Here is a 288358-nt window from a genome sequence, read left to right on the forward strand (position 1 = left end):
AGAAAGGCGGGTTCCCATACCCCACCCCAGACCTCCCGAATCCAAATATGCTTTTGAAAGAACCCCCAGGACCTCTGTGTGCATCTTGAAGCTTGGGAAGCACAGTGGAGCTTTGCAGACGGTGATGTCTGGTTTCCTCCCGCGGAGACTCTGATGTAATTGGTCTGAAGGGCTGGCTGGGCTTGAGGCTTTTAAAAGCTCCCAGATGATTCTGTTGTGCAGTCAGGATTAAGAACCATTGATTAGGGGTGGGGGTGGGGGTTATGGACACTCATTTTATGAAGAGTGATTTAGCTGAGATTTACTCTGAGTCAGCTCTGAGGCCATTCTTTGCTGTTCTACATGAATACATTATATATACACACACACATATATGTATCTCCACACACATATATGTATATACACACATATATGTATATATACACACATATATGTATCTCCACACACGCATATGCATATACTTTTCTCTCTAGAAGTCTATTTCTTTGTTACTCACCCCCATCTTACCCTATGGCTTGCTCTCATCTTTCATCCTGTATTAATTCCCCAAATCCCAAAGATCATGAACCCAGCAGCAGTGTTTCAGCCTAAGTAAGGCTTTTCATTTTATCACCATGATATCATTTACAAGAGAGCAGGGTCAGGTCTTGTAATCGATGGCGAGACACTCATAAAGAGGTTAAACCCACTGCTTAAGGCTATATAGTACGTGGGGAAGCCTGGCTTCTGAGTCCCAGTCCAAAGATTCTGGGCTATCAGAGCTGGCAGTCCAGATGCCAGCTGGGAGAGAGCTGGGCTTCTCAAGCCATAACGCGCACATGAACCATTGTTAAGGGCACGTTCTGATTCAGTGAGTCTGAGGTGGGGCTAAGATTCTACGTTTCTAACAAACTCCCGAGTGAGGCCGATGCTGTTGAAGCTGTGGTGTATTTGCCCAGGGCGGCACACTATGATCCCTAGTGCTGATGCCTGGCTTTCCTTTCCCAGTAGCTGAGTGGGCTGTTCGTTCAGCCTCCCTCACCTGCCAGGCAATCCATACCAAAGTTTCAAAGTGGGTCACCCGGCTATGGACATCGCTGATCGCCATGCTGTACCTCAACCCACCGCTGGGTGACGCTCTGGGAACACCTCCCTGCAGGATTTCACGTTGAGCAACTCTGGTGTTGGTTCAACAAATATTTATTTAACCTAATTATATCAAGATACCATTTAAACAAGACAGTCAAGGTCCTCATGAGCAGTTTACATTCCAAGACAATAAACAAGTGTATAAAATAGATCATTATGAACTGTGCTAAGCAAGGAGATAAGAGACAAAGTGACTAGGAGAGGTGGTGGGGAAAGACAGCATCGAGGTGGTGATGTCTGAGCTGAGATTTAGAGGATGAGAATAAGGCAGGCAGGTGGAGAGCGGGCCGGGGAAAGCAGTCCAGGCGGAGGGAACAACGAGTGGGAATGGGCTTGCCTGTTCATGGAACATGAAAGTTCATGATGCTGGAGCAGATGAAGTCAGGAGAAGCAAGAGGAGACTCAGGGGCCACGTTCAGCAGGGCTGCGGATGGGGAAGAAGGGGAGGCTAGGTTATTTTAAGAGCAAATGAAAGCCTTTGAAAGGTTTTAATCAGGGAAATAACAAGATCTGATTTCTACTTCTAACTGATCGAGCTGACTGCTGTGTAGAGGCTGCCGTGGAGGGGCCGACGGAGGGGGTAGGAAAGTAAAATAGGATTGTTACAGTAGTTCAGGCTGCAGGCACTCTTGCCTTGACATGGAATGGTGATGATGCTGGTGGGGTGGGGCTGGTGAGAAGTAAACACACACAGCACATAGTTTTGGAAGCAGATGGGACAGGACTTGCTAGTAGTTTGAATAGGTTTATCAGTTTGGATGCTTTTGATTTCCGGAAACAGAAAACACAATGTTAGTCAACTGTCTTCAGAATATAAGGGCAATTTAGAGACTCACACAAATAGAAAGTGTGATAAAGAGAGGCTTCAAGCAATTAGATTAAGGCTCTAACCTTATTTTTCTATCATTTTCAGTCTCTCCACAGCTCTTCATGTGTTGGTTTATTCTTAGGCTGACTTCATACGTAGTTGCAAGAGGCCTTCAAGAGCAAGATACATGCATGCTTGCAAGATGGCTCCATTTGCTTGGAGGAGGAACAAGCATAATTTGTGACAACTGTGAAACAAGAATCTTGATCTTGGGATTGACTGACCTGTATTTAAACCAATCCTTATTGCCAAAAGCATGGATCAGATAGGTGGCTTAAAACTCCTGCTAAACCTCCATTGCCAGCAGACTGATTCACTTTGACAAAGTTACTGGAAAGAATCACCATGTGAAATGGAATTAAATTACTTTAGTTGGCTTGGATTGATGACGGTAAAGGTGTGGTCTGTCCTCCCCAAATGACGCAGGTGCTACATAATTGGGGAGAGCAGCATGGATATTGAGGAGAAGATTGCAATTTCCATTGCGGGAACTATATGAGGTTTGAAGGCATGGGAGAACGTAAGGATGACTCCCAGGTATTTTGGAGGTGTGATATCTAAGGTGGGGGAAGATACACAGGCTTGGAGGGGAATAAATACAGACGCCTCTTAGAGGCTCAGGTATCTGAGTCCAGTGAGCATTTGGAAGCATGAGTAGGAGCTTAAGGGAGTTGTCCTGGGTGGAGGAACCCACATCACATGCCATCCTCTAGGTGTGGGACGGAGTGACCAACTCCCAGTCTTGGCACAGTCTCTCTTGACAGCCCAGGAATCAGCATGAGGACAGGAATGCCCTAGGCTTCTGATGAGGGATTTAGGGCCAGGGATTCTCCAGCGAAAGCCATCAGTATTAGTATTCTGCTACTAGGGGGATAAGTGGAGGGTCTTAGTGAATATGTGGATTGGGAAAATCGAGAATTAAAAACCTCTTTCGGGACTGCCCTGGTGGTTCAGTGGTTAGGCTCTGTACTTCCACTACAGGGGATGAGGATTCAATCCCTGGTCAGGGAACTAAGATTCCACATACTGCATGATGTGGCCAGAAAAATCACAAACATACAAAAAAAAAAAAAAAAAAACCCAAACCCAAATCTCTTTTTCAAGTCTTTTCTTTCTGTGATTCTTAGAACAAACAAAAGAGGAAAGCAGGAAGTGAAAAACTGAGATTCACACAGGTTAACTGATGACACCAGAGCCTGCACGAACCCCATCCTCTTGATTCTAAATTAAGCCTCCAAACCCCACAGATCCAAGTACCAGATAAACTATTCTTGGAGAATATGTCCATGACTCAAGACAGCACGTGCTCAGATGTTTTTTTTCAGTGGTGACTTACAGGGTGGTAACAGGTAAGGTGGAAAGAACCCTGGGCTCCCAGTCAAAACAACACCAACCTTGGAATTCCAGCTTTGTTTCTCCCTTCCTGTCTGACCTTTGGTGGGTCACTGAATTTTCCTGGTCTATATTTTCATCTAATAAGGGATATGGATTTTATAACTTGTTTTCAAAGTTAAAAAAAAATGAAAGTATTTGTTTGTTTGTTTTTGGAGACAAGCCATACCAGGATGTAAATAAATCAGAGAGATCCCAGCTAACTTGTCCCTGTCCTCTTCTCTGAGAACCATCATCCCGGAAGGTCTGATGACCCTCTTTTTGCATTCTAGGAGTCTGTGTGCTTCCCTTTCTAGGGAAGTCCTGGGGCTGCCCACCCGCCCCAGCTTTAAAGCCTCCTGCGCCCAGGAATGTGCCTCCCAGCCCCTGTCTTCACGCCTGGCAGCCCCACGAGGCAGCAGGTGCTCTCTGTCCTTAGCTCTGTCAGGGCACAAGCTCCACAGATGGAGCACCTTGGTTGTTCTGCCTGCCTGGGTTTCAAAGAAAGCCTTTGTAGAAGCTCAGACATCAGAGAGCTAAAGACAGTATAATTCATCAGTTGCTGTTGGCAGGTACATTTGCCCAATCCTTGCTTAAGTTAAACAGGAAATGATTAAAGAGCTCCCTGGAGTTAGAAAAGGCAAGAAGAATAAACACTTGTAATTATGAGCAGCATTGCCTGACACCGTGCCATGCGTCATCTCATGTAATCCTCTGAACCATACTACGATCATAATATTATGATCCCAGGTATAACTATCCACATCGCATATATGAGAAAACTGAGGCTCTGAATGATCATAAAAACTGCCTTAGGACACTGTTAATAAGTGACACAGTTGGGAGAGAAACTGCCAGAACAATCTAGATACAAATAGTTTTTCTAAGATTCTCTGGAATTAAGGAATAAAGCCAGAGAATCACAAGAAAAGACACAAACGTATCCTCAGTGATTACCTTCTTGGGACTTCCCTGGTGATCCAGTGGTGAAGACTTCCAATGCAGAGAGTGCTGGTCCATCCCTGATGGGGAAGCTAACATCCTGCATGTCACGTGGAACAGCCAAAAAAAAAAAAAAAGGTCATCTTCTTTGGAATTCAGTCACTCGTTCCCTTAATAACAGCTTGCTATTTACCAAGCTCCTGGCTTCATTCTGGAGGTGGAGATAAGGAGATGAATAAGACATAATCCTTTCCTTCTAGGAGTTCATAATCTAGCAGGAAAATAAAGTCACACATTATTTGTTATAAGTGCTTTAGGTGAAGTTGATTAAAAATGCTATGGGGTGTCAGCAGGAAGGATGGAACAATATATTTCACCATGTAGCTCAGTTTTAAAGTACGTACATTAAAAGAGCTAGAGGATCTCAGAGGAAAGTTAAAAGGTACAGGGAGATCCAGGAAGGCTTCCCTGAGGAGGTGAAATAAGTTCTCCTCCTATTCCCTCTCAAGTCTCTGAAATATAGTTGGCTTGCAATCATGTTCAAAGCAACGCCTCACTAGAGCACTGAGGTCCTGATTCATGCTGACGGTCCTTCCTACTGCCTTCCCTTCCTCTGTAAAGGCTTTCCATCCCACTGAGAAAATTTTCCAAACTCTAGTTGGTCATCCTTTCTTTAGTGGAAATTTCTTCTACATCCGAATATATTTTTTTGTAACCTTTTAAAAATCATTGTTTAATAGACTTTTTTTTTTTTTTTTTTTTGGCCACAGCACGTGGCATGAAGAATCTTCCCTACCAGTGATGAAACCTGGGCCCCCGACTGTGGAAGTGCAGTGTTAACCACTGGGCTGCCAGGGAGGTCCTTTAATAGATGTCTTGCATGAGAATTTTCACATCTTCCCCATGTTTAAGGCTGGGCCAGGGTGGGGGAGAGTCAGTCCATGGGGATGTAAAGGAAGAGATGTGCTAGGGGCTGAGTGTCAGGGCACACGGGGCATTATCCTGTGACTTGTAGCATGGTTTTGCAACACACTATACTTACACCAGAGTCACATGCTGTAAAAGCAATGCTGATAAGGAAACCATGGCCCAATGCCAGGATCCATTGGGTTGTGTTATTGATCAGAATGGGTTCAGAACAACAAATAGTGGTGGAAGCATCCAAGGGGTACCATGGAAGGAGCATAGATTTGGAGATGGGCTGGGAGGAGCAAAGTCCTAACTCTAGGTCCTGGAGGAAGGAGCATTCATCTTTAGAACAGGAATTGCCCTCTCACCACGCCCCTCCCCGCCCTTCACCACTCTCTGGATCTTAATATCATTGAGATTTGAGAAAGTCATACTATTTTAACTGGGGTGTTTTTGAGATGTGAAAGGAGCTCTAAGGCCATTAGGGTTGAAATAACAAATGGAAAGAAAGAAATCCTGTAAGCTGAGGCAGGACGCACTGATCAGACCACACAGGTCTGTTTACAGATTTTGGATTTCACACTAATTGGAAAGCATAGAGGGGGGTTAAGCATAAGTCAATATGATACCATTTATAGTTTGACATTCTGCCACAAGGAAGAGTTTGTGTTGGGAAGAGTGGATGCAGGGGACCAGTTAAAGGCTATTTATGGACATCCAGGGGGAAAATGGTGGAAACTTGGATTGTAATGAGAGCAGGGCAAGTGGAGGAAAGAACTGGAGGGTGGATGGGTTTCCAGGGGAAGATTACATGTTTGACCTGAGATTGTTGTGGTGAGATGTCTGTGTGAGGCCAAGCGGAGATGAAGAGAGGGTGATTAAATATAAGGATTTGGAACTCAGAGATGTCAGGATACGGATGCAGATGTGTAAAACTTTGCCTACAGAGCTGACAACTTGAGCTGTAGTCCAAATGAGATTTCCCAGGAAACGATTACGCATGGAGAAGAGGAAAGAGCCTCAGCTGAGCCTTCAGGAACTCCAAGATATTTAATGGCCTGATGGAGGAGGAAGAGTCTTGAAAGGAGACAGAATGAATATCCAGAGTAACAGGGAAAAAACAACCTGGAGTGGGAGCGTCCAGAAGTAGAGGGAAGTGAGTGTGTCAAAAAGAAATGTGTGAAGTCAAGTAAGGATGGAAAAATGTATGTTGGATTTCGTGACATGGTAGCAATCGTTGATCTGGTTAAAAACTGTCCCAATGAAGGGAAAATGGAAGCCAGACTGGAAATATAGGAGATTATTTCAAGAATTTTGACTGTGAGGTAAAGAAAGAGAAATAAGGTAATGTGGAGGAGAGAGGGAGCTCTGTGAACTCTTGTTTAAGAAGATTGAGATTTGGGAATTCTCTGGTGGTCCAGTGGTTAAGAATCTGCCATTCAATGTAGGAGACACAGGTTGGATCCCTGGTAGGGGAATTAAGATCCCACTTGTAGAGCAACTAAGCCTGCACTCTGCAAGCACCGAGCCTGTGTGCCCCTCAGAAGATCCTGCATGATGCAGTGAAGATCTGAAACAGCCAAATAAATAAAATAAATATTTTTTAAAAATAAGGATGAGACTTGAACAAGCTTAAATGTGGAGGGAGACCTGGATGTGTTTGTGGGTGTACTGACTGGCAATATTTATAAGGAAGCTCCCATTGGATGACTTCAATTTTCTTAGTGAAAGAGGAAATCTGCTATTAGCAAGGGAGGAAGTAAGAACGTCAAAAGATTGGGAAAAATGATAAGAATGAAGAAGATTTAAAATAAATGTTGAATTTTACCAAAGAGGATTACAAATAAGCACATGAAAAGATGTTTATCGTCATCAGGCATTAGGGAAATGCAAATTAAAGCCAGGAGAAGTGACAAAAACACCCCAAAACCCATGAGAGAATTCTTGTTTCCAGGAAATTGGAATAGACATACGATTTCTTGTTCTTCTTGCCAAGTATAACTAAAAACCCCAGACATCATGTATAAAACAAACAAAAGAAATCAGCAAAAAGATGGAGAGAAGGAAGACTGCTCGGAGACCTCAAGACCAAGAAATGACACAGCTGTAAGTTCCCTGGGTTTTCTTTTTTTCCATTTTTAAATCTGGCGGAAACAAGGGTGCCTGACTGGGTCTTGTGTGTGTGTGTGTGTGACTGCTCTGGGTCTTTGTTGCTGCGCGGCTTTCCTCTAGTTGCTGTGAGCAGGGGCCAGTCTCTAGTCTCAGCACACAGGCTTCTCATTTTGGTGGCTTCTCTGTTGCAGAGCACGGACTGTAGGGCACACAGGTGTCAGGATTTGCAGTTCCCAGGCTTTAGGGCACAGGCTCAATAGTTGGTGCATGGGCCTAGCTGCTCTGCGGCATGTGGGGTCTTCCTGAACCAGGGATCGAATCGGCGTCTCCTGCATTGATTGGCAGGTGGATTCTTTACCACTGAACCACCAGGGAAGCCCTCCCTGGGTTTTCTTTTTGCCCCCTGTATCACAGATTTGAAGCTGAAGAAGCTAGCAGCCTAGTCATGACAACTAGTGAAGAAAAAAATAGAGCCCCAGTGAAACCCTGCTCTCTCTAGCCAAGTCAACAGGAAAGGTAAAACCTGGCAAGACAGAAAACATTTAGAAAATAAAGACCCCACTTTAATTAAATACCATGGAAAATTATATTTAAACACATTATGTGTTCACATTATGTGAAATGATAAAAATTTCACAACTTAAATTTTACCAATTCCTTAAAAAGTGCAAACTACCACAACGTATTCGGTATGAAACAGATCATTTAAATAGCCCTGTAACTGTGAAGGAAATTGAATTTATAGCTTAAAAATTCCTATTAAAAAAATCTCCAGACCCAGAGAATGCTACCAAATGTTTAAAGAATTAACACCAATTGTATGCAATCCCTGTTATAATGAAAGGGAAGGCATCTCAATTCATTTTATGAAGCTGTCATTATTACCCTGATATCATATTACCCAGGCAAAGATAGGACAAGGAAACTACAGACTAATCAGTTCGGTTCAATTCAGTTGCTAAGTCGTGTCTGATTCTTTGCAACCCCATGGACTGCAGCACGCCAGGTCTCCCTGTCCGTCACCAACTCCTTCCTAGAGCTTACTCAAACTCATGTCCGTTGAGTCAGTGATGCCATTCAACCATCTCATCCTCTGTTGTCCCCTTCTCCTCCTGCCTTCAATCTTTCCCAGCATCAGGGTCTTTTCAAAAGAGTCAGTTCTTCCCATCAGGTGGCCAAAGTGTTCGACTTCCTTTAGGATGGACTGGTTGGATCTCCTTGCTGTCCAAGGGACTCTCAAGAGTCTTCTCCAACAGTTCAAAAGCATCAGTTCTTTGGTGCTTAGTTTTCTTTACAGTCCAACTCTCACATCCATACATGACTACTGGAAAAACCATAGCTTTGACTAGACGGACCTTTGTTGGCAAAGTAATGTCTCTGCTTTTGAATATGCTGTCTAGGTTGGTCATAACTTTTCTTTCAAGGAGTAAATGTCTTTTTAATTTTGTGGCTGCAGTCAGCATCTGCAGTGATTTTGGCGTCCCCCAAAATAAAGTCTCTCACTGTTTCCACCATTTCCCTATCTATTTGCCATGAAGTGGTGGGACCAGATGCCACAATCTTAGTTTTCTGAATGTTGAGCTTTAAGCCAACTTTTTCACTCTCCACTTTTACTTTCATCAAGAGGTTCTTTAGTTCTTCTTTGTTTTCTGCCATAAGGGTGGTGTCATCCGTATATCTGAGGTTATTGATATGTCTCCCGGCGATCTTGATTCCAGCTTGTGATTCTTCCAGTCCAGCGTTTCTCATGATGTACTCTGCATATACGTTAAATAAGCAGGGTGACAATATACAGCCTTGAAGTACTCCTTTCCCAATTTGGAACCAGTCTGTTGTTCCATGTCCAGTTCTAACTGTTGCTTCCTGACCTGCATACAGATTTCTCAAGAGGCAGGTCAGGTGGTCTGATATTCCCATGTCTTGAAGAATTTTCCCACAATTGGTTGTGATCCACACAGTCAAAGGCTTTGGCATAGTCAATAAAGCAGAAGCAGATGTTTTCCTGGAACCCTCTTGCTTTTTCAGTGATCCAGATTTTGTTGGCAATTTGATCTCTGGTTCCTCTGCCTTTTCTAAATCCAGCTTGAACATCTGGAAGTTCATGGTTCATGTACTGTTGAAGCCTGGCTTGGAGAATTTTGAGCATTACTTTATTAGCGTGTGAGATGAGTGCAGTTGTGCAGTAGTTTGAACATTCTTCGGCATTGCCTTTCTTTGTGATTGGAATGAAAACTGACCTTTTCCAGTCCTGTGACCGCTGTTGTATTTTCCAAATTTGCTGGCATATTGACTGCAGCACTTGTACAGCAACATCTTTTAGGATTTGAAATAGCTCAACTGGAATTCCATCACCTCCACTAGCTTTGTTCGTAGTGATGCTTTCTAAGGCCCACTTGACTTCACATTCCAGGATGTCTGGCTCTAGGTGAGTGATCATACCATCAATATTATCTACGTCTTGAAGATCTTTTTTGTATAGTTCTTCTGTGTAGTCTTGCCACCTCTGCTTAATATCTTCTGCTTCTGTTAGGTTCCATCATTTCTGTTCTTTATTGTGCCCATCTTTGCATGAAATGTTCCCTTGGTATCTCTAATTTTCTTGAATAGATCTCTAGTCTTTCCTATCCTATTATTTTCCTCTATTTCTTTGCACTGATCATGGAGGAAGCCTTTCTTATCTCTCCTTGCTACTCTTTGGACCTCTGCATTCAAATGGGTATATCTTTCCTTTTCTCCTTTGCTTTTCTCTTCTCTTCTTTTCACAGCTATTTGTAAGGCCTCCTCAGATAGCCATTTTGCTTTTTTGCATTTCTTTTACTTGGGGATGGTCTTGATCCCTGTCTCCTGTACAATGTCATGAACCTCCATCCATAGTTCTTCAGGCACTCTATCAGATCTAATCCCTTTAATCTATTTCTCACTTCCACTGTATAATTGTAAGGGATTTGATTTAGGTCATACCTGAATTGTCTAGTGGTTTTCCCCACTTTCTTCAATTTAAGTTTGAATTTGGCAATAAAGAGTTCATGATCTGGGCCACAGTCAGCTCCCAGTCTTGTTTTTGCTGACTGTATAGAGCTTCTCCATCTTTGGCTGCAAAGAATATACTCAATATGATTGGAGATCAGTGGAGAAATAACTCTAGGAAGATTGAAGAGACAGAGCCAAAGCAAAAACAACACCCAGTTGTGGATGTGACTGGTGATAGAAGCAAAGTCTGATGCTGTAAAGGGCAATATTGCATAGGAACCTGGAATGTTAGGTCCATGAATCAAGGCAAATTGGAAGTGGTCAAACAGGAGATGGTGAGAGTGAATGCCAACATTTTAGGAATCAGTGAACTAAAATGGGTGAATGGGTGAATTTAACTCAGATGACCATTATATCTACTACTGCGGGCAGGAATCCCTCAGAAGAAATGGGGTAGCCATCGTAGTCAACAGGAGTCCATAATGCAGTACTTGGATGCAATCTCAAAAATGACAGAAAGATCTCTGTTCGTTTCCAAGGAAAACCATTCAATAACACAGTAATCCAAGTCTATGCCCTGACCAGTAATCCTGAAGAAGCTGAAGTTGAACGGTTCTGTGAAGACCTACATGACCTTCTAGAACACGCAAAAAAGATGTCTTTTTGGTTATAGGGAACTGGAATGCAAAAGTAGGAAGTCCAGAGATACCTGGAGTAACAGGCCAATTTGGCCTTGGAGTACAGAGTGAAGCAGGGCAAAGGCTAATAGAGTTTTGCCAAGACAATGCACTGGTCATAGCAAACACCCTCCTCCAACAACACAAGACTCTACGCATGGACATCACCAGATGGTCCATACAGATCAATACACTTCATGAATATAAGACAAAAGCACTTAACAGAATATCAGCAAATAGAAATCAACAACATTTAAAAACAATTATACCTAAAAACATGATCAAGAAGAGTTTATTCCCAGGGACATAAGTCTGGTTCAATATGGGAAAATCTATCAATGTTATTGTGGACCAAGAATGTCATCTGCCATTTCAGTAAACAAAGAATGCTGACTGCTATTCCATAAACAGCAAATGCTGCCTACCATCAAGCCATCAGCCGCTGCAGCTGCGACCTCCCTGCAGTGCACCCTGAGGGGAATTCAGGATGGAAAAAAACAGGATACTGGCCCTCAACAGCTAAGATGCATATTTAAGGAATAATTTCAATGTGGCTCAAGCTCTTGTATCTTCCCATACGTAGAAAAAGCATTAAAATCATCAACTTGAGATGTCTGGGGTTTTTTGTGATTAGCAGTGATTTTATGACCTTCAACTACATACTGTTTGTTTTTCATGACAAACGTCTGTCTATTCTGGCTTCTCTCTTACCTCTTAGGAGCAGTTCCTCAGAGCTGTCTGAAAGGCCTTCTCTCAGGCGTTGGTCCTCAGTAGGGTCCCTGAATGAAACATAACTCAGAAGCTTTAGGTTGAGCATTTTTCTTCAGTTGAAATAATCCAGCAAATTAACAGACGAAAGATAAAAAATCACATGATCATACCAATAGATGCAGAAAAAGCATTTGATAAAGTTCAACACCCATTCATAATAAAAATTCTCAGAAAAATAGAATAAAGTTCTTTAGGCCAGACAAATACAGTTTCTTAATTTGGTAAGAACATCTACAAAAACTTACAACTAACATTCTACTGAAAGTGAAAACCTGAATACTTTCTCCCTAAGATCAGGTGCAAAGCAAGGATGTCCACTTTCACATATTGTATTCAATATGATGCTAAAGCTTCTAGCCCTTAAAGTCAACGCAAGGAAAGGAAATAGATGGCGTAAAGATTGAAAAAGAAGAAATAAAACTACCTCTATTTGCAGAGGAAAAGATTGTCAATGCAGAAAATACCAACAAATATATAAACAAACGCCTGGAACTAATAAGTGAGTTCAACAAGGTCACAAAATAAAAGAAAAATATATAAAATCAATTATAGTTTATATACTAGCAACTGACATGTGGAACTGAAATTAAAATACAATACCATTTATGATTATTCAACGACAATGGAATACTTAGCGGTGAATCTAACAAGACATATATAGGACTTGTTGATTTTTTATTTGGGGCGAAGTGAGGACTGCAGCAGAAACAGCAGTTCAAATAGCTCTGTGAAACTGCTCTGAGGAGGCATAAAGGGGAGAGCTAGAGTATACAGGAGCTTAGCAACAAAGGGCAGGTGGTCAGGAACATCAAAAGATTACTGTTAAAGAAAACCAGATATCCTAAGTTAAGGGATTTAGTGTCTTTCTATGTATTTGTTGTTTAGTTGCTGTGTTCAACTCTTTTGTGACCCTGTGGACTATAGCCCACCAGGCTCCTAGGCAAGAATACTGGAGTGGGTTGCCATGCCCTCTTCCAAGGGATCTTCCCAACCCAGGGATTGAACCTATATCTCTACAGTTTTACAGTCAAAGGAGACGTGGGGAGGGGGAGAAGACCTTCCTTGTCTTTCTCGAGTAGACTTCATGCCTCCATCATCATCAGTGCCTCTTGCAGGTTGGCCAGGGCAGTTTTTTATCCCTACATGGTCAAGCTAGGTCCACAAATTATTGGTTTTTTTTAATGTGTTCAGAGAGCATGTCCTAGGGATCGCTAACTTGCTGAGCTCCCTGGGCAGGATGTGGGTCTTATGCCACAACTGTTTTGTTGTTTGGGGGTGTGCCTCACACTTCTGTTGCATGGTTTTGTTGCTAAGCAAGCCAGCTTGGTTTTGTGGTTAAGCAAACCTGACTTCTTGAGTGATCATTAATTTACAGGAGTATGCCATATTTTTTTCTACTACAGCCCCCTAGTGGGATTTGCTTGGAGAAGGCAATGACACCCCACTCCAGTACTCTTGCCTGGAAAATCCCATGGACAGAGGAGCCTGGTAGGCTGCAGTCCATGAGGTCGATAAGCGTATGACACGACTTCACTTTCGCTTTTCACTTTCCTGCATTGGAGAAGGAAATGGCAACCCACTCCAGTGTTCTTGCCTGGAGAACCCCAGGGACAGGGGAGCCTGGTGGGCTGCCGTCTATAGCGTCGCACAGAGTCGGACATGACTGAAGTGACTTAATAGCAGCAGCAGCAGCAGTGGGATTAGCTATATAATTACCTCCTTTGTCCCTTCACTGTATCCCTATCAAAACAACCAATTATGCCTCTCTCTATGATATTACATCCAGCCCCTCCCCTCACTTCCATCTCTGGGGTAATTAGAATGTATTCATCCTGTGCCTTGTGGAAGTCCAGATACCACTGTCTAAGTGAAGTCGCTCAGTCGTGTCCGACTCTTTGTGACCCCGTGGACTGTAGCCTACCAGGCTCTTCCCTCCATGGGATTCTCCAGGCAAGAATACTGGAGTGGGTTGCCGTTTCCTTCTCCAGGGGATCTTCCCAACCCAGGGATCAAACCTGGGTCTCCCACATTGCAGGCAGATGCTTTAACCTCTGAGCCACCAGGGAAGCCCCTACCACTGTCTAAAGTAGTTCTTTAATCTGCCTTTCTAGTGATCCCATCACAAATGGCTCAATTGAGCCTAGCACGCCCTGTGCTTGGTGTGATTTTCTACACAGTGCACTCATTATGGGTGGATAAGACAAATGATCTGATTAATAAAGAAAGCTACAATCAAAGCATTTTGTCCGAGATCCTGTAACCCCCATTAGAAGGAAAATACATGTTCTATTTGAGAAACCTTGGATTTAAGTCTTCCATTTGGAGGTTGGAGAGTATAAAGAATGGACACTGTAGCAACAAATTCATCCAAATCTTTGTACAAGGTAAAGATTTACTACCAGCCTATTGTTTGGAGCTCTTCATATTAAACTTTTGAGTGGAAAGCAGTCTGGAATGTCAAGGTGACAGCATCTTCCAGCCTCAGAACTCCTGTGTGCCCTTTATATTATCAAGGAATCAAATGTTAATAATCATACACCGTTTGTGGTAGAAACCACTTTCACCCCTCTTGGCTTCATTACACACTGCTCTGAAAATGTTTCAAATTCTTCCAAGGACAACTGCCTGGGGAGTAGTCACAGAACATTCTCCTTCAACCTGCTTATTAACCCAGCAAGCAACAGCTTCGGAATTATGCACCTATGATCAGGCCAAATGTGGTAGGAACATTATTTACCCCTGTCTCCTCAGAGACCAAAAAAAAAAAAACAACAACAAATAAACAAACAAACTCTGCATTGCACATCAGCCTCATTTTTTTTTCTTGCTGTCTGCCCAGAGACCCAGCCCCACCCCTTAAAAGGCTGTTTATTCAATCAGAGACACACACATAGTTGGCTTGTGCAAACCAGGCATAAAAGACACAAGAGCAATTTGTTCTGGTTAATAAGCTGGGAACAGACATTTAGAGGTCAACTGTGTGGTGGGCGCAGAAAGGTGTCTTGTTGGCGGGTGTCTAATGTCATGGCAGACACTGTTAATTGTTTACCTACCCAATAGCCACCCCCTACCCGCCTTCTCTATTGACTAGAAAAGAACTATTTGCTCCAGGTATCAGGCAGGTGGCCCTGGGGTTTAGGAAAGAATGATTTGCTACCAGCCCTGACAGGTGAACAAATGAGGATTTCTCTCTACAAATGCTGGGAGGCAGCGTCGCGGTCCGCATGTGACTGTCACCTCCTGGTCTCGCGCTTGTGTGATTGTCTCCTGCACTGAACAGGGCTGATGTGTCAACCACAGGCTGTTGTGGAAATGGCAGGGAACGCTGGCTAGCAGAGCTAGGACCCCCAGGAATAAAACGTCTCTTGAAACAAAACCTGAATCAGCCGAGGCCCTCTGGCCTGATGAGAGTTGCCTTTGGACCCGCAGAACCTTTTTAGCCAGGAGGAAGAAAAGAGTAGATACTCTTACAATGTATATACTCTGTGTTATCACTGGACTAGGCGCTTTATAAAAATTATTTTAGTTGATTCTTCCTGCACCGTGTGTGGGCAGATATGTCGGCATTATTCTGATGAAGGACCCGAGGCACAGAGAATTTAAGTAACTTGCTGGAGGTCACCAATGAACTAATTGGCAGTGGGGAAGGAAATTCATTCCCGGTCTCTCTCAGTCCAGAGCTCCAGCTCCTTACACTCTGGATGTTGCTATTTCCAAAAAAGTCAAAAACCACAGTGGACCCTTGACTAATCTAAGAAGAAATAAAGATCATTTGGATTAGATCATAAATATTGTGGATTCTTTACTATTATAGTGCTCTGCTTGAAGTCAGGAGATACTGTTCTTTCCATACCCACATCTTCAGCCTTCAAGGAAGCACCTCTAGGTGCCAAAAAAAAAAAAAAGAGCCTGAAAATGGCTTTTTTTGGGGAAAAAATGAGACCATTCCTGAAAACTTGGACTGGCAATGCCCTGGAAAGTGACTTAAGCCAGAGAGCACCAATGCTTGACTGCAACCTAAGGATTTCAGGTGTGTGGTTATGTGCCAGTGGACAGAAGGGGCTTCACACACCAGGACTTGAAGCCCATCTTGAAACCATTCCTGAGGTGTGGTCATTTCAGCAAACAGCACACTTTGGTATAAACCTTTATAGTATGATAATAGCCTGGTGGTTAAGTGCCAATTCAGGGTGTTTGCATACTCATTGTTTCCACTAGCTGCATAATCTGGGGTGCATTTATTTAACCCGTAAGCCTTAGCTTTTCCATCTGTAAAATGGGGATAATAGGGTTGCTTATATGCAATTATGTATGTCACATGCTTGAGTTATGGAAAGTATTCACTCATCTTTACGTATCTTTATAATCATCATTACTGTGCAGTGATGCAGGTCACTGAAGGAAGAGGCAGAGTTTCAACAATAAAAGGGAGATGGTCCTTACTGTGTCTCCATATTCCTTGAAAGAGAGCTGGAAAGACAGGATGGACTTGGCCTCCCTGCTGCCCTAGGCCCTCCCTGTTGGATTGTCATTCCTTTGCAGATGCAGCCACACCCATCTCCTGAACATTCCCAACCAGGACAGGAGGATGCCATGGCCTTAACCCAGCAGCTGTATCACAGTTGAACCTCTTGCCAGATTTCCAGTGAATCCCAGGCCACCGCTTCTCCTATCCTTGTCCATCTGACCTGGCTTCTGACTGGTTTTCTTTGCTGAACACTTGTCTGGGACTGTGTCCCCAACATGGATCTCATGGTCCCCCTGCCCACAGGTTGGGGGAAGAGGCTCCTGCACGCTAAGATGACAGCTGAGCTCAGTCCCTTGTGAGTGCCGACTGTCAGAAGAATGACGGCTCTCTGTTTAATGGAGCAGCTGCCACTCTGACTCCCTCACCCGATGAGCACATGTCATGCCCCTGTGGATCACCAGCTGCTTCGCAGAAAGGTTCTCCAGTCCTGTGATGACCTAATCTGGCTTCCTTATCGTCCCCAAAATATGATACCGCTGAGGTCCCTGTGGGTCTTGCAGATATACTGACAAAGGACATTTTATACACAAGACAAGCTGCTTATAATTAAACAGACTTGCTTTTCAGTTCCTGGGCCCTACTTCATGACAGATGGCAGCCAGCCATCTGGCTTAGCCACATAGACGAAAGGGATTCAGAGGCTTCCCCACTCATTAGAGCTCCCGCCTTCGATTCTAGACAACATCCCTTAGTGGATCTACTAAAACCCAGTCTCTCTGCTTCACCTGCTTGGTGTACCCCAGGCAAGCCCACAGGCTGATCTTGATTTCAGTTTCTGTTACTGATTGTTATTGATGGGAAATAGTAACCACATGAGAAACTGAGAATGCTCAAACTACCGCACAGTTGCACTCACCTCCCACGCTAGTAAAGTAATACTCGAAATTCTCCAAGCCAGGCTTCAGCAGTATGTGAACTATGAACTTCCAGATGTTCAAGCTGGATTTAGAAAAGGCAGAGAGGAACCAGAGATCAAATTGCCAACATCATCTGGATCACTGAAAAAGCAAGAGAGTTCCAGAGAAACATCTACTTATGCTTTGTTGACTATGCCGAAGCCTTTGACTGTGTGGATGACAACAAACTGGAAAATTCTTCAAGACATGGGAATACAAGACCACCTGACCTGCCTTCTGGGAAATCTGTATTCAGGTCAGGAAGTAACAGTTAGAACTGGCCATGGAATAACAGACTGGTTCCAAATTGGGAAAGGAGAACATCAAGGCTGTATATTGTCACCCTGCTTATTTAACGTATGTGCAGAGTACATCATGAGAAATGTTGTCCTGGATGAAGCAGAAGCTGAAATCAAAATTGCTGGGAGATATATCAATAACCTCAGATATGCAGATGACATCACACTTATGGCAGAAAACAAAGAAGAACTAAAGAGTCTCTTGATGAAAGTGAAAGAGGAGAGTGAAAAAGTTGACTTAAGATTCAGCATTCAGAAAACTAAGATCATGGCATCCGGTCCCATCACTTCATGCCAAATAGAGGGGGAAACAGTGGAAACAGTGAGAGACTTTATATTTGGGGGCTCCAAAATCACTGCAGATGGTGACTGCAGCCATGAAATGAAAAGATGCTTCCTCCTTGGAAGAAAAGTTATGACCAACCTAGACAGCATATTCAAAAGCAGAGACATTACTTTGCCAACAAAGGTCCATCTAGTCAAGGCTATGGTTTTTCCAGTGGTCATGTATGGATGTGAGAGTTGGACTATAAAGAAAGCTGAGCACTGAAGAATTGATGCTTTTGAACTGTGGTGTTGGAGAAGACTCTTGAGAGTCCCTTGGACTGCAAGGAGATCCAACCAGTCCATTCTAAAGGGGATCAGTCCTGGGTGTTCATTGGAAGGACTGATGCTAAAGCTGAAACTCCAATACTTTGGCCACCTAATGCAAAGAGTTGGCTCATTGCAAAAGACCCTGATGCTGGGAAAGATTGAAGGCGGGAGGAGAAGGGGATGACAGAGGATGAGATGGTTGGATGGCATCACTGACTCAATGGACATGAGTTTGAGTGAACTCCGGGAGTTGGTGATGGACAGGGAGGCCTGGGGTGCTGCAGTTCCTGAGGTAGCAAAGACCCAGACACGACTGAGCAACTGAAGTGAACTGAACTGAACTAAGAAACTGAGCTTGACTCTGGAATATTATAGAATCCACATTTATAATAAATGGTCTTGGGCTTGGGTCTGTATCATTAAAGGAAATGATTCATGGATGCTTGTTAAAAAACAGCAAGACAGAGTTTATTTAAGACTATTGCAACAGAGGAGAGACTGAACTCAACTGTGAATATAAATGGAGATAGGAGGGGATTTATAACCAGGGCAGGATGAAGGAGACACTAGGAGGAACTTGATGAGGTAGCAAGAGTCAGGAAGAAGAGGAATTTGATTGGCTCTTGATAAAAGTGGAGCGAAAGGAGTTTGATTGGAAATCAAAGGGTGATTGGGGACAATTCTTCATAAACTGGCTTAGAAGGATTGTTTGGTGAAACTAGACTTAGCAGGCCAAGGATGCACTCTAGTCAAGAAGATCAAGGAGGGAGTCTTTGTCAGTATCAGTCAGAATCCCTAGAGAAACAGAACCAACAGGATATATGTATATGGAGAGGGGATGTGGGATGAGAAGGAGGGAGAACAAGAAGGAAAAAAAAAAGAAAGAGATTTATTTTAAGGCATTGACTCATGTAATTATGGAGACTGGCCAGTTGAAATCCATAAAGCAGGCCAGCCAGCTGGAAAACCCAGGCTAAATTTCTGTGTTACAGTCTTGAGGCAGAATGTCTTCTCTGGGAAACCTCACTTATTTACTCTTAAGGCCTTTCATGGATAGGTTGAAAACCACCCACATTATGGAGGGTAATCTGTTTGTTTATTTCTGATTTTTTTTTTTTTTTTTACAGTACCACTCAGCATGTGGGATTTTAGTTCCCAGGACAGGGATCAAATGTGCACACCCTACTTTGGAAGTGCAGAGTCTTAACCAGTGGACGTCTAGGGAAGTCTCCGCTTCATCCCTGCTTTATTTTTGTAATCTGCCTTTTTTCCCCAAGTCAATTGATTGTACCTGTCAATCATTATCTATAAGTCACATTTGTAGCAACATCTAGACTAATATTTGCCTGGAAGACTGGCACCCTCTTTGAACCACCTTGACATAAAATCACAGGGTTCAAGGAAAGTACAGTATGTGGAAAGCCAGTGGGCATGTCCAGTCCCCTTTGACATCTGAGGGGTGCTCACCAGCCTCCTGATCCCAGTTTTAGAGAAGATGATACAGAGGACCCCTCTACAATGGTCCCCTTTATAGCCCAGAGATTAAAACGAGGTAGAAAATACTTGTGCCTTTACACAAGTGGACATCTTTTGTTCAGGCACCCACTGTTCTGGGAACATCTGTCTCCCTCGGCAAAGATGTTTTGAGCTGTTTCCTACAGATGCACTGCCAAGGAAAGGGCAAAAATAGTCACTTGAACCTAAAAGCAAGGCCTCAGTCCCGGAGACATTGAGGTTTGGCAAAAATGCTAAGAACGCTGATACAGGCACCACAGTGTTATTTAGAGGTAAGAACAAGGAAGGATTAGGCCATAGACCTAATGCTCAGGGATGATGGAAATGAAAAATCTCACTTCTCATAAATGCTATTGTCTCCTGACTCAAAAATGAGCTTCTAGACTGGGCAGGGTGGGAAAAAGCACACAGTTAAAAATGGCTGCCGTCCTCCCCAAATAGGAAATTGGCATGGAGCGTCTTACTGGTCTGCTGGGTCTCCATAACAATAAACCGCAGAGTGAAAGCTCAGCTGCTCAGGACCAAGTTCCCGTGGCCGGCGGCTGCTGCTGCTTCACTAGGCACCCCAGTTCCACCAGGACGGGCTTGACCTTATTTCGCGGGGAGATCCTCTAGTCGAAGACTGAGTTGGTCTTCAAATAAGCAAGGGAGTGAATATAGCTTTCCTCAGTTCTGTGATGGATTTTCTTGGTGTTATTATAAAGCAGGATGTTTGTCTTTAGAAACACAGCTCCCTTGGCTTTATTTATTACATCCTGTTCTCCCAGAACTTAGACTTTAAAGGCTGCTCTGAAGGACAAAGCTGCGAGACGCCAGGTCTGGCTCCTTCATGATAACCAAGGCTGATTGGATGAGGCTCAGCCTGTGGGGATTCCTTGCCTCTCATTCACTCACAAACGCACTTTAGAAATGTATTTTGAATGCTTATTACGCACCAGGCACTGCTCTGGGTTCTAGGGAATCAGCAGAGACCACGCAGCCTCCACTTTTCTGAACTGTCCTGTCTTGTAGAGAAGACCTCTGGTCTCATGACCCCCGTGGTCAGATGTGTCCAAATTGGCCTGCTTTCAGTCCAGACTCAAGATGGGCTCTCTCACCGTAGCTATGTTTGAGCCACACTGCGAAGCATGAGAAAACTTCCCCACCAGGAATGCAATCTGTGCCCCCAGCAGTGGAAGCTTGGGATCTTAATCACTGAAGCATCAGGGAATTCCCTGCATATTTTAAAGAATATTTTGAAAGATTTGTCAAATAGCACTTCATGGTAGATAGAGATTTTTAAAATAGGAAAATACAGAATAGTATAAAAAAGAAAAGTAATCCTTTCCATTGATACATCCATACCCAGAGATAGCAACTATTAACATTAGCATATCAGTATATTTCCTTCCAATTTTTCCCCAATATGTCTAAAATTGAAAACATACTACCCATCTTTGTAATGGGAAGAATTGGCTATTATCTCCATTTCCTCCAGAAGGACTTGGAGGATCAAAGGCCCTTGGCTGAGGATGAAGCGAAGGCATTGTTAGAAGCATCATTTCACAGATCCTTTCAGAGTAACCAAGGGAGCTTCCTCTGGGGCATAATGTGGCTCCTTTAGTTTTCAGGCCAGGCCCAAGGAGAGGCAGGAAATAAACCAAGCACGACACAGCCTGACAATGTGGCGTACAGACTCCCAGGAAATAGGGAGGTGCACTTCTAATTATGGAGCTGCTCAGGGAAGAACTCCCTGCTCACTGTGGGTTTGGACACTGTCTCTGACTACTGGCATTGCTGTTTGTCCTTGGGACATATGGGTGTTGATGCTGGGTTTAACAGCTGCATCATTTGAGGAAGCTGGATGTAACAGGTGCATCCCTGGTAGGAATGTGGCAAAGGAAAGCTGACTGGATGACGACATCCACCTCAACCCTTGACATCTGAGGGCCAAAGCCCTCCCCACCCCTGCCCAGGATGTGCAGGGGACTAGATTATGGGGTAGGAGCTCCCCATCATCCTTGCAAAGGCCAGCGGATGACAGACTCGGGCCTGGGGGAAAGCCCTGGAACCTTATAAAGGCATGGGTGTGGGGAGTGAGAGGACTTCTTCAGTGGCTCGGCAGTAAAGAATCTGCCTGCAGTGCTGGAGATGCGGGAGACTCGGGTTCGATCCTTGGGTAGGGAAGACCCCCTGAAGAAGGGAATGGCAATCCACTCCACTGTTCTTGCCTGGAGAATCCTATGGACAGAGGAGCCTGGCGGTCTACAGTCCATAGGATTGCAAAGAGTTAAACCTGACTGAGCACACACGAGCATGTGGGGAATGATACACTGTTCCTCAGATGGGGGCTGTGTTGCTCAAAAGTTGAGTGGAGGTTTAAAGAAGGAGGCGTCACCAAATGGAGCTGGTGCAAGAAGGGGACCTAGAGCTAAATTAGGACCTGGGTCATGCTCTGAGGGGGCCCTCTGTGAGCGGCTCACTCTTTGGTACTGTTTCTTTGGATTCTGGGGAGAAATGCTAATTACCACCTTCCATGAGACAAATCCTCTTCTTTTACGCCCTAATCAAAGGCCCTGAATGACATCAGGGGTCAGGAGGCCCAGGTCAGAGTAGAGAGATGCCACTGCAAGGGGAAGGCTCTGCCTCCTGGGAAAAAAAGGAGATAACTGCATACCTATACCACAGAAGCCTTGCTTTTGTGGTTGCTGTTTAAAAGAAGAAAAGAAAGAATGTGAAGGCTTCAAGAAAGAAAGACACAAAGAAAGGAAATCTACTGATAACATACTCCCACTCTAAGGAGAACATTGTCAACGTGGACACAATCAGGTAGCCTCTGTTTATTGATTTAACCAAAATAGTAATGGAACTATATTGGGAGAATGGAAGGAGGGAAAGATGACGCAAGAAAACTAAATCATGATCCAAAGGAAGTAAAGAAAGGATGTCTAAAATTAATAAATTATGATTAAAAGTGCTCTTCCAGGGAGAGCTGGGCTGTGGTCAGTGGTGGTGCAAGATACTGCTTTATCATCCTTCCCTTCCTTCTCCTGCTCCTCTTAATTCTCTTAGCCATGTTTGTGCATAACTGTTACCAAACAGTTACAGTCTAGGAAATTATCTGGGAAATGGAAATGTGATTGTTTATGTGGCTGGTACCTGGAGAGAAAGTCTTGGGGGCTATAGGAGGGTGGTAGAAGAGGGGGCTTCCTGCATGACTCCCCGCCTGCCAGCCCCCATGTGTGTGCTGTCTTGGAGGATGAGCGACAAGCAGCCACCTAGTCGACAGAATCCAGAAACAGCTCGAATGCTGAGGACGTCCAGCAAGGACCCCTCCTGAGATACACAGGTCAGACCTTCTCCTGACTTGTGTAAGTGAGAGGAAGCTGGTCTTGGATGGGGAAGTTGAGGCTGACCCTGATGTTTCACATAGCTCTATGACTTGCTTTTTTCACTTATCGTATAGGCATTTTTTCATTATATATATATATATATATATATATATATATATATATCCACTTATATTTTCAAATTTCCCTTTGGACATTTGATTGAAGTGATATCTGGTCTCGTGTTGTGACTATGCCATGTTCGCGGCAGAACCCAAAGCAGCGCCGCTGGGTAAGACAACAGGTGTACCAGTCCCATCTTCTGGGCTGGAGTCCTGGCTCTAGCACTTTCTAGACGTGTGACTTTGGGAACGTACAGCTTCAGTTCCCGCCTCTGTAAAATGACCTACTTCACAGGGCAGTTGTGAGATTTAAATAAACGGATACATGCAAACTGCTTAAAATAGCATCTGTTCCATAGTAAGCACTCAATAAATTGTAGCTATCACTTAAAAAATATTTAACTATCCTCACGGAGGAGACTGGTAGGCTGCAGTCCATGGGTCGCTAAGCGTCGGACATGACTGAGCGACTTCACTCTCACTTTTTACTTTCACTCATTGGAGAAGGAAATGGCAACCCACTCCAGTGTTCTTGCCTGGAGAATCCCAGGGACAGAGGAGCCTGGTGGGCTGCCGTCTTTGGGGTCACACAGAGTCGGACATGACTGAAGCGACTTAGCAGCAGCAGCAGCATGTTTAAATTTAGTTTTTTTCCCTTAAAGCTTACTTTGATAAACATCCTTGTACAATTTTTTTTTTGTGAAACAACACCATTATATTTATTATGGAATTTATATTTACTTAATTTAATTTATTTACATTTATTTATTATATTATAGAAAAAAATCAACAATGCAGATGAACAAAAAATAGGAAAAGGAAAAGAAGAAAAGCTGCTTGTAATATTATACCTCAAAGACAACTGAAATATATTTGGTGTATATATTTCAAACTTTTTTCCTAGATATGTGTATACACACACACACACACACACACACACACACACACACAAACTCTTTACAAAATGAATCTTGTGATACTGTTTTATGATTTTCTTTCTACCAGTTAAGAATAATCATGACCACTTGTCAGGAAAAAAGGCAACGACCTAGTTTTTATTAGCTGCCTAGTATTCCCTTGTATATCATTCTTTTTTAGCACCCACTGCCAATTACAAACAACATTTTATTATTCAAATTGTGTATATATGGTGGGATAAAAAGATAAGCACATTCTCCTCAGATGCAGAAGAATACAGCTTTAAATTTTCTCTATAATTTGCACAAAGTAGTCTCTATCATGAAGAAGGCAATGGCACCCCACTCCAGTACTCTTGCCTGGAAAATCCCATGGACGGAGGAGCCTGGTAGGCTGCAGTCCATGGGGTCGCTAAGAGTTGGACACGACTAAGCTACTTCACTTTCGCTTTTCACTTTCATGCATTGGAGAAGGAAATGGCAACCCACTCCAGTGTTCTTGCCTGGAGAATCCCAGGAACGGGGGAGCCTGGTGGGCTGCCGTCTATGGGGTCGCACAGAGTCGGACACGACTGACGCGACTTAGCAGCAGCAGCGGTCTCTATCAAATGGAGTAATGACAAGAATTTAGACCTGCCATTTAAAAAGTTTTGCTCTCTCTTCTGGTCTGTATCTCTTATTGGAGATACTAATAAATTGCCTGTCGATATTTAGTCTTCTTCTGAAATGGGGATCTGAGTTGATGGGAGCATGGTGTGTATAGGGAGGAGGAGGCTAGTTCTGAGGCTAGTTCTGAGTGAGCCTGCTCACTCGTGTCCTAGTCTTTGTGACCCCATGGACTGTAGCCCACCAGGCTTCTCTGTCCAGTGGAATTTTCCAGACAAGAATACTGGAATGGGTTGCCATTTCCTCCCCCACGGGATCTTCCTGACCCAGGGATCACACCCAGGTCTCCTGAATTGTAGGTAGATTCTTAATCATCTGAGCCACCAGGGGAACCCAGAGAACAGTATGGAGGTTCCTTAAAAAACTAAAAATAGAGCTACCATGCATGCGTGCATGCTCAGGTGCTTCAGTCTTGTCCAACTCTTTGCAACCCTATGGACTGTAGCCTGCCGGGCTCCTCTGTCCATGGATTCTCCAGCTAAGAATACTGGAGTAGGCTACCATTTCCTCCTCCAGGGGATCTTCCTGATCTGGGGATCAAACCCACATCTCCTGCACTGGCAGGAGGATTCTCCACGACTATGCCACTGTGGAAGCCCACCCCATGTGTTACTGGGAACTTCAGAGGATTTCCAGATTCCTTGCATTCTACAAGAGAAGCAGGAGTTGGGGCTGGGGACATGTTTCCTCTAGCTCCCCGTGGATGAGCGTTCCATGCTGCCTCTTCTCCCCTAAAATGAGGGTGGGAGCTCCCTCTGAGAAGCATCCTTACAAAGTAGTTGGAAAGAGAAACACAAGCTCCCTGTGCTTTAGGCTATTGGTCAGAAGAGGCAGTTTATCTCTATGATCTTCCCCCATTTTAACATTAAGATGAAATGAATGTAGGGAGGGTAACACAAGGACCCTGGCATTGTTCGTATCTCTCTCGGTCCTCTCCTTTCGAAAGAACCAAAAAGGCTTTTTAAAAAATTTCCCCCTTTGTCTGAAAATCGCTTTCCCATTCTTAATGCCTCCTTCTTCCTATGGTGGACATTTGGCTGCCTTCCCTGGGGCCATAATGGCAGAGTGGCTTCTGGGAAACATGAATTAGAGAATATTAAAATATATACAGTTTAATGTTTTCAAAAGGTTGTCTCTGATACATGCAGTAATTGTGTTATCTTTTTTCTCTATTGTATTTGCCAGACATTTGTCTATTTGTTTATGCTTCTTTATTTGGTTTGATTTATTAATTCTATCTTTTTTCCTATTTTAAAATTCAATAATATTGTTACTTTTTTTTTTTGGTTGCTCTGTGCAGTTTGTGGGATCTTAGTTCTCTGACCAAGGATTGAAACTGTGCCCCCTGTAGTTGAGTCTCGGTGTCCTAACCAATGGACCACAGGAAATTCCCAATATTTTTACCTTTATGACATCCTTCCATTTTATATTTTTACTTATTTTTTTCTACCATCTTGAATAGAAAGCTTAGTTTATCAGTTTTCATCATCTTGAGCTTTAAAAATTTATTTCACAGTCACATATGGTACAATAGGCAATTTTACATAGATGGGATCATATCACATATGGACACCTTCTCTGCTATCCTCAGTTACATCATACCTTCGCATCAGCACTGCATCCCTTTGCCTTTTTCTTCTTATAGAGCATTTGAGGCTAGAAGTTTATCCCTTTAAATAGTTTTGGTTGTATCCTATTAGTTCAACATATAGCATTCTTACTGCATTAATTTCTATAGGCATTAAACTCTGGCTGTAGGTTGCCACATAAATAATGTGAATTTGAACATGATGCAAGTTTCGTTTATTGAGATGGTGCTTTGCCCCTCGCTTCCTCTGAGCCCTCTTCTTCCTTCTCCAAGAGGGGGCAGCTAGAATTCTTATCTTCCACAGAGGAAGGAGAATGTTAGAAGATGTGAGACTGGACAATGAAATGAATTTAGCCGACAGCTTCCTGGGATTCTCCTGGCCCACTCACTGGACCCAGGTCAGTTGGAAGACAATCACTAAGAGAACCTGGGACTGTTGCTTTTGTCCTGGATGGAAGCAGCCACAGAAGTCAGATGCACCCCTGCGAATATCTAGGTTGGGACAGTCATCTGCTAGCAGTTAGGACCAAATGCAGCCAGGGCCTGGATGATTTGGGCAAGTCCCAGCTACAAAGACTTGACCCTCATCTTTTCATTTCATTAAACTTCCAGTAACATAAACCTGTACACTTTACAAAACTGAATATTTTGGACCCTTCTAAGTGGATTATGGTGGGGTTTTACTGTGGAATGTGTCAACAAAGAATAATGAGCATCGATCAGCACCCACTTACATTGATACAAGGGTTAAGTTGAAACTCACTGCGGTTGCCCACCAACAGTATACCTGAGAGAAGTTCAGGATGAAAAACAGCTTGAGGTACTCTGTGCTTTGGATAAATGAGCTCCTGTATTCCTAGGGAGTTAGGTGCCTATCTCAGGAAAAATTTCAATGACTCTCACATCTCCGCATATATATAACAAAACACTAGAAGCATTCACTTGAGATGTCTGTTATTTGTGATTAGCAGTAACCTTTTACCTTGATGTATGCTTGACTGTATGTATTTCCTAACCAAAAACAAAAAAACTGGCTACCCTCCTACCTCAGTGCTAACTAAGTGGCCGTCCCCATGGCTACAGTCCTCACTAAGACCCTGAATAAAACTTACACTCGTCACTCTTACATTGTGTGTTTTTGTTTAAGTTGACAGATGAAATATACTTGAGTCTGTTCCTACCCGCAACGCCAAGAATGCGCAGCGCCAGAGAATGGCTCCTGCCCCTGATGTCCACTTACCCACCGCCCTCCCTCGGCTCATCTCAACTGTTGTCCTGGTGCCAGGCTTTTCTGCGTTTTGCAGCCTTCGGTCCTATTCCTGTCTGCCATTTCCTCCCTCAAGCCTTCGGCTCCAACCAGTGATTCCGGTACTTTTCTTTTTGACTGTGTTTTTAAATTATTATTATTACTATTACTAGCAGTAGCAGTAATAATATTTATTTCCTATATTGCAGAGGTATTTTCTGCATACAGTACAGCATTGAAAACCTGCACAGGAGTATACAGTGAAAATAAAGACTCCTTTCATTCCGCATCTCTTAGTAATAGAACTCTTTGTGAAAGCAACCACTGTTAGAAGTTCCTTGAGCATCTTCTGAGAGATGTCCTTTAAAAAATACAAATATTTGTGTACATATGATAGCATCACTGACTCAATGGGCATGAATTTGAGTGAACTCCTGGAGATAGTCAAGGACAGAGGAACCTGGTGTGCTGCAGTCCAAGGGATCGCAGAGTCAAACAGGACTTAGCTACTGAGCAACAACAAAAACCTATTTGTTTTTCTCTAAACAAATTGTGGCACATTATAAGTACACTTTGCACCTGGCTTTTTCCTCTTGACATTGTGACTTAAAGGAAGCCCCATTCCAACGCATGGAGACTTGCTCATTGCTATTAACACCATTACATTTCTTTTGCCTTAACTTTTGGAAAAACATCTTGGGTCATTCTTGGGAACCCCCAAAGCTGCCTTCTGCTCCCCACACTGTCACTTCCAGTAAGAGATACCCTGTGCAGTCCCCCGGCCCTCAGGGACTGGCTCTCCCTGGCTTTCCTGCCACTGGTGAAGAGGAACGAGCCAGTTCTAGCCACAGCGCTCTATTTCTCCCACAGAACAGATCAGCTGAAAAGGGAAATGGCTTTTTCTGGAAGGGAGTTTGTGGACCTTCAACAATGACATGCTGACGCCTGGCAAGGAGCCCAGAGTCACAAATTCTCCCCAGTCATAGCAGGCAAATAGTGTTTATATGGGGAGGGCAAGCCTCAGTAACATCAAATCAGCAATCCTTTCTGCTTTATCTGCGTGTTTATCCTGTAAGAAAAACAAAGGGTCACTTTCCACAAGGACCTGTCAGCATCCTTCTCAGAGCCCGGACCTGCAGAATATCTCAATTTCCTGACTCCTTGATCATACAGGTTATTGTGTTCTCATTTCCTAAAAATCAGCCTTTCTCTTCCTAATTCAACAAATATTTTTGAATACATACTATTGTATTCTAGGCACCAAGAATATACCCATACAGGAAGGTCTTTGCTTTCAGTCTAGTTTGCCTATTTTTAAATTCTCCAGTCTTCTCTCTTAAATACTCTAAAACCTGTTGGCCACTTCTTGTACAATATGCTCATGAAGTGAAATGAAGCGTCAGTCGCTCAGTCGTGTCCCACTCTTTGTAACCCCATGCTATGCCCATGGAATTCTCCAGGCAAGAATACTGTAGTGGGTTGCCATTCCCTTCTCCAGGGGATCATTCAAACCTAGGGATCAGACCCAGGGATCAAACACAGGTCTTCTGCATTGTAGGCAGATTCTTTACCATCTGAGCTATCATAATATGTTCATTGGAGAGTAATTTCATGGGAAGGATTAAAAAACTTTGTTCAACTTCCTGCTTGCTTTTAGTTCCTATGCCTTCTTCCAGACATGTCCTTGGATCCAGTTTTTCAAGCAAAATCTCCTGGCTTTCTTGGTTTAGAGCCTTGGTGCTCTGGATCATGCAGAGAAGGAAGCTGAAGGGAGACGCAATCAGACGCTTCACTGAAGTTGTTTGTGGGAGAGATTGCCTCTAATACACATTCTCCTTTTCTCCGTAGGCATAGATGTTTTAGCTGAGCACAGAGCTATAGAGAGGAATGAATGCATTTGCCAGCCTCCCTACAACTAGGTGTGGCCAGGATCTAAAGTTTGGCTGAGGACATATAAGAGGAAGTGTCCTGTCCACTTTCGGGAATCTTCTTTAAGAGACTGCTGGAGCATGAATTTGCCCTGTCTTCATTTCTTTCTCCATCCTACTGTTTAGAACACAGTTGTTGACTTAGATCTTGAAGATGGGAGCCACACCCGAGGGATGGTAGAGCAACTTCCAGAGAAACGGGTGGTGCCAAGCCCCCATACCAGCTATACTGGGCTACATACACCTTGACTTTTCCTTGAAGGAGAAAGAAATTTTGGTGTAGTTGTAACCTCTCTTAGGTTGAATTTTGTTAATGTTTTTTCCTGTCCCTACTGTATTCTATATCATAGACTGCCATCCACTCAAAATTCTCAAGAAATGTATTTTCAGGTTTATTTTTAAATCTCTGCTATTACTAATGGCAAGGGTTAATTTGTAAATGTTGATTTAAAAGCTATCACCTTCCTTGGGACTTCCCTGGTGGTTCAGTGGCTAAGACTCCACACTCCCAGTGCAGGGGGCCCTGGTCAGGGAATTAGATCTTACATTCTACAACTAAAGATCCTGCGTGCCAAAACTAAGACCCAACACAGCCAAATAAATAATCAAACTAAAAAAATAATAAAAGCTACCAGCAATTCTCAGCCCACTGCCTTTCCAACCTATTCAGTAAATTCTTCAGCTTGAAATGTCAGGCCTAGCCTCAGTCTTACCCACTGTGGGTGAGCCTGAGAGGGGGTATGGAGTGTGCCTGTGGAGCAGGGCAGGGGGGTACAGAGGAGTTTGGAATTGTCTCTTTCAGGAGCTTGGATCCCAATCAGCCCAGGTTACTCAGGTTACTGGATGCCGTGTGCTCAGCCCAGCGCCTGCCTGACCCTTGGGGTTTTGCTTTTCCATCATGAGCAAGTCACTTACTCCTCAAGGGCGCACTTCCTCTTTCATGTCAGTTGTTAAGAACTAGCCATCGGTCAGCGCCCTCGGATGGGAATCCTTTCCATGACTGGTCCTGAGTACCAGGGACATTGGAAACAGAACTGACACAGGAGCCAGTTGGGAAGAAAGGAAGAAGGCAGCCCATGGGTCACTAAGCAGATGGTTTCGTATCATTGGCACGCTGTTGGCTGGAGGTTCATGGGCCCATTTACCCAGCTGAAAAGTCCAGGCTAATTTGTATAGTTTCTGACAGAAGCCTCTATGGGTTGTTGGTGCCTGATGCTTGCACTCTGCCCAGCTCTAAACCAGCTGGGTCACTTGGAAGTGCTCAGATGCTGCCAACTGGCTTATAGTGTCCATATTGTTTAGAGAAGCTGCTTTTGGGCTTCATCACTATATCAGACTGGGATGGATGCTAGCTCATAATGTAACTCATATTTGCTATGTGCTGTGTATGCTGATTTGGAATCACTGCTCCCTGTATTGGAACTCCTCTCTACAATGTCCTCAGTGACCTGAGCCTTGGGATTACTCTTCATCCCTTTTCTTCCTGGTCCGTTGTTGATCCAATTGCCCAGGATTACAGACAGATTTCAGAAGCTCTGTGGTATTTGCAGGAGCTGAGGTGACGCCAAGTCATCCAGAAAGAGCTACTGAGTCCGAACAAGCCAAGAGAACCATATCTCCTGCTACCTAATCTGGAGTTTCCACCTGGAAGGTTAAACAAGGGACACACCTTCAGTGACTAGAGAAGGCAGGAGACAGCATCTTTGAAGACCCCAATTCTTCCCCATGACCATACGGTCTTAAAAGCTATAGCCCCTGCCTCTGTCATCCCCCATAAATTCAGGTACTTTCTTATAGAGAGAAGCAGGGAATGGATGCTGCCATTGAGATATTGGGCCTTTTAACCAAGAAGTAATCAAGGTATTATTTAAAAGATCAGCTATGTCCAAGTTTTAAGCAGATTGAAAAAAATTCCCCCCCCGCCCCAAACCAGCAGATAAGGAGTCAGGGGAAAAGTCAGATTAGTTATAATCAAATAAAGAAGTTTAAATTTCTCTGCTATTATGGGTTAAATTGTGTTCCCCTAAAATTCATATGCTAAAGTCCTCACCACAGTACTAAATGTGTTTGGAATGGTAATTAAGTATTACTCTGTATTTAAGGTGGTAGTATATTTAAAGTATGGAGAAGGCAATGGCACCCCACTCCAGTACTCTTGCCTGGAAAATCCCATGGGTGGAGGAGCCTGGTAGGCTGCAGTCCATGGGGTCGTGAAGAGTCAGACGAGACCGAGCGACTTCCCTTTCACTTTTCACTTTCATGCATTGGAGAAGGAAATGGCAACCCACTCCAGTGTTCTTGCCTGGAGAATCCCAGGGACAGAGGAGCCTGGTGGGCTGCCGTCTATGGGGTCGCACAGAGTCGGACACGACTGAAGTGACTTAGCAGCATATTTAAAGTAAAATGATTTCAGTTAAGGTAAAATGAAATCATTACTGTGGGCCCTAATTCAACATGCTGGTGTGCTTTTAAGAAGAAGCGAATAGGACGTAGACACAGAAGGACAGAGGAAGAAGATGATCTACAAGCCAAGCAGCAGGGCCTTAGAAGAAACCAACAATGCAGACACCTTGATCTTGGACGTCCAGTCTCCAAAGATGAGAAAAAAATTTTTATTGTTTAAGCCACACAGTCTTTAGTACTTTGTTATGCAGCCCTAGAAAACTAATATATCTGCATATCTGAATAACAGTGTAAATAAATTTATATTCCCATAACAATCTTAATTTTTATATAAATTGAAGTATGCTATAATAATATCTAATTATTTAACACTTTCTCTGTGTCGGGCTTTGTTCAAAGGGCTTACATGTATTCATTTTATTCTTTTTAAAAAATTTCTTTGTAATTGGAGGATAATTGCTTTATAGTATTGTGTTGGTTTCTGCCATATAACAATGTGAATCAGCCATAAGTATACACGTTTCCTCCCTCTTGAACCTCCCTCCCACCCTCGACCTCATCTCATCCCTCTAGGTTGTCATAGAGCAAAAGGTTCATTTTATTCTTATAAGAATAACCTCATTTGATCTCTGTTTACAGACAGGGACGCTGAAGGACCAAAAATGTAGCTTCTAAAGCCCCATAAAGCATCTGTGGCATGTGACACAGCCAGGATTCCAAGCTAGACAGTTAGGCTCCAGAGCTACATGCTCCATCAGCATGGGGAAACTTGGTTTTTCACTGAAACATAACACTTCCTGGTAGTTTCCCATGTCAGTGCATGCATACCTATCCTGTTTATTTAAAGACTCACATGAAATTATAGTTTTATTCTAGGGTAGGGAAATTAAACCTGCATTAGTGTTTTTGCTGCTTTAACAAGTAGCCTTTTGTCCAGTCTCAGGAATAGTGATTCATCCAGAAAGAATTAAGGTATTTCCTCTCACCCTGAATGAGCAGGCTGGCTATTGTGCTGCTAAAAATTGGTGGACCCTGGCTTCCCCGCTGCCTCAGCAGTAAAGAATCCACCTGCTGTTCAGGAGTCCCGGATGATCTCTGGGTCAGGAAGGTCGATTGGAGGAGGGCATTGTAACTCACCCCAGTATTCTTTCCTGAAGCATGCCATGGACAGAGGAGCCTGGTGGGCTACAGCCCATGGGATGGCAAAGACTTGGACACGACTGAAGCGACAGAGCACGCACGCACCTTCACTTTGCAGGGCTCCTTTTTAAGAAGCTTTGCTTGAAAAGAATTTATGACAAAAAAGAAGCAAAATAAAGATGTGTAGGAGAAGTCCTAGATGGATTTGTCTGGCACCTTGAGAAATGCCTGGGAGCAGGGGATAGGAAGAAGTCCTTTGAAAGGTCTTGGGGCCCATACTTGTATGGTCCTAACTGTGGCATATAGTGTGGAGAGAGTCAGGTCTATCGTGAATGGGGTCAGAGGACTGTAAGAGGCTCTACTGGAGTGGCCAGGGTGGATGTCAGATTAGAGGTGTGCTATTCTGCAACAGAGGCAAAAAGCCAGGGTGGGCCACACAGTGGGAAGAGGGTGTTTGTCCTGTCTGGGTGCTAAGATGCTACCTGCCCAGCCTCCTGGGAGAGCCTGTGAAACCCACATTCCCCAGTGAATCATCTGCCAGTGAGGACTTCCTCTTCATACTCTAGGAATCTGGCATGGCTTCAGGAGATTTCATGGAATTATTTAATCTCTTGTCTTCAATCTTTTTCTTCTTTCATCAGTTTCTGAGCAATATCCTCAATTTTATTTTCTATCCCTTTTATTGTGTTTTTTTTTTTTCCTTGCTGTTATATCTTTTTCATTTCCAATGGCTCTTGAACATTTTTTTCCAGAACATTTCTTTCTTTATGACATGTATTCTTGTTTCATGGATGCAAGGATATTTCTTATTTCTTTCCTAACTCCTTAAATTATTATTTATACTTTTTAAAAATGGGGCAAATGAATGGGGGATAGTTTTCTTCTTCTGCAGAGTTTCTGGTTCCTTTCAGGTCTATTTGTTTGAGTCTCTGTTTTCTGTGTTAGAGGTTATCTTCCAGTGTCCTGAAATTTTGGTTTCCTGTTCATTGTCAAGCAGGAAGGGGGAACTAAGGAATCCTATAAAATGATACTGAATTCTGTACCTATAGAAAATATAACTTTTTTTGAAGTGCACAATGGAAAATTCATGAAAATTATCCAAATATCACGCTCACCAAGAAAATCTCAAGCAATTCCAAAGAATAGAACTATACAAATAACATTTTCTGATCACAGTGCTGTAAAACTTTGAGAAATTAATGACAATTTCTGAAAAATAAAAAATTTCCTTTAATCCATTAATTAACTATTGGATTGAAGAGAAAATAATAAACAAAACTGCAAAATTTCTTGAAAATAATAATAAAAACATGACATAGAATCTCTGTGATACCACTCAGGCAGTTATTACAGGAAAACTTAGAGCTTTAAAACACCCTGATTGCAACAGAAATAAAAACATCAATATAATGAATTTCACATCCAAAATGGGAAACTAGGAAAGTAAGCTAAAAGAAAGGAGAAAGAAATTAATAAAGATAAAATTACAAAATAATGATTTGGAAAACAGAAAAGAGTAGAACTAACAGATCCAAGGGCTTCCCTGGAGGCTCAGACGGTAAAGAACCTGCCTGCAATGCAGGAGACCGGGGTTCGATCCCTAGGTTGGGAAGAACCCCTGTAGGAGGGAATGGCAACACACTCTAGTAATCTTGCCTGGAGAACTCCATGGACAGAGGAGCCTGGCGGGCTGCAGTCCATGGTGTTGCAAAGAGTTGAACACGACTGAGTGACTAAGCACAGCCAGAGCAATAAATCCAAAAGCAGGTTATTTGAAAAACACAACAAAATACATAAACCATCAGCCAACTTAAGCTTTAAAAAAGGAGAAATGGCTCAAGTGGTAAAAAATCTGCCAGCCAATGCAGGAGCATGCAGGAAACACAGTTTCAATCCCTGGGTTGGGAAGATACCCTGGGGGGAGGAAATGGCAACCCATCCTGGGATAATCCCGTGGACCGAGGAGCCTGGCAGATTACAGTCTAGAGTCGCAAAGAGTCGGATACAGCTGAAGAGACTGAGCATGCAGGCACACACAAATACAAGAGAGAAACTGCATTAAAAGGGATAAACCATTAGCTAAGTTACGATTTAAAAAGAGAAATAACAAAAATAAGAGGAAAATCACATAGAAACTGAGAAAACAATTTTTAATAAAAAAGGACTTTGTGCAACTCTGTGCAGGTAAACATGAAAACTTAGAAGAAACGGGTATGTTTTCAGGCAAAGAGAAGCTTCCAAAATTGATCCTAATAGAGACAGAAAGTCTAAACAAGTGAATTATTAGAAAAGAAATGAAAAGGCTAAAGAGTTATTGCATAAAAGCTAACACACAAAGAATCAGTAAGTCAAATGTTTTCATAAAGAGATTCCACATAATCTTTAAAGGCCAAATAATTTCACTGTTATTTAAATTACTTCAGAGCATTTCTTTTTAAGAAGCACATATAATCTTAATCTCCAAGCCTGATGAAGACTGCCAGATTTTTATTTAAGTACATTTCAATTTATTTGGAATAAATTCCAAATATTTTTAGTCCAGTAAAAGGAAACCACAGACCATTTACACTTAAGAATTTACTTATCTATTCATCCATGTCTTGGTTATTGTGAATTATATTGTGACTAACACTGAGGTCGGAGAAGGCGATGGCACCCCACTCCAGTACTCTTGCCTGGAAAATCCCATGGACGGAGGAGCCTGGTAGGCTGCAGTCCATGGAGTCGCTAAGAGTCGGACACGACTGAGCGACTTCACTTTCACTTTTCACTTTCATGTATTGGAGATGGAAATGGCAATCCACTCCAGTGTTCTTGCCTGGAGAATCCCAGGGACAGAGGAGCCTAGTGGGCTGCTGTCTATGGGGTCGCGCAGAGTTGGACACGACTGAAGTGACTCAGCAGCAGCAGCAGCAGCAGCAACTGTCTGAGGTACAGACAGAGCTTCAAGATAGTGCTTCAGTGTCCTTCAAATATGTACCCAGAAGTGGGATTTCTGGCTCACATGGTAGTTCTATTTTTAATTTTTTGAGGAAACTGTAGTTTTTTCCATACTGGCTGTACCAAGTTACACTCCGACCAATACTACACAAGTATTTTCTATTCTCTAAATCCTTGCCAGCAATTTTTAAATCTATTTTTTCTTTTCTTTGATAATAGCCATTTTAAGAGGTATGAGGTGATATCTTATTGTGGTTTTGAAGCGCATTTCACTGATGATTAGTGATGTTGAGTATGTTTTCAAAGATAATAGATGTGTATTATAGTCCTTGAGCAATTAATTAATGCAGAAAGTCCTTAGGAATACTAACTCCAAACTAGCAAAACATATTAAGATATCTGTAAAATTAAGAAAATACACTGAAATATTATGATTGTATTAAGTGTGTTCATTATTGTGTAATATTATTGTATGAAGTGTGTTTGAGAATTGTGAGAAAAGTCTTTGCTTTATCTATCATGATTCTACTATAGATACTTTTTAATCTAATAAACATGCATGGTAAAAATATATAAATATGTCTGCTGGCTCTTCTTTAGATTCATTCCCATGCAAACATCCATAGGTGAGACACCTCACCTCCCAGACATTCTGTGATGTCATTCCATTTTTCTTAATAAGCAAGTCCAGACTGCAACTGGAAAGATCATCCAATTCCCTGTTTCTGTGCCCTGATAGCACTGGGTCCATCCCACAAAACAAGGAAGGTTTGTTACAACACCAACAGCCCCACCTCAGCATTTTATGCACCTGCCCCTGACTCTTCATCTTCTGTTCTGTTCCTCCTGCTCCTGGGTCTGGGCTCATACCCTGGACTTCTCATCTGTTCTCTGCTGCCTCGCCTGTGTTGAAGGCTGTCACAGCTATGATATTTATCCACATGAAAACACATGACACTTAAGCCTTTGTCTCTCATCAGTGATTCATGGGTTCCTGGGAGATGGTCATCTCCTACCTGACTAGGATGACAGTTGCATAGATTGTTGTTAGTAACAATGGTTCTAAAGGTGTGGACATTATTCCTTCCAGGAACTTATTAGAAATACAAATTCTTGGTACCACCCAAGCCTTCTGAATCAGAAACTCTGGGGGTGGTGACCAGCCATCTATGGTTTACTAAGCTCCCCAAGTGATTCTGGTGCATGCTAAAATTTGTGAACCACTGCTCATTCGATCTGCCCTCTCACGTTTAACCTCTGTCATAAACTGGCTTTAGAATCTCAGAGGTCAGACTTCCATGGATATATATAATAAGTATATACAATAAATTTGTATTTAATATTAGAAGCTTTTCTATATATAGCTTATGTACCTGAAAGAATTAATGATAACAACCAAGTAAATGAAATTGGGATTAAGAGTAAACAGCACTTTTCCCATTAAGGAAAATTAGATGAAACTGGGGACTATTCATACATAGCAAGCACTCAATAACCTTTGTAGAGGAGGAAGGGAAAGGGGACAGAACTTAAGAGCTGCCAAAGAAAAGAGAAAACAAGATGACCTCAAGTCTTTAGAGAATCACAATCTAATTAGTGTGATTGTGATAGAGCAACCTAGCAGTTTTGAGAAACATAGCTCTTTCTGGTGTTTAAAATTGAGAGATGTTCCTTTCCCCAGCCCTCCTGTGCATCCTATCGAGTATGTAGCATCTCCCCCAGTTCCTATGTATACAAGCCATGAGCAGCCATTTTTGTGCCACCTCTAAGTTTAGCTGATGGCATAACTCCCGAAGCACATGTTAGTTAAGTGCATCTCTTGAGGATGTTCTTGAGGGCTGTGTTCAAGGGTTCAGTCTGGTGTTTTTCTAATTACTTGACTTAATCCAAAGATAAATTATTGAGTGTTTAGATCTAGTCTTTCTCAACATTTTAAACATACATCCTATCATTCAAGAAATTCAATCTTTAACTTTAGGGGTTGATATTAAAAATTACACTTTATTTTCCAAATATAAAAGTATTAGACCATATTAAGAGAAATGTGGTTCTACAAGTCAGGCATGCTCCCTGGCATCAGTCTGGCAATTTTCATTCCCTTTCCCTTGGAGTATCACTGATCTGGAGGATGGAAGAAATAAGTATTTTTCAACAAATTCTTCTTAAATATTATTTACTGCAGTGGAGACGTCGATAAGGCTGGCCCCCGACAATTTCAGGTAGAAGCTAGCTTATTGCTACATAAGGGCAGCTCCAGGGCTTTTACATCCAGCCATATCCAGGGCAGAGGCCTCCGGGCGCAACAACACTAAGAGGCCCAGCCATCAAGAAAGAAAGAAGAGAAGGCGCGATTTAAGTCCCAAAGGGAAGGAGGGCCTGGTCCCAGGCAAAGGAAACCCAGATTGATAGTGTCCTGAATTTGTTTCCATTCTCAGCACTCCGGTGTGCCTCTGCCTTCCCCTCAATCTCAGCAAGATCTGCCAGAGTGTGTGGTTCTGACACTACCAGAGCAAGCACGGGAGGGCAGAGAACACAGATGGACTTATAAATACAAACTGTTAGAGGAGTCTTCTCTATCGAAAGGTGGGAGAGGAGCCCATGTCAGACCCAAAGCTCAGACTACTCCTAACTTCTCAGGGTCAGGAGGTTGAATTGCCGGGTTTGACCACGATCAGGCGACAAATGTTGGTTCAGGAGGCCGGCCATAGGTGGGTCAGCCTGTTAGAGGCATCACAGGTTTGCATCCAGCAAAGGCCTGAGTCAGGGGGCAGAGAGGCAAGGTCAGTGGAAGGGGGCGGGTCCCGAGTGGGGGCGTAGCCTGGGAAAGGCTGGCGTGAGGGCGGGGGCGGTGCCAGAGGTGGGCCGAGGCTGGAGTCAGACGGCGGGGGCGGGCCCAGAGGCGGGGCCTAGCCGCCGAAGGTTCGCGCCTGCGCGTGGGGGGGCCGGGGGGCGGGGCTGCGCGCGCGCGGTGTGCGGGCTCCGGAGGGCGGAGTCCAGGCAGGCGCCGGCCGAGGGAGGGGGCGCGGTGGCTTTGGAGTCCTGCGCTCCCTCAGGCCGTGGACGCAATGGTGGCTGCTGCGGGGCAGGTGGCGGGACCGGCGTGGATGTGATGGGCGGCCCCTCGCTTCACCTGCCGTCCTTGGGCCTCTAGGTCGCTGGGCGACCCATAGCCGGGCCGCGGCTGAGGAGGCAGCGCGACCTCCGCACGGTGAGAGCCGGGGTCGGGGCGAGAGCCGGGGAGCGAAGTCGGGGGCGGGAGACGAGGGGCGGCGAGCCTCCACGGCAGCGCTGAGCAGGGGGCGCGGTCCTGGGCCCAGACCTGGGCTCTTGGGATAGGGCTGTGGCGGCTTCCGGCCTCCTGCCTTCCGGAGGACCCTCTGGAGCCCCCGCGAGCCGCCCGAGGCCGGGCAGCTGTGGAGCGCGGAGGCCAGACGCCCCTCGCCCCTGGGGCTGTGACAGGCGCATCGGGGGCCTTGGGCCACTGGGGCTGCGGCCCTTCTCTTAGGAGAAATCAGGGGGAAGCTGAGATACCCAGTGATTTCAGTCAGGATGCTTGTGAGGGTTGATAGGGGAAAGTACCGGGGTGCCCCGAATGACTGTGGGTTTTTTTTTCCCTTTTTAAAATTACTGGGCCCAAACAAAGACACACCCTAAAAACACATCTTGAGGAGAAACTTTGGTGGCCCACACCGTTGCATAGGTTCAGATTCTTCTTTTCTTTTTATGCATCTGCTGTTTCTGTACATATATATTTTTAATGCACCGTACTCTTTTTTGTCAGGCAAAGGGAGAATGAATCCTTTGGGGGAGGGTTTGATGGCCAAGCTTGAGTTTGAATTTCAATAATTGCAAATTCATCTTTGTAGGCTACCCAGCCAATTAGGCTTGCTGTTCCTAGACTAGGCCTGAGCAGTGTGGAAATTACTGATGCAGGGACTCTTTGCAGTCCCAGATTGAAGTGTGTAAGTTTCACTCCCACCGGTAAAATAACTGGAAGGTAGCTTTTTCAAAATAATATTTTGAAAGACATTCTTTTTCACCCCCCACCCCAGCATTGAAGTATTAATCGAACCTATTAATTTTGCCATTTTAAAAAATTTCTTTTTTTTTTTAAATTTCTTAAGTGTAATCTTTTAGACTAGCTTAAAGAGAGTTTGGTTGTGGCACTTCTTTAACCTAAAGGAATTTAAGATACTTGCTTTCTGCAGAAGATAGTCACAGAAAATATGGTTTATCTGTAATTGATTTATATATTACAAGAATTTAAGCATTCCTCCCTGTTTTGCGTGAAGTCAGACGTTAGATTCGTTTACGTCTTCATCTACTACTTCATATCTTTAGTAGTTTCTTGCTCGTTTTCTTTGGTGATTCATCATCACTGACGTCAGATAATCTTTAGGTAACACACACAACACACACTTCCTTGAACCTTTTAGCTGTAATTCATACTCTGTTACTTCAGCGTTGTATTGATATGCCATAGTAACCAACTGCTGGCAGCCATCCTGAACAGCAGGAGCTCTCCATTTAACAAAAACATTCGACAATTTATTCTACCTTTCCTCACTCGGACCTGCATTTTCTGTTTGACTCAACTTTGAATGGGGGAAGAAGGGGAGACTTTTAAATTTCAGGTTTAAAAATCCATCAGTGACTTCATAATTTGTATTTGATAAAAGTCAGAGTCCTTCACAGTTTCTGGTACTTGTCTATATTTCTGATTTCATCTTCTGCCATTTTGCCTGTCCTCTCTGTACAAAGACTACTTAGAGTTTTCTGAAGATGTCCTCTTCCTTTGTGGTTTTGCCTCTATTGAGAATTTACCTGTTGCCTCTATTGATAAGTCTTCTCTCGTAAACAACTTGCCCTTCAAGACCTGACCAAATTATCACCTCTGAATCTTGTCCAGACGTCTTATCCCACTTGTCTCCACTGATCCATTAGTACATTGTACATTCTGCAGTTAGTACTTGTCAATTGGTAGTTAATGATTTCTTAACATGTCTGTGTCCACTAGACTTTTGGGCTTAAGGGAAGAGACATTTGCAACTCCTAACACATGCTGTTGTATGGCACAGGTGCTCCCAAACTATTCATTGAGTGAATTTTTGAGGAATGCTCCTAATCTTGAATATAGTTTCTAGGCAAAGCATGTTAACTACCTCTTTCCATGCTAGAAAACTTAGAAGAGATGACTGCACAAGGTACTTTAAAGTTTCTAAGAATAAAATCAAACTTACCGTTGCTAGTTAGGAATGAAACCCTATTCAGAAACCCTATTATGAAACCCTTTATTAAAAAAAAGCCAATATGTTTTATGACACAAGAATGACAAAGAGTATGACCAGTAAGGATTGCTGCTTTTTAAATTTAGGCCTTTATTTTAAGACAAATTTGGCCAAGGTCATGCAGGTAGGAAGGGACAGAACTGGGATACAGTCCAGGTCTTTTGACCATCTGTGTCCCCGGTTTCTTATTTCTAACTCTTGTTACAATCAGAGTAGGAGATTTTGAGAGGTTTGGGCTTATTTAGTTAAGGGAATTAGTGGAATATTGAACTTGAAAGAATTAATAGATTATTTGGTTCAACTTTAAAGTTTTCACTCATTAAACAACTAAAGCCCCAAAGGGCAAGAACTCACTTGAGGTTACTTAGAGTTACTTGTATCCCACATCTCCTGACGTCATGCTTGTGTATTTTTCATCATTCCCTGGTGCTCTAGGGGGAAATGAGGAAGTTACCAACCTACAGAGGGAGAGCAGGTCAGCTTCGGCCTCCTGGACTGCTTAGCTGCCTGCCACTCCTAGGGTCTTAGCACCCATGAGGCTAAGAAACATGATGATTCATTTGGGAGTATAGGAGAAACCTAATCTCACTATTCCTTGTCTAGAGAGTTTTGGATCTCATTGCTCGACAGAATGTCCTATAATAAGTGGCTTCTGCTCACCATATGGAGACCCCCACATAAAGTTACATTTTGATGGTAAAATAAGATTTAATAAAATAAGGTTGCAGCTGGCTAATAGCATGGTTAAAGTTACATGTATGGCTAGCTGTTTGTGAGAGGAGCTATCTGATTACACCTACATGATAGGTTTTTTGGGAAAGTAAAATTGGTTTTATGCCTTTGAAAACTTAGTTTTGAAATGTGTACTTAGTATAATAGGCCTGATCAATATCAGCAGGCTACTTAATGGTCAAAGAAATAAAAAAAAAATTAAAATAAACTTAAAGTTTTTTCTCATTTATTTGTCATATATACACAATTTTGTACTGTAATCAAAGCATAGATATAGTGTTCAATATTTGCCTTCATATTTAATGTTTTCTTATTATGGTTTTTATGCATTTAAATTATTATACAGTGTTACAGTGAATTTATTTATTTATAATTATTGGATATCTAAGCTGCTTCCCATTTTTCACAGGATGCAGTTAGTTAACTTGTAGAGGTCCTTTGTTTTGCTTCTTCCCTTTAGGCTAAAGTTCCAGGAAGAGGCTTATAAGGTTAAAAGGTGTAAAGGTTTTTGTCATCTTTGAAAAATATTGTCAGATTTATTTCTGATGGTAGTATTTATTTACACTGCTTCCAGCAGCTTGGTTGACCAGTTTTATTTTTTACTTTTACAGGCTTTTATTTTTAACTTTTTTTCCCCAAATGAGTATAAGAGTATCTGGTGTCTAAGATCACTGTTCACAGTAGAAAAGGAAGTGCAGTATTTTTCTCATTATATTTTCTTCTTTGTAGGATTGTTTGTCTTTTACCTATAAATTTACTGGAATCTTCTTACTAATTTTCTTTAGCACTTAGCCTCATAAATATATTATTCTCTTGAAAGATGTTTGTGATCCGTTTTATCTTTGTTATTTTTATTGCTGTAGACTTTCAACTTTAAAATTATTAAAATCATTGACTTAAATTTTTTTGTGTGAGATTTCATCTTTTGATTGTGAGGTCTCTGAGAAAAATGTCCTTCCACCATGTGATGCATATTTTTATTTTCTTAAACTTGTAGAGTTTGTTTTGTTATATATATATCTTTAACAATAATATATGCAGTTGTAGTTACATTTAAATTATGTGGATTTTATACTAAAGAGAATCACATTCTTATGAATATCTGAATTTCCGTTGCTAAACCACTGTCTTTTTTCTTCTTTAACTTGAATAGGAAACAGAATGAAGCTAATATAGTTATTTTTTTAATAAATGGATTTTTTTGAAAAAATAAAGTAAATTTAGACCAAAAATTTCATGAAAGCAATATTTTAGTTAATTGAAATAGTTGTTGGTTCAGGATTAACTAGATCATTTCTGATTTAACTTTTATTGTTAATCATTCTAAAATATATGAAAATAAAATTTGGTTATTTTCTTCCTTTGGGAGTAAGACAGTCTAGATAGATGAGACAATCTTGGCACCGGTACTTTGCTGGCACTTGAATAGAACTTCTTACTTAATCTTCATAATGATCCTAAGATGTGGGTCCTTTTCATATTTTCATTTTGGAAATGAGAAAGAGAGGTAAGGTGACCTGCCAAAGGTAACACAGCTGGTAAGTTGGGACGAGAACTCAAACAGTCTGCCTGCTTTTGAAGTTCTCTATTTGAAAAATATGTTATTTTCCCTGCTAAGGAGTTGAATTTTATCTTCAGGTCCTGGAAGCATATTAGATGTTTCAAAGCAAGCGGATGATATAGGATGTTACATCTTTTAGGGAGATGGCTGCTGTGTCATTGGATACATATTGACATATGTATATTGACATATTGTGGATATATATTGAATTGTGTTTCTGATAGGAAGTAGTTGAAATAGGTCTGATGAGAAATGAAGCCTAAACTGCAAGTTGGAAGTAGAGATGAGGGGAGATGAGGGGATATTATGGAAATATATGGAGCTTAGTAACTGATAAGAGAGTGGGAAGCTGGAGTATTGATTTGGACGTTATCGAGTGGGGTAATGACAAATGACTGTGCTCACAGCTCTTTGTTCTGTTTTGCTCATAGCACTGACTGTGATTTATTGTACCTAACTTGGTGACACAGCTACCTCCCCTATTGGGTTATGTACTTGCCAAGGCCAGGAGCTGAGTAGAAGGCATGAGCTAATACAGGAAGATGGCAAGAAACTGAACTGGGGGTATGAAACATGAAATCACCAAAATATAAAAGTGGCTGGAGGACGAGAAGCTCTAGAGAGTGGCAGCTGTCAGGGAGAAGGGGGAGAGCCATCAGTGCAGGACTAGGTGTGTTAAGGAGAGGGGAGTGTGAGCACTGAAGTGAATACAGAATGCCACCGCCGGCTGCAAAAGGTTTTGGTTCGTGTGCCCTCGTGTGATTTGCTGGTGGCCAGTGGCTCTGTGGAATTAAACAGTCTTTCCTTTGTTTCTGACCTTTTCCCCTCCTCAGTACCTTTTGCAGACTATGCTGTGTCCTCTTCATAGCTTCTGTCATCTGCTTGCTGCAGGTGCTGTTGCTGGGGGCCTGACTCAGCCTATAGAGAGCAACCAACCAGAATGGTCCTGTCCTTTTAAGTGAATTGACCAAGCAAGAGCATGATAGGTGTAGGTGCTTGAGTTTTCAGTCCTTTTCTCCTGAGTTGGTTGCCTTGAATGCTTCCAGAACTACCTCTCTGACTTGGCTACTACCTCTGGTTGGTTGAGATTTGGAGTCATTTGGAAGCCAGAGGATTCTTAAAGCCTGCATCCATGAAAAAATTTCACATTTTCCACGTCAATCAGAAAGTTAATTTGAAAATATTTAGATCATTTTTGAGGATTGTTGACCATCATTCTAAATAATTAAGAGTCTGTGTTCTCTTTGTATAGTTCTATCATTATCTAAGGTGTGGGAACTTGTTTTAAATTTCTGTGATCCGTTCCTAACTTGCTTCATTTGTCTGTTTTTTGAAGAGTCGCTTAGAAAAGGAATTTGTGCATGCTATCGTCTGCTGCCATTAGCTTCAGAGCATCCTTTCCTTCACTGTCTGCATTGTCCTTTCTCTTATCCTTTCGCCCAGTTTCTGTACTCGGTTAAGTAGACTAGGAAGTGGAAAAGAGGAAAAATATGGGTGATTATTCCTCTCTCCCGCCTTTCCAGTTGTTACTCTTTTCCCTCCCCATTACTGCGCCCAGCTGTCCATTTTGGCATGATCTGCCCCATCTCTTCAATTCTGTGTGTGGTAATGGGAGATGCAAGGCAGCTCTTTAATTGAGGAATGCTGGATTTCTTAGGGTTTTGGTTCTTCTGTGATCTCAGTTTTGATGTCATATTGAAGAGCCTAGGTGACATCTTATATCTTAACAGATGTTTCGATTCCCTGGCAATCTACTTCTCTTTAAAATGGAAAAAAATAAATGCAAGTCCTGTTTCTTTGAATCCCTCCCCCCCTCCCTCCCGCCTCCCTCCCCCCAACACATACCCCTGTCCTCCTGTATCAAGATACCGCAATCTTTTGATGATGGAGTCCCTAGTGGATACACTAGAGACAGTGAAGATAGGCAGTCACCAGAAGCTACTTTGAATTGTTGTTGTCATTATATTAATGAGACTTGGTTGCAGCCTGAGTGCTTTGGGGAAATTTGAGACCTTTCTCTGACCATTATGTCTTGGCAGCCAGTGTTAGGGTTGGGAGTTACAATTTTCTCAGAAGACCATAGCTCAGAAAAGCTGGGACTATTCATAAGAGCTGTTGAAGTGTATGGAATGGATCTGGTGATATTTTCATCTGAATTGGTAGGCCAGCCTACAGGAAACATATCTAGGTGATATTTCTTTGCAGGGAGGCAGGGATGGCCATTTCTTCTTCTTTTATTTAAAGAATTTATCTCAAGCTTATTTTAAGATAGTCTGGACTTGGCAGCCCTTATTTATAATTGGCATCAGTTAGAGATGTAGATTTGGACATTTTTGTGGCTAGTTCTGCAGTTGACTTTTTTTTTTTTTTAAATGACTTGAGGATTACTTCATGGTAAGGTTCCTCAGCCCAGGCTTTCAGCCTAGACTTTGAGACCAGTTCCTGAATTTGGATTTTCTTCATTCATGCCATCTAGCCATTCATCAAATGCCAGCTGGGCGCTGGCTAGTAATGATGCAGTGAAGAAACATGTTTTCTGATCTTGTGGGAACTTATATTCTAGTAACAAGGAACAGGAAGTCAACAAGTATATATGTAACATGTCAGTTACTTTTGTTGTTGTTGCTCAGTTGCTAAGTCATGTTTGACTCTTTTTTGTGACCCCATGAACCGTAGCCTGCCATGCTCCTCTGTGCATGGGATTTTCTAGACAAGAATACTGGAGTGGATTGCCTTTTCCTTCTCCAGGGGATCTTCCTGACCTAGGGGTTGAACCCGGGTCTCCTGCACTGGCAGGTGGATTCTTTACCGCTGAGCCACCAGGGAAGCCCATCAGCCATGATATTGCTGTGGAAAAAAGCAAAGCAAAACAAGATGGGAAGAGTATGCAGGGGGGTACTTCTGTTTTATATAAGGTGGCTACAGGAGGCTGCAGTGATGAGTGGTGAACGGAGGTGTGGAAGAAGTGAGGCTGTGATTAATTTGTGCTGATATTAGGGGAGGGAATTTGAGGAAGATGAAATGAGTGCAGTCTTTTGTCTGAAGCATGCTTGTCCTATTTGAGGAGTTGTAAGTAGATCCTTTTTTTTAAAAATTTTTTTGTACTGTGGTGAGGGACAGGGATGCCTGGTGTGCTGCAGTTCATGAGGTCGCAAAGAGTCAGACATGACTTAGCGACTGAACCACCACCACAAGTAGCTCGTTGGAGGCATTGAGGGAAATGACACGAAGGTGGAAGATGAGGTGGGAGAGGGGCTGAAGGGATGGCAGTGGGTGTGTGAAATAGATCATATATGACGTTGTAGGCCAACAGAACTTTTCAGTTTTTACCCTGGAAGTGGGAAGCTATTGGTTGAATTTGACTTGTTTTAAATAGACCTCTTCAACTGCTGTGTAGAGAATGTCAAAGGTGAGGCATAATCAGATAATTCAGTAGGCTCCTGCAATAACCCCGGATGGGAGATGATGGTAATTTTAGGCAGGGTTGGGAGAAGTGCGCATGTTCTGTACACAGTACATTTTGAAGGTAGAGCCAGCAGGATTTGGTGGTGGATTGGATGTGGGTTGTAGGTTTTGACCTGAAAACCTGAAAGAATGGCATTGCCGTTTACTGGCATGGGGAAAACCTCAGGAGAAGCACGTTGTAAGGGTAAGTAATAATGAGTTAAGTTTTGGATTTGTTAGCAGTCCAAGTGGAGATACTGTCTAGACAGCTAGGTATACATGAGTCTGCATTTCAGGTCAGAGAAGTAGCTGGGGATATAAGTTTCCTGTCATTGGCATAGAGGTAATATTTAATACTATTAAGACTGATTGAGATAATCTAGGGAGTGAGAGACTTCTCCACTGGAGAATTCAAGAGACTTTGCCTTGGGATCCTGTAATGCTGTTGGAGAGAGAGGGACCTGGAGAGCGAGAGTTAGTGCTAGAGTTAAAAAAGGAGAGTGGATCACAAAGAGTCAGACACGACTGAAGACTGAGGAGGCGTGCACGCACACACACACACACATCCATTTTATCCTAATCTGTGACCCTAAGGTCTGTCATTATCATATATGTGTCTTTATGTATTGACCTATTTTTTCCCAAATGAAGACAGTGGCTCCTGGAGAGAGATATAAAAGAGCATCTCTTCCCTCCAGTTTGGTGAGTTTTCTTCAGTTCAAAACTGTAATTTTTATATGTGGGTTAGCAAAATTTTTAATAAGTTATTAGGAATCTGTTAAGGTTTTTTTTTGGTTGTTGTTATTTTGACCAGTTTTTCTTTGGTAATTTTTACTAATTACAATTCTCAGTAGTTTGGCACAGTGCTAGCCATGTGGTTTGTGTGTTAGTCGCTCAGTCATGTCTGACTCTTTGCAACTCCATGGACTGTAACTCAGCAGGCTTCTCTGTGTGTGGAATTTTCCAGGCAAGAATACTGGAGTGGGTTGCCATTCCCTTCTCCAGGGGGATTTTCCCAATCCAGGAATCGAACCAAAGTCTCCTGCATTGCAGGTAGATTCTTTCTCGTCTGAGCCACCAAGGAAGCCCTTAGCCGTGTGGTAGGTTTTGAATTTCGATTTGGTTTTCTCTGTCTGCTCTTGTAGTTTTATTATGAAGTACCTTAAATTTTTTTAAGTGATAAAAACCTTTTAAAGTATAAGCAAAATACTTTTAAGGGAAAAACTCAGCGGCCACTCTTTCTCCTTTTTTTCTAACGTCTCTGGTTGCACTTGTACTGTAATTGTTTCTGATTATTGAGTTATCTGAGATGAGCTCTGAAGCTCCTGTTGAAAGCCCGTATTACAGTTACAGCACTCTGTGTGCCTCTTTCTGTGGTTCACTTATGGTTGAGTAAGTAGTTGTCGATATTTAGTGCTGGAGCATTATTGCAGCCGTTTCTTCGACTTCTTTAGTTTTCTTCCAGCTTTTCTTTCCTTAGCCACTGATCCATGCTGCTGCCTTGGATTTCTGAAACAAGCTTTGTAATCGCTTAAAAACCTCTGTGTCCCTGCCCTGAGTTTTTCTTCTTTCCTTCTTCCTACCTGCACTTGCGCTCTGCTTTAGGGATGTAGAGTGCTCCTTAGGGAATTCTAGGGCACATTTGAGGTTTCTTAGCACTGGACGACAGGGGAAGGGTCAAATTCCTTATCAGTGTATGGAAAGTCCTTCATGAGCTGTGGCCCTCACCTCTGTCATGGTTCCATGAAGATGAGAAACTCTTTTGACATCTCCATGCTTTTGCACATACTATTTCTTATTTTTCCAGAATACTATTCAACTTCTTAGCTCTATTGTTAAGTGACTTCATCTTTTGGAAAGCTCAGCATAGACATCTCCTTTTCCAGGATGGCTTCTAGGTCTGTTTTATCATGTCTCCTCTCCCCGGCGTCCGTTATCTTCTCCGTTCTGTTACCCGTGTTCCTTTACATTTTGCAATTATTTTGTTGTAGTATTTGCTGTATGTTACTTTGTTTGCTTTTTGTCTGGTCTCCTTTGTTCCATTGTAAACTGATAGTCCCTCAATAAATTTTTGTTGAATGAATGATTGAATAAAGCAAGTAATTATTCAGTATTGACTCAGTTTAGATTGACCTGTTTGGTTGGGCTTTTCAGTTCAGTTCAGTTGCTCAGTCGTGTCTGACTGCTTGTGACCCCGTGAACCGCAGCACGCCACCAGGCCTGCCTGTCCATCACCAACTTCCGGAGTTCACCCAGACTCATGTCCATTGAGTCGGTGATGCCATCCAACCATCTTATCCTCTGTCATCCCCTTCTCCTCCCACCTTCAATCTTTCCCAGCATCAGGGTCTTTTCAAATGAGTCAGCTCTTCACATCAGGTGGCCAAAGTATTGGAGTTTCAGCTTCAACATCAGTCCTTCCGATGAACACCCAGGACTGATCTCCTTTAGGATGGACTGGTTGGATCTCCTTGCAGTCCAAGGGACTCTCAAAAGTCCTCTCCAACACCACAGTTCAAAAACATCAATTCTTTGGTGCTCAGCTTTCTTTATACTCCAACTCTCATATCCATACATGACTACTGGAAAACTATAGCCTTGACTAGACAGACCTTTGTTGACAAAGTAATGTCTCTGCTTTTTAATATGCCATCTAGGTTGATCATAACTTTCCTTCCAAGGAGTAACCGTCTTTTAATTTCATGGCTGCAATCACCATATCTGCAGTGACTTTGGTGCCCTAAAAAATAAAGTCAGCCACTGTTTCCACTCTTTCCCCATCTATTTGCCATGAAGTGATGGGACCGGATGCCATGATCTTAGTTTTCTGAATCTTGAGCTTTAAGCCAACTTTTTCACTCTCCTCTTTCACTTTCATCAAGAGGCTCTTTAGTTCTTCACTTTCTGCCATAAGGGTGGTATCATCTGTATATCTGAGGTTATTGATATTTCTCCCGGCAGTCTTGATTCCAGCTTGTGCTTGTTTCAGCCCAGCGTTTCTTATGATGTACCCTGCATATAAGTTAATATATAAATATACAGCCTTGACGTGCTCCTTTTCCTATTTGGAACCAGTCTGTTGTTCCATGTCCAGTTCTAACTTGCTTTCTGACCTGCATACAGGTTACTCAAGAGGCAGGTCAGGTGGTCTGGTATTCTCATGTCTTGAAGAATTTTTCACAGTGTATTGTGATACACACAGTCAAAGGCTTTGGCATAGTCAATAAGGCAGAAGTAGATATTTTTCTGGACCTCTCTTCCTTTTTCGATGATCCAGCGGATGTTGGCAATTTGATCTCTGGTTCCTCTGCCTTTTCTAAAACCAGCTTGAACAACTGGAAGTTCATGGTTCACATATTGCTGAAGCCTGGCTTGGAGAATTTTGAGCATTGCTTTATTAGCGTGTGAGGTGAGTGCAGTTGTGCGGTGGTTGGAGCATTCTTTGGAATTGCCTTTCTTTGGGATTGGACATCAGTTTCATTTTTACAGGCTGTGCAAATAAACAATTCAGACAGCATCCTTAAAGCCAAAGACTCACCCTCATAGTGTCTTAGGAAATTGACATTTTGTTAAATATTTGTTCCTATGAGCAAATAATAATATTTGTTGATTCCATTATGTAGCTCAAATTTCTCTTTTTGTCTGAATATCTGAATGTAGCTGACTTGAACGATACAGATTTGAACTGCATGTCCACTTATGTGTGGAATATTTTCAAAAGTAGATTCTGTAGTACTGTACCATCTTGGTTGGTGACATCTGCAGATACAGAGGGACCAGCTATAGGGAAGGCTGACTGTAAGTTGTACTTGATTTTCAGCTGCATGGGGGGTTGGCATGCTTAGCTCCTGTGGTTTCATTTTTTTCTCTTTGATGTTTCTGTTTGGATATTGTCCTTAGACATCTCTCATCCTAACCGTATCTTAAACTCATTCCCTAAACTTTATCTTGACTTCTCCATTAATGTTTTCTATATTACCATCTTGTAGTCACTCGGGTTTCTCTGTGGTAACTTTGAGTCTTCCTTCTATATCTTGTCATTACTGAGTTCTTTTGTAATTCAACAAAAATTTTTTGGCCACTTCCTGTGTTCCTGTTTTGTTCTAATTGTGAGAGGCCTAATAAGAGAGGGTTCCAATTCACAAATGATTATGATGCAATGTGATGGGTATAATAATTTAGTAATAGTGGAATATCTAGGGCACCCTGGGATTAGAGAATATCTCTCTTTTGTGTATCTCTTTAAGTCTTATTTTGTCTACTGCCAGCATCTTTCAGGCCCTTATTAACGTTTAGATAATTTTAAGACTGCTTAATAGCTTGTAACTCTCTTGTCATTCCAGTTCATCATGAAATTTGTCACCAGGCTAGTTGTTTCAAAAAGGAAAAAAGAAAGCTACATGTCTTTCTTTTTTCTCACAGAATAAAATCTAAAATAGAATGAAATCTGGAATGCAAAGTCTTTGGCCCAGACTTCCTTTCTTGTCTTCTGCTACATGAACCTTTCATTCCAGCAAACTCTCCCACATTCTGTTCCAAATACACTTTGCACTCTTCCTTTTTTGTTTCCTCCTCCCAACAATGTGTGTGTGTTTTTTTTTTCTCTCTTGCTCCTACTTATTGAGATTATATCAATCCTTGGACATAATTACTAATTGTTAAATCCTGTGTGAACTGTTTAGATGATCATGCCCATATTCTTGACACCTTTTTCTTGGCTTCCGTGATACCACTCTCTCCTGTTTCTCTTTCTTACCTCTTCTTTCTCAGCTGTCATTACTAACTGTTGTCCCTTAATATTAATATTTTCTAAGGTTTCAGCCTGACCTCTTTTTTCTTCATTGCTATGCTTTCTTGAACACACATTATTTTTTGTTATCTTATGTGTTCATTTATTCACCCTAGTTTCTCTCTTGAGCACACCAGTCCTTAAATTTGCTGTTTAGAATGTCCACCTGATTGTTTAACAGAAAATCTGAAACTTAAAACATCAAAAATTTGTACGTGGTCTTCTCCGGACTCATGTATTTACTTCATTTCCTGACTTGGCTAGTGATGTTGCCAGTCACTCAGTTACCCCAGTTATAAACCTGAGAATCATCTTGACTTCTGTTCCTTTTCCTTTGGCTGTCAAGTTCTGCTGATGGAGCTTTTCCTTCTCCATTCTCCTTACTGTTTCCTTGGGCCAGGCTCTACTATTCTGAGTAGACCATTGTAAAAAGCCCTTTTGTAAGTGATTTTTCTCCCTGTGTCCTGGATATTCTACAGGAAATGCATGTTGGTTGTATCCAGCAGGAATGTCAAAAGGCAAAATAATTTTGAATCTGCCATCCTAGAATAACACTTGAACCAAGGACTAAACGTTGTGTATCCATTAAAGGTCTATTTACTAAATGTCTCTGTTAGGTTGTTATATGCATTGTTATATGCTTTTTATAAGAAATTTGCTTAAGGGTTAATAACGTAATCTGTAAGGATTAATGGGAAAAAACAAGAAAAGATACATGGATAAGTGCCAGATATAACCTTACAGGACATTTTCTTAATGAGGTAGGAAAAGAGATTAAAAGTTTGAAAGTAATACTTGCTGCTCTATGTCCAAATGCCAGTTAAAGAACAACTGAGTTTAGGAAGATCTTGAGGCTGTCAATAAATGAAAATAGGAGCTTTAGTGTGTAGAATTGTAAGCTAATATATTTGAGTAGTACTTTGAAGAAATGCTGTTTAACTGTCAGATAATACCCAGAAGAGACTCCTGATATCATTGTTGCACATTCCTGGAAGACGCTGGCCTAATATGCTGATGCTGCAGATAGGATAACATCATCACTATACCTCTACATCCTTTAATATGATTCACCAGCACAAGTTGGTTAGTATTGAATCATCATTTTCTGAACCCAGATATAGCCATAGATGAGCTCTTTAGTTTCCTGAACTTTTTCTTGATTTGCTAACAGATTTTGTAAAATTTTGTGGAATTTGTCTTGCTTGCAACATTTAAAGAATTCTACATTTGTGGAAGAAAGTATTTTAAAATTTGAATCCTTTATATTCTGGATGCTTTAGCACATATTTCAACATAATTGAATTTTACATGTTGGTGAATATTTTGCAGAAATATTAAGTGTATTTTTATTAGCCTTTGCTGTTGCTACATTGTTGATCTTTATTTACGTTTTGGATAAATTTAGGGTTTGTGAGGCTGGCAGTAGATTCTCACTTGGAGATTATGTTGGAAAATCTTTGAGCATCTGTAATGTAGCATTTTGACATTTAGAGTGGGGTGTGTGTATCATTTTGGCTTATATTTTTCTGCCTAGGGAGCACCCTTGAGGAGGTAAGAAAGGAAGGTAAACAGTCTTCAGAGCGAGTCCCTAAGGTGGACCAAGGTGAGTGAGTGGGCATTTTGAGCCAAGGTGGGTAGTACGGCTCCAAGACTGATAAGAAGTCCTGAAAGATCATGGTATGGTCACAGATCCTTGGGTGGTTTGGTATAAGTGGAAGACAGGGTTTATTGTGCAGTGATGAGAGAGACCTGGTGCAAGGGAATGAAAGCCAGATTTTTGAAGGTTTTTTTGTCTTAACTGCATTTTCTTTTAATTTTTATTTTTAGTTGGAGGATAATTGCTCTACAGTGTTGTGTTGGATTCTGCTGTATAAGAGCGTGAATCAGCCAGAGATATCCACGTATCCCCCTCCTTCCTGAGCCTCCCTCCCAGCCCCTCCTTTCACCTCGCCCCCTAGGTCGTCTCAGGGCACCAAGCTGAGCTCCCTGTGTTTTGTTTAGTTGCATTTTCTTAGTGTCTGTGTGTCTTTGGATAGGTCGTGTGATTTCTCCAGTTTCATTTTGTTTAATTTACAAAATGAGAATAATGGCAATATTCTGCATTGTAGGATAGTTGTGAGGTTTAAATGAGGTGTTGTAGGCTTGGGATTCAAGTCCTCAGTAGATGTCACCTGCTGTTGTTAGTACTGTTTTAAAGCATTTGTTCTTTGGAGGGCCACCGAAAGAGTTTGAGTTGAAGAGGGAAATGATCAGATTTGTGATTTTAAATGTCAACTCTGGGAAAGCTATAGGGATGAAATGAAGGGGAAGAAACTAAAGGTAGGGAATTAAGAAAAATTATGCTAGAATACTAGCTAGAGATGGTAAGATTCTAGATTAGGAAATGAGGTAGTGTTGGAGAAGACAGGGTGGAGTCGAGAATTATTACAAATTGACATGCACACTGTATGCCATGAGTTGGAGAGATCTGAAGGAAACTAGGTGAACAGACAGCCATCATAGAGTACCCAGCTAGGTAGGAAGCATTGTATTCTCCTACTCATAAGAGAGTGCAGAGAGGGTGGTTAGAAGCCAGTACTTGTCATTGCCAAGGAGCTAATGTCTGAGCTGGGTTGCCTACTTTTCTCAGTGGGGCAGAAGCATTTGGGCAAGTCTGGATGAGTCCAGAGCAGTGACTCTGGGCAGCTCACTGGGGTAATGTGCCTACTGTCAGGAAACTCTCAGGAGTGGAGAAGAAGAATGACATAGACCACAAGTAGACCTAAGTGTAGTGGGGTTTCCCAGGTGGCGCTAGTGGTAAGAACCTGCCTGCCAGTGCAGGGGACATAAGAGACATGAGTTTGATTCCTGGGTCGGGAAGATCTCTTGGAGGCAGAAATGACAACCCACTCCAGTAGTCTTGCCTGGAGAAACCCGTGGACAGAGAAGCCTGGCAGGCTATAGTCCATAGGATCGGAGAATCAGACACAACTGAAGCAACTTAGTGTACATAGACCTAAGCATTGCTGCTGCTGCTGCTAAGTCGCTTCAGTCGTGTCTGACTCTGTGCGACCCCAGAGACGGCAGCCCACCAGGCTCCCCCGTCTCTGGGATTCTCCAGGCAAGAACACTGGAGTGGGTTGCCATTTCCTTCTCCAATGCATGAAAGTCAAAAGTGAAAGTGAAGTCGCTTAGTCGTGTCCGACTCTTAGCAAGCCCATGATCTGCAGCCTTCCAGGCTCCTCCGTCCATGGGATTTTCCAGGCAAGAGTACTGGAGTGGGGTGCCATTGCCTTCTCCAACCTAAGCAGTACCAGGTGTGAAACAGAAAAAGAGCTAATCCCTGAGGAGTTGGAAGGACTGACTGACAGTGTCGTGCTGTGTTGTTATTTGGATTTTCTAAGTGCTAAGAGAGGATCAAGCCCTACTAGAGACTCACCTGAGCTGGTTTTGTTAATTTTACAAGCCCTTCAGATATTTGCTGAAATGTATCCTTCAGACATTTGCTATTTTAACATTTGATAGGGAGACCTTTTGAGGTACTACTTTACAGTCATTTTGGGTAAAGATGTATTTCTGTTTTTTAGTTGGGTTTTTTTTTTGAAATACTTTATACCCTTTATGTTTGTGTATTTTCGTTTAATTGTGTTGTGTCTGGCAAGTTTAATTGTAGCATTTGAAAAACTACCTTTCACAGTAAAATGGTTAGTTTTTAATTTGTTTTCTAAGTTGACTATTCTTACCTGACATAATTTTACTTAAACATTCTTTCATAACAGAGAACAAAGTTCTATCTGGAATCGTATGACATGTATTTTCTTGTTACTGAAGTGTTCTATGCGTTGTATTGACCAGTTGCCAGTGTAGGTTAAATATAAACGTACTTTGATTTTAAGGTGTGGTTTTAAGACTTCAGACTTCTGTGGTTTTAATACTCAGACTTCAGCCTTTAACTTTTTTCAGTCGTAGTTTATGAAATTATCTATTGTTTGTGTCTTTAAGGTAAACATGATTTTGGGATTGTTCATAGTGATATTAGTATTTTCATTTCTTTATCAGCAACCCCTCGTTGTTATGTTTCTTTTGCTATGGAATTAGAATAAGACTCGTTCCTACATATTGCTATGTCCAAGGTGAAACAAACCCCAAACACCCTTTTACTAGAATTGCACTCAAAACATTTATTTTCTTCAGTAACTTTCATTTCTTCACTCAGTAACTTTTACTGTTTTTTCTACATCTTTAAGAATGAAAGTTATTCAAATATGTTGTGGTCCCTGTTTTCAAGGAGCTTGCAGTCTAGTAGAGAAAGTAGAGCACATGTAGACGTGATTCTAGAGGTAAAACAGTGTGATGCTTGCTGTACTTAGAGAGGTGTAGGAGTGTTCAGGAGGAACGCTTAATCTGAGTAGAGGTCACATGAACATGCTAATTCTCCAGTGAGGTTTATTGTTTATGTTACATGAAAAGAGAAAATACAGAAGCACAGAGCTGTCATCTAGTAGCCTGATATACATCAGAACATAAGGCAGAGAACGTTCCCGAGAGCAGAGGTATAGATATTGTACTTCCTGCGAGGTTGCAAATTGCAAAAAACCTGTTCCAGTCCTTCACCTCTTCTCATGCCATCTCTCTGTAGTGCTGTTGGGTATACTTCTTGTCTCCCTGGTGGGGACACTGCTCTGGGTTGTAGAAGAGACAAGTTGGCTTGTTGAGGGAATATATATATGAGATGGGTTGATTATTTAGCATGAGTAAGAGAAATTTAGGACTAACTGCTTAAAACATTTTTTTTCTTTTAAATTTGGAAATTATTTCATACTCAGGAAAGTTACAAGAATGAGAGTACTACAGAGACTGAGCAGTGTTTATCCAGGTTCACCTTTCGTTACTATTTTATGCCGTTTGCTTATCATTTGCTCTCTCACGTATGTACATAAATACATATATGTATACATACGTCTGTCTATGTGTATGTGCTCTTGGTCGTGCCCACATGTGCCAAGCATTTGGGAGTAAGTTGCATATGTCATGATGTGTACGTGCTAAGTTGCTTCACTCATGTCAGACTCTGTGCGACACCATGGACTGTAACCCAGCAGGTCCTCTGTCCATGGGCTTCTCCAGGCAATAATACTGGAGTGGGCAAGAATACAAACTACTTCACTAAATTTTACGTTGATACAATAATTTAATCTACCGTTTGTATCCCAATTTTTAAAAAATTAACTGAGTCTCTTTTATAACTTTAACCCCTTTCCACAGACTGCCTTTTAAAGAGCAGAGAATGAATCTTGAGAGATTTTTGGTGGCAGTTTTCTATTAAAAGTCTAAAGGAAATCATGGAGACTCAAGTTGGATTCCCCTTTTATTCTGCATCTTGTCTGTCCCCCAGTCTTTCCATCTCAGAAAACGGCAGCACCGTTAGAACAACCATAAGTTGTTCCATTTAATCTATCACCGAATGCTATGGCTCCTATCTCCCCAGTCACCATGAACTCTTTTCTGTCCATCTGCTTCGCCCTGCCTCTCCATATTTCTCATCTGACTCCTTCCTGCCTAGTTTCTAAACTGATTTCCCTGCTTCCATCTTTTCTCTTTTATAATTCATTCTCCACATAACAGCCAGAATAATCTTTTAGAAATGAAAATTGGATCGTGTCACTCTCTTGCTTATAACCTTGATTGGCTTTTCATTGCATCAGACTCCTGGCTCCTTTTAGGTAACAACTTAAATATCATCCCTCTAAGATGCTTTCCTTGATGTCCAGGATGCTCTTTTCTCCTAGCATTTCACTGTTTTCCTGCATAGGATTTGTGATTCATAATTGTTTACTTGTTTTTTTTTTTTTTTCCTTTTTTTCTGTTTCCTACACCAGACTAATTGCAAAAACCGTAACAGTCATGTCTGTTCTGTCAGCTTTTGTATACCTGGCACTTAGTATATTGCTAGGCTCTTAGCAAGTCATTAATAACTATTTGAATACTTCAGTACAGGGAGACCTGGGGGGCTTTCTAGTTCTTCTGCCACTCAGGGTAAGAGTCTGCACTTTTTCTGGCAAGTGATTATCTGTCTTGTTTCTGAATCCATTAACTTGTTGAGTAAATTCTGACAGTTTGAAAATTTTTCATTATTTTGGACTGAAAACTACCTTTCCGTTATTTCCATCCACTGTCCCTAGTTCTGCCTCTTTTGGGCTTAAACTACTTGACAACAGTAATAATACATTCTCCTGGTTTTGCTAGGCTAGAACATTTGTAAATGCTTTGGTTTTCGTCTTGACATGATTCTTCACCCTTACACCAGGGTAGCTCTAAATAAAAGTGGTTTATTGAAAGATAAATATACTCATAATTGGTACAGTAATTTGTGGTAAAATAATTTATAGTATATAAATTCAGTATAGTACATTGTAGCCATTAAAATAATAACTATAACTGTATAGATATGGGGAATATTTATAAAAAATGATATTTAAAGAGTAGAAAGTTAAATTGTTTCTAGATATTTATCATAGCTGACTTTGGCATATAGATGCAATTGAAAAGGGAAATAAAGTAACGAGAAAAGTTTGGTTAGGGTAGTAGAATTACAGAAAGACATTTTTAAGAAAGAGTTAATAGTTTAATAAAAAAGGATAGAATGTACTGCTCATAATGTCATTCCAACAAGGGTTAATGCAGTTCAGTTGTGTCAACTCTTTGCAGCCCCAGTGACTACAGCACGCCAGGCTTCCTGTCACCAGCTCCTGGAGTTTACTCAAACTCATGTCCATCGAGTCGGTGATGCCATGCAACCACCTCATCCTCTGCCATCCCGTTCTCCTCCTGCCTTCAATCTTTCCCAGCATCAGGGTCTTTTCTAGTGAGTCAGTTCTTTGCATCAGGTGGCCAAAGTATTGAATAAGTTTCAGCTTCAGCATCAGTCCTTCCAATGAATATTCAGGACTGATTTTTTTAGGATTGACTGGTTGAATCTCCTTGCAGTCCAAGGGACTCAACAGTCTTCCCTAACACCACAGTTCAAAAGCATCAGTTCTTACCCGGCGCTCAGCTTTCTTTATATCCATACATGACAACTGGAAAAACCATAGCTTTGACTAGACTGGCCTTTGTCAACAAAGTACTGTATCTGCTTTTTATTATGCTGTCTAGGTTGGTCATAGCTTTTCTTCCAAGGAGTAAGTGTCTTTTAATTTCATGACTGCAGTCACCATCTACAGTGATTTTTGGAGCCCCCCCAAAATATAGTCTCTCACTATTTCCATTGTTTCCCCATCTATGTGCCATGAAGTAATGGGACTGGATGCCATGATCTTAGTTTTCTGATGTTGAGTTTTAAGCCAACTTTTTCACTCTCCTCTTTAAGAGGCTTTTTAGTTCTTTGCTTTCTGCCATAAGGGTGGTGTCATCTGCGTATCTGAGGTTATTGATATGTTTCCCGGCAATCTTGATTCCAGCTTGTGCTTCATCCAGCCTGGCATTTTGCATGATGTATTCTGCATATAAGTTAAATAAGCAGGGTGATAGTATGCAGCCTTGACATAGTCCTTTCCCAATGTGGAACCAGTCTGTTGTTCCATGTCCAGTTCTAACTGTTGCTTCTTGACCAGCATACAGATTTCTCAGGAGGCAGGTCAGATGGTCTGATATTTCCATCTCTTGAAGAATTTTCAATAGTTGGTTATGATTTACACAGTCAAAGGGTTTGGCGTAGTTAATAAAGCAGAAGTAGGTGTTTTTCTTGCTTTTTCCATGATCTAGCAGATGTTGGCAATTTGATCTCTGGTTTCTCTGCCTGTTCTAAATCCAGCTTGAACATCTGGAAGTTCACGGTTCACGTACTGTTGAAGCCTGGCTTGGACAATTTTGAGCATTACTTTACTAGCGTGTGAGATGAGTGCAATCATGTGGTAGTTTGAGCATTCTTTGGCATTGCCTTTCTTTGGGATTGGAATGAAAACTCACCTTTTCCAGTCCTGTGGCCACTGTTGAGTTTTCCAACTTTGCTGGCGTATTGAGTGCATTTTTACAGCATCATCTTTTAGGATTTGAAATAGTTCAACTGGCATTCCATCACCTCCACTAGCTTTGTTCATAGTGGTGCTTCCTAAGGCCCACTTGACTTCACATTCCAGGATGTCTGGCTCTAGGTGAGTGATCACACCATCATGGTTATCTGGGTCCTGAAGATCTTTTTTGCATAGTTCTTCTGTGTATTCTTGCCACCTCTTCTTAATATCTTCTGCTTCTGTTAGGTCCATACCATTTCTATCCTTTATTGTGCCCATCTTTGCATGAAATGTTCCCTTGGTATGTCTGATTTTCTTGAAGAGATCTCTAGTCTTTCCCATTCTATTGTTTTCCTCTAGTTCTTTGCAGTGATCACTGAGGAAGCGTTTCTTATCTTTCTGTGCTATTCTTTGGAACTCTGCATTCAAATGGATGGATTCAATCTTTACTTTTCTCCTTTTTCTTTAGCTTCTCTTCTTTTCTCAGCTATTTGTAAGACCTCCTCAGACAACCATTTTGCCGTTTTGTATTTCTTTTTCTTGGGGATCATCTTGATCCCTGCCTCCTCTACAATGGCACGAACCTCCGTCCATAGTTCTTCATGCACTCCATCAAATCTACTCCCTTGAATCTATTTCTCACTTCCACTGTATAATTGTAAGGGATTTTATTTAGGTCAAACCTGAATGGTCTAGTGGTTTTCCCTACTTTCTTCAATTTAAGTCTGAATTTGTGAGGAGTTCATGGTCTGAGCCGCAGTCAGTTCCTGGGCTTGTATTTGCTGACTATATAGAGCTTCTCCATCTTTGGCTGCAGGGAATATACCAGTCTGATTTTGGTATTGACCATTTGTGTTGTCCATGTGTAGAGTCTTCTTTTGTGTTGTTGGAAGAGGGTGTTTGCTATGACCAGTGCATTCTCTTGGCAAAACTCTGTTAGCCTTTGCCGTGCTTCATTTTGTACTCCAAGGCCAAATGTGCCTGTTATTCCAGGTGTTTCTTGACTACATACTTTTGCATTCCAGTCCCCTATCATGAAAAGGACATCTTTTTCAGGTGTTAATTCTAGCAGGTCTTGTAGGTCTTCATAGAACTGTTCAACTTCAGCTTCTTCAGCATTATTGGTCAGGGCATAGACGTGGATTACTGTGATATTGAATGGTTTGCCTTGGGAATGAACAGAGATCATTCTGTGATTATTGAGATTGCATCCAAGTACTGCATTTAGGAGTCTTGTTGACTATGATGGCTCCTCCATTTCTTCTAAGGGATTCCTGCCCACAGTAGTAGATATAATGGTCATCTGAGTTAAATTCACCCATTCCAGTCCATTTGAGTTCACTGATTCCTAAAATGTTGATGTTCACTCTCACCATCTCCTGTTTGACCACTTCCAATTTGCTAAAGTTAAACTAAGGCCCAACATTTATTTCCTTGAGATTTAAACACGTTTTAATTTTTCTGCAGTAATGTATTAAATTGGCTAAGAGACCTGAGATAGTTTAAATGAGAGATTGGTGGGTATTCTTTCCTGTCTAAATTATTTCTTGAAGGTACCAAGGCAGACTGCTAGTACATTATTTGACTTTTTTCTATCAATACTGTGATCCCTACTTTCCTGAAATAGGATACTATTTTGATATTACTTTCAGTTAAAACTAATAATTAAATGGTAATTATAACTAAAGTTTAGAAAGGTTTTTTTCTGAGAAAAATCTTACTTATGTAACTAACTTATTTAAAAGTAGACTTAAAAATGAATCCATACTTTGTTTTTATAGAGACATGTCTTTAGAATTATAGTAATGTCCAAACTTCAAGATGTTTATTTGAATACTTGGACAGCTGTTTTCTTATAAAACATTATTTTATGTTTGTACAATCCAAAATAATAGTAACACCATTGGATATTAGTAGTTAATTTAGAAAATAAAATTGATTAATATTATTCTTTTGAATTTATATGTGAAAAGAATCACGTTTTATTAGATGAGCATTAAGGACATTTAAAAAGAATGAGGGAACTGACAAAGGATTAATTTCCAGAATATACAAGAAGGTTATACAACTTAATACCAGAAAAACAAACAACTCAGTCAAAAAGTGGGCAAAAGACCTAAACAGACATTTCTCCAAAGAAGACATCCAGATGGCTAATAAACACATGAAAAGATGCTCAACACTGCTCATTATTAGAGAAATGCAAATAAAAAACTACAATGAGATATCGCCTCACACCAGTCAGAATGGCTGTTATCAAAATATCCACAAACAACACATGCTGGAGAGGGTGTGGAGAAAAGGGAACCCTCTTGCACTGCTGGTAGGAATGTAAATTGATACAGCCACTGTGGAAGACAGTTTGGAGAGTCCTTAAGGAGCTAGGAATAAAACTACCATCTGACCCAGCAATACCACTTCTAGGCGTACGCTTTGAGGAAACTCAAACTGAGAAAGACACATGTACCTCAGTGTTCATTGCAGCACTATTTACAATAGCTAGGACATGGAAGTAACCTAGATGTCCATCCACAGATGAATGGGTAAAGAACTTTTTGACCAACTCAGCATAGTTCTTTACACTGGCCATCATGTGACAGTGTCTGCTCAGGTCTGGGGAAAGGGGAAGAGTGAGGGGAGCAAGTCTCTGGATGACTGACAGCCAGTATGCAGAGTTTTATGTATATGCAAAAGTTTGTTGGTAGGGTCTCTACATTTTAAAAGTTTCTAAGATGTTTCAATAGAATGTTTTATCCTTGTGTATTTGAACATATAATGTTCAGAACATTTTTCATGCTCCATACACACACAGACACGCATGACTGAAACTATAGTGTCATGAAATACTTCCACTATGCATGATGCCTTCTGCTATCTTCTGTTCCATCTTATTGTTGTATTGTTGTAGCAAGGGCATTGATTAAGTAGAAAAAGACTGCTTTAGGACTACAATAAATCTATAATTTCTAAAATTTAATACAAAGATGACTGAAATGTTGCAAAATTAATTTTAAATAATCCAACTGAGCTTTATAAAAACTGCTGAAGCTGTAACTATCTTAGGTTCTACATTGATTTTCCTTATATGAGACACTTACAAAATAAAAATGTTTACATAAAATAATTACATTTTATAGTACTATTTCAGGTGTTAAAAACATTGCAGGCGTGTTTCTTGCTCTAAGACCACTGAATGTGACATGCCTCATTTCTTTGACCTGACAAGTAAGACCGTTACTACCCACTAATGTAGCACTCCATAGGAGGAGTCTGTCACCATTTTATAGTCTTTTTCTACCTTAGTCTTTCATCAGCAGCTTGATTATAGAATTCAGATGCATCCTTTTGAGGTTGTCTGCAACCTCCGTCTTCCTTTGCTGGCATTTTCGCTCACCGTGGTCCATTCCTGGATTATTTTGCTGCTGTTGTTCAGTCGCTAAGTCGTGTCAGACTCTTTGCGACCCCATGGATTTTGTAATTCATCCTAAATAACAATTGTTTTTCACCTTCAGATGGTTTTGCTTTTTATTTCTCAATTGTATCAGTGTGAATTTCTACTTGTGGTTTTTCTCCTTTAATAATCATTGCCTACTTGTATTTGTAGTCTCTTCCAGCATCTCTTTGCCTTTTAGTTATTCTATGATAAGTTCTGGCTTTCCCTGAAGTTCGCCTGCTACTTCTTGACAGAAACATGTCTTCTTTCATCTGTCTTGTCTCACTTAAAATTTCCCAGTTGTCATTTTATAGCTTCGTTTTTCTTTATTTGTTCCTTAATTTCCTTTTAATGATGAAGCTGACTGGCTTCCAGTTCATTATCTCTCCTTTTACTTAAGATTTCTTCCCCAAACTGCTTTTAGAATTTCTCTCTGCCTCATTTGAATCAGACAGTTCGACTTCAGTGCTCTTATGGCATGTTCCTGTGTAGAGAATTGGTTTTCATTTTCATCTCTTGATTTCTTAGCCACCTCTGATACCTTCAGGTGGCGAGAAGTATCTTCTTAGACTTAAGTACAAGTGTTGAGTTCAGCCTCTCAGTCATGTCCGACTCTTTGTGACCCCATGAACTGCAGCATGCCAGGCTTCCCTGTCGATCATCAACTCCCAGAGCTTGCTCAAACTCATGTCTTTCGAGTCGGTAATGCCATCCAACCATCTCGTCCTTTGTCGTTCCCTTCTCCTCCTGCCTTCAATCTTTGCCAGCATCAGGGTCTTTTCTAGTGAGTCAGTTCTTCGCATCAGGTGGCCAAATTATTGGAGCTTCATCTTCAGTCCTTCCAGTGAATATTCAGGACTGATTTCTTTTAGGGTGGACTGGTTTGATCTCCTCGCAGTCCAAGGGACTCTCAAGAGTCTTCTCTAACGGCACAATTCAAAAGCATCAATTCTTTGGTGCTCAGCTTTCTCTATAGTTCAGCTCTCACATCCATACATGACTGCTGGAAAAACCATAACTTTGACTAGATGGACATTTGTCCAAAACTAGAGAAAACCAAAACTGTTACCTTTATATCCTCTCAAGTTATTGCCTTTTTCTTTTTAGTCTTTGAAAGAATGGGTCACATTTCCTGACTCCATTTCTTTATCTTTTATTTACTCTTGAGATCTCTATAGTTAGTTTTCTGTGCCTCATCTTACCCCTGAAACTCCTCTGGCAAAGGTGACCAAATTTGCAAACTGCCAAGGGGTGATCATTCTTTTCAGTATTCAGTTTTTCTTTGCTTATCTGTGGGATTTGACACTACTGCCTGTTACCCTTTTTCAAATTCTCTTCCAGTTCTTTTCTTTCCTTTGGATTATGCGTTCTCAGCTGCCATTTTGTTGTTGTTGTTGTTTTCTTCTTCATTTCTTAAATGTTGGTGATACCCTGGATAGTGCCCTCAGTCTTTTTTTCCTTTTCTACATTTTCCCCAGGTGACCTCACCTGTTTCTGGTGGAACGTTTGTCAGTTATCTCTATAGTCACAAGTCCCAAATCATCATCTCTCATTCGGACCTTGCCCTTGCATTTCAGACTCCTTTCCATGGCTAGTAAACACCCCCACTAGCACCCTCTGTAGGTCCCTCAAGGTCAGCTTGGCATGCTAAGTTCATGGTCTGTTTCCTCATGTATAATATTTGCCTTCAGTTAAAGGTACCACCCTCTGTTCAGCCAGACAAACCCAGAATCCTGAATCCTTTCCTCTCTACATCTAATCAGTCAGTTATCCATCCATTTCCATCTCCTGTACCTAATCAGTCAGTCAGTTATTCATTAAGTATTGTGCTCTCATTTTGTGTCTACAATTGTGATAAAGTTCTCAAAATTCAAGATTGCTAATATCCTTTTTATTTGTACCTTTCCCCCTAACCTTTTTGCTACAATCCTTGCCATCTTTCTCATGTTAACACCTCTTATTCTGTCTCCCTTCCTTTGATCCAAACTTCATACTGAAATCAGAGTCAGTTTTCAAAATTCAGATCAGATCATTGTTGTTTTCTGGCTTAAAACCCCTTGACTTCCTAACTGCCCATAGTAGAGTTCAAATTCTTAATATGGCATTTAAAGCTTTTGACAGACTGTATTTTCCCCATTCACCTTCTCTTTTTTCCTGTTGTGTCTTTGAACCCTGTTCACTACCCTTGTTTAGTAAGTTTCCTGAATGTGCCTTGCTTTTGTTTATGCTCTTAGGCTGTGTTGGTTCTCATATTAAGTGTCTTTGTTATTACTTTCTATGTATCATTTGAGATTCAACTCAGAAGACACCATTTGTGAAAACCCCTTCTGCCAATTAAGTGCTTTTCTTTTTGTGCCGCGCCCCCCCCCCCCCCCCCCGCCCCGCCCCCTGGGTATGCGCTCCTGTAGCAATTATAGTACTTTGTTGCCTTTTTCTTGCCTGTATGTCTTTTCTCTGTATTGGAGTGTTTGCTGTATCTACAGCCTCTAGCACAGCCTGATTTGTGGTCAGTGTTTCAGTGAAAGTGAAGTTGCTCAGTTGTGTCCTACTGTTTGCAACCCCATGGACTGTAGCCCACCAGGCTCCTCTGTCCATGGAATTTTCCAGGCAAGAATACTGGAGTGGTTTGCCACTGGGGATCTTCCCGACTCAGGGATTGAACGCGGGTCTCCTGCATTTCACGCGGGTCTCCTGCATTTCAGGCAGATGCTTTACCATCTGAGCCACTAGGGAAGTCTTTAAAAAGGCTTTCAATACATGTTTGATGACTGAATTAATGTGTTCTAAGTTGTTGCCATGATGAAAACTTTCCTTCCTTTGCCAGAGCTTAAGCTCCCCCTGGCAGGCGTATATCTTAACCTATATGCCTTATCTTGTCTCATTGATGCTTAATAAAAATGTGTTGTAGTAATCTGAGGTGGAGGTATGCAGTGATATAAGTGAGGCTTCCCTGCAGAGGAAGAAGCTGAATTGTGTTAGTCCTAAGCACAATAAGATTGTGCTTATATTATGCAAATACTATACCTAACCTTAATCATTCTGATTTTTGCCAAATCAAGAAAATTGGGAGTGCCAATACCTCAGGGGATTGATTAAATGCTGTTAACTAGCTTGAGGATTTTTACTTTTTGAAAATGTTACAGGAGTTCCCTGCTAGTCCAGTGATCAGGACTCTGCACTTCCACGGCAGGGAATGTGGGCTCGATCCCTGGTTGGAGAACTAAGATCCAACAAGCTGTGTGGCCAAAGGAAAAAAAAAAGTTAAAATATGACTATCTTACTTCTATTAAAAGTTGTAGAGTAATTATCTCAAATACTTTGTAATTAAGTCACACACAGAGTCAGCATTTAAAGAGCACAATCAGACTAAGACTGATTGTGTCATCCCATTTCTTTTGTAATTTATTTTTTTAAAAGAGGTTTTAGGCCAAAAGTTTTAGGTTCCTTGGAAAAAAGCGAAGAGTTAGGTGTGCATGGGTGTGGATAGGAAATGAGATTCCAAACTGGAATAAATTCTTAAAAAGAAAGCTATCAAGGAAGAGATTGGCTGCTTTACTGGGTTTAATAACGAAGTGTGGTTTGAGGAGGGGTGGAGCAAAAAGCTAGTGTCACGAATTTGGGTACCTGTTCTACCTAGGAAAGTAGGAGTTTATTAGTAGAAGCTTATATTTGTGGCACGTTGTGTTATGTTTTATACACATAGATGTTTATATTGTTGATTTGAGGTAAGACTAACACAGTTCTCAGAAAGTCACTGTTAAGGAATATGCTTTTCTTGCTTTCAGCCTGCATTTGTAAAATGCCACTTATGTGCCAGCTACTTAATTTCCTTACTGAGACCACAGTGAGGAAACAAATGAGTGAAAGGCATAGTTTGTATTCTCAAAGAACTTGGTCTCCAGTGAAGGGAACATAAACCTGGAGTGGTCTGAGGAATGCTTCTTGGCTTGTTGGTAAGAAGTAGGAGTCCACCTTCATTTGGGTACCCTGTGCAGTTATTGAGTTTTATCTGAACTGAATAGTAAAATTTGGAGAGAGAACTTCTGTGGTTTGGCCAAAGGAGCTTGCAGTTAGTTCTTCTTTACCTACTAGTATTCTCTTTGTTCCTTAAATTTAAGTTTCAGGAAGTAATATACTTAGAATCTACATTTAATAACATCATTTAATGTTTCTAAACCACAAATTCATTTTGAGACTTTGAATCCCAAGTTGCTTTGATCCCCATCTGCCTGAGAAAAAGTTGTAGCTTGAGGACAAAAAGTTCAGCTTGACTTAAAAAAACTGTGGAGTTTTGTGTTGAGCTTGGTATGCACTCTTTAAAGCCATGAAGAAGCTGGAATGAAGTTGTATTGTTTTAAACCTTTATTTTTGAGGATGCCATTTTTGCTTATTTAATTGCTGTAATCAAGTCTTTGAATCAACTTGACATAGATAGCAGCCAGAAAAAAAACAAGGGAGAAGGGGGTTTGGTTGAGTGACACAAGGTAAAAAAAAAAAAAATTTCTTTTTAAAACTTAAGATGTAGTTATCTGAATGTGAAAGCAAGTTTCCAGAATTGACTGGTAGGGGCATGTAGTCATCAGCATTGTTGTTCAGTTAATTGCTGTTGGACTCTGGAATTAGTTTATGCCTGTGTAAAAGCCCTGAAATGCATTCAAATTCATACCTTCTAAAAAGCTACTGGAAAAACTAAAAAAAGAATTTGAGTAGGTGGTTCCTCTGATGATAGGGTAATGGATATGAAAGGAATTTGAAAAACTGAAAGCTCTTACTTGTTTCTCTGCAAAAACTTCTTTAATCATTACCTACATTCTTTGCTGTCTTCATACTTCTCCTCTCACCTCCGCTGTCCAGTTCCTTCACTCTGTCCCAAGCTGTCAGTAAACTCAGAATATTCATGCCTTTGTCCGGAAGGCAGTCTGCATGGATCCTGAAGTCAAGTGGATGTGAACCTGGATTCTCTTCAGTAATTTCTGAACTTGTGACTTTGGATAAATGTTTTAGCTTTTCTGAATCTTGGTTTATCTGTTTAAAATAGGATGAACTCTACCACCTTATAATATTAGGGTGATCAAGCAGTTAACAGGGACAAAGTGATCAGGATGGTACCTGTCATATAAGTGCTCAGTGATATTGGCTCCTGCTTTTCCTCTCCCATCCAGTTGTGGATTGGTTCCTTATGAAAGCAAAAAATTTTGATTTACAGTTTTTTAAATAGGGAATTTATAAGTAGTTTTGGAAATTCTTTTAAATGTGAATTTGTTGTTCAGTTGCCCAGTTGTGTGACTGTTAGTGACACCATGGACTACAACATGCCAGGCCTCTCTGTTTCTCACCATCTCCCGAAGTTTGTCCAAGTTCATGTCCATTTCATTGGTGATGCCATCCAGCCATCTCATTCTCTTTCTGCCCTCAATCTTTCCCAGCATCAGGAAACTTTTCCATTGAGTTCGCTGTTTGCATCAGATGAGCAAAATACTCCAGTTTCAACTTCAGCATCAGTCCTTCCAATGAGTATTCAGGGTTGATTTCTCTTAAGACTGACTAGTTTCATCTCCTTGCTGTCCAGGGGACTCTCAGGAGTCTTCTCCAGCACCACAGTTTGAAGGCATCAATTCTTTGGTGCTCTGCCTTCTTTACAGTCCAGTTCTCGCAACCATATGTGACCACTGGGAAGACCATAGCCTTGACTGTACGGACATTTGTCAGCAGAGTAATGTCTCTGCTTTTCAACACACAGTCCAGGTTTATCATAGCTTTCCTGCCAAGAAGCAAACCTCTCTGACTTCACGGCTGCAGTCACCATCCACAGTGATTTTAGAGCCCAAGAAGCGGAAATCTGTTACTACTTCCACCTTGTCTCCCTCTGTTTGCCTTGAAGTAATGGGTTCAGCAATACTTGAATTGTGAACTTCCAGTTGCTCAAGCTGGTTTTAGAAAAGGCAGAGGAACCAGGTCAAATTGCCAACATCTGCTGGGTCATCGAAAAAGCAAGAGAGTTCCAGAAAAACATCGATTTCTGCTTTATTGACAATGCCAAACCCTTTAACTGTGTAGATCACAATAAACTGTGGAAAATTCTGAATGAGATGGGAATACCAGACCACCTGACCTGCCTCTTGAGAAACCTGTATGCAGGTCAGGAGGCAACAGTTAGAACTGGACATGGAACAACAGACTGGTTCCAAATAGGAAAAAGAGTATGTCAAGGCTGTATATTGTCACCCTACTTATTTAACTTCTATGCAGAGTACATCATGAGAAACGCTGGGCTGGAAGAAGCACAAGATGGAATCAAGATTGCCAAGAGAAATATCAATAACCTCAGATATGCAATATACACCACCCTTACAGCAGAAAGTGAAGAGGAACTTAAAAAGCCTCTTGATGAAAGTGAAAGAGGAGAGTGAAAAAGTTGGCTTAAAGCTCAACATTCAGAAATCAAAGATGATGGCATCTGGTCCCATCACTTCATGGGAAATAGATGGGAAAAGAGTGGAAACAGTGTCAGACTTTATTTTTGGGGGCTCCAAAATCACTTCAGATGGTGACTGCAGCCATGAAATTAAAAGACGCTTACTCCTTGGAAGGAAAGTTATGACCAACCTAGATAGCATATTAAGAAGCAGAGACATTATTTTGCCAACAAAGGTCCATCTAGTCAAGGCTATGGTTTTTCCAGTGGTCATGTATGGATATGAGAGTTGGACTGTGAAGAAAGCAGAGTGCTGAAGAATTGATGCTTTTGAACTGTGGTGTTGGAGAAGACTCTTGAGAGTCCCTTGGACTGCAAGGAGATCCAACCAGTCCATTCTAAAGGGGATCAATCCTGGGTGTTCATTGGAAGGACTGATGCTAAAGCTGAAACTCCAATACTTTGGCCACCTTATGTGAAGAGTTTTCTCATTGGAAAAGTCTCTGATGCTGGGAGGGATTCGGGGCAGGAGGAGAAGGGGACGACAGAGGATGAGATGGCTGGATGGCATCACCGACTTCGATGGACATGAGTTTGAATAAACTTCAGGAGTTGGTGATGGACAGGGAGGCCTGGCATGCTGCGATTCATGGGGTTGCAAAGAGTCAGACACAACTGAACTGAATGGGTCCGGATGTCATGATCTTAGTTTTTTTAATGTTTGGTAAAAGCTGGCTTTTTCACTCCCCTCCTTCATCCTCATTAAGAGACTCTTTAGTTCCTCTTTGCTTTCTGCCTTTAGAGTGGTATCCATCCATGTATCTGAGGTTGTTGATATTTCTCCTTCTTATCTTTTTTTTTCTTTAATGCATTTTACTTTTCATTTATTTATTTTATAATTAAAGGATAATTGCTTGATAGAATTTTGCTGTTTTCTGCCAGATATCAACATGAATCCCACTTATCTTGAATCCAGCTTGTAACTCATCCAGCCCGGCATTTCTCATGATGTGCTCAACATATTGATTGAACAAACAGGGTGACAGCAGAAAGCCCTGTCGTAGTGCTGTCTCAGTCTTGAACCAGTCAGTTGTGCCATACAGGATTCTAACTGTTGCTTCTTGACCCACATGCAGGTTTCTACCACACAGAATTACCATACTTTAAATGTACTGTATTTAAAAAAAGATTACTCTTATAGAAAGTAACTCAAAATCTCTGGCATTTCTAAATCCTGTACCATTAATTATTCTTAGTTCAACATTAAAGCTCAAAGACAATTGTAAAGTCTTTCAGAGAAGATTATATATATCATTAGATTGTGTAGTCAACGTGTGCTTTTTCAAAGTGTTATGACTGCCTTGTTTAATTGCTTATTGGGGACTGTGTATCACAGCTCCTAAAATGAAGCCGACTAACAATGTCTGCTTCAAAGTTATAAACAAATATAGGAGAAAGTTTCATGAGTATTTGAAGACCAGAAGTTAGCTTATCAACAAGTGAAGTGATGGCATTCATAATGCAAGCAAATAAGGAAACTTTATAGCTGAGCTGTCAGATTAGCTTTGTCTCAAGAAAGATCACAGTCCAAGATGATTGATATCATTTATGTTGCCATTATTTGTGCATTTAGAAATCAATAAATATTCTTGATAGGAAATAGTACATTCAGGTTCTAATCCTTTTTGGTTTTTTTTTTTCCCCCAAGTGATAGCACCCTAAGCATTTTGTTAGTAACAGTGCCTTTCTTGTGGACTTGTGCCTCTCAGTTATGAATACTTAAGATGTTCTTGGGAGATAACATATATTACCCTATTTCGGACTGTCAAGTAGAAGTATAGAGAAGTGAAAGAATGTTCCGTTCCTTGTCTACTCGTGACTGGCAGGGAAATATTAAGGCCTTTCTGACTCACAGATGACTCACCAGAGGACAGAAGCATTAATGTGGTTCCCTAGTGATTTGTAGGATGGTCCTGGTATCTGCTATCATTACCGGTGTTCTTATGGTCATCCTGAAAGGATTTGTACTTGTGGAGTGTGTTTCGTGGTAAAGATTATTATCAGAAAACAGGGATGGCGGTCATCTGGCATAGGTATGCTGTCTCTTTTCCTGCTCATGGCAGATATTGCTGTTTGATCACAATTCTTTACTGCAGAGTCTAGATTTCACCTCAGAACCTTCTGAATGGATTGCTCAGGGCCATTACCACAAAATGAAATTATTACTTTTCAGTCTTGACTTACTATTTATTAAATTAATTTACACTAAGATTATGAGTTTACTTAAAAGTTGAGGGCCTGTCATATTTGTGCTCCTATAGTAGGCACCAAATATGCCCTCATGCCTTCTTTTGGGCCAGACAGACACGCATGCAGTTATAAGGTAGACTTGGCTCTATTGGTGCTGTGAAGGGAGTAGAGAAGGATGAAGGATTAGTTTTAACTGGAAAGGTTTGTGAGTGTAGTGCTGTTTTACTTGGAGGGTGGGGTCTTCCAAGTGGTTTTACAGCTTTAGCAAGGGCATAGAAGGTAAGTAGAGGATAGATTTTGAGGAATGATAGGATGTATCTCGGCTTGAATGGACAGTCCTGCAGCGATAGGGTGGAGCCTAACAGAGAAGCTTGATCTCTGTACAGTGGGTTTGGGTTTTATTTTATTGTTCCTGGGCCACGTGTGGTTTCTAATCTGTAGAATGATATGATCAGATCTGTGCTTTGAGAGAATAACTGTTGACAGTCTGTATAGAAGTGAAGTGGAAATCTGGATAGCGGAGGAAGCCTTTGTAGTCATGCAGAAAGAGGTGAGGGTGAGAACTAGAGTTGTGGAATGGAAATGCTGAATTCAGTATAAAGTTTTAAAGATAGAATCGATGTGACAGATTAAATTGAGGTTGAAGTTTGGAGAGATTGAAATGGTATCTGTTGACTAAAAGAACCTTTTCTGCTTTTTAATTCAGACTTCTATTTTATGTCTTTTAAAGTATATTCATGTACTATTATAATTTTTAAGAACTTGTTTGATACTGAATACATTTTTTAAAAAATTTAATGCAGTTTTTTGGTTAAAACATTTTAAGTGGCAAATATATGGGCATATTTAAAGTACAATAAGCAATAATGATTAAAAGTAAAAGAAGCCTTCTTTTCAACAAATTCTCACTTCCCTAGTGGTAATCACTATTAACAATTTTTTGTGTTTAAATATACAGGTGTACACATATCTCTATGTGATATCTTTATCTGTTTATCATATTACTTTTATAAAAATGGGATTCACTGTATAGATTCTGTAAGTAACAGAAATGAACATGTTCATTTACATGTCCCAAAGATTGAGTCTTTCTGTAGCATATGATAACAACAAGCAAAATATGCAAACTTGAAATTATTCTTAGTAATCAAAGTTTTAGTATTCTTACTTAGAAATAATGTAGCAAGCCAGTGATTATCCATTAATTAATTTAGTTTGTCTAAGCTTTTCTTTCCTTAAGTTTCTTGGAAATTATCTGTAAGCTGATGTTTAAGTATATATTTTCTATAAACATAATTATTGTTGAAATAAAATGTTTGTTAGAACAGTCATTCAATTTAAAGTTTTACATTTTCATAATCTCAAACATTGTGTATGGGTAATATTGGCTTATTTGATCAGTAAGCCTGTATACATTTTAGAAAGTTGTTCTAATATAATAGTCACTCTGCCTGCTTCAGCTTAGGTTTCAAAGCTGTGCTGAAGATGTTTTCCTAGACTTTTCTAGGGCATGCCTAAGGAGGTCTTTCCATACAAACTAGGTGATATTGATTAGTTTCCAAGTTTTACTAACTCACCAGTTTCTTCTCACTACTCCTTCTAGGCAGTGTAATCAGGCTAGGAGCGACCATACTGTACGGAATCTTTTTCTGGCCACTACTTTTTAAAATTTAGAGATTTTTTGTTTAAGCATTTTCTTGTTTGATTGTAGCTGGTGGGTTTTTGGCTGAAAAATTACACACACACAAACACATTTTGTATATTCTGTCCCTTTTATTTATTATTGAGGTTAGGAAGTTCTGTAATTCTGTTTCACCCCACTATCTTTTATTTATTTATTATTTTTCACTTAAATGTTTGTATGATTTTCTGACTATGTACATTTGACATGACTAATAACTAACATGTACATACTTTAGAAACTCTCTAATTCTTAAGTTCAGAAATTAGAATAGATTTTTTTAATTGAAAAAAGAAAACCAACAAATTAAAGACAGTGTCTTAAGATACATAGTTAAAAACAATCAGTGACCCTAAGACATGCATTTTGCTTTTATTTGAATTTTGCTCTTGTCTGTGGTCTTATAACATTTCTGTATAACCACAGAGATCATATAGTGGCCATATTATATTTTTGTTACTGTTGGGACATCTTAATATTTTTAATATTTAATATTAATCTCAATTGTAATGTCATCACATGACATACTATAATATAGTAAATAGTTACTCAGATAGAGGACTCTGTTTCTCATTTTATGCTCTTGTGTGTACTTTGGACCTTTTTATTGTTTTTTTAATTACCTTTAAAATAAATCTTGAGAGGTTGAGATTAATGGATTAATCAATGTTACTAAATCATTTTGCTTCTCACTCTGGCACTAACTGTAGTGTATATTTATATTCCTGGATAGATATACTTTTGAGATATTTGTTTAAAATGACAGCTGACATTTTATTCCTTAATGCCAGAATAATTTTTTTGCTGCTGTTGGATTCTTTATCTGCATCCTTCCCATAAACTTTAATAATGAAAGTTTAAAGTTTTAAGTTTTTGTAAGAGCATGTGTGCTTAAAACAACAACAACAAAATCACACATTTTTATTTTTAAAGGAGATGTTGTTGTAGTTTAGTCACTCTTTACGACCCCATGGACGGCAGGCTTCCCTGTCCTTCACCATCTCCCAGAGTTTGCTTGAACTCATGTCCATTGAGTTGATGGTGTCATCCCATCATCTCATCCTCTGTTGCCTCCTCCTCCTGCCCTGTCTTTACCAGCATCAGGGTCTTTTTCAGTGAGTTGGCTCTTCGCATCAGGTGGCCAAAATATTGGAGTTTCAGCTTCAGCATCAGTCCTTCCGATGAGTATTTAGGGTTGATTTCCTTCAGGGTTGACTGGTTTGATCTTGCTGTCCAAGGGACTCTCAAGAGTCTTCTCCAGAACCACAGTTTGAAAGCATCAGTTCTTCATTGCTCAGCCTTCTTTATGATCCAACTCTCAAGTCTGTACATGACTACTGGAAAAACCATAGCTTTGATGCTATGGACCTCTGTTGGCAAAGTGATGTTTCTCCTTTAATGTGTTGTCTAGATTTATCATAGCTTTTCTTCCATGAAACAAGCATCTTTTCATTTCATGGCTGCAGTCACTGTCCACAGTGATTTGGAGCCCAAGAAAATAAAGTCTTCCTAAACAGAAAAATAATTTGGGTTAGAAATTGGAAGTTGTGCTATAGAAGTGTTATTTTCTGTACAGATTTATAGTCTAATTTTTATTATTTCTGGATTTTGCTATCATCATCCATAGCCCAAGTTTATACAAGTGCCTATAAAGATGTTCTTTATTTTCTTTATATTTTCCGGAAAAAGAAAAAAATTTCATTTTAATCTCCATTTTTAAAAAGTAAAGCAAAATTTAAAGACATTAGAATTTACAAATAACCCTAATGATTGCTTTAAAATGTAAAAAGTATTTAACAGACTTGATTATTCTTTATTTTTTTTAAATATTAAGTTCTTAATTAGTGCATTTAGTATGTATTAAGAGTTCTGTAGGGATCATGAGTAGCTTTTGGGCTTTCCTGCATATAATTATTTAAGAATATGCATTCATATTATGTGATAATCCATGTTATTATCTTTACTTAGGAATGTTTAATCTATTCTTTTGTCTCCTCAGATTCTGTCAAATTTTAAGAACAAATGCACCGTATAGCTCATGGAAGAGAAAACACAAATCAAGACTTTTTTGGGTTCCAAGTTGCCAAAGTATGGAACAAAATCTGTAAGAAGTACACTGCAGCCAATGCCAAATGGGAAACCTGTTAATTTGTTGGGAACTTCCAAGAGTAGCAGCGTCAAAAGTTACATCAAAAATAATGGCTCTGATTGTTCATCGTCCCATTCATTTAACTGGAGAACAGCAAATAAATATGAGTTTAGTGCACAAAGTCCTGAAGAGCCTAATAATACTCAGAGTTCACATGCTAAAGTAATTAATCCGGAAAAAATTGCACCTACTCAAGGAGTGTTTGATAAAAATGGGATGAAGGGAGGTTTGAAAAATATTTCTCTACTCACGTCAAAGTTAGCAAAGCCATCCACTATGTTTGTGTCATCGACAGAGGAGTTAAACCAAAAGTCTTTGTCCGGACCATCTAATTTGGGTAAATTCACCAAAGGCACATTGTTAGGAAGGACTTCATATGCTTCAGTCAGTGCTCCAAAATCTCAGTTGAATGGATTTTATGGAAACCGATCAGCTGGTAGCATACAAAGGCCTAGAGCAAACTCCTGTGCCACCAGAGGCAGTTCTGGAGAAAGCTTAGCACAATCTCTAGATAATATCAAATCGCTTGCTTGTGAAAAAATGGTAAGGTCACAGAGTTTTTCACATTCCATTCAGAATTCATTCCTTCCACCTTCATCTATAACCAGATCACATTCCTTCAATAGAGCTGCAGATCTTACAAAGCCTTATCAGAACCAACAGCTACCCATTAGAGTGCCTCTGAGGTCAAGTATGCTAACAAGAAATTCCCGGCAGTCAGAAGTCCTCAATGGGAATGAACATTTAGGATTTGGATTTAATAGGCCTTATGCTGCTGGTGGAAAGAAGTTGGCTTTACCAAATGGCCAGGGTGTAACTTCCACTTTTGGTTATAGGATGGTTCATCCCTCTCTTCTGAAATCTAGCCGACCTCCGTTTTCTGGGACTCTCACAGTTGATGGTAATAAAAATTCACCTGCTGACACCTGTATAGAGGAAGACGCTGCACTTGTGGCTAAAGACAGAGCTGTGGATCAGGACCGAGAACTGATTGAAAATGATAGTTATAGAACAGAAAATGACCAGACCATGAAGCGCGATGCTAAAATTAGATACCTGAGTGATGATGTGGATGATATTTCCTTGTCTTCTTTGTCATCTTCTGATAAGAATGATTTAAGTGAAGACTTTAGTGATGATTTTATAGATATAGAAGACTCCAACAGAACTAGAATAACTCCAGAGGAAATTTCTCTCAAAGAAGAAAAGTGTGAAAATGTACCACCAAAAGATATATTTGATTCCCCCAAGGAAAATGAAAAATCCTTCAGTAAAACTGATGAATGGATAGATATAAGTGTCTCTGGTAAATATTAATGTCCTTAATTTTTTTGCTTTCGTCTAGATAATATAGCTGAGTTTATACTTAGGATTATCTTCTGATTAATTTCAAAATGCTAACAGTTTCATGGAGGGGTGGATCTGGACACAGTTGGAATGGGGCAACATTTAATGTTCTTGTGACTTTTGTTCCTTGTCCTATTTTTCGTGCTAAAACAACTTCCATAAAACATCCATTCCCCTGTAGTATCTTACCTTTGTTCTTTGTCATGCACAGGCTTATTCCTGCTTGTTTCAAAATTATTTTTTTTTCCCTGCTTCCTCCAATCAGTGGCATCCTATTTTAAACCATCTCTTCCCTTAGGAACTAGATCACTGCTGTGTGTTGAGTAAAGCTATACCAAAGGTAAATGGACTAATAGATGTTATGTCCAATCTAGTGGATTTTTTTTATCCTAGACAATTTTCATTTTTTTAAAGGAAGACTTAGATTTTCTTGCTTTGCAAATCTAATGGTTATACTTTTGCAGGAGCTTTTTTTTTTTTTAAATGAGAGAAGAGAGGTAGCACCTGTTTGACATTTCTTCTTATACTTGGTAATCCTGGTGCTGAACACTGGAGGAAATATATCTCTTTGCCCATCTGGACTGAAAAAGAACAAACTGAGGGTTTGGGTAGAGGCCTGTAGTCCGATCAAGGGAGTAGGCTATCACTGAAGATATGTATAATCTCTTGACTGTCTTGAGGGTCTTCTAGTTAGGAATCACTGCTGGAGCAATTTATTTCCCTATTAAGAAGCAACTGCAAGATTAAAAGATAAACACAGAGTAAGGAGTTTCCTGGGCAGTGCTTAAAAATAAATACCCTAGGAAATATTCAGAGAATATGAGGCTTTATTTACATTTCCAGAAATACTGCAGAAGTTAAAGATGGCTCAATGAAGTACATTGGGAAATATTTCAGTAGGTTATTTTTAAGCTTTTACATCGTGATTTTTTTATTGTTTAGATTTAGAATATACTAATTATGAAAACTTTTTTGCCAACTTTTGCTATATCAATTTATTAGAGCTTATATTTTTGAAACAATTGTATTTTGTGAACTAATAACTTTTTTTTCCCCTCTCTTTTAAAAATTCAATTGAAGACAGGAGTGAATGTTCAAAACATGCTTCTGGAAATAACTTGATTTCACCAGACACAGATTACAGAGCTGGTTCTTCATTTGAACTCTCTCCATCTGATAGCTCTGATGGAACGTACATGTGGGATGAAGAGGGCTTGGAGCCCATTGGAAATGTCCACCCAGTTGGGAGCTATGAGTCCTCCGAAATGAACAGCATAGTATGTATGGATTTATGTACCATTTGGGAACATTTTGTTTACTTTGCTATTAGAGAGACGGGATGTTTGGATTTTTGTAAGTTTATGAATTAACTCTCCTAGTCTGAGAAATGGGAATTCATATTTCTTAAGGGTCTACAAAATACCTGGTCTTAAATACATAATAAAGCATATATTTGTGTCATATAAAGATTGAGTTAATTGTGGTCTCATATACATTCATAATGTAGTTGACCTTTGAACAACATGGGTTTGAATTTTGAGGGTCTACTTATCTGTGAGTCTCTTTCACTAGTAGAAACACCACAGTACTGCACAGTCTGTGGTTGGTTGGGTTTGTGGGTGCGGAACTGGGGATGTGGAGAACAGCATATATGGGGTGCCAGCTGTAAGCTAACCATGGATTTTCAACTGTGCAGAGCGTCATCACCTTTACCCTTGTGTTGTTCACAGGTCAGCTCTACATAAATAAATATACATGCATATGTTCACATAGGCATATTGTATTTTTCAGTTTCTCAAGGTAGGGGAAGGCAGTGTCTAGAGATGTTTTTGTCACATTGAGGAGTGCTGCTGGTAACTAATGGGTAGACACTGGGACACTGTTTAACATCCTGTAACTGACAGGATAACACCCATAACAAGGAATTATCCAGCCCAGGACGTCAGTAGTGCTGCTGTTGAGAAGCACTGGGCTAGGCTGTGTTGTGGTAGCATTCTCAGTGCCAATTTGCAGTGAGCTAACAGAATGAAAGTTTATTTTTTACTCTTACAAAGTCTGTTGGAAGTCTGGACAACTCTGTAGGGCAGCTGTCTTCGGTGTTCTAAGCCGCTTTGATCTTGGGGCTTCATCGTGGCCTTCTGAGACCCTTTGTTCCTTTGGTAATGAGGATGTCACACAAGCAGTTTACTGACAGAGGATTTACACATGCAGTTACTGCTTTGGCCTGCAGATGGCATATGGTCCTTTTACTCACAGTTTACTAAACTAAGTTAATCTTATGTATTGAGTGGGCAGGAAGTGTAATTTTCCTGTGTGCCTGGTAGGCAAGGGAACCAGACATGTATGTATGTATTTATACACGCATATTTTAAGAAAAATTGCTAGTAATGTGGATTATATGCAATGTGAGTGAAGCATAATTGGTGTGATTAAAACTATTCTCTATGATTACTTAATGTATAAAATACAGTTTTCCAGTAGTTGTAAGGAAAACTGGTAGTCCTTGTGGGTATATTAAATTCCAGGAAGCTTTTAGGTGATGCAGTTTTCTGTCTCCATGTAAACCTGTGATTTGAAAAAAAAATACAGGTCATTACCAGCAGCTTATTAAATTGCACAGACATGGAGAGGACACATACTTAATTTAGAGGCATCATCTCTTATTTCTTTAGATAAAGGAAGTTCAGAAAAGATTACAGTTTAAGAGCGTACGTGCTGTCTTACTAGATAGAACTTTTTAAGTATGATTGGAGTTGAAATGAGCATTGAGTCCAGCAGATGGCAGCAGTCAGCCACCTGGTACTGGACATTTTTCAGACAGTTCATTACTCTTATTACTTAAATGATGAGATAGCCTCTGGAAGAGTTCAGTACATATCTGAATGGACCATTAGTCTCTACAATTCACGAATTTCCTTCTTGGTTATTTGTCCTGTGTATATGAGATGGTAAACAACAAAAATATTCATTCTCTGCTTTGCAATGGAATGGTGTCTATGTGTCATTCTCTTTGGATCTAAGAGGAAGACAGTTTGAGAAAGGATGGAGAATTAAGTTGAAAAGAGTGTGATAGTGGGTTTACCATTTTTCTCTAGAATTCTACCAACTTTTTGTTTTTTCTACTTTAAATGAACTTTATTAGGTGTATACTTGTTTAGAGTTGTTTCCTTGGTAAATTGGACTTTCAGTCATTGTGTAGTGATCTTCTCTAACCCTCATTATGCCTTTTGTCTTAAGGCCCCTTTTTTTCAAAATTAGTATATTTTACCAGTTTTATTTATACATTTTTGTTGCCTTTATCATGTATGGTTTTAAATTTTCATGTAAATAAGTTTAGTATTGTTTTTCTTTACAGTTTTTACTGTGTGTGTGTGTGTGTGTATAAGATATCGTTTTCTAGTCCTGGGGCCATACAAAGTACTTAGTATGTTGATAGCTGCTGCTGCTGCTGCTAAGTCGCTTCAGTCATGTCCGACTCTGCTACACCATAGACGGCAGCCCACCAGGCTCCCCCTTCCCTGGGATTCTCCAGGCAAGAACACTGGAGTGGGTTGCCATTTCCTTCTCCAAATGCATGAAAGTGAAAAGTGAAAGTGAAGTCGCTCAGTCGTGTCTGACTCTTCAAGACCCCATGGACCGCAGCCTACCAGGCCCTCCATCCATGGGATATTCCAGGCAAGAGTACTGGAGTGGGGTGCCATTGCCTTCTCCGAGTATGTTGAGAGGCAGTATAGCAAATAATTAAGAACTCATTACTGTCATGTACTAATTGTATACTTTTGGATTCTCTGATCCTTTTTTTTTTTTTGTAATAGAATGGGAATAATAACAGCACATATCTCTAGGGCTCATATTGGGAAGTACATGCCTGAATGTTTTAGCAGCCATGTGATAGTGGTTGTTGAGTATTTTGAGTATCATCTCAGACTACCCTGTAGGATTGCTGTGAACCTTAAATAAGGTCATACATAAAAAAATAATTACTGCCAGGGAAATAGTAAGAGCTCAGTAAATGTTAGCTATTTATTATTTTTTTTTTACATTTAAGACTGCCATCTGAAGTTGGTATGAGGCATAATAATTTACCTTCATCAATATTCTTTCATAATATACTTGGGGTGCTGTGCAGAAAAAAAAAGAATTAACATAGCAGCTGAGATTGCCTATCCTTAGAAAGGCTGACCCTTTGCTGGTAAACCATTCCCTTCAGTTCAGTTCAGTCGCTCAGTCATGTCTGACTCTTTGCGACCCCACGAATCACAGCACGCCAGGCCTTCCTGTCCATCACCAATTCCCGGACTTCACTCAGACTCATGTCCATTGAGTCAGTGATACCATCCAGCCATCTCATCCTTTGTCATCCCCTTCTCCTCCTGCCCCCAATTCCTCCCCAGCATCAGAGTCTTTTCCAATGAGTCAACTCTTCACATCAGGTGGCCAAAGTACTGGAGTTTCAGCTTTAGCATCATTCCTTCCAAAGAAATCCCAGGGCTGATCTCCTTCAGAATGGACTGGTTGGAACTCCTTGCAGTCCAAGGGACTCTCAAGAGTCTTCTCCAACACCACAGTTCAAAAGCATCAATTCTTCAGTGCTCAGCCTTCACAGTCCAACTCTCACATCCATACATGACCACAGGAAAAACCATAGCCTTGACTAGACGAACCTTAGTCGGCAAAGTAATGTCTCTGCTTCTTAATGTGCTATCTAGGTCGGTCATAACTTCCCTTCCAAGGAATTAGAGTCTTTTAATTTCGTGGCTGCAATCACCATCTGCAGTGATTTTGGAGCCCCCCAAAATAAAGTCTGACACTGTTTCCGCTGTTTCCCCGTCTATTTCCCATGAAGTGATGGGACCGGATGCCATGATCTTCATTTTCTGAATGTTGATCTTTAAGCCAACTTTTTCACTCTCCACTTTTACGTTCATCAACAGTTCCCTTACGATGACACAAAACTTCCCCTCAGTGGTAAGAGTGGTTCACTGGGCCTTAGCTGCACTCTGTGGTTTATGCTGTGTACCTGCTTTCCTTCTGGAGTTCTAAAGTTTTCATATATCCCAGGCAGAGGGTGCCCATGTCACCAGCCCTCAAAAACAACTGAATTTCTTAGGGACATGTGTAATAGACAACACTTTCCATGTGTTGTTGCAGCTTGTTGGAGGAATTGAGCATGTACACTGATTCTGCTGGGAGAGGACTCAAAGAAGCTAGTGCTTCGTTTCTTCAGTTCTGCCCCGTCTGACTTTTCTTTTTCTCGTTTTGTTTCATGTCCTTGTGCTGGAACGCATCTTGGCTGTGAGTATATATGACTGCTGAGCCCTGTGAGCCCTTCTTGTGAACCGTCTAATGTTGGGGATGGTCTTGGGCGCTGACGTAGGCACTGATTCAAAGTCACCTTTGTTCACTGCAGTGTCCTTTTTATTTATCATCTTTCCATCTTTCTATGAGAATCCTTTGAAGTAGGACCTATGGACCAGTTAGTAACTCTTTCTTCAGATTTGGTTGAATTTAGGTGGGTTGAGTAAATTGATATTGATAGGTTGGGAACTAGCTTACTCTCAGTCTGGTATTTTTGATTTTCAGCCTTATATCTACTCAGGATAACCGAGCATTTTAAAACTCAGTAAACTTTTAGTTGATATTTAACTTTTTTGAAAAAGAAATACAGCATTTTTTTTTTTTTTTGCTTGTAAATATTGTCAGAATCATACTGTATGTGCACAGCTTTAAGCGGAAGCATTTTCCGCCGTTGTGAGCACAGCGAACCGCACTCAGAATCATCTTTGCTGTGGTGCCGTGACCAATAAAAGAGCTCCCGTTGCAGGGGAATTGAGTTCGAATGTCACAATGACTGATTTCCTGACCCTTAAATATTTAGGGATTGATAATTTTAAATCATCACATGGTCTGCTTTTATTTTTGGAAGGATTTTTATGGAAGACTGAAGACGTGGTTGAACCAGATGTTCCTGGCTTTCTTTTTTTGTTCTATCAGCCTTGACTTATCTTCATATAGTAGGCAGCTTTAACGTCCTTATCATTTAAATAGAACCTTCTTCATTTTAAAATGTAGATTCAAACTCTTAGCTTGGAAGCTTTTGACAACCAGTAAGTAGTTATGACTCATGATGCCAGCACCTTTTATTGCACGTTTCTTTACCTGTGCATTTGTAAGGGAACAGCTGGCTAGGTTTGGGTTGCTACCTTGGTGACTGATGTTGCTAGACTTTATTGAAACTTAAATGTATGCTAAACGTCGTAATATTCCTTGCAGTAATTTATGTGGGAATAGGACTCCCCTAGGTTTTTTGCATTGAATTTTGAAATTACCTGTGGTCTAGAAATGTAGCAGAGGAATACCAGAATATCATTTTGGTTTGTATTTGTCATATTTAGTTTTACTGTGCTTGGTTTAATTTCTGTCTACTGTTTCTTTGGGGTGTATTAACAGGAGTCAGCAGGCTACAGCCTTGAGGCTGTCCACTCATTTTTGTAAATCAGTTCAGTTCAGTTCTCAGTTGTGTCTGACTCTTTGTGACCCCATGGACTGCAGCATGCCAGGCTTCCTTGTCCATCACCAGCTTCCATCAAGTCGGTGATGTCATCCAACCATCTCGTCCTCTGTTGTCCCCTTCTTCTCCTGCCTTCAATCTTTCCCAGCATCAAGGTCTTTTCTGATGAGTCAGTTCTTTGCATCAGGTGGCCAGAATATTGGAGTTTTCAGCTTCAGCATCAGTCCTTCCAATGAATATTTTTGTAAATAAGTTTATGTATATTTATATATGTAGATAAATTTTTGTAATAAATTTACATGTAGTCTGGCTGCTTTTGTGCTACTCTGGCAGTGCTGAGTAGTTACAACAGACTGTATTGCACACAAACCTAAAATATTTACTCTCTGAGCTCTAAGAGATAGTTTGCTGACCCTTATATTAGAACACTGCAAATAAATTTTAAAGATTCAGGGATTAACTTTTTAAACCAAATAAAATTCTATGGAAACTTCTTAGGCATTCAGTTTTCCCTGTGTTGTCCTTGCTAAGCCATCATCCTCTGGCTCCCAGTGGGAGGCAACCATTGATATATTTAACATATTTGAGTGACCGTCATGGGCAGAGCACTGAGGATACAGTGATCAAGACAGCTGCAGGTTCTGTTTTGGTGCTTACATTCTGTTGAGGCACCAACAGAGGCATGTAGTTGAAGTATTTAGCTAACTCATTAATTTTCTTCAATTGATACAATGAGGAAAGTGCTGCAAAGGAAAATTACCAAGTGAAAGTATATTGCTGGAACACCTAGTCTGGTGTGGGTGTTAAATAAGGCTTTTTTAGAAAATGATGGTTAGGCTTAGTTGGCCCAGGGAATATAGTAAGTTGGTTAAAAGGATATATGTGATTGGAAGAACGTTGGTTTTAAGCTGGAAAGGGGCATAACTTGATTTACATTTTCAAAATACTTTGTATAAAGATTGAACTAGAAGAGAGGCAAACAGCATGCTGGAAGCTGCCATTCATGTGAGGAGTGGTAGTAGCTTGGACTAAAGTGGTGGCAGAGGGCAGCTTAGAGGAATCTGCAGTTTTGAAAGTGGGTTTAGAGGGTACGAGCGATTAACTTCCATTACTCATTGACTGTAAGGGAGAAAAGTGTGACCTCCTCACTTTTAAAAGTTATGATTAGTACTGCTGTTCTCATTCATTCTGCCAAAATCACCCTAAATTGCCAGTTTGACTCATTTTCCTGATGGTTTTCCCATTCCTTATAATGTCAAACCTAAACTACTTGACTGGCTCTCCATCGCCTGTTCTACTTTACACAGGTCTATCTAGTTGCTTTTAATCTCCAGATCCTACTGCATGCCTTGAATATAGTGATGGCATCTCTCTCTCATCACTCTTCTAGATTTCTGGCACTCAATAAGGACTCAATATGCTTGTGGAAACAGTGTCATGATGATGTGCCATTTAATTCAAAATAAATAGAAACACTTAAAACTAAATATAATGTTTAATATTATTCAGTGGTTTTCCATGTGCATTGTGACATAACCTATTTACAGAGTGTGCTTCTAAGGTACCACGTGTCATAATAGCAAGTTGCAAATAGCTAAAAATGTGACATTAGCATAAACTGATGGTGGAGGGACAGCTTACAGAAAGTTGAGGCCGACCTAATATAGGTAAATGAACATGTCAAACTGACAGTGATCCTTTCAGTATGCTCTGATACATACTTTCAGTGTGCTCTGATACAGAATGCAGAACTTGGACTCATGGAAGGGATCTATTACAAATAAGGGGAACAGAATGAATTGAGGAAACTAAATTTTTCTTAATTTCCTTTTTTATTGGCTAGACTAGTGAGTTTGCCATGCCCATTTAATGACTAACATAGGTTCTTGGCCTGTTAATGTAGCTTTTAGGTTTAAAAACAAAGTTTAAGTTTATTTTATATAGTTGTTGTAACCCTTTAAACATAATATTTTTCTTCATTCTGTATTATTATTATTTCTTATAGATTAAATCTGTTTAATATGAAGTTCAATTCAGTAATTATTTATTGAGCTTCTGGTATGTCTCAGGCATACTGTTCAGTGCTAAAGTTACTGAATATATGTAAGGCTTGTCTTTATTTATGGATTTAAAATCTAGTATGATAAATGATTATAAATATGTAGTCGTAGTATAGTTTTTAAGTGATAATCATGCATCCTGTGTTAGCATCTGTATGATATGCTATGAGGAAGTGACAGCTGAGTTGAGTTTTGAAGAATGGATACAAAGATGACCAGTTGGTCAAAGAAAAGGGAAGGTGAGTGTTTTGGGCATAAAGAATAGCATGTACCTGGAGGGACCACAAAATCATGATGTATGAGAGGAATACCTGCATTGCTAAGACTATGATGTGTGAAGGAGAGAGTGGTTAGAGATGAGGCTATGAAATTAAGAAAATGAAAAGGAAGAAAAATCTTGTATCTCAAATCAGAAAGACAGATGTTTACAAATCAGGTTTTAAAATAAGGCAGATATAATTTAAATTTTACATCAACATCTGTATTCAGATCTTTATACATACCAGTCTATATATTAACCTTTAGTAGAGTGTTTTTTCTGCACATTTTTTAATTTTTCACAAACATGGAATTATTGGACTATCTAAAACTTCTGGGTCAAAGCCCCCATTTCAGAGAAAAAGTGAATTTAAAAGTAGTTTGTTAAAAAGAATAAGTAGTTCACTACAAAGTCCTTTTTACCTAGCAGAGAACCTGGCATATAGTAGATGCATAATTAGTAATATTTATGAATAAAATACTGAATTCCATGAGTTGGATCAGATAGACGTTATGAACTACTTATAGTTAATGAGGATGCTGAGGCTGAGTAGTTAAATGCGTTTACTAATTAAATGAAATTTGGGCTTCCCTGGTGGCTCAGATGGTAAAGAGTCTGCTTGCAATGCAGGAGACCCGGGTTCAGTCCCTGGGTCCAGAAGATCCCCTGGAGAAGGGATTGGCTACCCACTCCAGTATTCTTGCCTGGAAAACCCCATGGACAGAGGAGCTTGTTGGGTTACAGTCCATGGGGTCAGAAAGAGTTGGATATAACTGAGCAGCTAACACAGGAGTTATTGAAGTTGCTTTTCTAACCTAAGTAGTAGTCACTTGAGAGTTGTTCATTTGTACTCCCACAGGACATACCTTTATCAGTTAGAGGATGGTGCTCACGTGGAATCCCTTTGCCTTTAGCCTTTTGGGCTCCGTTCATTTCCACAGTTACTTAGGATAATGTTTTATGCCCCTCACCTCCTGCAGTGAGATGGTTTCATAAAATTAAAAAAAAATTGTATGCATTAAGATTTACTCTGTGTGCTATAAAGATCACTGAATTTTGACAAATGCTTAATGTCTTATTTCATAAAGAATAGCTTCACCATCCTAAAATGTCCCTGTATTTCTTGTGTTTATCCCTCCCTGCAACGAACCCCTTGCAAACACTAATGTATATAGAATATCTCTATAATTTTGCCTTTTAAAGAATGCCATATAATTAAAATCATACAGCATATAGCTTTTTCATATTCATTTAGCGATATGCGTTTAAGACTGATGCATATCTTTTTATGGCTTGCTACTCCATTTCTTTTTATTGATGAATAATATTACATTGTATGGATTACCACAGCTATCAAAGGACATTTTGGTTGCTTCATTTTTGGCCATTATGAATAAAGCTGCTGTAATTGACCTGCAGATATTTATGTGGACAGGTGTTTTCATTTCATTTGGGAAAATACCAGAGTGCAATTGCTCAATCATGTGGTAAGACTGTACCAATCTATTTTGCAAAGTGGCTGTACCAAATTGCATTCCCACTGACAGTGTGTGAGAGATTTAGTTCTCCGTTCTCACCAGCAATTGCTATCGTCAGTGTTTTGGTTTTAGGCATTCTAATAGGTATACAGTAGTATTCTCTTATTGCTTTAAATTTGGAAATTCCCTAACAGCAGAACGTTCACATGTGTTTGTCATCTGTATATCTCTTAAGTGTCAGTTTAGTACCTTTTGTCCATTTTAAAGTTGATTTCTTGTTACTGAATTTTAAGAGTTCTTTGTATGCTCCAGATGTGTCTGTTATTAGATATGGGATTTGCATGCGTCTCTCCCAGCCTGTGCCTTGTCTTTTCATCCTCTTTAAAGTGTCTTTCACAGAGCAAAGCTTTAATAAATTCCAACTTAATTTTTTTTCTTTCACAGATCATGCTGTAGGTTGTATTATTAAAAATCATCACCAAACTCAAGGTCATATACTTTTTCTACTTTGTTTACTTCAGTAAGTTTTATAGTCTAATATTTTGCATTTTCGTCTGTGATCCATATTGAGTTAGTTTTTGTGTAACACCCATATTTGGGTTAATTTTTTTGCGAGAAGTTTTGTCTAAGAGTTTGAGCACTATTTGTTGAGAAGACTATACTTTCTGCATTGAATTACCATTGCTCTTGTGTCAGAATCAGTTGAGTGTATGTGTGTGGGCCTCCTTTTGAGCTCACTGTTGTGTTTTGTTGATCTGTGTGTCTATTCTTTCGCCAGTAACATACTGTCTTAATTATTGCCTTGTTAATGTCTTATACTAAGTCTTGTGTTGTATAATAAAGAATTCAGCTGACTTTTGTTCTCAGTTTTTGTGTGGGAGCTTCTACATCTTTGGAATTTCCCAAGTGATAGGGGTGTTTTTGTTCATGGTGGGTCCTGATAGTTTATGCTAACGAGGTGACTGAGGCTGGGGGTAGGGCATGCAAGAAAAACCAAACATGCAGTTTGAAAGTTGGGGTCTTGAGCCCTCTGATAGTTTGACCTCTAGGGAGCAAGGGAACTGGGCTGGAGATTGCATTTAGTCATGCGGCCCATGATTCAACCTCGGATGCCTTTGTAACGAAACTCCAGTGAAAAGTCTGGAACCATACTTTCTGCCTATTGTTATTCATCAGTTTGCCAAGGAGGTGACCTATTCTGACTCCATGGAGAGGGAACATGGAAGCGTCACGTTTGGGACCACCCTAGACTTTGCCCCGTGTGTCTCTTCTTTTGGCTGGTCGTGATTTATACCACGTGGACTATAATACAAGTGTAATCATAAAGTATAGTCCTTTGCTGAGTGTTGTAAGTTGTTCTTGTGTACAGCCTGATGGAGTAGTTTGTTGTTTAGTTGCTAAGTCATGCCCGACTCTTTTGCGACCCCATGGACTGTAGCTCACCAGTCTCCTCTGTCCGTGGGATTTCCCAGGTAAGAACGCTGGAATGGATTGCCATTTCCTCCTCGGGATCTTCCTGACCCAGGGATCAAGCCAGCGTCTCCCGCGTTTTTATGGGCAGATTCTTTACTGCTGAGCCACCAGGGAGGGATTGAGGGAGGATTGGGAACCTCCAGTGTTGTAGTCAGGTAGGAAGTACAGGGCCTGGGAAGTCCTGAGCTTTTTGGCCAATGGTGTCTGAATTAAATGTTAGTCTTGTGTAAGACTGTGCCATTAACCTGTGAAGTTTGTGCTAACTCTGGATAGCTAATGTCGAAAGTCATTGTAGTTGGTGTCAGAAAAAAATGAAATATGCTACATCTAAACTGACTGAAACATGTGGGAAGCAAAAGGATTAAAGGACTGGGAATGAAGAAATTTTGATTCTTGGATGGCTGTGTAGTCAGTGATCATATGAAACTGCAGCTGTGCTGTGATCTATCACTAAAGGCAAAAGTTCTGAGATAGAATTTAGAAATGGTGGTAGCCACAACCCCCAATGAGGTGACTCACTGGATACAGAAGAAAATGCAGAATAATAAGAAACAAACTGAATATATTATACGTTGGCTATTGTTACTTGTAATAGCTAGAATGAAAGTAATACAGAGTCCTGGGGCTGATCGTGATGCTGGACCAAGCTTAGATTTCAGCCTGATCTACTACCAGTAGCTTTAGAGCCAACCCTAATGGAACGATTATTCTAGGACAAAAGGCAGTACTCTTATGAACACTGGTTACCAGGAGGGTAGTAAAGTTAGAGAGAGGATGAAACCGTAAAACTACTGAAACCAGGGGTTATAGTGCCGGGGAGTAGTCTTATATTGTGGTCTGTGTCATCAGCTTCCTGAAGAACTTTTATTAAATGGATTGTGAGAGTGACTAATTTAGGAGTAGTATATTTGGTTTTAAGTGCTTCAGAGTGGAAGAGAGTATTGGGTTGATATAGGTAGGACCCACAACTCACTATAGAACCATCACAGATGGCTGTTCATAGTAGGTTACCTGGGGGAGTGGGTAGCCTGGTGGACTGGATAAAACCTACTGTAATCTGTGTACCTGAGAAGAGAGACTATGTTTTTTCCATAAATGCCAAGTGGAACATCACAGATGACGGGCTGTGCCCCCTATAGCAAGCCATGCTGGATTGACTTTATGATGACTGTATTATTTTTCTACTGAATATGCCCCATAGTCAGGTCATATCGACTCTTGTGATTAAGAGGACTCCTTTTACATGGGCACCTCATGAAATCGTACTGTCGTAAAACCAAGCAGCTGTCTAAAAAACCTTATTAGTTTTGCTGTCTCAGTTTCCCTTATTGATATTGAAGGTAAAAAAAAAAAGAGTCATTAACAAGAAAAAGGAGGAAAACAGAAGGGGAGAGCCAAGGGATTTGTCCCAGTAGGGGCTGATATTTATGAGAAGTGAGGTGAATATATGGGACACTGGTGAGGTTAAGACAAAGATGTTAAAGCAGCACTGTTGAACATTGAGTGTCCCAAGAGGAGCCGATGCTGGTTCTACAACGCCAAAGGGACCTCAGCAACACCATTCTGTTTATCTCAGTTTGAAGGAATTTTAAAAGCTGACAAAGATGAAAACGAGGACTCTGACCTGGAATCAGCTGGGACAGTAATCTGGTAGATTAGACAAAATGAAGATAGATGAACAAAAGGGACAAAGTCCCTTGGCTCTTACCCTCTGGGGACGAAGAGACCTTTCTGTACTCCTTGACACAGATATCCATGTACTTTGGTATCGAAACATGTTGATGAACAAGTCCTATACTGGGGCCCCTTTTAGACTGAGAGAAAATAGTAATGCTTGGGTTGATGGATTAAGGTGAAAGTTCCAAGTGAAAGTTAAGCAGGTTTTATGTAAAGTAATTGGTCCTGTTAACTGAATGTTTTATGGAAAAGGATATTATGCCCTGGGTAGTATTGTGAAGCCAAAAGTTTGATAAAATCTTAATAGAGGCTACTGTTAGGAATGCATAATTGATGGTCCTATGAAGGTCTGAGAGTAATAATTCCACCACTAAAAATACAGTTCTTAAAAACACCTTGAGGATTTTTATCTTTATCTATTTGAAATAGTTTCTCTCATTCCATGAACTTGATACACAAGTTAGACTTGTGTATATTATTTTACTTTTGATTTTTAGGGATTTGTTTAAGCATTATTTGCAATAGTAGAATATTGAAAACAACATAAACCCCCAAATAACATTCATATTACATAGGAATAGCATATTATAGAGGGTAAATAGGGGAAACAGTATGAAAATAAAGATGTTTGTTTAAAAGTTTCAAAATTTTATTTTTTAATTAAATTAAAAACTAAAGATTTACTTATAAAATAATTTAATTGTAATTTGTTTATTAAATTTATTTTAAAAATAAGTTAAAAATTAAATATTTAATTTAAATCAGTAATTAATTAATTAATTAATTTTATATTGGTAATTTTAGTTAATACTCTATTTTAAATCAATAAATCTTAACAATTATGAATAATTTAATTATTTTAAGGTCAACAATTTATTTCAAATTAATAATTTATTTATTTTTAATTTTTAGAAAAAGTAAGCAAATATGAATATATTTACCACCCTTCAACTTCTAAGCATATATATTATGCTTTTGCTGTTACAACTAGTTCTTGAATAAATAGCCTTGTCTTTTTGCATTTTGGGGATAGATATATAGAATTGTGATACTGTATTAAAGGTTAAATGTACAAGCAATTTTCTTAGATATTTGAGTAATATTTTTAAATTTTCAAAAGCTCTTTTTTATTCTTGAATGAAATTTCTTTCAACATAAATGGTTAATTTTATGTTGAATGAAATTGCATTAGAAATGGATTTAGAAAAGGAACCAGAGATCAAATTGCCAACATCCATTGGATCACTGGAAAAAGCAGGAGAGTTCCAGAAAACATCTGTTTCTGCTTTGTTGACTACACCAAAGCCTTGGACTCTGTGGATCACAACAAACTGTGGAAAATTCTTCAAGAGATGGGAATACCAGACCATCTGACCTGCCTCCTGAGAAATCTGTATGCTGGTCAAGAAGCAACAGTTAGAACTGGACATGGAACAACAGACTGGTTCCAAATCAGGAAAGGAGTACGTCTAGACTGCATATTGTCACCCTGCTTATTTAACTTCTATGCAGAGTACATCATAAGAAATGCTGGGCTGGCTGAAGCATAAGTTGGAATCAAGATTGCTGGGAGAAATATCAATAACCTCAGATATGCAGATAACACCATCCCTATGGCAGAAAGTGAAGAAGAACTAAAGAGCCTCTTGATGAAAGTGAAAGAAGAGAGTGAAAAAGTTGGCTTAAAACTCAGCATTCAGAACACTAAGATCATGGCATCCAGCCCCATCACTTCATGGCAAATAGATTGGGCAACAATGGAAAACAGTGAGAGACTAGTTTTTTGGGCTCCAAAATCACTGCAGATGGTGACTGCAGCCATGAAATCAAAAGATGCTTGCTCCTTGGAAGAAAAGCTATGACCAACCTAGATAGCATATTAAAAAGCAAAGACATTGCTTTGCCAACAAAGGTCCATCTAGTCAAAGCTATGGTTTTTCCAATAGTCATGTATGGATGTGAGAGTTGGACTATAAAGAAAGCTGAGCGCTGAAGAATTGATGCTTTTGAACTGTGGTGTTGGAGAAGACTCTTGAGAGTCCCTTGGACTGCAAGGAGATCCAGCCAGTCAATCTTAAAGAAAATCAGTCCTGAATATTCATTGGAAGGACTGATGCTGAAGCTGAAACTTCAATACTTTGGCCACCTGATGCGGAGAACTGACTCACTGGAAAAGACCCTGATGCTGGGAAAGATTAGAAGGCAGGAGGAGAAGGGGACGACAGAGGATGAGAGAGTTGGATGGCATCACTGACTCAATGGACTTGAGTTTGAGAAAGCTCCAGCAGTCGGTGATGGACAGGGAGGCCTGGCGTGCTGCAGTCCATGGGGTCACAAAAGGTTGACACAACTGAGCACGTGAACTAAACTGAAAGTGAACATTTCAGTGGCAGTTAGTGTGTTTGCAGTATTGTGTAACCACTACCTCTCTTTAGTTCCAAAACACTTCATCAGCCCTCAGTAAACTTTATACTCATTTATGAAGTAGTTACTCTCCTTTCACCCCTTCCCAGCCTCTGAAAACCATCAATCTGCTTTTTGTATTAATTTATCTATTTTGGATATTTCATATATGGAATCATACAACATGTGACCTTTTGTGCCCAGATCTTTTACTTACCAGAACGTTTTTGAGGTTCTTCTATATTTTTGTAGCGTGTATTAAGAGTCCATTCCTTTTTAAAGTTGAATAATATTCCATCATATGTACATGCCATTCATCTATTGATGGACATAGTACATATGGGCTGTTTCTGCTATTTCGTTGTGAATAATACTGCTGTGAACATGTATGTACATGTATCTGCTTCGAATTTTTAAGGTGTATATATATGTATATATCTTTGATTGAGATTGTTAGACTGTGTAGTAATTCTGTGTTTAACTTTCTGAGCAGCTGCTGAACTGTGTGTTTTGTTTTTTTTAACTATGGCTGAATCATTACATTCCCACCAGCAAAGTGTAAGTCTTCTTGTTTTTCTACATACTTGATGGCACTTGCTTACTGTTTTTTGTTCTTGTTTTTTTTTTTTTTTTAATTATAGTCAACCTACTGGATATTAAGTGGCATTCCATTGTGGTTTTGATTTATTTACATTTCCTAAATAAATAATAATGTTGAACATCTTTTTGTGTGCTTATTGGATACTTGTATATCCTTTTCAGTTAAAGTCTATTTAAGCCTTTTGCTCATTTAAAAAACTGAGTTATTTGTGGTTTTATATATCCTGGATACTAGACTCTTGTTTGATATGATTTGCAAGTATTTTCTTTTATCTTACAGGTTGTCTTTTCACTTTATTGATAATGTCCTTTGATGCACAGAAGTTTTTTTTTCCTTTCACAAAAGTTTGTAATTTTGATGAATCCAATTTATTTTTTCTTTTATTGCTTCCACTTTGATATTGTACTTAAGAATTTATTGCCCAATGCAGAGTCATGAAGATTCAGGTTCTTTCATGCTACCACACACATTTTATAATTATTTGTTCTAGTTCTGTGAAAAATGGTGTTAGTATTTTGATAGTGATTACATTCAATCTGTAGATTGCCTTGGGTAGTATGGTTATGTTAACAATGTTAATTCTTCCACTCCATGAATACATATCTCTTCATCTGTCTGTGTCATCTTCAGTTTCTTCACTGTCTTATAGTTTTTCAGAGTAAAAGTCATATTCCTATATATTTTATTCTTTTTGATGCAATTGTAAATGGGATTGTTTTCTTGATTTCTCTTTTTGATAGTTTGCTGTTAGTGTACAGAAATGCAACAGATTTCTGTATATTAATTTTATATCCTGACACTTCAGTGAATTAATCTATTCTCAGTTTTTTGGTGGTGTCCTTAGAATTTTCTGTATATAGTATCATGTCATCTATAAACAGTGACAGTTTTACTTTTTACTTTCCAATTTGGTTTCCATTTATTATTTCTTTTCCTTGTCTGATTGCTGTGTCTTGGACTTTTAATACTATGTTAAATAAAAGTGGCAAATGTGGGCATCTTTGTCTTGTTCCTGATCTTAGAGAAAATGCTTTCAAGTTTTCACTACTGAGTATGATATAAGCTTTAGGCTTATCATATATAGTTTTTATTATGTTGAGGTATGTTCTCTCTATACCCACTTTCTGGAGAGTTTTTAATTGTAAATGGATGTTGAATTTGGTTAAAAGCTTTTTCTGCGTCTATTGAGATGACCATATGGTTTTATTAATCAGTTTGTTTACGTATTATATCACATTGATTGATTTGCATATATTAAGCCATCTTTGCATCTTTGGGATAAATCCCACTTGATCAACGTGTGTGATTCTTTTACTGTGTTGTTGAATTTGATTTGCTAGTGTTCTGTTGAGGATTCTTTCTTGTGTTGCTATAAACTTCCTCTAGAGTGCTTTTGCTGCATCTCATAGATGTGGGATCATTGTGTTTCCATTTTTATTTGTCTCCAGGTTTTTTTTCCCTTTGATTTCTTCTGTGACCCAGTGTTTGTTCAGTAGCATGTTCTTTCACTTCCATATGTTGTGTTGTTTTTTTTTCTTTCTTATAGTTGATTTCTAGTGTCATCATGTTATGATGGGAAAAAATACTTTATGTGATTTCAGTTTTCTTAAATTCATCAGTACTAGTGTGTGGCCTGTGGTATGATCTGACCTGGAGGATGTTTCATGTGCACTGGAAAGGGGTGTGTATCTTGCTCTTTTGAATGGCATGTCCTGTAGATAATTATTACGTTCAGAGACTAATGCATTCTTTAAAGCCAGTGTTTCCTTACTAATTTTCCATCTGGATGATATGTTGATGCACATGGGGTTGTAAGGTCCTCTACTGTTACTGTATTACTGTCAGTTTCTCCTTTTGTGTTTGTATAATTATTTCCAGTATTTAGGAGTTTTTCACTTAAAATTGTTATACTTTCACCTCCAGAATTCCTATTTTTCATTACCTTATGCTCTACATTTTCACTGATATCCCGTACTGAGATTTGAGCATATTTAAGATGGTTGATTTAAAGCCTTTGTCTATTAAGTTCAGTGCTTGCGCTTCCTCAGGGATCATTTTTGTTAGTTTTTTCTTTTTCCTTTCTGTGATAGATACTGCTTTCTTTGCATGTCTCTAAAAAGGTTTTTGTTGAAAGCTAATGATTTTAAATATTTTAATTTAGCAACCCTGGAAATCATATCCTTCGTCTTCCTTAGGGTTTGTTTTTGTTACATTTTTGTAGGCTATAGTATAGTGTTTATTTTAGTGACTTTTCTAAAATAGAGAAGAGAGTGAATTTCTTCTCTTCTCGTCGTGTGTGGTCTATGAAGTATGTGTTACTTTAGTTCATGTTTATTGAGTGTTTTATGCAGAGATTTCCTTGAATACCAAATGGCAAATAATAAGAAAGAAAAAAAGAGGGGAGAGGGAGAGTAAGAGAAAGGGATTAAGGGAAAAAAGAAGATAAGGAGGCAGAGAAAGAAAAAAAGAATTAAAAGGAGAGTGAATTAAAAGACCTTACAGTCAAATTGAAAAAAAAAAAAAGAAAAACCCTCCCAGTGACTGTCTGCACATTGGCCCAGTGTTGGGACAGCCCTTCAGTACTCAGCCCGGCCATTTACCCATTTACAATTCTAATTTGCTCGTTTTTTCCTGGGCTAGAGATCAGCCAGAGGTGAAAGCTTTGGGTTTTCTTACTTAGGTCTTTACTGAGAATACATTCTGCCCTAGGCAATTTTTGTGGCTTCTGAAATTCACAACATTTACCTAATTTCCCGAAGAGATTCTCTCCCCAGCCTTTTTTTCTCGGTCTTTTAGTATTCTATGTCTCAACTATAAGCTTTTGTCCCAGGGTGATATGGATTATTTATTTGACTTAAAATGTTTTTGACTAATGCTCACAGCTTTTCTGCCTGAGTGAATTCCAAGTTGGGCAAAGCAATAATAAGCACTTTGTATTAGTCATTCAGGTAACCTCAGACAGGCTAGAGCAGACAGATAACACCATTTCATGAATAAAGTTGCCACCGTGCTCTTTGGAACCAGTAGCAGAATCCCACACTAGAAAGATCTGCTTTAAGTCTGCAGTCAAGCTGGGGAGGAGCATATGGGAAAAGCCAATCTCAGTAGTGATTGGAATGCATATCATTACAGCAGTTTTGGGAAATGGTTTAGCAGTTACTTATGAAGTTAAACATAGATTCACTGTGTCACCCAACAATCCTACTCACCTGGGTATTTACGCTAGAGAAATGAAAGCTTATGTTCACACAGAAACCTGTACGTGAATGTTCCTAGTAGCTTTATTTATAATAACTGAAAACTTGAAAAACCAAAACATCCTTCAGTGAGTAAATGGATATACAAACTGGTATGTTCATGCAGTGGAACACTTCGTTTTGTTTAGTTGCTGAGTTATGTCCAACTCTTTGCGACCTCATGGACTGTAGCCCGCCAGGCTCCTCTGTCCATGGAATTTCCCAGGCAAGAATCCTGGAGTGGGTTGCCATTTCCTCCTCCAAGGGATCTTCCTGACCCAAGGATTGAACCCATGTCTCCTGCGTCTCCAACATTGGCAAGCAGATTCTTTACCACTGAACCACCAGGGAAGCCCCTACTCATCAGTAAAAAAAGTAACGTTATTGATGTATTCAGTTAATTTAGGTTAATCATAAAGGCATTCTGCTGAGTGAAATAAGCCAGCTCCAAAAGGTTACATACTGTATGATTGCATTTATATGATATCCTTAAAAGACAAAAGTAGTGATGGAGAACAACAGATCACTGTCTGCTAGGGGTGATGGGTGGAAGAGGGTGTAATTATAGCTGGATAGTACAAGGAAGTATCTTTGGGTGAAGAGATTATATGTCTTGATTACAGTGGTGTTTACACAAACTTATATGTGGTTTAAAATTCATAAACTTTATAACAAAAGAAAAAGTTAACTTCACTGCATGGTGATTAATAGAAACTGGTGATGGTGTCCTTCGTTTGTCAGAATCATTTAGGCTTTCTCCAATTTATTAGTGGAGGAGAAATTCATAGAAGGAAACCCTGGCCCACCATCTCTTAGTTCACTCTTCTTGAATGAAAAAGCATTCTCAGAGACCAAGGAAGTTTTGTACGCTTCTGCTAATATGTGTTCAGTCAGGGTTTTAATTCCAGTGGGACTTGTGGGAAGCCTCTGGAAGCCAGAGAGTATACAAATTTAGCTTTTCATTATCGTACTCTCAGCTGACGGCTGTGCTAGATGGTCTCCCAACTAAACCAGGTGTATGTGGATGTTGGCTCCCAACAAATGCAAGCTCGCCAGCGAGGGGAAGAGCCTGCCATCGCAAACATGGGACAGAAACTCTTTCCCATGTTAAGCAGTCTCCATGCTTATATGGCTTCCTTTCTTCCTGTAGTAATGCGTTTCCTGGGATGTGCAGATGAGATTCCCAAACCAGTGAAGAAAAATTACAGTAGATTTTTTTCCCCTTATCTCTTTGCTTGAATCCTTTCTGAAAGGTCTAACAATATCTCTGATACAGCTCTTCTCAAAATCTGATATTGGAGAAGCAGAGACCTTCTATAAAAATGAATATGGGAAAGCCTGTCTAAGACAGATCTTAGAATCCTGTCTTCTCAGTCAGCATTGTCTCTCTTGTCAGACTCATTATTTGATAGCTTTCAGTTGTCATTTATGTGAGTGACTCCCACACCTCAAATTTTTTTGCTCAACTCCACTCCCCTGTATATTTAGCTGTCTGGTGGACATCTCTTTTTGAAGATATAGCAGGATGTCAAAATTGTCAGGTTCTGATAGTGTGTATTAATTTTTTATCTCTTGTCAGATCTGGTTATCCTTTTCTAATACTTTATTTCAGTGAATGGAAATCACCCATCTGTTTGTGAATCTAGGAACCAAGGAGTCATTCATGGCTCTTTTTTTTACTTCTTAGTGAACTTTGGTCCTTTAGATCCTGACTCTTCTGTATGTCTTGTAATTGTTTATTCTTTCATTGTCATTGACATTGATTATCATCAGGCTGTGTCATATGTTACATGGATTCTGCAGTAACTGCTAAACTGTTTTCCCCCCATTTAAATCCATTGTCTATACTGCAAACAGAATAGTGTTTCTTTAATGCAGATCTCAATTTGTCACTTCTTAAAATAAAGCTCAGCAGTCATACCCTGTCATTGAAATACAGTTCAAATTCCTTAAGATGGCTTAAATAGTGGTTTATGATGTAGATGTACTTTTGGCTCTTCCCCTTACACTTTGTGTTTGAATGTTGTCTTAATTCCAGTTACTATAACAGAATACCATAAACTGAGTGGCTCAATCGACGGTTATTTTGTTCAGTTTTGGAACCTGGAAATTCTAGATGAAGGTATTGGCAGATTCAGTTCCTAGTGAAGGTCTCTTCACCTTTTAACAGCATCCTCACATGGTGGGGAGAGAGAGTTTGTGCTCCTGTCTCTTTCACTTCCTATAAGTGCTGCACTCAATATGTCAGCAAATCTGCAAAACTCAGCAGTGGCCATAGGGCTGGAAAAGGTCAGTTTTCATTCCAGTCCCAAAGAAAGGCAATGCCAAAGAATGTTCACACTACCACGCAATTGCACTCATCTCACATGCTAGCAAAGTAATGCTCAAAATTCTCCAAGCCAGCCTTCAACAGTACGTGAAGTGTGAACTTTCTATATGTTCAGGCTGGATTTAGAAAAGGCAAAATTGTCACCATCCGTTGGATCATTGAAAAAGCAAGAGAGTTCCAGAAAATATCTACTTTTACCTTATTGACTACACCAAAGCCTTTGACTGTGTGGATCACAACAAACTGGAAAATTCTTTCAGAGATGGGAATACCAGACCACCTGACCTGCCTCCTGAGAAATCTGTATGCAGGTCAAGAAGCAACAGTTCGAACTGGACATGGAACAACAGACTGGTTCCAAATTGGGAAAGCAGTATGTCAAGACTGCATATTGTCACCCTGCTTCTTTAATTTATATGCAGAGTATTTCATGCAAAATGCGGGGCTGGATGAAGCCTAAGCTGAAATCAAAATTCGTGGGAGAAATATCAATAACCTCAGATATACAGATGACACCACCCTTATGGCAGAAAGTGAAGAAGAGCAAAAGAGCCTCTTGATGAAAGTGAAAGAGGAGAGTGAAAAGATTGGCTTAACAGTCAACATTCAGAAAACTAAGATCGTGACATCTGGTCCCATCACTTCATGGCAAATAGATGGGGAAACAATGGAAACAGTGGCTGACTTTATTTTTTGGGGCCCCCAAATCACTGCAGATGGTGACTGCAGCCATGAAATTAAAAGATGCTTCCTCCTTAGAAGAAAAGCTATGACCAACCTAGATAGCATATTAAAAAGCATATTGTGTTGCCAACAAAGGTCCATCTAGTCAAGGCTAAGGTTTTTCCAGCAGTCATGTGTGGATGTGAGAGTTGGACTATAAAGAAAGCTGAGTGCCAAAGTATTGATGCTTTTGATCTGTGGTGTGGTGTTGGAGAAGACTCTTGAGAGTCCCTTGGACTGCAAAGAAATCCAACCAGTCAATCCTGAAGGAAATCCGTCCTGAATATTCATTGGAAGGACTGATGCTGAAGCTGAAACTCCAATACTTTGACCGCCTGATGTGAAGAATCACCTTCTGAAAAGACCCTGATGCTGGGAAAGATTGAAGGCAGGAGGAGAAGGGGACGACAGAGGATGAGATGGTTGGAGGGTATCACTGATGCCGTGGACATTAGTTTGAGAAAGCTCCGGGAGTTGGTGATGGACAGGGAATCCTGGAGTGCTGCACTCCATGGGATTGCAAAGCTTTGGACACGACTGAGTGATTGAACTGAAGGACACTAAGCCGTTAGCGGGTCCCAACCATCCTGACTTTGTCTAAACCTATTAATAATTATCTCCCAAAGGCCCTATTTCCAAATATCCTCATATTGGGGTTTAGAACTTCAGCATATGAATTTTGGGGAATGTTCACACAAACATCCTGTCTGTTACTAGTTTTAATGGTCTACTTGAAGTTATTAGAATAAAACAGGTCAGCAGACCACCCTGTATGCCAGATTTGACCAATCACCTGATTTGTCACAGCCTGAAAACTAATAATGTTTTTTACACCTTCAAAGGTTACAGTTTAAATGGTTGTATAAATACCTACGTAATATACTTGATTCTGTCTGTAAGCTTGTAAAATCTGTAGTACTTACTTTTCATCTTTTAAAAACTTTTTTGCCAACATTTAGAGTGATGATGTGTTCTGCTTCCTTGCCCTTACTGTACTGTTACTGCAGAAGGCAGTCTCCTCTTCCATGTTCTAGAGGCCAGATTTGTTGCTCCTTAGGTTGTCTCGACTTGAATCTGTTTTACGTTGACTCTGATTTGCTGAAACTTATATCTATCTGATGAACCCTTGTGACACTTGGACATTACCATACTATGAAGAACTGTCTGTTTGAGGGAAGACAGGTAACCTTGGAGGGTTGTGTGACTTTGTTGAATCAACATTAACAAAGAGCCCCAAGGTGTTGGCTGGTGAACCCCAATTCAAGAAAAGATCACATGGGAACTTGAAGTAGAGAAGTTTATTGCTCACAGGTCCTGGAGGAAGGACATGGCATGCATTGAGGAGCCGTGCAAGGGCAGACAGAGTGGCAGGAGCCTGGGGCACGCGCTTTTATCATCAGGGTTCGTGGCTGGAGTGCTTTGAAGGTTCCAGGGCTGTGGCTGGCTAGGTCAGTTCAAACCAGAAAGCGCAGGGTTTTCATAATCTCTGTGGTGGTCTCATCTAAGGTTGCGTAAGGGGCAGTACCTGGAAGACAGGGGAGACCGTTGCTCAGAAGGGCTGCTGGAGAAGCCCTGTTAGGAACTTACAGTTTCTTGTGACTCTGGCTATTATCTGGGGATGAGCTTGGGGAAGGGGCCACTTTCAGTCCAAGACCGCTGCAGGCTGCTTGGCCACACAAAAATGGATGCCACGGCAGCAATATCATGGAGTAGTTTAGCTAAACTCAACTAAGATAGGGATTATCTTTTACCCAGGGTTGTGCCTTGTGTATATTGGTTTTTATATGTGTTGAATTTTTGAAGGTGTGTCTTGTGGTTGCCTCATGGAGGCGGGATCAACTCCCCTCCACCCAAGTTTGTTTTGGTGTGAGGAAAGATGGTGCTATACATGTAGCAAGAGAATGTGGAAAGACTTACTCACACAATGAAACTTTCTGGGAACACTAGGGCAGGTACCCAAACTAGTCCAGATTGGCTTGAGTGAAGAGGGAAGAGGTGGGTGGTTGTGGTGGATGGGCTGAAATGAGGATTCCCACGTGGAGGCTAGATATGCGTGCTTTGAACTTCCCTGCTCTTACTGTAAGAGGTTGATTTTTTTCAGTGTGAAGTTTTGCTTATTATAAAAGCAGTATGTCCTTATTATGGAATTTAAAAAAAGTATAAAAAGTCACAATCAAAAAGAATACAAAGAGCATAAGCACATGTTGTCCCATGTAGTAGAAATTAATACCAATTCTTTGGTATATCACCATTTGGACATTCAAATGTGTTTTTCAGCATTAAAGATGAAGTCATATTGTACAGATGTAATTGCTTCCCTCCACCATTTTACAGAACGTCTTTCCATGTGTGTAGATAAGTTTCTGAAACATCATATATAATGATTTATTATTGATGAGCGTTAATGTGATTTTCTGTGCATTAGTTTCCTCATCTATAATACGGAGATTGTATTAGTCACAAAATCAAAGTGAAGACTAAAGTTAATTAATACCTGTAAAGTGCTTAGAACAATATCCTACAGGTAATAAACACTGTGTAAATTTTTAAAATGCAAATAAAAACCAACTGGTGGGAAGAAGACTAGGGAAAGGATGTTAAAATAGCTTAACCAAGCAAACCAGTTGAATTTATTTATTTATGTTTTTTCATTTAAAGATTGTATCTTTAAAATCTTTTCTTAACCACACAAATATTGAGTGAAATCAAATTCTCATGTATCAATGTTCAGAAATAATGATTAGACTGAGCTAGGTTATAGCATTATTTTTTTTGCTTTTATTTTCAGGATATTCTGAATAATCTTGAATCATGTGACCTAGAGGATGACGACCTTATGCTTGATGTGGATCTGCCTGAGGACACGCCTCTTGAAAATGGTGAGTATGGATAATATTGAACCTCCAGAGCTATCGTGATAATACACAGTTTGGTATTTATTGTCCACAGACTTCCTAATCTTCATGGAAGTAGCCTTTTCAGACTGAGAATCAGTCTTAAGTGACACTAAATAGGTTCATTTGCACATTTGTTTAAATGTTTAAGACATGACTTTGTAGGTCTTAGGTATATCCTCTATGTGATCCAATAAAACTGTGTACCTGTATCATAAAGTAACTGGTAGATGGTATTTGTCCTTTTATTCCCTTTGTGCCAACTCACTTTTTCTTCCCTTTGTCTCATTTGTATTTTAAGGAGAAATACATTTAGAGAAAAAGAGATATCTTTTGTCTTATGAAACAGTAGTAAAGACCATTTAGTTAATAAATATTTTTAAAAAATCAAGATGGTGACCTGAATGAATCATTCTATTCTTTTTACTCCCAAATTCAGTCTGTCTTTGTCTCTGGATCCCAGTAACTTCTGAAGTGGGGCTTTAGATGATCCGTGTAAAAGACGGGCCTGGGTGCTCTTGCCTCCACTGATGTAGCATTGGTAGGATTTTCTGTCTTGAAGACTGGTTAAGAACCAGAGAGTAGCCTAGGCAGCCCCTGGGGCAAAGATTGAAATGGGTCCTCCTGGTAAGAAGAGTCTCAGAGAGCCGTGGCTTCCTTGCCAGGCAGCACTTGCCAGGTTTCTTTGACTTTCTCGGGGCAGGGGTGACCTAAAAAGGGTAGTAAAGGCCTTTTTATACCCAAGGCTAGAAGAATACAAGGGTATTTTTCAGAGAGGCTGGTTGGTTGTTCTAGTGCTTCACTGAGGTTCTAGGACCTGCTTGCTCCTCGCTTTTGTCAGGTTAGTCAGGCTTATTTTTTCTCCCTTACTTCCAGGATGCTGCATAATAATCACTCTCAGAATCTCAGTGGCTTTCAAAATAAACACTAGTTGTTTGTTTTCTTGAATCTGTGGATTAGCTGGGACAATTCAGGCTGTGGGACTGAGTTTAGGTCTACTCATTGCTTCTTCATTTTGAAACCAGGATTCTTTGGAGCAGGACATGCTCGTGGTAAATAGCAAGCAGAAGGGCAACAGGGAGAGCAGAAAATATGCGTATAATATCTCGTAAAACTAATCACTTAGAACCAGTACACTGTTACTTCTACCCACTCTCAGTTGGCTAAACAGGTTACATGGCCAAGCCTAACACCTGTGGGACTGGGCAGTGTACTCTGCTCACCGCGTGAATCTCTGTGGCGGAGGACATTGGATATGTCAGTCTATTGAAGGACAGTGTGGAGCTGAGAACAGTATCTGTTCTTCCTCAGGGACAGACTGTTGCATCTTCTTACGGTTCTGCTGTCACTTGGGATACTCCAGCAGTCAGTGCTGAGTTCTGGTCAACTGAGGAAGAAAGGTCACAGCCAATACCCAGGAAGAGGAACAGGGAAAACAGCAGAATGGGATTAGAGTGGCCCAAAGAGATAATAACAAGGGCATTTAGATTCCACTGCAGCGCAGTGCTTTCTAGAGCTTATAAAAGATTCCCCAATAGAACGATAGATGACAGCATAGCCACTTTTGAAATCTAAATTAGTGTCCTGGAAGATCAAGTAGAAAAAATATTATAGAATACAGAGGAAAAGCATAAACCATTAACAATTATAGGAGAAAAGATAATGAGACTTTGTGATCTAGAAGATTTAATGTGAAGATTTTAGGGCTGGTATTGAGGGTGGCTCAGCTGGTAAAGAATCCTATTGCAATGTGGGTGACCCCAGTTTGATTCCTGGGTTGGAAGATCCCCTGGAGAAGGGATAAGTTAACCACTCCAGTATTCTTCAGCTTTCCAGGTGGTTTAGATGGTAAAGAATATGCCTGTACTACGGGAGACCTAAGTTTGATCCCTGGGTTGTGAAGATCTCCTGGAGGAGGGCATGGCAACCCACTCCAGTATTCTTGTCTGGAGAATCCCCATGGACAGAGGAGCTTGGTGGGCTTCAGTCCATGGGGTCGCAAAGATTCCGACATGACTCAGCAACTAGGCACACGCACGCACGCACGCACGCACGCACGCATGCACTCACACACACACACACACACAGTGAGCAATGAAGGATTTACCTCCATGAAATAAATTACATCCTTGATAATGGATTTTACTTTGACAGAGCTATGACAACTTCTCTCTGGAAGCCTGAGCTAAATCAGGAAGCAGAGAGATGGTGTTGGTCTTAGAGCCTGCTTCATCTTTCAGTTTAGTTCAGTTCAGTTCAGTTGCTCAGTCATGTCCAACTCTTTGCGACCCCAGGGTCTGCAGCACGCCAGGCCTCCCTGTCCATCACCGACTCCTGGAGACTACTTAGGCTCATGTCCATTGAGTTGGTGATGCCATCCAACCACCTCATCCTCTGTCGTCCCTTTTCCTCCCACCTTCAATCTTTCCCAGCATCAGGGTCTTCTCAAATGAGTCAGTTCTTCGCATCAGGTGGCCAAAGTATGGGAGCTTCAGGTTCAACATCAGTCCTTCCAATGAGTACTCAGGACTGATCTCCTTTAGGATGGACTGGTTGGATCTCCTTGCAGTCCAAGAGACTTTCATGAGTCTTCTCCAGCACCACAGATCAAAAGCATCAATTCTTTGGTGCTCAGCTTTCTCTATAGTCCAGCTCTCACATCCATACATGACTACTGGAAAAACCATAGCCTTGACTAGATGGGCCTTTGTTGGCAAAGTAACGTCTCTGCTTTTTAATATGCTGTCTAGGTAGGAGAAGGCAATGGCACCCCACTCCAGTACTCTTGCCTGGAAAATCCCATGGACAGAGGAGCCTGGTAGTCTGCAGTCCATGGGGTCTCTAAGAGTCGGACACGACTGAGCGACTTCACTTTCACTTTTCACTTTCCTGCATTGGAGAAGGAAATGGCAACCCACTCCAGTATTCTTGCCTGGAGAATCCCAGGGAAGGGGGAGCCTGGTGGGCTGCCGTCTATGGGGTCGCACAGAGTCAGACACGACTGAAGCGACTTAGCAGCAGCAGCAGCAGCAGGTTGGTCATAACTTTCCTTCCAAGGAGCAAGTGTCTTTTAATTTCATGGTTGCACTCACCATCTGCAGTGATTTTGGAGACCCCCCCCCCGCCCCCGCCAATAAAGTCTGCCACTGTTTCCCCATCTATTTCCCATGAAGTGATGGGACCGGATGATCATAGTTTTCTGAATGTTGAGTTATAAGCCAGTCTTTTCACTCTCCTCTTTCACTTTCATCAAGAGGCTGTTTAGTTCCTCTTCACTTTCTGCTGTAAGGATGGTGTCATCTGCACGTCTGAGGTTATTGATATTTCTCCCAGCAATCTTGATTCCAGCTTGTGCTTCTTCCAGCCCAGCGTTTCTCATGATGTACTCTGCATATAAGTTAAATAAGCAGGGTGACAATATACGGCCTTGACGTACTCCTTTTCCTATTTGGAACCAGTCTGTTGTTCCATGTCAAGTTCTAACTGTTGCTTCCTGACCTGCATACAGATTTCTCAAGAGGCAGTTCAGGTGGTCTGGTATTCCCATCTCTTTCAGAATTTTCCACAGTTTATTGTGATCCACACAGTCAAAGGCTTTGGCATAGTCAATAAAGCAGAAATAGATGTTTTTCTGGAACTCTCTTGCTTTTCCATGATCCAGCGGATGTTGGCAATTTGATTTCTGGTTCCTCTGCCTTTTCTAAAACCAGCTTGAATATCTGGAAGTTCACGGTTTATGTATTGTTGAAGCCTGGCTTGGAGAATTTTGAGCGTTACTCTGCTAGCATGTGAGATGAGTGCAATTGTGCAGTAGTTTGAGAATTCTTTGGCCTAGCCTTTCTTGGGATTGAAAACTGACCTTTTCCAGTCCTGTGGCCACTGCTGAGTTTTCCAAATTTGCTGGCATATTGAGTGCAGCACTTTCACAGCATCATCTTTTAGGATTTGAAATAGCTCCACTGGAATTCCATCACCTCCACTAGCTTTGTTCATAGTGTTGCTTCCTAAGGTCCACTTGACTTCACATTCCAGGATGTCTGGCTCTAGGTGAGTGATCATACCATCGTGATTATCTGGGTCATGAAGATCTTTTTTGTACAGTTCTTCTGTGTATTCTTGCCACCTCTTCTTAATATCTTTTGCTTCTGTTAGGTCCATACCATTTCTGTCCTTTATTGAGACCATCTTTACATGAAATGTTCCCTTGGTATGTCTGATTTTCTTGAAGAGATCTCTAGTCTTTCCCATTCTATTGTTTTCCTCTATTTCTTTGCACTGATCACTGAGGAAGACTTTATCTCTCCTTGCTATTCTTTGGAACTCTACATTCAAATGGGTTTATCTTTCCTTTTCTCCTTTCTTTTCACTTCTCTTCTATTCACAGCTATTTATAAGGCCTCCTCAGGTAGCCATTTTGCCTTTTTGCATTTCTTTTTCTTGGCGGTGTTCTTGATCCCTGTCTCCCATACAATGTCATGAACCTCCGTCCATAGTTCATCAGACACTCTGTCTATCAGATCTAGTCCCTTAAATCTATTTCTCACTTCTACTGTATAATCGTAAAGGATTTGATTTAGGTCATACCTGAATGATCTAATGGTTTTCCTTACTTTCTTCAATTTAAGTCTGAATTTGTCAATAAGGAGTTCATGATCTGAGCCACAGTCTTGTTGTTCCCGGTCTTGTTTTTGCTCACTGTATAGAACTTATCTACCTTTGGCTACAAAGAATATAATCAGTCTGATTTCAGTGTTGACCGTCTGGTGATGTCCATGTGTAGAGTCTTCTTTTGTGCTGTTCGCTATGACCAGTGTGTTCTCTTAGGAAAACTGTTAGCCTTTGCCCTGCTTCATTTTTGTACTCCAAGGCCAAATTTGCCTGTTACTCCAGCTGTTTCTTGACTTCCTACTTTTGCATTCCATTGCCTCATCTTTAGAGCACAGCAAGAAGGTATCCCTATAAAGTAGAATCAGAAGGAAGTTAAAAGTTTTTGAGGTTTTGTTTGTGAAGTTGCTCAGTTGTGTCCGACTATTTGTGATCCCATGCACGGTAGGCTCCTCCGTCCATGGGATTTTCCAGCCAAGAGTACTGGAGTGGGTTGCCATTTCCTTCTCCAAGGGATCTTCCCAACTCAGGGATCGAACCCAGGTCTCCCACATTGCAGGCAAGCTCTTTGACCGCCTGAGCCACCAGGGAAGTCTTTCATAGGTTTTGTTTGGGGACCTATGAAAAATTGGAGGGAAATCCTGAGGTATAACATCTCTCATATTACAGATTTTCCGAGGAGAAGGCAAACAAGTATTGACTGTTTTGAGCTAATTGAACACTAAAGGAAACAGAACCTGGATGTCAATAGGTAGCCTTAAGAGGCATCAGAGATAAAACAGCGTTTAGATTTGGTGTTACTGGAAAGGAGGGGACGGCTTTTCTCTTTATAGCTCTGAAGTCCTGAATGACTGTACCCACTGCCTCTCAGGTTTTCTGTTGGGAGGATAGGAATGTTATAAGGATTAGTACAAAATTTAAGGAGTCTTCTAATATATTTTGACTGTGGGTTTTAGTTCCCTTGAGCTTCTGGTTTTTGAAGCTTTTGTGCAGATATGAGTACAGTTTGGGATGGATCACTCTGGATTTGATGGGTTCAGCCCTGCTAATTCTGCCAATATCAGTGGTATTTTTGTTAATAAGAAGACTGGCACCTTGTTGAGATCTTCAGTTTGGGTTTGATTTGGACAAGTGTTTGCTGTGACTTCATTATGAAAAGGGGAGTCTTCTGGGATTTCAAGGAAGAGGCCATGAGGAAATGTTTCTCTGGCAGTTGCATTTCTATACATATTAGGGTAGCATATGTGGTAGCACAGACGAGAAAGGAAGATTTGTGGTCAGATCTTCCTTGGACAGTTTTGGGCTAGGATTTGGGAACTGTCCGAGTTATTGGAGATCGCTACACTGGGTGGTTTAGTAACGCTGAAGGGGAGGTTATATAACAGTCACAGGGTTAAAGGTTGGTATTAGAGTATACCAAAATCCTATATAAATATAGCAGTAATATATTTGCAAGGTTGTCCTTTACGATTTAGAAAAATTTATCTTTGAATTTAAGGGTAAAGCCAGAAATTGGGGGCTTGATTTCCCCCTCAGAATACTCTGGCTAGTCACTCACTTACTTTTTCTCTTTTATTTCCTAGGCAATGCAAGACACTTCATTTTTTTCTTTCTAGTGCCCTGCTATTTATATTTATATTAATAGCATCTATAAGTATATTAAGAGACTTCTTTCTCCAGTGTTTAATTTATTGGACTGGAGGCATCTAGTTGTTATATGTGAAAGACATAATTTATTCTGAGCCTTATTCTGCTTTTTTCTAAGGCTCTTTCTAAGCATCGGAAGTCTGGCAAGGAGGCTGTTTACCCGATAGCTGCCTTAAAATCTTTTACAGAAAGTGAGGAGGGAGACAAGATCATATCACTTTCAGAATCTACTCCTGAATGCTCTCTAAGGGTGGTCAGTCTAAATCTGTAGTGGATTTTGAAATCTGTAGTGGATTTTATTCTTTCTTTGCTTATAGAACTGAATTAGAGCCCTTTCTGTGTTCACAGAAAATTCTTTGTTGGCAGCTTCTGAAAGTCCTATTCTAACTTCTTCTGATTTCAACTGCAGTTGTTGTGGTTTATGATACACGGCCCCCAAATATGGCACCTTGGCATACTGGATATTTTAAGCTGAAGGTGTTTGAGAAAGTGGCAGAAACAGGAACGTGATTCTGTTTTTCTCCTCCTATTGTCCATCTTCCCTGAAACAGGTCATAAAATCCTCATGTGAGAGGTACCCTCCCCATACCTATAGGAAAAGACCATCCTTATCTCTGAAGACAGTTAGATTAAGATCCTAACAAACAAACCTTTGCTAAGCTTCCCCAGTCTACCATGCTTATTCATACTTCCTGCCATATTCCTTCTCTACTCTTCTTCGAGCCTAGCATAAAAATACACAGGTCTAACTGTTTCTTTGGGTCTTGTCTTCATTTCCTCAAGAAGGCTTACATGTCACATATTAGATAAGTCTGTATGCTTTTTTTCCCGTTGATATATCTTGTCTGTTTTATTTTCAGACCCAAAGAGAGTTGAGAAAAACTTCCCTCCTCTACACAATCATGGGTTCGTAAGTCCACTTTAGGATTTTCACACTGTGCCTTTTCCATTCTATTTTTTTTTTCTGCTCCTAAAGTTCCCTCTTATGTAGGAATTAATTGCTATAGACATTGGGGCCCTGGATTATCAGTTCCTAAAACTGTTTTAAATTCCTCTGCATATATCTCCTAAACTTGTTTAGACCTTAGAAAGTGTATAACAATGGCTCTCAGCTCAGAATGAGACCAGATCTAAAAATTCACCTTAAGGAGTTTTCCCCTCTTCTGCAGGAAGATAAACTTAAAGAGGTGTAGAGCTTCTGAGGCTTCTGGCCAGCTTGAGGGGGTAGGAAAAGGTGGGGGGCAGAGGGAGAGAGGGGGCAGAAGGAAATTGAGCACAGAATGAGGGAGGAAGGAGTAAATGGCAAAAGGACTTTAGGTTTTATCTGTGATTTGGGAGGATCTAGAGAGAGAGCGTTCTCTTCTACATTTTTCTTTTACCTTGATCAAGGAATCTCTTACGGAAATAGTTCTGGAATCTGAATTTCTTGTAGCAGCCAGTGGGTACTTGAGGTTTGCTCCCTGTTTGCTCTGAAGGGTCCCTCGTGGGAGCAGTTGTGTGTATGTCTATCACGTTATTCTCTCGCTCAGGCTCTTCTAACGGTCACTCAGTGCCCACAGATCAGTGCCTAACATTTGGCACGTGCGTAGTGTCATCTTAAGGGTTATGCAATTTTCATAGTGTATGTTTTCTTAGGTGTGCTCTTTACGCGTTATGTTTTAAACTTTTCTCTGTTGAAAAAGATGTCTTTCATTACTTCCTGAATCCTATCCCACTAAGTTATGGTGCCTGTTAAATTATACATATTTCATGTTGTTTCCTAAGGCCACATTTTTGTTAAACATTTTACTGGGGTAATAATCATAGGAGGTCAGTAGTACTGTTTTTGATAACTTTTTAATTAATTTATTTTCTTTTGGAAATTTTTTCAGTACTAATGGTGTTTAGTTATAACAAATACATGATTTTTTTTTTTAATGAGCTTTTCTTCTTTCAAGCCAAATTTCATCTAAAAGCTTTCCTGTTCAGATTGTAAAACCTCCTGCACAATACATTTTTCCCAGACTTTGTGATGTATATAATTTCTTCCTGCTATCTTCATAGCTAGTTGTTAGTCATAAATAGAAATACTATGTGTTATCCGTCATTATTTTCTTAGAAGTTTAAGTTATCAGAGAAAGAATCTAGGTTTCTTTTGGCATCTCATTTTATCCCTTATCAAATTAGAAGAGATGGTATGATGAATGTCAGATGTAGACATCTCCACATCCTGTACCTTTCAGTTAGCTGTATTAGATTCTCTTTGCCTCTTCAGAGGGTACATGTCCTTGTATTATTTGTCTCTTACTCACAGTAAAAGAACTACTAAAATCTGCTGCCTTTTACTTTTGTAGCTAGAAAGCCCCTTCAGAAGGCCTTTATTTATTCTCTGTCCCTAAACTCACAGGGTAGAATCTGGTGTGTAGATAGTTTTGATCAGCATATTGGTTAAACATTTTTTGAACTGGAATACCTTTAGGGCTGCCCCATCCTTCTCTATGATATTACACATTCAGAAGGATTTACTTCCTTTCTTAGTCTTGTTTGTCCTGTTCCTTCATTGACTCTGGAAACTTGGTTTAAATTAACTCCATTTTGTAATTTTATTGGCTCTGCATTTTATTTCTATGTTATTTCTTTCCCTCTATCACAGAACCCTTAGCTTTTTGTAAGAAGCCTCAACTAATGTTATTAAGTATTTTTGTCTCTGTAACATTTTAAAGTATATCAAAACATGATTGATGGATGCTGTAGGTAAGTAGTATAAGCAGGACTCTTTCTTCATTCAGAGTCTCAGAGCAGTCATTTTTCTGAGAGTTTAAGCTTCCTCTATCCCAGGTTTAACAATAGTCCTCTGTGGTCCTGGAAAATATTTGTTTCCAGTTCTTATTTGCCATTATGCTGATGGTTGAATTCACGTTTCAGTAAAAGTACTCTATCTGGAGCCTGTGTGTAGTACTAGCAATCCTTGGCAAATACAGCATATCAATTTAATAAGAGCAGCACACTGATTTCTATATTATAATTTCCCACAGTATTTAATCCCATCTCCTGGCCTCATTATTTTGCTTTTTAATATGTTATGGTGCCATATTTCAGATTCTTATTACAAAATTTCTTCTTTGGAAAGTCTATTTGTACCTAAGTGAATAGGAACTTTCCTAGTGGTCCAGTGGTTAAGACTCCACACTTCTACTGCAGGGGGTGCAGGTTTGATCCCTAGTTGGGGAGGTAAGATGCTGCATGGAGCAGCCAAAAAAACCTGAAGGCGTTACCTGCATGAATTAAGAATGTAAAGTAGATATAGATTATCCCTCAGCTACATAGAGTTGCTTAAACTAAAGTTACATGTCAATGCCATGAGAAATACTTAAAAAACTTAACTCTGTCTATGAGTATAATGCAAACGTGAACTGAAAACATTTTTAAGCTTTTGTATGGGTTATTTTTCAGTTTATTTTTGTTTTGCAGTCAGATTTTCTATTCCTGATTTTTTTTTTTAGCATAATGGTCACCATACCTTTATTTACCTAACAGTCAGGTTTTCATTATTGAACTTTAAAAAATATATATATATCTTAATTTATCCCAATAAGATGATAAGAAATCATTTCAAATGTAAGACTTCTTTAAAAATTTTTTAAAACTATAAAACTAAAATTTTTTTCCCAAAATTGGTTCTGCTAATGGAAATTTTCTAATAAACAAAATTTCAGTATCTTTTGAAACTTTATTTAAATTGTTACTCATCTACAAGTAATATGTTCACAGTGAGTTCAGTGTATATAAGAATTGAACATATGCACTTTAACTGCATCAGCCTTTCTGTTTTGGAGTGAGGAAGTTTATTTTCATTTGGTATACTATGCTTCCGTATATCAAATTCAGGTTTGAATTATGTGAAAACAAGTTATTTAAATAATGAGGTCCCCCCCCCCACACACACATTGGGAAGGATTACATTGATTTCTGAAGCTTTTTTATCACAAGGAATTCTGAACATGCAGGATTTGAACTTTCTCGTGTAATAATTGTTCTGCTAGAAAACCCTTTCCTGTTCCTGGCTTGGGTTAGTGCTTAGCTGTATTTTTAGTAACAGTCCTAACTCAGAGGCTATGTAAGCACTGAGCGAAGATGGAGTCACAGGGTAAACTGGGCTTGCTTCCCACAGGGAGGGCTGGGAGTTGAGCAGGAAGGAAGGCCTGTTTGTCAGTGCAACTATGTCTGAGTAGGCAGCAGGCGACACAATGTCTCCCTTGTACAAAGTAACTCTCTTAGTGAGTGCTCAGATATGTGAGGAAAGTGTTTGGGTAAGTGAAGGAGAAGCTTGGGGGTATTTCAAAGAGATTCTTTTCATGTTTTTGTGGCATTTGGATTTCAGGGAGTGTACTATTTGTTGCAGCAAAGTACTGGCTTTGTTTTCCGTGGCATTTTAGAATTTTTGAACAAGCTCTACTATCGGCAGTTTGGAACGTTTTACTTTCTAAAACTGTGAGCTTAATTTAAAAAATACGATTTCTTTGTGATGAAAAGTTAATTTGTACTTCTTGAAATCAGTAAAAAATTAACTGTGGCATTCATTTTTAGGAATGAGTTCTTTCCCAGACTTAAAATCTTCTACTTTTTATTGTCATTTTCATTCTGAAGTCTGAGCCAACTACTGATCATGATGAAAACCTCTTAAAGCTGATTACTGGTGTTTAAAATGTATAATGTTGATTTCAAGGATAATTTGCTTGTTTTAAAACAGTGGGGCTGTTGTTACTTCAGTGACTGTGATGAAAAAGTTTTTAAAATTTACTTCAGTTTGAATAATATAAAGTTCAGTTTTCAACAAAAGAACTAGTCATTTTTCTTATGGAAATCCTGATTTTTTTTTTTTTTTTTTGTGGTCAGCTAACGTAAATGGCTGTTATTTTAGAATACCGCTTTTGTATTTTCAGTGGCCTTTAATTATCAAGCTATAAGTAGTTAACTTTTATAGAGTGTATGTACATGTTTCTAGTGTTTTGCTTTTGGATTTGTCTAGTGGAGTGTGACAATATGAACCGCTTTGACCGATCAGACAGAAATGTTCGACAGTCTCAAGAAGGATTTTGGAAAAGGCCACCCCAGAGGTGGAGTGGACAGGAACATTACCACCTTAGCCATCCTGACCACTATCATCACCATGGAAAAAGTGACTTGAGCAGGTGAGTCTAATTTAAAATATGTTTTCTCTCTTAACTAGTTTTAAATCGTAGTTCCCCCCTAACCTCTCAAAACTGTTTTTTGCCTTTATATTTAGAGGCACCGAAAAACATTTCAAGTTATGTGTGGTATTAATTGGAATAATATGTCTAATTCTTCTGTTTTGGCCTAAATCTTTTTTTTTCTATGTCTGCTGTTTGAACTTTAAAGTTCGATATTATTGTCTAGTTCTCATTTGGAAATGATCAGGTGTTTACTTTGTTAAAGTTTATTATGTTTCAGATATTAATGTGTGAGACTAGTGCCGAGTGATTTGTCTTCTTTTGTTCATATAATAAATTGAAATTTAAAAATTCCTCAAGTATGATGCTAGAATTCCTTTTCTTTTGAAGTGTAATGTAGTCTTTAATTTGGTCAGACCTTATGTATAATGTGGCAATGTAGTCATTCAAAGCTGGGATCACACTCTGGCCTGGAACAGTGTAGCTTTGTTAGCTTAGATAATTTTTTAACCTCTTTCTACTTCAGTTTACCATCTGTAAAGCATACTTAATAATACCTTTCTCTCAGGCTCAAGGATCAGGGATAAATGTGCCTGGAGCAGTGTTTGACTTACTGTAGGCACTCAATGGCGGTTATTAATTTTTTTTCTTTTTATTCTCTCATCTCATTCCCCTAGGGATTTAAAGTCCTTTTGGAGCACATTATTAGTACAAATAGTAAAATTGGGATAAAGAGATAGTGGAAAGGGGGAAATATGAGGTGCTGTAGAGTTCTTGAAGAAAGAAAGAAATTTGTCTCTAAGATTTCTTGTAGCAAAAGAAAAGAACAAAAAGCAAAGAACAAAACTTGATCCATTACAAGATTTATAATGTACATGGATAAAGGATATGTTTCTCAGTTGATTTGCTTTTATGAGATAGAAACCTATAAGGGATTGCTTTGCATGAGTTTTTATAAGGAGAACACCTTGTGATGTAGTGGAGAGGTCTCAGACAGAATCCCAACGTAGAATTAATGATGAATTCCTTAAATCTTTGATTCCTTAAGTTAATGATAAATTCCATAAATAAAAAATGCTTTTTTATTTGTGTTCTTCAGTTCATGCTACAAAGAACTCTGGTCTGAGAAAAAGTAGTTCTACAAGTGAATCATTGGAGTTCTACAATGAACTCCAAATAAAGTTCCTTCTGTTGGTAAAGTCTGATGCCAGGATGAAATTTATAGAGTGTCTGGAAGAATATATGTAGTACATATCGTCCCAGACATTATTTTGGCTGTTCTCTTCCTTACGTCTGGGCTTTTGATAAGTAATGGACATCAGAGAGTTGGTCCTATCAGACAAGAATCTGATGTAAAGATAGTCTTCATTGCTAATAATGACGATGATGCGTCCTTCATCTTTGGTGGTTGGTTTGTAAGAAGGTAAATTTAAGGCTAACTTATGAAAATTTAGAAGCCTACCTAAAATGTGAACCTTGCGTATAAGATAAGATTTATTCAACCATTTAACAGGTATTTATTGAGAACATGTATGTTGAGTTCTCAACTCTTAAGCTGGAATGAATTTGGAGATGGTGTGAGAGGTGAAAGCTGTAGATTGGTAATGGCTTCTTGGAGCATTGTTTTGAGAAGGATAAAACAAATTACGTAGTGTGTAAGCTTAGTTGGATTCATTGCCGTTATCAGCTTGGTAGAAGATTTTTGTGCCTTTTCCATCCCATAAAAAGATGAGTAGTAAATACTTCCTGCTGCCAGGATGTTTCGAGTATGGGAGAGAGAGGTATGTAAATAGTTATAATGCGGTAGTACAGTGTAATGATGATAAGTGCCTTGAAGTGATGTATACAGGACTCGAGGAGCATGCAATTTTTTGCTTAGGATAGTGGTGTATCAAGAAAGTTACTGTTGAACTGATAACTTGACTGTAGCAATTGCAGAGGATTCCAGGTGGTGCTCAGAGAAGGCAATAACACCCCACTCCAGTATTCTTGCCTGGAAAATCCCATGGATGGAGGAGCCTCGTAGGCTGCAGTCCATGGGGTTGCTAAGAGTTGGACACACTGAGCGACTTCACTTTGACGCATTGGAGAAGGAAATGGCAACCCACTCCAGTGCTCTTGTCTGGAGAATCCCAGGGACGGGGGAGCCTGGTGGGCTGCTGTCTATGGGGTCGCACTGAATTGGACACGACTGAAGTGACTTAGCAGCAGCAGCAGGTGCTGCTAGTGGTAAACCTGCCTGCCAATGCAGGAGACATGAGACCATGGCTTTGATCCCTGGGTTGGGAAGATCCCCTGGAGGAGGGCATGGCAAACCCACTCCAGTATTCTTGCCTGGAGAATCCCTTGGACATAGGAGCCTGGCAGGCTGCAGTCCATAGGATTGCAAAGAGTCAGACACAACTGAAGCAATTTACATGCACGCATGCAGTTTCTATATAAGGATGAGTATTCAGATGGAAAAAATAGTGTGTACAAAGCCATGTATGGAACACTGTGGCATTTTCAGAGAGCTACTCTTAGGTTCATAGCTGAATTGCTAGGTCATTTGGAGGAGTGAATAAATGCGATCTCTAACTATAGATAGAAAAAACTATCCATGCATTTTAAGATAAAGGGTGACAAGTTTCAACTTTGTGAGACTGTTAATAAGAATGTCCAAAATGGAATGAATTACCTGGAGATAGCAATCTCTGTCCTTGGGAATGATCAAGCTGTGACTGATTATTTATCTGTCAGAAAAGTTAAACATTTTTCAAAAACTGTATTCCTGGAGGTCAATAGGTGTAGAAAAGAGAACCTTTGATCAGATGACTATAGGAAGGCCAAGTTAAATGATTTTTTTAATAGTAGACTCCAGTGCCTTTAATATATACTGATAATTCTGTGATGTTGCAAAAACTGGTAAAGAAAAATATGTAGCCATTTCCCAAAACACATGACAACAGATCCCTTGTAAGCAGTGTACTCTGAGGTCCTAGTGATTTGTGGGTCATCCGCACTCGTGAGTCTGAATGAGGAGAGAGAAATGCATAATACTGTTGATGGTTGCTGATTTGACTCAGGGCAGAACTTCCCAACAAATGAATTGACACACACTGGTTTCTTGCAACTAGTTATAAGTTAAGCAGCTGATTGATCCCCTCAGGCTTTTGGGTAGCTGTGAGAGGTTTAGGACTCTTAGATTTCTTAGAGCCAGTTATGGGGTGGATGGTAGAAAAACCTCATCCAAATTAAGCCTTACTCCAGCAAACCTTAGAACTATTACTTTCTTTCTATACCTTGACTTTAAAAGATTTGGATGTGCTAGCCCCAGGGCCTTTTAACATGTAACATGTGTAAAAGTTCCTCTTCCCATTCTTTGACTTCTTAAATGTTGCTGGTTCTCTTTCTTGTCTGTCCTTTAATTCTCATCGTTGTCATAATTAATTATAGGATTATGTCATATCTGTAACTCAGGAGACTGGTGGTTCAGAACCGCTCATCTACTTTCTCTGTATTTTTGTCGGTACTGCTCTCTCTTTTCACCTGACCTAACCTGTTATTCCGTTTTTTCTCTCCAGACCTCCCCTTTTCCCTACAGCTTCACTAGCCAAGTGAAATTCTCTTACATCTTAATAAACCCACATCCTTGACCTCTCCCCCTACATTTTCCTGATTGTAACTTTTTCCCAAGTGTACTGATTCCTCAGTAGCCTTCTTAGATGAAGGATTCTTATTTTCTAGTCACTCTAGAACTGTTCTGTTTAGGGGTGAGGCTTTGTCTCCATTCCTCATCTTCACTTCTGAATGAAGGGTTCCTAAACCTCTTTCCTTTGACACTTAGGGCATTTGTCTTTATCAGCTTCTCCTTAGTGGTCCCATTCCCTAGTTTACAAAAGTCTTGGCCCCAGGCTCACTTCCCTCTGCACTGTAAGTTTTGCTACAACTCTAAATGTAGCCTCCAGTGTTCCTGTACGTGATTCATTTGAACTTCTGGCTCCCTAGTTCCTCTTACATTAATATGTAAAATCTGTCATCTGAGAATACGGATAGTTTTACCTTTTTCTTTCCAGTCTGGATACTCCCTCCCCCGGCCCCACATGATTGCTGTGGCCGGAACCTCTAGTACAAGTTGAGTGATAAGAGCAGTCATCTGTGTCTTGTTTCTGATCGTAGGATCAAAGTGTTTAATCTTTTACTGTTAAATATGATGTTCACTGTGGGTTTTCATAGATGGTCCTTATCAGATTGAGGAAGTTCCCATCTGTTCATATTTTGTTGAGTGTTTTTTTAATCATGAAAGGGTATTCGATTTTGTCAAATGCTACTGCTGTGTCTATTGATATAATTATTTTTCCTTTCATGCTGTTAATGTGATGTATGCCTTTGATTGATTTTTCAGATGTTGTACTAACTTAACATTTCTCAAATAAATCCCACTTGGTCATGATATCCTTTTAGATGTTGCTAGATTCAGCTTGCTAAGTATTTTGTTGAGGATTTTCTATACCATTCATAACAAGTATTTGTAGTTTTCTTGAGATTTTGTGTATGTGTGTGTGTGTGTTTGATATTATCACACAGATTGAATTGGGAAGTGTTTCTCTCATTTCTATTTTTGGAAGAGTTTGTGAAGCAGTTTTGTTAACTCTTGATGTACTATTTTGTAGCATTAGCTGTCGACGTTATTTGGGCCTGGGACTTTTTTTGCAGTGAGTGTTCTGATTGCTGATTTACTCTTTTAGATGATCTGTGGGTGTCTGTTAGGCTTTCTTAGTTTGTAGTGTTGTTCACATCTTCTCTTTCTTTGGTGACCTTCTTAGTTGTTTTATCTGTTAATGAGGAGGAAACATTAAAGTCTCCACCTTAAGTATATCTTGTAGGGAAGATTTGATGGCAACAAATTAGGTTGTTATCTGGGGATATTTTAGTTTGTCTTTAATTTAATTTTATTTTTTTGTCTTTAATTTTAAAGGATAGTTTTGCTGCATATAGGATTCTTGGTTAACAGGAAAGCCTTTCTTTTATAACTCCTATGCTTTCTGTTGAAAAATCAGCTGTTAATCTTGCTGAGCATGTCTTCTAACACAATAAAAGAACAGTTTTTCTTGCTGTATTCAGGATTCTTACTTTTTATTTGGCTTTTGTTGGTTTGAATATGATGTGTCTCTCTTTTAGTTTATCATATTTGGGAACTAATGATTAGAAAGCAGTTTCCTTAAATGCCTTGCACCAATAAGTTTCCAGCCTTTTCCAAGGGGCTGTGTGTGTGTGTGTGTGTGTGTGTGTGTGTGTGTATTCAGGGATACCTTCAACAACATGATAAGCAGTTTGCAGTACTGCCTTAGCCTTCATTTCCTGTTTGCTCAGAGGCTCAACATCAGCCAAAGGTGAGGGATTAAGACTTTCTTAGGTATTTCCTTGACTTCCACACGTGTATGGCCTTCTCTGTGCCTAGGAATATGTTAGGGCTTTCCAAAGCTTCCTGTGGACATGTGATTCCTCAGGTTTTCCTTTAAAATTTTTCACTTTCTTCTTTGTCCCAACTGGTATTGCCATCTCAGGCAGCTGAGATTTTTAAACCATTGTCACTAATTTTCTTCTCTTTTCTCTTTTAAAACATATTAGAGTTAAGGCTGTTCCCATTGAGGGAGCTCTGAATCAGGTCAAATAAAACAACTGCTGAGAGTGGACCTTTTCTAGGGAGGTGCCATTTAGGTCAAATAGTAACACTTCTGGAAACGGTGCTGCTTGGAGAGTTCCAATCCCAGTTTACCTCCCATCTCACCCTTAAGAGATTGCTGAATGTCACAGCTACTGCACTTGTAAAGCTATTGTTTTTCAAGCTACCACAGAGCTAGGAAGATAAATAAGGAAATAGAATAAATTAAATGTCACAGAGTTTGGTCTCATGAAAGTCGGTTGGTTTTCTTCAGTAAGTGGTTTTTAGTTGTTAATTCCAGAGTTGATTTGGTTGTTTCTGCTGCTGCTACTGCTGCTAAGTCACTTCAGTTGTGTCTGACTCTGTGCGACCCCATAGACGGCAGCCCACCAGGCTCCCCCGTCCCTGGGATTCTCCAGGCAAGAGCACTGGAGTGGGTTGCCATTTCCTTCTCCAATGCATGAAAGTGAAAAGTGAAAGTGAAGTTGCTCAGTCATGTCCAACTTAGCGACCCCATGGACTGCAGCCCACCAGGCTCCTCCATCCATGGGATTTTCCAGGCAAGAGTACTGGAGTGGGTGCCATTGCCTTCTCCGTTGGTTGTTTCTAGAGTTCTGAAAAGTTGATTTTGCCAAATTTGCCAGTGTTCTGGATAGCTCAAACGGTAAAGAATCTGCCCACAATGTGGGAGACCTGTGTTCGATCCCTGGGTTGGGAAGATCCCCTGGAGAAGGGCATGTCGACTCCCTCCAGTATTCTTGCCTGGAGAATTCCATGGACAGAATGAATTCATTCCTGGAGGGCTACGGTCCGTGGACTCGCGAAGAGTTGTACACGACTGAGAGACTCACACACACACACTCTTAGAGCTTTTGTGTGGGAGTGGGTTTTTGGAGATCTTTGATTCTGCTGTTCTCTAAGTCCTTCCTTCTTTTCCTTTTGTCATCACTGTTCAAAAAAATTAATGGCCTTTATTTTTTAGAGCAATTGTAGATTTACAGAAATTTTAGGCAGAAGGTACAGAATTCGCATGTATTTCCTTAACTCTTATACACAGTTTCTCTGTTATTAACATCTTATATTAATGGGGAATATTTGTTTCAATTAATGAGTTAATACTGACACATTATTATTAACTAAAATGTATAGTTTACATTAGGACTCACAACGCTTTGAACCAGTGGGTTGTGTGTACATTCTGTGGACTGACGCATGCACAGTAGCGTGTATCTACTGCTACTGTATCACACGGGATAGTTTCACTGTCCTTGAAACCCCACATCCTCCATGTATTCATCCTTTTCTTCACCTCTGAACCCCTGCCCCCTGGAAACGTTCTTGACAAACAGTGAAACAGTGATCTTTTTACTGTCTCCATAGCTTTACCTTTTAAACAGAATGCCATACAGTTGGAAACAGAATGTAGCCTTTTCAGATCAGCTTCTTTTAGCAATATGTATTGGAGGTTGCTCCATGTCTTTCTGTGGCTTTATCTCACTTAAGAACAGTCGTTTCTCTTTATCACTAAGAAAGAGTCCATTGTATGGATGAACTGAAGAACCCACCTACCAGTGAAGGTAGACAAGAGATGTGGGTTTGATCCCTGGGTCGTGAAAATCCCCTGGAGCGGGGCAAGACAACCCACTCCAGTATTCTTGCCTGGGGAATCCCATGGATAGAGGAGCCTGGCAGGCTGCGGTCTGTAGGGTTGCAAAGAGCTGGACACAACTGAAGTGACTTAGCACACTCGCTCATGCACGTCTGGATGAACTGCAATTTGTTTATCCGTTTACCTACTGAAGGATGACTTGATTGCTTCTGAATTTGGTAATTATGAATAAAGCTGCTCTAAACATTTATGTGGGTAATTATTCAACTCATTTTGGTAAATATTAAGAAGCATGATTGTGGCATTATATTGTAAGAATATATTTGATTTGGGCTTCCCAGATGGTGCTTGTGGTAAAGAACCCGCCTGCCAATGCAGGAGATAGAAGAGACCAGGGTTCAATCCCTGGGTCCAGAAGATCCCCTGGAGGGGAGGGCATGGCAGCCCACTCCAGTATTCTGGCCTGGAGAGTCCCACGGACAGAGGAGCCTGGCAGGCTGCAGTCCATGGGGTCCCACAGAGTCGGACTCAAGTGCAGCGACTTAGCATGAACGCACACACGCATGCGTGTTTAGTGTGGTAAGAGATTGCCATGGCTGTGCATGCACTTCTCTTCCAGCAATGAGTAGGAGCTCCTGCTGCTGCATACGCTTGTCAGCATTTGGTGTTGTGGATTTTGATCGTTCTGATAGGTGTTCAGTGGCATTTCATTGTTGTTTTAGTTTGCAGTTCTCTAATGGTATGATTTTGGGCATTTTTTCATAGACTTATTGTCTATATCTGTGTTTTGTCTTAGTGAGATGTCTGTTTAGAGCTTTTGCTCATTCTTAAAATTGGCTGTTTTCTTGTTGAACTTTCGGAGTTCTTTATATATTTTAGATGCCAATCCTTTGTCAGATACATTTATTACAAATATTTTCTCCAGTCTGTGTTTTGCATTTTCATTTTCATAATGATATTTTTCACAGGGCATATATTTTTAATTTTATGCAGGACAACTTGCCAGTCTTTTCTTTCATGGGTTGTACTTTTTGTGTCATATCCAAAAACATATTGCCAAAGTCACCTAAATTTTCATTGTTACTTTGTAGTTTTGCATTTTATATTTAGATCTTTGACCAGTCAGTGTTCAGTTAATTTTTGTGAAAGGTGTGCAAGGTGGGTTTTTTTTTTTTGGTGTATAAATGTCTAATTATTTCACTACTATTTGTTGACAAGACTGTCTTCTTTCCTTTGAATTGCCATTGCTCCTTTACTAGGGATCAGTCAGTTCAGTTCAGTTGCTCAGTCATGTCCGACTCTTTGTGACCCTGTGGACTGCAGCACACCAGGCTTCCTTGTCCAACTCCTGGAGCCTGCTCAAACTCATGTCCATCATGTCAGTGATACCATCCAACCATCTCATCCACTGTTGTCCCCTTCTTCTCCTGCCTTCAGCCTTTCCCAGCATCAGGGTCTTTTCCAGTGAGTCAGTTCTTTGCATCAGGTGGCCAAAATATTGGAGTTTCAGCTTCAGCATCAGTCCTTCCAATGATTATTCAGGACTGATTTCCTTTAGGATTAACTGGTTTGATCTCCTTGCAGCCCAAGGGACTCTCAAGCGTATTCTCCAACACCACAGTTCAAAAGTATTAATTCTTCAGTGCTCAGCTTTCTTTATAGTCCAACTCACATCCATACATGACTACTGGAAAAACTGTAACTTTGACTAGATGAACCTTTGTCAGCAACATAATATCTCTGCTTTTTCAACGTAATGTCTCTGCTTTTTAATATACTGTTTAGGTTGGTCATAGCTTTTCTTCCAAGGAGCAAACATCTTTTGATTTTATGGCTGCAGTCACCATCTGCAGTGATTTTGGAGCCCCCCCCCCCAGAATAAAGTCTCTCACTGTTTCCATTGTTTTCCCATCTATTTGCCATGAAGTGATGGGACCCGATGCCATGATCTTAGTTTTTTGAATGTTAAGCTTTAAGCCAACTTTTTCACTGTCCTCTTTCACTTTCATCAAGAGGCTCTTTAGTTCTTTGCTTTCTGCCACAAGGGTGGTGTCATCTACGTATCTGAGGTTATTGATATTTCTCCCGGCAATTTGATTCCAGCTTATGCTTCGTCCAGCCCAGCATTTCTCATGATGTACTCTGCATTAAGTTAAATAAGCAGGATGACAATATACAGCCTTGACGTACTCCTTTCCTGATTTGGAACCAGTCTGTTGTTCCACGTCCAGTTCTAACTGTTGCTTCTTGACCAACATAACAGATATCTCAGGAGGCAGGTCAGGTGGTCTGGCATTCCCATCTCTTGAAGAACTTTCCACAGTTTATTGTGATCCACACAGTCAAAGGCTTTGGTATAGTCAATAAAACAGAAGTAGATTTTTTCTGGAACTCTGTTGCTTACCAAGGATCAGTTGACTGTATGGGTGAATTTTTGGACCTTCTATTCTGTTCCATTAACCTTTTTGTCTCTATCACAGTCTTGATTACTGTCAGTTGATACAGAAAGTCTGTAAGATAGTATCAGTATTCTGACTTTCTTCAATATTATGTTGGTTATTCTGGGTCTTTTGCCTGTTCATATAAACTTGAGAATCACTGTTAATATCCACAGACTATCTTGTTTGGATTTTAATTGAGATTATGTTGAATCTAGCATTAAAGAATAGATAACCATGATGTTAAAAATACATGTGTTTAACTTTTAATATACCATTTCTATTAATAGTGAGAAAAAAGCTAAAGGTTTTGTGAAGTCAAACTGTGATTGAGATTAGGAGATAAATGAGAAAGAAAAATCCCCAAATCCCTCTCTTTCTCTCTCTCTCACACACACAGAGTATCTCCACTCACCATTCTAACCTATGAGTTACAAATCTTCAGTTTCACGCAAAAATCACATGTCTTAGTCATAAAGAAGCTCTGATAGAAGTGGAGAAGAATGTAAATGTATGGATAGAGCCATATAATTTGGGGAGATTACTTCGAAATTGCGATGTGATTATGCAGCCAAGTGATTATTTGATGTGTGGATTGAATATCAGGTGCTGCTCCTGTATATGGTTTAAATTTAAATTGGTTTTGAAAAAGCTTATTTCTTACAGATTCCTTTTTGTAGTTATTCTGATTCTTTTGTTGTTGTTGTTGTTGATTTTATTGGCTGTACTTACAGAACAATGTTAAATGATACTGATGATAGTGAGCATTTCATTCTTATGCTTCTTAACCACTGAGGTGATTTTTACCTTCATCCATACCTGTATTGGTTCAGTTCTTCATATCCACCAGCCTGTTTGGCCTGTGATTGACCACATAGGTTCTGCCTTTGCAAACACACTGCTCACCTTCCAGTGTTTTCTCCAAAGCAGCTTGAAGTCTTCTGCTGCTTTCATGACCTAATTTCTCTTTAGAAGTCAGTGATTGTTAAAATCTGTACAGAAGTACAAATTTATGACTGTCCAGCTAACATAAGGTGTTTTGTCCAGTCCTCTTTGTCTCATGTTTTCACCTCTCAGTCTTTTTCAAAGATGCAGATTTTCCTTTGTGAACTGCATCATCTTCTCAGAAGGTGAAATCTCAAAATCTTCATTATCTTGTTTTTCCCTTCTGTTTTAAAGTCTCTTTTTATTTTCTGAAAACAGCCTCTCATATATTTGCTTTCTGTCTCAGTTTTGTCTTCTTCTGTCTTTGTACCTTCTCAATTATACTCATTTTATTCCCCAGCAACCTTCACATGGCCCTCGTTGAGATGTTATGTTATTTCCACCTTACTGTCATATGGTTTAGTAACAGTTTGCACCCATATTAATAGAGCATTATGTCAACATTTATCAGTTGGGTAATTTAGGAGAAGGGTATATGGCATTATAGTGTTCTTTTGACATTTGTGTTAGAAAAAATTTTCAATATAAAGAAGTTAGAAATTATTGATAGTAATAGTAATATATCAGTAATTGGTTTTTACCTAACAATTATTACATATCAAGCACCATTCCAAACACTTTAGCATATATTATTCCCTCATTTAATCCTTTTACCAACCTAGTAAGATACTCTTATTCTCATTTTATAAGTCAGGAAAATGAAGCATAGCTAAAGCAGCTTGCCCTTTGTGTTATATAGCTAGTGAGTGACAGAGCTGAGATTTGAACTCAGATAATCTGCATTAATTGGATAATGTAAAAATGAGTAAATCCTTGTTTTTAAAGGGCTTATAATCAGAGGTGACATGTATGCAGGTTTCTTTCATTTATGCTATAAAATAAGTTATGGATCATAAAACAGTTTTATCTAGTTGAAGGTCATTAAGACTCGGACGAGATATAAGTTTAGTTTTGGGTCTCATGGTGGAGGTATTAGAAATGCAACTTAAGGCATATGAACTTTATTTGGTAGGCTCTGGACAGCACTGAGAGAATCTATGGCCCAAAGAATATTGAGTATTTTCAATAGCTAGTTACTATCAGCCAACATAAAAGTTTAAGTTCTAGGCTGGAGCTGTGTCTTTTACACTATTTTGGCTTCTCTAGGTGCCAGTTCTTTGTCCCCATAATCAATTAGTGATCAAAACCTTTTGACCCTTCCTTCGAAATGTTTTTAATTCATCACTTCCTTACATACAGTTCATATTTATGCCTAAATCTAATATAGGCCGTTATTCCATTCCTGATTCATGCTTTGGCAGTCTCTGGTAAATTGGCTATGGATTAAAAAGTCGGTCTGAGGGAGGCAAGTATATGGAGGGATGAAGTAGAAGAATGAATTGGATTCAGGCTGTTTGTGGTCCCCTAAGCCATATGTGAGAGTCTCCTTGTCCCTGAAAAACACGCACTTTTGTGCCATTTCTTTTCTATTTTCTTTTTCTTTCATTCCTGCCCAACTCAAACCTCGTACTTTATAATTCATCCCAAGTTCTTTCCTAGTCAAAAAAATTTCCCAAATTATGTCAGCTTTTTCTTCAAGAACATAACTCTTGTCTCTACTATTCATTTGCCAGGTGATTCTTTTTGTCTTACTAGAAAAATTTTTCATTACTCTGTATATATCTTGTCTATTCAGTTACAGATGGTAAAGTCATAGTAATAATTATCATTATTTAAAATTTAACAATTCAACTATATTTTGAATCAACAAAGATAAAATAGTTAAATGTGAACAAATTAGGGTCTTATCTGTGGATCAGCATTTAAATGTTCTTAAAAATCTCTTTCTTGGGTTGAAAGAAAAATCAGGCCTGAAATCAAATATGAGAAGTAGCTTCAGAGAAGAATAATTACCTTATGAAAACCAAGCTCATATTGAATATTTGAGAATTTAGAAATTTGGGAATATTTGTTAAAACCTAGAAAATTTATTAGAAAATGTATTTCTACTTTTGAAATTTAATGCATCCATGAATTTAAGTTTAATCCTGATATGTTAATGTAGATATTATATTGGAGAGAATACTTTTTTAGTGTATTATTTTAAATATTGAAATTTTACATATATCACAAGTTCTTATATTAAAAACTAACTGGGATTATGTGTAATGTGAATACAGTAATTTTTAGATTGCTATAGCTATGACTACTGGTTAAAACATTCTGTTTTTCATGTCCATGAAACACATTACCCTTAGTTTTTATTCCCTCTTATTCAACATGTATGTTATTGTATGGAACAAAGGAAACTTTAAAATTTAAAAAACAAAATTAAAAAAAAGATTTTTTAAAGGTAGTTTAAGATTAGGAAATACGTGGTGTGTTTAAGACTTTGGTAAAACCTTGTTTAATCTTTACTGGAAAAGATGGTTTATCAGCAATGTAAAAACAAAAGAAGAATAACACTATATTTGTCTTAACTATCTGCTGGAACTTCCCAGAAATAGGAGTCCAGGGGTATATCTAAACTGGGAATTAATGAGGGTAACAGCTAAAAAAAGATGTGAAGTTTAAGAGAGTAACTAAAATTAAAAGCTAAAGATCAATCAGTGCAGAAAAATAAAATAAGTATAATTTTTTCCAGGCAAGACCTTTCCCCAGAAGTTTTTATTTCTACTCTAGTTCCTAAAGAATAAGCTTTACATAACCAGTGTGTAAAATACACAGAAGGAGGGAGTGCAGAGGATAACTGTGTTAATGACAACTAGAATTGATTGAAATTTTCAGTGAAAGCAAATTCACTATCTGAGATGAGTAAAAGTCAAAAGGCTTTGTGATAATAAATGATTTGTAATAATCACTGTAATAATATCATAATCTTTCTTTCTTTCTGAAATTATATTGTATATCTTTTCCCTCCAACTTCTTCCCCTGCCCTTCCAGAGGCTCTCCCTATAGAGAATCTCCTTTGGGTCATTTTGAAAGCTATGGAGGGACCCCCTTTTTCCAGGCTCAGAAGATGTTTGTAGATGTACCAGAAAATACGGTGATCCTGGATGAGATGACCCTTCGGCATATGGTTCAGGATTGCACTGCTGTAAAAACTCAGTTACTCAAGCTGAAACGGCTGCTGCATCAGGTTAGTATATAGGGAACATTTTCAACTCTGATATTTTGAATTGCAAATGGATTGACTTTACTATTTTTTTAAAGTAAAGTTGAGTTTCTAATGACTATTTATATTTGTGGAGAAATAATGGTCATAAATAGTACCGAACAGAAACTCTTCTGAGGGGAGAAAAAGACTTGGGGTTTTGCATGATGGTCTCTGTAAAGTCACCAACATTTATGAGCTATATAATATTTGGTGAGCTCTCTGCTTCTGTTTCCTCATTTTCATAGTACCTATGTTGTAAGGTTGTTAAGAGAGCTAGAGTTCATGGTTACAAATTGAGTGATTTAATATCTGAAACATAGGTGTTCAGTCATCAGTGCCACTATACTTCAGCACTATACTGCTACTATAATTTCAGCTCAGTGAGAAATAAGAAACAGCATTTTATATAATCATAGTCACATAATCCCACTTTGGTTTGAAACCTTCGAGTTTAAACTTCCCCAGTCTTCTCATTTTTTTTGGAGAAAACAGGGACTCGGAGCAGTGATGCGCTTCGTCCACGTGGTGAGCTGATAATAGAAGCTGGCTTCTGATTCAGTAGTATTCTCTTGGTTTGAACAGTTAACACAGACAGTTAACAGTTAACACAGACACAGAGTTTACACCTTAGTTTAACTGTAACTGCTGCTAAGTTGCTTCAGTCGTGTCTGACTCTGTGAGACCCCATAGATAGACGGCAGCCCACCAGGCTCCCTCGTCCCTGGGATTCTCCAGGCAAGTAGTGGGTTGCCATTTCCTTCTCCAATGTATGAAGGTGAAAAGTGAAAGTTAAGACGCTCAGTCGTGTCTGACTCCTACCAGGCTCCTCTGTCCGTGGGATTTGCCAGGCAGGAGTACTGGAGTGGGGTGCCATCGCCTTCTCCGAACTGTAAGGAAGAGATACACCCAGAGACAAAACAGGGTAAAGCTAGTACTAACTCCAAATACATATTTAACACATTTCAGCTACTTCTCACCTCTTCTGCCTTTTCTTTCCAATGTCTCTGAAGCTCCTGACAAAGAAATCTTCTAAAGATTTCAAATTGACTTTATCCTTTGTTTATGTAGTGAAAACAAAATTATGAGAAGAAAATTGCAGAGTCTGTTTAGGATATCTTTAACATTTCCCCAAATGCTGATAGAAGTTAAAAGCTGAATTAGTCCAGTATTTTGTATAACAGCCTCTTAATTTGTCCCTTTTAGTAATTATAAAAACTTCAGTGTGATACATGTATATGGTTTTAAAAAAATCACATAGTATCCAGAAGCTTAATGAAAAAAGCCATATTTCTGTCCTCCCCACATGAGCCAGCCTTTTCTAATCTGAACAGGTTACTAAGTGTCTTTAGAATTATCATACACGGATTTCTTTCATCATCTTCTAGGATTGAGACTGTTATTTCTTGGATAATTCATCTTCTTTTTTCTTAGTTTGCTCTTGTATTTAGCAGGAATATATCCTTAATTTACTGACTAAGAGAGGGCAAATGGATGGTACTTTTTTTCTAGCTGATATGTCATTGAAATCTCTTTATCTACTCTCATATTTAGTTTATAGTAATAGTTTGGCAGGGATGGAATACTTTGGCTGGTATAGAAGTGAGTGTTTCCTTAGAAATTTGAAGTCATTTCTTTTCTAGAATCCAGTTTAGCCACTGAGAAAAGTCTGCTACATTCTAATCCATCTTACCTTGTGTTTTGTCTGTTTTTAATCTCTCTGGGAGATTTTTAGTCTGTTATTTCTGGAAATTTGCAGTTTCAGTGATATCCTGGGATTTAAATTTTGTTGTACTTGTTTGTATTCACTTAATGTATGGGTAATCACTGAGTTTTATGAAGATTCATGTAGTGTGAAATTTCCTTAAGTCATTTCCATGATTATTTTATTTATCCTGTTTTCTCTGGGTGTCTGAGTGTATCTTTCTGGAATCCTTGGTAATCCAAACTAGAATTTATGAGTTTTCAGTCTCTTTTTCTTTCATATTTCCCTTTTCTTTGAGTTTGATTATGTTTTCTGGTGTATTTCCTCACCTTCATATTCCAGCTCCCTGTTTCTGTTGAATTATTTATCTTGGCAGTTGTATCTTCAGTTTCTAAGAGCTCTTTATTGTATGCCTTTCCTTTTTCAAATCATTCAGTTCTTATTTTGTCTTATTTTCTTAGTAAATATATTAAGTAGCTTGTTTCTGTTGTGTTTTGTTAAGATTTCTCAAGTTCCCTACATTGTTATCTCTTCATAAATGGTCATTTTGTTTTTTGTGTTTTAGTTTCTCTTTCTTTTAGAATATTTCTTCAGATATATAATGCGTCTTTGTTGTTTATTAATATTTAAGATTGAAGGGTTAGAAAGTTGATTCAGGACTCTTTGTGCATGGGTTGTCTTGTCAGCTGGCTGGCTTCACTTTACAGTGACACGTGACTATTAGTGGACCCTCAGTGCTTAACTAAGTAGAGTGTTTTTCCTTCTCAGGTTGTTACTGTTTCTCCAGAGAAGAAACTTCTGCTTTTTTTTATTCTTGGAATAGAGGTAGAAGACTGGGACAAGACTGGGAATCTATTCTTGCCTTATGCAGACTTCCAGTTAATTCTCATATTTCTAACCCACATGAGCATGAGTGGTTTTGCCCATCCATTTTCTTCACTCTTAGTTCATTATTTTCCCTGTTTGCTTTTTATCATATTTTCACATTCAGCATCTGTTTTGACCTTGGAGTGAGAAATGAAAAATGTGGAGTAGTGAAAAGTACATGATGGTATCTCTTTGATATTTTTCTTTGGGATTACAAAATATTTGATCCTGATGATTCATACCCTGTCTCCCTGGCATGAGCCTGAGTGTTTTACGAACTATCAGGTATGCCGTACAAATGTTTTGTTTTATAGTTTCCTCTCAGCTCCAGGGTTGAGAATAAAGCCAGTAGTGTGTCTCTCACACAGCTCTCTTGCCTGCCGGTCTCTGGCTCTCTCTGTCCCTCTCTCTCTCTGTCTCTGGGTGTGGGGGGAATGGACACATGGGTGCAGTGCCAGGTGGATGGACTGTTCCCAGCAGTAGCACCTGCGTGAGTGCACTGCGAGTTGAGGAGCTGCTGAATGATTGCCGCGTGGTGGCAGAGGACCACACAAAAGTCAGGGAACTCAAGCTTCTCTATCCCCAGACTTTTTCATCATGACAGGAAAACCAAGTTCATGAAATATACATAAAAAGAGCGTATGCAGCGTAAGGGTACCTTTTAATGGATAACAGGACACAGTTTTATACTCACCACCCAGGTTAAGGGATGAGACATTAAGAAGTATTCATTCTTCACTGCAGTATCTTCCCTTTCCAGAATCTAGTACTTCCCTCGTTTCTTTTTCTGTTAATTTTTGGCCGTCTCTGTTGGCTCAGATTGTAAAGCATCTGCCTGCAATGCAGGAGACCCAGGTTTGTTTTCTGGGTCGGGAAGATCCCATAGAAAAGGGAATGGCAACTCACTCCAGTATTCTTGGCCTGGAGAATATTATGGATAGAGGAACCTGGCGGGCTACAGTTCATGGGGTCACAGAGTCTGACATGACTGAGTGACTAACTCACTGTCTGTGTCCCTATAAATATACTAGTTTTGTCTCTTAGAGCTTTATATAAGTGAAATTATACTTAAGTATTTCTCTGTGAATTGCTTCTTCCATTCAGCATTTTATTTAAGCTTCTTTGATATTTATGTTCTGCTTCATTAATTTTCGTTTTTTTAGTCTCCAATTCTGAACAGTTTCTTTCTCCATTTTACTATTGATGTCCATTTTGGTGTTTTTCCAGGGTGGTTTTTTTTTTTTTTTTTTTTTTTTGTTGCTACGACAAATGATATGAAGTATTCCTGGTATACATGTGTGAAAATTCGTCTGGAATAACTAACTAGGAGTGAAATTTCTGTGTCATGGAGCATAGAAATATTCCAGAAATAGGAAGCTATTTCCCCAAGTTGTTCAGTCTGTTTCACTCTTTTCAAATAGTAAATGCTTTTTTGCATTGTTCTACATCTGAGCAGCACTTGGTATTAGCAGACTTCGTAATTTTTGTCATGTGATGGGACTCTAGTGGTGTTTAATTGTGGCTTTATTCTGCATTTCAAAATCAGGAAATTTGAAACATTGACACATTACTACCATTTAATCCTCAGAGCCTGTTCAGATTTTGCCCTTTGTCTTGGGGTTCAATTCAGTTCGGTCGCTCAGTTGTGTCCGATTCTTTGCGACCCCATGAACTGCAGCACACCAGGCCTCCCTGTCCATCACCAACTCCTGGAGTCCACCCAAACCCCTGTCCATTGGTCGATGATGCCATACAACCATCTCATCCTCTGTTGTCCCCTTCTTCTCCAACCTTCAGTCTTTCCCAGCATCAGGGTCTTTTCAGATGAGTCAGCTCTTTGCATCAGGTGGCCAAAGTATTAAGAGTTTTAGCTTCAACATTAGTCCTACCAGTGAACACCCAGGACTGATCTCCTTAAGGATGGACTGGTTGGATCTCCTTGCAGTCCAAGGGACTCTCAAGAGTCTTCTCCAACACCACCACAGTTCAAAAGCATCAATTCTTCGGTGCTCAGCTTTCTTTATAGTCCAACTCTCACATCCATACATGACCACTGGAAAACCATAGCCTTTGTTGACAAAGTAATGTCTCTGCTTTTTAATATGTTGTCTAGGTTGGTCATAACTTTCCTTCCAAGGAGTAAGCGTCTTTTAATTTCATGGTTGCAGTCACCACCTGCAGTATTTGGGAGCCCAGAAAAATAAAGTCAGCCACTGTTTCCCCATCTCTTTGTCTTGATGTAGTATTCTTTATAACAGAAAGATCTGGTTTACCATCACATGTTGCTTTTAAAAGTTGTCATGTTTTTGTAGATTTCTTCAAACTGTGGTACTTCCTTAGTTTTCTTTTCACTTTGATGACCATAATATATTTACTCTTTTAACCAATTCTGCTGACAATGGCACCTCACTCCAGTACTCTTGCCTGGAAAATCCCATGGACGGAGGAGCCTGGTGGGCTGCAGTCCATGGGGTCGCAAAGAGTTGGACACGACTGAGCGACTTAACTTTCACTTTTTACTTTCATGCATTGGAGAAGAAAATGTCAACCCACTCCAGCGTTCTTGCCTGGAGAATCCCAGGGACGGGTAGCCTGGTGGGTTGCCGTCTCTGAGGTCGCACAGAGTCGGACACAACTGAAGTGACTTAGCAGCAGCAGCAGCTGACTATAATCAGCTTCTCACCGCCTCTCTTGTACACTTGACCTCCTCACCTCTCTAAGATTCTGAATCTCCATGCCTGGCTACTCTCCCGTGTACACCTTCCTCACCCTACTTGGGCTCTGACTCCTTGTCAGCCTCATGGATTCTGACACACCACACCAGTCTTCTCTTCCTGTGGATGCCACTTCACTCTGCTTGGGCTTGACACTACAGATGTCAGTTGATGCCTGCACATGGGTGCCTTCTTAACCCTACTTGGGTCTGACACCTGACACTGGGCCTTTTCCTGCAGAGATGCCCTCTTCATGCTGCTTGAGCTCTTGTAGCTCTCTAAAGGCCCTCCTGTGGGAGTGTGCCCGCTCTACACCACCCTGCTTAGACTTACAGCCCATACCAGGCTGTACATATATCCTCCTCTTTCTATTCACATTTGACTCTGGTATCAAATTGTTCTCCCATCCTCTCTGTGTATGCCCTTTTCAGTCTTGTAAGCTCTGACATGCCTTGGTAAGCTGGCCACTGGCAGGGACCTGTTTTTCAACCTCCTTAGATTCTGAAACCTGTGCTGGGCTGTCCTTTTTGGTTGGAGACTTATTTATTTATTTTTGCCTCATTCAGGAAGATAAAGGAAAGTGAGGAGGAAAAAGAAGCAAATTTTCAAAAAATGATTGACTTTATCAAGGTAGAATTTGCATTCAAATGAATTGTGCCTATTTTAAGTATAAAATTTGAGTTTTGATGAATATATACAGCTGTGTGACCACTACCACAACAATCAAGATATAGGACATTTCTGTTGCTGCTAAAATTCTCTCATGTCCCTTTGTAGTCAGTCTTCTCTCAAACCTGGCCCAGGCAGCTATTGCTCTGCTTTCTGTTACTAAGGTTTTGTCCTTTCTAGAATTTCATCTGAAAGTTTTGTCTTCCTCTAAACTATACCATGTGTGCTTTTTTCTTGCTGGATTTTTTTCACTCACCATAATGATTTTGATACTTATCTGTGTTTTGTGAGTTTCAGTATATTAGTTTTTATTGTTGGGTAACATTCCATTGTGTGTGTGTGTGTGTGTGTGTATACCACAGTTTTATTTTCATCCATTTACTTGTTGATAGACATTTGAGTTGTTTTTAGTTGTGGGTTAATTGAGATAATGTTAAATTTCTAGAATAATAATGAAAGTTAATAATAATAGATGTATTAAAAAATTAGAATTTGAATTCAGGGCATTTTTTCCACTTGTCTGTTGTGTGATCTTGGATAAGTTAAATTACTTAAACTTCCTATGCCTAGATTTCCTTATAACAGAAGTAGAAATTATAATAGCTCCTGTTTCAGGACTGTTGTAAAGAAAACATGAGGAAATTTAGGCAAGTGCTAAGCATAGTATCTGATGCATAGGAAGCAGTTAATGTTAGCTGTTATACTGACAGTAGCAACATCAATAATGATAAAAATGTGAAGGTCAAGGATTTTTAATTCCTTGCATTGCTTATAATTTTATGTAGCTGCCTAAAAGCTAATTCTGTTTTCTTTAGAATCCATTGATTGTTATTTCATCGTTCAGTATACTTTATTGAGCACTTGTTGAGTTTCAAGGATTGTGCTGGTAATGAAGATAAAAAGAAGGAAGATGTAATTCTTGTCCTGTGTCTAGTGCATCGTTCTTAAAACTGTGTGTTATAGCTGGTTAGGAGATTCTGAAGTAAACTTCGTCCATCGTAACTATTTTCCCTAATAAAGTAGAATAGTATAGAAACTGTGCTGTGCTTAGTCGCTCCGTTGTGTCCAAATCTTTGCAACCCCATGAACTGAAGCCCACCAGGCTACTCTGTCTATGGGGATTCTCCAGGCAAGAATACTGGAGTGGGTTGCCATGCCCACCTCCAGGGGATCTTCCTAACCCAGGGATTGAACCCAGGTCTCCCACACTGTAGGCATATTCTTTATAGTCTGAGCTACCAGGGAAGCCCAAGAATGCTGGAGTGGGTAACCTATCCCTTCTCCAGGGGATCATCCTGACCTATGAATTGAGCCGGGGTCTCTTGCTTTACAGGCAGATTCTTTACCAGGTGAGCTACCAGGGAAGCCAGCAAACTCAGATGGTTTGAAGAGTTAAATATTTTCTTTAATGTAGAAAATTTAGAAGAAATCTACAACTACTGTTTTTAAATGGCAAAATAAATCTATAGAAAAAGATATCTATATGTACAAGTTAAACACTTAGGTTTAATAAAAAAAGTTTAAACTGATGAAATTTATAAATAAGGTTTGCTTAGAATATTATAGATTTTAGCCATGTATAACAATGTTCTAGTCAATTTGAATGTCAGTAAAATTTTTTTTTTTGAAAATGTCTTTGCCCCAAGCGTCTGTGAGGATCAACTCATTTCTTAAACTCTTAATTGAAAATCAGGCTTTATGATTATATTTTTATAATCTTTCCAAATATAGTTTGACTCATTAGATTTTAAATCCCATAGGTGAATTACAGTATTACTCAAAAATTTATCTTAGCGCACATTCTAGGTTGTGTGATGTGATACAATGTTCGTCCATTTACTCTGCTATTTAAAAAAGTGACTTATGAAAAGAAGATGAAAAAATCTCTCCTGTTCCTCCACTCCCTTTCCTAGGGTGCCTCTTGTGATTGTGTTGTAGCATATCAGAAACATAAGGGCGCTTTGTTGACGTCACTGATGCTGCTTGTCAGCAGAGACTGGTCAGTGTTGCCAGGCTTTTGGTTAGTTCATTTCAAGTGTCCATGTCCGTTGCAGCTGCTTTGGAACTGATAGGAAGATCCCAATTTTTGGAAACTAATGGAAGACCCACCTGGGTAAGATGGAATTTGTTATAGGGTTTCCTACATGTTAATATGTGAAGAGTTTAAATATTAGAACAAAAGTTTACCTTTATGCTTTGTTGAAAAAGAAAAATGGAAGATGGTAGCCAAGTGTTCCTCTTAGAACAGGGGAAGGTTTACTGGTCTTTTTGAATCTTTAGTAAAATACTAATGACTTAAGAGTTAGTCGACTTAAGGTTAATTGCATTCAGAGCTCAAAAATCCTGACTAGGGCTTCCTTGGTGGTCTAGTGGTTAAGACTTTGCCTTCCAATGCAGGGGTCGTGGGTTCCATTCTTGGTTAGGGAACTAAGATCTCACATGCCTCATGGCCAAAAACCCAAAATATAAAGTGCAAGCAATATTGTAACAAAGTCAATAAAGACTTAAAAAAAAAAATCCTAACTAGAACCCACAGAAACTGCTGAAACACTTCACTTAGTAAAGCAGCCAGAATACTTGGATAATCAGTTAACTATGAATTGTTTACTTTTGTGCAGTGGTGTGTTACAGTTTTTATGTTTTTGCATCTATGCATTTATTAAATATGTGTATTCAAAATGCTTAGAACAGTGCCCAACACTGGTCAATAAACTTACCTCCTTAGGTGGTGCTACTGGTAAAGAACCTGCCTGCCGATTCAGGAGACATAAGAGACACAGATTTGATCCCTGGGTCAGGAAGATCCCCTGGAGGAGAAAATGGCAACCCATGCCAGTATTCTTGCCTGAAATCCTGTTGACAGGGGAGCCTGGTGGGTTATAGTCCATGGGGTCACAAAGAGTCAGACATGACTGAAATGACTGAGCACGGCACTCGTATGTGTAGGATGAAGCATGGACATTGCATGCATGGTTGTTATTCAGTGATTTTTAAAAAGAGAATGTTTTCTGTACATTTTATGATTCCCCCCCACCACCCCCAAAGCTTAAAAAGACTTGTCTCAAAATGTTTCCGAATTTTGGCCTGAGTACTTTTCATCTAAGTCAAGTAGTGTCAGAGTTATTTGGAGGGTATGTGGTTTTATTATAGATAGAATTGGAGATTATATTCATGATCTTTAAACTCTTGTGCTTTGATGGAAATAATAGCCTTTTCCTTCTTTGATCTCTTGAATCTATATTATTAGCCTGTTAAAAATTGGAAGGCTCTGAGACATACCTTTGAGACATGTGGTTGTTCAGTCGCTCAGTTGTGTCCAACTCTTAGCGATATACCGATAACTTAAACATTAATGAATCCCACTTGTCTTGGGCCGTGCTATAATTTATTTTATTTAGAAGAATTTTTTTAATTTTCAAAAATGCAGGTTTGGTATACAAGACTTCTTTTCTAATTAATTTCTAATTTGGTGGCTCAGCAGTAAAAAAAACAAAACAAACAAAAAAAAACGCCTGCAATGCAGGAGCTAATGGGATCAATCCCTGGGCTGGGAATATCCCTTGGAGAAGGAAATGGCAACCCACTCTAGTATTCTTGCCTGGGAAATCACATGGACAGAGGAGCTTGGCAGGCTACAGTCTATGGGGTTGCAAAGAGTCAGACATGACTTAGCAATTAAACAACAACAAATCTTAAAACATTAATAGTAAAGAATAATGTCTATAGGATATAAATTCTTTGGAATATATTGATATTTCCTTTGTGTCCTAAAGCAAAACTTTGGAAACTTTTGAAAACTTTTCCTTTGGCCATATAGTAAATATATTTTAGCCCTTTTAGATAAGAGGCAAAATTGATGTTACATTTGTTGTTCAGTCACTCGGTCGTGTCCGACTCTCCGACCCTGTGGATTGCAGCTCACCAAGCTTCCCTATCCTCCATTATCTCCAGTGTCTGTCGCCCCCTACTCTTCATGCCCTTAATCTTTCCCAGCATCAGAGTCTTGTTCACTGACTCAGCTGTTTGTTTGTATCAAGTGGCCAAAGAATTGGAGCTTCAGCTTCAACACCATTCAGTGAATATTCAGGGTTGATTTTCTTTAAGATTGACTGGTTTGATCTCCTGCAGTCCAAGGTACCCTCAAGAGTCTTCTCTTCCAAACACCGCAGTTGGAAAGCATTAATTCTTTGGCAGTCAGCCTTCTTTATGGTCCAACTCTCACATCCTTACATGACTACTGGAGAAATCATAGCTTTGACTATATGGGCCTTTGTTGATAAAGTGATGCCTCTGCTTCTTAATACACTGTCTCGACTTGTCATAGCTTTTCTTCCAAGGAGCAAGCAACTTCTAATTTCATGGCTGCAGTCACTGTCTGCAGTGATGTTAGAGCTCGAGAAAATAAAGTCTGCCACTGTTTCCATTTTCTTCCCCATCTATTTGCCATGAAGTGATGGGACTGGATGCTATGATCTTAGCTTTTAGAATGTTGAGTTTTAAGCCAGCTTTTTCACTCCTCTTTCAACCTTCATCAAGAGGCTCTTCAGTTCCTCTACACTTTATGCCATAAGGGTGGTATCATCTGCATATCTGAGGTGATTGATATTTCTCCCGGCAGTTTTGAGTCCAGCTTGTGATTCATCCAGCCCAATGTTTCGCATGATATACTCTATATATAAGTTAAATAAGCAAGGCATCAATATATAGCCTGATGTACTCCTTTCCCATTTTGAACCAGTCTGTTGTTCCATGTCTGGTTCTAACTGTGGCTTCTTGACCTGCATACAGATTTCTTAGCAATCAAGTAAGGTGGTCTGCTAGTCCCATCTCTTTAAGAACTTTCCACGGTTTATTGTGATCCACACAGTCAAAGGCTTGAGTGTAGTCAATGAAGCAGAAGTAGATTATTTTCCTGGAATTCTCTTGCTTTTTCTACTATCTAGCAGATGTTGGCAATTTGATCTCTGGTTCCGCTGCCTTTTCTAAATCCAGCTTGTACATCTGGAAGTTCTAGGTTTATGTACTGTTGAAGCCTAGCAGTGTGTGTGTGTGAAGTGAGCCTGTGAGTTATATGATAGTTTGAAGAATCTTTGGCATTGCCCTTCTTAGTAGTAGTATACTGTATACATATGTCATAGTCTGTTTATCTGTTTAGCAGTTGAAGGATATTTGTGTCTTTTTCCAGTTTTTGGCAATTATGAATAAACCCACTATAAATATTCGTGCACAGATTTTCATGTGAGGATGTTTTAATTTCTCACCTGGGAACGGGAATGCTGGTTGATAAGTATATATCTAACTTCTAAAAAGCCTCTTGATGAAAGTGAAAGAGGAGAGCGAAAAAGTTGCTTAAAGCTCAACATTCAGAAAACAAAGATCATGGCATCCGGTCCCATCACTCCATGGGAAATAGACGGGGAAACAGCAGAAACAGTGTCAGACTTTATTTTGGGGGGCTCCAAAATCACTGCAGATGGTGATTGCAGCCATGAAATTAAAAGACGCTTACTCCTTGGAAGAAAAGTTATGACCAACGTAGATAGTATATTCAAAAGCAGAGGCATTACTTTGCTGACTAAGGTCCGTCTAGTCAAGGCTATGGTTTTTCCTGTGGTCATGTATAGATGTGAGAGTTGGAGTGTGAAGACGGCTCAGTGCCAAAGAATTGATGCTTTTGAACTGTGGTGTTGGAGAAGACTCTTGAGAGTCCCTTGGGCTGCAAGGAGTTCCAACCAGTCCATTCTGAAGGAGATCAACCCTGGGATTTCTTTGGAAGGAATGATGCTAAAGCTGAAACTCCAGTACTTTGGCCACCTCATGCGAAGAGTTGACTCACTGGAAAAGACTGATGCTGGGAGGGATTGGGGGCAGGAGAAGGGAACGACAGAGGATGAGATGGCTGGATGGCATCACAGACTCAACGGCCGCTAGTCTGGGTGAACTCTGGGAGTTGGTGATGAACAGGGAGGCCTGGCATGCTGCGATTCATGGGGTCGCAAAGAGTTGGACATGACTGAGCGACTGAACTGAACTGAACTGAAATGAACTGAACTTCTTGAGAAATCAGCAAGCTGTTTTCCAAAGTGGTTATTTGATTTTGTATTCCTACCACAATTAATGAGAGTTCCAAGTGTTCTGCATCCTGGTCCATACTTGATATTGTCAATATTTTTCAAAAGCCCTTCCCAAGTCATGCGTTGGTATCACATTCTGGTTTTAATTTGCATTTGCCACATCTGCTGGATCATGGAAAAAGCAAGAGAGTTCCAGAAAAACATTGATTTCTGCTTTATTAACTATGCCAAAGGCTTTGACTGTGTGGATCACAAAAAACTGTGGAAAATTCTGAAAGAGAATACCAGACCACCTGACCTGCCTCTTGAGAAACCTGTATGCAGGTCAGGACGCAACAGTTAGAACTGGACATGGAACAACAGACTGGTTCCAAATCGGGAAAGGAGCACGTCAAGGCTGTATATTGCCACCCTGCTTATTTAACTTATATGCAGAATTCATGAGAAACACTGGGCTGGATGAAGCACAAGCTGGAATTGCTGGGAGAAATATCAATCACCTCAGATATGCAGATGACACCACCCTTACGGCAGAAAGTGAAGAGGAACTAAAAAGCCTCTTGATGAGAGTGAAAGAGGAGAGTGAAAAAGTTGGCTTAAAGCTCAACATTCAGAAAATGAAGATCATGGCATCTGATCCCATCACTTCATGGGGAATAGATGGGGAAACAGCGGAAACAGTGTCAGACTTTATTTTTTGGGGCTCCAAAATCACTGCAGATGGTTGACTGCAGCCATGCAATTAAGATGCTTACTCCTTGGAAGGAAAGTTATGACCAACCTAGATAGCATATTCAAAAGCAGAGACATTACTTTGCCAACAAAGGTCCATCTAGTCAAGGCTATGGTTTTTCCAGTGGTCGTGTATGGATGTGAAAGTTGGACTGTGAAGAAAGCTGAGCACTGAAGAATTGATGCTTTTGAACTGTGGTGTTGGAGAAGACTCTTGAGAGTCCCTTGGACTGCAAGGAGATCCAACCAGTCTATTCTAAAGGAGATCAGTCCTGGTTGTTCTTTGGAAGGACTGATGCTAAAGCTGAAACTCCAGTATTTTGGCCACCTCATGCGAAGAGTTGACTCATTAGGAAAGACTCTGATGCTGGGAGGGATTGGGGGCAGGAAGAAACAGGGACGACAGAGGATGAGATGGCGGGATGGCATCACTGACTCAATGGACCTGAGTTTGAGAAAGCTCCAGGAGTCAGTGATGGACAGGGAGGCCTGGTGTGCTGCAATTCATGGGGTCGCAAAGAGTTGGACACGACTGAGCAACTGAACTGAATGACTAATGACATTTAGCATCTTTTCTTATGCTTATTTTTCAATTGTATATCTTCTTTTGTGAAGTGTCTTTTTTTTGCTAACAGATTTTTTATTTTTGATTATTAGTAGTTCTTTATATATGTTTTTTATCAGTTATGTAAATGGTGAGATAAATGGATATTGAAAAAATTGTACTTTTTGGGCAAGCATTTAAAATTTGAGTTAATGAAGTCAGTTAAAAACCCTAGATTTTCACATTATCATTATTTTTGTTGCTGTTGTTAAAAGCAGTCACTTTATAAATGCCTTTTGCATGTTTTGGTGATGGTTTGCAGTTATCAAAAAACCTGCTTTGGCACCATTGATTTCTTTTTTTTCCCCGGCATGTTTTAAATTGGCTTCACTGATTTCTGTTTCTTGATTTTCAGTTTCATTAATTTCCATACTCTGTTATTTTCATCTTTTTGTTTGTGCTGGCTTTATTTTGTTCCAGTTATGGATTTGACAACTTTGCTTTAATATAAGTATCGGGTACAATAATTTTTCCCTCTAAGCACTGCTTTAATTGCATTCCACAGATTTTGATATGTGGTTTCATTTTCCTTTCAACTGAAAATATTTTCTTATTTACCTTGGTACTTCTTTTGACCCATGGATCAAAGAAGTTTGTTGTTACTTTCTAAGTGTTTGAAGATTATTTTTCTGGTTTTGATTTTCTAGTTAATATTCCATTTTGTTCACAGAGCACATTCTATTTTCTGTTCTTTTAAGTTGAATTATTCAAATATGTAGGTTCATGTCTTTCACCAGATATGAAGTGTATTTATCCATTATCTCTTCAAAAATCTTTGCCGTGAGCTCTACCTTCTATGACCTCAGTGATATAAATATTAGATCTCTTGTTATTGTCCTATAACTCCTGTACCATTCTGTTTTCTGCCCCTCCCCCATCTTTTTTTGTCTTTATTGTTCAGATTGGATTTCTGTTAATCTGTCTTTATGTTCAATCTGTAACTCAAATGCTGATACTGTATTTAGTCCATCTAAGTACCATAGTATTTAGTGCATCTAGTATTTAATGCATCTAGTCCACTAAAAATTTTTGGTTATTGAACCTTTGCAGTTCTGACATTGTCATTTTCCACTTTGTGTGTTAAGTCTTTGCTGAGACTTTCTCTTTCTGTTCCCTTTAAGAGTTCACCCTTACTTTTGTAGAATTTTTATAATAACTCTATTAAAATCTCTTACAGTTAATTTTTTTGTTACTTAATTTTAACTTTTTAATTTTGTCAGTGATGTTAGTTGTCTTTTCCTGTGTGTTTCGAGGCTTTCTTTCTTTGTACACTGAGTAGTTTTGGATCATATCTTAGATGCTTGACTGTTGTGTTCAGTTCAGTTCAGTTCAGTCACTCAGTCGTGTCCGACTTTGCGACCCCATGGATCGCAGCACGCCAGGCCTCCCTGTCCATCACCAACTCCCGGAGTTCACTCAGACTCACGTCCATCGAGTCCGTGATGCCATCCAGCCATCTCATCCTCTGTTGTCCCCTTCTCCTCCTGCCCCCAATCCCTCCCAGCATCAGAGTCTTTTCCAGTGAGTCAGCTCTTTGCATGAGGTGGCCAAAGTACTGGAGTTTCAGCTTTAGCATCAGTCCTGTAGTATGAGACTCTTAATATTGTTTAAACTTTATGGAGAATGTTGATTTTTCCTTTTCAGCAGATAGAGTATCTGGTTGGGACCACACGGCAAGTTCTGATTAGCCACCTTTGGGTTGTGGTTGTGCTGTCAGTTGTTCCCAAAGCCTTTGCCGTGCCTGCCAGGTCCGTTTCGAGTGTACACCTTCCAGTGGCCAGCTTGGGACCTGGGCAATGTGGTCTTGGTTTATTTCTCAAAGTTTTTGAAATGCTGCTTAGGATCAGATCCAAGCAAGTGTGATGCTCAGGAGTGGTGAACCTAGAAATTTATATACAATTTTCTAGAGTTACTTTCTTCATGACATCCTGGTATTTTCTATTTCTATGAGCTTGCCTTTTTATTCCTCTACAGTGAAAGTTCTGTTTTACTGCACACTTCCCACAACTAAATCCATGTCCAAGGCAAAGCAGTATGAGCTTGTGTTGTCTCCTGTTCTTTGGGGTTCCTACTTTGCAGTGGCCAGGAAGGTATTGTAGATGTTGGAAAAGAAGTCGTTTTATAGTTCCTCTTTTCTCAAATATATACTTATATATAGGACTGGGCTTTTTTTTTTAACTTTAAAAAAATTTTGTATTGGGGTATAGCTGATTAATATTGTTGTGGTAGTTTCAGATGAACAGTGGAGGGACTCAGCAGTCCATATACATGTATCCATTCTCCCCCAGACTCCTCTCCCATCCAGGCTGCCACATAACCAGAGTTCCATGTGCTATGCAGTAGGTTATCCATTGTATATAGTTGGTTATCCATTTTATATGTAGCAGTGTGTACAGGCAACCATAAGTTCATTCTCTTAAGTCTGTGAATCTCTTTCTGTTTTGTAGATAAGTTCATTTGTATAGTTTTTTTTTTCTTTTTCTTTAGATCCCACATTCAAGTGATTGTTGTATGACATTTTTCCTTCTCTGTCTGACTTACATCACTCATTATGACAGTCTTTAGGTCCATCCATATTGCTGCAGATAGCGTCATTTCATTCTTTTTAATGGCTAATATTCCACTGTATATGCGTACCACATCTTTTTTATCCATTTCTCTGTCAGTGGACATTTAGGTTGATTACATGTCTTCACTATTGTAAACAGTGCTGCAGTGAACATTGAGGTGCATGTATCTTTTCAGATCATGTTTTTCTCAGATATATGCCCAGGAGTTGAAGGCTGTTGATTCAGTGTGTAAAGGCAGCCAGGTACCATCTGAACAAATAAGGTATTGAGCTGCAGTTGTACTGCACTGGTCAGGATCTAGGTCCCTCACCATCATCCCAGGCATATTCTTAGTTCATCTTTTTTAAGGTTGTCTGTGAATCATTGGACATGCCATGTTTTATCTGATTATTCCTAAACTATTTCAGCAAGACGTAGGACTTAATGATACCCTGTTATTTTTTTTTAAATTGGGTTTAAGGACAAAAACTTTAATTTTTTCAATTTTTAAAATTGAGGTATAGTGTATAGCCAGTAAAGTGCTTAAAGGTGTACCAGTCTTAAGTGTAAAGCTTGTACTTTTCACTTGTTATGTACCCATGTAACTGCCATACAGAGAGGACACAAAACATTTCCAGCATCTTTATGGGTTATAATGCACTTTACTGTCAATAACTCCTTTCTTCTAAGCCAGCCACTACTCTGATTTTTAGCACCATAAATTAATTTTACCTCTTCTCAAACTTGATAGAGTCATGTAGTATGTATACTCATGTGTCTGTTTCTATTCAAATGTTTTCTGTGGTCAAATCTTTTTGAGTCATTTAATATTATTGTTTCTGACTCCTTTGTACTCAAAGCACCAGATCTGATTCAAATCAGATTTAATTTGACTTTTATTTTACATTTTTCATAGGTGGAGTAATCTTAAGATTTTTAAGGAATTGTCCTGTGTTTCTTTTCCCATTCTAAAACTTTCACTGGCTTTCTCACTGTCAACTTACATAGTGAATGTTCCACAAAATACTCTTTCTTGAACCCTGTTGTTTCCTCTTCTGTGTTTGTTTCTGCCAGTGCATGGAGGTAAAAAGGAGATTTCTGAAATCTTAATTGATTACTACTCTAGCATTTGGTCTGGGGTGAGTTCAGGTTGAGCAGAATGCTTGCAGTTAATTGTATTACTCTTGCGTTTTCCTTTTCTTCTTTCTGACAGCATGATGGAAGTGGTTCATTGCATGATGTTCAGCTCTCATTGCCATCTAGTCCGGAACCAGAAGATGGTGATCAAATATGCAAGGTATGGTGACTAGGTAGTCATGCTGAATTTAAAAAAAAGTTTTTTTATTACTAAAATTATAAAGCAATAATAACACTTTTAATAATAAATATATTTAAACCTGCAACTTTGTTGTCTTGGGTTTTGGTCAGATTTGCCTTTCACTTTTACTAACTTTTTAAGTTAAGTTGATATCCCTGTGGTACTTTAATTTGAGTTGTTTTATCAGTTGGATAGTCATCTGTCCCAGTATTAATATTGGTACAGGATTCTTTTTAAAAAATTAAGTCTTTTTTTTTCAGAATTATGAATAGCAATTTAAAATATGACTACCAGTAAAAAGTAAAACTGTAAATAGGTACTTCTCATATATATGTGTGTATATATATATATAATCACAATATTGAAGAACAATATTCTTCACTAGCTGAAAATATTCAGTAGCTGAAAATGACATTTTTTAATGTTTAAAGATATATAGAATGCAGATGCATTTTGTACTTGTATATTTTTTTATAGTTCTCATCTTTAGGTCTAGTTTTAGTTGAAGAAAATTCTTTTTGTATCTTCATGAATCACATACTTATTTCTTAAGGACATACAAGTATTCTTGTCTTTCCTAGTTCCAGGTAAAATTATTGTTTCCTTTCACATTCTGTTTTCAAAGTATTCTAGTCAGTGTATTCTACTTGTCTGTAGTAACAGCCTCAAAATACTGGTGGCTTACAATAACAAAAGTTTATTTCTTTTTTTCCTTTGTTTTTAACAAAAGTTTATTTCTTATTATTTCTCATTATGTTGTATTTTGGTTGTAGATTAGTGAGACTTCATGTTTTTTCTTCTTTCTGGGATTCTGGATGAAGATCTTGCTTTTTGTACCTGAGGGAAAGTAGCATTGGCAGAATACATTAGTTGAATGTAACATATGTTGCTTCCAAAACAGGTCAACTGACCAGTCTTGATATTAAGCATCAGGGAAGCACAGTTTTCTCATAGGATATGGAGTGACTTTTGGGGAACAAATTTATGTATAAAACACAAAATCAAAAAATATTGGATAATAGTCACATCTGGTTGTCTGGTCTTGGCTTTTCAGTGTGTTACCTACCTGTTCTTTAATATAAATTTCTTCCCATCTTCAGGTTTCCATCCTGTTGTGAGTATAATAATAGGTTTGCAGGAGGACATCTCTTTTTGAAAAACTTACATACATACTCCCTTGAGAGCCATTGATTTAGATGATTTCTGGTTGTCTCAGTTGTTTTTTGTTTGTTTGTTTGTTTGTTTTGTGATTGCTACTTTAAAAGTAAAAATTGACTTTTTTCTAAATTTTTTTGTGAGAAGTTTTTTACATATAAATAAATTCTTTTTAAAGAAAAAATTTAATTCCAGCCTTTGTTGCAGAACTCGTGTCTTTGCTTTTTCCATCCTCCTTTAAAGTTCGTTGTATGTTTAGTTTTGTAAGATAGACGCAGCGTGCGTTTCTCTCTTCTCCTCAGTGCCTTTCCTTTCAGGCAGATCATCCCTAGTCTTTCTTCCTTCTTTTTGAGGTTAGATGCAGTTTCTCATTGGGCTTCCCGGGTGGTGCCAATAGTCCAGAATCTGCCTTCCAATGTAGGAGATCCAAGAGATGGGGGTTCGATCCCTGGATCAGGAAGATCTGTGAGTAGGAGATGGCAATCCATTACAGTATCCATGCTTGGAAAGTTCCAAAGACAGAGGAGCCTGGCCCCCGGGGCACAAACAGTCAGACACAACTGAGCACGCATGCCTGCAGTAGCTCACACTTGCTTTTTCTAGTACACTAGACAGCCCTTCACGGTCATCAGCACATCCCCAAATCTGCTCATTGAGGATGGTTTTGCAGTTCAATTTCAAATGATACGAGTATTGTGACTTATACCATTACAACTTTAGGGCCTAAACTCTCCGCTGGACCTGCCCTGTCACCAGTCTCTCCTTATCCGAGCACAGGTCCCTCTACCATGTCCCTGATGAGCTGTTTCAGATGTTGGCCACTTGTCTCATCCCCTTTCTCAGCTGCCGCATTTGCCTTGTGTTCATCAAGGAAGATCATCTTTGCCTTTCTGCCTCCCAGCTTATCTGTGTCTGTGTCACTCTGATTTACTTTATTCCAGTTACAGGGAATAGTGACCACTGTGCTGTGGAAGACTGCCCTTTCTTGTTCTCGACTCTGTCTTCTGCTGCAGTTAAAGACCAAACTCTGTCTGCCTCCTCTCTCATGTCTCATTAGTGTGCTTCCTTTACTTCCTCTTCATCCTCACTTTATAAATTTCTGTATCTTACCTATCCTAAATTCAGTAAATCAGATAAACCTTTCCTTGACTCTCTTTCTAGTTGTTGTGGAAACCTGGAAAAATACACATTTGGCACGGCCTTTGTCTTAAAAGCTTTATCCCTTGGTTTTTGTGTCATTCTTTCTGAATTCCCTTACCCCTTAACATCCCCTCTCCTCCTCCGCACCACCTGCCTGCCCGCCTTTCTTGGATTCTTTTCCTTTTTAGAATGTAGGTTTGTATCTTTAGTCCAGTGTTCATTGAACTTTCTACTCTCATGATTTCACATGTAACATGTTGTGTTGTTAGTCGCTCAGTCGTGTCCAACTCTTTACAACCCCACGGACTGTAGCCTGCCAGGCTCCTCTGTCCATGGGATTTCCCAGGCAAGAATATTGCAGTGGGTAGCCATTCCCTTCTCCAGGGGAGCTTCCCAACCCAGGGACTGAACCCAGGTCTTCATTGCAGGCAGTCTTTTCCGTCTGATCCACCAGGGAAGCCCCAACACGGGTTTCCCATTGTGTGTGGGACACATTGGAAATGTCCTGTGGACGAGATTACCAAGTATGAGAGACAGTGATTTTTATATGTATTAGTATAATCGCTGTCTCTCATACTTGGTAATCTGCTTATCCACTGGACATTTCCAGTGTCCCACTGTTCAAACACATCTCTCACAGATGTGTGTACTTCTAACAATATTTTTAAAACTGAAAAATACTCTTCTTTGGACACACTTCTCCTGCTTCATTCTGTTCTTTCTGTTCACTGTGTCATCCAAGCTAGAAATGGAGATGTCACTCTTGACTGCTCTTCTGTGCTCTTCTCTCACATGCAGTGAACTGCCAAAATCTCTTTTCCTCTTTCTTCTCCTCCCTAGTATCACTCTCTTGAGTCAGGCTCCTGCTCTTACCTGGAGTACTGCAACATCTTGATAACCACTTTCCTAGCCTAGTTTTGTTGTTATCCTTGTCAAACATATACTCCAAACAGCTGTCAAAGCCATCTCCAGTGCAGATCTATCTGTTACTCCGTGGCTGTAGCATGCCTGATGTTCAGGCCCTCTGTGATCTGTCCCTTGCCTAGTGTACTAGCCACATTGCTCCCCACTGTTCACCATAGCCTTCGTGTGCAGCATTAGTGGTTATAATTCTCCAAATATGCTCTCCTTGTCCCCATCTCTGTATTGTCTTACAGAATCCCTAAACCTAAAGTCAGAAGTCTGCCACACTTTGTGTCGTTAGAGCTTCTTACTTACCTTTAAAACTCCATTGGGGTTAACCGTTTCCTGATATGTTTTCCTTTTCCTGTCTTTATGTGTAAAATCCTTAGAGCAGTGCCTGTCATATAAATAATGCTATAAGCATGTTGGCGCTAAATGTTTTACATACTCATATTTTGATTTCACTGTTGGGTTCATTTTCTCTAACATCAGCAGAACCTAGCAATGCCTGAATGATGGCTGTATAGTATTCCATCCCATTGCTACATTGTATTTCAGTTGTCCTCTTATAAGGCAGTTCTAAGTTTATGAACTTGAAGATATCTTATTACAGCTTTTCTTGTACTTAGGATCATTTCTTTGGCATGTGAGTTGCATAACTGAAACTGGAGTGCAAGTAATTTTTATGACTCTTGTATATACAGTCATATGTTTGTACAAAAAGATCAGTTTTTATGTCTGATAACGTACCATTTTTTCTGCAGTCTTATTGATCACATTGAGTACTTCTCCTACTAATTTAACTCATGATTTGTAATCCATCTGTTTTTGGTCTTGATGTATGAATTTTTTAAGTCCCTGAACATTTTAAAAATTCAATTGAAAGTCATTTTTTTTCATACGTAATAAATAGTTCTTCGCCATTGCTGTGTGCATAACAACTGCAAAATTAAATATTTTCTTCTCTATTGTTTCTTCCCCATTCTGATGCTTATTTGATACATCAGAGCCTTTATAAAATGTTTGTTTTTGATCTCTTGTTAATGAGACTACAGTATTTTTTGTTCCAAACCTATCTGAAGAAGATGGTATACTTTGCTCAATACCAACACATTATATTTGCTTACTTATTATTCTCTCTGGAAAGATGTATCATTTATGTATATATTCTACAGATGAGCCTTGAACAAGTTTTGAATTGCATGGGTCCACTTATACTTGGATTTAAAAAAAAATACTATAGTACTACATCGATCTGCAGTTGGTTGAATACAAGTATGTGAACCTTCTGGTTATGGTGGAACTGTGGATGTGGAGCACTCACTAGAAGTTATACCCAGGTCTTTTTACTTTGTATAGGGTGGGCACCCCTAACCCCTGTGTTGTTCAAGGGTTAACTTTAATTTCCCTTGGCAGCACTATATCATCAGTATATATTTGTGGATAATTAAATAGCAGTAAACAAAATGGTCTTAACTATAAGATAATGATACCTTACATGTGACAATATAACTGAATTCCTGCTTACGTTGATAATAGGTTTGTGTTCAGTTCAGTTCAGTTGCTCAGTCGTGTCCGACTCTTTGCGACCCCATGAATCGCAGCACCCCAGGCTTCCCTGTCCATCACCAACTCCCGGAGTTCACCCAAACTCATGTCCATCGAGTTGGTGATGCCATCCAGCCATCTCATCCTCTGTCGCCCCCTTCTCCTCCTGCCCTCAATCTTTCCTGGGCATCAGGGTCTTTTCAGATGAGTCAGCTCTTTGCATCAGGTGGCCAAAGTATTGGAGTTTTAGCTTCAACATCAGTCCTTCCAACGAACACCCAGGACTGATCTCTTTTAGGATGGACTGGTTGGATCTCCTTGCAGTCCAAGGGACTCTCAAGAGTCTTCTCTAACACCACAGTTCAAAAGCATCAATTCTTTGGCATTTAGCTTTCTTTATAGGACAACTCTCACATCCATACATGACTACTGGAAAAACCATAGCCTTGACTAGACGAGGTTTGTTAATAGGGTGGGCACCCCTAACCCCTGTGTTGTTCAAGGAATACTTTCAGGAATTTCTTTTTCTTTTTTTTTTTTTTTTTAATTTTGGGAAAGAGATTGGCCTTGATAGAAATTTCTTATAAACTAAGTCAACAGGGAATTTATTCTTTGATTCAGGCAGTTCTCATGAAAGTAGCTCAAAGAAAAAGAGTCTTCCTTGATTCCCTTTCAGGCACATTTACCTTGCTACTGATTTCTGCACCAGCCATGAAAATGACTCTGTGCCTTTAATGATGCAGTTTCCTCTACTTGTGGCCCTCGTTTCCTCTGACAGGCATCTCATATATTTCTTGAAATCTAGCTGAAGTTATTATTTTGTGTTTAATTTATTTTACTTATGTGGCTTAGTTCCTCTTATCTCTGAAATGGGGATAATAGTAACTACCTCAGAGTTGCAGTTGGAATCAGTTACTTAGACACCCAAAAGTACTTAGGTCTTGGCACCCAATTAGTACTAAGTGAATGTTAGCTGTTGCTGCTCTTACTGTTCATTGTTTATGTGTCAGATTCCTTTAAACTATGAGTTCCTAGAAGACCAAACTGGATTTTTTAAAATGGATAAATAGCTGGGATATTTAAGAAGAATCTTCATGTTAAATAAACACACAGTTCATTGCTCAGCCTGCATGCTTAATTTAATATTTTTCATTAGTGTTTTAAAATACAATTAAATACTTCACGTTAAATCTTTTAAAATATTTCAGAATGAAGATTTACTAAATGAGATAAAACAACTTAAAGAGGAACTAAAGAAAAAAGATGAAAAAATCCAACTATTAGAACATCAGCTTGTAAGTATTATAGTGTGATATATAAAGTGAAGCCTTTTCAAACTGGGCAATATATATATATATATTTATAAAACTAGCCAGAATTGAAATTGGACTTTATTTTTTGGCTTTTAAAATTGCACTGTTGTTTTGTTTTTAGGTTATATGCACTCTATAAAAGTATGTGGTTTAATTTTCAGTCTACATAGTTTTTCAGAGTGAAAAACTCAATCCATTTTCAGTTGCATCTGTTTGGAGATTTGAAATTCACCAACTTACCTTCATGTTACTGAGGAATGAAACTGGGTATTTAGTCTTTAGAAATCTGAATGGCTGTCTTGTTAGAAGGTTATTCTAAAAAAAATGTTTCCCCTTGGGCGATGTTCCGTGATTTCTCAGAGCCATATGATTGTTTATAATTTTATAATTGTTAAAATGTCGAATATTAGTTCCATATGAAAACTGTATGTGCTGTGTCTTGAATTTAATTATAATTTAATTTGTAGTAATAAAAGGCCAGGATAACAAGAACGTAATGGCATAACAATAGGCCAAAGCTTTCTTGGAAGTTAAAAGCTTATATTGGCCAAGCAAAGTAATTTGGCGATGTGAAATAGTAATTTCACTCAGAATATAAAATATAAAACATACTGAGTTCTGAACCACTGGGGTCAAATCAGAGATCCAGCTTATGAATAAATGGTAAGGTTAGATGGATCAGATGTTATGATTAAGGGTATCAGAAGATGTAATAAACCTGAAAAAATAAGAATAACCTAATAGTGCAAATTGAGGGCCTACTAAATATAAAATTAAGAAGGACAAGAGTAAGACTAGTTTTTGTATTTCAAAACTAAAGACAGAGAACAAGCTGGTGGAGGAGTAGGTGGACACGGAGTACGTCTCTCTCCACGGATACATCAGGAATACCCCTTCAGACACAGAAGTGTGTGCAGAACACCAGCTGAGAGTGAACAGGAGTAGCTGACAAGAGGGAAAGAACATATAGAACCACACAAAACTTGGTAGGACAAAGGAACTAGGGGAAAAAGCTGAAGTGTTAGGACTGGACCTGTCCTCGGCGGGTAGGGGAACTGAAACAGAAACCTGAGCCCCACGGGCGATTGTCTGAGTCGGAGGAGAAACATTTAAGGCTAAGAGTGAAACAGCTGATCTGTGGCAGCCTAAATGGAATGAGAATCAGACAGTCCTTGCCGGAGCTGTACATGCCCCAGACAGGGACTCAGGTTCCCTGGAAGGCTTTAGTGGCTGGGAGCTGGAGTTCAGGGATTCTGAAGCAATCCCAGGGCGAGGGCTGCTGTTGACTGCAGAGAGTTGAATTGAGGGGATGTGAGGGAGGATATTGTGGTGGGAAATGCCTGTGGAGGAAATCCAGGCAGCCATGGAAGCAAGGCAATTCTGCTGAGTCACAGGTAGGGGATGGAGCCATCACCGTAGCCTCTCTCTCCCCACAAGTCAGCATTGGCAGCTGAACAGTAGAGAGGCTGGCCCATCAAATGCCTGATGCACTGAACTACAGAGCAAGACCCCACCCAGGGTGCTCGTTTAAGTGCCTGACGCGCCGATCTACAAACTAGGACCCCAGCCAGGGGGACCCCTCTATGTCCCTGACCCATGGAACAACAGAGAAGGACCCCAGGCAAGGGAGCCCTTGAAGTACCTGCATGGGTGGAGCTACAGAGAAAGACTGGCCAGAGGCCTTCTGATTGACAGCTACAAGAGGCTTGAAAAAAGACTCTGATAGCGCCATAACATTCTGCGGCGGAGGCAGTCTGTGTCCCTGCTTGGTACCACCAGAGTCCCCACAAGCCAAGCAGCTGCACCACCTTCATGCTTAGCTGTCACTTGGGCAGAACTGCCACAGGGAAAATAAGTCTTACATCTATGCGTGCAGGATTGCTTTGCTAGTATCCAGCTCTTTGCGACCCTGTAGACTGAAGCTGTCCAGGCTGCTTTGTCAGGGAGAGGGGTTCTCCAGGCAAGAACACTGGAGCGTATTGGCCAATACTGGTTGCTGTATCCTTCTAGAGCACGATATTTCCTGCTGCGCTAGCTGCCAACTCCCCTGAATACCTGGTGCTGCCAGAACCCCTGCAACCCAAGCAGCCGACCACCTCCACACCTGGCCCTCACAGGGACAAACCCAAGTCCTCCAGGACTGCCTCAGGAGCAAACCCCAGTGGATGACCCACATGCTGAGGTAGAAATAAAACCACAATTGAAACCCAAGGGCAGTGTGGCTAAGGAAGAAGATCCAAAACATTCCCACCAGCTGTACAAGCTGCAGATTAAATCCTCATGATCAACTAGGCAGATTCTGTGCCTATGGAATATATAAAAGGTCATTGAGAGCTCCCACAAAAGGAACCACACTAGTTCTGATAGCTGTGGACATTGGAGGCAAGAACACACAGGAGTAGGACCAGATTAGAATTTGAGCTTCCCCCACAGCAGGTCCAGAGATCAGCAGAGTGTTAGAGGGCATCCTAGGGAGGTGAGGTGGACTCTGGCTCCCAGCGAGGGAAAGGACTCTGATAGCAGTGACTCAAGAAAAACGTTTATTATTCTTATGTTTTTACTTGTCTTGTAGATTCTTTTGGATTGTTTTTTCTTTTTTGTTCCTCTCTTTCCCCTCTCCATTGTAGTTATTGGTTTTATTGGCACTATGAAATCCAATTAAGCTTTTGAGCTTTTCTTTTTTTTCTCAGTCACATTTTTATTGTTATAAACCTCTGCCTCTTTGTTGGTTGGGCTTTTGCAGTTCTGTGGCATTTTCCTTTTTTTCTTCTTTTCTCTTTTTTTAATTTTAATTTTTTAAACCTATTATTTTTTTTACATTTATTCCTTTGTTTGCTTTTCGTATTGTTCTTTTTCCCTTGCAGTCAATCTTTAAAACATATATAAATCTTCATTTACCTCTATTTAACTTTGCATATCTATTCTTTCTTTCCTTTCCTCTCAACATATTTGTTAGTTTTATTTTCATTGTTATATTTTCCAATTGGCATCTTGCTTTAGTTTTGTTTTCCAGTTTGTGCTTTAGGTAGTTTTGTTCTTAACTGATTAATACAATTTTTGCTTTTCTTTGTTTGCTGGGTCAATCTATTCTACTTTATTTTGTTGGACTGTTTCGATTTTGCTTATGGTTGTATATGTATATATATATTCAGTCACACATTTTATTGTTGTTATATCACACATTTTATTGTTGTTATAAACCTCTGCCTCTACGTTGGGCTTTTGAAGTTCTGTGTTTTCCTTTTTTCTTTCTTCTCCGTTTTTTTCTTCTTCTTTTTTTATAATTTTAATTTTTTTAAACCTACTGTATTTTTTCTACATGTATTCCTTCATTTGCCTTTCCTACTGTTCTTTTCTCCTTGCAGTTAATCTTTATATAAATCATCTTCATCTACTCCTGTTTAACTTTGCATATCTATTTTTTCTTTCTTTTCTTTCCTCTCAACATATTTGTTAGTTTTGTTTTCATTGCTTATTCCCCACTTGGCGCCTTGCTTTTGTTTTGTTTTCCAGTTTGTACTTTAGTTAGTTTGGTTCTTAACTGGTTAATATAATTTTTGATTTCCTTTGTTTGCTGGGTCAATCTGCTGTACTTTATTTTTGTTGGATTGTTCTGACTTTGCTCATGAGTGTATATGTATACGTGTATATTCCATTATTTTAATTATTATTTGCCTGACTTTGTAACTGCCATTTGTCTGGGGTTCATCTTTGGTTTCTCATTTTTGGATATTTGTTCTAATCTCACTTAATACCATACCAAACCACTCCAGAGATCAAGCCCTGAGCCTTTGGAGTGGGAGCACTGACTCTAAGACCCTAGACTACCAGAGAAATAACCCTAGGGAGTATCAAATAGTGAGAACTCACACAAAGGAAACCACTTGAATACAAGACCCAGCATCACCCAACCACCAGTAGCACCCTGTACAGGACGCCTCATCTAAACAACAAACAAAACAAAAATACAAACCCAATCATCAGCAGATAGGATTACAACCTCAGCCTTGCCCATCAGAGGAAAAGTAGACAAAAACTCAGCACAAATCTCACCCTATATGAAGCTTACAGAAACCACTGGAACAATCTTAGGAAGGCAGAAAACAAAAGGAAGAAAGAATTTAACCTTGAAGCCTCGGAAAAGGAGACCTCAAACACAATAAGTTAAAAAAAAAATAATGAAAAGGCAGAGAAATACTACACAAATGAAGTAACAAAGTAGAAACAGTGAAGTCCAAATAAATGAAGAGGAAATAGGCAAACTACCTGAAAAAGAATTCAGAATAATGATAGTGAAGATGATCAAAAACCTTGAAAACAAAATGGAGAAAATGCAAGAATCAATTAACAAAGACCTAGAAGAATTGGAGAAGGAAATGGCAACCCATTCCAGTATTCTTGCCTGGAGAATCCCATGGACGGAGGAGCTTGGTGGGCTACAGTCCATGGTTCGCAAAGAGTCGGACACGACTGAGTGACTTCACTTCACTAGAAGAATTAAAGAATGAGCATACAGAGACAACAACACAATTACTGCAATTAAAAATACTCTAGAAGGAATCAGTAGCAGAATATCTGAAGCAGAAGAACGAATCAGTGAGCTGGAAGATAAAATGGTGGAAATGACTTCTGAATAGCAAAATAAAGTAAAAAAAGAATGAAAAGAACTGAGGATAGTCTCAGAGACTTGGGACAGTATCAAATGCACCAACATTCAGATTATAGGGAATCCCAGAAGAAGAGGAAAAGAAAGGGTATGAGAAAATTTTTGAAGAGATTATAGTTGAAAATTTTCCCAACATGGAAAAGGAAATAGTCATTCAAGTCGAAGAGGCACAGAGTTCCACACAGGATAAACTGAAGGAGAAACACGCCAAGACACATACTAATCAAGGTAAAAAGGATTAAACACAAAGAAAGAATATTAAAAGCAGCAAGGGAGAAGTAACAAGTAACATACCAGGGAAACCCCATACTTAACAGCTGATCTTTCAGGAAACTCTGCAGGTCAGAAGGGAATGGCAGGATATATTTGAAGTACTGACAGGGAAGAATCTGCAGTGAAGATTACTGTACCCAGCAAGAATCTCATTCAGAACTGATGGAGAAATAAAAAGCTTTTCATACAAGCAAAAGTTAAGAGAATTCAGTACCACTAAACCAGCTTTACAACAAATGTTAAAGGAACATATATAGTCAAGAAATACAAGAGAAGAAAAAAGATTTACAAAATCACCCCCAAACAATTAAGAAAATGGCAGTAGGAACATATATATCGATAACTAGTTTAAATGTAAATGGATTAAATGCTCTAACCAAAAGACACAGACTGGCTGAATGGACACAAAAACAAGACCCATATATATGCTGTCTACAAGAAACTCACTTCAGACCTAAAGACACATAACAGACTGGAAGTGAGAGGATGGAAAAATATATTCCATGCAAATGGGAAGCAAAAGAAAGCTAGAGTAGCAGTCCTCATATCAGACATAACAGACCTTAAAATAAAGAGTATTACAAGAGAGAAGGAAGGACACTACATAATGATCATGGGACTAATCTTAAGAGGAAGACGTAGTAATTGTAAATATCTGTGCACCCAACATAGGAGCACCTCCATAGGTAAGACAAACACTAACAGACATAAAAGGTGAAATTGGCAATAACATAATAATAGTAGGAGACTTCAACACCCAGTCACACAAAAGGACAGATCATCAAAACAGAAAATTAATAAGGAAACACAAGTCTTAAATGATACACTAGATGAGATGGATCTCATTGATATCTTTAGGACATTCCATCCAAATACAGAAGAATACACTTTCTTCTCAAGTGCACACGGAACATTTTCCAGGATAGACTGCATCTTGGGTCACAAATCAAACCTGAGTAAATTTAAGAAGATTGAAATCATATCAAGCATCTTCTCCGACAACAGCGCTATGAGTCTAGATATCAATTACAAGAAAAAAAAACTGCAAGAAACACAAACACATGGAGATTAAACAACACGTTTCTAAATAACCAACAGGTTACTGAGGAAATCAAATGGGAAATGAAAAAACTTCTAGAAACAAATGCCAGTGAAAACACAATAATTCAAAACCTATGGTATGCAGCCAAAGCAGCTCTAAGAGGGACGTCTATAGCAATGCAGCCTACCTCAAGAAACAAGAGAACATCAACTAGACAATCTAACTTCACACCTAGAACAACTGGAAAAAAGAAGAACAAAAACCCCTGCAAAGTTAGTGGAAGGAGGAAATCATAAAAACTCAAGCGGAAATAAGTGAAAAAGAAATGAAAGAAACAAGAATAAAGATTAATAAAACTAAAAGCTGGTTCTTTTAGAAGATAAACAAAATTGATAAGCCTTTAGCCAGACTCATCAAGAGAAAAAGAAGAATCAGTGCAACAAAATTAGAAATGAAAAAGGAGAGGTTACAACAGACAGAGGCGTATGAGACTATGATTAACAACTATATGGCAATAAAATGGATAACCTGGAGGAAATGGACAGATTCTTAGAAAAGTTCAATCTTCCAAGACTGAACCAGGAAGAAATAGAAATTATGAACAACCCAATTCCAAGCACTGAAATTGAAGCTGTGATAAAAAAAATCTCCCATAAAACAAAAGCCCAGGACCAGATGGCTTCAAAGGAGAATTCTATCAAACGTTTAGAGAAGAGCTAATGCCTATCCTTCTAAAAGTCTTTCAAAAAATTGCAAACTCAATCTACGAGGCCACCCTCACCCTGATACCAAAACCAGACAAAGACAACACACAAAAATAAAACCACAGACCAATATCACTGATGAACATAGATGCAAAAATCCTCAACAAAATTTTAGCAAAAAGATTATAGCCACACATCAGGAAGCTCATATCATGCATAAGTTGGTTTATTCCAGGAAAGCAATGATTCTTCAATATATTCAAATCAATCAATGCGGTACACCATATTAACAAACTGAAAGATAAAACCATATGATACTCTCAATAGATGCAGAAAAAGCCTTTGACAAAATTCAGCACTCATTTATGAATAAAACTGTTCAAAAAATGGGCATAGAAGGAACAACTCAACATAGTAAAGGCCATATATGATAAGCCTACAGCAAACATTATTCTCAATGGTGAAAACTGAAAGCATTCCCCTATGATCAGGAACAAGACAAGGGTGTCCACTTTCACCACTATTATTCAACATAATTCTGGAATTCTTACCTACAGCAATCAGAGAAGAAAAAGGAACCCAGGAATCCAGATCGGAAGAGAAGAAGTAAAGTTCTCACTGTTTGCAGATGATGTGATACTGTACATAGAAAACCCTAAAGATAGTATCAGAAAATTGCTGGCACTAATCAGTGAATTTAGCAGAGTTGCAAGATACAAAATCAGTACACAGAAATCACTTGCATGTCTATATACTAACAATGAAAAATCAGAAAGAACTTAAGGAATCAATCCCATTCACCATTGCAACAAAAAGAATTAAATATCTGGGAATAAACACCTGGGGTAACGGGCAAATTTGGCCTTGGAATACAGAATGAAGCAGGGCAAAGGCAAATAGAGTTTTGCCAAGAGAACACACTGGTCATAGCAAATACCCTTTTCCAACAACACAAGAGGAGACTCTACACATGGACATCACCAAATGGTCAACACTGAAATTAGATTGATTATATTCTTTGCAGCCAAAGATGGAGAACCTCTATACAGTGAGCAAAAACAAGACCAGGAGCTGACTGTGGCTCAGATCATGAACTCCTTATTGCCAAATTCAGACTTAAATTGAAGAAAGTAGGGAAAACCACTAGACCATTCAGGTATGACCTAAATCAAATCCCTTATGATTGTACAGTGGAAGTGAGAAATAGATTTAAGGGACTAGATCTGACAGATAGAGTGCCTGATGAACTATGGATGGAGGTTCGTGACATTGTTCAGGAGACAGGGATCAAGATCATCCTCATGGAAAAGAAATGCAAAAAAGCAAAATGGCTGTCTGAGGAGGCCTTACAAATAGCTATGAGAAGAAAAGAAGTGAAAAGCAAAGGAGAAAAGGAAAGATATAAGCATCTGAATGCAGAGTTCCAAAGAATAGCAAGGAGAGATAAGAAAGCAACAGAGAGGAAAACAACAGAATGGGAAAGACTAGGGATCTCTTTAAGAAAACCAGAGATACCAAGGGAACATTTCATGCAAAGATGGGCTCGATAAAGGACAGAAATGGTATGGACCTAACAGAAGTAGAAAGTACTAACAAGAGGTGGCAAGAATATGCAGAACTGTAGAAAAAAGAGCTTCAGGACCCAGATAATCACGATGGTGTGATCACTCATCTAGAGCCAGACGTCCTGGAATGTGAAGTCAAGTGGGCCTTAGAAAGCATCACTACGAACAAAGCTAGTGGAGGTGATAGAATTCCAGTGGAGCTATTTCAAATCCTGAAAGATGATGCTGTGAAAGTGCTACACTCAATATGCCAGCAAATTTGGAAAACTCAGCAGTGGCCACAGGACTGGAAAAGGTCACTTTTCCTTCCAATCCCAAAGAAAGGCAATGCCAAAGAATGCTCAAACTACCGCACAACTGCACTCATCTCACACGCTAGTAAAGTAATGCTCAAAATTCTCCAATCTGGGCTTCATCAGTATGTGAACCGTGAACTTCCAGATATTCAAGCTGGTTTTAGAAAAGGCAGAGGAACCAGAGATCAAATTGCCAACATCTGCTGGATCATTGAAAAGGCAAGAGAGTTCCAGAAAAACATCTATTTCTGCTTTTTTGACTATGCCAAAGCCTTCGACTGTGTGGATCACAAGAAACTGTGGAAAATTCTGAAAGAGATGGGAATACCAGAACACCTGTCCTGCCTCTTGAGAAACCTGTATGCGGGTCAGGAAGCAACAGTTAGAACTGGACATGGAACAACAGACTGGTTCCAAATAGGAAAAGGAGTACGTCAAGGCTGTATACTGTCACCCTGCTTATTTAACTTCTATGCACAGTACATCATGAGAAACGCTGGGCTGAATGAAGCACAAGCTAGAATGAAGATTGCCAGGAGAAATATCAATAACCTCAGATATGCAGATGATACCACCCTTGTGGCAGAAAGTGAAGTGGAACTAGAAAAGCTCTTGCTGAAAGTGAAAGAGGAGAGTGAAAAAGTTGGCTTAAAGCTCAACATTCAGAAAACGAAGATCATGGCATCTGGTCCCATCACTTCATAGGAAATAGATGGGGAAACAGTGGAAACAGTGTCAGACTTTTGTTTTTTTGGCCTCCAAAATCACTGCAGATGTTGATTGCAGCCATGAAATTAAAAGACACCTACTCCTTGGAAGGAAAGTTATGAACAACCTAGATAGCATATTCAAAAGCAGAGACATTACTTTGCCAGCAAAGGTCCATCTAGTCAAAGCTATGGTTTTTCCAGTGTCATGTATGGATGGGAAATTGGACTGTGAAGAAAGCAGAGTGCCGAAGAACTGATGCTTTTGAACTGTGATGTTGGAGAAGACTCTTTAGAGTCCCTTGGACTGCAAGGAGATCCAACCAGTCCCTTCTAAAGGAGATCAGTCCTGGGTGTTGATTGGAAGGACTGATGCTAAAGCTGAAACTCCAATACTTTGGCCACCTCATGTGAAGAGTTTTCTCATTGGAAAAGACTCTGATACTGGGAGGAATTGGAGGCAGGAGGAGAAGGGGACGACAAAGGATGAAATGGCTGGATGGCATCACTGACTCAATAGAGATGAGTTTGAGTGAACTCTGGGAGTTGGTGATAGACAGGGAGGCCTGGTGTGCTGCGATTCATGGGGTTGCAAAGAGTCGGACACAACTGAGCAACTGAACTGACCTGAAAGAGACAGAAGAACTGTACAGAGAAAATTATAATACACTAATGAAAGAAATCAAAGACAGCAAAAACAGATGGAGGGATATTCCATGTTCCTGCGTAGGAAGAATCAATATTGTGAAAATGACTGTGCTACCAAATGCAGTCTACAGATTCAGTGCTATCTCTATCAAATTATCAGTGGTATTTTTCACAGAACTAGAACAACAAATTTCACAATTCATATGGAAACTCAAAAGACCCTGAATAGCCAAAGCAGTCTTGAGAAATAAGAATGGAGGTGGAGGAATCAACCTTCCTGACTTCAGATTATACTACAAAGCTGCAGTCTTCAAGACAGTATGGTACTGGCACAAAAACAGAAATATAGACCAATGGAACCAGATAGAAAGCCCAGAAATAAACCCATGCACCTATGGTATGTTATTTTTGACAGAGGAGGCAAGAATATACAATGGGGCAAAGACAGCCTCTTCAATAAATGGTGCTGGAAAAACTGGACAGCTACATGTAAAAGAATGAAATTAGAACACTTCCTAACACCATACATGAAGATAAACTCAAAATGGATTAAAGATCTAAATGTGAAACTGGAAACTATAAAACTCTTGGAGGAAAGTATAGGCACGACACTAATAACATTAATTAAAGCAAGATCCTCTATGACCCACCTCCTATAGTAATGGAAATAAAAAGAAAAGCAAACAAGTGGGACCTGATTAAACTTAGAAGCTTTTGCACAGCAAAGGAAACTATAAGTAAGGTGAAAGGACAACCCTCTGAATGGGAGAATATAATAGCAAATGAGACAAGTGACAGAGGATTTATTTCCAAAATATTCAAGCAGCTCATACAACTCAATACCAGAAAAACAAACAACCCAATCAAAAAGTGGGAAAAAGACCTCAACAGACGTTTCTCCAAAGAAGACATGCAAATGGCTAACAAACACATGAAAAGATGCTCAACATCACTTATCATTAGAGAAATGAACATCAAAACTACAATGAAGTATCACCTCACGGCAGTCAGAATGGCCATCATCAAAAAATCTAGACACAATAAATGCTGGATAAGGTGTGGAGAAAAGGAAATGCTCTTGCACTGTTGGTGGGAATGTAAATTGATACAGCCACTTTGGAAGACTCTATGGAGATTCCTTATCAAGGTAGGAATAAAACCACCATATGACCCAGCAATCTAACTGCTAGGCATATACCCCGAGGAAACCAAAACTGAAAAAGGCTCATGAATCCATTGTTCATTGCAGCGCTATTTCCAATAGCTAGAACATGGAAGCAACCTAGATGTCCATCGACAGATGAATGGTAAAGAAGTGGTGGTACATGTACACAGAGGAGTATTACTCAGCCATAGAGAGGAATGCACTTGAGTCGGTTTTGATGAGGTAGATGAAGCTAGAACCTATTATACAGAGTGAAGTGAGTCAGAAAGAAAGATATAAATATCATATTCTAATGCATACATATGAAATCTAGAAAAATGGTACTGAAGAATTTATTCACAGGTCAGCAATGGAGAAACAAACATAAGAGAATAGACTTATGGACATGGGGAGAGGGGAGGAGGGGGTGAGATGTGTGGAAGAGTAACATGGAAACTTCTATTACCATATGTAAAATAAGATAGCCAACAGGAATTTGCTGTATGGCTCAGGAAACTCAGATGGGTGCTTTGTATCAGTATCAGTCTAGAGGGGTGGGATGTGGTGGGAGATGGGAGGAAGGTTCAAAAGGGAGGGGATGTATGTATACCTATGGCTGATTCATGTTGAGGTTTGACAGAAAACCACAAAATTCTGCAAAGCAATTATCCTTCAATTAAAAAAATACAACTAAACACAAACCCAATCACTGTAGCCAATTTTCAGGGAAAAGAAAAGGTAGCTTTAAGAAATTAAGCTTCAGATTTTGCAGAAATATAGAGCACAAAACTTGTATCTAGTGATTTTAGAAAAAAAGATTATGACTCTCATATTCTGTAGCTAAACCCCTTTTTTTAATATACAGAGGTACATTCTCTAACCTTTAATGCATTGAAAAATATGCTACACATTTATCTTTGTAAAATTATTTAATGATGCATCCCAAGTACTTGAGAGAGAAATTTTAAAATAACTCAGGAATAAAGAAGTAAAGATTAAAATGAATGAATGGTTAAATGGAAACCCACCTTTAGAGAGACTCGATCGGATAATCTTCCCACTACTAATGGGAGAAAACTTAAGGCTCATTATTTAATCATATGTCATTGTATATCATTTGAATGTTAAATTTGTTTAATTTATAAATTAAAACATTTTTGAAATAAAAATTATTTTTAACTAAAAATTTAAGTTGCTATTTTTGTAAGTATTTAGATAAAATATATTTCAGGAAAGAGATAAAGGGTATACTGAAGAAGTACTGAGTTATTTATCTACAAATAAGTATCTAAAATTATTCTTGTCATATACTTAGATAAAATGTTTGTGGACTGCTCTAAGGTAACTATTAGTAGATTAGAATAATGTATCTTACGAAAGATAAAAGTAAAAGAGGACATAGAGAAATATCAAGGATATCTAAAAATAGCAAAACTAAGGTGACAGAAATTCGACTAAATGTAATAAATATTAATATAATAATAGAAATAGCATTATTTCATGTAGAGAGCTTTGTTGAGGATTTAAAGTAAAATCCTTTAATTTCTTTACATAAGGGAAATTTAGGTAAAGTAAAATGCCATAGTAATACTGTATATTAAAGGTTGGGAGTTCCAATATTAAAATTAAAAAAGTAAATCTAAGACCTAAATAATTATGAAAAAATCACTTTATATTGATACATGATTAATAAATAATGAAAAATATAGCTTTTTATGCTGAGAAGTTTTAATAATTCTTTTAACTTCAGTATGCCCTTTAAAAAATATTCTTTTCTCATTTGCAATATTACCTTTAACTAGTTAACAGTAATTTTAAAATATTTTCTAACATTCAGTCCATATTCTGATTTCTCCAGTTCTGAAAATATCTCGTATGTTTATACATTGCATGAAGTTATATCCCCTAAGTTTCTTTTACTTTAGAATCATTCTTTTTTTTTCCCATTGTACTCCCTTATTAAAGAGACTGGGTCAGTTATCCTGAAGAATATCTCACCTTACAAATAACGTTTAGAAATGTTTTAGAAATATCTAAGAGAATCCTAAAGAAAGAAAGAAAAACACAAGCAAAAAATTACTCTTTATTGATATGTGAAATTGTCTGTATTTGATATATTAAATTTAGATATTATTTATTTCAGAAGAGCCTATCACCTATCTTTAGTTATAGTCTAGAAAGTCTCTTGTTCAAATCAAGAATTTAAAAGGATATAAACCATTGAAAGCAGAAATATGCAACTGTACTTTTCAGATTACCAAAATTAAAATTGCCCTTCTCTTTTTAGTCTTTTTCTTTCTTTATATCCCTTAGTTAGTTTTCTTAAAAATAGCAGAATGTCATCAGAGGAGCCATGGAATAGGAATTAGAGAACTTTTCTTGTTTGTATTAATTAGCTGAATGACATTGGCAGTTTCTATCACTCTAGTGCTTTCTTTATCAAAAATGTGGAGGTTTTTCTAAGTGATTTCAAAGTCCTTTTCCATTTCTAGCTTGTTATACTTTTAATCTTTTTTCAGAAATAGATGCTCTAATCTCTGTTTATATGTAAACTTAAAAAAATACATTGACAATATAATATGTTAAATTCTTATTTTATGAGAAATATGCAGATATAAAATCAGATTGCAGTGCTCCAAAAATTAAGCCAAAAAGTATAGAGGCTTGACTATTTAAACCTTATTCCAAATGCTTAGAATGTCTGTATATTTTCACCTCAGTATACTGCAGTTAAATAGTAATTAATTTAGATATATTTGTTCTTTGAGTCCTCAGAGTAATCCTATGAAAGTACTGGTGTAGAATCTTATTTGTGGAGACATAGAAAGTGGAATTCAGCTTGAGTAGGCTGGCTGTGTAGTTGAGTATTTGAGAAGCCATGACCAGACTGAAGCTACATAGACCTAGGTTCAAATCCTGGCTCTGAACTTAGTAGCCATACTCTCTTAGGGAAGTTACTTAATTTCTTTTAAGCCTCTTCTGTGTGTGGGGATAGTAAAATAATACCGACCGTATAGTGTTGTATTATAAACTAAATAAACTACGTATGTAAAGTCCTTAATGCTATAATTGGCCCATGGATACATGATAAATAATAACTCTTATTTGATGATTTGCTCCAAATCACCCATCCTGGTGAATCAGTGCCTGTCTAGTGATGTTTTAAGTAAAAGTCTGACTAAAGTGACTTGAAAATAAGAATGTTTATAAACTTAATAACAAGAAGGTGTATTGGCCCATCTGTTTTCATGGTTTCTTAATTGGTCCTGTGGGTAATGGTAAAGTTCTTGCATGACTTTTCTGAAATCCTCTTGGATTCTTGCATGTCCTTTCACGGTCACAAGATGTTTGTGGTAACTCTCTGTGTCACATACTCACGCCGTGGTCCCCCCAAATAGGAAAAGCACCTGTTTTTCTTTACATATCCATTTTTAAAATTAAGAACACTTTCTTAGAAATAACCCAGAAGTGTCTTATGTTTTATTGGCTAGATTTGGGTTCTTTGTCCCTTAAGCATTGAGGAGTAGGATTAATCAGATCGGTTCAGACTAATCAAAATCTGTCATTGAGTCAAGAGAGGATACATACTTCCTGAAATATGGGACCACATAGAAGGTGAGCATCTGAAAGAATCTGTCAGCAGTAAAGCACACAGATGGAGAGGGAATGACAAGAGTAGCTGTTGTCTGTCTATTGAAATGTCCCTAAAAGCTATATTTTCTGAATTATGGAAAATTCAAATATTTGCCTGTTATTGTCCTACATATGTTAGTTAGCACATAGGCTGCAGAACGGAAATTGTTTCTGGAATTGCAGTAGTCAAGATAAAATAAGTAATGTGCTTGCATTAAGATAAATGTTCTATCTTTTTTCTGCTTTCATGCCTCCCATATATGTTAAAAGTTAAGTCCTATTGAATTCCGAGAGATCTAAGTTGACCTGCTTATTATATTGAATTTCGTTTCAGTGATTGTCCCATGTTTTGGAATGGAAAATATGTACATAATACAAAGAATAGGAAACGTCTGTATTACAGAGGTTTTTGTTTTGACTAGATTTTGATTGTGAAAATTGTAATGATTTGATTACAATTAAGAAAAAATTTGAATATTGGTAAATATTTTAGAAGTAGAAATGTATCATTTTAGCTTGATGAAATAATCAAGAATTTGTAATAGAGGTTTTCCTATAAAAAGTATATTGACCTCCAATGAGGTTGTTTGATGAATAATACAGCTGTGTTCCAGCTTCACACTAAGGAGAAATTCTCATTATCATTCTGTTCATTTTTTAAAAAAGTTTGATGTTTATTTGAGAGACCATAGGTTACACAATAGGCATGTTACTTTGTGTTGAGTAAATGATTGAATGAGTATGTTCTGAGTGAAGTTCTGAGAAGAGAATTTATTTACAAACTGAGATGGTCAGATGGATTTTGTCAAAGGACAGAAATCCTTTAAAATATTCCAGTCCAATAAAGTTAACACATCTTTAAAGAGGCTTTTAAATGCATTGCACAAGTGAAGAGACAACTTTTCTGGAGGACTGGTGGTATTTAATATCTGAGTCCCATCAAAAATGAGTAAGAGACCGGGGTGCAGTGATTGTAGTACCATTTTAGGGAAATATGTAGTTTTGCAGATATGTTCTTTATGTGCTTATATATTGCTATGTATAGAATATATATCTATATACATGTATATTTATATACATAAAACCATAGGTAGTGTGTTTCATGGTATGAGATTGCCATATTGACTATTTAAAATTTTGCCTTGGTGGGTGAATAAAACAGTCTGTGGATAAGATGGGAGACTACTGAGTAGATTTTGATGTTTTCCTTTTATTTTAACCTTCTAAGAGAGACCCTAATTGCTTTGTTTGTATGTATAAGTGTATATGTAAAATTACACTAATTTTATATTAAAATTTTAATGTAAAAATTTGTGTTTTTGTTTAGGCAACTCGGTGTAACTGCCATCAAAAATCTAAAGAGGAAAAATGTACACATGCTGATAAATATACCCAAACACCCTGGAGAAGAATTCCTGTAAGTAACACACGCTCTTATCCTCTTTTCTTGTCATTTTCTATTTTGATGTTTTGTTCTACTGTTTTTGCTCTAATAATTTTGCATCTGCCATGACTGTCAAAAAATTTTTTTTAAGGTAAGTGGATTTTTCTTGTCTCCCAGTTGTTTCTGTGCTTTCTAAAGTTTCTATTCTGTGTCTTATGTGAATGAATGTGCTTTAATAGCTTTTCCATTCTGCGTACTGTAGGTCATTTTATTTGAGTGTCTAGTCTCCCACTCATTGCATGTATTTATGAGAGTGGTGTTTCCCCTTGCCTACAAGAAAAAGAAGTCCAAAATACAGTCTTCCCTCTTCAGTGGCATATGACTCTGAAAATATACTATGTAACATATTCTTTTTATTTGTTGAGATTTTTCAAATACATTTTTTTATTATGATTACCCAGATGTTGAGGCTGTTAGGAAGCATGAATGTATTAAGATACAGACAAGTAAAGGTTATGTTTTAGGCAGAGAGTAAGGAATGGTTTCTTCTAAATGGTAGAAAATGACCATGCATTCTGTGCTTCTTCATTTTTTTCAAAAATATTGCATTTCAAAAGACATTAAGTGCTAAAACACACTTTCTGAAGTCAGTTCAGGATATGCCTGAACCAGAGAGCCATCATGGTTGTCAGTCACTATTATCCTATGGTGTGGCGCCAAGTAGTAAGTGCTTCTTGGTAAGAGAATGCCTGATAAGCCAGCTTTGAGCCTGCTTTTGCCTTATTTTAATCTGTGGAATCCTAGTAACACAAATGAACAGGGAATTATAATGGTTAATTAATCAACAGTCTGATTTTTTTTTAAACTTATAGGCCTTTAAAGTTTATAAAATACTTATTTCTTTTCATTTAATAAGTAGTTATTTTTTGTGTGCTCTGTATAAAGTGCAATGCTAATAATTTCAGCAAAGGTTTGCTAAGCCCTTCCTATCTCAGTTATTAGCCTCTTGAAGTGTGGAATTGGGGAAGAAAACACACAGACAAAGAAAGATTGGTTCATCTTCCATTCTTCCATTAAAGTGCTTATTAAAGGAACTGGCAAGGTGATGTAATTAAAGTGTAGAAAGTGCTGTAAGGTTCAAAGGATTGGGAAAGTCTAGATAAAATAATCAATCTTAGTGAAAAGAGTAAATAGGGTGGTTGAACCACAGAAAGCAAAAGATGTCAGTAGATAGAGAGGAGTTCTAGAATTCAGAGTGAGAGACTCTTCTGCGTCGGCACTCTTCCATAGAATGTCCTTGCTGTCTAGTGCAGTTGCCACTAGCTGAATGACTGTTGAATACTTGAAAACGTGGCTAGTGTGACTGCAGAAGAGGATTTTAAGAAATATTTAACTGTAATTAATTTAAATATAAATAGCCACGTATGGCTAGTAGATACTGGACAGAACATCTCTAGAGTTAATGATGAAGTAGACCTAGACGGATATGGGAAAACTGCTGTGCATCATTGCTCAGTTTTGTCCGACTTGTTGTGACACCATGGACTAGCTTGCGAGGCTCCTCTGTCCATGGGGATTCTGCAGGCAAGAATACTGGAGTGGGTTGCCTGGAGCAATAAGTAACAGGGAAGTCAGTGAAAGCAATTTTTATAAAAAATGAAGGACAATTTAAACAAAAATGGAGTTCATATTTAGGTAGTGGAAAAAAGAGAGAAAGAAGTAAGAATGAGTTGTAGGAGAAGATGGTGCCTTCAGAAGAAGAGTGGCTAAGTCAGTTTCTGACCAAATGTTCTCATCTGAGGGACGGAATACTCAAGATAAAATGGTGAAATGGATAATGTGGTGAGAAGAATAAAAACATGAAAGGTATCTAATCATTCACACAAAAATACTTGGAAGACTAGGAATGTGCAGGAAAATGGTGGTTATGTGAGAAAGAAGGATTCACTTTAGACATAAAAACTTAATGAAACTTACTTTTAAATATTACTGTCCATGTGCAAGCATGGTCTTATAAATAGCATTTATAAGAACATTTATTGGACTGAATTAAGTTTTTTTAATGTATTTTCAATGTCATTTTTTAAATGCTACCCTGTTTGTTTATGACTGCACTGGGTCTTTGTTGCTGCACGCAAGCTTTCTGTAGTTGTGGTGAGTGCAGGCTGCTCTCTAGTCGCAGTATGTGCCTTCTCATTGTTGTAGCTTCTCTTGTTGCGGAGCGTGGGTTCTGGAGCTTGGGCTCAGTAGTTGGGGCCCACGGGCTCAGTTGCCCTGAGGCATGCGAAATCTTCCCAGACTAGGGACTGAACCCATGCCACCTGCACTGGCAGGCAGAGTCTTAACCACTGGACTAACGGGGAAGTCCTGCAGTATCATTTTAAAAGCATGTAGCATCGGTATTTGAAGATTCTAAGTTAGTTTGCACATTAAGTAAATTCTAAATTTTCATGATATATACTTTTATACAATATTTGTTCAAACATCTTAACTATAGAAGCCACGATACCAGAATACATTTCTAGACTCACACATCAGAACTTAATATTTTGTCCTTTAATCTCAAAGATGAGATTACAAGATGGACCCAAAGGATTCATATAATGACCCAACCTGGATTACTCTGAAAATTGAGTATAGTGTTTTATCAGTATCAGTGGTAAAGCTGCCTATCAGTTAAAACTTAGATCATGAACAGTTTGACCTGATACTAGTTTTCTCCCATATTTTAAGAATTCTTACTAAGAAAAAAAACTAGGTTTAAACAGTACGTGAACCAAGAACTTCCAGACGTACAGGCTGGATTTAGAAAAGGCAGAGGAATGAGAGATCAAATTGCCAACATCCATTGGGTCATAGAAAAAGCAAGAGAATTACAGAAAGATACCTACTGCTTCATTGATTATGCTCAAGCCGTTGTGTGGATCACAACAAACCGTGGAAAATTCTTTATGACATGGGAATACTGGATCACCTTACCTGCCTCCTGAGAAATCTGTGTGCAGGTCAAGAAGCAATAGTTAGAACCAGACATGAAACAACAGGCTTGTTCAGAATTGAAAAAGGAGTACGTCAAGGCTGTGTGTTGTCACCCTGCTTATTCAACTTAATATGCAGAGTATATCATGTGAAATGCTGGGTTGGATGAAGCACAAGCTGGAATCAAGACTTCCGGGGGAAATATCAATAACCTCAGATACGCAGATGACACCACCCTTATGGCAGAAAATGAAGAGGAACTAAAGGGCCTCTTGATGAAGGTGAAAGAGGAGAGTGAAAAGCTGGCTTAAGGCTTAACATTCAAAAAACTGAGATCATGGCTTCTGGTACTATCACTTCATGGCAAATAGATGGGGAAACAATGGAAACAGTGACAGACATTATTTTGGGGGGCTCTAAAATCACTGCAGGTGGTGACTGAAGCCATGAAATTAAGATGCTTGCTCCTTGGAAGAAAAGCTATGACCAACCCAGACAACATATTAAAAAGCAGAGACATTACTTTGCCATTAAAGGTCTGTATAGTCAAAGCTATGGTTTTTCCAGTAGTCATGTATGGATGTGAGAGTTGGACCATGATGAAGGCTGAGTGCCAAAGAACTGATGCTTTTGAACTGTGGTGTTGAAGAAGACACTCGAGGGTCCCTTGGACTTCAAGATCAAACCAGTCCATCCTACAGGAAGTCAACCCTGAATATTCATTGGAAGGACCGATGCTGAAGCTAAAACTCCAGAATTTTGGCTACCTGAGGCGAAGAGCTGACTAATTGAAAAAGACCCTGATACTGGGAAGGATTGAAGACAGGAGGAGAAGGAGATGACAGAGGACGAGAAGGTTGGATGGAATCACTGACTCAGTGGACATGGTTTTGAGCAAGTTCCACGAGATGGTGAAAGATAGGGAAGCCAGGCATGCTGCACGCAGCCCAAGGGGTTGCAAAGATTTGGACATGACTGAGTGACTGAGCAGTTAGATGTAGCAAAGGAATGGAAAGAGATGCTGCTAATATGAATTTTAAATGCTCTGTTGAACTTAGTTTCTAGTACTGAATTAATCCACCTTATAGCATATTTAATAGATATGAATAAATTTTATATAAATTTAATATTGGAATATGGTCAACATCATCTGTAGTCCTTTTTGCTTATGCCTCAGATTTATTGGATCATTCATATATTTTAAAGTGTCATTGACAACTAAGTTCCTACTTTAGCTGTTTATAAAATAGAAAATAGGAAAATTTATAACAGACATACCACAAAAAAAAAGCCTATCGATTGTTCATAATTCCAAAAGGAGACAGAATTTACCTAGCTCTTACAGTCGTGATTTATGTGCTAGTAAAGAACTCTGGTCCTTTTTTTCTCCTGCCCAGGATATAAGGTGAAATGTTAAATGTGAGGATTAATGTAGCTGAAAGATTTGTCTCGAGTACTTAGTTTTCTTAAGGACTTAGTTTTCCTAAGTCCTTTTTCTTTGATCAGAAAAATGCCTTTCTGATTTGGAAGTGGGCAGCATTATGGGCGTTTTTATGTAAGGTTAATGTCCTGATTTTAAACGTAGATATGCCATTTTCTCCCAGTTGGAGAGACGTTCCATTAGTGTTAATATATATTTCTAAAGGGAATTAAGGGATTTATTTCTTTGCCAAATTATTTATATTCACTATTGCTTATTTTAAAATATGCCCCTGGAAAAAGTATTTTAAGTGAAAAAAATATATTGTATTATGTGTATATACACATATGTACTTTGGTGTATAAACACGTGATATTTATGATGTCGTGCAATAATGTTTAATCAGTACTAGACATTGAACGTTAAATATGACCTATGTTTCAGTGAGCTAAATGTGGAACCATCTTTGAACCAAGACAGCATTCTGTCATGCATTTGTGCATGACAAGACACCAAAAATTCTATTATATATGCCTTTTACACTGGATTTTATAAGCAAAAGCACCTGAAGCTAATAATTGAAAAAATGGAATTATTTTTCAAGGCTTGGGACAAATGACATTTAGATATTATAGCAGTTGAGTGACTTCAGTTCAGTTCAGTCTCTCAGTTGTGTCCGACTCTTTGCGACCCCATGAATCGCAGCACACCAGGCCTCCCTGTCCATCACCAACTCCCGGAGTTCACCCACACCCACGTCCATCGAGTAAGTGATGCCATCCAGCTATCTCATACACTGTTGTCCCCTTCTCCTCCTGCCCCCAGTCCCTCCCAGCATCAGGGTCTTTTCCAGTGAGTCAACTCTTCGCATGAGGTGGCCAAAGTACTGGAGTTTCAGCTTTAGCATCATTCCTTCCAAAGAAATCCCAGGGCTGATCTCCTTGAGAATGGACTGGTTGGATCTCCTTGCAGTCCAAGGGACTCTCAAGAGCCTTTTCCAACACCACAGTTCAAAAGCATCAATTCTTTGGCGCTCAGCTTTCTTCACAGTCCAACTCTCACATCCATACATGACTACTGGAAAAACCATAGCCTTGACTAGGTGACTTATCTGATCATAAATTTAAGGATATTTAAATGTATGTTCTCTAATACCAAATTCCAGAACTAAAATAGTAAGTTTGTTTAGAATATCCACTGAAAGAAGAAAAGTTTGTGTGCGCAGCAGGTAGAAAACAGCATCAGGTAGAAAGGACAGCACCAGTGTTTTCCATTGCTGGGAAATATTTCATACAGTGAGGGCAGAACATAGATTTTATTTTTAGAATTTAATGTTAGGAACTTCCTGGGTGGTCCAGTGGTTAAAAATCCACCTTGCAATGCAGAGGACAGGGGTTAATCCCTGGTAGGGGAACTAAGATCCCACATGCCGAGGAGCAGCTAAGCCTGTGTGCTGTAGAGGCTGGCCGAGTGATACAGTTAAAAAGTCTGTGTGCTGCAATGAAAGATCCCATGTGCCACAGCTAAGACTACAACTATACAGCCAAATAAATAAAGGTTTTTTTTTCCTTTTTTTTTTTTTTTAAAGAATTTAATGTGAGGTAGTGAGAAATGCATGATCTTGCTAACTTTCTAAGAAGCAGCTTGATTAAATCTGTCTTTCAGAAGAAATTAATCAGCTTCCATAAGAGATAATAAGAGATGATAAAAGTTGCTCCGGTTTTAGTTTGTGTTAGCAGAGTGCTAATTTATTAGGGTTTCATTTGTTGGAACATTCTGGCTTTTCTTTTTCTTAGGTAATTATAAAAACATTTTTCCAGATGTTTTAGAAAATTCCTTTTTAAAAAAATATCATATGTAACTAAAGTTTTTTTCCTAGAGAATGTCTCTTTAGTATTATGCTTGGAAGCTTCTTTTGGAAAATGACGTTGACATTCCTGACATAGCAGAAGAAAATACCTAGTCCTGAAGTTTCTCAACAAATGTTGCTACCCTGATGATTCAGAGCAGTAAAGTGCCAGTGACCTTCAGCCAAAGCCCACCTGTTATATACCTGTGAAACAGGATGTGTGGATTACTTCTTGTGGCCAGGAAGAACACACGTCATGAAGAATGATCTCAAGCATGTGCCAGAAAGAATCTTTTACAATATTTCAGCTTTTCTTGGATGGTTTGAGGGAAGATCTAAGGAAGCAGGAGTTTGCTGAGATTAAATACTAACGGAAGGTAGAAAAGTCTAGAGTATTTCCTGTAGGACACGGTATAACCTTGCTTTTATCTGTACTTAGGCATGATTATGAAGTGACCTCATTTTGTTTCATGTTACCACGGTCCTGGGATAACTGTGGTACTCTGTGAGATTATGAGATCACTGAGCACCACAGGCTGCTTGTTATCTTTCTCAGAAGGATTACCTGGGCATGGATTAAATAAAAATTTACCAAGCAGATGAAGTTTATTCGACTGTTAAAACTCTGTAACTTGTGGATTGTTACCTCTCTATTTTTAAAAATCAGTTACTGTACTGTGCCATGTTTTAGAGTAGTTATTGGTGATGGTAGTAGTAATGATTACAGTTAGAACATTATGAGGAAGAGAGAAATTTGGAGAATTACACTTGGATGGAATTATGGAGAGACTTAGATATTAAACTGAGAACATTCAACTTAATTCTGTATTGGGAAGTTTCTAGCAGGGACCAAACTTAGTATATTTTGCTATAGGAAGAGTAATATGAGAGGAGAAGCTGAACATCTTGAGGCAGGGGCTGTGTCTCATTCCTTCCTGTGTGCTTAGTGTCTTAGTGCAGGGCCCAGAAGGACTGAATCAGTCCCAGTGAGAACATAATGAAGGCAAGGAAAACTTGTTAGAAGATTATTACAACAGTCCAGGCATGAGGAGATGAGGGCTAACTTATGATTTTGATCTCATGGAATGGAGAGAAGATCACTGAAGCAGAATCTGTTGTCTTGATAGGTGATTAGATGAAAAAGTTGTGAAGAATGAAAAGATGACTGTAAGTTATCAAATGTGGATGACAGGGTAGATGGCATGTCAGTTAAGAAAATGGGAGAACTGGGAGAAAAAATTTTATTAGGGAAGGAAGACTGCTAAAGGTTTTATTATTTAATCACTTGAACTTGGATTCTGGCAGGACAGAAGGGTAGAGGAATTTGAATATGTAGGAATGGAACTTGAAAGGTACCAGAGAAATTAAGATACAGGTATAGATTCAAAATGGGGCAGCTTATGTGTGTGTGTGTGCGGGGGGGCACATGCATGAGTGTATGGAAGACATTTCATCCACAAGAAAGCTCAGTGCTTCATTGCCAAGTGCTCAGACCTCTTCTGAAGCAAGGAAGACCATTCCAGGAGACTTCCTAAGCTCTCCCAGAAGAGGGAGACACAAGCAAACTAGTCTTCATGAACCAGAAAAAGGTTTATCTCTTCAGTGTTAGAATGAAAAGTCCGCCATCCTCTAAGCTCACGGTGACTCTCATCTGTCCTCATCTCTGCTTCAAGAAAAAGCAGCTGCTGAGGAAAGTGTGGCAGATGTTCTGAAGGATCTGGCCCACAGTTCCTTATCTTGTTCCACAGGGTTAGAGTTCACGGAAGAATGTTTCTACTTGGTCTCTTTAGGCTTTATCTTGAGAGAAATGAAATTTTCTCTCAAACCCTGAGTCCAGATGCTCTTTGTTTTTATGTTTCCATATTCCTTTGTTCTTGTTTGTGTGTGTATGTGTGTGTGTTGTCCCACCAGTTTAAAGTGTAACTTGAGTACTACGCATATGGTTAAGCTCTACGTCAGATATCCTATGTTTTCTTACAAGTACTTTATTTTTTCACTTGGATATAATATATTCATACGCATTCCTACTGCTTTTTTGTCTTTATACATGTCTACTGTGATTTCTCTAGCAGAAAGCATCTCATGTCAACCATTTCATCTTAAAAGTCATCAGAAGATTTACGGTAGACTCAGATGAGCAAAAGGCTCTTTCCTGGGCAGAGCTTAACTAAGAAAGCACCAACTAAGAAAGAATTACATGCTTTCCTGTCCTCTAGTTAGTGCTCCAATATAAATATGATGTGACCTATATATATATAAATGCTTTAGTATCCAAATTAAAGGAGAAACATGCAAGATTAATTTTAACAAAATATTCTGTTTAACCCGGTAGTACCATTTGAACATGTAATCAAAATAAAGATATTGAAATAGATTGCATTCCAGTTTTTGTTTTTGTACTAAGTCTGTGACATCTTGTGTGTATTTTACATTTATAACACGTTTCAAGTCAGAAACGTGTGTGCTTGGCCCCATGTAGTTGCTAGCAACCATATTGGACAGGGCCAGCTCTGTATGGAGGTCACTGGGTTTGTCTTTAAACCTGAACTAAGTAACAGGAATTGACCAAAAAAAAAAAACAAAACAGAAAAAACCATAGATCCATTTATTCATTAATTCAGGGAACTTTGACCAGTTTTTTCTGTGTTTCAATCCCAGCACTAAAGTCTTTGGATATTAAATGAAAGGTGTTGCCTGATTTTTGGCTTGTGATACTCATGGAGAGACAGCAAGATGTAAATCTGGTGGTAGGCCTTGTTTCTGGACCAGAGGAGGGTGGGCGTGTCTTCCGGATATGGGGGCTAGACCTTCTGACCCTCCAAGCTGCTTTCCTGCTGCCATGACTTTCGCAGCTTCAGTTCCGGGGTCGTGTATTCCAGCACTCACTGCGAGAACAGACCTATTCATCTGGGGACTTTTTCTTTCTTTGGTGATGCTGTCTTTTTGCTCAGAATTAAGTTTCCCACCCTTTGCTTATTAAAGTGTACATCCTCTAAGTTTCTAAGTTAAACTCTTCTCTACAAATTCTAGAAACACATCCAGTAGACGTGGAATCACGGGCAGCCGGCACACACTGTTTCTGAGTGCTGTGGCTTGGAGCTGCTCACATGTCTGTTGTCTCTGAACTTGGCTGGTCTCATTTAGTTAGTCATATTTTATAGCTATTTTAGTTGTTTTTAACTACTGAAAGGAATATATAACTTTCTTATATATAACTTGTATGTATGTTTTATATATATATATACTTATATATATGACTTATATAACTGTCTTATATATAACTGAAGGGAATATATAACTTTGTGGAAATTAGTTTATAGAGTTGAGAAGGTCCTTAAACATATTTCCCTTCTCTCCCCAAGAAAATATGATCCTATCAATATAATTAGCATTTCAAATAATTCTCTGCTATGTTATCTACAGTGTGTTGCTTTTACTTCTCTATTTATGCTTTTAATTTTTATTTTAAATTCTTATAAATTCATAGGAAGTAGCAAAAATAGATCTATTTCTTTCACCCAGTATCTCACAGTAGTTACATTTTATATAACTAGTAGAGTATCAGAACCAGGAAGTTGACATTTAGAGTACGTACTGTTGCATTTTATCGCTTGTGTAGATTCCTACAATGACTGCCATATTTAAGGCACAGAATTATTGCACCACTACAAAGTTCTCCCTTGTGTGCTGCCTTTTAATGGTCATAGCCGCTTCTTGCCTTTTCTAACCCCTGAAAACCACAGTGTTCTCCATATCTCTAATCTTGTCATTTCAAGAATTTTCTATAAATGGTATGATATAGTGTGTGAGCTTTTGAGACTGGCTTATTTCAACAAGCATAATACCCTGGAGACCCATCCAAGTAGTTGTGTCTATCAGTAATTTGCTCTTTATTGCCAAGCAGTATTCCATAGTAGGGATGTTCCAGTTTGTTTAACCATTCATCTGTTGATAGATATTTTGGTAGTTCCCAGTTTTTCACTATTACAGATAAAGCGAATATTTGTGTTGATGTAAAATTTTTCATTTCTCTAGGATAAATGCCCAATAGTGTGATTTCTGGGTAATACTGTATCTGTATATTTAGTTTTCAGAGAAAGTGGCTAACTGTTTATCAGAGCATCTGTGCTGTTTTAGATTCTCATCAGTATTGTATGAGTGATCTGGTTTCTCTGTATCCTCATTAGCATTTAGTGTTGGTATTACTTTAATTTTAGCCATTCTGTGTAGTATGTAGGTATGTAGTTGATATCTCATTGTGATTTTAATTTATATTTTCCTAATGGCTAATAGTGTTTGTCTTTTTGTGTGGTTATTAGCCATCATCCCTGAAGTGTCTCTTCAGATCTTTTATATAGTTTTTTTAACTGGATTTCTAATTGGATTGGATTTTTCTACTATTAAATATATACACTTTTTATATTCTTGATATGAGTCCTTTTTCAGGTATGTGGCTTGCGAGTTTTTATCCTCAGTAGCTTGTTTTTTCATCCTATTGACAGTCTTTCATAGAGCATAAAATTTTAATTTTGATGAAGTTCAATTTATTAATGTGTTTTCCTTTTACAGATTGTGCTCCTTGTGTTATGTATAAACTCTTCTTGATGCCCAAGACACAGAAATTTTTTTCTTATAAAATGTTAAAATATTTATAGTCTAATATTTTGTATTTAAATCTATGATCTATTTGAGCTAATTTTTTGGTAGAATATGAGATTTAGATTCTAGCATAATAATAAGGTACATTATTTTTCTATGAATATCTAGTTGCTTTGCACCATATGTTTAAAGACTCTCCTTGTTGAACTGCTGTTGTGCCATTGTCAAAAATCAGTTGACTGTGCTTGTGTGTATCTGCTTCTGGGTTCTCTGTTCCACTGATCTATGTGCTTGCTCCTTCACCAATACCATATTGTCTTGATTGCTGTAACTGTATTTGCTGTTGTTCAGTCGCTCAGTTTTGTCCGACTCGTTGCAACCCCAAGGACTGCAGCACATCAAGCTTCCCTGTCCTTCACCATATCCCAGAACTTGCTCAGACTCACGTCCATTGAATCAGTGATGCCATCCAACCATCTCGTCCTCTGTCATGCCTTCTCCTCCTCCCTTCAATCTTTCCCAGCATCAGGGTCTTTTCCAGTAAGTCAGTTCTTCACATCAGGTGGCCAAAGTATTGGAGTTTCAGCTTCATCCTCAGTCCTTCCAATGAAGGACTGATTTCCTTTAGGATGGACTGGTTGGATCTCCTTACTCTCTAAGGGACTCTCAAGAGTCTACTTCAACCACAGTTCAAAAGCATCAATTCTTCAACACTCACCCTTCTTTACGGCCTAAGTCTCACACTGTGGGCTTCCCTGGTGGCTCAGCTGGTAAAGAATCTGCCTACAATGCAGGAGACCTGGGTTTGATCCCTGGGTTGGGAAAATCCCTTGGAAAAGGGAAAGGCTACTCACTCCAATATTTTGGCCTGGACAGTTCCATGGACTGTATAGGCCATGGGCTTGCAAAGAGTCAGACATGACTGAGCGACTTTCACTCTCACACTATATAATAAGTCTTAAATTGAATACAGTGATTCATCCTACTTTATTATTATTATTTTTAAAAAATGTTGCCTTTTGATGTAATTTTAGAATAAGATTGTCTATATCTGAAAAAAACAAATCTTGGCCAGGATTTTGAAGGAAATGTGTTAATACCTAAATAACATTTTGGAGAGAAGTAACATCTTTAATATGTTGAGTCTTCCAATCCATAACTAAAATATATCTCTCCATTAGTTTAAGACTTCTTTTGATTTCTTTCATTAGTTTTCAGAATACAAGTTCCTGTATATGTTCTTAGATTTATTATTTCATTTTTGAGTGATCATAGCTGATATTATTATATTTTAAATTCCAGTTTCCATGTGTTCACTGTTGGTGTTTAGAAGCACAATTGATTTTTGTGTATTTATCTTGTATCCTGTGAACTTACTGAACTCACTTATTATTTCTGGGAGTTTTTCTTTAGATTGGAATTTTCTTTGTAGACCATCATGCCATCTACAAATAGGGATGCTTTTCTTTCTTTTTGATCTGCATATCTTTATTTCCTTTTCTTGCATTATGCCACTGGCTAGAACTTCCAGTACTATGTTGAATAAGACTGGTGAGAGTGGGCATTCTTGCTTTGTTCTCGATCTAAGAGGGGGAGCACTCAGTCTTTCACTACTAAGTAAATTTTAGCTGTAGGTGTATCATAGTGGGAAGGCTGAGGAGATTTTCTTCTATTCCTGGTTTGCTGAGAGGTTTAATCATGAAATGTGTGCTGAACTTTGTTAAATGCTTTTGCTCTACTAGTATCATATGAGCATGTGATTTTTGCACTTTAGCCTGTTGATTTCATTGATTGATTTTTGAATAGTGGATCAGTCTGGGTAACCTAAATCCTACTTGGTCATGGTGTAAAATTCTTTTATGTACACTATTTCTCAATTATATATGCTGGTCTTTTGTTAAAGATAGTTTACATCTATATTCATGACAGATAATGGTCTGTATTTTTTTCTTTTTTTGATGCTATTTTTGTCTGGTTTTGTGTTATTAGGTAATTCTGTCCTCATAAATGAGTTGGAAAGCATTCTTTCTTCTATTTTCTGGAAGAGATTGTGTAGAATTGTTATTAATTCTTTGAAATATTTGATAGCATTTGTCAGTGAAACCATCTGGGCTGGACAATTTCTTATTTGGCAGTTTTTAAATTGTTATAGACCTATTCAAATGATCTCTTTCATCTCAGATGAATTTTGATAGTTAGTGATTTTGAGGAATTAGTCCATTTCTTCTCAAATTTATGACGAAAAAGTTGTTCATAGTATTCGCTTGTCTTTTTCATGGCTGGGAGACCTATATTGATATCTCACCTGATTTTGTTAATTTGTGTCTTCTCTGTTTTTCTTTGTCAGCCTTTGGTGTGTTGATTTTATTGACTTTCTTGTTCTCTTAATTTTCTTTGTTCAGTTTCAGTACTTTCTATTCTTTGTTGTATTCTTCTTTCTACCTCTTTTTGGTTTATTTTGATCTTCACCCCCTCCCAAGTTTCTTCAGGTATGAAGTTTTAGCTTATTGATTTGACATTTATTTTTTCTGTTTTTTTTTTTTTTTTTTTTTGCAGCTTTTGAAATTTTGTCACTGAGTTAGCTGTGTGTTTTGCCAAAAGTTTTCACTTCTATCTCAAAGGATTTATTAACAAAATAAGCCACTCGTTATATACAGATACATAATATAAATATTTATTAGAGAGTTATCTAGCTTACTTTCAAAGGAATGATGCTAAAGCTGAAACTCCAGTACTTTGGCCACCTCATGTGAAGAGTTGACTCATTGGAAAAGACTTTGATGCTGGGAGGGATTGGGGCAGGAGAAGAAGGGGACAACTGAGGATGAGATGGCTGGATGGCATCACGGACTCGATGGACGTGAGTCTGAGTGAACTCTGGGAGTTGGTGATGGACAGGGAGGCCTGGCATGCTGTGATTCATGGGGTCGCAAAGAGTCGGACACGACTGAGCGACTGAACTGAACTGAACTGAATGTTAAAAGAGATATAGAAACAGCAGAGGATACATCACCGAATTGGGTTTTGACCAACATCCAGACTCAAACAGTGCTGTGAAGTCCTGTGTCACAGCACATTTGGAGTCCCATTTGGGAAAAGGTCCCAGGCAACACGTCTGCTCTGTGGGTGAGACTTAAGATTGCAGTTCAGGGTTCCTGTTTATAATCCCAGGGTGCAAACTTATATCATCATCCATCAATCTGTGACCAAATTGGAGCTCTCATTTCATATTAATGCTGTTTTGTTGTGTAGAACTTGCAATGTAGTTAAGCCTGGGGCTTGGTTGGCCAGGCCCCCTCCAGAGGCTCAAGAATCTCAAGATTTCTGCCCCATCTTAACTGTGGTGCTGCAAGTCTTCACTCACAGCAGGCAGTCACCCACAGTCACTCCCAGTCAGGGCAGAGTCCAGGCAGGTCAGAAGCAGGGTCAGAGGCCTGCTCTGCTCTGTCTCTGAAGCCTAAGCAAGACTGTTCATTTGATTTCCCTACCACTGAGTCCTGCAGCTTCTGATATTGTGTCCCTGCTTTAGCTGTATCCTACAGCTTTCGATAATATGTATTTACTTTTGTATTCATATGTGTGTTTTTTTTTTTTTTTTAATTTTCCTTGAGAGGAGCTATTTGACCCATGAATTACATTGTTTAGTATCTGAGTGTTTGGAAATTTTCCTGTCATCTTTCTGTTACTGATTTCTCCTTTGATTCCTTTATGCTCAGAGAACACATTCTGTGTAATTTCAGTTCTTTTAGGTTTGTTGTGGTTTATTTCATGGCCTAGGGTATGGTCTGTTTTGGTAAATGTCCTGTGGACTCTTGAAAATAATATGTATTTTGTTGTTAGATGGAGCATTCTACAAATGTTGAGTAGACCCTGTTTGCTGACGGGGTCCTTGGATTCTTCCACATCATTGCTGATTTCATTGTCTGGTGGTTTTCTCGGCTGCTGAGAGAGAAGTGTGGGACTGTCCGTCTGTAATTTGGAGTTCGGTCTTTCTCACTTCAGTTGTGTCGGTTTTGTTCCATGCACAGTTGGTGTGTACACATTTAGGCTTGTTCTGTCTTCTGGGTGGATTGATTCTTTCATCATTTCATAAGGTCCATCTCTATGTGGTAATTTGCTCTGAATCCTTCTTTATCTGATATTAATATGGCCACTTTTGCTTTTTTAAAAAATTTTTTTGCCTGGTATATACTTTTACTATTTTACTTTAAAATACTTACACTTTTATATATAAGGTGGATTTCCTGTATGCAGCATATAGTTGGGTCATGATTTTTTTTAATCCATTCTGCCAATCTGTCTTTTCATTTGTGTCTGAGCACCCTTTATATGAATGGAATTATTGATAACGTTAGGGCTTAAGTCTACCGTTTCTTTGGCTTCATCTTTTTTCCTCTCTTTTATTTTCCGTTTTCTTGCCTTTCTCTGTGTTATTTTTAGTTCTTTTAGAATGCCGTTTTGACTTATATGTAGTGTTTTGAGTGTATCTCCTTATAGAGAAATATTATGGTTGTTCTTGGTATTATGTTATATATATATATATGTATAACTTTGTGTGGTATATTTACTAAGCATAGAAATCTTACTTTCATTAGGTCTCTTCTCCCCATTTATAATATACATATTTTAAATATTTCCTGTACTTAAGAACTTGCTAACTGAAAGGACCACAAACTGTACAGAGGCAAAAAGACCGTTTATTGGGGAGGGGGGTGGTCTTCAGAGTTGCAGTTTGGTGGTCACAGATTTCTAGAGGAAATGAGAATACTATCCCACTGGAGAAAAATGGGCAGAGGTTTTCATAGGAAAAAGATGGAAGTTAATGAAAAGTTATTTACTGAGAGTTTGTACTGAAAGTTAAAATTATTCTATACATACAATAGGGTTATGGAACGAATCTCATTCATTATGAGGGAAAAGTATGTTTTCTTTAGTTCAGAAGATGACCAGTTCTCAGCGTTATTCTTCTCTTTTAGCAACTATTCGGCAGTTTTAATTTAGGATCTGCAGCAGGAGTCTAGCATGTACAGGAAACATAGATTAGAGGTCCTCAGGTCACATCGCCATCAAACCTGACAGAGGTCATTTCACAAACTCCAGAAGACATTGGTGGTAGAGCCCGTGAGGGTGGGAGCCTGGGTTTCCCCGTTGGTCCCTTCTAGTGGGGACAGGCGTGCTAGAGCCACTGTGTGTCCCGTGGCGCTTCGCAGTTTATTGTGCACAGGTGTGTATTGCCAGGCCACCTCTTTCCTGCTCCTTTGGCAGGGTGCAGCTTTTCCTTGAGACTTTGGTGATTTTGTTTATGTGTGTGCCCATTGGCATTTCCAGTTGCTGGCTTCTTCATCACCTATTCTGGGATACATTTCCGGGGGCGGGGGTAACCAGGGAATTTTCTACAATGTTTTTTTTTTTTTTTTTTTTTTGAGAGTTGAATTTCCAGGACCCTAGCTTGTCTGTCTTCTCAACTATACCTTTCAGAGTTCTTTGTTTTAGATTTAATGTCTAGAGTTTTTAGCTGTACTTTGCAGAAGAAAAAGGAGAGTGTATCTGTTACATCTTGTGTGGAACTAGAATTCTAGCTTCTATTAAATTTTAATCATAGTATATTACTTTGATTCTGTGAAAGTCAAGAAGATATAGTTGACACCAAGAAAAGTAAGTAAGCTATTATTATCATGGTGGTTACCTTTAATAGAAGAATAAGGAAAATACTCAAATCAACATAATGAAAAGAGGAAGAAAAATTCTGTGAGACAAGTGTCCACCAAGAGATATGGATGCTTATAAACAAAATGATCATAATTTATTTAGGTAGGATCAGAAAAAGCTTTTACAAAATGGTTTCAAATGGATTGGGAAGGCTGGATAGGATTATGACAGCTAGGGTTTTGAAAGTGAAAGGAAGCATTTTTAAGTGGCAAAAATAGAACAAGTAATATTCTTTGCCTTTTTAGGTAGAAAGTCAAATGTTTGACAGCTATTCAGTCAGCTTAATAGAGGAGTGCCCCTTGGCAGTCACAGGCAGAACTGTTTTTATGTATTATTCACAAGATTCTCTCTTTCTCCTCCTCATGCTCAGGTCCATCCCAGAGATCATGATTTGTTGGTCTTGGGGGAATTAAGAATGGGTATCATTGTGTTTGTTTTTTTAAGAGAGACAATTAAAACAAAGTTGATTGTTTTAAGTGCTATATAAATAGAGTTAAGGAATCATAATGATTGTGGAGTGAGGATATGGAGCAACTGAATCATAACAACTAAAAGTGAGAAGTTCATTCAGGCAGTTATAACAGAATACCATAGACTGACTGGCTTATAAACAATAGAAATTTATTTCTTACAGTTTTGGAGGCTGGTAGTTCCAAGATCAAGGTACCTGCCTGCTTCCAGATCGTGGACAGTTGACTTTTCCCTGTGTCCTCACATGGGGAAGGGACGAGGGAGTTCTCTGTGATTTCTTTCACAGGGTGCTAATCTGGCTCATGAGGGTTCCACCCTCGTGACCTAATCACCACCCAAAGGCCCACCTCCAAACCATCACCCTGGGGCAGTAGGTTTCAGCACGTGAAACTTGGGAGTAGGGACGCAAATTCCAGCCCTGCATCTTACAAATGAAAGCTGAGATTTAGCGATCAATGGCTTTCTCAGGGTTACAGGGCTCTCCTAGAAGATATGGGGGAAAACACAGTTCCCTGATTCCCAGTGGATACTATTTCCATAAACCTCCAGAGAGAACTTCTTTGAGAGGGAATCTCTTGACTGCTGGTTTAGCTTGTATACAAAATCCTTACCTGAAAGTTTCTTTAGCCAGTGCAGTGAGTAGAAGCTGACTCTGCTGAAACCCACAGGGAGGAAGGGCATGTTCCTTCTTGGCTGTGGACTTGCTTTGTGTAAATGTTTTGGGTCAAAACATCTCTTCAGCACCAAAATGGAGTTCTCAAGTAACATCTGTGGAGAGTGCCTGAGGTCATCACCCTATTAAATATTTTCTAATCTATTTCTAAAAATATCCATTGCTAAATTAGTGGAGAAATTACAATAACTTCAAAAGACAGGATCTCTATTTACTAGGATACTCTAAAGATTGTTAATTGTATTAGTTTCTTATGGCTGTTTGTTACCTTAATCAACATAGAAAATGATCTTCTCTTTTGGTTTTTGCTTTATGGTGAGCAATGTAGAATTACTCACAGATTTAAATAAGTGTTTGATCATATTGAACCATAGCCAAGGAATGCTGGTATAGGGGTGGAAATAAGTTTTCTATTTGGACCTGAATGTTCCTGAAATCTCTAAACATCAGTAAAATACACTTGCAATCCTTTAGTACTTCATTTTCATATCAAATGAATTGGTGTGAAGAATTATGCACACTTTATTTTTGCAAATTGAGCCAGTGGTGTTTACGGGCTCATTTTTCTTGATGCTATCATGAGTGTTTCTATAGTTTAAATGTGTCTCATCAGTGAGGAGGCAAGAAACAGAGAGACATGAGACCCAATCTGGTTCTATTTGTGTGAACAAATTCCCTCTAGAAGACCCAGTTTTACCTGGAACGTGAGGAAATTGAAGTAAATGACATTTCAGTTGTATTCCAGTTCATAAGCTGATAAAAATAAGAAAAGCTAAGAAGCCACAAGTTTTTAAAATTGAAGGTCCGCATGTGTGGCCCGTGGCCTGTCTGTCACGTTCTTGGTACAGTGCTCAGTCTTACAACTTCCTGAGTCTTCTGAGCGCTCTGGTGGTTCCACTGTCTTCACTAATGTTCTTTATTTTTCTTGCTAATCCTTTGAAAACCTAGGATTTAAAAAAGAAATAAGTTTTTGAATGGTAATTTTTAATTGCCTGATTTACTACTGATGCAATTTCTGTGTGTTTAACCCCTAAAGTCTGTCTTTCCTTTTAAGTGCTTTCATTTTTGCAAAAAAACTGTAATGTACTACTTTAAAAAGAGATATATAAGCGGATAAATGTTTACCAAAAAAATATATTACTTCATATGCATTAACCATAAATGTTAGAGGAAATAATTTTTTCTTCATATATGAAAAATAACTAGGTTTGGATTAAGATATAATTTTAGTAATTTGGGCTGCCTGTATTTTAAAAAATGGAATCCGTCTTTTCATTAACACTGTTGTTGTTTTTTTTAAAGTATGACTGTGGTGTCTCAATGTTTTGGTTCCCTTTTTTATTATGCCTCCCACCCCCGTCTCTCTCTGCACAGGGTGGGTATTCTGCTCCCTCCTTCTCTCCTTGGCAGGGCTCCTTCCAAGGGATCCCACGGACTGTTCCGCCGCACCGCAGACAGAGTGAGTCTGTGTCTCTCACTCCTACCCTGCTCTGCTTCCCGTTCACGTGTCCCCTTTCTGCATGACCTTCCCTCCCCAGCACCTCCTCTCTGTCCAGAGTGATCTGCAGGCACGTGCTAAACCAGCACTCCCTGGGCTCTCCTCTCTTAATTAACATTTCCTACATCTGCATGTGAACAGACTTTTCCACATAGAGCCTCAGGAAAGCTGTCTGAAGTTACTGTTGTTCTAATGCCGTTTAAACCTGTTGCCAGTGGCGCTATACCTACCGACATGCATCTGTCTTTAATGTATTTTCTCTTTTCATGACCTTGAGATAATATGAATAAAGCTTGTTTTTTAAATATAGTCATGTTAAACATGTACACTCTAAATGCAGTGGTATAATGGACAGATGCATATTGTTTAGGGAGCAGGCTTACTAGACCATTGCACATTTCTTTAAATATTTCCTAATCAAAAGGCTTTGATTGCGTTTCACTGTTTTCTAATACAGAAATCTTTTAAGTCATTTAAAGGGTGTTTTTAAATAACTAATATGTCTATAATTTATCAGCCGCTTTACAGTACAGAAGAAATGACTTTTGAATATGCATGGTTTACTAACGTTTCTAATGATTTAGTAATTGTTTGACTTAAAAAAAATCTTTGTTTACATTGAATCTGCTTTCCAAAACAGTGTTTATTTGTGTTATATACTTACCTGGTAAGTTGATTATATTTTATCTTTTTTGAAAAGTCACCAAGAAAAGCTAATATTAATGAAAAATACATTTAAATATTGTCAGTCACAGTCACTTTTATGCTTTCTCCATGGATTTGCCCTAATTTTTAATTCATATCAATTTTTTCATAAATTATCCTTACCTAAATAATGTGAAGTATCAAAGATCTAAAAGGGGGGAATTTTAAGCAGTTAAAATTTTTAAATGTGATTTATTCAAATAAAATTTTATTTCTTGAATTAGCCAATAGGAAGTAGCAACATGAATTTGAGACAAGGCTTGAAATGTGTGTTTTGGGCATTATGCCTTTCCTTCCCTTCTGCACTTTTTAAAGAATAGTGGGATGGAGTTTGCATAGGCTTTCATATCAAGCTGTTTAGCAGCAAGTTAATTTGTTCAAAGCATTCCTCCCTTCTCCTCCTTTCCCATCTCCCACCACCTTTGTAAATACTCCTTTTTACTTCCCTTGCTTCAATTAAGTTGCTTTCTTTTCTCCTCTAAAGATTGCTAGCACACAAAGAATTATACTAAATTGCTAGTGAACTAATGTGAATTTCAAAGGGCAGTGTTAATAATGTATTCTTAGGCAGTAGCCGCTATACTCCATGGTTGGCAGATTTACTCAGAAGGACGCACCAACCTTGGATTTTCTGAAGCCCCCTCTTAGTCCCCATTCTTTTACCCACTGTTTTTCTCTTCTATTCTCCTTCCTCTTATCTAGATGCAGTATGTAATTGGAGTTTGCAGTTAACTATTCAGTATTACAGATAGTTGTAGATTTATTTTTTAAAACAGGTTTCCCAAAGCACCCATTTCACCAGTTTCTTATCTGCATACCTTTAGAGATTTCTTGTCCCTCACCTGAGTCATTGGCCCTCCATTTCCAAATGCTTCTTTCTCCTTTGGATTTAGAGCTAATTTTTAAATTTCTAACTGTGAAGCAACACTGTTCTTCCATACTACTATCAAGATTTGTCTTTCTAGCTTTTCTGTAGATCAAACCTCCTTTCTCTGCATCTCCAAGTTAGCAAAAAGAAAGTTTGGTTCTCCAGCATTTGAATGTGTTGGCCTCAATATATATTGAGTCTTTCTCTTGATCGTTTGAGACCTTTAGGACTCTGTGGAAAGTGACAGAGGACTTGTTCACAGCCTTTTGACGGCTCTTCTTGAGCTTTGAAGGTTCCTTTAAAGGAAATATGTATCAACTACTACATTATTTGAATTTACCCTGAGAACAGCTGACGGGAATATAAAAATAATAAGTATAAAATAATAATATTATTATTATGTACTGAGAAAATAATAGAGGAGAAGGTTGTGAAACAATGGATAAATCCGGTGGTTTTCCAGAGAGTTTGGGAATAGGTCTCCCCGTTTCCTACACTAAACTGCTCATGTAGTCAGTGATACAGTACAGTATTTGTCTCCACATTTAATCAGTATGTAGCTTCCAGCGCTGAGTTTTGGAGAGGTTAATTCTGTAAGTGATGGCATGTAGTTAGTTGAGAGAATTCTACATTATTGTATTTCAGTAGTAAGTTCTTTCTGATGCCCTCCTGAACATCAGCTTAAGCAAACTGCCTTTTTTGGTAAATGCAGAAGCCAGGTAAGCTTGGCTTATTAGTTTTCAGTAAGATAGTCTGTGTTTAGTTTTGTATTTTAAAATGTGTAAGAGCGGTGGACCTAACACAGGCATAAGGGTTAGCTTGTCATAGATGTCGCAGAGCATAAAATACCTGATGGTTAGGGGACTGTTTAGCTCTGATAACTCTAGAAAGCTGGCTAAGGGTGTTCTTGGTTAATTTAAGAATACCTCCAAAAAAGATAAAGGAGATAAACAGAAGATAAAGGAGATAAACAGAAGATAAAGGAGATAAAAGGAAAATCCTGCTCTTTTGTTTGTCTTTTTTTACCCCCTCAGGAAATTTTGACTTATATTTCTTTTCTCAGGTATATTACCAATCTAAACTTGATGATGCTTGTCTTCCAGTTTCAAATTAACTTTTGTCTAGGTTAGAAAATATCTACATTTAGACGTTCCAAGGTCTTCCTGTTGTCAGTAGGCACTTCAGCTTTTATCCAGATTGACTTATCAGCTGGCGTTAGTTTAGTATTTCTAATTTCCAACTGTGTAAAAGTAGAAATGATAGTTTTATGTGTATGTGTATAAAAGTTTATATATATATGTAAAACCTACTTCACAGTATGAAAATTTAATAAAATAATAACTTTTGGCAAGTAAAAGTCTTAATAGTAATCTTAAATAACTGTTCTTGCCAGAGCATACTGCTTCTAGAAATACTTGACTTTTAAAAAAGTGTATTGAATACAGCCTATTTCTTATCATGGCTAAAGAGACTTTTAAAATTTGCTCTTTAACACCTTCCTTGAAAGAATTTAGAAATCTTACTACCTTTAGCTTCCATGTGCAGTAACTTAAATTGGAAGAAAAAAGATACTTTTAAGCAACAGAAGTCATTAATAATGTTTACATATTAAAAGCCCTATTAAGCCCAAAGTTTCATTTTAAAAAACTTTTATTGAAGTACAGTTGGTTTACAATGTGTGTTTAGTTTCTGCTGTACAACTGAGGGACTCACTTATACATATATATTATTTTATTTTTTTTGACTATGACTTATCACAGGATATTAAATATAGTTCCCTGAGCTATACAGTAGGACCTTGTTGTTTATCCATCTTATATATAATAGTTTGCATCTGCTAATCCCAAACTCCCAATCCAGACCAGTAGTTTCTTGATTTAGTGTTACCTGGCTTGTAAATTTATATAATAATTATAATTAATTATACTCATCAGAATTATGTTAAGAATAAAAATTATATTGTCTTATATTTTTCTCCTCCTCTTATAACCTTCAATGGTTGTTTTACAAACCTTTTTTGACAACTGACACAAGTTCATTTTACATCATAACCCAGTATGTATTTATTGAATGAAACTATACAACCCAGTATATGCATCTGTGTATATTTAAAATTCAGATAAAAGAGTCATAAAATATTACTTTCTCTTAGGACGTTTGATATGCTCATATTTTCAGTTTTTGTTTTTCTTTTTTCCATATAGTGTTATCTGAGCATTTTTCATACAGTAAATATTTCTTGAAAACATCATTTTAATGACTACATGGTAATATGTTATCATGCGATGTGCTCAATTGTTTTCCTGTTGTTTGGCATCGGTACTATTTCCATTTCCCCCTATTAAATAGAGACACTGGAGAGATTGCTGTAGTGCAGTTTATTCTTGTGTACAGATCAGTGCTAGCACTAGAAGGATGGTTGTTAAAGGGCGTGTGCTTTTTAGAATGCTTGATTAGTATTGCTGAACTGACAAACATGTTCATAAGGTATATCTTAACCTGGCTCAATCTGATTGGCTTTACCATGTGACTGTAATCAATTTTATATGTAAAGATAGCATCTCAGTGCTTTAATGAGAAATGAGCTCAGAGAGTGACTTTTCATAAAAATAAAATATTTTTCAGTGAAGTAGAAAAGGGTAGTAACTCAGTAAAAACAGAACAATTTGATTTTACAGCAGGCTGTTATTTTAAAATGTAGTTAATATAGAATATGTGTCCACTGTGTCCATTTTTGCAGCTAGTTCAAGTGCATATTAGTCATTGGTTAATTGACTAGAAATGTGCATCAAACATGGTCCTGGAAGCTGCCCTGTGAACGTCAGCATGGGTTAGTTTCTTTCTCAGCAGCTTGCAGTTATGAGAAACAAAGCCGTTGCTGTTGTCTGTGTAAGCCATTTATAATCCGCAGATTCTGCGGTGGTTTTGTTAGCTGTGTTTGTTGCCTTGTCGTAGTGCCTGCAGCCCCCTACTCTGGATAAGTATACCATGCGTATTGATCACCAGTGGAATTGTCCTATTATGATGTTTAGTTTTTTATTTTTTTCCTGAAGTATTATGCGTCCCAGAGGTAGATTCTGATGGGTTTTACATCTCAGAGATGTAAACTCATGAAATTTAGGCATCTCATACTGATTATGCCTGTGTGGTAAATGGCTTAAGTCACTATTATTCACCTTGTTAATTTTTAAAAGCTGTTAACTGGTTAACTTAAAAAAGCCATTGAACTCCTTATTTCAAAAAGTGCTTATTTTTAATTTGTATTTATCAGTCAGGTATCTTCCTTAAGTTCTCTTGAGATTTGGGGACATTATTCTAGGGAATAAGACATTCCTGGTCTCCCCAAATCCCTGAAAACTTTGATTGGGTTCATGTGAATTATAGAGCAGAATTCATTGGACCCAGTTATGCTAGGGATCCAGTCCTGTCTTCCATCTCTCTAGTGATGTATGGAGCCTTGCTTATAATGTGGAACATCATATTTAAGACATACATGAAGATCAGATTAATCTTTTATTGCCCTTTAATGCAGCAGCAGTAAACTGAGTTGTGTTTGCAATATGCAAGACTCTGAAGTTATTAAAAATAATTTCTACTTCCTTTATAAGGGATTACATGCAGTTAAACCCTTTTAGATCTTTGGAGTATGAATATTAATTGTGTCAAAATTCTTTACAGTATTTTGTTTGTGTAAGATTCTTCACGTGATTCCTTTTAAGGGTAAGAAGTTTATATATACACTGTGCTATGGATAGGAATATTTGTATTAACTTATAAACCACTTCAGCAAGTATAAATCTATTAAGATATTTTTTCATTTTATAGAAATACATTAAACTAATGCCTGAAAAAATACAGCGAAAGCAAATACTGTTGGCTGCTGCCCAGTCACGGCAGTCCCTTGGTGTTGCGTGTGGTCTCTGACACCATTGTCCTGTCTTTTTCTTGTCTCTGCTCTCCCATTATGCTATTGGCAAGGAGTTGAGAAGTTAGTCCATTACTTCTCTGACAAAGCGTGGTACAGTACAATTTCAGATTTTTTCCTACCACCTTCCTCATTGTCACTTTTTTCTCCCCCAGTTTGCATGATGCATGTCAGAGCCTGCATGAAATTACAGGCATGTTACAAGTGGCTCTATTACCATCTTCCTTTTAATGTTTAAAATGTATTCAGTATTGATAATAAAGTTATATGTACGAAGGAAAAATAATATTAGGTAATTCCTGTGTATGTTGTGTGGTAGCATTATTATGCTTTAGGACATTTTCTTCTTTCTACCTTACCTAGTTTGACATACTTTTATTCCATCAGGACTTGATATTTCTACCTGCCCTCTTACTATTGGTGACTTTAGAACATGAATGTTTACAGAAACTGATATGACTTTTTCCTTATGTTAAAATGCTCGAAATCTTGGAAGTGGTATGAAACAGAGGTGAAAAGTTTTTCTTAGTGATGTGTGCTGATCTGCATTTCCTTGTGTTCAGTGTGTTTCCTCCAGTGGATCACTTGGAACCACTTTTTCCTGGAAATACTGCTTCACACTGTGGCTTGAGTTTGGTATCTGAGCATTTTCCTGTGTAGGACAGATCAGCTAAGAAGGCAATAGGGCATCATCTAAGAGTTAATACCTGAATGTTGGTATTGAATCTGCCTTTTGAGTTTTTAAAATAATCAGCTGGCTATATTGCATATTCTGAGAGTCTGTGAGCTCGTTGTACTTAACTCAGTATACATAGAATAGTGGAGCTTCCCAGGTGGCTCATTGGTACAGAGTCCGCCTGTCAAGCAGGAGACATGGGTTCAGTCTCTGGGTTGGGAAGATCCCCTGGAGGAGGAAATGGCAACCATTCCATTGCTTAGAAAATCCCATGGACAGAGGAGCCTGGCGGGCTGCAGTCCAGAGTCTGGCGTGACTGGGTGAGTGAGCACGCGCACACACAGGAGAGTCAAGCTTCAGTGCTGCATTTTAAATTCTCTGTCAGTTCAAATGCTGGCTTTGCTGTTTGCCAAAGTGTATGAATTTGAATAACTACTTAATTTCATTTAACCTCAGTTTACTCATTTACAAAAAGATTATACTTTCCACCTAGGGTCTTATGATAATCCGAGATCATGCATGCTATTTAGAGTTTAGCTGTCTACCACTGGGAAGAAGGGAAACCCTTCTTTTACAGTCTGAAGTATGTTTCTCAAGTATTTGGAATGTGTCAGGCATTATATTGATACTGAGTATTGTATGCCTGTTATCATTGTGATTAACAGCAATTCACTGAGGTGTAGGTACTGATGTTATCCTCATTTTACAAGTTATGACATTCCATCTCAGAGGAGTAAGATAATTTACCCAGTATCTCACTGATAGATTGAGAAGCCAGAACTTAAACCCGGATCAATATGTCTTCAGAAACTAAGTGGTTCACTACTGCGTTGCACTGGCTCCTTCATATAGCCACATGTAAATTCTCTCTAAATGTTGAATCGCCTTGCATTTCCTAGCTTTGGTTTATCTCCAGGAGGGCACTAGAGGATCTGTGTCCTATCAGATATGCCTCCTGTATATGACCAACATTATTAAAATATGTATTTAGATTCTAGAAACCTTGAAATCTGTAACAGCTAGTTTATTATAATACTATTACAGAATTTGCTTTCCCCCCAATCCAGACCTAGCTACTAAAGGGCCATAGCTTGAATTAATCATTTTCATACCTTTTAACAATCATAAGTGACATTTATTGAGCAATTTTGACATGCACTGGGAGGTTCTATCCTGTGTTTTACATGTTATAGTCATTTTAAATTCTTAGAATTAGAAATGGAAAATAGTTGAATGCTTGTTAATATAGTTTCCCTAACACATTTCATCTAGAAATGTCTAGTCGCCAACTAAAAAGCACCTCTGGCATAGCTGGTAAGTCACTATTGGGGGTGCAGGTCATATGGGAGGTGCTGTGTTCAAGTCAACATGTAATGAATCCTTCAGGCTGTGCTTCTAAACTTGAATCATTAAGCTGACCCCAAACTTAGAGAACACATTTTTTAAATTATAAAATTTCTTGTCCATTAGTGTTTTTTAAAAAATTTGTTTAAATTAGTGCTGTATCATTGACCTATGGTAATTTATTATCAGAGGCAATTTTGGAATGTACTATTTATTGATAGTTATTTATTCATTTATCCTATAAATATATATTTAATCCCCATTATGTGGGCTTCCCAGGTGACGCTTGTAAAGAACTGCCTGCCAGTGCAGGAGACACAGTAGATGTGGGTTCGATCCCTGGGTCAGGTAGATCCCCTGGAGGAGGAAATGGCAGCCCACTCCAGTACTCTGGCCTGGAGAACCCCATGGACAGAGGAGCCTGGCGGGCTGCAGTCCAGAGTCGCACGAAGTTGGATGTAACTGAAGCGACTTGCAGACATGCATGCACATGTGCAAAGTACTGAGGATGCCGACTACAGCAACAAAAAAATACGAGTCAAGCATGGTGCATGCTCTGAGGAGCTCATAGTCTTTGGTTATCTTTGTAAGCAGCACAGAACAGACTTTTAAGATTACCATTGAAGATGCCTGTCAGCCCCTTGCATAGTTACTTGGTAGTGCGTATTGCTGGCACTTTTGACCTTAACATCTGTAGCCGCTGCATTTGAGACTTCTCAGAATAGTGCGTTGAAGTGTATGTATTCAACTACTGAAGTAAGACGAAGTAGCTGAGTCCAGTTAAAAGCACTGAGCTCTTTCAGTCTAGGAATGGGTCTCCATTTTTAAACTTTAGTAACCAACTTTTCTATAAATTATAAGGATGGAGTACTGAAGCTCTACTTATTTATGACTACAGGGAGTTTCCTGAAATCTCCCAGGAGTAGGGGGAATTGGTCCTGCCCTCTGAGTCTTGTGGGCTGCTGAGGCTGTGCAATGAAAGGACTGCTGGGCAGCTTACGCAGAGGTCATTTGTTTCTGGATACAGGGTGGTATCCCATCTTTCATCTTCAAGGCCAGAAACCTGGAACTCACCTTAAACTTCTCTGTTTTACCTTCAAAATCTTTTTCAATCCTCCCCCCGCCTTTTTTTAAACTAATATCCTAATTTAAAACCCATATATTAATAATTCACCTGGGTGTTGGCAGTGGCATACCGTCTGGGTGCTCTGCTTGGCAGTCTCATCCCCTTCTGTCACCTTCCTCACTGACTCCACCAGGATGATGCTGTAAGGACACTGGGTGTTAGGATTCCTCTGCTTAAAATGCCTCAGTGTCTCCCACCACCTACTTGTACAGAGTCGAGACTGCTCAGCCTGTTGTGAGTTCCTTTATGAGCTGACCCTTCCCCACACCTTCTCACCAGCACTGTGCTTGCCAGTTCAGTCTAACAATTTGAAGTTGCTGGAACATATCAGCCTTTTTTGGCCTTTGTATTTCACATGTTCTGGCCCTCTACCCTGACTGTTTTTCCCTTCCTGTCTTCTTGGCAAGCTCCTGCTCGTCTTAAAGCTCAGTTCAGATGTTGGTGTTTCTTGGATGCCTTCTGTGGCCTCTCTAATCAGGCATATGTTTTGCCTCTACATGTTGTTATCCTTGAGACAGGGTCTCATCTTTTGTTTACCTGACTCTTTCTCGTGAGGCCTTTCAACCACAGGAACGGCATTGTGTTCAGCTTCATATTTTCCTGTACCTGCTACAGTGAGTGACATGTCAGACATTTTTAAAAAAGAATGTATGGGAGTGTGTGTGTGTGTGTGTGTGTGCATTTAAAACATCTACAGCAACCATCCCTGTATCATGATAGGACCAATAGGCTTTGCCCCATATGCTTTAACTATTTGGGCCATAGAAAGATAACTTTAAAAGTGATATTTTCTTTACCGACTGCCCAAAAGTAATAGAAATTGTATATTTCCCGTGACTTGTATAGAGTATAATCATGCAGTGGGCTCCAGAGAAGTGTGTGCAAGGCATGTCAGCCTTAAGAACTTTTCTGTTGCAGGCTTCTGAGCTTTAGTTCAGGTTACAGACAATTTGAAATCTGTTTTACTCTCAGACATCATTCAAAAAAGCTGACTATTTTTAATTTTATTAATGGACATTTATTCCTGGGGAGGGTAAATCCATTTTTCACTTATTGGCCATAACGGAGCCATAGTTGATCCCTCAAATGGCAGTGAGACAGAACAAATGAGCTGTGAAAGCCTTTCATTCTGAAACTTTTCAGTAAGAATGCTAAAAGTAACTTAATATTAGCTTAAGACGTTGACCTATTTTTGTGTAAGTGATTAGGATTTCATATCAACTTGGAATATAATCTTCATTCTAAATTGTGTTTATCTGTGGGTAATTTTAATTCTCAATTAAAATTTAGAGTTACAGCACCTGACATTTTTAAATTAATACTTCTTCTAACAAAGTGTTTCGAAGTGGAATAGAGCTTTCCTTTAAAACAAAAAACTTTAAAATCGATAATATTCTGAAATTCTTAGTTACTGTCTGCATGTTTTATGGAGATCAAACCAAATGACTAAATAGAAATCATTCTGTCAAGCTCTCTTTATATATAAAGTTTTAAATAAGTAATGAATCAAGATAGGAATCTCTTTTCTTCAATAAGCCAGTGCTTTAATATTCTTCTTTTACCCTGTTTGATTTGGATCTTGTTTAGTGTTTACTGCTTGTACCGTGTTTTGTTTACATCATCACTCATATGTGTCTCATCAATTACTTGAATATTACAGCTTATTTTTTAATTAAAAAAACCCCACATGCTTCTCATATTAAAACATAGTAAGTGCCAGCACAGCCTAATTGGAACATATTAATTCTGGGTGGTGTTTCTAAAATGAATTGTTGCTAATGTTGTTTTTAATTTTAATAGCCTCAAGTACTACAGCCTTCCAGCAGCCTTCCCAGACCCACAGACCACACCCAGGGAAAATTAGTAAAGCCGCAACATACCGAGGCCCACAGTGAGTGCACAGTCCAGGGCACACATCAGGGTGTTGTACCTCCAGATGAAAGCTTTACACACGGCTCGCAACAAGAAAGCAGCAACGGTCTGGAAGACCAGCCTTTTTCATCAAGCCCGGAATTCACTAAGGATGTGGTGAAGAGTACGCCTTCTGAAGCAAACTTGAACACGACCTTGAATGCTCAAGAGCCTTATCATCTGGCAAATAATCAAATCAGTGACATGCAGTTTGTGCCCACTTCTCTTCAGACACTTCCCCAGTCAAGTACAGATGACCAGGCTAAGAAAGTTGGAAGAAATCAGTCTTCTCCAGAGGGCTACACATCTCAGCCCAAGTCCTCGCAGCTTTTTAAGCCACCCATCTTGAATTCTTTGGTATCGCCTCCAGTTCCTGAAACATCTCCAAATAGGACTCCCACTTATAAGAAGTCACCAGTAATCACACAGTGTAATTCCGCAAAACTCCAGCCAACATCTAGTCAAACAAATCTTGCAAGTAATCCAAATCCAAAAGCATCAAAGCTCCGTCCCCCTTCTGGCTCTTTCAAACAAAAACACGTAAGCAGCCCCCGACTAGAGCCTCAAAACTTCCAGGCCAAGACAAGCATCCCAAGGCCACTAATAAGAAGAAAAGAAATCATGCAGACTCCTAGTGACAATTTGAATTCTGGGGATTGTTTGGCCTCTAATCAATACTCTCGTCTTCCTAAACCAAAGATACATTAAGTGCATAGCCATCACCTGCCAATTTGTTTTTTTAAAAAAACAATCTGTTCCGTAATAGCTTTATGTGTGCAGTTTGCTACCACGATGGAGGTTCCATTGAAAGCTTGCAAATCTTAAAATTAAAACATGGAAGCTTCTACTGGTTTGGCTCTTCTGTTTTGTATCCTGGTTGAAGTACATACTGTTTGAGCATATTTGTCTCAGGTAAACACGAAAGTTTGCTTACTCACTCAGAGGTCTACAGAAGGCTCTGACCATGGCATCCATTCCTCTGCACATCAGAAACTTCATAACATTCTGCTTAGCAGCCAGCAGATGTGCTTGCTGACGTAGTCCCTTTAGGGTCTGTATTAATTGTGGTTCTCAGAGCCTCACCCTTTTCCATTTGTCCCTCTGTGAATATGGTTATTATTTTAACTGGAGATTTGGTGATAAGGAAAGATGATAGTCTGTAAGCAGAGTTCTGGCCAGTGATGTGTATATTTTAAAGGTCTATGCAAAAGCTCTGTGATGAATAAAGGAGATTAGGCTTTTAATGGGAAGTTAATGTAAGTTTTATTTTTCCTTGTTATAGTCTCAGTATTTATTTATTTACCAGACAAATTCTCCTGGCTAAAGCTCTTCATATTATATATATAAAAACCAATTATATGTTGCTTTTACATCTTGTTAAACACACACACACAGATTCACACGTAATTTGTATTTGTTTTTGTTACTGGATAAATTTTGGAAGGCTTGAGTGAAGATCCACCTGAAACCTGACCTAAAGATATATTCATTTGTAACATATGTTGGTGCTAGAGTTTTGCTGGTAATTCCATTTTGAATCCTATAGGCTTATGGATCCATGCTAGCTGTTCTGAGGTTCCACAGTATATATTTTAAATTAAGTCTTTATTGTAATATTTATATTTATTGACTTTCTGCTAATATCCGAAGACTGGAATAATGGACTTGAAATGTTTGCACAGAACTTTGAGGGGATATAAATGTCTCATACGTGGGGATTTAAAACTATTTTCTATAGCAAAATGAGTTAAAATATTTTGAGTATAATTATAAATTTAAGTAAGACTATCTTGAGAAAACCAGAATTCGTAATAGTTGTGTTCTTCTGAGTTTTCCAGGTTTTCCTTTTATGTTGGTGTGTATTTGAAAAGTAGATTTGGGAAGAAAAATGAAATTGGAAAGGGGAAATTGTGTTTTATTAAAACGTATTAAAAGATATTTCAGTGGCAATATGCTTATTTATTTTAATGTGCTAGGAAGGCAGCTGCAGAACTGCCAAGGGACCATACACGTTAACCTGACATCCTGTGACCGCTCGTTGGGTGGTTCAGTCAATGTGCCCTCCTGTTCTCCCAAATCATGGTGTCGCTGGGTTGTTCATCTGCTGCTGCTTTCATTAGGGTTAATGTCTTTCAGACAGACAGTATTTGCAAAGTCAATTTTTGTTGTGATTAGTTGACCAAAAATTTATCAAAAGGGATCATGGCCAAAAAGTCAGTCACTCAAATTTCTAGGGATCCCTTTACAAAATGTACACTGCCCCATTTTAGAGAAAGAACACAGCAAGAGCTCTAGTGGAAATTTGAAAAGAGGTGTTCACTGCCGTGCGACGCAGTCATCCCTTCCCTGTCAGGGAACCATTCTAGTAGGCTTGCCACTTCACCAGATAACCAGCCCTTCTTGGACTTGGTAATAGGTGAGCAACCCAAGTCTCGAATCAGGCTCTCATCCGACAGCACTTCTGCCAGAGAAGCACTAGTTTAGAAAGTTTTCACGTAATGCAGGTATTGTTACTATGCTAAGTGATGAGGTATATCAGGAAGGCTCTTGTTGTTACTTCATAGAGCAAGCAGTCATAGCTGAAGCTGGAAGTGGGTACGTGTGGTCTTTCATTCTGAGGACGAAAGAATACTGTTCCCAGATAGTTCAAATGAGGTGTTTCCCCAAACTAGAACATACTGATTAATAGGTTTGGTTTATTTGGAAATAGAACCAAACTCTTGAGAAATGTTACCTTTATCTTTAGGGACAATTTTTAAAAATATTTACTTTAACCCCTTAGTCTGAGGGTAATGTCTTTGTGTATTAAAATGTTGACTCCTGCCGGATGTTTATTCTAACCCTTTTCCTGGTCTGTTTTTTATTCCTGATGAAATTGCAGAAATTAATCCATCGGTTCAATTTCTGTGTACCTTTGTTGAGCCTTAATCATGGCAAAAGGCTCATCAGTGTAATTATGAAGCATACTATTATATATAAGAGAAACAAATCTAGGATGCTTGCACGAAACAAAGTATTTGCCTGCAGTTTTCTTTAAAAACTGCCAGAATATTATGCTAGTCTGCTCCTTAGTAAATGTTAAGTCGGAAATGAGGTGGGCAGTAGCTCACCTGAATAGTCAGAAATTTCTGTCTCAGATTTGGCTTGACCTCTCTGTCATGCTTCTGTAAGTCAGCTCTGTGCCAAATCCCTCTCCAGAGGAACTCAGATCACTTTTTCCCTTGGTTCTTGTGATTTTGGTGAATATGGTTGCAGCGTATGAATTTTTAATCCCGAGGAAGAAGTTTTTATGGGTTGTTAAGTTTCACATTTGTGAAAGAGGAAAATAGAGTATGTGGAATTATATATTTCGCTGTTAATGGGATGCATATCAAATTCCTTAAAGACAGCGTGGCCTAAGGAGTTCATCAGTACAGATGCAGATGATTTTAAAGGCGCTAAAGAAGTATATAGTTAATAATCATTTTAGAATGTTTCTGATAACTGAGACCCTCTAGCTTTTTTCTTTAGGAGTCTCATTTTAATTTGTGCAATATCTTCAGGCATACAACTACTGTCCATTGTATTTATATAGATATTAGAGAACCTTACTAAGTATTTTAACAAGTAAAAATCTGAATATGAGAGAAACTATCAGATTTGCACTTTAAATGAGCTTAATTGCTTGGAGTTGTGCCTGAAATATCGAAATGCCTCCTATTGGGTGTGGCTTTCTTTGTTGAAATGAATTTCTCTATAATTGTTGCTGTTCGAAGTACAGCCTTTCACAGTTGTATTCTAAGCATGTCACTTTTTCCATTAAAGCACTAAGTTCTTTGAATGTCTCATTGTCCCACTAAGTATTTTACTCAGACGCATCAAAGAGAACACAGTCCCCCTATAGCTGTCACTTCTAAATCTTCCTGTAGCATAGATGGTACAACAGACACAGAGACACACTCTTCATTTCTGAGCGGAATTGTCACGATGGTTTCCTGGTCTCTGGGGCACTGAGGATGGAATTTGGAATCACCAAACACGCGTGCAATGGAGAGCAATAGACTGCAGCATAGTTTCGGTTTACTCAATCTTAAGTTTTCGTGCTTTTGAATTAGTTGGGGTAGTTACGTTTGCATGCTTATCCATACATTTGAACATTAATTATAGCTGTAATACAAATACCTGATGTTTTTCCTTGGGGATGATGGCCTTGCTATTTTTCTTAATTCTGATGCCTGAATTATATTTTAAAATTTTCTTTTCACACCTCCCTTCGATTTTTCTGCTGCAGCAATTTGAAAGAGTATGTTTGGATAAATGATTATGATGGTGAGCACCAATCTACAACTATGCTGTTAAGTAAAGATACATTGTATGTTTTCACCTCATTGGGGGAAAGCTACCCACTTTCTCCTTGGTAAAGCATCACCACAGGAAAGCTAAACTGACCCTAAGAATTTAAAATCTCTTAATCATTGCTGACTAAGAACACCACAGTCTTTACTATCTGCAGTATTGTTTTTCCCATTGACTTAAAAAACCAGTTCAGAGTAAATACTGTATATTAGAATTTGCTTGTAAAATGAATTATAAAAACTGGATGTAAAGTCTCTTTCCTGAAAATGTTGGCATAGTAAATAAAAATAAAATTCATAATTATAAAAATTTCCTTGTCTTTCTCAACATTGACGTCCACAATGTACTTTTTCTCATACCTTTTTTCCACAAAGATCTAAAATGTTCGTTTGGTTGATCTTTTTTTTTTTTTTTCCAAACTCTGTATTATTTCACACATGCCCTTTGACATATACATCACACTCCCAGCCCTCACTGAGTAAAAGCGATAAATAAATAATAAATTAATAATTTATTTCATTTTCCAATTTAACTTTATGTGATAGACATTATATATAGGATATTAGAAGTTGCTGCAGGGATATGTCACATTGTTAACCCAAAATGGCTACATAAATGCCAGAAAAAGAGTGAATAAAATTTTAGTAGTAATAAATAGGACAGTGGCATTTACCACATGGTAAGACTCTTATATCAGCTTTAAGGCCCTTGGTGGTGTTAGCAAGTATTCTCTTAAAATACCAGTCGTCACTCTAAGCACTTTATACACTACTTTTTAATTCTAGCAACAATTCTATGAAGCAAGCATTAATATTTCCATTTTACAGAGAGGAAGGTAAAGCTCAGAGAAGTTAAATAAGTCGCCTAAAATCTCAACAGCTATTCAAATGGCACAACAGAATTTGAAACCAGACCATCTGTTTCAGATTCCATGCAGTTAATCACAAGGCCATTATCATTTCCTGAGATACATTTCACCTGTTTCTTTTTCATATGATAGAACAGACTCGGGATGTTAAAAATCACTTGCGCAAGCCACAGAGTTGAAGCTAATATATTTTATTGAGCTATGCTGCCATCTAGTGGTAAATTATCAGAAGAGAAGGTCCTTTTACATATGTTACCTTGCCTGTTTCCAAGAGGCTTCAGAGTTGTGTAACATTTCAGAAGAGAGAAACCCTGCAAAATCCCTAAAGCATTAAATTAAGAGTGAAGGGAAAACAACTAGTCAATAATGGAGGTATGAAGGAGACAGTATCTTTAAACTGAGAGCCGACGTGGTTCTGAGTTTCCTGGTAGCCAAGGCAGAGAGAAGAGTTTAGTGAGTTACTTGCTCATTCGTGTCCAGCTCTGCAACCCCATAGACTTTGTAGCCCGCCAGGTTCCTCTGTCCACGTAACTCTCTAGGCAAGGATACTGGAGTGGGTTGCCATTTCCTACTCTAGAGGATCTTCCTGACCCAGGGATTGAACCTGGGTCTCCCACCCTTATGGGAAAAGTGAAGAACTAAAGAGCCTCTTGATGAAAGTGAAAGAGGAGAGTGAAAAAGTTGGCTTAAAGCTCAACATTCAGAAAACGAAAATCATGGCATCCGGTCCCATCACTTCATGGGAAATAGATGGGGAAACAGTGGCTGACTACTTTTCTGGGCTCCAAAATCACTGCAGATGGTGATTGCAGCCATGAAATTAAAAGACACTTGCTCCTTGGAAGGAAAATTGTGACCAACCTAGACAGCATATTAAAAAGTAGAGACATTACTTTGCCAACAAAGGTCTGTCTAGTCAAGGCTATGGTTTTTCGAGTAGTCATGTATGGATGTGAGAGTTGGACTGTGAAGAAAGCTGAGCGCTGAAGAATTGATGGTTTTGAACTGTGGTGTTGGAGAAGACTCTTGAGAGTCCCTTGGACTGCAAGGAGATCCAACCAGTCCATCCTAAAGGAGATCAGTCCTGGGTGTTCATTAAAAGGACTGATGTTGAAGCTGAAACTCCAATACTTTGGCCACCTGATGCGGAGAGCTAACTCATTTTAAAAGACCCTGATGCTGGAAAAGATTGAGGGCAGGAGGAGAAGGGGACAACAGAGGATGAGATGGTTGGATGGCATCACTGACACAATGGATATGGGTCTGGGTGGACTCTGGGAGTTGGTCATGGACAGGGAGGCCTGGCGTGCTGCAGTTCATGGAGTTGCAAAGAGTCGGACATGACTGAGCGACTGAACTGAACTGAACTCCCACATTGCAGGCAGATTTCTTTACCACCTGAGAGACCACAGTGAGAAGCGTCCATTCTTCTCACTGGCAAAAAATGAAATAAAGTAATACACCAGCAGAGTTTTCCCAGTCTTGGGTTTCATTAGTAATTCAACGATAGCACTGAAAACACTGGAGGTGCCCTCCGTGTGGACATTCACTTACTGGAAAGGCCAACCTAGAGTCTCAGAACAGGTGTGCCTGTTTATGTAGGAGCCTTGGCTTAGCCTCTTCCTCTCCCCAAACAGTCTTTCCTGGGATGGGACTGCGTTGTGAGGTCTTCAGCAAATTACCCACTAGATCTGTCAGGCCCAGGTACCCACATGTATGGTACTTTAGAAAGTTGTGGTACGTATACACAATGGAGTATTACTCAGCCGTTGAAAAGAATTCATTTGAATCAGTTCTGATGAGATGGATGAAACGAGCCAATTATACAGAGTGAAGTAAGCCAGAAAGAAAAACACCAATACAGTATACTAACACATATATATGGAATTTAGAAAGATGGCAATGACGACCCTGTATGCAAGACAGGAAAAAAGACACAGCTGTGTATAACGGACTTTTGGACTCAGAGGGAGAGGGAGAGGGTGGGATGATTTGGGAGAATGGCATTCTAACATGTATACTATCATGTAAGAATTGAATCGCCAGTCTATGTCTGACGCAGGATACAGCATGCTTGGAGCTGGTGCATGGGGATGACCCAGAGAGATGTTATGGGGAGGGAGGTCGGAGGGGGGTTCGTGTTTGGGGACACATGTAAGAAGTAAAGATTTTAAAATTAAAAAAATAAAAATAAATAAAAATAAAAAAGCCAGTTATATTTCAAAAGCAGCACTGGGAACCTGACATCCTGGTTTGGAGGAGGATGATGGGGCTCTGTTGTGTTGGAGCCTACAGAGATGAACTCCAGACCTGAGAGTCCAGTCCAGTAAAGTAGCTGTGAGCCATTCACGGCTGCTGAGCAGTTGAAATGTGGCTAGTCTGAATTGGGATGTCCTGTAAGTATAGAATCTGGATTCCATATAAAAAGGGTAGAATCTCATTAATAATTTTTATCCTCATTACTTTTTGAAATAAAGTATTTCATATTGTGTTAAATAAAACATGCCATTAAAATTAAGTTCATTTATTTCTTCTACAGTCTTTAAATGTGTCTTTAAAAAATTTTAAAATAACATATGAGGCTTGCATTGTATTTCTCTTAGAGCCAGTCCAGACCATTTGCCATCGTCTTCCTGACTCCTCCCAGGGAGCAGGTGTACTTGGCACTGTGGTTGCCCTGTGATGCCCAGGACCCTTCAGGCTTCTGTGCCATCAAGAGGAGAAAGCCTGTTCCCATCTTCCAAATACAGGCTGACTCCAGAGGGGATTTTCAAGACCCTAATACTAACCATACCAAAGCTGGGTTAGCAATGGAGAATTTGACTAAAATGTTCAATAGTCCCAAATAACTTTGCTTTGCTGGTTGGGACATCTTGTTCTCTAAGTAAATCTTGTTCTTGTTCTTGGTAAATCTGAATTGTTCTCTAGAAACAATTCTAGGATGGGGGGTGGGGAAGGTGGGGAGGGTGGAGTGGGGGGGGCCAGTATTGCCAGCAGTGGGAGAGGAGGAAGCAGAAAGCAGGTCTTTTTTTGGAGCCCAGACTGAACAACCCCCTGTACCTAAAGGAGGTCTCTCTTTGGTAAAATGTTCTCCAGGGTCTAGGGCCAGGGTTTGGACTCCGCCCACTAAGGCACACTCTGATTTGCTTTTGCATTGTCATAGCTTTCAAAGGCCAATCTCTGCAGATTTCCTTTGAAGGCAGCATAAAGTTTTTGTCCATTATCAAAATCCCAAGAATAAACATGTGCCCACGTTTTCGCAGGAACCACAATTCCCTAGTCAGATAACAGCTCATCATCACTGTGATCCCATTTTTTCTTAACGTGATGTGTTATAGTATTAAGAGTCAATTTCCCAGAAGTTTCAGTGGCTTTGCTCTGACTGTGCCAATTATATCAGTAACGGACCCTCACAGTCACATCAAGTGAATGTCAACAGATCCCAGTGTGCCGAGCTCTGCATAATGACTACATGAAGCCAAATTTCTTTAGAGAGTTTTTTGGGGACAACAGGAATTTTTGGCAAAATCCAAGAGATGCCATCAAGCTCCTCCATGTGCCCTGGGCAGCCTGGCCCAAACGTGATGGCCTGGATGGCTGGGTGAGTTTCTTCAAATTTTCCAGTCTATTCCTAAGGCATCTAAGGGTACCCTCCAACTCTTAAGTGGGATTAGGTAGGATGAGTGCCCACGTGAGTTATTGGATGGGTGTGTGTGCCTCCCACACAGTAACTCCTCAAGTGTGAGTCTCTATATCAAGGAAGCCAGAGGTACATGAAGCCTTTTCCTGGGGCTCGAAGTTGGGGAGGGATCAGTGAGAAACCTCCTGCTGAGGTGCACAGGATTCATTATGGGGGCTTGCTCCTTGGTAAATCTGAATTTTGGGGGGTAGATCTGAAAGCCTCTATCTGTAGAGGACACAGCATCAAAGCCAGGAGGGTGAGTGGCTCTTGGCGGGACTCCCATCAGCCCTGCTGGATGCAAGAGTGAAGTTGCGTGAGCTGTGCTGGTCTTGCTGCCTGTTACTCTGGGCAACTTTTGTGCTGCCCCAACTCTTCAGGGCAGCCCTGGAGGGCCCCTGCACCCAGTCCAGCTGGAACTCTCATGGGAGGCCTAAGACCCTGGGCCAGTAGGTGCTTCCTGAGTCCCCAAAAGGAAGGGGAGAGGATGCTCGTCAGGGGGAATGCCTGTCATAGGAGGTCCGGTTCTGTGAAGTGTCTCAGTTTGAGTAAGGCCTGTCGAAGGGCTCCAGGCAGCTCCCCTCTTCTTTCCCCTCCTGCCCACAGGCGCTACTTTCTCCCCAGGGCCTTTCCCTGCTGGTTTTGAGTCTGGGGTGGCCAGGTTCCAGGACCTGCGTTTCCGGAAATGGCCACACGGGGGCGCGCGGCTCCCGTTCCGAAGCGGCTTCTGCGTCTGGGAAGGAGAAAGGCAGACCGGCGTGGGGCCGAGGACGACTACTTCTTAGGGTCTCAGGAGCGCTGGGCACCCTCCTCGTACTCCTGTCTTAGGGCAGGATTTCCTTTGAGCGTCTACGAGGCGACGCCGCGGAGCCTGGAGGTGTCCTTCGACTTCGTTTCCAAGGACGCTCCCGCGGGGACCGCTGGTGCAGCCTGGTTTCCCGCCTATCGTCTGGAAACAGTGACAGCAGTTTTTTCCTGCAGGGTTGTTGAGAGATGGAAAACGTTGACAGGGCCCAATTAGTCCTTTTCAGGTGCAGGGGAGATGGATGCAGGTCTCTTCTGCCTGCGGCGGGGGGGAGGGGGGTGTAGCAGAGCCGGAGACGGTGCCACGGAGGCCGGGAAGCACAGGCAGGCTGGGGGCTCCCTCGGGAACCCTCCCTCTGCGGTCCTCGCCTGTGTCCTCCCGCCTCTGAGCATCGGTCTGTTTGTCTGTCCCTGGTTCGCAGGGCTGCAGCGTTTGCCCCCAGCTGGGAGCCTCCACTGTGAGAGAAATGGGCTGGCCCACAAACTTGACCACTGAAGAAGGGAGGGGCTCCTGACCTTCAGTCCAGTCCTGAGTCATAAAGGGAACCAGCCTGCAGACTGACAGGAGCGGCTGGGGTGACCAGCCCGGCCCAGAGAGAGACCTGGCAACAGAGGCGCCTGTGTAGCAGCCAGTTCCAGCATCTGGCACTCACTCCAGGCTGGGCCCTCCACGTCTCAGATGGTACCTCACTTAATCCCACTGCTTCTCAGGGACATAGGTGCTCATGGTCCATGCCAGATGAGAAAAAGGAAGCACAGTCAGCTTACGGACCTTGCCCACAGCTCTACCCACCTGTAGAGGGTTACAGGGCTGTGAGGCTGATCTTAACCACTGCAACCCCGTGGCCCCAGGACCTAGCCTCTCCCGAGGGTTCCGTCTGCTCTCCTGGAAGCCTTTCAGCTTTCCTCTCAGGGCTTCCCAGGTGGCACTAGTGGTAAGAACCCTCCTGCCAATGCAGGAGACATAAGAGACAGGTTCGATCCCTGGATCAGGAAGATTCCCCTGGAGGAGGGCATCGCGACCCACCTCAGTGTTCTTTCCTGGAGAATCCCATGGACAGAGAAGTGTGGCAGGCTCCATCCCGTAGAGTCACAAAGAGTTCGACATGACTGAGGCGACTTAGCTGGTACGTACTCACATCTGAGCTGAGCATCCTTGTCTAAAACATCTAGGCCTTTCAGCACTGCTGGGGTGAAATGAGTTTCTTGTAAGACACCTCGGGGCAGGCCCAGGCCCAGAGGAAAGGTTCAGGAAGTAACTTTCCCAGGGAGCACACAGGTGGCTGACCCAGGGTACAGAATTCCCACTGTGATGGACCAGGAAAGTGTCTCATAACTCCTGGGGGATTCTTCTGTGTTTTATGTGAAAGTCTGGAGTGCTTTTTCCAACAAATATTTTTAAAGTGTTTGCCCTCTGTCTGCTCCAGTTCAAGGTGTTAGGGATGTACCAGTGTGGGGAAAAACGAACACAAATCCCTACCTTCATGAAACCTACATTCTGGTGGGAAAGGCAGAAGATAAATAGACCTTTAAATGGTGATGTGTGCTAGAGGAAAAAAAGCCAAAAAAAAGCAGGACAGGAGACAAGGAACTCGTGTGAGCGTGTAACTTTGTTTTTGTTTGGGAGGTCAGGGTAGGACTTTCTGAGAAGATGCCATTTCACTTGCTCCCTGAGGAAACCAGGTGACCCCACCCTCTGACCTGAAGCTGCGGAGACTAGAGAAGCAAGTTTACAAGACCTGGAGCAGATGGGGTACATATGGAGGGCCCCCCAGAGTCCTCAGCACTGCCATCTGTAGGAAAATGACTGGTCATATTCTCAAAGGCTGCAGGGACAGCAATTCCTATCGACGAAAAGGTGAATGTCCTCTAGATGAGTAACTGGTTACAGTTGTAATACATTTGAATATACGGTAACGTGGAATTTAAACCTTCGGTAGCAGCAGGCAGAAATGTTGAATTTGACCTTCATAAAGTGTTTTATCTAAAATCATTAGATGTTCTGCCAGTTAATGTGCTGAGGAGGCAGCAAAAAGACTTCCAAATGCATGCGTGTCCCCAGGGTCCTGCTTTGGGAACTCATTAGGTCTCCTATGGGTGGGCCTGCTAGGGGTCAGGCTGCAGCCCTGGAAGTTGGGCTCCTGGCCAGCACAGTGCTCATTATTGGCCTGTGGATGCCTCAGCCCCTTGGGCACAAGCGCCCGTCTCTGTGTGATGAGATTCCAGAGCCCAGGTCTCAGCATAGTCCTGTGCTGACTGCCCAGAGGTTGGCCATCTTGTGATTCGGTCTGGCTCTTGGACTGAAAGTCTCACCACTGGAGAGGTCCCTTCTCTCAGGAAAACCTGGAAGGCTGGTCTTCTGCTGGTGGGCCAGGCATCCTCCCTGGGTCTCTGCCTGCCCCTCCCCCCTTCTGTGGCCTGTAGATGATTTATGAGGACCTGCCAATTAATGCTATGTTCCTGCTACGGCCCTGAAATTGGACAGATGCAGCTAGGCACTTGGACAGCTCAATTTCACACAGCTACTTCCGGGCTTTTTCCCTGGCCCTTGGGCATGGTGGCTTCCTAGCCTCAGTGTGGGACTCCCAAGGGAGGGCTCCAATTGGGCCATCTAGATCTGCAGACTATGACCAGCCAGGAGAGGGCTACTTCTGGGAGAAGGGCTACAAGGGACTGTCACAGAGCGACTTCTATGGTAGAGACCATATTTACAGACTGGCGTTACTATCCCCATTTTACAGAGGAGGAAGTTGAGGCTCAGGGAGGAAATAATCTGCATCACATGGCTGGAAGCAAGGGGCTGAGATTCGAACTCAAGTCCAAATGACTCCCAAGATGTATTCCAGGCCTGTTTTGTGGGGAGCCACGTGAAGAGTCCCTGGGCTCTTGACTGACACCTTAGGACAAAGGAGGCTGCTGCTCCTAAGTCACTTCAGTCGTGTCCGACTCTGTGCGACCCCATAGACAGCAGCCCACCAGGCTCCTCTATCCCTGGGATTCTCAAGGCAAGAATTCTGGAGTGGGTTGCCATTTCTTTCTCGGACAAAGGAGGCTGGGCCTCCCTTTTGTGCCCTTGGCTTCAGGTCCTGGCTTTCCAGGTGTCATTCCTGTCTGGGCCTCTAGGTGTCGCCCGCCTCCAACGTCCAGTCTGAATGCGGTTCCCTGAATTGGCAACAAAGCCAACAAAGTGCGCCGGACCCCACCAAGTACAGGGCCTGGGTCTCCGTCCCACACGCTCCTGAGGTCCTAACCGCCGTGCGCACCCCGGTAGGCTGCGCATCTGGGCGGCTGAGAGGGTGCGAGGAGTGGGTGGGGCCATGGTCTCCCCGTGGGGCCCCCCAGCCCCTCCTCTGAGCAGAAAGGCTGCCCCCCATTCCTCCCCTCCCCTCGCCCCCGTCTCCCCTCCCCTCCCACCCCCGCTCCTACAGGCAGACCCTTCAGGCGCGCTAGCCGGCCATGATGGAGCAGCTCCAGTGATGAGCAGGTCCCCACTTATGGTTGTGCTGGGGCTCCGGGTCCTCTGCAGACCGTTCAGCTCTCCCTGTTGACCCCGCTGCGCCTGCCCCCGGGGGGCCGGAGGAGCCCTGGACATTCGGGTCTCTGCCCGTAGGCCCCATCCGCGGGGCGCGGGACCAGCCCCTGTGCAGTCCGCACGGCCATCCATCGCCGGAGACTGCGGCTTGCGTCCCTTCCCGGCACGCGGCAGTCCGGAATTTGACCGTCCCGGAAGTGCGTGTACCGAAATAGTTGTGTTGTTTCTAAACGAAGTAGCTCTGCTTGTTCAGAGACGTCGGTTTGCACCCGAGAGCGACGCGTTGACAGCCCGAGGTAGGCCTGTGACTTTTCACTTTGGGGGACGCCGCTGCCGGTTGGCTGCGGAAGCTTGTCCCCTCTCCCGTCCCCTCCAGGGTCTGGGGGTGACTTTGCTGGGGGAAGCTGGGGTGGAGGGGCGTTGGGTCTCAGGGCATCTTCGGTCCTCCTCCACCTCACCTGAGGGACCCAGTGAGTCAGGGTCAGGTGGGCCCTGTGCCCCCCCGCTGTCGCTGGCCCCACCTCCATCTCCGCTCCGCCGGCCCTTCATCCCAGCCATGGGGCCTCTGCCACGGCCTGGGTCCTGAGGAGGGGGGCACAGGTATTCTCGAGGGGTGTCCCCAAGGCTTTGGGCTGGGTCCGAAACAAAGAAAGCCCTTCTCCTCCACTGTTCGACGTTTCAACCAGTAAAAACCCAAACTGCTAGCCATCGTCTCTCATGTAACAAACCCAAATTCAGGACACCAGCAACGTTAAATTATGCTTCCTGGTGCTCTGTCTGCTGGCCCCTAATCCTCAGCAGCTCCGCGAGGCCAGTGCTGTGAGCAATGTTGCCTGTGTCACGGGGCCAGCAGCTCATGGTCAAACGCAGACCCACCTGGCTCCAAGTCCAGGTCTTTCCCATCCCCACAAGGCTGCACGGAGGGGAGTAGATCAGAGAGAGCTCCAGCGGAAGCTGCACCCGTGTCACAAGCAGGCTGAGCGCAGAGTGAGCCCCCACGGGTGCTCTGTCCTCTCGGCCACAGTCCCTGGGCATCACAGGCTCGGGGGAGAACAGGACGGCACAGAAAAGAGAAAGTGAGCAAAACATGGTGGAAGAAGTAAAGGGGCCCAAGGAGCTCATACTTCCTCCCTCTGAGGGCAGTTCAGTCATGTTTTCCTTTGTGGAGGAGCAGGGTTAACTCCCAGGGATGGGGGAGCCTGGTGGGCTGCGGTCTATGGGGTCGCACAGAGTCGGACACAACTGAAGCGACTTAGCAGCAGCAGCAGCAGCAGCAGCAGCAGGGTTAACTCAGGGTGACAGTCTGTCTATTTGTGCTGCTACAACAGAACAGGCGCAGAAACAACGGAAGTTGGTTTCTCACGGTTGTGGAGGCTGAAAGCCTGGGATGAAGGTGCCAGCATAGATGGGTTCTGTGGCTTCCTAATTTGAACTCTATCTTCTCACTGCAACCTCACTTGGCAGAAGGGGTAGGGGAGCTCTCCAGGGTCTCTGCTTTAAAGGCGTTAATCCCATTCACAAGAGTTGCAGCTTCACGGCTTAGTCACCTCCCAGAGGCCCCCTTCTAAATACCATCACATTGGGGATTAGGAATTCAATATATGAAATTTTGAGACTTCCTAGATGGCGCTAGTGGTAAAGAAGGCACCTTCCAATGCAGGAGACATGGGTTGGATCCCTGGCTTGGGAAGATCCCCTGGAAGGGGGATCTGGAGGAGGACATGGCAACCCACTCCGGTATTCTTGCCTGGAAAATTCCATGGACAAAGGAGTCTCTTGGGCTGCAGTCCACGTGCTCAAAAAAGTCGGGCATGATTAGGCACACACACATGCACACGTACATACGTATTAAATTTTCAGGGGACACCAGCAATTCAGCCAGTTAAAATGCATGTGGTCTAAACCAGCAGCAGAGCTGGGACTCATCCCCTGCCCATCTGTGAGGGGTTGCCTGGGGATGGTCTTTTCCTCAGCTCCAGGCTTAGGTTTATCCCTGGGGGTTTAAGTTGCAGCCTTGAGCAATGTCTGCAGTCAGTTTGCGTGGATCTGACAGGCCCAGATGAACCCCTTGCATCCCTTCCCTTACCTCTGCCTGGCCCAATAGGTCTTCCCATGCTTCCCAAGTCTAGACTCAGCTCTGCCCCTGCCCTCCTCCACTGCACACACAGACACCCACACAATCCACAGCTCACCTCTGGGGCAGCTAGCCACAGCTGAGTCCCCTTTTCTCCATTAGTTTGAGCCAGGAGGGTATGTATGTATACAGGGTCCCACGGCTGGTTATGGGGTTGTCTGTTGTCCCCCTCATCTTAATTTACAACCTGGGGTGTCCATGCTACCCTCCACCCCCACGGCCATGACCCATGGTGATAACATACCCCTGACTCTGAGTTCTTGAGCTCAAGTCCCGCAACAGGTACCCCAGTTAAAGACTTGATTTTCTCCAGTATCCTCAATTTTAAACTCCTGTGTTCTTGTGAAAGAAACTAGTTGCCAATTGACTGCTTGGAAATCTGAGGATCTCACCCCTAATATCCCCGAGAAGGCTCTCTAGATAGATTGACGTATCGGTAGTAGGATCCTACATCCACCCTCACCTGGCCTCATGCTGTGTGGAGTGTGCTTCCTGGTCCCAGGCTTTGGCCTTGGCTGTGTAACTTTGGCCCATGGAATGCTAGCAGACGTGAGGTTAGCAGAGGCTTCGTGATGTGCTTGGCAGATCACCTTTGTCTCCTGCGTCCGAATATGAAACACGAGACTCGTTTCTCCTGCTGCCCTTTCATGCTGGGCTCTGGGACAAGCACGTGCAGAGCAGGTGCCAGCTCGCAGTGGGGAGAGCGCGGCAGAAGCAGAGCCGCCCTGTGTGCCCAGCCTCCACCAGCGGTCTTCACGGGCCACACGCACCAGCCCGAGACGTGCAGGCTGCCACAGGCCGCCGAGGGTGTGTGCCGGCCATCCAGCGAAGCTGCACAGTTAGTGCTACAGCCCAGTTCCACGACATGAACGCCTTCACAGCAGTGCCTGCATGTGGAGTTGTGTCCGACTCTTTGGGACCCCATGGACTTTAGCCCGTGAGCTTCCTCTGTCCGTGGTATTTTCCAGGCAAGCATACTGAGCGGATTGCCATTTCCTTCTCCAGGAGATCAAACCTGAGTCTCTCGCATCCGCCACGTTTGCAGGTGGATTCTTCACTGCGCCGTGACTTCACGGCGACACTGACATTCTGAAGACTGTGCAAGCCAGACCGCTGTTGGCTTCTTGGGGGAGGGGGAGGATTTGTGTGTGTGTGTTGCATGGAGTATGTGTGCAGTATGTGTGTGATGTGTGTATGTGTGTGGTATGTGTATGTGGTGTGTGTATGTATGGTATACATGTAGTGTGTATGGTATGCATATGTGGTGTGTGTGTGATATGTGTGAGGTATATATGGTGTGTGTGTATGGTACATGTGTGTGGTTGGAATGTGTGTGTGTGTTTAAGTGGTATGTATATGTGATGTGTGTCCTGTGTATGTGTTCACTTCAGTTCAGTCACTCAGTCGTGTCCGACTCTTTGCGACCCCATGAATCACAGCACACCAGGCGTCCCTGTCCATCACCAACTCCTGGGGTCCACCCAAACCCATGTCCATTGAGTCCGTGATGCCATCCAGCCATCTCATCCTCGGTCGTCCCCTTCTCCTGCCCTCAATCTGTCCCAGAATCAGGGTCTTTTCAAATGAGTCACCTCTTCGCATCAAGTGGCCAAAGTATTGGAGTTTCAGCTTCCACATCAGTCCTTCTAATGAACACCCAGGACTGATTTCCTTTAGGATGGACTGGTTGGACCTCCTTGCAGTCCCAGGGACTCTCAAGAATCTTCTGCAATACCACAGTTCAAAAGCATCAATTCTTCAGCACTCAGCTTTCTTTATAGTCCAAATCTCACATCCATACATAACTACTGGAAAAACCATAGCCTTGACTAGATGGACCTTTGTTGGCAAAGTAATGTCTCTGCTTTTTAATATGCTGTCTAGGTTGGTCATAACTTTCCTTCCAAGGAGTAAGCGTCTTTTAATTTCATGGCTGCAATCACCATCTGCAGTGATTTTGGAGCCCAGAAAAATAAAGTCTGCCACTGTTTCCACTGTTTCCCCATCTATTTCCCATGAAGTGATGGGACCAGATGCCATGATCTTAGTTTCCTGAATGTTGAGCTTTAAGCCACCTTTTTCACTCTCCTCTTTCACTTTCATCAAGAGGCTCTTTAGTTCTTCTTCACTTTCTGCCATAAGGGTGGTGTCATCTGCATATCTGAGGTTATTGTTATTTCTCCTGGCAATCTTGATTCCAGCTTGTGCTTCATCCAGCCCAGCGTTTCTCATGATGTACTCCGCATATAAGCAGGATGACAATATATAACCTTGACGTACTCTTTTCCTATTTGGAATCAGTCTGTTGGTCCATGTCCAGTTCTAACTGTAGCTTCCTGATCTGCATACAGGTTTCTCAAGAGGCAGGTCAGGTGGTCTGGTATTCCGATCTCTTGAAGAATTTTCCACAGTTTATTGTGATCCACACAGTCAAAGGCTTTGGCATAGTCAATTAAGCAGAAATCGATGTTTTTCTGGAACTCTCTTGCTTTTTCCATGATCCAGCAAATGTTGGCAATTTGATCTCTGGTTCCTCTGCCTTTTCTAAAACCAGCTAGAGCATCTGGAATTTCACGGTTCATGTATTGCTGAAGCCTGGCTTGGAGAATTTTGAGCATTACTTTACTAGCATGTGAGATGAGTGCAATTGTGCGATAGATTGAGCATTCTTTGGCATTGCCTTTCTTTGGGATTGGAATGAAAACTGACCTTTTCCAGTCCTGTGGCCACTGCTGAGTTTTCCAAATTTGCTGACGTATTGAGTGCAGCACTTTCACAGCATCATCTTTTAGGATTCGAAATAGCTCAACTGGAATTCCATCACCTCCACTAGCTTTGTTCATAGTGATGCTTCCTAAGGCCCACTTGACTTCACATTCCAGGATGTCTGGCTCTAGATGAGTGATCACACCATCGTGATTATCCGGGTCTTGAAGATCTTTTTTGTACAGTTCTTCTGTGTATTCTTGCCACCTCTTCTTAATATCTTCTGCTTCTGTTAGGTCCATACCATTTCTATCCTTTATTTTGCCCATCTTTGCATGAAATGTTCCCTTGGTGTCTCTAATTTTCTTGAAGAGATCTCTAGACTTTCCCATTCTATTGTTTTCCTCTATTTCTTTGCACTGATCACTGAGGAAGGCTTTCTTATCTCTCTCCTTGCTATTCTTTGGAACTCTGCACTCAAATGGGTATATCTTTCCTTTTCTCCTTTCCTTTTCGCTTCTCTTCTCTTCACAGCTATTTGTAAGGCTCCTCAGACAGCCATTTTGCTTTTTTGCATTGTGTAGTGTGTGTGAGTATGTAAGGTGTGTGTGTTGTGTTTGTGTTTGGCAGGCGAAGAGGACATGCTCTCCTGTGGAACTCAGGCAAATGACCTGCACTCCTGTCCAAGGTGAGGGGCCAGGTTCCCACCTAGCATTACCCTGGATGGAATTCCTCCTTGACTTTATAGACAAGTTGGCTTGACACCACAACCTCATTATTAGTCATCTCCCAGTCCTGTAAGCCTTCTTCCTAAAGAGCTGTTGATGCCTGTGGGTAGATCCCAACTTTGTTTCCTTTTTCTCTGTTGGCTGGAGGCAGGGTCCTGTCTCTATTCCAGTGCCACAGCAGGTACTGCCACCAGTGAAGTCAGTTGTTTGCAAGCATTACAGACTTCCTGGTCCTCCTGTAATTTAAGTACTGCGTCACAGTCTGAAGATCCTGATTTGCCTCGAGTTTCCATACCAGAAAGAGGGATCCTTCCCCAGAACCAAAAAGCCCTGCAGATGGAGGCCTGCACACCCTGCTCAGGTGTCCACGGTTGTCAGCCACCAGCCAGTAGGCTGCATCTCACTGAGGCAGGTTCTCCAGGGTTCACCCTCTGGTTTGATAGGGTAGGTAGAAACCTCTGGGGGCTTCCCACTGGGCAATAACAGCTGGCCTTTAGCCATCATTGTGGCTGCCTTTCCTCCCTTGCTACCCACTTGGGTGTGGTGCATTACTGGGGCAATTTCTGGCCAGCTTTGGACCCCTTCCCTGGCTCCAGCCCCTTTTCATCCTTCACCACCACATCTTCCCTGGACATTGTTTTGTGCAAAGAAAGAAAATACCAGGGAGTTGTCAGAAAATTGAGGCGTCTCATAGGACCCACTGGGTTTGATATCCAAGCTTCTTTTCTGAAATGTTGCTTCTAAAACTCAAAAATCGAAGCAGATTTTTAGCAGCTGCTCCAACTCCTTTAGATATGATGAAATAATGAGAAGCAATTGCCCTGTGACATCTGACACAAAACGTTTCTGTTTCTAGTTTACCCAAATAACTAGATAGTTTCATTTATAATGAGATAAACAGAAAGGATGCTCGGTAAGGCTTGGCGTTATTATAGAGCTATTTCTATGTTAATGGCGATGGGAAGAGGATGCAGAAATGGCTGTCACAGATTGAAAGGGGTAATGTTAAATATGTCCGTTGTAATGCAGCCAAGGTGGAAGGCCCCATTTCAATAAGGAGGATGAGCAAGTACTGTATGACTTGTGTGTTTCCTGGAGAAGAGGGTGTTTGTGGCCCTTTGAGCCCCCTCCCCAGAGTCTTTTCATCAATTACTCTGGTCTTCTCACACCAGACATTTGACCCTTTAGTGCAGGGATTTGGGGATGGCCCCACAGATTCTATGGGATACAAACCTCAGGTGGTCAAGCTGGGCACCAGCAGGCCTAGGAGGAGACAGACTGTGGTCTAAGGGGCCAAGGAAGGAACCTGACATTGAAGGCAGGGCAACTGGCTCCAAGCTGGGCTGGGGATGAAGCCATGGAATTGACTCAAGCGGCTAATAAGAGACCAGATACAGACTGGCTTAAGCAGAAGGGGTGCAGATGTGGCTTGATTTGGGCTTGAAGGAAGCTGTGAGAGTGCCTTTCTTCCCTCCTGCTTTGTGCTCCGTTCTCTTCCATGTCTTGTCTTGTCTCAGGCTTCCCGTTGTGGTGAGGCCCCTAGCCCTAGCAGTGCAGTCGCATCCTGGCAGGCTCTGGGGAAAGAGGAAGAATCCTTTTCTAGCGCAGCTAGGAGCATGTCATTGCCCACCTCTGACTGTGATAGGCCCCTGTGCCCATCCCTGAAACACCCCCGATGCCAGTTGAGATACGGTACTCTGGTCAGGCCTCGGACGTGGACTCCGCCTGAATCCCATGGTCCTCAAATGATGGTCCTCTGTGAGTTCTCGCCTGTGTCTGGGGATTTCATGCTCCCCAACAATGCTGATAAGGGGACAGGTTGGGTGAAGCAGGATCCAGCCTGGAGCCCACCAGGGGGTTTTAGGGAGGCAGATCAGCCCGGGTCCCACATGTATGGGAGTATCTTCCTGTAGCTCTTAGGCCATCCCCTCTTTCTGTCTGCATTGCTGCTGCTTTATTTTGAGCCCCCCATTTTTCTTTTTTCCCTCCCAAATCATTATGGTCTGAGACCATTTTGTGGAACATAAAACCTGAGCATGCCACATCCACGCCAGGGTGAGGCCAGAGTCCTTAGTGTGGTATCAGAGCCTTTCCTGCTTAGGCCTCTGCCCCTTCTTTCCAGCCTCCTCGGACCAATCCAGGACCCCCAAACATCATGCTTGTGTTTTGCACATGCATCTCCCTGAGGTGCCCAGTCCCCTGCCAGCAGCTAAAAACTCCTGTGTGTCCCTGAGGACCCAGATCACATTGCCTGTTCCGCGACACCGCCCCACGTTCTCCCAGACGCTTGTCTGTCTGTGCGCAGGCTCTCTGTGTCTGCTTTTTCTTTATCAGTTTTAACAGCTGCTTCCTTGTCTCATGTCCCCAGAAGCCTGGAAGTTCCTTTAGGACTGTGCTATAAACTATTCTTTTAAATTTTTTATTATGAAACATTTCAAACATTGGAAAACTACAGAAAATAACAAATATGTATTCACAACCCAGATTTCATAGATAACAACAGCTTGCCACATTTGTTTTAGATTTCTGTTTGAAGAAATAAATATTAAAAAATATCACCAAAGCCCCAATTCCCCATTCCCTTTCCCCTCGCTCCTAAGCTCCTGAAATTGGAATGAATTTCTATTCAGCACTACACTCCTGAGAATCATCCATGTTGATTTGTGTAAATATATTTGGCTCATTTGTACCACAATGGAGGGCTTTTGATTTTAAGAATAAACTGTAGTTTATTTATCCTTTTTCTCCTCCCAGTGAATGGCCCTGTTTTTGCTTTTTCAATGTTCTAAATGTACCATGGGGAAGGTTCTTGTGCATGTCTCCTGGGATCACAGGCAGGGAGGTACCAGCAGATAACCCAGTGGTGGAATTGCTGGTTCACACGTATGTAGAGTTCATGCATCCTTGCCTTAGATAAACTTTGCTTGAGTTCTCACCAGGGTGTTCTCACCAGGTGTACCTGCTTACATGCCCCCGAGGGATTTCAGCTCTGGGCTGATCTCAAACTTCCCCAACACTGACAATTGTGAGGCTTTTAAATGTTATTCGGACCAGAAGAAAATGAAGTTTTGTTTCCTTCGCCTTGCCCCACGACTGATGAGGCTGAACATCTTTTCATATGATTGTTGTGAGTTGTTGGTTTTCCTAGTGGCTTGCTTGTCGCTCTGTGTCCTGGAGTGGACTCCTTTTTCTGCTGGACACATCGTGTCTTATCCATCAGTGAGTGCCTGCATCCCTCCCTGGGCTGCCCCTGGTGAATGTTTGCCAGAAAGAGAGAATGGAGGAGGTGAACTGTGGGATGCAGAGAAGCTGACCCGACTGTATGACTATACAGGATGGAGGAGATGAGTCTGCTGGGAAGCGAGGTGCTGGGGGCTAGAATCTGAGTGAACAGAAAGGAGGAGATGGCAGAAGCTGGGGAAGGGTCTTAGCAGGAGTGGTCGACTCGCTCATGAGGAGTGAGGGCGTCACAGCTGCCTGAAGGCCAGGGATGGGAGTCAGGGAGTCTGCCGGGTCTGGTGACCCTTCCCAGCTGCACCTTCCAGAGCAAAGAGTCTCCAAGTCTTCCTGACTCTGTTGACAACAGTTCCTCTGACGCCTCGCTAAGCTCCTTGGGGGCAGTAAGAAGTGAACCACGGCTCTCAGTCCTCTTCTCCAGAGGAACCTGTTAGCAACAATCTTCGGGACTTGTGTCTAGACTTTTTATTTCCAATTCCTCCTGTACTGAGTCATTCAGCAGGCCCCCAGAATGTCTCCACTCAGACACACACTTGAGGGAGGCCAGCCCCTGGGGGCTTTGCAGAGATGGTAGAGGATGGTCCTGGGCTCCAGCACTCACTGGGAGAAGTGGGCACTGGAGTCTCAAGTCATCACGTCTTTATTAGCAAGGACCCACTTGCAGCCACTCTGTGGCCACAGTTCAATTCTCATCTATGCACAAGTGATTTTTTAAATAAAGTTCAGAATAAGCTTTGAGAGGACAGGGGTCATGGCCGACAGCATGCCAGCACCTTCAATACACATAGCACATAGGAGGCTGCACTAATGAGTTTTTTCAATAAATGAATGAAAAGATCAGAACCCCCGACACTTCAAATATGGCAGCTCTCCCTGAGTTTGTCTATACATAGAATTCCAATTCATTTAAAATATCATCAGGGTCTTATTTTATTTTTTAAACACTTAATCTAATTATTCTGAAAGTTCATCTGAAATCATGAACATAAAATAGCCGAGAAACTCCTGAGATGAAAAATTTCCACAAATTAAATTTCCTTCCTATAATAAAACCTATCATAAAGGGACAGTAATTGAAAGGATATGGTACTGGTCCAGAAATGGATATATTAATGGAAAATATTAAAATGCAGAAATGTATTTAAGTAATATTAGAATTTTGGTCATAATAAAAATGGCATATCAAAACAGTGGAAAGATGATTATTTAATTGATGGTGTCGCAACCTCTGCCAGAATATTTGGAAAACCAGAAGAGTTAAATCTTGGCTTCACACCATGCACAAAATTAAGATCCAGGTGCTGGGGGACGTTTTCTAGAGTGCATTTCCAGTTTCCGTTGGACCAGGCTGCCTTGTTCCTTACCTCTAACCCCTCTCAACAGAGGGGTCTTGGGCCCAGCCCCACTTCCTTGGCCTGTCATGAGAGGCCACTGCTCTTGCTGGATGTGGGTCCTTGGGTCCACTCTTGCTCTTTCTGCTCAGGTGGTTGCCGTCCTGTAGGACTGTGAGGATTTGAGGGGCTGGTGACAGGAAAAGATATGACCATGAGAGGCAGCAACACCCAGCAAACTGTTGGGTGATGCTTGGACAGGGTTGCACGTGGGGAAAGAGAGTCAAAGCAGGAGCCTGGACAGAAGGCCTGGCAGCTCAGGGTTGCAGCTCAGAGAGGAGGAGGGCAAGGGAAACCTCCAGAAGAGAAAGGAATCGAGGGGGGCAGCTTGCGTATCTGAGGTCTCTCAGCAGCATAGGTCTTAGCAACTTGGGGCCTTATCACTGCGAAGCCCCATCTTATCAATAGGTAGCAGCTGCTGGGTGAGGTGGTTTGCAAAGCAGGCATTCTCTAAATGGCTAAAAATGTGCTTGTTTGGACTATATTAACAATAACTGGATGTGTACAAATTTGAATTTAGCAATGGCAAGCTTTGGAGCTCAGGGGTGTCAGTCTGCAGTGGAGAAATAAAGCACCATGGAGACCAGTACACAGAGGCCACCTTTGGCTCATTTATATAGCAAGTCCCTATCTGCAGCTTCAGTGGAGGTGGCTGGTGGGCCCCCCTTCCCTTACCAGAGAAGCTGTGTATGAGCAGATCCTTTGAGTAGGGTCCAGAAGCCAAGATTATTTTTTTTTAAGCTCCCCATGTGATTCTACTCTTTTAGTCTTCACTGAAAACCACCGGCATAGGTCCATGGTCCTCAGACCTAGCTGCCGATTAGACTGTTTGGGTGAAGGTGAGAAGGGTGATAGCATCTGCCAGGAGGGCCTCAATGCCCACATGGACAGGGAGTGAGAGTGTCCAGTTAGTGGCTGCCTGGGGCTTCCCCGGTGGCTCAGTGGTAGAAGAATCTGCCTGCCAGTGCAACAGACTCAGGAGATGCAGGTTTTATCCCTGGGTCGGGAAGATCCCCTGGAGAAGGAAATGGCAACCCCTTCCAGTATTTTTGCCCGGGAAATCCCATGGACAGAGGAGCCTGGTGGGCTAGTCTATGGGGTTGCAAAGAGTCGGACATAACTGAGCACACACACAGGTACTTGCATGATTTCCTGTGTCCTTGCGTCATTTCAGACAGGAAACCACGCCACCCAGCCTTCCACTCCCTCCTGTTTTCTTTTCCATGTCACTTAGGCTTTGCCAGGACTTTTCCTTGACTGGAAGTGACACTGCCCAGACCTGGGATTACCTGTAGCGGTCATGTCCATTTGCCTCCCGCTCCTTCTGTGGTGTCTGACAGAGCTCTCTCTTGGCCTGCAGAGCTGAGACAGAAAGGTGACTTTCCAGCTGAAAGGTGCTGGAATTACTGGCACATCTTCCAGTGGCCCCGATTAGGCCTTGTCTCTCATAGCTCAGGACGTGCCCCTTCCCCACTGAGGCGGGCTCCCCTCAGCTCTCTCATTGCTGCACAGATTCAGAATCTGATCTCAGATTCTCACGTAGCCATGGTACTGTTCTGTGGGGTGCGGATGGCTGAGTGCTGAGGTCCCTCTCCAGACTGAACTGAGAAGAGTGCGTAGTCTGTGCTCTGTGTGCAGGGCCTGGGACTCAGCCTTGCACACATCTGCTCTCCTGGTTGCTCCTGAGCCAGTATTCCGCTGGGTCCCAGGCAGTTTGCGAGCCTCTTCCCTGAGACGTGTGGGCTGGGCAGGGAGGGAGGGGTGCCGAGCCCACCCGTGCTCGTCTCTCTTCCCTCCTTGCCTGCCCAGCCCCTTCCTGTAACATGTGTGCCCGAGCGAGGCACCAATACCTCGAGTGGAGTTTGACCTTTACAGAAGGGAATGATTTGATTTTCCGGGGAAGGTGGTGAGCATCAGATAGACTTTAGCCAGATCAAAGCAGCATATCAATTAAATATCTGCCTAAGAGTCCTCTCTGGGTTTCCATCTTCTAAAAGGCTCACAATAAAATTAACTCCAAAGTTACTGAACTGAAAAGAGTACAATTACTGTCTTGTTGGTAGAATAAAATAGGGAGGATTGTTTAGGCACTTAATTGGCATCCAGCAACAGGCGATGGTATGTTAATTAGATGTCAATTATGGCAGGGCGCTAATTGACATTTGATAAGCATTCTGACTGATAAGCAATGTTTGCTCTGCCAAATTAAATGGCTCGGTGGACTGTGCTTGATGGCTGAGAGGAGGCTTATCTAAGGGCTGCAAGTGCCTGGCGGCCTCCAGGAGGCAGAGGCTGCCTCTGGGGCCCCCTTCCCCTCAATCAGAAACACTTCCAAGAGCCGAGTGATTGCTTCCTGGTCTTGAGTTTCCTTCAAATGTTGCCTCTGGGAAAAGAGATGGTCCTCCTGATGGAACCAGGTTTCACTTGCCTCACATGCAGGTCATCCTCCCATTTTCTGTCTTTCCTTCTCAGCCTGCTTGCCCCAGTGCGAGTCCAATTTTTTTTACAGTCATGCCTATTTGAATGCTAAGCCTGGATCCACCTCTTCAAAGCTGTGAGCCCTGAACAAGTGTAGTTGACTTCTCTGGACCTCATTTTCCTTCTCACTGCCACAGGGACGTTGCCTCAGTATCAAGACCATTGGCAGAAAAGTGTCAGCCAGATTTCTAGCACAGAGGAGGAGCTAGTTCCTCTTTTTCTCTCTCCACTTTCCCTTCTGGTCTCCAAGTCCATAGCGGCTTTGCTCCATTCTACTGCACTGTGGCCTGATTGCCATCATTCCCAGTGCTCCATCTTAGCTGAGACCCAGGTTGACAGCCGCCAGAGAAACACACAGTGACTTGGTTTGAATGCTGGCTCCACCACTTGTTAGCTCTGTGACACTGAGCCAGTTACTTCCCTTCTCTGTTCTTTGGTTTTCTCCTCCGAGTAGCAGGAATAATTGATGATGCTTATCTTCTGGAGTTGCTGGAATGCCTTAAGATGAAGCCTGTGGTCTCAAGAGTTCAGTGTACATTGGCTGTGTAGTGATCAGAACCAGTCATCTCAACTGAAGCCACTGAACTTGATTCTCTTATTCAGTAACCAACTCTTGAGTGTATTCAGGCTCCCACAATCCTGTTTTAAATGGATGGCAGCATGCCAAATGGCCTTATTCCATCCTCTTCACCTCCTTTCTCTTGAGCACTGCTGGACTGGTTCAGATAGACACTGGCTGCTGTTTGTGGCAACTGCACGGCACGCTTTGTTAAAGGGTGTATTTGCTTGTGCATGTGTGTGTGTGTGTGTACTTGCACATGGGCCCATAGACTGATTGTTAGTGAGTCCTAGTTCTCTTGTCATAAAAAAAAAAAAAAAAAGAAATGTGACTCTTTCTTTGCTACCAGTTGGCATTTTAGTCTAAAATATCACTTGGGAACTTAGATTGCCAATGGAACTAGGTCAATTTGATGAAAGCTAATTTATTGAATGGCTAATTTGCCAAAAGCCAATTCACCAGAAGTTAATTTGCTGAAAATAAGTTTGCTGAATCATTAAATCACTGAATGACCAGTTCACTGAAAACTGTCAAACCCTCCACCCTGTTGAGGAGTGGTAGCTGTAGATGTTTTGAGGTCAGAACCAGAAGCACATGTGGAAAAGACTCAGAGGCAAAGGCAAGGGTTAGGCAAAGATCCTTAAAAATAAAGGAGCTAGGAACTGGAATTAAAGGGAAAGCCCCTCTGCTTCCAGTTAAATCCCTTCCATTTAAAAAGTGCTCTGCCTTTGAGCGTTGAAACCATACACATAGTTGACCTGGGCTGTTCTGTGGTTCAGTGGCTGCAAGCAAGCTATGATGAAACAGTAACAAAAATTCATTCTCGAATATGTATGACTAAATCACTTACAGATTGGCTGTGGCAAACTGATTTTCAGTGGATCAGTGAGAATGGCCAACTGAGAGAGGCCAGTCATCCATCCACAGAGAACAAGAGGCTGATGGTGGCCTCTGGCCCACATCTGCATCTCAGCTGGGGCTGGGACAGGGGAACTGGGATGGGGAGCAGGTCAAGCAGCCTGTGCCTCTGGGTGGCAGCAGGATTGAGGATTAAGCCAGCAGTGGTTCTTAGTTCTGGGGCATGCTTAGAAGGATGCCAGACCCAGACACTGCTAAGAAGGGGACAGGCAGAAGCTCAGAATTGACCTGGGCCCAAGGCAATAGGCAGGGCTCTGAGGAGGTGCCTTGCAGCCCCAGGCCTTCTATGAGGAGCAAAGCAGAATTGGCAGGGGCCTGGGGACGGCCCCAGCACACCAGGCTAAGGTGGGGACCTCAGGTTCCCTGAATGTAGGCTCACTTATCAAGTAAAACAAAACAAAACAAAACAAAACAAAGAAACTATCACGTGCTCATAACAGTAGAAAGAAAGAATATTAGCTGAATATGTTCTCAGTTGCATCTGACTGTTTGCAACCCTGTGAACTATAACCCACCAGGCTCCTCTGTCCATGGGATTTTCCAGGCAAGAATACTGGAGTGGGGTGCCATTCCCTTCTCCAGGGGATCTTCCTGACCCAGGGACTGAACCCAAGTCTCCTGCATTGCAGGGAGATTCTTTACCGTCTGAGCTACCAGGGAAGCCCCTGAATATATTGAGCGTTTACTATGTCCTAGAACCGTGCTAAGCACTTGTACATAAGATCACAGAACTAACAAAAGTCAGGGAGTGGCTTTACAACTAGCTCTGTCTGGTTGCAGATCTGTGCCCTTGACTCAAAAAAGTTTATATAATTATCAGTGTGCTAAGTTGCTTCAGTTGTGTATGACTCTTTGCAACCCTATGGACTGTAGCTTGCCAGGCTCCTCTATTCATGGGATTCTCTGGGCAAGAATACTGGAATGAGTTGCCATTTCCTTCTCTAGGGGATCTTCCCAACCCAGGGATTGAACCTGTGTGTCCTTGACTCCTGCCACTGCAGGTGGATTCTTGACTGCTGAGCCACCGGAGAAGGCTCATATATAGTTATGTGTAAACAAATATGCATGTTATAGCCTTTATTTTTAAAATACATATGAGATAACATACGGTTCTATTTACTCTTTTCATTTAAGTACATGAATTGAAATTCTTTCTATGTAAGCACATATATATACTTCATTCTTTTAAAAAAGCTGAGTGGTATTCCGTTGTGTAGAGCTGTTGAATCATTATTTATTTAAACAAGTATGAGGTTCCGATTGCTATATTTGACAGTTTTTGGTATTACTCATACTTTTTTAAGTTTAGCCCTTCTGGTGGGTGTGAAATCGTGTTTCATTGTGGTTTTATTTTTACATTTTGTTAATTTATGTTTGATTGTGCTGAGTCTCTGTTGTTGTGTGAGGGCTTTCTCTAGGTGCGGCAAGTGGGGGTTCCTCTTCCTCGCAGCGCGTGGGCTCCCCAGTGCAGGGCTTGCTCTTGTTGCGGAGCACAGACGCCAGGGGTGCGGGCTTCAGTAGCTGCGGCATATGGACTCAGCAGTTGCGGCTTGCGGGCTCTGGAGCTTGGGTTTAGTTGCTGCGGTGCACAGGCTTAGCTGCTCTGCAGCACGTGGAATCTCCCCAGACTGGGGACTGAACCCGTGCCCTCTGCATGGTGGGTTCTCATCCATTGTACCACCAGGGAAGTCCTCATTGTGGCTTTAGTGTGCGATTTTGTGATGCCTGTTGGAATTGAGCACATTTTCCTGTATCTGTTGGGCATTTTCCTACTTCTTTGTGTTCTCAAGAGGCTTTCCTATTGTTCTATTGCAGTGTCTTATTTTTGGTTGTGTGTGTGCTAGTCACTCAGTCGTGTCAGACTTTGCGACCCCACAGACTGTAGCCCGCCAGGCTTCTCTGTCCCTGGAATTCTCCAGGCAAGACTACTGGCGTGGATTGCCCTTCCCTTCTTGACTTGTAGTAAATCTGTGCATATTCTGGATTCAGGCCCTTTGTCACTTACATATGTATACTGAAGAAGTTCTTGCATCCTCTGACTTGCTTTGATTCTCTGAATAGTACCTTTTGGAAATAAGAGGGTTTCCATTCGTTTGTTTGTTTTTGTAAGTTGGGTTGTGGGATCTTAGCTCCTGACTAGGGATTGAACCTAGGCCCCTTCACCCTCCACCCCCAGCAGTGGGAGCACCAAATACTGGATTACCAGCAAATTCCAAGAATTCTCAGTTTTAATCAGGTTCAACCTAGCAGTTGCTTCCTTTAAAGCTGATGTCCTCTGGGTCCTGTTTAAACATGATTCTTTATTCAAAGATAATGAAGAAGTTTCCCCATATTATCTTCTATAAGTTTTATTGCTTTATGTTTTTATTTATATGTACAAACCACATGTTTAATTTTTGTTGATGACATAGAGGTCCAGATTCCACTTTTTTTCCAAATGTTTATCAAAGTGCTGATGTATCCATGGAGAGAGGTGTACTCTGTGTCAACCTGCTCCTCTGCCTTCTTGTTCTTCCTCCTTCTGTGTATCAAATTAGCCTAAGGCCAGGTTGATTAAAAGGCCATTGTTTTCCCCTCTGCTATATAAAGTTACCTTTGTTGTAAACCGGGATTACTAGGATGGGATTGACTGTTTCCGGACTCATATTCTGCTTCTTTGTTTAATTACTGCCTTAAGTATTTTGGCTTTCTAAATCTTTATAATGAGTAGCTCCTACTATTCCATCTGGTTCTTCAAAAGATTCTTCGTTTTTCTTGGGCCTTCGTATTTCTATATAAAATTTAAAATTGTCTTGTCAGCTTCCAAGCTGAATGAGAAAAGCATGCTGGAATTCATGATGTGGTGTATCCCTCCTTTATTTAGCTGATCTTCAATTTCTCACAGTATTTTGTAGTTTTCCGCAGAAACTAGAATTATTGTACCTTCTTTGTTAAATTTATTCTCACATTTATTCATTTTTCTTACCATACTATAGTTGGAGTATTTTAAAATTTCGTTTTCTACTTGTTCATTGGACTTTATTATAAAGCTACAATTACTTTTTGTGGGTTGAATTTGTACCACCGATTTTGCTAAATATATTAATCCTAGCAGTTTGTCTATAGATTTTTGTGTATTTTCTCTCATGCTGTTTTTAATGCAGTCTATATGTTAATTTATGACCCTTATATTTTATTTTCCAAATTTTAAATATTTCATTTTTGGTTATGGCATAATTGCACTGTAGTATCTCTAGTATAATGGTGAGTAGATGCTATGACAACAAGAATTCTTGTCTCATTTCCAACTTCGGGGGAAAGTGTTTAGAATTTCATGGTTACATGTAATGTTGTTTGTAGATTTTTTTTGTACCTGTAAATTAATAGATTAAGAAAATTTCATTTTAGTCCCAATTTGCTAAGATTTTTAAAAAATCATGAGTGGGTGTTGACTTTATCAAATGATTTGTCTTTATTAAAATGATCATGTGAGTTTTCTGCTGTATTGTTTATACAGCAAATTAAATTCACTGGTTTTCTAGTAGTAAATTCCTGTTAGCAGAACAAAAACAGCTTTATTGTGGAATATTATTATTTTTATGTCACGAGGTTTCTATGATTTTCTTGTGATTTTCTTTTCTTGTAATCACTGTCAGATTTTGGAATCAAAAGTTGTGCTTGCTACATAGAACACACAGGGAAGCATTTTCTATTTGGTTGTTTCTGGAAGAGTTTACGTGTGTTTGACATTATTTCTTCTTTAAATATTTTGAAGAATTCACTAGTGCAGCTGTCTGGACCTGAAGTTTTATTTGAGGAAATATTTTTCGTTATGGATTTAATTTCTTTAAAATGCCATAGAACACTTTATATTTCCTATTTTGGGAGTATTTTCTTAGATATTTATCCTTTTCATCTAACATTTACATATATTGGCTAAAGGTTGCTTATCATTTTCACTTATTTCTTTTTCATGCCTGGCAGATATAAAGTCCTATCAGTTTTTTCATTCTTGATATTGATTCTTGTACCCATCCACCCCATACTTAGTCTTCCTAGGGATTTATAAATTTTATTAAAGCCTTCAAGGAGCAAACTTCACTTTAGAACTTGGGCTCTCTTGATTTTCCTCTGTTCCACATTTGTTTTCTCTTTCACTAATTTCTGCTCTTTATTATCTTCTTTGAGCTTGATTTGCTGCTCTTTTGCTCACTTAAGATGGATGTTTGGATCCTTGTCTTTTGGCATTTCATCCTTTCTCATGAGTACATTTAATGGTAAACATTTTCTTCTATTTATAGTTTTAACGGAATTCCATACATTTTGACATGCCAAGAATCACTGCCTGCTGCTGCTGCTGCTAAATCGCTTCAGTCGTGTCCGACTCTATGCGACCCCATAGATGGCAGCCCACCAGGCTCCCCCGTCCCTGGGATTCTCCCGGCAAGAACACTGGAGTGGGTTGCCATTTCCTTCTCCACTGCATGAAAGGGAAAAGTGAAAGTGAAGTCGCTCAGTCGTGTGCAACTCTTCAAGACCCCATGGACTGCAGCCCACCAGGTTCCTCCATCCATGGGATTTTCCAGGCAAGAGTACTGGAGTGGGGTGCCATTGCCTTCTCCATTCAGCTCCAAATAGTTTCTAATTTCCATTGTAATTTTTTCTTTCACTATGTACTATTTAGAAGTATATGACTTAATTTCTAAATATTTGAGTTACTTTGTTACTCATGTCTAGTTTACTTCCATTATAGCTAAAGGTTATACTCTGAAAATTTAATCTCTTTACATGTGTTGATATTTGGTTTATGAACAATATATGGTTGGTACTGGTAAATTTTCTGTGTGCCCTTTGAAAATAATTGTATGTGTTGCAGTTTGAGATATAGTGTTGTATCTATGTCAATTAGCTAATATGTCTTAAATGAGTTTAAATACCCTATCTGGAGTTTTGTCTGCTTACCTTTCCAGTTATAAAGAGATGTATATGAAACATTTTCAGGCTAAAATTGTGGACTCATTTACTTTTTTTCCTTTTATATTTGTCGATTCCTGGTGATATGAATTTTGAATCTATGCCATTAGGTATATATAATTTTAGATTTTTTTCCAATTTTACTGATTGTTTACTCTTTTATCATTATGAAATATCCCACATTCCCATTTGTAATGTGTTGTCCCTAAAGTTTATTTTGTCTAATATTACTATAGCTATCAGCTTTCTGATATTGTTTCAGTTCAGTTCAGTTCAGTTGCTCAGTTGTGTCCGACTCTTTGTGACCCCATGAATCGCAGCACGCCGGGCCTCCTTGTCCATCACCATCTCCCAAAGTTCACTTAAACTCGTGTCCATCGAGTCGGTGATGCCATCCAGCCATCTCATCCTCCGTTGTCCCCTTTTCCTCCTGCCCCCAATCCCTCCCAATATCAGAGTCTTTTCCAATGAGTCAGCTCTTCACATGAGGTGGCCAAAGTACTGGAGCTTCAGCTTTAGCATCATTCCTTCCAAAGAAATCCCAGGGTTGATCTCCTTCAGAATGGGCTGGTTGGATCTCCTTGCAGTCCAAGGGACTCTCAAGAGTCTTCTCCAACACCACAGTTCAAAAGCATCAATTCTTCGGCACTCAGCCTTCTTCACAGTCCAACTCTCACATCCATACCTGACCACTGGAAAAACCACAGCCTTGACTAGATGGACCTTTGTTGGCAAAGTAATGTCTCTGCTTTTGAATATTCTATCTAGGTTGGTCATCACTTTTCTTCCAAGGAGTAAGCGTCTTTTAATTTCATGGCTGCAGTCACCATCTGCAGTGATTTTGGAGCCCAAAAAAATGCAGTCTGCCACTGTTTCTACTGTTTCCCATCTATTTCCCATGAAGTGATGCGACCAGATACCATGATCTTCATTTTCTGAATGTTGAGCTTTAAGTCAACTTTTTCACTCTCCACTTTCACTCTCATCAACAGGCTTTTTAGTTCCTCTTCACTTTCTGCCATAAGGGTGGTGTCATCTGCATATCTGAGGTGATTGATATTTCTCCCGGCAGTCTTGATTGCAGCTTGTGCTTCTTCCAGCCCAGCGTTTCTCATGATGTACTCTGCATATAAGTCAAATAAGCAGTGTGACAATATACAGCCTTGACGTACTCCTTTTCCTATTTGGAACCAGTCTGTTGTTCCATGTCCAGTTCTCACTGTTGCTTCCTGACCTGCGTACAGATTTCTCAAGAGGCAGGTTAGGTGGTCTGGTATTCCCATCTCTTTCAGAATTTTCCACAGTTTATGGTTTATTTGGTACCTTTTTTAGTTTTTTACTTTCGTTCTATGTCCATATATTTGGGGTGTGTCTCTTATAAGAAGCATATACTAACTGATTTTTAATCCCTATGGTAACCTTTACCTTTTAATAGGAATATTTAACTTATTTATTTTAATGTATTTCTTGATATGGTTGGGTTCAAATCTGTCATCCTGATGTTTTTTCTTCTTCTTCTATTGATTCTGGCAGTTCTGTGTTCCTTTCCCTATGTTTTCTTGCTTTCTTATCGATCCATCAAGTAGTTTTTATTCCCTTCTCTGCTAGTTTGATGGCTTTTATATTCCTTAACTGGTTATCTTAGATGTTACAGTAAGTGTCCTTGATTTTTAAGCTCTGATAAATTATCCTTCACATCTCAGTAATTCAAAGAGTTTTAGATGCTTTAACTTGATTTGTTTGTTGCCTTTTGTACTGCTTACCTTATGTATCTTAATTGCCTAAAATTTTAAAGCATGCATGACGTCATTATTATTGTTGTTTCATACCGTCATTTAGATCTACCCATCTTTCAGCCTGTCTGTATGTATACCCTTTCTAATTCTTTTTGTTTTTTCTTGGAAGTCCGGGCTTCCATTTAGAATTATTTCTCTTCTGCTTAAATATAGTGTTTCATGTAATGCGGGTATCTTTCGTGAAAAAATGTCTGTATCTTATCTTTATTTTGAAGGACATAAAGAATTCTCTTGGTGGCGTAACACTCTCAGTTGTCGGTTAGCACTTTGAATTTATCCTACCACTATTTCAGACGTTCTCCTCTTTGTCTCCAGTGGGAAACAGCCGTCTTATTTCCGCTTGATAATCAGGATCATGTAACCCACTCTGTGTTAGGCCCCCTTGTTGCTTACTGGTTTAATGGCATGTGGAGCTCAGAATTGCCATGTGGGAATCTCAACTGCTAGTGTCTCTGGAGGAATAATCTCCCCCTTTGTAATTATGAGCTTGAAGCCAGCAGAGCTCCATTTTGTGCCATATTTGGGCTCTGAGTTATGCTGTGATCTTATCCTAGAAGTGGGTCTTCAGGCAAGAAGCAGTGGTAGTGGTGGTAGGGGTGTGGATCTTAAGAAGTCTGAGTCTCCTTTGGCAATTAATCCTCTTGATGCCAGGTAGTCAAGATCCTTTAATCAAGGCAGAACTATGTAGTCATCACTGAGGAGAGAGGGGAGACTTCTCTTGGCAACGGGTGTCTCAAAAGGGTCTAGAAATTTGAGGTTTTTGGTTTCATTCAAGTCTACCCAAATGACCCCATTCTCAGGGTTCAACCCAACCATCCTATCTTTATCGTGAGTAATCTGGTGAGAGTGTGATTCTTGTTCTCAAGCTGTTTATCCTTTGACGGAGAACATTGCAGGAGACTCTTGCTTACCTCACAGTAATTACAAAACCATAGGTTGGATGAAGCAGAAAGTTATTTCCAAGTCTGAAGAGAGCAGAGTCATAAACAAGGTAAACAAATAGTAGGATTAAAGATTGTGTGCAACATTTGTGCTGATAATGGGCGAAAAGCCTTTTCAAAAAAATTACTTCCATACCTTTTTAGTAGGAAGAATCATGGCCCATAAAGATACCCACACCTAATCCCTCAAACCTATTCAAACATAGAACAGTTTGTTTTATGTGACAGAAGGACTTTGCAGATGTCTTTAATGGACCTCGAGATGGAAAGCTATGCCTGGACCATCTAGGAGGGCTCAATCCAGTGCATCATTAAAAGCAAAGGATCTGTCCTGGCTGCAGGGAACCAGAAAAATGACAGCATCAGAAGGACTTAGTTACTGTTGGTTTTGAAGATGGCTGAAGGGGCCATAAGCCAAGAAATGGGGGCTTCCTCTAGAAGGTGAAGGAAGAAAAGAAACAGATTCTCCCCTAGAACCTTTAGATAGTAACATAATATAGCCAACAACTTGATTTTAGCCCAGTGAGGCCCCTTTCTCACTTCCTACTTTTATAACTGGAAGATAAGTTTGTGTTGTTTAAGTTACCAAGTTTGTGGTAATTTGCTATGGCAGCAATAGAAAACTAACACAGTGAGAAAAAGACAAATAACTCAACAGGAAAATAAGCAGAGAATATGAAGAGATAATTCACAGAATTAGCCAATTAACATTTGGAGAGATGCTTAATCTTACTAATGAAGCAGGTAAACGCAAACAGAAACAAGATACCATTCTTCACTCATCAAATTGGCAAATGTTAAAGCAATTGATAATACACCCTAATAGTGAGAAATAAGTACTGTTAAACATTGCTGGTGGGAGCCGAATTTCTGTAACTTTGGGGAAAGTAATATGGTGATAGCTAATAATATAAATAACATACAAATTTTCTTTTTTAGAAAGATCTTCCCTCTTTATCTATGGCCTTCCCTGGTGGCTCAGATGGTAAAGAATCAGCGTGTAATGCAGGAGACCTGGGTTCAATCCCTGGGTCAGGAAGATCCCCTGGAGAAGGGAATGGCAACCCACTCCAGTATTCTTGCCTGGAGAATTCCATGGACAGGGGAGCCTGCCGGGCTGCAGTCCATGCGTTCGCAATGAGTTAGACACAACTGAGCGACTAAGCACAAACTCTTTACCTGGAACTCATAGTCCCTCCTGGTTCTCTTATATATATTTATGTATTTTTCAAATTATTTTTGACTGTGTTGGATCTTTGCTGTTTCTCAAGAGCTTTCTCTAGTTGCAGAGAGCGGGGGCTGCTCTGCAGCTGCAGTGCTCAGTCCTCTCGCTGCAGTAGCTTTTCTTGTTGCAGAGCGTGGGCTCTAGAGGCCGGGCGTAGGAGTTGTGGCCTACCGGCTTAGCTGCCCCTAGGCATGTGAAATCTTCCAGGACCAGGGATCAAACCGGCGTCCCTTGCATTGCAAGGTGGATTCTTAACCACTGGACCCCCAGGAAAGCCCCAACACACAAATCTCTTGACTTAGTAAATGAATCCAATTTCAGCCATCTTTCTTTTACAGAAATAATAGGCCAATTTTTTTCTGTAATGTAAAAGAAAATTTGGTGTCAGAAAGCTGGAACTAATCTGAAGTTTCATCTTGGGTGGTGGTTAAATAAATTTTGATAAATTCATGATATAAACTATTATGCGTAAAATAATATTAACTAAATCTCTATGCAGAGGTCTATAAGGTGGTCTCTTGTATACTATTGAATAAATAGGTTGCAAGATAATGTCCATAATATGAATCCATTGAGATGCAAAATAATACAACAAAGCATAAAGTAACATTTGCCTGCATATTTTTTTTATATATTTCTATTTGTGTAGAGAAATATGTGTAAAGATACACACAGAACAATTAACATTGATTATATCCAGAAATGGCATTGGAGGTGGGGGAGTAAATTAACTTTTTCTTCATACATCTCTATTGTTCATCTTTTTACAGTGAGCACATGTAACTTTTCACTAAACATTTAAACATTTCTAATACAACATTTAAGAAAGGGATGAAACCTTGCATTGTTGAACTTATACGTTTGCCCATCAGCTGACAAATGACCCTTTCAGCGGATGCTGGTGGCAGTGCCCCCTGGCCACCAGTCCAGTTTTGGCCACAGCATACCTTTTTGTCTACACAGCAGGGTACCTTTATGTAGCTCCTTCAGCGTTTTGTCCCTCTTTTATAAAAATGAGGGGAAGATGGGAAAAAATGAAAGTGCAGATAAGAAGTGTAGGTTTCATAAATTTAAAACAATAGACTCCAGGGTGGAAATCGTTAGATGTGCTAAAAGTAATAAATCTCTTGCCTGAATCAGATGCTCACTGGGCTTGAAACAGTTGATGGTGAGTTTGGTTGTGAAAGAAAAGAATAAAATTAAGGAAAACAGGTAAAGGTCTTATATCTTTTGAGGCAAGTAATTTGGGGTTACATGATATATTTTTTTCTCTCCAAGATGGAACCACCTCTAAACACACTTAAAACTGATAGGTATATTGCAGGTCATTCTCATAATTACACTTTTTTCAGGTACCCATTGGATGCGTACAATAATAATTTAGGCTCTTACTGCTTTTTCCTGGCATTTCTTTGTACACATGTCCTGATCCTCACCTCTGGTCAGGTAAGACCCTCATGTGCTCTTCAGGATGGGTAAGATAAATAGGAATAAAAAGAGCGAGGAATAGTCAAATTTCAGCTATTTGTTCCCCCAAATGGGCTTTTAAGATTCAAAGGGGCAAACCCAAGTGAGACAAGGGACAGAATTTATATCACAAGAAAAGACTTGGAGAGAATCAGAAGGAGAATTAAAAAAGGGAGGACCAGGCTACCCCTCTCATGCCAACTGGGAGCCGAGGGAAGGGTGGCCCAGGCTGGAGAGGAGAAGGTAACAGTGAGTCTGTCTCTACGTGACCTCGGCAGGGACCAGGACAGCCTTCGGTCTTTGCTTGATCCAGAGTGAATATGCACATCATTTCTTTTTTAAACAAAACAGCTTTGTTTATTTATCTGGAGGCAACACTAAGGTGCTCAGTGGTATTATTTATTCTTCAGTATTATTTGGATTTTTGTCACTTCACACCACCAGAAGCACTAGTGATCTGGGGACCCCTTTGCTTGCCTGTTGCCCACCTTTTCACTTGTGCTGACAAAGGGGTGGTGGGCTATGTCCCCTCTACCCCTGCCTGTAACTGAGTGAGTCAGTGGTGGACACAAGACCCAGATTTGTTCAGCATGGAATTTGCAATAGTAACTCAGAGACTCTGCTTCCGTAGTGCTGAGTGCTGTGAGGAGGCCTCAGAAAGAGCTGAGATGGCCATGTGCTCAGGAAGAGAAAGCTGGGGAGAAAGAAAGCTGAGGTTGGGCTTCTAGGAGATGAAGGGCTGAGAGAGAAAGAGGACCTGTTCGTGGAGCCTGGACGGGCAGGGGAATCTCGTTCCAGACTTTTCCATCTCTGACTTCCTCCTGAGCCTTCACTGTATCCATCAACTTTTTTTTTCTTTTTTTTGCCATGAACACACAGACTATTAGGGTATTTGTATTTCCTTTTACCTCCTGCCTCCACTATTTTAAAAAAAATATATATTTTTTTTGGCTGCATCTCTTTGCTAGTGGGATCTTAGTTCCCCAATCGGGGATCAAACCTGCACTGGAAGCCCAGAGTCTTAACTGCTGGACCGCCAGGGAAGCCCCTCCTCCTGTTTGGTATTTTTATTAGTTCAGTTTTGTTTGTTTGTTTGTTTGTTTTATTTTAACCTTTTTACTTGGAAATAATTTTAGATTTACCAAAGAGCTGGAAGGGTAGTACAGTGTTCTTACATGCCCTTCATCAGCTACCGCTAATGTCACCATTCACATCGCCAGGATATACTTTAGTCAAAAGTAAGAAATGAACTTGGTAACCCACTCATCCAGGTTTTTCTGAGACTTACCTGGTTTTAGCACTGAAAGCCTCCTGCACCAGGAAGTCCCCAGTTCCAGACAAACCAGGGCTATCCTGATTTTTAAAACTGGAAGTCCCATGCCTTAGAGACCCCTTCAGTCCTGGCAAACCAGGATGGCTGGCCACTCTGTTACCCAAAGTCCAGACTTCTTTTGGATTTCCCCAGTTTTTCCACTCTTGTCCTTTTCCTGTTCTGGGCTCCAGCACAAGAGGTCACTTTGCACTTAGTTGTCCTGGCTCCTTAGCCTCCTCTGATTTGTGACTGTTTTCAGTCTTTCCTTGATTTACATGACCTTGACACTTAAAAAAAATTGATTAACTTATTTTAATTGGGCGATAGTTACTTTATAATATTGTGATGTTTTTGCTATACTTCAACAAGAGTCAGCCACAGGTATACATGTGTCCCCCGACACTGAACCTCCCCCCCCCCGCCTCCCTTCCCACCCTGGACCTCTGGGTTGTCACTGAGCACTGGCTTTGGGTGCCTTGCTTCATGCGTTGAACTTGCACTGGTCATCCATTCTACGTACGGTAATACACACGTTTCAAAGCCATTCACTCGTATCATCCCACCCTCTCCTCCCACAGAGTCCCAAAGGCTGTTCTTTACGTCTGTGTCTCTTTTGCTGCCCTGTGTGTAGGATCGTTGTTATTGTCTTTCTAAATTCCACATCTATGCATTAATATACAGTATTTGGGTTTCTCTTTCTGACTTAACTTCACTCTGAATAATAGGCTCCAGTTTCATCCTCCTCATTAGAACTGACTCAGATGCGTTCCTTTTACAGCTGAGTAATATTCCATTGTATACGTTGTACCACGGCCTCCTTAACCATTCATCTGCCGGTGGACATGCAGGTCCTGGCCATGTCCTGGCCATTGTCGGCAGTGCTGCAGTGAGCACTGGGGTGTGTGTCTGCTTCAGTTCTGGTTCCCTCGGGGTGTATGCCCAGCAGTGGGGATTGCTGGATCATATGGCTGTTCTATTCCCAGTTTTTTAAGGAATTTCCACACTGTTCTCCACAGTAGCTGTTCCAGTTTGCATTCCCACCAATAGTACAAGAGGGCTCCCTCTTCTCCACACCCTCCCCAGCATTTATCGTTTGCAGACCCTTTGATGATGACCACTCCGACCAGCGTGAGATGAGACCTCATTGTGGTTTTGATCTGTATTTCTCCAATAATGAGTGATGCTGAGGATCTTTTCCTGTGTTTATTAGCCATCTGTGTGTCTTCTTTGGAGAAATTTATGTCTTCTTAAGAGATACTTTTAAATAGTACTGGTCAAGTATTTTAATGGTAGCTTTAAAAAACTTATTTATTTTTTATTTTTGGCTGTGTCGTGTCTTAGTTGCAGCTCTCCACTGGGGGGCACAGGCTTCTTTCTCGTCGTGGCATGCACGGTGCGTGGTGTGTGGGCTTTAGTTGCACAGAGGCATGTGGGATCTCAGTTCCCTGACCAGCATTCGAATACACTTCCCCTGCACTGAAAGGCAGATCGTTAACCACTGCACCGCCAGGGAAGTCCCTGGTCAGTATTTTATAGAGTGTTCCTGAACTTGGGTTTGTCTCATATTTTCTCATGGATGGTCTGGGGTTATGAATAAAAGAGAATGAAGGAGGCAGTGCCCTTCTGTCATATCACGTCAGGGGCGCATGACGTCAGCTTGTTACTGGTGACTTGACCTTGACTGCGTGGTTAAGTGATGTCTGTCAGTTTTCTCTACTGTAAAGCTATTATTATCATTATTATTTTTGCCCTTTCATAGTCTTTTCTTTGAAATTGACTCAGTATATCCAGCTCACACCCAGGAAAGAGGAGTACCTAAGAATAATGGACATATGCTAAAATTACCATAGCAATGATTGGTGGAGATGCTTTGAGGCTGGGCAAGTATCTTTGTTTCTCCTAAAAAACTGCCCACTAATTCTTAGCATGTATCAGTGGGTCTTGCTTGTAAGTAGTTGCTGTGGTGTTCTAGTGCTGATTTTCTATCTTTTTATTAATTTAATTGTCAAAGTTTATAATATTGGTACTCTGTCCAGAGTGCCTCTTCTCCTCTTTAATTCTGTGAGCTTTACCTGAATTTTTGCATTGATTCTCCATTTTGCCATGGTTAGCTCAGCTGGATTCTTTTCCTTATAAGCCAAGTGAAGCCTCTGATAGTGAGTACTGAAGATGTAGAAGGTGCTCAGTAAGTAATTTTTCGCTATTGCCTTTCTCCCCAAGGCTAGCAGGGATCTACGCAAAAGAATAGCATCTCACTTGGAGCCCTAGTGGCTGAGGATTCTGGAAGAAGAGGTTGAGGACTTAGATGCCACTTCCCAGAATTTCTCTTCCACCTTAGCAGAGGACTCACCCAAACATGGAAGCACTTCCCTTCTTCCCTTCCCCTTCCCTATGCTAAGTTCTCCTCCATAGCTCTTTCACATGGCTGCCAGGGTTCCAAGCTGTCTTCCTCAAACACAGTACTGATCATGGTTCTCTCTTGAAGGCTATTCACTGCAAACAGAGTTACATTTTAACTTGTCACAAGATCCTCCCTATTCTGTCCTTTACTTCCCCCTTCATCCTCCTCTTTCTCTACCCTTCTCTTTAGATCTAAAGCTGGAACCACACTGTACGTCTTTCTTTTTCCTAAAACACTGCTGTTATTCCACGGCTCTGTGACTCTGCATAGCATGACCTCTCCAGCTGGACTGTCTTTCTGTGATGTCTTCCTTGACTTTCCCAAGATCTAGTTTCCGATGTCCCTACAGCAGCTTTAACCTATAAACCTCTGTCATGGATCATGTTATGTTTTGCAATTTATCTGTGTCCATTTCTGTCTTTTCTACTAGAGTGAGAACTCTTTAAAAGCAGGTCATCTTGTTTATTATTTGTGTATTTTCATCACGGAGCCTGGCAACTAATAATATGAGCTAACATTTTTCAAGTGCCTGCTTTATACCTGACAAGACAAATTATATCATTGATTCCATTTAAGAACTCTCTAAGGGAGGTTTCTTTTTTAACAGTTCAATGGGGGCAAGAATAGTCTTTTCAATAAATATTTCTGGGAGAACTAGATAGCCACATGCAAAAGAATGAAGTTGAATCCCCTACCTCACACCATATGCATATTAAATTAGATCACAGACCTAAATGTAAAAGAAATGCACAACTCTTAGATTAAAACATAGGGGTAAATCTATGGGAACTTGGGTCAGGCAGTGGTTCATTAGATATAGGGCACAAGCAACAAAAGAAAACAGATAAATTGGACTTCATCAAAATTAAAAACTGTTGGGCTTCAAAGCACATTATCCAGAAAGTGAAAAGGCAGTCCACAGAATAGGAGAAAGCACATGCAAATTGTATATCTGATAAGGGTCTTGTATTCAGAATATAAAAGTAATCAGGGCATGTGTGTTTGCTAAGTTGCTTTAGTCATGTCCAACTCTGCGACCCCATGGACTGTAGCCAGCCAGGCTCCTCTGTCCGTGGGATTCTCCAGGCAAGAATACTGGAGTGGGTTGCCATGCCCTCGTCCAGGGGATCTTCCCAACCCAGGGATCAAACCCACATCTCTTGCATCTCCTGCATTGGCAGGCATGTTCTTTGCCACTAGCATCGTGTGGGAAGCTCTTGTACAACTTAATAATTCAAAGACAGTGGTGCCAGCAGTTTGGACAGGTGTCTTGGTCTTTGTACTGCCAGGAGGCTCTGTAGTCACTGATGAGACCAGAAGTGTGATAAACAGTACAAGAAAGCCCACTTGGGCAAAGCCATGAAGGCCAGCCAGCCCTTTTGAAGTCACTTCTCATGTGAAAGGAACTGCACTAAAAAAGGTGGAGTTTGGAGCCAGACAACCAAATTCCGTCATCAGGCGGTGTGTCAGGGCTCAGCTAATCAAGAATGGTGAAAATATCACAGCCTTCGCACCCAGCGATGGCTGTTTACATTTTATTGAGGATAATGTGAAGGTTCGGTTGCTAGATTTGGTAAAAAGGTCATGCTGTTGGTGACATTCCTGGAGTCCGCTTTCAGACTGTCAAAGTAGCCAGTGTCTCTCTTTCAGCTGTGTACAAAGGCAGGAAGGAAAATCCAAGACCGTAAGTTTTTTTCCCAAGATCATAAGTTTTGATGGTGAAAGTGTGATAGTAATAAATTTTCATGTGCCACAAAAATAATAATTAAAAGACTACCCAATTAAAAATGGGCAAAATATTTTAATAGATATTTCTCCAAAGAAAATATGCAGATGACCAATAAGCACATGAAAAAATGCTCAGTTTCATTAATAGTTGTGGAAATACACATCAAAAACAAAATGAAATGCTACTTCACGCCTATTGGGATGGCTGTAATCAAGAGGACCAGTAATAACAAGTATTCGTGAGGATATGGAGAAATTTGGAACCCTCATGTACTGCTGGTGAGAATGTAAAATGGTAAGTCACTTTGGAAAACACTGAAAGTTTCTCAAGAAGTTAAACATGAAGATACCATATGACCCCACAAGTTCCTATATATAATTGTCCTACGTACAGTTGTCCCTCTGTATTCATGAGGGATCAGTTCCAGAACCCTGCTGATACCAAACTTCTTGGACATTCAAGTTGTTTTTATAAAACTGTGTAGTATTTGCATGGTTCCTATGCACATCTTCCTGTATACTCTTCATCATCTCTAGATTACTTGTAATACCTAATATGATGTCAGTGTTGTTTAAACAGTTGTTGAGAGTGAAAGTTGCTCCGTCGTGTGTTCAGTTCGGTTCAGTTCAGTCGCTCAGTTGTGTCCGACTCTTTGCGACCCCATGGATCGCGGCACGCCAGGCCTCCCTGTCCATCACCAACTCCTGGAGTTCACTCAGACTCACATCCATTGAGTCAGTGATGCCATCCAGCCATCTCATCCTCTGTCGTCCCCTTCTCCTCCTGCCCTCAATCCCTCCCAGCATCCGAGTCTTTTCCAATGAGTCAACTCTTCGCATGAGGTGGCCAAAGTACTGGAGCTTCAGCTTTAGCATCATTTCTTCTGTTGTGTGTTGGTGCACTGCAAATTCAAGTTCTGCTCTTAGAAACTTTCTGGAACCAAACAGTTTCTTTTCTGGATCCGTGGGTTCACAGATACAGGACCCAGGGATATGGAGAGCCAACTGAAATACTCAAAAGCAATGAAAACGTGTCTGCACAAAACCTTGTACATGAATGTTCATAACAGCCTTATGCATAATATCCAAAAAAGCAGAAACAACCTAATGTTCATCAGTTAGTGAATGGGTAAACAAAATGTAGTATAGCCGTTAAAACAGAATAATTATTCACAATAAAAAAGGATGAAATATGGATACATGCCACAACTATTGATAGATGGACTTGGAAAACACTATTCTAAGCAACAGAATATGGTCACTAAAGATCATATGGCTTCCCTCAAAGCTCATTTGATAAAGAATCTGCCTGCAATGCAGGAGACCTGGGTTCGATTCCTGGGTTGGGAGGCTCCCCTGGAGAAGGAAATGGCAATCCACTTCAGTATCCTTGCCTGGAAGATCTCATGGACAGAGGAGCCTGGTGGGCTACAGCCCATGGGGTCACAAGAGTCGGACTTAGCAACCAAACCACCACTGAAGATTGTATATTGTATGATTACATTTGCATGAGCATTCAGAATAGGCAAATCCACTGAAAGAGAAACAGGTTCGTGTTTACTTGAACTTGAGGAGGAGTGACAGCTAATGAGTGTTGGGTTTCTCTTTGGGGGTGATGAAAGTATTCTAGTATTAGTAGTAATGGTCGCACAACTCTGTGAATATACTAAAAGCCAGTGAATGCTACACTTTAAAGGGACTAATATGCATTGTGCATTATATCTCAATTAAGCTGATATGTGTCCTAATATATCTGGCTTAAAACTCAACATTTGAAAAACTAAGATCATGGCATCTAGTCCCATCACTTCATGGCAAATAGATGGGGAAACAATGGAAACAGTGACAGACTTTATTTTCTTGGGCTCCAAAATCACTGCAGATGGTGACTGCAGCCATGAAATTAAAGCTATGACAAACCTGGATAGCATATTAAAAGCAGAGACATTACTTTGCCGACAAAGGTCCTTCTAAAATTGTGGTTTTTCTGGTAGTCATGTATGGATGTGAGAGCTGGACCAGGAAGAAGGCTGAGAGCCAAAGAATTGATGCTTTTGAACTGTGGTGTTGGAAAAGACTCTTGAGAGTCCCTTGGACTGCAAGGAGATCCAACCAGGCCATCCTAAAGGAAATCAACCCTGAATATTCATTGGAAGGACTGATGCTGAAACTCCAATACTTTGAGCCCCTAATGTGAAGAGCTGACTTATTGGAAAAGACCCTGAGCCTCGGAAAGATTGAAGGCAGGAGGAGAAGGGAGTGACAGAGGATAAATTGGTTGGATGGCATCACCAACTCAATGGGTATGAGTTTGAGCAAGCTCTGGGAGATGGTGATGGACAGGGAAGCCTGGTGTGCCGCAGTCCATGTGGTTGCAAAGAGTCTGACAGGACTGAATAACTGAACAGCTGCAAATGTCATAATATATGTATGTGCACACACACACTTAAAGATATGAGGTGGAGATAGCCTGTGATTATGTCAACAAGAATTGAAACTAATTTATTTGTTACTAAGAAATTTCTTCTACTTAAAAAAAAATTGAAGATGTTTATCAATGCTCTCTTTCTAAGAGTTTAATCAAATAATATTAGGTGTTTTGAGAATGTTATCTTACCCAGGAGCTTAATTAATTCAAAAGGTAAAAAATCTTTTCTTACAAGTAAGAATTCTGAGAAACTATGGAAGAAATGAAAGTGAAGTATTAGAGATGAGATAAAATAAACTCAGACACTTATATGAAGTGTTGGGGCCACGACGCTGGGCAGAGCACACTGAATAAAGGGAAGGATACTTGGGAAGAGAAGTGTGAGGAGTCCCTTAGGAGCCATCCAGTAAAAACCACGGGGCTGCGGTTGTTAGCAAGCTGGAAGCAGCAGAGAAGGGTAACCAGGGGAATACATGTGTAACTGGGAGGTTGGCAATGCTTGGTGCTGGAGACCAGAGCCAGACCCACGCAGTACCTGGAGAACGATCTTATGAATAACCACTGAGATCTGCAGGAACTGTACAAGTGGCACTCGGTGCATCTACTTAGATAATGAGAGGTCTGGAGAGAAAGCGTTCAGTAATGGTTAGTTATTTCCCCCCGCCCCCCCACCGTGCACACTCTCCTCATTTCATTTCCTACAGTTAATGTTTTATGTGCTTTAAGTGATCCATGTAACAGAAGATGCTTTAAGCCATTGTCTGTGAGCTTGTTCTTCAGTGACAATGGCCAGAACACTCTCCTTGGCTTCAGTTGGGGAAAAATTAATGGAGATTTGAGGGTAGAGCTGCAGTATGAGTAGAAATGGCTGGTGGTTTCTGAAGACTTGGTGAACTGGACTTTTGTGCATTTTCGTGTTTCCTTTCAGGCAAACTCAAAATAGCTGTACCTCTGAAAGCTTTGGCAGCTGCAAGGCTTACTCCTGTCCATGGTCTTCCGGGCCACCCACGTGGGCTGCTGGACTGCTGGTTTCCTTCTGGAGTGGGCGGGGCCTGACACATCATCCTGCCCCTTCTCTCACCCTCTCCTCCTCCTGGTGGCCTTTTGGGGAAGAGGGTCATCTTGACAGCAGTCTCCACTGCTCAGGAACTCTATATAGGGACAGGGTGGAGCAACAGTCTTGAATGTGGCCAATCAGTATTACTTCTATTGTTTCCTGGCCAGTCCCCAGAAAAATTCTCCAAGTTACTAAGGAGAGGAGGTATCCAGTCATCTAAAACTGTGTCAAATGAAAGAGCTGTAAGAAAAGACACTGGTTCTCCCCGACCGGGGAAGAGAACACCCGAAGCTGGCGTGTCCGGACGCGACACTGAGTGCAGAGGCTAGAAGTGAAACCAGAGTGTCGCAGGTCTGCACGGGGGTGGTAGCAGGAGCTTCAGCTTCAGCCGTGATGGGTGAGGTCCGCTTCACGGCCACGAGCCCAGGGCCACCCAGGAGAAGCAGCGTGGGCAGGGACAGTGAAGACAGGAGTGTGACACCCACTCGCCCGGAAGCACCCCAGGGTGCCGAGAGGTGGGTCCTTGTCTGAGGGGCTCCTGAGGATTTCACACCTGGGGCAGAAGTCAGAGACTCTTGTGACTGGGACCCACATTTCATGATTTTGGTTTTTCAGTCTGGCCTGTGGGAATGGACGCTATTTCTGGCCTTGTTGAATGCTGGTCCCCCTAATACTTGAAGGTGCCTCCCATGCAAGCTTCCGGTGGTTTATACACACACACACGCACTCACAACTTGCTAAGTACTCATGGGGATGGGCTGCACATCTCTAGATTTCCTTCCCTGTGCCCCTCTGTCCTCCTCCCGCCTCTGTCCTGGGGACTCTGACCACCTTGATCCCTCTGGACTCTCACTGCTGTCTCTCCTCGCAGAGCCAGGGCCCTGCATGGACCCCACCCTGCTTCGTCCCTTGAAGCTCTCTCAAGGCAGGAAGCTCACCAAGTCTGTTTCCCATCTCTCATGGATCACTATTCTTCATGGCCAGATATCCAGGGTCTTGAAAACCATTATTTTATACATCTGATGTGTTTCTTGTTATGTCAAAGGAGGAGGGGAAATCCAGTCCCTGTTACTCCATCTTTTCCAGAAGCAGGAGAAATCATGTTTGAACTTGGACCCAGTCCACCCCAGTGCATGCTTCACCCCCACCACCCCTCAAGCCTCAGGCAGAAACAGACGCTTCTGGGCCAGCAGACGTCAGTCCAGCAAATCTCAGTCGATGTGTCTCCGCCTCAGGCCCTTCCTGGCCTCCTGAATTTGAGTTTGGACTCCTCCTGCTGTGCCGCAGGAGCTCCCTGTGGCCCCCGTGGGCTGCTCCCTGACTCTGGTCAACATCTCCTCCACCTGAGCTCTGGGGCTTACCACTTCTTCCAGTGGTCAGCCAAGACCGGTCCTATGGATGACTAAGGGGATGAATGAGCGGAGGAACCCCACTCCTCGGTCAGCTGAGCCCTGGCAGATTGGGCGGGAGGCAGCTTAGGGAGGGAAATGATCTAAGTCTGGCTTGTTAATTCTGGCAGAATTACCTGAAATCCCCAGTTTCTGAATCCCCAGTTTCTAGGCTGCTTGACCAAGTATGGGGACTTGAACCTGTAAAAACAGACAGAGTGGCATTTTATAGAGAAGAAAATTAACCTTCTTAGTTGGCATATTTTCAAGTGAGAAAGACACCATCCAGTGAGGTTGGGATTGTGGTTCATAAAAAAGATCTGTCTTCTTGGCCACTTTCTCATGAGGGCTGGCGAAGGGGGCTCAGACTCAGGGATGTTGGGCGTGATTCTCAGCATCCAGGGAGATATCAGGAAACGCATCGCTGATGATGACAAAGCCAGGTCTTGGGGGAGGGGACAGAGGGAAGAGACCTGTACAGAGTGGTGTGGATTTGGGAAAATAAGAGAAAGATGAGAATGATTTGTTTCTAGGCAAGGATAGTGTTATTTCATGGGTTTCCCAGGTGGCTCAGCGGTAAAGGATCCACCTGCAAGGCAGGGGGTGCAGGGACATGGGTTCGGTTCCTGGGTCGGGAAGGCCCCCTGGAGGAGGGCATGGCAACTCACTCCAGTATTCTTGCCTGGAGAATCCCATGGGCAGAGGAGCCTGATGGGCTACAGTTCATAGGGTCGCAAAGAGTCGGACAGGACTGATGTTACCCAGCATGCACGCACGCCGTGTTATCTCACACTGTTGCCACAGAGAGGAAAGAGTATGATTTGTGTCATACACACTTGGTATAAATTTAAGAACTCATTGCTTATTAATGAGCAGGAAGGGCTCATTGCTTCACTTTCAAGAGACTCAGTTTTGCTCTCTGTTGAATGGGTTGCCTGGCTAGGGGAGACGATGTATGGGAAGCCCGAAGCTCCGCACCATGCATCGTTTCTTCCTCTTCTCACCTCTCGCCAGCTCCTGCTCCTTTACACAGGATGGGAAAAGACAAGCCAGATGTGTACAGTTTCAGTTCCTTAAGGAAACGAGGGCATGGGAGCACATTCTCTCTACCAGCCCATCTGGAGCTTTAAGGGCTGGGTGACTGTGCTGAGGCTGCCCCATCATTGGCTGGTTGAGGATGCTCAGCCCAGAGTAGTATAAACAGCAGCAGTTTTATTTTTCCCCAGTTGTTTCTCTTATCCACACCTTGATGAATCTCTTTTGCATCCTTGACAACATCTTGGTGAAGATTCTGTAACTTTCAAGTCTCTTTTGGATATTTAAATTTAATCCCGATTTACACCTTCAACCTCAACCTTGGTTTGAACTCACCTCCTTGGAATGTAAGACTTTTTTTTTTTTTTTTTCACCTTGCCTTGTGGCATGTGGGATTTTAGTTCCCCTACCAGGGGGCACTGAATCTGTGTCCCCTGCATTGGGAGCATGGGGTCTTAACCATGGGACTGCCAAGGAAGTTCCTAGGACTTTTTTTAGTGGGAAACCTAACCGCTAATTCTCAGGCAATGGGGAGACTGTCCCTCAACAGGAGGTTTTGCTTCTTTGTGATGGAAGGGCAGGGATGGGCTCTTGTGCGGTGGTTAGAGGGACTTGTCAGCTTCAGCTGCTGGTGTCGGCCCTGGAGTGAGGAACTGGGCACTGGGTGTGCTTGTGAGCGTGGAGAACACTGTTGGCCTGCTCTCTCTCCTTGTCCTCAGACATGGGCTGTCCGTCTGGGATTTGGTAACGTCATTTAAGAGTGATTGAAATCATCTCCATCCCTGAGTTCTACCTAGATAGTCCAGTTGTCTTTTTTGGGGGGTCACATTTTCTGTTGAACCATTAAGAAATGTGCCTCTCAGGTAGAGGGGGATCTGATTCACAGCCCCACCTCCCGTATTTCCTGTCTGCCGGTGAATGGGGAGCCTGGCAAGGGTCCCGGGAGGCCGCTTGGCCTCTTGTCTCCTGCTTCCAAGCGCCCACACTCTTTCCTGAGTCAAAGCCGGCCATCCTAGCTATAGGCTGCTCCTGCCATTATCCTCTGGTCTTTCCTTCATCAGCTCCGTTTTTTTTTTCTCCATCGCTCCTCTGAGATGGTGTCCCGTTGCTGACCACCTCTCCAGCAGGCTGAGCCCACATGTCAGGGTAGGTGCCGGGCCCCCGGGTTGGTGGTGGGGACAGCAATGGTGTGGTGCTGGGCACCAAGGAGAGGGGTCCAAAGGCAACATCATAAATGGCAGGGAAGACAGTGGGATTCTGAGCAAAAGGGAAGATTCCAGGTATTTTGTAAAAGACGAGAAATCTCAAGAAAAGAGAAAGGTGTTTTCCAGCTCCAGCCCCCAAGTCCTCAGGGGACACTGTTTCCCATCAGCAGTAAGGGAGGGCTCCAGGCCTGGGGGCCACTCCCCAGTCACGGCTGAGTTCCTTCTTCCTCCTGAACCCACTCATGGCCATGCACTGTGCTCAGATATGCAATAACTTCTTTCTAGATCCCCGCTTGGAGGCTCTTTACACTTAATCTCACTATCTCCATCAGACATAAAACAATCTCATTGTTTGCATCTCTTAACTGAACATGCTTATGAGACCTCATTTTCACTGAAGGCAGGACCAGCCCTCTCACTGTGTATCAACAAACCAACTTTGACCTTGGTAGTGCAGTTTCTTCTGGTTTAAGACATTGTACATTTGGTTATGTATTCAGCCAAATTCAGAACGGACCCTTTCTCCTTCCCCTGTCCTCACTTCTGGGGAGAAATTAGTTCTCGTGGGTGTTTCTGCGCCATCTCAGCTTCAGAGAAGGCAGGTTGCCACGAGACACAGACAGCTGACAACTGAGCCTATTCACCTTGGCCATGGGCATCGCTGCTCCCAGACGGCTGGACTTCATCCCACCTCTGCCGCCATGGAAAGCAGCTACCCGATCCTGGGCTCAGCATCATGTGGGAGCCGAGGCCTGGTGGTAGCACCTGATTGGCCATACTTAGGTCACATGTCCACCCTATGGACTGCAGGTGGGGAGAGGGAGGAACTGCTTCCCTTCTCCTCTACCGCATGGCTTTAGAGGTAAAGCTATTCCTTTTTATCTTGGGATTCCCCCAAATAGGAAATATTTTTGGGAAACCAAAATGAGAAATATTTTCTGGAGCCGGAGAGGCCCTGAGCGAATGTCTGTGTTCCTTCCCACCCCCTAGTGTCTCTCAGTTCTTGCAGAGCCAGGATACAGTGATTCCCTGGTGACTCAGGTGGTAAAGAAACTGTCTGCAATGTGGGAGACCTGGGTTCAATCCCTGGGTCAGGAAAATCCTCCGGAGGAGGGCATGGCACCCCACTCCAGTATTCTTGCCTGGAGAATCCCATGGACAGAGGAGCCTGGTGGGCTACAGTTCATGGGGTCACAAAGACTTGGACATGACTGGGCGACTAACCTTTCGTTTCTTTTGGAGAGGGACGCAGACATTGAGACAATGTGCCAGCCAGAGGTCACCGTGGGGTGGGGCATCGTCCTCCCAGTGAGTGAGGAGCAGGCTGGGAACAAGGGTGGGCCTGACTAGTGAGTCTCAGAGAATTAGCCGTGTGAGAATGATGGGATCATCTGTAGAAGGACAGGGGCCAGCTTTGTGCAGCCAGCAGAGAGCATGAGTTGACCAGCTTCAAACGCTTGGCCGTGGCGTCTGCTTGGGCAGAGGCCAAAGGCCAGAGATCGCCTAGTCGACTGCCCAGCTGAGGCCTCATGTCCCACGTTCCTTCTGTCCCTTCTTGAATGCTCTGTTACCCTGCCGATAAATGTCTTTTCTGATTATTTAGCCAGAATTGGTTTCTTTGTTTTAAGCCAAGGATTTTGACAAATATGTTACCAAACATGCGGTGCCACCAGCTCTGTTTTCCAGGGGTCCCACGATGCTGCAGAGCACCTGGGTGAAACTATTTCAGAATTTCAGCACAAAGCGGGGAAGCCTCCTGTCCTCTACTTTCAGCTGCCCTTCCACGTAGCTCAGCTCTCTCAATCCCTTCAAAGGTACCCAGATAATGTCCCGTACATGGTGTCACCATTCCAAATCCCCCTGATGACCCCCAGGCCCGTCTCAGCAGGGAGATGGTTCTTTATCCTACCCCGTTTCCTTCTCCACACTCACCTCCTCCGCTCTGGGACTTTAACTCCAGGCTGCATTGACAGAGCTCTGGTTCCACCTATTCCAAATCAAATACATCCTTTGAAATTCAAAGGAAAATCAGTTCTCTTTTAAGCACCCAGCTCTTGGAATTGAGCTCAAAGGTGAGAATTTAACTCTTTGACTGGTCCGAATCTCTTGTCCCCCTTCCCTCCTGCTGAAGGCACTGCTGAGAAAAAGCGAAGGTTCCCTGAAAGGTGGGAAAAGATCACAGGACAGGACCCCTGGGAGCTGCCTTTTAATAATTGAAGATATTATAGCACTACATTTTACTTTTTAAGTTAGGTCACGCTTTTAATAATTATCCCTGGAGGGCTTATTAAAGTTTGAAGATTATGGTATGAAATTATTAAAGATGACTTTATAAATGGTAATGCATTTTCGAGTCCAGATATTAAACTCTATCAAAGACTCAATTCCAGATGGAGATGAGATGTGTTTGTAGAGAGGTCAGCTGAAGACTCTGTTTGCCTCCAGGGAGCAAATGTGCAGGAGCCTGGAGTTTCCACAGTCGTTGCTCCCTCCTTGAGACCCCAAACCAGGGAGCAGCTGCTGCCTTTGACAGGCAGCCCTGCTCACTCAGCATCCCTCCTCTCCCCTGCCCGAGGGAAAGCCTCTGGGTTTTGCAGAAGTGGATTCTATATATTCTACCAAGAGTAGTAGCAGAGCCTCTGCAGGGGGATGCTGAGGACTGAGGGTTGGCAGCAGTGCTGAGGGACCTGAGGACCCTGGAGGGAGTTCTAGGCCTGCTTCCTGGGTTCTCAACCCGCAGATAGCCAGAATGACTCTGCGTGGAGGCAAGAAGCTGTTGGTGGTGTCCTTTTGTTCTGTTGGGGAGTGATATTTATATGGATCTATGGGCTTCCCAGGTGGCGCCGGTGGTAAAGAACCCTCCTGTCAATGCAGGAGACACAAGAGACCTGAGAACGATACCTGGGTCGGGAAGATCCCATGGAGGAGGGCATGGCAACCCGCTCCAGTGTTCTTGCCTGGAGCACCCCATGGACAGAGGAGCCTGGCGGGTTATAGTCCACAGGGTCACAAAGAGTTGGACGTGACTGAAGTGATTCAGCACACACTCAAGGGTAATCAGGAACATTGCATCTTGATAATGTGAGCTGGCTGGGACCTCAGTGACTGGGGATGGCCTGACCATGGGAGGTCCTAGAGCTGGGGGTGGAGTGAGGGGCTTGGACAGTGAGTTGGGGCTGGCAGCAGGATAGAGTCCTGATCCAGGAGATGGAAGGGGTGAGCTTTCTGATGACAGCACCTGAAGAGCTGGTTCTCACTGTGGGTGGTACAAGCCTGGCTTGACCTGGATGCTACTTTCCTTCCAGCTCTATAGGGAAGAGGCTGTGATCTCTGCAGAGTCTTTGACAAAGATTTGGCTTATGAGGACCAAGGTCTGAGCTAGACAAGGGGGACTGGGCAGGTGGGTAGGGTGTCAGCTTCCATCTGGCACCTGACATCTAGGATAGACCCTGCCCTGTAGGGGTTAGGGTGCAGGAAGTGAAAAGAGACACACATGTCAAGGGGGTCCTCAGGGGGCCAAGTCCTCTGACTTTCCTCCTCACCTGCCAAGAGTCACAGGCAGCAGACCTGCCTGGAGGCCGCCCCCCCTTTCTGCATTTAGGGACCCTTCTACCCTGGAGGTCATTGGACAGATGGAATCAAAGGTCAAACCCCTCCTTCCACTCCTCTTACCACACCTCCAACCCTACAGTCCTTGTATTTTCAGAAGGCTGAGCCCCAAGAGCTGCTCTTGAAAAGATCCAAACAGGAACTTCTTGGCCAGTCCTGTACTCCTTCATGTACTGTTGTTTTTTTTTTTTTTTTAATATCCCAGTAAGTGATTTATTTATTATTTTTTTTATTTTACTTTACAATACGATATTGGTTTTGCCATACATGAATCCACCATGGGTGTACACGTGTTCCCAATTCTGAAACCCCCTCTCACCTCCCTCCTCATACCATCTCTCTGGGTCATCCCAGTGCACCAGCCTGCCGGGGTCCAGCCCCGGTGGATCCAGGGAATTCGAAGGGTGGATGGAGTCGGCGAGGAAAACTTATTTATTTATTAATATAAGATCAGATTAGGAAGAAATAGTGTAGTAGGAAGATTAAGTGGAGAGAAGAGGCTGATTAACTTGGGTTACGTGGAAAACCAATAAAGTTCCAGACAAGGAGCCTGCACTGTCTACGTTAGGCCGCCGGCGCCCGTTTGAATATTGGAGACTGCCCCGCCTTGGGCTCTCTCTCTTACGGATCTTAAAAGCCAGGGCAAGTAAGTAGACATAGTGAGCCTCCACGCCCCAGATGGGAATTCAGCCTGAAATTAGAGTAAAGAGGAGACACGGGGGAAACCAGTCCAGCAACTGGCTCTCCTTCTATTGTCCTTCAAGGCCTTTTATACTTTTGATTATACATAGAGATCAATGGGTAATACAAAATTATGTAGCGTTAGCAGCCCAAACTCTTTCTGTATATCTTTTTGTATACAAAAGGTCTCAGGTGATTTACATTATCTTCTGGCCAAGAGGCTTGTTAACACTTTTTGGCTCTCTTCCTTAATGAATGTTAATTTCATTTCCCCTAAGTGTTTTTCTTTAATCTGCATCTCCTTAAAGCGCTAAAGTTACATCTCTATAGAACAAAGGTGCAGTGGTTTATAACAAAGAAGGTACTTAACTCAAAGATCTAATGTTGCTAATACCAGGTCTACTACTTGTTTTTCTATATACCAACTATATCTAAAAATAAAGGATATGAAAATTTGGCAGCAAGTATTGGCTCAACAAATGAAACTTTTAATCAGTCCTATTCTAGTGACTTTGACTCCTCGGAAGCCCCTACATTCCTAGGATGTTTAAGCTTCCTGTGCCTCCTGCGGTCAGGAGGCCTCAAACAATCACACACGCAGCTTTAGGAGTCCTGCAGGCAGGCTAAAAAGCCATCAGAGGGGTTTTTGAATTGAAACAGTCTTTCAAATGCAGAAGACTAAAGCCCTGAATTGACTTTTTCCAGAGAATGTCAGAAGAGTGGAAAAGCAGGCAGATTTTTATTTTTTGGGGGGTGGATGCTCAGGAAATTCCAGGGGGAAACCTGAGGTCTGATTAGCCTTGCCATCAGAGCTCTGCCGCATGACCTTGTCACGGGTGGAATTCCTCACGCTGGCTCCCGGCACCAGCCCCAAGCATCCTGTATCCTGCATTGAACCTAGACTGGCGATTCGTTTCTTACATGATATTATACATGTTTCAATGCCATTCTTCCAAATCATCCCTCCCTCTCCCTCTCCCACAGAGTCCAAAAGTCTGTTCTATATATCTGTGTCTCTTTTGCTGTCTCACATACAGGGTTATCATTACCATCTTTCTAAATTCCATATATATGCGTTAGTATACTGTTTTGGTGTTTTTCTATCTGGCTTACATCACTGTGTATAATAGGCTCCAGTTTCATCCACCTCTTTAAAACTGATTCAAATGTATTCTTTTTAATGGCTGAGTAATACTCCATTGTGTATATGTACCACACCTTTCTTATCCATTCGTCTGCTGATGGACATCTAGGTTGCCTCCATGTCCTGGCTATTATAAACAGTGCTGCGATGAACATTGGGGTACACGTGTCTCTTTCAATTCTGGTTTCCTTGGTGTGTATGCCCAGCAGTGGAATTGCTGGGTCATAAGGCAGTTCTATTTCCAGTTTTTTAAGGAATCTCCACACTGCTCTCCATAGTGGCTGAACTAGTTTGCATTCCCACCAACAATGTAAGAGGGTTCCCTTTTCTCCACATCCTCTCCAGCATTTATTGCTTGTAGACTTTTGGATCGCAGCCATTCTGACTGGTGTGAAATGGTACCTCATTGTGGTCTTGATTTGCATTTCTCTGATAATGAATGATGTTGAGCATCTTTTCATGTGTTTGTTAGCCCTTCATGTACTGTTAAAGTCTAGCTTGGAGAATTTTGAGCGTTACTTTACTAGTGTGTGAAATGAGTGCAGTTGTGTGATAGTTTGAGCATTCTTTGGCATTGCCTTTCTTTGGGATTGGCCACTGACCTTTTCCAGTCCTGTGGCCACTGCTGAGTTTTCCAAATTTGCTGGCATAATGAGTGCAGCACTTTCACAGCATCATCTTTTAGGATTTGAAATAGCTCACCTGGAATTCTATCACCTCCACTAGCTTTGTTCGTAGTGATGCTTCCTAAGGCCCAGTTGACTTCACGTCCAGGATGTCTGGCTCTAGGTGAGTGGTCGCACCGTCGTGATTATCTGGGTCGTGAAGATCTTTATTGTACAGTTCTTCTGCATATTCTTGCCACCTCTTCTTAATGTCTTCTGCTTCTGGTAGGTCCACACCATTTCTATCCTTTATTGCGTCCATCTTTGCATGAAATGTTTCCTTAGTATCTCTAATTTTCTTGAAGAGATCTCTAGACTTTCCCATTCTATTGTTTTCCTCTATTTCTTTGCACTGATCACTGAGGAAGGCTTTCTTATCTCTCCTTGCTATTCTTTGTAACTCTGCATTCAAATGGGTATATCTTTCCTTTTCTCCTTTGCCTTTCACTTCTCTTCTATTCACAGTTATTTGTAAGCCCTCCTTGGACAACCATTTTGCCTTTTTGCATTTCTTTTCTTTGGGGATGATCTTGATCCCTGTCTCCTGTACAATTTCATGAACCTCTGTCCATAGTTCTTCAGGCACTCTATCAGATCTAATTTCTTGAATCTATTTGTCACTTCTGCTATATAATTGTAAGGGATTTGATTTAGGTCATACCTGAATGGTCTAGTGGTTTTCCCTACTTTCTTCAATTTAAGTCTGAATTTGGCAATATGGAGTTCATGGTCCATGCCACAGTCAGCTCCCGGTCTTGTTTTTGCTGACTACACAGAGCTTCTTCATCTTTGGCTGCAAATAATATAATCAGTCTGATTTTGGTATTGACCATCTGGTGACGTCCATGTGTAGAGTCTTCTCTTGTGTTGTTGGAAGAGGGTGTTTGCTATGACCAGTGCATTCTCTTGGCAAAACTCTATTAGCCTTTGCCCTGCTTCATTCTGGATTCCAAGGCCAAATTTGCCTGTTACTCCAGATATTTCTTGACTTCCTACTTTTGCATCCCAGTCCCCTATAATGAAAAGGACACCTTTTTTGGGTATTAATTATAGAAGGTCTTGTAGGTCTTCATAGAACCATTCAACTTCAGCTTCTTCAGCATTACTGGTTGGGGCATAGACTTGGATTACTGTGATACTGAATGGTTTGCCTTGGAAACGAACAGAGATCATTCTGTCATTTTTGAGATTGCATCCAAGTACTGCATTTGGGACTCTTTCGTTGACTATGGGGGCTACTCCATTTCTTCTAAGGGATTCTTGCCCACAGTAGTAGATGTAATGGTCACCTGAGTAAATTCACCCATTCCAGTCCATTTTCGTTCACTGCTTCCTAAAATGTCAATGTTCACTCTTGCCATCTCCTGTTTGACCACTTCTAATTTGCCTTGATTCATGGACCTAACATTCCAGGTTCCTACACAGTACTGCTCTTTACAGCATCAGACTTTACTTCCATCACCAGTCACATCCACAACTGGGTATTTTTGCTTTGGCTCCATCTCTTCATTCTTTCTGGAGTTATTTCTCCACTGATCTCCCATAGCATATTGGGCACCTACTGACTTGGGGAGTTCATATTTCAGTTTCCTATCTTTTTGGCTTTTCATACTGTTCATGGAGTTCTCAAGGCAAGAATATTGAAGTGGTTTGCCATTCCCTTCTCCAGTGGACCATGTTTTGTCAAAACTTTCCACCATGACCCATCTGTCTTGGGTGGCCCTATGTGGCATGGCTCATAGTTTTGTTGAGTTAGACAAGGCTGTGGTCCATGTGACCGGATTGTTTGGTTTCCTGTGATTGTGGTTTTCAGTCTATCTGCCCTCTGGTGGAGAAGGGTAAGAGACCTATGGAAGCTTCCTGATGGGAGAGACTGACTGTGGGGGAAACTGGGTCTTGTTCTGTTGGCTGGGGCAATATTCAGTAAATCTTTAATCCAATTTTCTGTTGATGGGTGGGGCTGTGTTCCCTCCTGTTGTTTGACCTGAGGCCAAACTATGGTGGAGGTAGTGAAGATAATGGCGACCTCCTTCATAAGGTCCCATGCTTGCATTGCTACACTCAGTGACCCCAGCTGTGCTGCAGGCCACTGCTGACCCACGCCTCTGCCGGAGACTCCTGGACACTCCTGCAAGTCTGGGTCAGTCTCTTGTGGGGTCACTGCTCCTTTCTCCTGGGTCCTGGTGTGCACAAGGTTCTCTTTGTGCCCAAGAGTTTGTTTCCTAGTCCTGTGTAAGTTCTGGTGGGTTTATGGTGGGATTAATGGCGACCTCCTCCAAGAGGGCTTATGCCACACCCAGGTCTCTTGCACCCAGAGCCCCTACCCCTGCAGCAGTCCACTGCCGACCGTTACCTCCTCAGTTCAGTTCAGTTCAGTCGCTCAGTCGTGTCTGACTCTTTGTGACTCCGTGAATCGCAGCACCCTAGGCCTCCCTATCCATCACCAACTCCCGGAGTTTATTCAAACTCATGTCCATCGAGTTGGTGATGCCTTCCAGCCATCTCATCCTCTGTTGTCCCCTTCTCCTCCTGCACCCAATCCCTCCCAGCATCAGAGTCTTTTGCAATGAGTCAACTCTTTGCATGAGGTAGTCAAAGTATTGGAGTTTCAGCTTTAGCATCAGTCCTTCCAATGAACACCCAGGACTGATCCCCTTTAGAATGGACTGGTTGGATCTCCTTGCAGTCCAAGGGACTCTCAAGAGTCTTCTCCAACACCATAGTTCAAAAGCATCAATTCTTCGGCACTCAGTTTTCTTTATAGTCCAACTCTCACATCCATACATGACCACTGGAAAACCATAGCCTTGACTAGACGGACCTTTGTTGGCAGAGTAATGTCTCTGCTTTTGAATATACTGTCTAGGTTGGTCATAACTTTCCTTCCAAGGAGTAAGTGTCTTTTAATTTCATGGCTGCAGTCACCATCAGCAGTGATGTTGGAGCCCCAAAAAATGAAGTCTGACACTGTTTCCACTGTTTACCACCTATTTGCCATGAAGTGATGGGACCAGATACCATGATCTTCATTTTCTGATTGTTGAGCTTTAAGCCAACTTTTTCACTCTCCTCTTTCACTTTCATCAAGAGACTCTTTAGTTCTTCTTCCCTTTCTGCCATAAGGGTGGTGTCATCTGCATATCTGAGGTTATTGATGTTTCTCCTGGCAATCTTGATTCCAGCTTGTGCTTCTTCCAGCCCAGCACTTCTCATGATGTACTCTGCATAGAAGTTAAATAAGCAGGGTGACAATATACAGCCTTGACTTACTCCTTTTCCTATTTGGAACCAGTCTGTTGTTCCATGTCCAGTTCTAACTGTTGCTTCCTGACCTGCATATAGGTTTCTCAAGAGGCAGGTCAGGTGGTCTGGTATTCTCATCTCTTTCAGGATTTTCCATAGTTTATTGTGATCCACCTCCACAGGAGATACTCAAACACAGTTCTGTCTCAGTCTCTATGGGGTCTCTGGGTCCTGGTGCACACAAGGTTTGTTTGAGCCCTTTGAGCATTTCTGATGGGTATGGGTTTTGATTCTAAATGTGATTTCCTACCCTCCTACCATGTTGCTGGGGCTTCTCCTTTGTTCTTGGATGTGGGGTATCTCCTCACAGTTGCTCAAGCACCGTGCAGCTGCCGCTCCAGCGCCTACCATCTTGCTGGGGCTTCTCTACCCTTGGACATGAACTTTTAGATGTTCAAGCTGGATTTAGAAAAGGCAGAGGAACCAGAGATCAAATTGCCAACATTTGTTGGATCATCAAAAAAGCAAGAGAGTTCCAGGAAAAATTTCCACTTCTGCTTTATTGACTATGTCAAAGCCTTTGCCTGTGTGGATCACAACAAACTGTGGGAAATTCTTCAAGAGATGGGAATATCAGACCACTTGACCTACCTCTTGAGAAATCTGTATGCAGGTCAGGAAGCAATACTTAGAACTGGACATGGAACAACAAACTGGTTCCAAATCAGGAAAGGAGTAAGTCAAGGCTGTATATTGTCACCCTGCTTATTTAACTTCTATGCAGAGTACATCATGAGAAACGCTGGGCTGGATGAAGCACAAGCTGGAATCAAGACTGCCAGGAGAAATATCAATAACCTCAGATATGCAGATGACACCACCCTTATGGCAGAAAGTGAAAAGGAACTAAAAAGCCTATTGATGAAAGTGAAAGAGGAGAGCGAAAAAGTTGGCTTAAAACTCAACATTCAGAAAACTAAGATCATGGCATCTGGTCCCATCACTTCATGGCAAATAGATGGGGAAACAGTGAAAACAGCATCAAACTTTATTTTTGGGGGCTCCAAAATCACTGCAGATGGTGATTGCAGCCATGAAATTAAAAGACGCTTGCTCCTTGAAAGAAAAGTTATGACCAACTTAGATAACATATTCAAAAGCAGAGACATTACTTTGCCAACAAAGGCCCATCTAGTCAAGGCTATGGTTTTCCCAGTAGTGAGAGTTGGACTGTGAAGAAAGCTGAGCACTGAAGAATTGATGCTTTTGAACTTTTGGAGAAGACTCTTGAGAGTCCCTTGGACTGCAAGGAGATCCAACCCGTCCATCCTAAAGGAAATCAGTCCTGAATATTCACTGGAAGGACTGATGCTGAAGCTGAAACTTTGGCCACCTGATGCAAAGAACTGACTCATTTGCGAAGAGCCTGATGCTGGGAAAGATTGAAGGCGGGAGGTGAAGGGTATGACAGGATGAGATGGTTGGGTGGCATCACCGACTCAATGGACACGAGTTTGAGTAAACTCTGGGAGTTGTTGATGGACAGGGAGGCCTAGTGTGCTGCAGTCCATGGCGTCGCAAAGAGTCAGACATGACTGAGCAACTGATGTGAGCTGAACTGTATTGCTTAAGAATCATTACAAGTATGAGAGCAGGAGTCAAGACCATTTCAGTGCAAAGAGGGTAATGCTTGTTAGATACCTGATGGTTCCCTTACGATAAAGCACTTTTTCTGTGTCCTATCTAACACTAAGGCTGGACTAGGAGACTCAGAGGTCTAGGGAGTAGGAAACAGGGGCTCCTGCGAGAAGGGCACTCTTTGGGCAGGTAAGAGGAGGATGAGATGCAGGGTGTTCCGTAACCTGGTGGCGATGAGGATGGAGGGTTTGGGGAGAATCCTGCCTGGGGCCTGGGGAACACGGCCCTCACACCTTACTCCTTGACCTGTTGGGCAATGGGCAGGAGAGGGGGCTGAGCGGAGAGGAGGAGCTTGGGCTTTTGAGGGGAGCCAGGAGTGCAGCCAGTTCTGGAACTACATCTGTCACTTGCTGACCCTTTGAAAAGTGCTAGTCTCCTCTCCGCCTGCTGGGACGAGACACCTCTGTCATCCAAAATAAGAATCAGAAGAATATCATTGTGTGCTCACTCTTGAGGGAGAAGAATGTATTTTTTCCTGAATGTCTTACAATTCTGACTTCTTACTGATAATAATGAAATTTGCTTACGGCTCATTCAGACTCTGAATGAGCGCCATGGACCTCAGCCTCAGGGGACACCCCACTTTCTTCTGCTCTGCTCTCCAAGTCAGACTGGCTCCCCCAGGGTCCCCTGGGTCAGAGGCTGCTGATGCGGTCCAGAGTACAGATGGGCAGAGGGCATTGCTGAGGGAAAGGCTGGAATTCAGACCTCCCGACGAGAAGGCTAAAATGGGATTGTTTTTGAAAGCACCCAGAACTAGTTGGAATTCAAATGCCTGAAAGGAAGCCCATAGAATCAGAAAAGGGAGGCCGCTTTGTCCTCCCTGGAGCGGCTTCCTGCTGAAAGAGGCTCTCAGTTCTGCATTACCAGCCGCCTGAAACATCAAACCCCTAGAAACCAGTTTTACTGCATCAGAAAATGATTTATTCTCTGGAGTTAATGATCCGGAACAATAGATGGGCCTTGGTCAAAAATCAATTTTTATTATTTGGAGAAAGGGTTGGATAAAGTCTCCTTTTCATTATCAGGCCCACAGATGACAATCCTAAATTACGATTGTTCAAGGACAAAGCTTCATTTGGACTGTGGTTTGGGCACATTCGCAATTTTTTCCTTTCATTAATTCTTAAAGCTGAAATCCATACTTGGTGATGACTTGTGTAACTCTCACTTAAAATAAATCAGCTAGATTTGGTTTCTACCTAGAAAAGAGGAGCCTGGAACTCTTGGATACAGTTCTGAGTGAATGGTTCTTAAGTGGGTTCATTGTTTGTGTGGCGCTGCCTGGAACATACTGGGTTGGCTCTGAGACCTCACAGCAGAGCTGCTCTGGCACTTGTGTGGTGTGTGTGCGTTCTCAGTCACTGCAGTCATGTCTGAACCTTTGTGACCCCATGGCCTGTAGCCCACCAGGCTCCTCTGTCCGTGGAATTCTCCAGACAAGAATACTGGGGTGGGTTGCCACGGCCTCCTCCACAGGATCTTCCCAACCCAGGAACTGAACACGCGTCTCTTGCATTGGGAGATAGGTTCTGTCTTGGGACTAGTCTCAGGACCCTACAAATCACAATTCTCTGGGTCTTTGTATCCATGGTGAGAAGTGGGAGGAGCAGGATGGCTCCTACTCAAAGGAGGAAGGGAAGGAGCCCGGGGAAAGGTGACAGACAGACTGCCAAGATGACCCCTCTCAGTCCTGATACTCTGGGTCCTCCCTCTGACTGATGAACTGCATTCATTCTCTCTTTGCCCCAGAGCTAGAAATCCCATGGCATTTCTGACACTTTCTGCCTTATTAAGGCTCAAAGACCCTTGGGGTCTGGCTCCTACCTTTACTTCCCACCCCATAGACCTTACATGAACAGACCCTCAGAGCTCAGGGGCTTTGCTCTCCCTGTCTGCCTGCTTGGACTGGCCCTGCTCCTTGAATTTAAGCTTGGAGCAACCGTCACCTCAGCAAGACACCATGCTTCCCCGTTTGCCGTCACTTTGTCCCTGCAGGGTTAGTTAGAGAGGCATCAAGTCAGCCTTCATTTCTTCATCTCTACTTTTCTCTTTTGTCTAGAAACTTAGGTGCCAGTGCATGCAAATGGGTCCCAGGGCAGGGTAGGGGCTCCTGCAGAGGAGGAGGAAGCCATCTGGAATGGGAATCCCTGTTCATGCCTGAGTGGCAAGGATGCCTGCTCAGTGTGGATGGGGCATGCCTGTAGCTTTTGATCCTCAGAATCTGATTTCATGGATCTTTGAAATTTATCTAAGCTTTTTTTTGCCTTGCCTGAAACCCATGGATAAGGTTATTGCACACAAAGAGGTTGTGCCAGGGAAAAATGCCAGTTGGAGTTTGCGAGTGACATGGGGAGAAAGCTCAAAGGATGAGCCACACACTGGGGAGGCTGAGCTGTTTGGGTGCTGGGCTGCAGGGGGTGGGTGCCAGGAGGCCAGGTACAAGGTGGGGGGCAGGTGTGTGGAGACAGCAGATTAGGAATGAACTGTGGCCCTATATTCCCCACAGGGTCACCATCTCACTGTGATTTCCCTACCTCCTGGGGCCTGGTGACCTACTTTGTGGGTCACTAAGATTTCTCATTGTCCCAACTTGACCATATCCTAAGTAGTTTTCTTGAGAAGGAAATGGCAACCCACTCCAGTACTCTTGCCTGGAAAATTCCATGGATGGAGGAGCCTTGTGGGCTACAGTCCATGGGCTCACAAAGAGTCGGATAAGACTGAGTGACTTCACTTTCACTTTTCACTTTCATTGTACCTGTACTTTGAACGTTGTCTCCGGGCTCTCTTGACTTCTTGGGTACCTCCTCTTTACCACCACTGGGGTTCCCACTGAGGTCTTTACTGGCTTCTGTTTCCAGTGGGAAGTTAAGTTCAGTCACTCAGTTGTGTCCTATTCTTTGTGACCCCATGGACTGAAGCACATTAGGATTTCCTGTTCATCACCAACTCCTGGAGCTTGCTCAAAAGTGTGTCCATAGAGTTGGTGATACCATCCAGCCATCTCATCCTCTGTCATTTCCTTCTCCTCCTGCCTTCAGTCTTTCCAAGCATCGGGGTCTTTTCCCAGTGATTCAGTTCTTTGCATCAGGTGGCCAAAGTATTGGAGCTTCAGCTTCTTCCAGTGGGAAGAAATCTTGCCAATTTAGGGAACTTTTTCTATGTCTGGACATCTTTTTAATACTTACATGCATTATCTTATTCTCCATGAAAACTCTATGAAGGGGTGAAAGTGAAAGTTGCTTAGTCGTGTCCGACTCTTTGTGACCCCATGGACAGCCGTGGAATTCTCTGGGCCAGAATACTGGAGTGGGTAGCTGTTCCCTTCTCCAGGGGATCTTTCCAACCCAGGTCTCCCACATTGCAGGTGGGTTCTTTACCAGCTGAACCACCGGGGAAGCCCAAGAATACTGGAGTGGGTAGCCTATCCCTTCCCCAGTGAATCTTCCTGACCCAGGAATCGAATTGGGGTCTCCTGCATTGGAGGCAGATTCTTTACAGGCTGAGTTACCAGGAAAGCCTATGAGGGGGTAACAGAGATGAAATAATCTGCCCAGAAAACAGAGTATAGAGGTAGGTCAACTGGAAGGCAAAGTACCACCGCCAGCTCCTCCTCCTGCTATTCCTGACTGGCGATCGTCCATCACTGTTATTTAGTGAGCACTGGTCACTTTCCAGTGGTAGTACTCCTAGATTGGGCCATATTGACAGGAAGTGAGTCAGGGAGCCATTCAGCAGTTGGTTTCTTTTATGAAATGATCATATGTTTGAAAAGACACTTGCAACAGGTGTTGGGAAGGGGATGATGAGAGATGCAAGTCAAAAAGGAACTTTAAGAAAATTCAGTACGACAGTTTTAGGTTAGGTAATATGATTGGGGAATTGATCTTATCAGATGTTTGTGTTTAGAAATATTTTGGGTATGATCCTTGTCTTAGGAGTAGAATTAGAATGTACTGATTCAGCTGAATCAGAAAAATAGATCTAGGTCAACAATACAATAAGCAAGACAGTCATGAAAAAGTGGAAGACACTATCTTTTTATTTTTTAAACCTTTTGTGTTTGACCGCTTTAGTAATTATACAAAAATGGATAAGAGAAACTCATATTCTCTGTGTATTCATCACTTAGCTTTTCAGTTATCAACCATGGTCAACCTTGTTTCTTTTTCTGAATACTCTTTTTAAAAAAGAAAAATATTTATTTATTTGGCTGCACCAGGTCTTAGCTGTGGCTTGCAAACCCTTAGTTGGGGCATGTGGGATCTAATTCCGCTACCAGGGATCGAACCTGGGCCTCTTGCATTGGGAGCATGGAGTCTTAGCCCCTGGGCAATCAGGGAAGTCCCTCTTTCTGAATACTTTTGAAGCAAATCCCTGACAAGTAATATGGATGTTAGAAAATAACCCAAACATAATCATTACATCTAAGAATTTAATAATATTTTCAACATCAATATCCAGTCAATGTTTAAATGTCCCTATATTAATAAATGTGACTTTTAATTAGTTTCTTTGAATCAGGATCCAGATAAGGTCCACATCTTGAGATTAGCTGATTTCTTCTAAGCCTCTCAATTTTGTTGTCTTTCTTATAAAGTTTTCACCGTCAGTTTGGTTGACAGCATCCTCAGAATCGATTACATTGTTCCTTGTCTCTTGTATTGCCTGCAAATAGATCTAGAAATGTGCCCAGATTCAGGAGAGGTTTGTTGCCAAGACTACTTCCTAGGTGGTGTTGTGACTTCCATTAAGAGTCATGGAGTGTCTGGTTGTTTATTTTCATGATTAGCCGCCACGATGACTGTACCTTAGGACCATTAATTCATTAGAAGTAGCAACACAGTGTCATCCTATTTTTTAGTATTTTTTTTTCATTTATAAACTGGAAAATCATCTACAAAGAAAAACCTCACTTCATTGGTTGTTGGAATACCCAGAAATGCAGGTGTATAGGAAAGAGAAATAGCCTTAATTCTTCCCCTTTACTTATAAGGTTTCAAAACAGTGAGCTGATTCCAGAACCTTACTGAAATGTGCCCAGTGTAGATTTTTCTTCTTGCGAGCATTATTATGGAGCTCATAGGTTGAAACATATCACATATGTGTCAGTCCATTGTCGCTCTTAGCCTTGCTGATGCCCACATTGTCCCTTTGCTGGAGGATCCCCAGTCTGTTCAATGGCGCTGAGTCCTGTGGACGTGACTGATCGCTTCTTACTTTCTAGTTTAATGAGGTGTAGCATTCTTGCCTTGTTTGTGTCCTGATCCAGAAGGCACACTTCCCCTTGGAACCCTGCTTCCCTTTCATGGGATTTGGAGACTGACATCTGAATGCTTTAGAACTCTTGCCTTAGAAAGCATCACTACGAACAAAGCTAGTGGAGGTGATGGAATTCCAGTTGAGCTATTTCAAATCCTGAAAGATGATGCTGTGGAAGTGCTGCACTCAATATGCCAGCAAATCTGGAAAACTCAGCAGTGGCCACAGGACTGGAAAAGGTCAGTTTTCATTCCAATCCCAAAGAAAGGCAATGCCAAAGAATGCTCAAACTACCACACAATTGCACCCATCTCACACACTAGTAAAGTAATGCTCAAAATTCTCCAAGCCAGGCTTTAGCAATTCGTGAAACGTGAACTTCCAGATGTTCAAGCTGGTTTTAGAAAAGGCAGAGGAACCAGAGATCAAATTGCCAACATCTGCGATATAGTCGAAAAAGCAAGAGAATTCCAGGAAAATATCTATTTCTGCTTTGTTGACTATGCCAAAGCCTTTGACTGTGTGGATCACAATAAACTGTGGAAAATTTTGAAAGAGATGGGAATACAGACCACCTGACCTGCCTCTTGAGAAACCTATATGCAGGTCAGGAAGCAACAGTTAGAACTGGACATGGAACAACAGACTGGTTCCAAATAGGAAAAGGAGTAAGTCAAGGCTCTATATTGTCACCCTGCTTATTTAACTTATATGCAGAGTACATCATGAGAAACGCTGGGCTGGACGAAACACAAGCTGGAATGGAGATTGCCAGGAGAAATATCAATAACCTCAGATATGCAGATGACACTATCCTTATGGCAGAAAGGGAAGAGGAACTAAAAGCCTCTTGATGAAAGTGAAAGAGGAGAGTGAAAAAGTTGGCTTAAAGCTCAACAATCAGAAAACGAAGATCATGGTATCTGGTCCCATCACTTCATGGGAAATAGATGGGGAAACAGTGGCAGACTTTTTTTTGCGGGGGGGGGGGGGCTCTAAAATCACTGCAGATGGTGACTGCAGCCATGAAATTAAAAGATGCTTACTCCTTGGAAGGAAAGTTATGACCAACCTAGATAGCATATTGAAAGGCAGAGATGTTACTTTGCCAACAAAGGTCCGTCTAGTCAAGGCTATGGTTTTTCCAGTGGTCATGTATGGATGCGAGAGTTGGACTGTGAAGAAAGCTGAGCGCTGAAGACTTGATGCTTTTGAACTGTGGTGTTGGAGAAGACTCCTGAGAGTCCCTTGGACTGCAAGAAGATACAACCAGTCCATTCTAAAGGAGATCAGCCCTGGGTGTTCTTTGGAAGGAATGATACTAAAGCTGAAACTCCAGTACTTTGGCCACCTCATGTGAAGAGTTGACTCATTGGAAAAGACTCTGATGCTGGGAGGGATTGGGGGCAAGAGGAGAAGGGGTCGATAGAGGATGAGATGGCTGGATGGCATCACCGACTCGATGGACATGAGTTTGAGTGAACTCCGGGAGATGTTGATGGACAGGGAGGCCTGGCGTGCTGCGATTCATGGGGTCGCAAAGAGTCGGACACGACTGAGTGACTGAACTGAACTGAACTGATCTGAATGCTAAGGATGCTCATTGCTATTGGGTTGGTTATTGCTTCTAGACCTTCTCATTTAGCATAGCGAGGAAACATGTATTTGTTTTTAAATAAATTACATCATGAAATCATATTGCTACTTCCAGTTTTAATTGAGGATTGTTGAATTTTTACTTAACCATATCAATTTGATATCCATGTCTCGTCTTATGTTGAAAATCCCAAGTTTTCACCTGGGATTTCACTTGCTTCCCGACACCCATTGCAGGTGTCTTTCTAAGGAATGCATGTAAGAATTAAAGATTTTAAAATTTAAAAAATAAAAAACTTAAAAAAAAATAAACGTGTGATCATACTGACATAATATTTTGTTTTTTTCTCACAATATCCACAACAACGGAGGCTGGGTTAATTTTCTGGCTATCATGCGAATGAGAGGAAATGGTTTTCAGTTTGTTAGTAGCCCTTGGCAAATGTAATGACTCCACATATATGTGAAAAGTTTGATTTGAGGATAAGGAGGAAGGAGTTTACTGGACCCGAGATCCTGAAAACTCTTGGGCACTTCCTGTCTGTGGTTTGTTCCACTGGGTGTTCTGAATCTACCTGTCCTACCTACGGGCTCTAATTATACAAGGAAGCTCTGTCCTGGGAGCAGGAAGGCTCACGCTTCTGGTTACTCTAGTGAGTGTGACTCATGAGGCACTAGCTGCCTCGGTTTACCTTTTCCCCTTTGATTGCAGCAAAGGGAGGTGAACTTATCCCTTTCTCAGGGGTAGGATAAGTAGGATGAATCCCTTTCAGTCCCTGAACAGACACACTATTTGTTTCACACTGCTAGTTTTTCCCTACCCAAACCATCCTCTGTTGTCTCTCTGGGCGTCATTACCGTTCACAAACATGCCATGAGTCTTTGGGCCCATTTTTCATGCTATTCCATATTGAATCCCTTCAGTCATGTCCAACTCTTTGTGACCCCATGGACTGTAGCTCTCCAGGCTCCTCTGTCCGTGGGATTCTCCAGGCAAGAGTACTGGAGTGGGTGGCCATGACCTCCTGCAGGGGATCTTCCCAATCCCAGGATCCAACCGGCGTCTCTATGTCTCCTGCATTGGCAGGCAGGTTCTTCACCACTAGCGCCACCTGGGAAGCCCTTCATGCTAAGAATTAAAGATTTTAAAATTAAAAAAATTAAAAAAATAATAGAATAAAAAAATAGCTGAATATTAAATTAGGATTGTTGGAAACACAGTTAACCTTCCCGAGAGCCAAGCCTTTCTCTCCGCTTACAATCTTCTTAGGTTTTCTTTGAGGGAGGAAGAAGAAAGACACTGATTTTTCCTGGTTTGCTAGGGGGCAAACCAGGAAATTATTCTCTGGTGGCCGTGTGATTATACATGGCCTGAGGAAGTCCCCTGTGGCATTTTCCTGTCACCTTCCGTAAGATCACTCACTCCTGCTGGAGGATCCTGATCGTAGCTCCACGTGGTGAACAGATGATTCTAAGGGAACAAGATTTGTTTTCTGACGTAGAGTAGATTTGAAGGACTGCCTTGGGCTCAATCTTAAGCCAAATGTTGGGACTTGATTTATGAGATCTCTACTCTGTGAGCTCCTGGCACCGCCAATAATAAAGTGACATTCTGCTTCCTGTTTTCTGTTGTTGCCATTATCTGGGTCAGCAGGATCCTTGTACCTGTACTTCTAGTCCCTGAATATGGTATCATATAATAGTCTCAAGATATAATTCTTATTTTTAATATAAAACTCTACCAGGTTTGGGTCTTAAAGGAGACAGGTAATACGCATCAGATCTGCTTTGTGGGTCAGGACACAATGAGCTGTGGAGGTGGCACTGGTTTGGCAGTGTGTGTTTTGGGTGGAATAGAGTGAAGATGGATTCTGACACTGCTGCCTACTGGCTGGGTGACCTTGGGTCAATCAGCGGGCCTCATCAAGTCCCACTTCCTTGTGTGGAATGCGAGTACTTGCTTCACAAGGTCCTGAGAATTCAGCGAGTCGGTGGCACAGCACCGGCGCGCATTCAGTGGGTGTGAGTTTCTTCCTGATCTCGATCACCACCTGAACTATTGAATAGAAACAACACATTAATTGAATAAAATGGCTCCCACCTGTGACCCACTCAAAGCATACCGGCCTTGCTCTGGCAGAGTCACATGAAGGCATCACTGATGTCATCCTTCCATCCCTAAACGTGCCAGGTGGGCCTGAGTTCTCTCTCTGTTTCTTGCTCTGAGGCCATATTTTCTTCCGTCCCTTGCTGCTGCTTCCGCATCTTCTCTTGGCCTCCTCTTTCTGACTCAGCTGTCTTCCTTCGTCCTCTCCCCCCACCTACTGAAGGTGACTAGAACCATGTGACATGTGACGATATGGCTCCTGATATATTTTTTTTTCTGTAAAGCAATAGTGCTATGAGCCCAGGGGATGCTGAGCTCCAGGGGCTTTCTGGGATTTCCAAGATGAAATCTGGTACGTTTCCCTGTTGCCTTTGCTTGCTGGAGACTCAATGGATTTGTTGGTATCACAGTGCAGGCTGTGCAGCAATACCACATTCCACAACAAAGCCACTTAGATTGTGAACTGATTTTACAGGCTCTCTTTCCTCCAAGTGCAGGACAGTGGCTAAAGGCCTGCCAGGGGTACTTCCTGGGTCCCCAACGCTTGTTTGTCCCTCTTGTAGGAAAGTTTGATTTCCACCCAGGCTTCCTGGGCAAAAAGTCAAAGACCCATCTACATAGAAACTGAGAAATGAAGTCAAACCCATGTCTTCTCAAACTCAAAGAGCAGAAATATCTGTTCAGTATCCTCCAGTCCCCACCCCATCATCATAGCTCAGGTCTTCCCAGTCCTGGGCTCCACACGTGCATGGGGAGGTCTTTTTGGACACTAAGTTAGGGCCATGCAAAGCTAAACTCTGTTTCTGCTTCATATCTAGGGTTATTGGACCGCCCCATCCATCCCTGTCACCCAACTTCTATTTGTCTGTTCACTCACAGAATCATTCACTAATGCACTGAACAAAGATTTACTATGAATCTGTGTTGTGCAGGACACTGCCCTAGGTGCTGAAAGTTTATATAGAATAAAATTCATGCTAATGCTTTCATTAAGGAGTTTTCGATCTGGTAGGGAAGTGGGGGCCAGTGTGAAGTTCTCCTTACTGAGGCAGACTGTGATAAATGTCACAGGGACGGCAACAAGCATAGATGTGGGTGCAAACAAGAGAGAGAGCATGTCAGTCTGGAGATAAAATCCCGTTGTGTGCCTTAAAATAGGTGCCCCATGAGTTTGAGACTGGGAAGAATTTCAACAGATGGCAAAGGGATGAAGTGCATTCCTTGCCGAGGAAATGAATTTGCAAAGGCAAAAGCGTGAGAAAGCACAGGTATGTTTGAAGATGGCATGTGATAGATGTTAGGCAGTGGAGGGGTGGGTTAGACTAGAAGTGCAGGTTGGGATCTGATCATGGAGAGGTGCAAGCTTTCAACCAGGGAGTTCTGACCTGTCCTGACAGTCAGTCCGCAGCAACAGAAGGTGTGACCTCCCATGTTCTTTTATTTCTCTAAATCGGATTTAATTTGCTCAGAGATCCCCTGCCTGTCTGCTGCCAGGAGACCTGGTAGCAATTATAATGAGGCTTCATTCCCTCCTCCAGGACTTCATCAAGGAATCTCAGGTACATCTGGTGTCAGAAAAAAATTGACAAGAGGACCTAGTTCCATCTTTTTCATGGTGGTCCTGCTGATTATCCAGCTCCTTAAGGCAGCTCTGGGGTTCTTATCCCTGTCTCCTCTTTGCCTGCTTCTGTTTCTGCCTTTAAAAAACTCTCACTTTTATCCTCTTCTTTTATAGGACCAATAAATATTAATTCTCTTTGAAGGACCTAAACCATACACACACAAACATACCCACACATCCCACAAACATGTAAATGTATAAACGCTCATGCACACGCATGCACCCTTCAGCTCAGTTCAGTCGCTCAGTCGTGTCCGACTCTTTGCGACCCCATGGATCGCAGCACGCCAGGCCTCCCTCTCCATCACCAACTCCTGGAGTTCACTCAAACTCATGTCCATGGAGTCAGTGATGCCATCCAGCCATCTCATCCTCTGTTGTCCCCTTCTCCTCCTGCCCCCAGTCCCTCCCAGCATCAGAGTCTTTTCTAATGAGTCAACTCTTCGCATGAGGTGGCCAAAGTACTGGAGTTTCAGCTTTAGCATCATTCCTTCCAAAGAATACCCAGGGCTGATCTCCTTCAGAATGGATTGGTTAGATCTCCTTGCAGTCCAAGGGATTCTCAAGAGTCTTCTCCAACACCACAGTTCAAAAGCATCAATTCTTCGGCGCTCAGCCTTCTTCACAGTCCAACTCTCACATCCATACATGACCACAGGAAAAACCATACCCTTGACTAGACGGACCTTAGTCAACAAAGTAATGTCTCTGCTTTTAAATATGCTATCTAGGTTGGTCATAACTTTTCTTCCAAGGAGTAAGCGTCTTTTAATTTCATGGCTGCAGTCACCATTTGCAGTGATTTTGGAGCCCCCAAAAATAAAGTCTGACACTATTTCTACTGTTTCCCCATCTATTTCCCATGAAGTGATGGGATGGGATGCTGTGATCTTGGTTTTCTGAATGTTGAGCTTTAAGCCAACTTTTCCACTCTCCACTTTCACTTTCATCGAGAGGCTTTTTAGTTCCTCTCCACTTTCTGCCATAAGGGTGGTGTCATCTGCATATCTGAGGTTATTGATATTTCTCCTGGCAGTCTTGATTCCAGCTTGTGCTTCTTCCAGCCCAGCGTTTCTCATGATGTCCTCTACATAGACGTTAAATAAGCAGAGTGACAATATACAGCCTTGATGTACTCCTTTTCCTATTTGGAACCAGTCTGTTGGTCCATGTCCAGTTCTAACTGTTGCTTCCTGACCTGCATACAGATTTCTCAAGAGGCAGGTGAGGTGGTCTGGTATTCCCATCTCTTTCACTCAGGCAAAAGTCTTAAGCTATCTCAAGAGTAGAGAGAGGTGAAGGTAAAGACAGATCAGAGTCTCAGGAACATGGCTGGGCTTATGTTCCTGGAGAGGCGGACTAAGAAAGGATATACTAACACTGGTTAGTTTCTTTCTTAGTAACCTTGGGTACTGGAGAAGGAAATGGCAACCCACTCCAGTCTGGAAAATTCCTTGGACAGAGGAGCCTAGCGGGTTACAGTCCATGGGTTCACAATGAGTTGGACATGACTGAGTGACTAACACTAGGTATTTCATGAGATAAAGGGAATGGTCTAGAGATCTTGAGTAGGACAGTGACAAGTTTGTGGCGATTTTTGAGGCGATCAACCTGGCATCACTTGCTTCTTGGTTTTCAGTGGCAGGAGAAGCAATGTTCCCGAGTGCCTAGTGCAGGGCCTGGCCTGCAGTCTCAGCTCAATGCAAGGTGACCAGAGGACTGGCAAGCCACAGTGATGGTTCAGAAGAGAGAGCCGACCCCAGAGTCACGAAGATGACCATGCAAACGGCGACAGAATATTGAATGCGACACTGCAGAGAAGTGAAAGGACAGACTGGGAGTGAAGGGTGATGGGCACGATCTCTGGAATCCAGTTCCCTGTGGGATGGGCTTTAGAGACCTTCTGTGACTATCTGCCAGAGACCCCTCCCTGCCCTTTGTTGCTTCTCAACATGGAATCTGTGCTGGGCTATGAATGATTTAAACATGGAACTGAAAGCTGGGAGGGACCAGGGACATGGGAGAATGTGAAAAGCAAGAGGCTTTTCTGTGGAGAGAACCTAGACCAAAGCAACAAGGGTTGGAGGGGGCAGTTAGGAGGAGCCAGCTCTGACTGGGCAACCTCTGCTCCTAAAGTTCTGAGGTTGGCACCGGGAGTGGGCTCTTCAGGCAACGGCACTGATGGCTCCATTTGGGAAGAGCCAGGAATATAAAAGGAAATGAGATGGGCTCTCAGAGCCCTCTCAGAGTTCATGGAAGAGTCAGGATCTGGGGAACCATGGTTCCACCATCTCAGTGGAAAGTTTTGCTCTCGAATTCCACTGGCAGGTCCCTTTGGAGTGGTTCTTGGCTGCGATCTTAGACTAAGAATGAGAAACTCAACATCTGTCTAGAGGGGAGTCACGGACTGTTGTCGGGGGCTCTGGCCAAGGCAGTTTCATCCTCATGCTTACTTACTGGTGTTCAGTCAGAGACTGCTGCAGGAGGCCCCCACTGGGCTGACCTTCCCTCTCCTCTTGGGTACAGAGGAGCCCTTTCAGGGACTTCCTGACCGTAGCAGGTGTCATAAATGCTCTAGGACTCTACCTTCCCTTGATCCTCTACTCAGTTTTGCAAGCTGGGTTTAAGATCAGAGCATTCCTATTTGGGGACGGACCAGAGCATCAGATGGCAAGAAATGTACCATCTTTGCCTCCTGCCCGAGCAGTCATCCTGGTTCCCCTTCCTGAACCCTCAGATCTCCCCCAGGCCCAGGTTATACACTCACCTCCACCACTGGTCATCTGGAGGTCAGTTTGTCATCCATCTGATGTGCTGATTCCAGACCTGGGCATACATTCAGCTCACGAATAGTCAAGGACCATAAATAGGTCATTCTGAAAGAGGATGTATAGGCTTTCATAAAGGTAGAAATATATGCTGTGACTTAAGAGCATTAACAAGAAGGATTAGCAATAAACAATGTTGGTAGTGAAGCTAAGGGAACGGACATTTTTTATTCTGCTTCTGGTCTGATTATCTGGGCTTCAGAAAATCTTCCAGTGACCCATGACCAGGGACCTGCTCAAGGGCTTTTCTCTCCTTCCTCCCATTTCCTCCTCTTCTTCGCCCTCCTCTTGCTTTCTATCTCTAATTGATTTAGAAACCTTTTGTTATTTCTTGGACTTTTTGGCTATGTAAACAGCCCCAAACATACATAAAGTTTGAATACCTCGGGATCCCAAAAGCACAGTTGTGAGCTTACTGGTGGGTTGAAAATTAAGGATATCCTAAAGGGAGATGAATCTTCCGGGCAAGATTTCACCAAGGCCTTCTTCTGATGCCTTCTTGTTTTCGTGGAAAAAAGATGGGACATCTGAGAATAATGACAGGCTGGGTCCCAGGTTTGCCCTTCTGTTTCCTGTTCCCAGACAGGAATTTCTCTGCTATATTGTTTTATTTAATCTGCCCCAAGTCAGCAAATGAGGTGTTTATTTAAAGCCTTTCCCCATAACTTTTTATTGTGCCAGCGTGTAAAATATAGGGGATTTAAGAGGACAGTATAGTGAACACCTATACCTCTCTCATCTAGATTCAGCAATTGTTAACATTTTGCCGAGTTTGCTTCTTGCTCCATCTTCTTCTCCCCTCTGAACCATCTCACAGGAGATTGCAGGCATCATAAAGCTTCACCTCTAAATACTTTAGCATGTATCTCCTGAAGATAAGTAAGTTCTCCCATGGAACCACTATACTACTTTTACACCTGAGGAAGTTAACAATATCCCAATATCGTTTAAAACCCAGCCTATACACAGAATGTCTTCAGTCGTTACTGAGAATTTTTTTTTTTTGGTCTTTTTTTTTTTTTTTTAAATCAAGATCGAATTAAGTTTTGGGCTTTGAAGGATATGGAAACTAAGGCCTCTGCTGGAAGTGAATAAACTATCAGCCAGTGGACAGTGAGCCTGGGTTCCTGGCCACGCCTGTAAAAATTCAAGTCCACGCACTCCCTTGTATTAGAAATCCCCAGATCTGGTTTTCACAGACCAGCTCCATTTCCAAAAAGGATTTTAGATACCATCCCAACCATTTATCTTAGCAAATGTTAGCATCAAAAAAAACCTAGGTGTTAATCTTCATTACTTAACATAAAGAATAACATTTTAACGCCAAGATCAAGGACACAGTTTCAGAATACAGGATCATTTTGCCAGAGTCCAGTTACCATGTTGGCTATGGAATTACAGGGCTGGAAGGGAGAAAACTATCCCTGCTAGACAGCTGAGCTTGCAGAGAGGGCCTCTGAGGACCAGGAGCTGAGGGGTTAGTGGTAGGGCCGATGGAGCAGGGGCTGAGGACTCAGGGGCTTTCATGTGAAGTACTGCCACCCTATCATCCCCACCCTCTGCAGGTGAAAATGCCCTCCCCAGCCTCTCAACATTGTATTATAACACTTTTCTAACAGTATTCTTACCGAGAAAATTCCATGGACAGGGGAGCCTGGCATGCTACATAGTCCACGGGGTCGCGAAGAGTCGGACACGACTGAGTAGCTGAGTGCACGCAAGACACACAAGCACAACGTACTACACAGTTTAGACGCTGCACACACCAGGATATTTCTCTCTCCTTACCCCTGGGCCTTCCGGAGCTGATCTGTCTCTGGTGTAAATTTTGTGACATGCACATAAATAAACCCAATGTAGCAACCACAGACCACACCCCTAAGCCTGAGACCAAGGGTCAGACAGCTGCCTGAAGCCTGCAGTCAGTGTGGCCTGAAATCCTGAGACCTAAGGATGCATGACTAGCAGGAAGAAGGCGGTTATTTTTCCTCTAATTTTTAAATTCAAGAAGGTGTCTTTTCAGAAAATTGCACAGCCCCACAAACAAATAAACATCCAAATCGGGAACGAGAACGACAGCCGAGAAAATATTTTGCTGAGGTAAACGCCAGAGAAAAACGACTTTTAAATATATCCTCAACCAGATTTTATAACTGTTTCCTTGTGAGTTATCTTCATTGCCTGTGAGTGTAACTAATGCTTTTGAGGAAGGTGCAGGAAAATTGAGAATGGAGAGAGACAATCTCAAATTTGTTAAAATGTTACGCAATGTTCTGTAGATACAAGTAATCTTTTCTTCGGAAGAGAAAGAAGCATATGATTTGTCTTAACAGAAAATTTGTTTTGCTTTCTTATTCTACCATGTTGAATAAGTTTAAAAAAATTGGTTTGAAGAGGCTCTGGGGAATCGGCCCACCTAGAATTTGCATCGCTGGGGGCCCTGGGAAGCCGGCCTCATCACCACCGGCTCAGCTTCTCCCTCAGCCTGACTCTCAGTGGCCGACCGCCCCAGGCCTTGTGTTCCTGCGGTGAGATCCTTGCTCCATGGGTCCTTTGCTCCTGCATCACTGAGAGGGCTTGGTCCCCCACCCGTGTCCCATGGAGGAGAAAGGAGATGGGGGGACCCCGTGGAGGCGGCAGCTAATCTCAGTGTCTTGGTCTCCCTCTCCCGGGCAGGCTGGGCCTGCCCTGCAGGTGTAGCCCCCAGGTGTGGAGCTGGGGCCTGCAGTCGGCCAGGGAGAGGCTGCGGCGCCTGGAGAGGGGAGGAGCTGCAGTACATCTTCCTGGGGTCCCCTGAGCTTCTAGAAGGGGCCAGCCCTGGTGCTGGTGAGGAAGCGGGGCTTCCAGCAGGCAGCTTTCTCTGCGTCCATTTCAAGGTGCAGCTGCAGTCCCCAGTGTCTCTCTCTTGGCTGGTTGTGCCTGACCCCACAAAGCTGACCATTTGGCTGCCTCTGGATAAAGCTGGACAGGACAGTCATCCTGCTCTTAGTGTGGCATCCTTCACTAGAGGTGTTTGAGGGGCGAAGAGACTGGAGTCCTGAAAACTCTTGGCTGCTTCGGGCGGTTGTCTTTGTTCAGTTGCTGAGCCATGTCTGACTCTTTGTGACCCCATGGACTGCAGCACGCGACTTCCCTGTCCTTCATTTTCTCTCTGAGTTTGCTCAAACTCATGTCCATTGAGTTGGTGATGCCATCTGACCATCTCATCCTCTTTTGCCCCCTTCTCATCCTGCCCTCAATCTTTCCCAGCATCAGGGTCTTTTCCAACGAGTTGGCTCTTCACATCTGGCGGCCGAAGTATGGAGCTCAAGCTTCAGCATCAGTCCTTCCAGTGAATATTCAAGGTTGGTTTCCTTTAGGATTGACTGGTTGGATCTCCTTGCAGTCCAAGGGACTCTCAAGCATCTTCTCCAATACCACAGTTCGAAAGCATCAATTCTTCAGCACTCAGCCTTCCTTTCTGGTCCAACTCTCACATCTGTACATGATTACTGGAAAAACCATAGCTTTGAGTAGACAGACCTTTGTTGGCAAAGTGATGTCTCTGCTTTTTAATACACCGTCTAGGCTTATCATAGCTTTTCTTCCAAGGAGCAAGTGTCTTTTAATTTCATGGCTGCAGTCACCATCTGCAGTGATTTTGGAGCCAAGAAAATAAAATCTGCCACTTGTTTCCACTTTTCCCCCATCTATTTCCCATGAAGTGATGGGACTGGATGCCATGATTTTTGTTTTTTGAATGTTGAGTTTTAAGCCAGCCTTTTCACTCTCCTCTTTCACCTTCATCAAGAGGCTCTTTAGTTCCTCTTCACTTTCTTCCATTACGGTGGTGTCATCTGCTTTTGAGTAGAGAAGGAGACAATGTCACAAATGTTGGAATGGTGAGGGCATCTGGCACTACTAAGTGTCCAGCAGACACTCAGTGAGGGCACAGAGGAGAGCAACTTCATCAGAGGAGACAAAAAGAACCTGTGTGTTTGCAGCTGACAGCCCCCCTGAGGGGCTTCGCATGCCCCACGGAGGAGACAAGATGGACACTTTGATGGGTTGCGGAGGCCGCCTTCATCGAACCAACAGCGCCTCCTTCTCGCCTGCAGTCTTGGCAGCTGTGTGGACCCCTCCAGTGGGGTCCACATGTCATGTCTACTCTGCACTTTGAGGCTGCTTCAGTGAAACAGCTTCAGGGCATTCAATAGAAAAGGGTTTGGGGGCCCAGGCAGGGAGGGAATTTCTGTACAAACCAGGATAACTGGCCTCATAGTTTATTCTATCCGCAATCAGAGAGAAGAAAAAATGAAGTTTTTTCCTCTTCCGTTCTGCAAGAGCGAAAGCAAGACCTTTTATCTTAGAGAAGAAGGACATTTATGCTTAACTATTTCCTGAACCTTTGGGACGTTATCAAAAGGAGAAATTCTGCTACAACCTCATGGTCTGATCCTGTGAGTGGAGGTAGGCCTTTGTCTTGGCTGAAATGGAAGCTGCTTCTTCAGAAACCCAGGGGATGGAGGGACTTAGGGTCATAGCCAAGCTTTTCAGAGAAGAAATGGGCTTCTCCCAGTGCCCCCCAGGCTGTACAGATCCTCCCTATTCACCCAGTATACCTGGTTTAGGTCGGAGTTGGCTGAACTCCACCCAGCTGGGAAAGCGACACCTTTACTTTGGCATGGAGCCTGTTTCCAGAAGATGCCTGTGCTAAATTGTGCCAGGCTGAAGCTTGGCTGAGCCCTCTTCCTGTTCTCTTAAATGAGGCCAACCAATATGCTGCTGCACTGAAATCTGGAAATCTGGATCAGATGAAAAATTTGGGTAAGATTTTTTTTTTTTTTAAGATGGAAAACTTCCCAAGCTTCGAGATGGAGCTACTAAACTTGGCAGATGAAGTGTGAGTACAGAGGTTCCTAATTGAAGGGATCAGCGACTTCTGAGTGACATTTAAAAACATAGGAGGGGGGATTTCCCTGGTGGTCCATGCGCCCAGTGCAGGAGTTCTGGGTTCGATCCCTGGTCAGGGAACTGGATCCCACATGCCACAACTAAGTGTTTGCATGCCACTGCAGCTAAAAGAGCCTGCATGCCACTTCTAAGACCTGGTGCAGCCAAATAAGTAAATAAACAGTAAAACCAAACCAAACCAAAACTAGACCAGCCATACAGCTCCATCCTGCCCTGGAGCTTCTGCCACCTCTCCTCTGTTCCTGGGTGCAGTGGTGCCGGAAGTCTCATTAACTGGCCACAGGCAACTTGCTCCCCCACAAAGGTGGTGATGCCATTTATCTCCAGGCCCCAGAAAACTCAATCTGGAGATGTTCGACGGTGCTAGTTACTCAGCCATCCTCTAAGTGGCTGTAGGGCCCGGAGTGCTCACTGGATGACCAGGACCTTCCATCTTCTTATGCCAAGATGCCTTGCGTGTCTTACCTGAGCTGCCCAGGCATCTGCTTGTGGAGGGGTGGTTCCTAGAGAGTAATAGCCAATGCATTCTCTTTTTGAAGCCCACGGATGCCTTTGGAGGGTATGCAAAGTCGGCCATCTGTCAGTAATTGAACTTGGCTCATTGATAAAGCACCCAGTCTCCTGTCTAGTTGACTTCGTCATCTAAGGAGTTCCCAAATAACTCTTGTTCTCTTCAACTCCATTACACTGCTCAAGCTTTTGAATAAAGCTTTATTAGGACTTTTGGGTTACAAATAACAGAGTTTCAACTTTCAACCTTAACCCCCCCCCCAAAAAAAAATCACTCTTCTTCCAACTCCATGGAATGCAAAGGAAGACTGAGGCTAAAGTTGGGTCTCAGAAATGGGACCAGAGATTGGGCAGTGCAGAGCCCAGATCGCTTTCCATTGTGGCCTCTCTCCTCTGTTTCTGCTGTCCCGTTTGCCTCCTTTCTTGCAGAATAGCTCCCTCTACGCTCTATCTCATGACAAATGGGACCGCTGCCAGCTTCTTTCAGGTTCATAGTCACAGACCAGGGCCTCCAAGAAGATGGGATTAAGCGTCTCCAGTTCCCTGGGCTTCCATGCATGGTGGCTCAGATGGTAAAGAATCCACCTGCAATGCAGGAGACCTGGGTTCAATCCCTGGGTTGGGAAGATCCCCTAAAGAAGGGATAGGCTACTCACTCCAGTATTCTTGCCTGGAGAATTCCATGGACAGAGGAGTTTGGTGGGCTACAGTCCATGAGGTTGCAAAGAGTCGAAGATGATTGAGCGACTAACACACTTCTCTGGTTCCCAGTGCCAAGTTCCCAGGTGTGGGTCTCCCTGACCAGCTGCAGGCAATTTCTCCCACAGGGCTGGGACTGTGGAAGGTCTAAAATGTGCCCCGTTCATGACACTGCTCATTCCTGGACCAGGGCAGAGCAAACATCTGCTCTGTGGTAGATTTCCAGCACGCAGCTAGGGAGATGGGCAGAGCCAGTGTTGACTACAGCCCCCCGGCGGCTGATCTGCCTTCCGTTTTCCCCTCCTCACTGCCGCTGTCACAGCTCCTCTCCTCTCCCGCTGGCTCCGCTGGCCAAAAGGAGGAACCTCTACCTCCTAAGTCCTGCAAACGGGGTTGGTGCCTTTTCAGCTCCCATAGCCATCTTAGTTCCCTTCAGAAATCTGAAACATGCTCTGATTTTGTGTCTGCTTCTTTGCTCATGCTGTTTTCATTGCACACAACGCTGACCTATGTCTCTTTCGTCCAGTCACTCTGTATCTTTCAGGAGCACAGCTCAGGCGCAACTGCTCCTGACCAGCCTTTCCCAGATGCAGGGTCTGCTCCTCCCGTTGCTGCTCCACGGGCGTGGCGCGGATCCCTCCGCTCATGCAGCTTGCTGTCACAAGCCTGTCCCCCAGTGGAACTTGACCTCCTCCAGGCAGGGGCTGCTCAGCTTCGCCTATAGGAAAGTGATAGTGGTAGTTGCTCAGTCGTGTCCGACTTTTTGGAAGCCCATGGACTGTGTAGCCCACCAGGCTTTTCTGTCCATGGAATTCTCCAGGTAAGAATACTGGAGTGGATTGCCATTTCCTTCTCCAGGGGATCTTCCCGACCCAGGGATCAGACCCGCATCTCCTGCATCTCCTGCTTTAGCAGTTGGATTCTGTACCACAGAGCCACCTGGAAGCGCTGATTAAATACTTGTGGAAGGAAGGAGTGAGTTGCTGGTGTCCCATGTGTGATCCTGGGTGACAGTGATGCATAGAGGGAGGGGCGGGCACAGTCCATTTTACACTCTGGGTTATTGGGTGCCTTTCTGGCTTTCTTCTCTGAGAGGGTTGCACCCTTGCCAATACGGGGCTGGGGAGGGCATTCTCTGAGTGCCCAGGGATGAGGTCTGTTGCGGGGCAGGCTTGTTTTGCCAGGCAGTTAAGCCCGGTGTCTGGTCCGGCAGCGGCTGCAGAGCTGAGCGATTTAGACTGCTTGGGAGGGAAGATTGGATCCAGGCTGCAGTCTGTGTCTCTCCAGGGAAATTCAGGTGAAGCGAGAAGGGAGAACAGGAGGGAGGGCAGAGACATCAAACCAGAGGCCCGTGCAGGGCTGCAGTGTTTTCCCAAGCGCGGAGCTCCTGCTGAGAGGCTCGGCAGGGCAGGCTCCGAGGACGGGGAACCGTGGTCCAGACCTGGGCCCTTTGAAGGGGCTCACACAGTTTGCAAGGTGAGTCAGGTTTTAAATGTCGCCCCCTCACCCCATTGTAAAGCGATGTGTGTCTATTGTGAAAGATTGCAAAATATAGGAAAGTCAAAAGAAGAAGAAACAGACACCCATAAGGCCATCGTCCGGAAAAAACCCCTGTAGGGGACTTCCCTGTTCGTCTTTTCTTTTATGACTTTTTTTTTTTTTTTTTTTGCTTTGTTGATCTCATGCTATGAATACCAGTGTGACTATTGTTATTTTTTATTTTTAATTTTACATATGACCGTTTATTTCCACAGCTGTAAAAACACTTTGTAAATATGCTTTTAAGGTCTCTGTAATATCGTATTTCTGGATGAGCCATACTTTGCTGACCGATTTCAGGCCAGGATTTTAAAAGTATGTCCATAGGGCTGCTACCACCCTCAGGCTGTGAAGGGCTGGCATTGGCTAGGCCCAGCTGAGTCAGGCTTGGTGCAGAGCAGAGCAGAGGATGCCTGGAGGCGAGGCCTTGGGGTCCAGGCTGCCTCTGCTCACATCCTAGTTGTGACTGAGCGTGAGACCCATCCAAAGAGCTGACACAGAGGAAAAGGGCATGATTCTAATTTCAGAAAAATGTAAGTTTGCATTCTGCTTGTCACTTCCTAATAACAGGACTTTAGACAATTTATCTAAGCCTGATGGGTTTCAGATTTCTTGTCTGAAAAATGGGGTGATAAGTAACTGATTCAAATGATGGTACTAAAAATAAAACAGGTAATAAGCCACATGGGATTCATAATATGTAATATTTTTGGATTAAACATAGACAATATTTTGTTTTATTAATTATATTACCAAGTATATAAACAAAGATGTATTTCATTAAATATATTAAATAATTATGTATTAAATGTATAAAATATTTCTGTGTAAAGGTATAGTAAATGTGGATGAAATAGGTAATATGTGATGTACAGTTTTACTCTATATAAAATGAGACAGAATATATAGTATGGCCTATAGAAAACATGTGTATTTAGGTGGGAGACTGTGGTGTCTGGCATAGGAAACACATCCTAACATCTGATAGAAGGAGGAGACTCCCTTTTTCACTTCGCTGAATTAGATGCAAGGGTGCCCCGAGTCCAAGTCGCCACTGTTCAGTAAGCGGTTTAACAGGAGGCAGGCCAGGAGAGGGCTGCTCAGCGAGCCTGGTGGCACCAGGACAGTGCTGTGGAGCTAAACCAAGCACTCGGTGACCTGGTCCAGCAGAGAGGATGTGAGGGGACTCCCTCCCAGCTTCCTCAGATCTTGACCCCCTGCTTCATTTACAGACAGGCTGTCCTGAAAGACTGAAATCCTGGTTTGTGTTGCCCTGTTGGCACTCTCAATTGTAAGAAAAGCTTTGTGAAAGAAGTGCTAGCTTCTGCGCCAGTGGCGGAAGTGCAGTCGCCCTGTGCAGGCTGGAGGAACCCTCTGGGAGATAAGTGTGGTCCCCTGAGGCTTCATCAGCAGAGTGTCAGACATGCAGGGGTTCAGTGAGATACCACCTGAGAGGTGGGCGCCTGGAAGAGCTGGGCTTCCAGACTCCAGCACCCAAGTCTCAGGTCCTTGTGGTGGGCGCTGGTTAGAGGTTTGGCCTGAGTTCCAGCTTCATCACCGGTTACTGATCTGTCCTTGAGCAGTTCACTAATCCTTTCTGCAGAACGGGCACCGTGAAGGCCATGTTGCTAGGCTGTGGTGAGGACTAAACTGGAGCGTGTGTGTAAGGCGTCTAACCCGCTTCCCTTCCCACTGCTGCTTCCTCGCTCCCAAGAGACGCTTGTGCCTCGTCATCACCATGTTCACATGCAAACACACATCTGGACACATGCACACACATGTGCATACAAGGCACACACTCACAGTCACACATGCCTATGCATGCATGCACTCAGGCATATGCGCACACATGCACACAGCCATACACACGTGCTCACAGACAGGCACTCACACGCACTCATACGTGCACTCACACGCACTCACATGCATGCTCTCACACACTTGCACTCTCACACACCCATACACATGCACTCTCACACACACACACACACGCACACTCACACATGCACACTCATACACATGTACTCACACGTGCACACACACACATACACTCACACTCACACACACGTGCACTCACATGCACACTCACACGCACTCACGCGCACACTCACACGCACTCACGTGCACTCACACACATCACACACACACCCATACACACATGCACACTCACACACACACATGCACACATACACGCACACTCATACACATGCACTCACACGTGCACACTCGCACACATACACTCACACTCACACACACACTAACACACATGCACTCACACATGCACACACACGCACTCACGTGCACTCACACGCACTCACACACATCACTCACACACACCCATACACATGCACTCACACACACACACGCACTCACACACAATGCACTCTCATACACACACACACACGCACTCGCATGTGCACTCACACACATCACTCACACACACGCACACTCACACACTCACACGTGCACTCACACACTCACACGCACTCACATGTGTGCACTCACACACTTGCACTCACACACACACCCATACAGATGCACTCTCTCACACACACATGCACACTCACATGCACGCACACACACTCACACAACACACTCACACAATGCACTCACACGTGCACGCTCACACACTCACACACATGCACTCACACGCACACTCACGCACACACACATGCACTCATACACACACGTGCACTCTCACACACACCCATACACATGCACTCACACACACACACGCACTCACACACAATGCACTCTCATACACACACACGCACTCGCACACACACATGCAGTCACACATATCACTCACACACACATACACACACACACTCACACACGCACACTCACATGTGCACTCACATATATGCACTCACACACACACACACACATAGTAGCCTACCCACGTTGATCTATTTAACTCCGTAAGCATGCTGTGCATTTTCATATTTGTGTGATGGGAAAGGACTCTTCTCTCACCAGGAAAGCATCTTCAGTTTCTCACCCCATACACACCTCCTCATGGTGTATAATTCATGTCAGATGTCACATCTTCTCTGAAGCATTGCCCAGTTTTCCTAGACAGAACTGCTAGCTCATCTTCATTTCCCTGGAAACTGTGGGCAGGCTGCGGGGCGTTTCTTTCTCATCTTTGGATCCTCAGTGTCTGGTGTGGAGCTAGGGCTCTTGAAGTGATGGCCGAATGATGAAGACGCATGTGTGAGCTCCACTGTCTCGGGTTCCTCAGTCTGTGACCCCCTGACAGTCTCTAGGGAGAATGGCTGGTTTATTTTTTTTAAATTAATTAATTTATTGTAATTGAAGGCTAATTACTTTGTAATATTGTGGTGGTTTTCACCATACATCGATACGAATCAGCCACGGGTTGTTTTAGAAGGACTTGGAAGGAAGGCAGACGGGGTACATGATATCTTGCAGGATACAGGCTCCAGGGCTGCAGGAAGTGGCAGGAAAGCAGGGGAGAAGGGAGAAAGCCACTCTGTGCCCAGGACGCTGTCAACTCAGCCCTGCCTGGGGCCAAGAGCAGAGCTGGGGTGAAGGGGGAGAGAGAAGAGAGGAAGAGAGACAGAGAAAGGCATCTGGTAGAATGTGCTAGGTGTCTGAGAACATAAGAGATGAGAGAGGAGGACCATTTGCTACAAGTAGGGGATGAGGGCAAGGACTGGTGTTGGGGCAGGGAGCAGTACAGGGTGATAAGCTGAAAAGTCCAGTTAGAGGTTCTGAAATTTTTTCTGTCATAGGATCTCTTTACACTGTTAAAAATTAGTGGAGATTCTAAGGAATTTTTATTTACATGGGTTATATGAGTCAATATTTATGATATTATAAATTAGAAAAGATAGATTTTAAATGTATTTATGAGCTCACTAGAGTAACACAACAAACTGTAAACCTAACAATTAAAAATAACTATTTTCTAATTCAAAATTAGAATAAATAATGAAAAGAGTAGCATTGTTTTATATTTTGCAACTTAATGTCTCCTGGACAGGAGACAGCTGGGTTCCCATCTCTGCCTTTGCAGCCAGTTGAATAGATTCGGTAGAATAAAGTTGGCATTTGTCTTTGCATCATTCAACAACCACTTTAGGAGCTCATCCAGTCTGCTGTAACATCACATGTCGGATTACCTCTGGAATAGTCGTCCATATGCTCATGCAAGAACGGGAGTATGGGAGCCAAATTCTACCTTAATGTTACTGTATTGTGAAAACCCACTGAAAGGGCCATGGGGACTTCCATAGGTCCTGGCACTGCATTTTGGGAACTGTTGAGTGCAATCATATGAAAATCCTGATATTCTGTGGTTTCCTTTTTCCAGTTGAACTTTACAGTATGTCTTTGCAGTATGAACTTTACAGTATGGAGGGAATTTGACCGTGGCCTGTGGAAAGGCAGGCCCACCAATAGAACTTGGCACTACTTTTGGAGCCTTGTAGAGCTGGGAGTCCTTGCTGCATGTGGCGAATCTGGCCACACAGGTTGTGGGAGGTGGTAAGCAGCAGGGGGAGGGGAAGGGATCCTGAGCAGAAGGCAGGAGCTGAGCTCGAATCCTGAACTCTGAGAGGGCTGTGTGTCCTGGTGCAAGCCTGTCCTTCAGCAGACCTCGTCTCCCTTGTCTGAAGTGTGAGTGTGGGTAGGTTCCCAAGGATCCTCCAGTGTGACAGATGCTGATCTCTGATCCTGAATCTTACATGGTCTCCTTTCCTACCCCCTTCCTCGTGGATGAGACCGACCATCACAGAGCGAGCTAGTCGGCAGTTCCCAAATCCTGTTATTCATATGCTTCATATAGTAACTTGCATTGTTATTTCTTTCATCACAAAGGTAGTAAAAATTCATTAAAACAGAAAATTTAGATCTGTAAAAAAGAAAGGAAAGGTATACAAGTAGCACATGTCAGCAGAGAGAAGCATTGCTGACATTACGGTGAATTATCTTTCCAGGCGATTTCTATACCTACAGTTTGTGCTTTACCTTTGCTGGCTTATTTCTTTTTAAATACAGCTATGTTATGTGATGCTCAGCAATTGAATACAGTGTAAACTCTTTATTCTGGCATTTGAGGCTTTCTCCATCCAGAATTGTCTTCTATTCCTTCCATGCCGGATTATTTCTTCTTAAATACAACTTAATTATGTGATTCTCAGCACTCAAATACAATTTGAGCTCTTCATTCTGGCATTTGAAATGTTCTCTCTCCGGGCTTGTCTTCCATCCTTTCCCTATCTCTGTCCCCTACTCTTGTGTCTCCTCAAATAAACCACGTGCCTGCCCCTCCACACTTTTAAAGCATCTTCCTAGCTTAGTACCCCATCTCTAAGTTGAGTTTATTCTAAAAAATCAGCCATTCTAACTTGCTCATTCCTCAGTTTGCTTCCTTAATGGCTCCAGCATATTCTTGGAGGTTTTGAACCAGTGTTGCTCCAAAAGTCTTACCTCATCCTCAGGGTGCCTGCCCTTCCTTCCTCTGGGCTCCCACAGACAGCATCCCGGCCTTAATTGGTACTTTGCTCGCTGGATCGTCATTTCCCGCATGCTTTTTACTATCCCCTGCTTCTGGAGCCGCCTGCAGCGTTGCACACTGATTATTTGCTGACTGTGTTGTGACCTGAGTGTGTGCCAGGTCATATCACCCAGTGTATATACGTGTTGGTTACTTGGGAGTCCTGTTTGACTGGGAGCCCCCTGCATGCAAGGTCCCCATCCTCACTTCTACTTGTTGGGAAAATCTCCTCGTGAAGCCTGGGGGCAGCTTTGTCCTGTGATTCTTGGGAGAGGCAGAATTCCAGACCACAAGATGTCAGTGTTGTCTCAGCTACCAGTGAATAGCCAGGCCGTGTCTTCCAGTGCTGGCAGAGCTGGGAGCTCTCAGGAACTGACAGGGTTAGACAAATCCTCCTCCTGAGCCACAGGCCTGACCTGAAGGGGCGTGAGCTGCAGGACGAGGGTGGAACTCCATCGCGGGGAAGGCAAGGATGGGGCAAGCTAGCGAGCAGCCTCAGGCTGCCTTCGACGCGGGAGGTGGGTTAGCAGAGTGGGGACAGTAGAGGAAGCCCACTCATTATTCTGCCATGTATACAGCTCAGAGTGCTGGAGGATCAGAAAGAGGCATTCAGTGAGTCGAGCAAAGGTGAGTTTAAACAATATCTAAGTACATGTGTAAAATATTTATCTTCAAACCCAACACCAGCAGACTAGGTACTCACTGAATTCATTGCTGGTCACAGATCTCCTGAACCCACAGAAGCAATTCATCTTTCAGAGGGAGCTTGGGGGACCGCTGTCCTCGGCCCTGACCTTCAGTGGCAGACCAAGTCAGTCAGCCCAAGGGGACTGCCTGGAACAGCGTCCTTACTGGTAGCAGGTGATGGAGCTTCTGAGGTTTTACCTCTGAAGCAGAAAATGGGAAGGGTGCTGGGCAGAAAGCAAGGAGAGCTGGCTCCATTCTGTTGCTGTGCCCTAGTGGCTTGAATGCTTGGGTGAGAAGCATGCTTCTCCAAGTTTCCAACTTCTCATTTCCTTTCCCCCTCCCCTCTGCCCCTTCCCCTTCAGATACCTGCTCTTCAAGAATGTGGCTTCTGCCTTTGGCCTCTACTATTTCCACTGTGAGTGACTCACCTTGCGTCTTCTCACATGGCCTAGATATAAATATTTTAGTGGTCCAAGGCAACATTGTGTTCTAATCGATGTTCTGCTATTCATTAAATTGTAGGTAAAGTTAGGATTATTCCAAAGCTTATTCAAAAGCTATTTTAATTTTGAATGGGAAAAAAGTCATTTCCAGTAAATCTGTTAATTTGCATTGAATTTGTGCTCATGTAAAAATTTTGCTGGCCTGAATGCGACTGTCTGTGAGCACTTCCACTTCTCTTTTGGATCCTAAAGAGAAGTTTCCTGAAAGCCCAACACCTCAAGATCTCACAAATCCTGTGATTTTCTGCAGACACTGTTGAAAATATTATTATCTTCATTGTTGTTCAGTTGCTAAGTTGTGTCTGACTCTCTGTAACCCCATTGACTGCAGCACACCAGGCTTCCCTGTCCTTCACTATCTCCGGGAGCTTGCTCAAACTCATGTCCATTGAGTTGAAGATGCCACCCAACCATCTTATCCTCTGTTGCCCCCTTCTCCTCCTGCCTTCAATCTTTCTCAGCATCAGGGTCTTTTCTCATCAGGTGGCCAAAGTATTGGACCTTCAGCTTTAGCATCAGTCCTTCCATTGAATATTCAGGTCTGATTTCCTTCAGGAATGACTGATTTGATCTCCTTATAGTCCAAGGGAGTCTCAAGCGTCTTTGCCAGCTCCACAGTTCAAAAGCATCAATTCTTCAGCGCTCAGCCTTCTTTCTGGTCCAACTCTCACATCCATACATGACTACTGAAGAAACCATAGTTTTGACTATATAGACCTTTGTTGGCAAAGTGACGTCTCTGCTTCTTAATACACCACCTAGTTTATCATAGTTTTTCTTCCAAGGAGCAGCATCTTTTATTTCATGGCTATGGTCACTGTCCGCAGTGATTTTGGAGCCGAGAAAATAAAATCTGTCACCGTTTCCACTTTCTCCCCATCTATTTGCCATGAAGTGATGGGACCAGATGCCATGATTTTTGTTTTTTGAATGTTGAGCTTTAAGCCAGCTTTTTCACTCCTGTTTCACCCTCATCAAAAGGCTCTTTAGTTCCTCTTTACATTCTGCCATTAGAGTGGTATCATCTACATATCTGAGCTTATTGATATTTCTCCAATCTTGATTCCAGCCTGTGATTCATTCTGCTTGGCATTTTGCATGATGTACTCTGCATATAAGTTAATAAGCAGGGTGACAATATACAGCCTTAACGTACTTGTTTCCCAATTTTGAACCAGTCCATTGTTCCATATCCAGTTCTAACTGTTGCTTCTCGTCCTGCATACATATTTCTCCAGATGAAATCCAAGTTGATTGTGTTGTTTAATATCTTCTAGAGGCATCACACACTACTTATTGATTTTTTAAATTAAAATTAAGAAGAAAAACCCACACAGTTGTTTATCATTCACCAGGTGTTAGGATCTGGAATCTGCTGAAGCAAGAGTCTCATTTTAAAATGTTGGAAAAAAGTTTCAATGCAGGATCAATAAAATATAGACAGTAATGAAAAGATGAATAATGATCGGAAACAGCCCTTGACCCCTGAGTCAGTGTCCTACACAAGCGTTGAAAGCATCGTTTTCCTTGCCCATAGGATGAAGGCTGGAAGTAGGACCAGGCAGGGCAGGAATGGCTGAGGGAGACACAGCATTTATTGAGCACCTTTTGTGCCAGATCCTGGGTGGTGTGCTCAGGATTCCCAGGTGTTTACAATATGTTTTACTATTTTTTTAAAATTTCTTTTAAAATTTCTTTTTTATTTGGAGAACAATTGCTTTACGGTATTATGTTGGTTTCTGTCATACAACAACACGGATCAGCCATAATTATATTTATATCCCTTCCCTCTGGAACCTCCCACCCCATCCCATCCACCCCTCTAGGTCATTACAGAGTGCTAGGCTGGACTCCTGTGTTATATAGCAGCTTCGCACCAGCTCTCTGTTTTATGTATGAGAGTGTCTGCTAAAACTACCACATGGCCCAGCAGTCCCACTGCTGGGCATATACCCTGAGAAAACCACAATTCCAGAAGGCACATGCTCCCCACTGTAGCACTATTTGCAATAGCCAGGACATGGAAGCAGCCTAGATGGCCATCAACAGAAGAATGGGTATGGAAGATGTGGTGTATATGCACAACGGAATGTTGCTCAGCAATCAAAGGAGTGAATTTGGGTCAACTGTAGTGAGGTGGATGAACCTAGAGTTTGTGAAGTAAGTCAGAGAGAAAAACACGATATATTTTAAATGGGAACACGTGGCCTTATCTCCACTACTGCTGTGGTAGCTCCTATTCACCTACTCAGTTATATTCCCCGTGCCCCAGGTATCGTCTGTATAGACTGACTTGGTGAAGAAGAGTCAAAGAAGGTCGT

At 41.2% G+C, this 288358-nt stretch overlaps 1 protein-coding gene and 1 pseudogene across 18 annotated transcripts; both read left to right on the top strand.

The window, feature by feature from the left end:
* Positions 1–38833: 38833 nt before the first annotated feature.
* On the top strand, positions 38834–201504 carry CCSER2 (coiled-coil serine rich protein 2). Of its 18 annotated transcripts, XM_060406820.1 has the most exons (13): positions 46764–47565; positions 47831–47963; positions 52599–52735; positions 53187–53255; positions 75422–76877; positions 77999–78195; positions 102457–102547; positions 113823–113985; positions 127544–127739; positions 144882–144965; positions 150941–151027; positions 167051–167140; positions 196750–201504. In XM_060406820.1, the coding sequence occupies exons 5-13, from the start codon at positions 75461–75463 to the stop codon at positions 197566–197568; spliced, it is 3144 nt and encodes a 1047-aa protein (XP_060262803.1). In that variant the 5' UTR covers positions 46764–47565; positions 47831–47963; positions 52599–52735; positions 53187–53255; positions 75422–75460; the 3' UTR covers positions 197569–201504. The 18 variants fall into 18 exon arrangements, 16 of the variants coding, with proteins under 16 accessions (XP_042096760.1, XP_042096762.1, XP_060262805.1 ...); XM_042240826.2 differs by lacking the exons at positions 46764–47565; positions 47831–47963 and adding an exon at positions 38834–39046; XM_042240828.2 differs by lacking the exons at positions 46764–47565; positions 47831–47963 and adding an exon at positions 38834–39046 and having other exon boundaries at positions 53187–53203.
* Positions 201505–217262: 15758 nt separating this feature from the next.
* LOC101113824 (small ribosomal subunit protein uS12-like) lies at positions 217263–240012 on the top strand (annotated as a pseudogene).
* The last annotated feature ends 48346 nt before the right edge of the window (positions 240013–288358 follow it).

This window comes from Ovis aries, chromosome 25 (genome assembly GCF_016772045.2).
Source record: "Ovis aries strain OAR_USU_Benz2616 breed Rambouillet chromosome 25, ARS-UI_Ramb_v3.0, whole genome shotgun sequence".
Classification (NCBI taxonomy): Eukaryota; Metazoa; Chordata; class Mammalia; order Artiodactyla; family Bovidae; genus Ovis; species Ovis aries.

Coding starts and splice junctions, on each gene's coding strand:
- CCSER2 (XM_042240826.2), top strand. CDS start 75,461: ATGGAAGAGAAAACACAAATCAAGACTTTTTTGGGTTCCAAGTTGCCA. Junction 102,548..113,822: donor GGACACGCCTCTTGAAAATG/GTGAGTATGGAT, acceptor GGATTTGTCTAG/TGGAGTGTGACAATATGAAC. Junction 127,740..144,881: donor TGAAACGGCTGCTGCATCAG/GTTAGTATATAG, acceptor TCTTTCTGACAG/CATGATGGAAGTGGTTCATT.